Here is a 253,338-nt window from a genome sequence, read left to right as displayed (position 1 = left end):
ACGCATTTATTGCTTTAATTTTAGATAAATAGAAGTTACAGACGAGTTGTAAACTCGCGTTTTTGTGTCATAAACGCCGCGGAGCAAGAAGGATATTGTTTGGCACGTATAGATACAATTTACTAGTCTGAAATCTGAAAGGTTGTAGGGCTAACTGTCAATCATCATTCAACTAACATAAACAAGAAAAAAAACATAGTTTTCGACATATGATATTTTTTCCTAGTCGTAGCAGTTATTGGGTCGCAGTTCAGTCCTTACTAGTTGTCCCTGCAACCAGTAGCGGCCCTGTCCCAATTCGCTGTCGATAATTACCACAGGTTGTTTATATTCATTTGACGAATGGCAAACTTTGCCTCCAGGTCTCAATTACTGCAAATATTTACCAACATTACGACAAAGCAGAGTAGAGTTTTTGCGACAAAGCCAGGGAGCTCAGAAGGAAAAGGTGAACAAAAAAGAGGTGGCATTTGATTGAGTGGCCGAGACAATTAAGAGCCTCACAAAGGAACAATTGTGTTACTTTATAATTACAATATCAGAGGCAATAAACGTTGTTCTATCTTTGATTTCAACCTGTAATTGAGTTAAACTTTGCGTTCTTCCTTTGTTTTACAGTTCGCGTTGTACGTACCTTGGGCATTGAGTTCGTTCATGTGTCTAGTGTGCGCGTTTCGTCCGCTTAGAATGGGGGTATACCACTGTTATACACGTAATCAGTATTCTGTCGAGTGTTATCCTGAAACTTGAAATTAACCAACTTTTAATTTTGTTTACCACCTTTTGTTGTAGATAATTCAAGCAAAACGCTTACAATAAGGTAGGTTTATCAACACTGTTCAACATTCACAGACAGAGTGTCGCTCGTCACGTGAAATTGTACTCCCCGACCTTGATTAAAATCAAATATGTGCATAGGCTCAATACTGCTATTATTATATTATTTTAATTATTTATTTTTTTATTGTAATATTTTATTTGTTTTTATTTTTACTGTTCTACATTTGTATGTTTTTTCAAGTTTTTAAACAAATTTCAATTACAGGCAAAAGTTAGCGCAAATAAAATTAAAAGAAAGAAATCATAAAAATAATGAAAACAAAAAAATGAGCCTATATCTACACCATATTTTAATTAGATTGAATAATCGCCTAAACTAACAGTGAACATTCAACATATCCAACATACGCCTATGATATGCTATATCACTGAATAAGGCAATTCATGAAAATTGGCATTTGACAATAGCACAAAAGTTCGTCGATGTTGCGTACCTGTCCCGGCAACGACCACGACCACGTAGTGCAATATGGTGCCGTGATCACTGCGGCTGCCATCAATGTTTCGATCGAGACCTCTCTAGGGAAGAAGGTAGAAATAACAATGCTGATGATAACTGTCCTTGCCAGAGGGTGAATTGACGGGGTTGTGTGACTCAGGTGGTCAACTTGAGGTCTATTGGGAATATCTTCGAAGGTCGTACACCGGTCACCGGTCACCAAGTCATTCAATGCTAAGTTTCGAAAATTGTTAATGGCAGAAATCACTGGTGTGTGACGCTTAAAGCTAAGTTGATGTAGTACTACCCATTGACCACAGACCATGGTGAGATCTCTGCATGGGGTAAATGCCCACACGCAACTTTCATAATTTCTGCCGAATAAAACACCAGCATATACAGTTCATGATGAGATCAGTAAATATTTATTATTTGAATACCTAAAACAATTTTGACCAACAATCGAGTAAAAATCGCAAAAAATTGGCGATTTTCAAACATGATCGACACAATATTTATCGAGTCGGTGATATACAAAATGCATGAGCCTAAGCCACTTTAAAATCAATTCACAATTCTGTTATGTATTTGAATGTGAAATGTTATAGTTTGGGTGTATTTGAAGACTGAATTTTAGTTTTCTGCCACTATTAAAATGAGATTGTTGTGCATGTTTGAGTCTAAGTCTTAATTTTTCCGCCTGTGACATGAACATATCACCTTGACCGTATATGCATAAAATGGTGTTTTCTTTGGTGGAAATTAGCATGGTGGTGCACTGACCGGAGTTTCAGTAGCGACTGACGTGCTTCATTGTCTGTGTTATTATTATAATGCACAGACATTGATTGGCAGTGTCCTTAATGTGTTGCTAAGTAACACTGTTGTTGTACCTCTATGACGACTGCTTACATTCTGTTTGGGGGATAAATAAGAGATTCATGTTCATAGTGAATGTACAAATTTGAAACTCGGACACAGCTACTATAATTATAAATATCCAATTATTTGAGCAGGTGTGCTTGTACCAGATGAACAACGAATCTATTTTTATTTCAACTGCCGTGTGAATGACAGCCGGAGATTTGATTATGTCACTGGATTTAAAAAAAAAAAACGATCTCTGCAAATAATTTGTACCAGAATTGGTAGATTTTTTTGAGCGCGTGTTTGGGGGGGGGGGTAAAATATTAGCATTTACCGCCAGGTTCCTGCATTATCCACGCACGCATGAAGCGTAAATATACTGTGCAACTAAATTACTAGGTGTCATGTTTATCGAATCGGTTGTCACGTGACACAATTGGATGTAACTCGAACTAAATGAGCAACATGCACGCGCCAAGTTACCGTGAAAACGGATGTTGAGGTAGAGCAACATCTATCAGAAAATTTAGGAAAGTCATCGTTTATAACGAAAATTTAATAACCAATGAACAGAAATTAATTATTCACAAATACATCCAGGTACGCTGTTAATGTGCCAGTCGTTCCGTGAACGGTTTATCGTCACGGACGTCGGATAAATTTAATTATTTTTTTTTATTGCGAAAATTGCTGTCAAGCTGATCAGGAAACTGTATATCCATTGAGAGTTACAAAAGCCGATGGAAACGTGCTTCTAATAGAGACGAGTGTTCAGCATGCGATGGTAAATTAACCAAGTATATGAACTACAAAATATTGCTACGATTTTATAGCGAGGATTTCCGTCCATATAAAATACAGTTAATGTTGTTCGGTATTCGCTGACTTTATTAGAAACCATTTTTCACCGGTAAAATCGCATTTATAATTTCTTATGAACATTGCATTTTTACTTAGCACAGTTACGGCTATCTGGAGTGTGTGTATCCTGTTTTCTGTCTGGAAGGTACACGCGCAGCCGCGGATACTTTTCATTAGTATGACGTAACAGCTAAACACATTTTTTTGAATTGTGACAACGAATTGTGTGCGGGTATTATATACATGTAGTTACGTTTTAAGTGGCCCCGGAACATGTGTATTGTACGTACGCGGGTAAATTGCAAATGAACGAATGCATATACTGTAAGAGGATTAATTATTCACTGGGTTTTAATTTTGCTTATTTCGCTGAATGGAAAATGCGTTAAATTAAAACCCTGTGAATATGTCAAATTTAGCATAGAACACATTATCTAAATGATAAAACCGTGAATTTAAAACCCACTGAACTGAAATGGTAAATCACCGAAATTTAAACCCAGTGAAAGTGAGTCATTTTACCGTATTGTTATATGAACAGCACTGGGCAGAAAGGTGTTGCCCAAGACATTGGGAAAACTTGCCCTCAGATCTGGCTGTACAAATAGTGAGTTAGTTAGGATCATCATCATTCATCAAAATCCTCCAGTTTTACAACCATTATACGCATCGGCCAGGTGATTGAATCGGGCCACGCCTCAGAACGCCGGTCTGTCGCAGGATTTTTCTTTACGATTAACCAAGTGAGGTCATGGCAACTGCCAACATTGGGAATAAAATATAAACCGCAGAATAAAGGGTAAGCTAAATACTATGTTAAATCAAAGAAAACATCGCATTGGCATCGCCTAATTACGCGTCGCGACGCGTATTTTTCTGGGTACCCCGAAAAAAGAAGATGCCTAATAACCCGTCCACGCTCACCCCCGTTAAGCAGCGTAGCGTAGCGTAGAAATTAAGACAACGTGCCCTCAGATCTGGCTGTACAACTGGTAAGTTAAGTCAGGTGGGTATATTGTACACCACTATTTTGTCAATATCATCTCCATTCAATGCTAGGTGTGGATATTATACACCACTACTTTGTCGATATCATCTCCATCCAATGCTAGGTGTGGCTATTATACACCACTACTTTGTCGATATCATCTCCATCCAATGCTAGGTGTGCATATTATACACCACTACTTTGTCGATATCATCTCCATCCAATGCTAGGTGTGCATATTATACACCACTACTTTGTCGATATCATCTCCATCCAATGCTAGGTGTGCCTATTATACACCACTACTTTGTCGATATCATCTCCATCCAATGCTAGGTGTGGCTATTATACACCACTACTTTGTCGATATCATCTCCATCCAATGCTAGGTGTGGATATTATACACCACTACTTTGTCGATATCATCTCCACCCAATGCTAGGTGTGGCTATTATACACCACTACTTTGTCGATATCATCTCCATCCAATGCTAGGTGTGCCTATTATACACCACTACTTTGTCGATATCATCTCCATTCAATGCTAGGTGTGGATATTATACACCACTACTTTGTCGATATCATCTCCATTCAATGCTAGGTGTGCCTATTATACACCACTACTTTGTCGATATCATCTCCACCCAATGCTAGGTGTGGCTATTATACACCACTACTTTGTCGATATCATCTCCACCCAATGCTAGGTGTGGCTATTATACACCACTACTTTGTCGATATCATCTCCATCCAATGCTAGGTGTGCCTATTATACACCACTACTTTGTCGATATCATCTCCATCCAATGCTAGGTGTGGCTATTATACACCACTACTTTGTCGATATCATCTCCATCCAATGCTAGGTGTGGATATTATACACCACTACTTTGTCGATATCATCTCCATCCAATGCTAGGTGTGGATATTATACACCACTACTTTGTCGATATCATCCCCACCCAATGCTAGGTGTGGATATTATACACCACTACTTTGTCGATATCATCTCCATCCAATGCTAGGTGTGCTTATTATACACCACTACTTTGTCGGGATCATCTCCATTCAATGCTAGGTGTGCCTATTATACACCACTACTTTGTCGATATCATCTCCATCCAATGCTAGGTGTGGATATTATACACCACTACTTTGTCGATATCATCTCCATCCAATGCTAGGTGTGGCTATTATACACCACTACTTTGTCGATATCATCTCCATCCAATGCTAGGTGTGACTATTATACACCATTACTTTGTCGGTATCATCTCCATCCAATGCTAGGTGTGACTATTATACACCATTACTTTGTCGGTATCATCTCCATCCAATGCTAGGTGTGCCTATTATACACCACTACTTTGTCGATATCATCTCCATCCAATGCTAGGTGTGGATATTATACACCACTACTTTGTCGATATCATCTCCATCCAATGCTAGGTGTGGCTATTATACACCACTACTTTGTCGATATCATCTCCATCCAATGCTAGGTGTGGCTATTATACACCACTACTTTGTCGATATCATCTCCATCCAATGCTAGGTGTGGCTATTATACACCACTACTTTGTCGATATCATCTCCATCCAATGCTAGGTGTGGCTATTATACACCACTACTTTGTCGATATCATCTCCATCCAATGCTAGGTGTGGATATTATACACCACTACTTTGTCGATATCATCTCCATCCAATGCTAGGTGTGGATATTATACACCACTACTTTGTCGATATCATCTCCATCCAATGCTAGGTGTGGATATTATACACCATTACTTTGTCGGTATCATCTCCATCCAATGCTAGGTGTGGATATTATACACCACTACTTTGTCGATATCATCTCCATCCAATGCTAGGTGTGGCTATTATACACCACTACTTTGTCGATATCATCTCCATCCAATGCTAGGTGTGCCTATTATACACCACTACTTTGTCGATATCATCTCCATCCAATGCTAGGTGTGCCTATTGTACACCACTACTTTGTCGGGATCTTCTCCATCCAATGCTAGGTGTGCCTATTATCCACCACTACTTTGTCGATATCATCTCCATCCAATGCTAGGTGTGCCTATTATACACCACTACTTTGTCGATATCATCTCCATCCAATGCTAGGTGTGCCTATTGTACACCACTACTTTGTCGGGATCTTCTCCATCCAATGCTAGGTGTGCCTATTATCCACCACTACTTTGTCGATATCATCTCCATCCAATGCTAGGTGTGCTTATTATACACCACTACTTTGTCGGGATCATCTCCATCCAATGCTAGGTGTGCCTATTATACACCATTACTTTGTCGATATCATCTCCATCCAATGCTAGGTGTGCCTATTGTACACCACTACTTTGTCGATATCATCTCCATCCAATGCTAGGTGTGCCTATTGTACACCACTACTTTGTCGATATCATCTCCATCCAATGCTAGGTGTGCCTATTATACACCACTACTTTGTCGATATCATCTCCATCCAATGCTAGGTGTGCCTATTGTGCACCACTACTTTGTCGATATCATCTCCATCCAATGCTAGGTGTGCCTATTGTACACCACTACTTTGTCGATATCATCTCCATCCAATGCTAGGTGTGCCTATTATACACCACTACTTTGTCGATATCATCTCCATCCAATGCTAGGTGTGTCTATTGTACACCACTACTTTGTCGATATCATCTCCATTAAATGCTAGGTGTGCCTATTATACACCACTACTTTGTCGATATCATCTCCATCCAATGCTAGGTGTGCCTATTGTACACCACTACTTTGTCGATATCATCTCCATCCAATGCTAGGTGTGTCTATTGTACACCACTACTTTGTCGATATCATCTCCATCCAATGCTAGGTGTGGCTAGTTTGTCTAGTTTTACTCTTTCTGTGTTCTGTTCGAGATTACTCCCCGATGAAGACATAGAAGCTTTGACTTTTAACGTGCACGCAACTCGGCTACTTTATTTATTATTTTTCTTTGCAGAATAACTGGAGTACAATTTTCATAATGGATATATTCTATTCAGAATGGATACAACGCATTTTTCTTCACAGGCTGGCGTCTTTCTTGAATTACTGTTAAACCGACAGTAAACAATAATGGTACATCTAGTCATATTTGACACAACCTCTGACCTTTCACATTTGGTCGTTATTTAAGATTCAAACATGTCAACAGAGGATTTATTATGAGTAGTGTATTTGTCCTAATTGTTTTATGGTGGTCTGATAGCGTATGTTATTCTTTGCTGACACTGTTAGGGCCAAGTAGTGTAACTAGTGAACATATCTTGGCGCAAATATGTTATCAATTGCGAACATATAATATTAAGGCTACTCAACACAGTTTCATAAATGTATTTCAAATTGTTTTTTTGTTTTTTTTCATATTTTGCAAATATAAAAAGTCGTATATAGGAGAAAAATCGGGTGCACGAATTTCTGAAAATAACGTTGAGATATATGTTATAAGACAGTTTCATAAAAGTATTTCAAATTGTTTTTTTCCTTCATATTTTGCGAATATAAAAGGTCGTGTATAGGAGAAAAAATGGATTCACGAATTTCTGAAAATAATATTGAGATAAATGATATAATACTATTAGGATTATATAACAATGTGACTGGAACTATAAAAAAAAAAATGTGTAGCACTTAAATTGTAAGATACGAAAACCTTGTTTGTGCTATGCTAATATGTGGCGATTTAACGTGATCTGACGTAACAACTCCTGTATGTTTTATTCAGAGTTAACCACGTTCATGAAATTGCAATGACCAACCATAATTCATGGTCAACGCATGCGTAACTGTGTAATAACATCACAGCCGGGTACAACGCGCCATAAGATTGGCCAGGCATAGTTTAGCCCATAATAATAGATCATTTCTTGTCGTTTAAAGCGACACAGTGGCCGCACCGCGTCGTGTTCAAATCGATTATGAAATAAAATGTGAACGCAAGCTTAGTAAATGTATTTAACTATTAAACCAAAAATGGTCTGTTTCGGTCGACGTTTGCGATGTTTCAAGACCTGTGCTGGGCCGTTTAGTTTAGTTATTGTTTGTTTGTTTTTGTCGTTGTTCACGTAAAAAACTTAGGACCAGAGACAGATCATCGAGCGTGTCGAACTTCTTGTAAATAAACGACGTATTTTACGCGGCGCGAAGACCACTCAGTGCGCTTCAAATAAGTGCATAGCCACATCGCATTGCAAGGACTTTTCATGTTAAATAGTCGAGTGATGACCCACTTTTATAATGAATATCGACAAGTATTATACGGAATCATGATCTAATTACGTCAACCGTGAAAAATATGCTACTCCTATAAATCGCGCCCTCTAGTAATTTGAGCAGCTCAAGATGACGTAATGGGTAAAGGCGATGTCGTTCAAATCAGTCACTGTGTTTAGTTGTGTAATTGTTCGCAATGTAAAACATATTAAATCAATAAAAACATAATCAATCTTCAAGTGATGAACGTATGCAGATCGGAAAGTTATCCACGATTCAACAAACCTCATATCCCCCAATTACGTCATGGAAGAGTTCCGCGAGGGCGAGGTTTACTTCGGTAAAGTGTATTACTAGTAACAGCCGAGACCGAGGATGAGTCAGCCTTTCGCGTCGATCATAACTTGAGAACCCTTTCAATTGCAATGCGCAATTTATGGTAGGAAGCAGAGGTCGACATATCCATCGTTATACTTTGACTACTTCATCCCAATCATGGTTCAACCAGACGGTCATGGTTCTTGGTCGTCATCCTCTGACAGTACGGTGGTCAGTTAAGTGATCAGTTTATCAGCAACCAGTGTAATATCAATTCTGTTATAAATACTAATCATGCAATACTTAGTAATTCCTCAAATATATTATATGTTTGTTTTTTTTTTCGATTAAATGTTTTTTTTGATTTCTGCAATTCTCGAAAAATTAGATTTGGTATGGCCATTGCATCTGAGCACCGAATTCGGTCACCAGAGCCTTCGGAGATTGCAAACTATAGCTGTACCTATCGTCGGCATATGCCCAATATCATATCATGTCGATATCATCTCCGTCCAATGCTAGGTGTGGCTATTATACACCACTACTTTGCCGAGTATCTTGACGTTTTCATTATGTACAGTCAGTATGGTCAATTGTGATTATTGGTAAATCACTGCTTGTTCCACCAAAAACCGGTGCATAATTCGATATCAGAGCTTTGAGTAGATAATCGCCAGTCGAAAAATACAGAACGGTTAAAAGTCTATTACATATCCAGACAGGACTGGAGATGGTGATGATATCACTAACGTGATTGACACTGTACAAGTGACGATCTGTTCTAAGTATAGACCACTTCGTCAGTTGTTAGCTATTTGAAGGTCGCTCACTAAATACCCCAGCGGAGTCATTCCAGGAAGTTACTGTTATTGTTACGTACATGTATGTGTGATTCTGTTTGTGCACAATATAGCTGTCTTTTATATGGCCCTACAACTTGAATCCAGTATCAGAAATTAAATAAATATCAACAAATTCGCAGATTTTTAACCCATTTAAAGTTTTTTTCATTTATCATTTGCAGGTGTTTAATTCTATGAATGTGAAAGGGTGGGGAGTCGTCGCGCCGCGTCCTGTTCGATATGGGGCTCATAGCGACGTATACAACGCGTGTAAAATACATTGTATGTCACATAAAATTCAAACACGCGCTGCACGACAACCACCGACCTTGAAACATATACTTTGAAACACGAATTTGTTTTTTTCACAATTTACTGTTATATTTATCTATCAGTTATTAATATTGTTCACCACTCTAGATATAAATTCATACGCAGTCAGGTCTTATCGTTTGGCTACCCCTAGCCCCACTACTGGAGCCGTTAATACAATGAATACATTGTTTTTGTTGTCTGGGGTGTTGACTACAATGTCGAAATGCTCCTGTAATGATATACTATTAGCGTCCTATTTTATCATCTCCGTGGCAACGCCTGAAAAGATATCTTGACCCTGTATGCTAATGAGCAAACACACGTGTGAATGGTAACAATTCCGCAATTGTTCCACGTACACGTAATCACCACAAGATGTACACCGACTGCGGCATTACACCCATTACTACGCACATTACCTAGACATTGTTTCTGTAGTACCGCGTTGTCACTGGTAGAACAACAAATACTAATCACAAAGAAAGAAGTCTAGCACAGTAATCGATTGTTTCACCTTGGATCACAAAAGGACGTGTTTACGTACATATGTGATAACGACGTTCCTGAATATACCTCATCACTCTGGCAGAAATTATATTGCAAAACAATGCCCAAAACAATATTAGTTAAAAACAACAGACTATATTAGGAAAACAAAGACAGAAAAAAACTCTATTTGTAAACAAAATTACGGAAACAAGAAATATTTATAAACCTTATGGGTATTATTATAACTTTACCCTTTTGGAAATGTTACATAAACCGTAGTATGGTCACACTGTGTATCGCGGTAAGATAGCAAGGAAGGGACAGATAAAAACATTTGGGGTGGGTATGATTTTTTTAAGTAAGACACAGTTTGAAACATTGAAGCGGATGTATTATTTCATATATTGAGGAGGAGATAATGGACATGTAGTCTTTATTTATCAGGTCAGCAACAGGTGGTAGGGATGTATACGTAGTTAGGAGTAGTGTTTCTAAGAATACATGACAGTTTTAGAAAGTTCACTATATATTCAGATTTAGTGAAACATTTCATCGTATTTCATATATTAGAAAATATTATTCAAATTGATGAGTTAGTAGTAAACTAGAATCAGTAAGTTTAAACTTAATTGAAAGTTGGTACAACTTTGGGTGTGAAGTTGATCCGTTATCGATACCATATGATCCAAGACCTTGACTTATCAAATGTACAAACTTCTAAATGTAGACTACCTGGGCTCAGAATAATGAAAGGCAAAATGTATCGATAACTTGATCGTGATCAAGAAAATAGAAAATATTGGTGTGATATTTCTAAAATCATGTATGCATACATGCCATATCAATTTCTCATTATGTACATATGACATACACTTATAAGATTCGTCAGTTTGAAAAAAAAAATACATGGAAAATTGTAGATTACATGTCAATACAAAAGTATCGATCCCACTGAAACATGTTGTGTAGTTGTGCTCAGAGCGCACCGAAGACGGACGACGGATATTTGTCTAACTATATCCTGCTTTAAACATATAGTAATTATTTGTCTGCGCATACCAAAATTTAAATTCAAAATCCTTACATAACGTTCAAACCAGGCTTCGACGAATCCGTAGGAAAACACGGTTTTCCTTAATGCTTCGACTCAATGATCGTTTTGCAATCGATTGGACCCAATTAATCGATTTGGTAACAATGTTTTACATAATATCATTATAATGTGTAACCTCGACTTGCCCTTTCTATTTAATCCCATTGTATGCAAACTATTATATAATCACTGCGATAATATTATTAATAAAATTGTTGCTCCAGAACGAGGCTGATAAATGTTCGGAGGATATGTTCCCATACCATACTGCCATAGAACACATTTTTGACTTTGTGTTTCTATTTGATACAGTATCGTAACTGGGTTAGTAACCAGCAAAAAAGATTCCAAATGACACACCGTATACTCATTTCTCATTTATTCTATCAATTCATCGTGGAGATCGTGGAGAAAATGCATAAATAAAAGGAAATACAACCCCGTCTTACATCGTATGAAAACACACCCGTTAAACCATCTTCATCCATTACTCTGGCCTTAACATTATCATAAACTTAAAATAAAATTGTAAACAGATTAACTTTAACAGATTGACTTCCCTTACCCTGCCTTAGAACACCACAGGTCTATTCTCCGGTCATACGATACCCTCGCAAGCTCGGGCGCTTCCTTTTTACAACATCGGGCCGTACAATAATAAATAATAATAATACCGGTGTGGAATTTGTGACGCAACATATCAGCTTTATTTTAGAATACAATCCGAAGCAAATGTTCAAAAACAAAATTACTAAAGTTGAAAAAGCGATATCCATACATTTTAAGATCGTGCGTATTAGTACTTGCCCTAAAAAATCAATTTTGTATAAAAAAAATGCGTTAAACAAATTAACTGTAATTCAATACTAGTATTCTGTGTAGAACTAAGGCAATCATACTGTCAAACGATATGGGCTGTATCTCAGACATCGAAAGAAATACTAAACGTGCAAATAAAAAAAACAAAAAAATATAAAAAATGTGGTGAAATATTAAATATTGGCTGTCATTTAAAATCAACATAACCATGTCTAAAGGCAATATTATAGGCTAAGCGACATAATGAAGGACTCATGTCTCACAATGAAGGATTAAAGATGTTATCTCACTCATGTCTCATAATGAAGGATTAAAGGTGTTAGCTCACTCATGTCTCACAATGAAGGACTGAAGATGCTAGCTCACTCATGTCTCACAATGAAGGATTAAAGGTGTTAGCTCACTCATGTCTCACAATGAAGGATTAAAGGTGTTAGCTCACTCATGTCTCACAATGAAGGATTAAAGGTGTTAGCTCACTCATGTTTCACAATGAAGGACTGAAGATGCTAGCTCACTCATGTCTCACAATGAAGGACTAAGGTGTTAGCTCACTCATGTCTCATAATGAAGGATTGAAGATGCTAGCTCACTAATGTCTCATAATGAAGGATTAAAGGTGTTAGCTCACTCATGTCTCACAATGAAGGACTGAAGATGCTAGCTCACTCATGTCTCACAATGAAGGACTGAAGATGCTAGCTCACTCATGTCTCACAATGGAGGACTAAAAGTGTTAGCTCGCTCGTGTCTAACAATGAAGGATTAAAGGTGTTAGCTCACTCATGTCTCACAATGAAGGACTAAAGGTGTTAGCTCACTCATGTCTCATAATGAAGGACTAAAGGTGTTAGCTCATTCATGTCTCACAATGGAGGACTAAATGTGTTAGCTCACTAATGTCTCACAATGAAGGACTAAATATGTTAGCTCATTCGTGTCTCACAATGAAGGACTGAAAGTGCTAGCTCACTCGTGTCTCACAATGAAGGATTAAAGGTGTTAGCTCACTCATGTCTCACAATGAAGGACTAAAAGTGCTAGCTCACTCGTGTCTCACAATGAAGGATTAAAGGTGTTAGCTCACTCATGTCTCACAATGAAGGACTAAAGATGCTAACTCACTCATGTCTCACAATGAAGGACTAAATGTGTTAGCTCACTAATGTCTCATAATGAAGGACTAAACGTGTTAGCTCACTAATGTCTCGCAATGGAGGACTAAAGATGCTAGCTCACTAATGTCGCATAATGAAGGACTAAATGTGTTAGCTCACTCATGTCTTACAATGAAGGACTAAAGGTGTTAGCTCACTCATGTCTCACAATGGAGGACTAAAGTGCCAGCTCGCTCGTGTCTCACAATGAAGGATTAAAGGTGTTAGCTCACTCATGTCTCACAATGAAGGACTAAAGGTGTTAGCTCACTCATGTCTCACAATGGAGGACTAAAAGTGCTAGCTCACTCGTGTCTCACAATGAAGGATTAAAGGTGTTAGCTCACTCATGTCTCACAATGAAGGACTAAAGGTCTTAGCTCACTCATGTCTCACAATGGAGGACTAAAAGTGCTAGCTTACTCATGTCTCACAATGAAGGACTAAATGTGTTAGCTCACTCATGTCTCATAATGAAGGACTAAAGGTGTTAGCTCACTAATGTCTCACAATGGAGGACTAAAGATGCTAACTCACTCATGTCTCACAATGAAGGACTAAAGATGCTAACTCACTCATGTCTCACAATGAAGGACTAAATGTGTTAGCTCACTAATGTCTCACAATGGAGGACTAAAGATGCTAACTCACTCATGTCTCACAATGAAGGACTAAATATGTTAGCTCACTCATGTCTCACAATGAAGGACTAAAAGTGCTAGCTCACTCGTGTCTCACAATGAAGGATTAAAGGTGTTAGCTCACTAATGTCTCACAATGAAGGACTAAAGGGCTTAGCTCACTCAAGTCTCAAAATGAAGGACTAAAGGTGTTAGCTCACTCATGTCTCACAATGATGGTATCAAGGAAGTATTGTCGTCACTGAACATCATTGCTTCCACTATTAATATTACTTCGTCGATAGAGGGCGTAAAATGACTAACATTAATAAACAAACAATAGTTTATCAATAGAAGTATGTTTTAATAATTATCTTAAATGCTTGTCGAACAAGTGGAAATGTATATTGAATGTTTTAGATTTGGTATAGGGTTATATTTTTTTTAAAAAGTGAATACAAAAATCGAAATCGAGTGTATGAGCAAACACGTGTGTACGTCCATTATTTTATTTGCTTACATATTGTAACGTAACATATTATTCTAAAAAGAATATAATATCTGATCAAAATAATAATTGTTTATAATTCAAACAAGAGCGGATTAGTAAAGGGTGTCCTCCATTTAACATGCCACTGCGATCAAATAAACGAATATACTAATAAAAAACATACAATAAAACAAATCCGAGAATATTTTGCATATAAATGAGCGTATTTGAATTGGAACCACGAGAAATGGATATCAAAAACATAGCAAAGGTGTAAGAACGGACGCTCGGAAACAAAAGCCTTGTCTGTTTTGACAGTGAGGCATTCGATAATGCTTGGTTATGGAAGCACTATGCCTTTATTTACCGAACCCTTGTTGTTTGGTTATGGAAGCACCATGCCCTTAATTATGAACCCTTGTTGTTTGGTTATGGAAGCACCATGCCCTTATTAATGAACCCTTGTTGTTTGGTTATGGAAGCACCATGCCCTTATTAATGAACCCTTGTTGTTTAGTTATGGAAGCACCATGCCCTTATTAATGAACCCTTGTTGTTTGGTTATGGAAGCACCATGCCCTTATTAATGAACCCTTGTTGTTTGGTTATGGAAACACCATGCCCTTATTAATGAACCCTTATTGTTTGGTTATGGAAACACCATGCCCTTATTAATGAACCCTGGTTGTTTGGTTATGGATGCACCATGCCCTTATTAATGAACCCTTGTTGTTTGGTTATGGAAGCACCATGCCCTTATTAATGAACCCTTGTTGTTTGGTTATGGAAGCACCATGCCCTTATTAATGAACCCTTGTTGTTTGGTTATGGAAGCACCATGCCCTTATTAATGAACCCTTGTTGTTTGGTTATGGAAACACCATGCCCTTATTAATGAACCCTTGTTGTTTGGTTATGGAAGCACCATGCCCTTATTATTGAACCCTTGTTGTTTGGTTATGGAAGCACCGAGCCCTTATTAATGAACCCTTGTTGTTTGGTTATGGAAGCACCATGCCCTTATTATTGAACCCTTGTTGTTTGGTTATGGAAGCACCGTGCCCTTATTAATGAACCCTTGTTGTTTGGTTATGGAAGCACCGTGCCCTTATTAATGAACCCTTGTCGTAGCCAGTATACCACAAAATAGTACAACACATCTTAATGATATATATAATAAATAAGAGAATTTCGTAGCTTCTATAATAACTTTTTATGTGACTGAACAGTGCTATGCGTACCCAACGAATATATTAACATTGATTTTAAACTGTTTCTTTTTTTGGAAATACCGGCATAATTATAAATTTGCATAACCTCGTTTATATATTCAATCCTGCATTGTGCTCAGTGACAAGCCCCCATTGTTATTACTGTATTGTCTTAGAACGTTGCAGGCTCCCACAAAGCAACGGGAATGTCTCGAATACTGAAGTAGAATGTTAACAGCTGTTGTCAAGTATCCCAAATATATAATCACTGTCTCGTGTATTGCGCCATCGTTTCATGACGCCTAATTGAGAATGTTTTATAGGTACTGTAGAGGGTGGATTCAATTACATCGGCAATTGGGCTTTCTCGTTCATGTCCGGAAATATAGTATTCTTTTTTCGTTGTGTTCCTCTGTAACATAAACAAATAAATTGACGAGGCTTCAGGGTCTGTGAGATGTGGTCATGCGGAAGATTCAACCTTCCTAAAAATGAATATTAAGTTGTTTTCAAGTTGTTTAAATGCATACAACTTGGCACTACTTCAGTGTTTTCACGGTCAGTGGTGGGTTGTTTAGTTATATAATTCGCCGTTTATATACAATTTACCGTTTGTGAAGCACGGCCGTTTTCCGTGTATGTACGCCTCTTCGATAGCCTGTCGCAATTCTCGCTTCCGTTTGTTCTCTTCCTGGCAGAACTCCTCCATTGCGAATGTGCTTTCCTGTTTCACGGCGATTTTCTTCTTCCTCAACACGACAAGACGATCAGATCGACCGATGAACTTGACAACAATGAGAGCCGGATTCTTAGCGGACGCCACCCGATGGCAGATATCAGGCTCCACCCTTATGGTGCTTTCAATCATATCACTGGGATTCGGAAAACCAAGTCTTTCCCGAAGCTGGTCCGATATCACATTAACACAATTGAGACCAGGTTGCAAGTGAATGCGACTGAATCTCAGCCTATAGCCGTTGGAATAACTGTTTCGTAAAAGCAGCGCCCTCTCCTGACTCGCACGAATCTGAGCCTCCAGTTGCTTCACTCTGATTTCTAAATTGACGATCCATTTATGGGCATGTTCGTGATTATTTTCTAATTCCGCCATTTCTTCGCAAGATTGTAAAGATCGCTTTAGGTCTTTTTGTTTTAGCTCAATAGCTGCAAGACGGTCCTTGATAATCTTCTGCTCTTTGTCCAGCTTTTCCATCGTCATCCCTAGACCGGTGAGGGTGCTCGCCATGAATGACTTAAATTGAGCGTCGCCATTCATGTTGATTCTACGATTGGTAGAAAATGCCATGATAGTCGATTATTATACATATTTATCTATTCCCTAATATGATACAATCACACAAAGTGTTGTAGAAATAATGAATAATAATAAATAAAAAAAATAATAAAAAAAAATAAAAAAATAATAATAATAATAATAATAATAATAATAATAATAATAATAATAATAATAATAATAATAATAATAATAATAATAATAATAATAATAATAACAAATCATGAGCAAAAACAAAAAATAGGAACAAATCACAAACACCCCGCTTAATTAATACAGGGTCCGGCTTTCTCGTGCATGTGATCACTTGTCCGAGTATGTCAGATTGTAGAATCGTTCCAGGTAAGTTTTTTTGACGCTCACAAATGCCATCTAGTGGATATTTAGCAGTGTTTCAGATCAAACATTTACTTGTCATGTAGAGGTGAAATCTGCATATTTTGAGCATTATTTAAATTATCGCGTAGGATGACGTAATCGGATTTAAATACCACATGAACCAAAATTCAGTTAATTTAAATCTATCTTGACCCGAACAGAAATACATTTGTCATTACAACAAAATGTAGGTCAAGTGGGTGAAAAGTGACCTTATCGAATAGAGAAGAAAATAACATCTGATCATCCAAAAGAAAATCTTACACGCCACCACTGATGTCCACAACATACTGATGGTAATAGAGGGAGTGAAGCGCAAAACCCCACGGACCAAGGTACGAATCTAAAAGAACAAAGGGCCGAGCTTGTAATTTACTTCAAAATGTCGTAAAATAATTATACTTTCATTGGGCAATATGAATACAAAGAAGTGATACTTGTGAAATATTGACACGTGGTGGCGCTCGACATAACCTTTCGTACACAGTTAAGTCTCTAACTACTCTTATCCCTCGTTAAGAGATAATAAAAGAATGCAAAACTCAAAGGTGATGGCACAGGTCTCGCGACGCTACCGTGACGCAGATGTGTTGTTGTCAAGTAGGGTTGTCGCTGAGTTGTGGGGATGATACCTCTTTGCGTACCACGGAATCGACACCTAATTATACATATCGTGAACAAATATACCACAATTATATTAAGGAATCCCGTCACACGTCAATAACAGTTTGCAAAACGAAAGAAATTCCTAGCAAAAAAACATATTTTTTGCATGTATTTCTGTACTTCACTAACACTCGGTCATTGTAATGCTGACCTAGTACAACGACAGCTGTCACTCCAGGCAGACAATGATTGACCACGTGTTCATGTATTGTAACATTTGTGAATTAACATTTACCGCAAGGAAATTATTACACGTCTATTTGTTCGAGTCCGAGTTTTCAATTCTGTCATTGAAGCTGCCCTCTGAGACGGGCCACTACAGTTAAAATGATGTGAATGTAATTTAAAATATGAGAACATTTAATTTGTAATAATATTGTTTCATATTTTATTTAATTTAATAAATACATTGGATTACTATTTGTCGTGAACTTGGAGCACTGTTCTTGGCAACACACAAATGGACATCCGTTCGATGAAACAATAGCATTTTCAGTGACGTATATGCGGTAACGGCCACATTCTTGTACGTTTGAAAATAATGTTATAAAGTGTATATGCTTTGAAATAATTCGTCGATATTGCGTTAAGTCAATAGCGTGCCGTTCCTTGTGTTCTTAGCAGAGCGACCACGGGACAGCTACGGATAGTTCAGTTGATTGCATGTCGGTGCGTATTGTGTACATTGACATTCACTGGACTTGACTCCTGGCAAACTTCCATTGTACATCGTCTTATTGTGTGTGTTGTTTAAAACCTGGGCCTCGTATCTTACAAAATACAGTTTCGAATAATAACCACAATCGCGGCAGGCAAAACTATTTTGAAAATGCGAGGGCCACTAACAGCTTTGTCCTAGCGCACCCACAAGATATTTCTCTTAATTCCATTGAATTCTACTAACGCTCAATTCTATACGTATATACGACGAAATGCCGTTCTTTCGATGGTGACCAATCAAATGTAATTGTCAAAATTACGTGCTGCTACGGCAATATATATTATACAGAGTGTTGTAGTATGCTAACTATGTAGATATATTTACGTGAGATGTGATGAGTAGCTAAAATGATCAAAAAATCATCATTAGTCTGTATGCAACTTACCTTCGTCTTAGGCATTTAGAGTTGAAGAACGAAGATCTAGATACAGGAGGGTCAACCACTGCCGTTATATTCCAACGGAACGCGGTAAAATATGACACAAATCAGCCACTACATAAAAAGGCGCGACATCTGGTTGACGGATTATTATTCGTTTTATTTTCACGGCAGTCGATGAATGAGTACATGGAAGAGATGGTACTGGCCACATAACCATGACAACATCATTTAGATTATATTTGTAGCTTTATTTTCCCCCCAAATGAATATGTTGTTTATTCATGGCACATCGTTGATGGACATCGCGACCACTGTACGATTTCATGTGGCAGTCAGCTTATTTCATTCCGCGGGAAGGCATCCTCACTTATTTAAAGTGCAATATTACAAAACGTACAATTCCAAAACACACTGATTTAAAAACGCTTTTAACGTTCAGAAATTATCATTTATTTAATTTACGACAAAATAATAAGTATTTTTTATTGACGCAAAATAATAAGTCATTTTTTAAGAACGTGCAATTTTCTAATAATAAATCCACGCAAAACGATCAAATCAACAATGGAATTAATCTCCCAATACAATTTGTTATAGAACTGTTATGCTGAGTGACAGCTGTGGTCCTGTACAGAGTGTTTTATTAGGGAGGTCCAATTCAATAGTCCATGTCAATAGTATTGAATGGGCAATGTGCCTCGCATGTTATTGACGTGTGGTGTAACTATGTGTGTGTTGCAATAATGCATCAGGCTTATTATGTACAAGAATGACTTGTCAAAATAGATATACTCGGGGCGGACATCCAGACATTTTCACCGCCTGGCAACCATCACGGTAAAAACAAAGCGCGAAAACTGTACTTTCGGATAGTTCTTGAGAGTTTCCTGGACGGTGTCACAAGATACCCATATATATGCAACATATATCAATTTAGTTGTACGTGATTACTTCAAAGTTAAGTTTGTGCTGTTTCCTCGTCTTTAACTTTTTTCACCGGCTCTTCGACCGGCATTCCCCAGCAGTTTGCGCAGAGCTCATAGAAATGCATGGTACAGTGGTGCGCGACTTAGCAACGTGGAACGTTCTGTGACATAGATCCGCCTCGAAATTAAGTAATTGTACATCGTTGTCATTTACAATACTGGTGGATATTTGATGTATTCATTCTGTTAGCTTGTTAATAAAGTCATCAATGACCGTTATGATTTCCGTGAGAATGCGCGACGAGTTGTTTTCTCGACGCAGTGAGCGTTAGGTGGGCCACGGTTACTTCTTCTAGTAACCGTGGGTGGGCGTAGTCACCTGATTCTAACAATCTAGGACAATTGTGAAATTACAAATACAGATGCCAAAATAGTGTTGGCTAGCAACAATGTTCAACATAGCAAATATTGTTTCCATGGTAATACAGTATTGATATAGTTACCGATAATTACTGTTGGATGAAGTGTTTGTATTTTGCTGTTTTCCGACTTCCAAGAATATATTTTCTAACAAACATCAGTACACCTTAGATAAAAAAAAGGCCGCCGATGTCTCGTGGGGAGTGGGATACGCGAAACTTGCTCTGATCTATGTAACCGTGGTAACAGAGGACGCTGTAACGAAAGAGAAGTGGACACTATTTGAGGAGCAAAAACAAGTACCGATGCTCTCTCGCTCTCTACGAGATCACGGTGGCCAATTAATTGCGTGTTGGGACTATTCTATCAAAATTTGCAATATGTTATTTGTTTCAGATCTTAAAGGGCAGTGGTCGTCGCGCAGCGCGTGTTCGAATTTCATGTGAACAAACAATGTATTTTACACGCGTTGTATACGTCGCTATGAGTCCCATATTGAACAGGACGCGGCGTGGCGACCACCGCCCTTTAAAGCGGGAGGGTCGTCACCTGCGCACGCGCGGGAATTTAGTCCCAAGCGATGAAAACAAAACACACTAAAAACGCAAAGGCACTGTAAACAATGACACGCTATGGTAATCTGACGCATGCGCAGGTGACGACTCTCCCGCTTTAAACTTAGAGGACAACGGCCGAACCTTACTATTCAAAGCCACACTTAAGCTTTTCATACTTTAATCCGAGGCGATGCGAGATTTGCTTCCCTTTGACGACTTACGCTAATCTACCTATATCGACAGCTGTTTAAACGGGTGCCAATGTTTTGACTGGAATGTGGTGAATTAATCTGAAATTGGACATTCTGCATTATTCAGAAAAAATCATTGAAATTATTTAAATATTCACTTGATGGTAGAAAAACAAATATACATCAATATTCATAGCATGCACTCTCTGATTCGTTTAGCTATTACATCGGGTTTTTAAGGCTTCCATGGATTAGTGTAATCGTGTTTCTCTTCTTTCACCAACACGAATCCTTGCGCTGTTAGACGAGCGTGCTAATCACGACATACCTAGTTTCAGGGGGGGTGCATGAGTCGATTGATTGAAATATTTGTCTGCTTTGCATAAATTAATTATCACGAGCAATAGCAAAATTCAAAATGTTTTTTGAAAGCTTTCATGGTGGTTCTAAATTAACTGATTCTATCGTTACGAGGTGATAAAATAACCGAAAAACTGATATAAAAGTGTTTTTCGAGACACTTTTTTGATCATAGTCCAGCAGACTGTTGAGAGTAATCACAGTTTGTTCCATAATCACAGTAAGCTACGAAATTCATGGAGAATACAAAGGCAAGTTAAAGCGGGGGAGTCGTCACCTGCGCATGCGTCAGGTGGCCATGTTTACAAACAAGCGTCTACCCATGAATCTCTGCGTTCTTAGCGTGTGTTGTTATCATCGCTTGGGACTCAATTCCCGCGCGTGCGCAGATGACGACCCTCCCGCTTTAATATTTCTCTCTGGTACGTTTGCTCAGTATTGCCATCATATTTTTAATAACTTTTATTAGAAACAATTTACCTAATTCCTACTACCAATACTACTAAAGTTTTATTGCTATTGGCTCGTTTCTACTGCTATAATAGTCCGCTAGCCCACGGTTACTCTTTTTAGATAGTTTTTGTTAAGGAACAGGTAACTACCGCCAGCGTCTTCGTAACCGTTCATTAAAGTGGGGTTGTCGCCAGCTGCGCATGCGGCAAGCGGTCATAGGGTGTCGTTGTTTACAAACAAGCTTATAACCATGAGCCTTTACGTTTTTAGCATGCATTGTTATCGTCGCTTGGGATTCAATTCCCGCGCATGCGCAGGTGACGACCCTCTCCCCTTTAACTATGAGTTATCGAGCTGTCTTGGAGGTCAGATGTTTAGTAGAACCTCGACCTTTAACATTTTGACGCTCCCTCGATATAAGGCGCTGTTCATACGAATGAACATCTACATTGACGCATCACGTGTGTTACCAGTGATAACAAAGAACTACTTTACACAACTTTAGTAAGTGGCGTGAAAATTGTTTACCACGTGATTTCAGTTGAATCATGATTTTTATTAAGGTTCATATGAAACTGATTCGGGCCACGTAATACCCCATGTTTATTGTAAACTTTTTTTCGCTGCACGCCAACTCAATCTTATTTACTTGTACGTACCAGTAATTAATTCGCAGATTGTTTAATTATGTAAAATGATTTCTTTACGAGAAAAAAATCATGGTGAGTTTGATGTCTAAATGATCCGTTCATTTATTCATAAGGGGAACATCGAATATTATACACACACAACTCGGCGTTCCCATAATGTGCAGCCCACGGCTTTTAGTGGGACGTTATTTTTCAGTTGTTAACTAATTCAACTTTGAATCACTTCAATGTTCTTACCCTCGTGGATTTTCTTTGTTGACAACGGTTACATTCTTCATATACTGTTGCCATGGCCCGACGTTTACACTGACGTCATCGACACGAGTATATGTTTATTGTCTCTTTACATGAGTGACAATAATGGATTATCAACTTGAAGGCATTTCTATCACAATGTTTCGTATTGGTTACGGGCAGTGTCATCCGTCAATGTCCGTGAGCTTTCTTAGATGTACCATTCAACCAGTTTATCGCCGTGCCCATCATTCCTGGATGATTTATGAACATGACCATGAGTGAAGAAGTAAAACATTAGACTTTTTCTTTGTATTTATATTGACATTGTATTTACGTGTTTACTGCACAGTGCTTTCCGTATAATCGTCCATGTCTTCATTTTGACGATCATGACGTCTTCCAATAGTCTCTATTGTTGCCTTTCTGCACAAAACTATTTGTGACAGGATTACCATAGAGAATAGAATAGAATAGAATAGAATAGAATAGAATAGAATAGAATAGAATAGAATAGAATAGAATAGAATAGAATAGAATAGAATAGAATAGAATAGAATAGAACAGAACAGAACAGAACAGAACAGAACAGAACAGAATAGAATAGAATAGAATAGAATAGAATAGAATAGAATAGAATAGAATAGAATAGAATAGAATAGAATAGAATAGATTTATTCCACCAGAAAAAAGAGACAATTGTACAGGGAACTTTATCTGAATGAATATTAAATATATATATTATTCCTGGTGGGGACCAGAGAGGTAGTTCTAGCAGAACTAATCTAGTCCCTGGCCCCAAAACCATACTCAACTGTTAAAATATAAGTTGTTGTGAATAGTGATACACAAAAAAATTATATTGTTAAGTTAAAAATAAATAAATAAATACATACATAATTAAGTAAGTAAAGAGACTACAAACTCTCATAATCAATAATAATGAAGAAAACAAAAATAGACAATACTAATACATATACTGCAATAATGCAAGTATTTATACATTCGTTAAAAGATATTGTTTTAATGCCGTTTTGAACGAGTTTCGTAAAGTTAATGTTTTTAACGAAGTTGGGAGCTCATTCCAATGTTTTACAAGAGAAAATGTCAGACTTTTCTTAGTTGAACTTAAATTAATTTGTGGTGTGGCAAGTTTCTCAGAGGTTACTGATCGTGTATGGTATGGATGTGATATTGATAAGGCGTAATGATCCAGAGAGTGTACATGGCGGCCATTTTTCAAATCGTATGCAAATAAACATGTATTGTACTTACATAATTTATACACATCAAGAATGCCAAGTTGCAGGAAAAGTGGTGTGGTACTTACTCGAAAATGAGAGAAAGAAATTAATCTGACAAACTTTTTTTGTAATTTAAAAATTGGATCAATATATGTGCTAAAAGTGTGTCCCCATATTTCTATACAATAAGCAATGTGTGGGAGAATCAACGAGTTGTAAAGTAATATCATAACGGATTTTGGTAAATAATGCCTCAAGTATGAGATTATCCCAATTGTTTTACTGATTTTTTTAACAATGTTATCGATATGGGGTCTCCAACAAAGTGTTGAGTCAAGCGTGACACCTAAATAAATAGCTGACGACACCATTCTTAATGACAAATCATCAAATGACAATACGCCCTCAATAGTTGTTTTTCTTTGAGCTGTCTGAAAAATCATGAAATTTGTTTTGTCAATGTTTATAGTTAATTTATTTGATTTACACCAGGTAGCAACTTTATTTAATTCAATATTGAGTGTGTGAAGGTTTACAGAACGGTCTTTTACGGAATAAAATAGACTGGTGTCATCAGCAAATAGTCTGAATGAAAAAGGGGGGATGATCGAGAAATGTCATTAATATAAACTAAAAAAAGAAGAGGGCCTACGATTGACCCTTGTGGTACCCCTGTGGAAATAGTTTCACAGTCAGAATCATTGTTTTTAGTACTGAAATATTGTTGCTGACCGTCCAAAAAAAGTTTTAAACCAGTTCAAAGTTGACCCTCCAATCCCATATTGTTGTAGTTTAGCTAGCAAAATACTATGATCAATGGTATCGAAAGCTTTTCTCAAATCTATAAAAGCACCAAGTGTGACAAAACCTTCATCAATTCTTTTTGAAGGCGAGTTTAGTGCTATATTGCTTTCGGAACCCGTACTGATTTTCTGAAAGAATTTTAAATTTGTCCATAAAAGCACACAACTGTTTATTGGCGAATGATTCGAATAGTTTGCTGAAGACAGGTAAAACGGAGATCGGCCTGTAGTTTCCTACTTCATAAGCACACCCTTTCTTGAAAATGGGAGTCACCCGTGCTTTTTTCAGTTTGTCAGGGAATACGCCTTTCGACAAGGAACAATTTATAATATAGGCGATTGGTTCGGCAATATATTCAGCAGCCACTTTCACAAGTTTTGGGTGAATACCGTCATAACCAGCGGATTTAAGAATGTCAAATTTGTCAATTTCATTTAAGATATCGTGTGCACAGACAGGGCGAAAGAAAAATGACTCTGATTGTCTGTTGCCAAGGTAGTCATTAAAATTGGTGTTACAGGTAATCTCCGAAGCAAGCTTTGGGCCAATGTTAACAAAGTAAGAATTGACCAAATGTGCAATATCCTTACTGTTTGTAACAAATTCATCTGGTTTGGTGGTTGATTTTAATTTTTGAGGGGTTCCAGCTTTGCACATGTTTCCATTCATTATTTCATTAATGGCCTGCCATGTTTTATTATTATTGCCAGCGGAGGTGCAAAATCTGTCACGAAAATACGACTTTTTGGCAGCTTTCAACAGTTTACAGATAAAATTACAGTACTTTTTATACTGAATATGTACTGTTGAACTGACAGAATGTCGTTTTGTTTTAGAAAATAGTTTGTGTTTATTTTTAATAGAGATAAGCAGTCCCTTAGTAATCCAGGGCTTTTTGAGTGATTTGGGCGAAAAACGAGTTTTAATCTTTGGGACATGTTTAGCGACAACATTGTTAAACAGTTTGTAAAAGGCGTCGTAGGCCAAATTTGGATCTGATATTTCATAAATTGCCATCCATGACGTTTTTGCAACATCCGCTTTGAATGATTCAGGAGTAAACAAAGAAAAGTCATGTTTGTAACTATTTGTTGGATTTGTGTTAAATATATGACGTAACTTTTTAGAAACAGCAAAAATTGGAAAATGATCACTAAGATCCGCCTCTAGGGTACCGGCTTCAATAAAATAATCAAAAAAATTCATAAGACAGTGATCTATTGTTGCAGATGTTGATTCGGTTACTCTAGTTGGAGAGTGTATAATTTGTTGAAAATTATTGGCATTAAGAACTGTGTCATAGGCAGCATGCGCATCATTGCTGCTTGGAACATTAATGTTGACATCGCCAAGAAAAATACATTTTTTATTGGCACAAAAAGTTTCAAGACAATGCTCAAAACTATCAAGGAAATCTTGCACAGAGGTATTGGGCTTACGGTAAATTACACCTATTATAACTTGTTTGTTGTCCAATGTAGTTTCAAAAAATAAACACTCACAATGACTTAGAATAACCAAGTCAATAACAGTATAAGGCAATGATTCGTGTATATAGAGACCAACACCACCTTCTGAAGTAGATGTGCGGCAATTTGAAATAAAATTGTAAGATGGCAGATTATAAATTGAGGTGTCAGAATTACTGTGCAACCACGTCTCACTGGGACCAATGACTGAAAATTTCATTTTCAGAAGGTGTAAAAGAGTTGAAAGGTCGTCAAAATGTGCACTAATGGATCTAACATTCAAATGTAAGGCAGAAAAGGAATTTACTGACAATGACTCACTGTTGTTAAATTGCTCGATTGAATACGATTCACAGTTGTAATTGACTGGATAGCAATGAGTCTGTTACGTCAGGATCCATGAATAATTCAGCTTTTCACGCTGCAAACAGTCACATTAACATATTTTGCAAAGACTGTCTTCGCTTGGAATGTAGACAACTGGTGAATTCTCGTCTTTCTTTGTTAAAATTTTGCCATAATGTGTCCATAGAAATTTCCAGCCACACTGTTTCCTTTTGATGTTTACCTTAGTAAATAAAGCTTTTCCAATAGGCGTTAAGTTCTCATTTATATATATATCATTTGTAACTTCGTAACCGAGACTCGATGTTTTAACGGTTGACAGGTTTTTGCGGGCCTTGTACACAGCATCGCGAGCTCTTCTACTTGTGAACCTGACAATAATTTGAGAGGGGGAATTGTAACGCTGACCAACCGACGGCTTTCGTTTTCCGATACGATGCGAGACATCTATGTCCGACATGGTGATGTTTTTGTCCACGATCTGAGCGATTTTCAGAGCTATTGCATCTGTATTTCCACTATCTGTTTGTGGCACACCACTAATGACAAGGTTTTCTCTTCTTATATACTGATCTAATTCGTTATGATTACATTCTAAATCCGAGACTCTGTATTTCAGGACTCTGTTCTCTTCCACAAGTAATTGGTTAGCAGCCTGCACCTCCTCTAATTTCTTTCTGTTTTCTTCAAACAAAGCGTTAATAAATTGCATAGATGTTTCTACCTTTTCAAGTTTTGCCTCCAAGGTACCCATTTTCTCCAACTTTTCATTAATTCCATGTATTTCCTGTAGAATTGTTAGTATATTGGCTTCACTGTCGTTACCATCATCTGTTGCAGTGGTATTCACCACCGTGCCTGTCATAGCCGAGTGACCATCGTGCTGGAAACGTTTCTTTTTGCATTTTTCACACAATTGCAAATCTCCTTGGCACAAATGCACTCCCCGTTTTATATTACAGTCGTCGCACTTCATTCTTTAGTGAATAATGATATAGTATAACGAATTTGAGGTAGTTTTCCCGTGAAAATCTCAAGAGCACGAAATTGGCCGTGTTCACTGTTCACACATGCGCAAAATATGTGCAAAATATTATGGGACAACATCGGTAATGAAAAATACTGTACCAGTACTGTAAAATTTAAACCACCGGGAGAAACATTGTGATATACATGAACATTTTCGTATTTATATTATTATATTATTTTGCGAGTGACCTATTTTCGAACAAATCATCTTTTTATCTTGTTTTATATTAAACATATATTTAATTTAAAGTATTATTTCCTCAACCACCGTCACACAGTCCCGAGCAAGTCTGTGTAGCTAGCTTATCTTCTAGTTTTGAAACATCGAGTTACATATATAACAACGCCCAATTTTGCAAAACCACACCCGGTGGGCCTAAAAATATATTTTTTCGAAATATATGGAAAAAAATCGTCCTGCACATTCTTTGACTGCTGACCAAACAGTTAAAAAACCTTGTTGTCAATTTGTTTTTAGCACGTCTGCTACCTCGACCACAACTATCAAACAGCGCCATTAGTTTTAGTTTTTTTAAGTTTTATTTAATTTTTGTTAATATATATTGAAAGTGACCAGAACAAGCTACAAACAGAAAATGCTTAAAATGCTCCTGTCTTAAGCATTTATTTAAAAAACGCGTCACATTCGAGTTGGAATCTATGTAAACATGTATGATGTGAGTACATTGGTGGTACAAACAGAAACACTGCCGCAAAAAAAACATGGCAGTCATGATCGATATGTTATTTGTATGTCTGTACCACGACACCGATTGATTTTAACAATTAAAATGCAGAACTGAATATACCTGGTAGAGCGACGATTGTCGCGTTTCTATTAGACTCTAATTAACCGTGCGGTGGGAGCTGAGCTGCATACTCCCCAGGGAGTGGGGAGTGGTTTTAATTTTGATTCATACTACCCCATAATAATCGTCGCGGTGTAAGAGCGTCGCTGTGCAGTTCAGTGGATGTAATACGGCAATAAGCTTCACTCCGAATATCGTTTTTTTTATTATCAGAATTGAGCAGTTTATTGTGATGTTTCTGTAATCTCCAGTCTCTATTTTTCCATCACTGTAATGGATGGTGACATACTGTCCCAAGCAGTGTGCTGAGTAACTAGAAGGGTTGGTGTAGAAGACGTGATACTTACAGGGTGGGCAATACATAGAACTTGCCTAATGGGGAAGTACCCCTGAAATGGGTCACTCTCGTTTTTTTGATTTTAGGTATAAGTGTCGGTCTTATTTCTGGTCAAGATAGGTATAAATATCGGTAATATAACCTAAACATTGTGTTAATAATATGCTCTCATGTAAGTGACAGAGGTGTTTCTATTGTCAAAATACACATTTTAACTTGAATAAATCAATATACAATGCAACTGTTGGCTTACATGTGCTTCTATTGGAGATGTTCTTCTAATAGAGCAAATACGGTAACTGTTTTATTTGGAATAAACAGTGATGACAGAAATGGTACTTTGGTATAAATATGGGTATAGAATGTGCCACTCTCCGGGTATGAACACCTCCCTACCCAGCTATGTATCAACTCCCCCCCCAGGGGATACTTAGGTTCATGACATGACTTTTTTTACAAAAGATTGTAAAATAGCCGATCAAAGTTAACGATGTAGTTATCGCGTGCCTGAAGATTAAAGTATGCAATTCAGATTATGTACTGTAAAATGTTTGATAAGAGCATAAAATCGATATGGCGGTATTATTGAAGCCTCGTCGTTACAACATATCACATTGGCGACCAAAAACTGTGTCTGCACGATTGAAACACTGGCATCGATTTACAGTGTGACTTCTGTTATTCTGTTACAATCGGCGAATTACCCGTCGATGGAGATCTCTGCGTCGATATACAATAACATTTGGCGTATATACGTATGAACGAATCTGGAAATGATTATGAAGATGCGCGTTGTTGTACCACTAGCTAGATTCACTATTTGCTTTGTGTGCTTCTTCAAGTCTTTGGGGAATTTCGGTCCCGATTTCCGTGGGAATCATTATCGTATTGGATTTGAACTATTAGTGATCTCACTGTTCAATTCCTGTTAGCCATGTCCTCCAGACACTGACGTCACAATTTTTCCGCCAAATATCCTACTCTGAGGCTTTATGTACATAGAGGGCGCTAAAAAAAGCCTGTTGCCAACATATTTACAACATATTTACATTCATAGTTGTTCCTCAAAATGATCAATACTGCAAACAATAAGAAACTATGTCCATTTTGCTCAACAAAATTTTGTTTTACAAAGGTACGTACGGACACCAAAAGGGCATAAATTATATTTTGTCAACTTCAATTCGTTCTCCATATTTTATGAAAAGTTTTCATGCGTGTGTGTACATTCGACAGTCGCTGAGTCGGAAAGGAGTGCGCGGAAAAGTGAATGTAAGACCATTTATAAATACCAACCAGACCACCACAAATTAAACGTATACGTAGCATACATCTATTTCCGGGCGTGTCTGCTCTCCCACTTTATTGTGAAATCCAGATTTATTTTGTTTTCTACTTTTGCCCTATTTCGAAGAGAGTGCTACGCTGAGGAGATCATGTAATCTTAGACTCGCTACGAACTCCAATCTCTGATGTCGTACATGTCTGTCCACGCGTGAATTCACCTACCTATAGTGTATGACTACCATTCACCTAGACTATACACATATTTCCCATGGGTCAGTGCGACTGGGTAGTATATAAATTAAAACTTATCGTACAATTGATCCGTGAGTTTTTGAGTACATAAATCACCAAATTCAGCGGGACACCTAACATCAAAGTTCAATCAAAGACGACCTTACAGAATGCATTACTAGTATTTACTAAGGCTGTGTCACGTGCTTTAATGTTGGACTTTTTACTTACCTGCGATTGTGTTTTCTAGCTACGACTCGAAGTACCTACTGACAAGATACCGATAACCCTTCTGATATCTGAACGCATTATCGTTGTATTCAATGGAAATTGTTATCAATTATTTTTTTATTTGACCACTTTTCCTAAAAATTTGTTGATTTACACAATATTTTGAGACTGATATTATTTACAGTTTGCAGTTACAGATTTTAATATAAATATTGTCAAGTCTTTTTTAATGATTATTTTTCAATAATGGTATGTATGGGCTACCTGAAGTTTGCACTCCAACTTTGTATCATACGCAGAACTCCTTTCACTGATTATTGTGACGTAATCAGTTGGCATGGCAACACATTCCGGTTGACGCTAGCCTGCACTGAAGAATTGTTACATTATTTTAGGAAGTACTTCCTAAATAAGATTTTACGATCCTTTTAGATATTTTATTTTTTTAATTTTATTTTTTATTTTTTTAAAGCAATAAAAGAGTGAAAAGATTTTTTAGGAAATTTACAAAACAATATTTTTCCTCGAAGTTGATAACGCATACATGGAGTCAGCGGGTGATTTTCTACAGATCACACAAAATGGGGAGACAACTTTTTAATTCGACTGCTCTGCCATAAATACAACACAACATACGTGCAGGCAGCCAGCGTTTTAATAATCCTGCGGTGTCGTTTTATTTATGGGCTACCAGTTGATGAATTCCTAAATAAAATAAAATAAAACGGCTGCTACTTAAACCCACTGTGCAAATATCAAAATAGGTGAATTGAAACCAATAAAACTCACTGACGCATGTACAGTTCGCACCCACTGGAAGCGCTCATTATGTCGTCTGCGAGGGACAATGTAAGGTCAAAAAGTCACACTTAGGAAAATGTCAACGAAAAAATCAATAACTGGGTTCTTGATTCTCGACTAAATAACACTAGTACAGCTTATGCAAACGAATTAATACACAATTTCCGTCGTAAGTAGCCCGTATATGACGTCATTCGACATGTCCTTATTTAGAGACAAAATACGTTATTATCACAGTTTATATACAAGGCAGAATTAAAAACGCCGAAAAAAATGTCTAAAAAAAGTGCTAATTTTTGATTGGTCTGATTGTTAGATGTCGGGGTTGGCTAGCCAATCAGGTACAATCTTGTAAACATCATCGCACTGTATTTTTTATCATGATATATTTGCATAACACTCAGCTATGAAATGTGTAATGTAATAGTTTGAATTTAAAGGGCCATGGTAAAAAAATGTGTAAAAAACGACAAATTTTAAGTTTATAAAAACTTTGATATGCCATTCGAATCAGTATAAATTATATCGTTGCCATAATACCGTGCATGGATATTAACGAAAATATGTAATTACAACTTTTCTGTGATTTTTTGTGAATAGCAAGTAAGTTTGTTTCATGAATAATACCGTTGCTGTGTTATTTCAAACCCACAACAGTTGTAAATACTGTCGTTATTTTAGTTTTATTTAAATATTGGTTTATCCGAATATGACGTCTCCATGAATACTTAATTACATTACGTATTGCTCAGTGACGTCATTTACAACTTACACTATTCTTATCGTACACGTTGGGTAACGATTTGACATCTTAAAGGGCGGTGGTCTTCGCGCTGCGCATGTGCGACATTTGTTTTCCCACAATCCTATACTTTCTTCTAATGCAAATCACAAATATTATGTTTGGTCTGGGCGTGACTTTCACTAATTAACGCCGTTGACTCCTTCGATACTTTCGATAAAAATACCTAATTAAAGCTTGGTAACGTCTCGTTGATCTGTGCAACAATCAAAGTCGCCATCTTTGTTTGTATGAGACCCATATATATCGTGCATGCGTGGAGCGACGACTACTGCCCGTTAATCAACCTGCAGAAGAAATGTAAAAACACCCGTCCATTCGATCCAATATGTGCTCTTCCGTAAAACTAGCGGGTTAATCATCATGTGGAGTTTGCAAAAATGTACAGGGGAAGTTACAGAAAAACTAATACATTAGCAACATCATCGTGAATAAGTGTAGCTCAGAACCAGGCGAAAAAAACAACAATTTGTATACAGTAGTACAGTTGTTTTATTCCACCCTATGGATAGATACCCTATAGGTAAGGATTAGCTACAATTTTGTTTCAAGTCGGCGTGTTCTTAGTGTGGAAGAAATTGTGAAAAAATTAGATCTGGACATGTGTAGAAATCCTGTTTTGAATGAAATTTACGCTTTAACTTTAACTGTTTCGGTGGAACACACGCAAAAACGGACCGAGTATACTTGGTGATTTTTGTTATTAGTACTTCATTTACATAGCTGCATGAGTTTTATGGGGCTGCAAACAAATATGAGAATCATGGTCTTCACACTGCTTGTTATACAGAACTTTTGACTAGACATTAAAAGAATACTTTGATAGATGTTAGTGCCATTTTAAAAATAGTAGATGGCAATTGCGACATAAAGAAGATGATTTCGCTGTGTATTTCTGGGTACTCCGTCAGCTAGAAATTCAGTCTTATAGGTTCACACCCATTGTTGTTTGGAAATTGATCAAATCCCCATAAAAATTGTGTCTGAATTTTAAATCTTAAACAGAATAATACAAATAAATGTCGGTCATACATAAGGACGCGATAAGTCACGTGAATCTCGCTTTCAACGAGACCTCGGCGGCCATTTCCGTCGAAGGTATAGTTTCTCGTTGTTTTTTTTCTCTTTCTTCCGATGTATGTAATACAGAATTGCTTCTTAATTGGGCGCAATATAGAATTAGTTAGCATATCTTCTAAAAGTTGAACAAACATATCTTCTAAAAGTTGTACATTCCTGTTCAGACTATCTTTGTCTTGACCATAAAGGGGCATATCGCATATTGCAGCATGGTGTCTAGAAAACATTCCTTCGTTTTATCCCGTGCTGGGCACACTCTCGGTCGAACCAGTTTAGCCGTGCAAACTGAGCTTCAGTATAGCGTATTTATTGCGAGAATACTTTAATACAATGGTTACTGTTGTCAGCCACCACGACTCTGTTGTCCGCTGTCAGAGTGATGCCGCACGGCCAGTTTAGATTGCCGATATCGAGCCGACGTATTAGTTCACCAGTACCACCATAGAATTTCTGTACCATACTCTTTTCATCGGTGACGTAGACATTACCCTGGGTATCCACGACCACTCCCTTCGGGTAACACAGTTGACCTGCATATTGACCCCCGCCACCGATGGAATGCACGTGTCTGTATTGAGAGTCGAACACTTGCACGCAGTGGTTATCATGGTCGGCCACGTATAGAGTTCCTTTTTCGTCAATGTCCAAACAGCACGGCCCATCGAGCTGGCCTCTCCCTAAACACTCCCAACTGAGTGAACGTACGTGTACGCCCTCTATGGTGTATATTTCTATAGTGTCTTTTTCAAAATCGGCCACGTAAAGTTGACCGTCGAAGGGACTTACGCAGATTCCTCGTGGATCTTTAAACCTATCGTTTCCAAACACCCCTAGTACGTCCCCGTCATAGTCACTGACAATTACCTGACTGTTCCCCCGATCCGTCATGAAATATTTACCGTTTGATGACGTCACGCCGAAAGGGGAACATTTCTGCTTGAACTGTGTAAAGTACATATGTTTCATAAACACCAACTCCTCATCTAGAATTTGGATTCTGTTGTTGTCGCTGTCGGCTATCAGTAGGCGGCCATCTTCTTTGCCGATCGCTAGCCCGCATGGGTATTTGAATTCTACTTCCCCGGTGCCTTCTTTCCCGATCACCTTCAATAGTCCCATGGTGAACTTCGCCGCACACAGGCGACTCGAAACTATGCCAGTACGCAGGTATATCCGGCCTTTGTCCCCGGGGTCACCGTACCACGATCAAGCCCAGCCGTTGCTCAGTTGCTGCCGCTAAAATAAAGTCAAAACGTCAGAAAAGCATATTCACTGTTTAAAGAAGTCTAAGACTGCACGACGTCATTTCATCATGATCCGCAATAATCTGGTATCGACCGATCCAGTTAATCTGTCACCCTCAGCACACACCCCCCCCCCCCCGCTGTTGCTATGACAATAACAGTTTCTAACTGATACTTATTGTCCTTGAAGCACCACCCGACATACTCACAATGCAGGGACGAAGGCAGAGGGCTAACTAACGATAGTACCCGGTGTTGCCGTCTAAGTTTGATAAACGACTCGCTACACTCAGTTGGTGACTGAAACGTATATATAAAAGTAGCGTAACGAGTTGTACCCTCTAATCATGTCTGAAATGTCAGAGCAGTGACGTGTTATTTTTGTTCTCAAACGCTTAAAAGCGCGGATAAATAGAATACCTGCGTAGCTAAGGGGTCTTCAACTCTAGACTATGTACTGAAACCGATGTCAAGGACCCAAGGTTGGCATAATTTACGGGTTGTCCCGGCAACGAAAATCTATTTATGCGTGTGATTGTGTGTATGATTTCGGGCAGATTAAATCAGAGACTAGCGGTACACCCACCACAGAAGGGGTATGCTTTATACGCCCCCCCCCCCAATCCGGACATTGTGGGTATCGTTTAACTTTTCATGGACATATCAAATTATATTTTGTTTCACGTCACTGCTGCATGTGTTTTGAATTTTGTTTTTCGAAACAAGTACTATATTCGTGCTGCTCCTTCAGAGATATTGTGACAGTTTTTATCAATAATCAATATTCGTCCTGTGCCATGTATTACTTTGAATCAGATCATGTTTTTTTTTTTTTTTTTTTGTTTTTTTAACAAAAATAACGGAACTCAGAAAACGGAAGACCGAAAGCAATATTTTCATTAAGATGTGGGCATTGGGGTAAATGTAGTTATTTCCGGGTGATAGGCCATATAGTTAGAAAAATAAAGTCATGCCCTAACATTTTCCACATGTGGCCAAAATACTTCTTTCTTCTAGGGGAGGTTGACAATCCGACCTGTATACATGTAATTCCGTGTACATGTCCTAAGTGACCCGGCATTAGTACGAACTCTTCCAAGTACCGAGGGGTTCTGAGTAGAAAAACTCTCTGGTGACGAGAATAGACGAGAGTTATATAAACAATGAATCAGGTGCACATCCACTCACATATAATTTGAGTAGGGATAGACCATTATTTATGGTTAGAATCAGAGTTGTGGGCAGACTTATTTCGCTTACCGCAATTAAGAATTGTTTTCCCAGGGCGCCATGCGTGTGTATGTTGCATTTATTCAGATTCAAATTTCCCTAGCCTAGCTGCACGGGATGAATGCTCTGGCTATACTGTTATGGCGTGTTCTGATTATGGTGGTGGAATTGTTTTACCAATTAATGCTATTTATACTGCTTCTTGGTTGCTCGTAAAACTAAACGATAGACGTTTGATAAATGCGCATGCGTTTTGAATTACTGGTTCGCATCATTAATATAATTTACACGCAAATGGCTGCATAGATCTCGTCGAACGAGAGATGCGCATAGTAATATTTTTAGTCCCACTCGTCATCGCGCCCAATGTTACAAATACCATGGTTACAATGAGTTGGGGAATAGTAGACGCGATTACGCAAGAGGGTTGGATATTATTTAAAGGACACAAACAAGTTTCGTGGTTGTCTCGCTTCCACCGAGATCTCAAAGTTTATTTTGCCTCTAAGGGCTATTCAAATTGCGCAGCTTGGTAGTTGACGTATTACAAAAGCAAGAACATAAACACGTTTCCTGTATTGTTTTATTCCGTGGTAGTACTATAGACGTAACGTAAAATACAGAACACAGCGTTAAACTGTTGAATCCTCGATCCAATTAAGGACCATCAAAGCAAACTAGAAACTGAACCAAACAGGTAGGTACTAATTGAGACTTTTTGCGGAGAAAAAAAGAACAGCCGTAGGCATCCAACATTCCATAGACTAGTAACAGATTTTCTGGATGACGGATCCTGCTGTACCCCTGTTAAAGGAATTCTGTGCTATTCAGGTGGTTGGTAGGCATGTCAACACTAGAAAGGGAATTTGTGGTTCCGGGTCAGTGACCCATTAGTAACGGCCATTATCATGGTGCAAATGACGTGTACGTATAAAGTGGCCATGTGCACGTGCTGACGGGCGTGTTGACACCATAACCTGAAATGACACATGGCCATGCATATTCAACGCCGTAAAAGTCAAGCTGCACTTCATGGGTAGCGGATAAGGTTCCGGCTCATCTTCAGGCAACGAGATCTCGCTATAAAGTGTGAGTTCACGGGGGAGTGTGTATACACCACGACTTTAATATACTGTAAAACCATGTATTTTCACAGACATGTAATTCCATTATGATAATTTTGGTATTTTAGTCGCCGTGTTTTTAAGTTCATAGATTTGCGGTAAAACAATGAATTATATTGTTATTTTACGTATTCACGTGGCTTTAATTCTTGGTGGATTTTACTTACCATCGAAAATTGTAAAATCAAAACCAAGAAAATGATCAATGCATTTACAGTAGTGCTGGTACGTCATTATTGATTACTAAAGCTATATGAACATGGGAACTGCAATGGTTTGACATACATGTATGTTTCTATATATGTATATGAATTCATTTATTTATATTGAGTTTTATTTTTTCATGCGCTTTTGTACTGGGTATTTCACGTGGATTGTAAAGTTGCACTCTATGAAGTATGAAATAAACGTCACATGATTCAAAGTATACTCACATTGACACGTCGTGTTCAAATCTAAATGCGTCTGATCGTGAAAGCCAGAGATCTGAACAACCTCCATAACTTGAAGAGATCTCGTTCAACTCTTGAAAACTATTATTATAACCAATCAAAAACTTTGACGATTGTCCACGAACGGCACAATCAGTGTATACAAGGCCTCCTTTGATTGGTTGACTAATCATTGTTATTTAAGATTCCACGAATGAGATATTCTTGAAAAAATAAATGAGCAATTAAAAGTCTAAAAGAAAAAGCCCAACAAGATTTGATTTATATTAGATTGTATTTTGACGATCGTTTTGAATTCAGACGTTATATTCATTGATCGTTCCAAATGTGTTATGGGTCTGGAGAAATACAGTGACTAAAATTCAGTCAGTTTTAAAATTCTTGCTTCCATAGAAGTCACACTCACAAGCTATATCATGAACATTGTCATCTTCACAAAGTGTCCATTTACCATTATATCACTAAATACATCCACACACAACGACATTAGTTTAATGTATACAATTCCTAGTAAGCACATATCTCCAAACCATAGTAAAAGGCGATTCCTAGGAGGCGATTTAAAAAGATAATCGTGTATTTGTTCGATAGGGAAAAAGTGTGATATTTTGTAGAATCATATGCATTAAACTAAGTTGACGGTTGGATGTGTGCTTATCGCCATGGGAACGAGTAAGACAGTCTGGGCTGAATAAGGTTATGTTGCTTGGCATAGGATAGTGTATACGGTAGTCTAGTCATTTTACCGTAATCACGCGAATCTTTATATGCAGTTTTCGTCGTTTATAGAATAATACACTCTTGCAATTTGTTACGTTCATATAGACAATTTATACATCAGTCCGGAGTGATTCCCATCGCTCGCCTTTCTAACGGTCACTATTAAACTATTTTCCCATTAGTAGTTAACACCTCATCGTGTTGCATTATGGGATGGGACATCAATACGCCGTTATGAGAGATGATGACGAACACCCGTCGTGTCCGAAGTGGACATAATTTAGATAGCACTTTAGTTAGTATCTCAATAGTGATAGTTTCATGTACATTTAGGTGTATCTTTAACTGCACCAATCTTATTATTGCCGCTATTATTTTACTGTACTCTATGTTAGAACTTCTTGCACAATATTTTAGTAAGTGTCAGGAGTGACATCACGTGTGTAATTTATAAATATCCATGAATATTTTCAACAATAACATTTTGTTGATACAATTGAAAAACAATAAACAAATACTTAGTATTGTAATTGTTGTAACAAGATCAATATCAGAATCATTTTTCCAAAATAATTTTCCGCAACTAGAGCAATCCATTGTAAATGAAAAATAATTGGCTAGTATTTATTGCATTTGACACTACAAATGTATCACTACAATCAGTTACTAAATGATCAGTAACCACCGTGCCAAGATATGTAAAGTAGTACCTATTTGGGGCAATGTGTGCAGACTTATTAGTTTTTTAAGCAATGTTCAATAAAAATTACCTTGAGAATAGTGCTCTCAGGCTGATAAGTATATTACGTCACATATTCTAATGAATACTACTGTAATTATTATTTAAAAAATCTGTATCTACAAACTTCTTCAAGATTTAGAACGTTGAGGCTTATGGCAGAACCCCACACCCTCCCCGTTGCTTTCGTTGCGTATGGAAGTTATTTTCACAAGTGATGCGGTGTATCCTGCGGCCGTACTTTCACGAGCGAAAAAAAAAACACAGTTCGGTAGCCAATGGAAATACCATGTCATTTGCATATCGACCGTGAAAATGCCGAAAACATTATTGCATGGGTGAGATTACCATTACTGATGTTCAAATTTCATTTCACTCGGCAAGTATATTCATGTACCCCAAGGGAAAAATATCGTACTTCTAAATATTGTTTATTTCTGCTATGTTTCGAAAAAACGGTACTCCTGAAGGGACTACTTTGTTTGCTCTCAGACCTCATCTGCATATGGGGTATGGAAATACTGAGTGAAATTTCTGGATCTGATATTTTGTTTCTCGTTATTGATAACACCGAAGCCGTCGCTATTGCAGCGTTCACTAGTACGCTGTGACACAATCACAATTTTTTACTCAATTTGCAAGTACGTAAAAATATACATTTCAGGTAGACCCCAGAATCTATACTGTACACAGATACAGTAATTATGGCCAATTAATATTTCACTTCCGTTTGAACACGCGTGATTGTATGGAAGCGTGTTCAAATTTTAACCAAATAACACAAAAACGGATTGCTGATTGGTGAGAATGTACAGCACGAGTCGACTTCCATTTTTGACTTACTCAAGGCGCCCCCACCGTCCATGTGCATGTACGCCTTGATTGAGTATTTTTTTATCGCCCTATTCTCGGGGGGGCGGACATCCGGGTATGTTCCCCGCCTGGCAACCATCACGGTGAAAACAAAGGCCGAAAACTCCCAGAAAAGGGTACTTTGGAATGGTTATTGAGACTCCCATGAACAGTGTAATAAGATAACACCAACATATATAAATTTGGTTGTCCAGATATCTTCAAAGTTGCTTGAAAGTTGATTTTATGCTGTTTTCCTCGAATTTAGCTATTTTCACCAGCGTTCCACACCAGCTCGCGTAGAGCCCATAGAAATACATGGTACAGTGGTGCGCGTCTTTAATAGCAACGTCTTGTGACGTAGCTCCGCCCGAGGATATAGTACATCACTCACATCTGTACTCTACACATAAAACACACCATGGATAACATTATTATATACAAATGTTAGTGATTTATTGAATTTATTATGTACACAGTGCATGGGTTGAGTAATATACAACTAGTATGTCAAAATATCATACCATTCATTCCATTGGCACATTGCCAGCGAGAGAGTTCGGCTTTAGCGCCCTCTTCGGTGGATTTGCTCTGCCAATGTGCAACTAGAGACGAGGATGCAATAATGAATACCTATCCTGTCAGACTGTACTAATTTCTCTACATCAACTACTAAAATAAAATATTATTATTTGAGCTAATATTACAAATGAACAATTTTCACGCAACAAATATGAATTGAAATAATGTTCAATGAACCAATCGATTACAATCGATATTGGCATTAGCTGTATTGGTGGGATTACTAGTATAAAGCCACTTGTATTAAAATGCGTTCTGTTTTATTTGAAAATTAAAAATATATGTATATAGCAAACATTAAGTATTTGGGAGATAGCAACAACAACAAAAAATGTTATCAATGTTATCAGTTAACAGCAAAACTGTAATTGACCATGACAGCGTGCAACGAAATGAACATAACATGACGTATAACGAAATGAACATACCATGACGTATAACGAAAGGAACATACCATGACGTATAACGAAATGAACATACCATGACGTATAACGAAATGAACATACCATGACGTATACCGAAATGAACATACCATGACGTATAACGAAATGAACATACCATGACGTATAACGAAATGAACATACCATGACGTATAACGAAAGGAACATACCATGACGTATAACTAAAGGAACATACCATGACAGAGTATGACAAAATGAAAATACCATGGCAGAGTATGACAAAATGAAAATACCATGGCAGAGTATGACGAAATGAACATACCATGACGTATAACAAAATGATCATACCATGGCAGAGTATGACAAAATTAACATACCATGGCAGAGTATGACAAAATGAACATACCATGGCAGAGTATGACGAAATGAACATACCATGACGTATAACAAAATGAACATACCATGACGTATAACGAAATGAACATACCATGACGTATAACGAAAGGAACATACCATGACAGAGTATGACAAAATGAACATACCATGACAGCGTGCAACGAAATGAACATACCATGACGTATAACGCAATGAACATACCACGACGTATAACACAATGAACATACCATGACAGAGTATAACGAAATGAACATACCATGACAGAGTATGACAAAATGAACATACCATGACGTATAACGAAATGAACATACCAAGGCAGAGTATAACGGAATGAACATACCATGACGTATAACGAAATGAACATACCATGACGTATAACGAAATGAACATACCATGGCAGAGTATAACGGAATGAACATACCATGGCAGAGTATAACGAAATGAACATACCATGACGTATAACGAAATGAACATATCATGGCAGAGTATGACGAAATGAACATACCATGGCAGAGTGCGACAAAATGAACATGGCATGACAGCAATTAACTTGTGCAGAAGCATCTGACGCTAAGAACGACGAGAATGTAGCAATTGTTGCAAAACATTGTTCAGATGATATGTATATTTGAATACATAATATACTCGTTGATTGATCGATTCTAAACTTAAAGCGCCATAGTCGCTGTGACGCGCTGTGTGCGTTATGGGTCTATACGTGCAACGTATACACCGCGTATAAAATGCAGTGTTTTTGTTTACATGATATACGATCGCGCGCTGAAAGACGTGTATAGCGCTTATATTAACATAAATTCCCCCCGGATAAAAAATCCCGCATAATATATTTTAATGATAACGTTGAAGTTCAACTTCAAATCGTGAATTCTCACAAAATAATTTTTATGTACATATATTACGAATATACAATATTAATTTTTACAGCAACAACAAAAACCCTTATATGTTGAAGCGGGAGGGTCGTCACCTGCACACGCGCGAGAATTGAGTCCCAATCGATGATAACAACACGCGCTAGAAACGCAAAGGCTCATGGGTAGACGCTTGTTTGTAAACAATAACACGCTATGGCCATCTGACGCATGCGCAGGTGACGACTCCCCCCGCTTTAAACAAAAAAATCTCACACAATATGAATAATAATCAAATAAGTCGTAAATGAATTTTTATCTGGTTTATGATTATAAAAAAATAAAACAAGGATGGACGGAGCACACTTTGAATAAAACGTGGCGAGGTTTGTGCTAAGTCTTGTGCACGTGTAGACGTATTGATAGTATATTGATAATATATGTACAACTGAAGAATATGAATAAAAAACCGTATATGGCACTGATTATATTTGAAACGCTAAAGCTAACAGGCTCTAGGACGGAATATAACAAATTATAAGTGACGTAATTGAACGCTGTATAGCAAACATATATATGATTCGATATAACAAGTTTGTGAAAACGTTTCAGAATGCTCAATGTGTAAATCCTGTTCGTAATTTGAATACAAAAATACAAATTTCCAAAATACTATATTATGTAATATAAGTTTTAAATCACGTGACAATTTTCCACGTTTCAACAGCTCACGTGTGAATGAGTTAGTAATTATATTAAGATTGCTCAATACAGTTTCACGTAAGTCTTTGTGTGTGTATTTTTTTTATATTTTACGTATTCTCGGGCGGACGGACATCCGGGCATTTTCAACGCGTGGCAACCATCACGGTGAAAACAAAGGCCGAAAACTCTCAGAAAACGGTACTTAGGGATGGTTGTTGGGACTCTACTGAACAGTGTAAAAATGTCAAAAAATAGGGATATGGACTTAATTTTAGATAATGTCATAATACTGTATGTGTATTTCATATGTGGGGCTCTATGGGGAAACGAAAAACACTAAATTAATCATTTTAATTTTCTAACTTGAAACTTGAGGTAATAAACAGTGTGTTGAACTCATCAATTTTGAAAAAAATTGCCCTATGTTAACAAATGACGATAAAACGTCATGTTTTCGTACGAGAAAACGCCTGCGTGTCCATTTTGAACCCGCCACGGGCAACTTACCCTCATTTTTGCAAAATGTAGTACCAGACACATTGTTTCATTAACTCACGTTTAAAAAATCGCAAAGATTTTTTTTTTCTAATTGAACGGATCGTGTTTTACTTTTTTTTTTCTAATAAACCCGACGAATTCCACATGCAGTAATACCAAATTTATCAAATAAAATAGGTCCAAAGCTCCATGTTTTCCCATAAAACCTTGTATAATAAGCAATCTAGTTACAAAATATATAAAAAAAATCCAAAGAGTTTTGTGAAACTGTATTGGGCCATCTTAAATAACTTGCAATCCTCCGAACTAACAGTAATTGGTAAATGTGACACATGTGAAATTAAACTGATTCGTATCATTGAGATTGTATCAAAAATATTCACCGTGAGGTTTGTTTGATCACTTCAAGTAATAACCGAATACTGCTTATTTAATCCGATTAAATTGATTTTACTATAATTTTTAATAAATTTAGTTTTTACCAGATATCCCGTAACAATATATTTTGCCTGGTCCGTAGACCACTTTCCCGGAAGTCGAAACTCTCTTCTATCGAATATCAGTAAACTGACTTGTTTGTATAATTCGCCATGAAAAAGCAGGCGTATTTCTGCACCGCAATCCCGCTACTTCCAGGAAAGTGATATATTGACTCAAACGTGAAAACTATCTTGCGCCCTCTGTCGTTGATCCAACCGATGACAATTGAGGGCGCAATTCACAAAATATAGTCGTATTGTATATAATATTTTAAGACGTGACTATTTTTCTGGTCTTCATTATATGATAGTACAGGGACAATAACAACAACAGAAACAGTTATGCGGATACTTCGGGAAGTACACTTTGTGCTCGTTGCCATACACCCAAAATTTACCAGGTTTTTCTTTCCATTTGTAGCCAGCTTCAGAGACGGGTACACCTCTCAAATCGTGTTTCTGAAATACATGACAAGAGGAAATAAAGTTTGTTTAGAAAACACTAAGCATCTTTGCATCCAAGCATCACTAAACATCTGTCAGCGCCGACTCGCGGAACTGATGTGACAAAATGTACCAGAAATGATATAGACCGACTGCGATGATTGTTCTCTTTATCAAGTAACATCAGCCGTGACTATTTCTGATAGCACCGTTCTCGAATCTAAACAGTGAAAAGGATCAATATGTGATTCGTCTTCAGAAAGAACAGTTTGCGATTGCGCTTGTCTGACTGCTTCAGTGAATGTTCTGAAATAGCGTTGTTGTAGCAAGAATACTTGAAAATTCTGAAAACCCACAGGGATCGATGGAAGTAATATAACAAAGTGGAGCGTAGTGCACGGCATGCACAAATTACTCACCTGCATTATTATGCGTTCAGTTGGCCATTGTGTTCGATGTTTCTCAACAAGGCGCATCGAATTCTCGTTGACGTTTGCAACAGGAAACATTCTTATGGGGTTCACCTAAAGATAAAGTACATGTTATCAACGTTGCTTCATCGTTGGATGGCACACACAATGCTGTGTACATTTTAATTGAACCAAACCACGATGTGTAACGGCGCTACAGATGGTTTATACTGCACGTAACCGGCCTTAACAACACTTGATATCGAATGAGATGTACGTTTAATATGTACAATCCATATGCAGTGTCGATTTACCAAAATAAATTGCGTTAATATGGAATGATGAATAGAGTAATAAATGTTTGATTATTTCGCTGACGAAGATGTCACTCACTTAACGTTTCTGTTACGTTAATGGATGAGAAATGCATTTCACAGCGTCGATATTTTAATCTGTTTGTTTAATGTTTATGCGAGATGTACTGTATTCAACAAGACTACACAACCACACAAAGTTGTGGTTTTGAACGCATCTACGTCTGTTTCACGTCACAGAAGTTTTTCGTCGCTAGAGGGCGAGATTGAAATAGTGTATCACAAAATTTCTTTCAATCCACGTTACACCAACAGCTGAATGTATTCTTCGGAAATTATTTCAACATCCCTGCCGTTCACATCGCATGAATAATTAATAAACGTGATGTCATGAGTTGTGACGTCATTTATAACTAATGTTCTCACGTATTCTTACCATAGGGCTTTCTGACTGATAAAGCGTCTCACCAGCAACACCGTACACGAGTTTCTTGGGTAGAGCGGTTTGACCTTCGATGTGGTCGTCATTGTGGATAACACTACAAGGAAGAACATACGTAATTATCCAATATTACGTCGTCTGTGTATATATAAACTGTTTCCTTTCATCAAGTATAACGCCACTTAAAGCGGCGGAGTCGCCACCTGCGCGTGCGTCAGATGGCCATAGCGTGATATAGTTTACAAACAAGCGTCTACCCATGAGCCTTTGCGTTTTAGCGTGTTGGTATCGTCGCTTGAAACTCAATTCCCGCGCGTGCGCAGGTGACGACCCTCCCGCTTTAAAGCGAAGTGACGATTATCATGATGACGTCATAGTACTTACAATTTGTTTTTTACTACTATGTAGAATCTTAGCTGCTTGAATCCTTCACACACTGAACACGTGATACAGGCGTGACCATTACACCGATAACACCTGTGAAAATAAACATAAATGAGACATATTAGGCCTACTATCATATTTTTTCTCATGCGCCTTCTGTTTTTTCTGATCAAGATTTATACAATGTATTTAATGGAGCTTAAAAGATAATTGAAAACAAATACAATGTACAAGTAATTCTAGTCGTTCTACTCTCATTCACCGAAGGCACGTTTCATGCCGGGAACAACAGTCGAAGTAGATATACGCCGAAAAATACATGTCAACAAACAGTCTGCTCTCTGATTGTTAGGCGATATAGCTAGAACATTTTTGAATAATATTTCTTACCTCCGTTTACCCTTTCCTGCACATTTCTTGCATGGTTCGTTCTTTTTAACACCTTTGCCTTTGCAATTTTTACACCTTACTTTGCCTTTGCCTTTGCATCGATAACATTTTACGAATCCGCGACCCGTACAGCCGTGGCAAACCTGCGGGGATTGGAATTGGGGATTATAGTCATTTTAGAAACCCAAGAATTAGTATGAGGCAATATGACACGTATATAGTGACGCTTTGATTTATGGTACATACAAATAACCCAAGCGAATCGAGCGAATATTATTTTGCGCGCAACAACAACGATTTAACGTGATCCACCTTAAATTGAAATGCAGTATATTTATACGGCAACATGGAACAAGCTGTATTTTGATAATTTCGGTAGGGTGAACACGTTTTACAAAGTTTTTGTTCATTTGCCACGCGACGCAAACATCTATTTCAAGATAGCCAATTAAAGTAACTGTTGTAGTACGACCAATAAGACATAGTCTTGTATAGACAAGTCCTATGCATATGCAGGTCTATCTGAAGATAACAATCTCTTGTTTAGAAAATTGGTTTCATAGTATACTTACATCGATTATGGACGTGTTCTCTACTTCCTGTGTACTCTCACTCGGTTCATACATCATTGGAGGTGGCATTTCAATCTCCCAAAGTCCGGGAGCAGGTACAGAGCCCGCCTGTTGGAAGTTTTGCCCTATTGAAAACGAAAGCGAATAACAAAAGACAAGATAAGCTACGTTTTCACTTCGGAGGTCACAGCCGATTGAGTCATTTATTGATGTACTTCGAATAATCGCATTCAATATTTTGACGGGAAACCCCAACAGCAAAATTAAATTTATCAAATTTCCCCGCTGCAGGCGCACTACATTGAACACTTATAAATACCTTTGAATGGTTCGTATAACCTCTGCGCGGTTCTCTGTTCGCCAAACGTAGTGATAGAATACTGTGGAGATGATGACAATATAATTAGCATTTATGCGGTTTTAATATGCAACATTCAAGAAAATCAAACAATGCCGCGGCCAATACCTTACGTGGCGACGGGTACAAACATGTATTGTTATAAGTGGTATTGCCCCGATCGCTTTTCTGACATGTCTTGGTCGATTTGTCCGACGATTTTGTCAAACCAATCGGAAAATCCTAAAACAAACATTAACAATATGATTCTGTGCCATTGTAATTGGTCGTTTTTAGTTTTCTATAGGTCATGTGGAATTTCTCGTTATATATCATTGAATTGAAATCTCGCGATATTAATACTCAAACTCACGTGGTACGCAGAGGACGGCGTAACGGATTCGATGGTCATCTCTTTCACTGGTTTCTTTCCGTAACAACAGTGGGAACTCACATGCTTCATCAACGCATCTTTGGCATCTTCTTCACTGATATCTGTTACCCTGGAAACAAAAGATAAGACATTTATATGAGCTCTGTGTGTAGATTGATATAGTATCAATTGCGTGGAATGCCAACAAGGTTATAGGTCATGAAGTATATGATCAATTAGTGATCACGTGACAAGGTGGTGTAGTAATGATGTGATGTGATATGAGGTGAGATAGTAGCGAGATATTAACCGCGCATGCGTTGACGGAGTGGTTGCACGGCGGGTTGTGAATCACATGTTGTGAGGTAGTAGTCATTTTTTGGTGCGGTGGTGGTATCATATGTGATAATTTGGTAATCACATATGGTGAAATAATAATCATATGTGGAGTAATAGTAATCATATATGGTGGGGTTGTGATCATATATGGTGGGGCTGTGATCATATGTGTTGGAGTAGTGATCATATGTGGTGAGGTGTAATCATATGTTATGGGGTTGTGATCATATGTGGTGGAGTTGTGATCATATGTGATAGGGCTGTGATTATATGTGGTAGGGTGTAATCATATGTGATGGGGTTTTGATCACATGTGGTGGAGTTGTGATCATATGTAATGGGGCTTTGATTATATGTGGTGGGGTTGTGATCATATGTGGTGGAGTTGTGATCGTATGCAGTGGGGAAGTGATCATATGTGGTGGGACAGTAATTATATTTGATGGGGTAGTAATCATGTGCGGTAGTTTAATGGTCATATGCGTGATATTATTCATACGTGTTGGGGGTAGTGATCATATGTGGTGGGATGGTCATCATATGTGTCGGGGGTAATAATCATATGTGGTGGGATAGTCATCATATGTGTCGGGGTAGTAATCATATGTGGTGGGATAGTAATCATATGTGGTGGGATAGTAATCATATGTGGTGGGATAGTAATCATATGTGTTGGGATAGTAATCATATGTGGTGGGATAGTAATCATATGTGGTGGGATAGTAATCATATGTAGTGGGATAGTAATCATATGTGGTGGGATAGTTATCATATGTGGTGGGATTGTTATCATATGTGGTGGGATAGTAATCATATGTGGTGGAATAGTAATCATATGTGGTGGAATAGTAATCATATGTGGTGGGATAGTAATCTTATGTGGTGGGATAGTAATCTTATGTGGTGGGATAGTAATCACATGTGGTGGGATAGTAATCATATGTGGTGGGATAGTAATCATATGTGGTGGGATAGTAATCATATGTGGTGGGATAGTAATCATATGTGGTGGGATAGTAATCATGTGTGGTGGGATAGTAATCATATGTGGTGGGATAGTAATCATATGTGGTGGGATAGTAATCATATGTGGTGGGATAGTAATCATATGTGGTGGGATAGTAATCATATGTGGTGGGATAGTAATCATATGTGGTGGGATAGTAATCATATATGGTGGGATAGTGATCATATATGGTGGGATAGTGATCATATGTGGTGGGATATTAATCATATGTGGTGGGATATTAATCATATGTGGTGGGATAGTAATCATATGTGGCAAGGTTATGATACTATGTGGTCAATGTAACCCATAATTGTAATATAACAGCGTAGAAGTGACGTCATATGATGCAGAATGTCCACGTAGCTAGAAAACATAAAACTCCCATACTTACGATGAAAAATTTTCTGGTTCAGTTTCGACAAGTGAGTTCTTTGATTGCATTTGTATTGCGATAGGTTTACCTAGTAAGGAAACAAGAAGACCAGTCAGTTGGTAAACCTTTGATGCAAATGTCCTCCGCAATTTCGTTGAAGCGAGAGTCACGTGACTTGTTTTTTCATATCAAATAGTGTTCTCCCATCATCGCATCCACTGTTACCTTGGTTACATACATCATTAGGACAGTCGATGCAATGACGTGTGAGAATGAAACACTACTCGACGGACAAAAAACAAGTCTCGTGTCTCTCGTTCTTACCGAAATCTCGACGGCCATTTTGCGTTCGCAAAACGGAACTATGTTATGCAAGCGGTGATTGTAGTAATATTTATTTTCACTACAGCGGTTACCCTGGCCAAGGCAGCTGAATACTAAACGCACAATTAATTTCACAATTGATTTACTTATAATATTTTATAATAATTTATTATATTTTAGCTTTCAGCAAATACTTACTTTCTTTAACAGTGACGAATTCATATCCCGGTATAGGCTGGAATGCTTGGTTCATCTGATAAGTTGGTTCTTCGGCGTTCTCGTTATCCTCCACCTCTGTGTCTGGGGCGTCTGCCCAGTTGAAACTCGCCTGGTCTACTTCGCCTCCCGGCGGTGTCCAGGCTAAAATAAAGATGAATGTGTAAGTTTAGTTAAAACATATGATATTTAAGACAGATTTCAAGCATTTTTCAGGAACCTTTTCGCAAAACTATGTGGCGATGTTTATGCAAATAACACAAGGATTGTCACGACAATACACCTGGTCAGTTCTGTGATGTTTATTCCAACGTTTCGCCCTAGAAATAGGGCTTCTTCAAGAAAACTCTGTTGGGATACCGTGAAATGTAAATTGGCAATGTTTAAGTAGACTCTATTCACAGCTTTTAGATTTTATCCAAGTGACAAAAGGATTCCCAATTTATCATCTAATCCAGTATCTTGAAACGGCGCCACTATGAGGCCAATATGGCATACTGATAAAGTAGATCGACAATAGATTGCTAGGCTACACTATTCAACTAAAAGGTAGGTTAAAGTTCAGGTGGTGACAGGCGCTGAAATTCCAAACACAAAACAAAAACATACCGTGACGTCATACCTAAAGTATGTACTATACGTATAGTATGATCGGGCTGGTGTCCTAGCCGTGGCATTTTTTCTATGACGATTCATCAATCTCGGCCCGACGCGAAATTACCAACGCCAGAAAACTTGTATTTTTCGTTTTTACAATCGAAAGCCCTTCCCGACAAGCATCCATTACGTTCCGTAAAATAATTTCGCGATTCAAGTTGATTTGCGCGTTAAGTTGGATCTTTATCGCATATAATCATACATAGTTACGTCTAGACTGTCGACAGTTTTCGGGCCTAATAAATAATCACTTATTTTCAAACGCCGTAGACGTTTTGACGAAATGCCGAATACCCGAGAGACTGTTATAGCATGTAATGCCCTCATGCGGCTTTACGTGGACATTTCCCGGTGACGTTCCTGCTGAGACTTGTCACTCCAAACCACGTCATACATCGATCAGCCAATCATGAGCGAAACGTCTACGTCTACGGCGTTTGAACATAAGTGACTCTTTATTAGGCCCAAAAACTGTCGACAGTCTAAGTTACGTCTGCAACTTGCATACCCTTATATTTGCTCATTATGATATATAAGTACATAATATGGAAGAAAGAATGGTGAAATTATTGGTGTAATGTATTGATTTGGGTGCCAGGACTAAGACTACATTGTTATTAGTGTAAAAAAAAATCTATGAGAATGTGCTGCCAGTTTGGGGCAAAACAGTGAAAAACAGATTAGTTGTTTTCTCTACTTTTAAAAATAAAACTCAAATGCTCGAGAATTGTGTGGAAATTATTCAATGCCATATTTATAGTTCCCTCGGTATATGGCGCCACCTATCGATCGTTTCGAACGCTTTCCATGATCATCAACACAGATGGCGCTAAACACCTCAAAATACTAGTATACAAGCTTCTAAGTTCTATATCATTAGTCCATGGGCTACATGACTTACTGGTACCAACATGAGATACTAATCCATGCTTAATATTATACTGTATTATTCTGTAAACATTTGATAATGGTAAATTTCGATGAAGTAAGGGTATCTAAACGCTATATTCCCCTGTCAAAGATCGGCCTTTCGATGTGAGCTACGAAATAAAGAAATTCGAGTTCAAAATCAAATCGTTCGGTTTTTTCGGCACACGTTCGGTATGCGTCTTTCACGCAACTCACGAGATCCTGCAGTTGGAATGAAAATCACCTATTGTTGAGTTCTTCATTCCCCTGACTCAACAGGTATTTACGACTTGTCTCATAAAGTACCATCCACGTAATCTAATCTTAATTTTAAGACATTTTTGATTTTTTAAGTCGACATATCCTTAAAATAATTCAAAATAAATGTGGTCCTGTGAGTGAGTTATTCTAAAATGTGTCTTTGTTATTTGTACAATTATCCACATATTAAGTGTAAAAGCATATATGGGCAAAATTGCTAAAATTACAATTAACAATAACAGGTGAACCTTAACCTCTCCAAATTTCGAGCAAGCTATTGATTTGACCATTACATCACACATTTCCGAAAAATATGCACACATACAACATACAATTCCAGTCGTAGTAGACGTCATTAGTACTCACAATTGGTACCAAATCTACTAAAATTGACCTAGCCCATGGACTAATGGTTTACGCCTAGGATCTATTTCTAACTACGCAATAAACTAGTTGGGTCTTACGTCCTGACTTAGCATTAGCCATCGTCCCGGGTACCGCCTGTGTGTAAGATTGTAGTGTGCGCCAATCGTCACCTGGTTGGGTCGCACCGTTGACAGAGTACGCCGGTGGCGGCGGAACATCGTCTTGATTCTGGACAGCTGGAGTCGGAGTCGGGACAGGTTGTACCGTTTCCGGTACCGTACCTAGTGGAAATAAATATAAACACAATCATTAGTTTAATAAATAACAGGGGAGGTAAGAATGGCGGGAATAAGATAGTTTATATTATATGGTAACATCATAGACGTCGCGCCGTGTTCGATAATGGGTTCCTCGTGACGTACACAACGCGTGTGAAATACACTATTAATTTACGCGAAGTTCGAAAGCGCCATGCACGACGACTGCGGCATTTTATTTTCCTTTAAAGTCGCTGTGTTTAAAATATATTGATTAACTTCATCAAAACGCATATCAAAATAGTAATCGTATCGTATCTCGAGTATAACTTTGTATTGGCCAGATTGACTTGTTTTTGAATCATAAACACTACATGAAATGCTAAGAACAATGATGGGGTCAGACGCCATAAATCCAGTATCGAAGGACCCGTGTCACCCGTAATGATTTGAGGTTGAACTTGGACTTAGGTCGGTAACTGTACAAGACCTTGTTGTAGTGAAGGCAATGAGGCGGATAAACGGGCTAAATCATGCAGACACATTGAGTTACGCAGCACGTTGTCAGCCCCCCCCCCCCACCGCTCAATCCCATAAGAATAACAATGCAATCCTTTTTTAACAATTGTAACATCTTATGACGAAACACATGACTGGTTGTAAGCATATGTTACAGTGAGGTACGTGACCTTTGACTCAACGTATTCTGTATGTTGAAATTACAACCTGACGAATTCCTCAGTTCTGTTCAAATGTTTTGTAATGTTTTCTTGGCAACCACCGTTCGTTACTATCATATTGTTCACCGAGTAAACAAAGACGTTTGAAGTATACAGCGCGATATTAAATATAAATAGCAATTATTAATTTATGATTTATTTACGGTTCATTTACGAGACATCGTATCAGTTTGTATATTTTCATTAATTTAAGTGACCAGTGAATGTACTGTTTATATATCTCCAGAAACACTTTACTAACAAAAATAAAGAACATTGAAGTGAAAGCATTATACTAGTGTTATAAATAACCTCGGTACGTGGGATTAATATACTTATCTGTGCGCTATAATCTACATTGCACGTATAGGACTGTTATGTATTTGAATGCGTTATATGGTAAGGGCACAGTGATGTTTTTTTGTTTGTTTGTTTTTTTTGCATAATGTTTTTTTTTTTTTTTTTATAACTATCTTTCTTTATTGCATACAATAGAAATTCTTTACAGCACAATGTCAAGATACAACAAATGTCAAAGCTGATATAACCCATACAAAATAGACACTGCATACCCGTTAACAATTAAAGTCTCTCAACTTGTCCAGGAAAATTGACATTGTATGTCTTCTTTTTGAATTTTCTAACTCCATCTTTTGCGTGTAACGTATATCAGATTTTATGAGATTAAAGCATGGTAGTTCCTTTTTTAATTTACACGTATAGATATTTCTTTTAACAATTATAATTATATGGTTTAGTAGAGGGGAGAAGTCCTTGTCTCCTAATATAATCTGTTTTGCTGACAATGTTCTTAGTCCTAGTTTTTGCATAATGTTATATGTTTCATTAAACACTCGTTAGGTCAACTATAGCCTAAATTTATCTGCCAATTTAAAAAAAAAAACTTGGCTGTGGTGGTCAAAGCATACATCAGATCCAAGCTAGTTTGAACGTAGTGGTCTCCTTAACTACACACTATTGGGTGTGACCAACAAAAGAACATAGTGCGAATTTGGGAAATTATTTGAGTAAAACCGTGTCTCACTACTGCGATATCGCCTGTCAATACTTTTTTGTGGTCACAGTAATGGTATATTATGTTTGTTATTTGGTTGACTAAAAACACCACACGTCTGTCAACTTCCAATCATAATGGTTATCTTACAGTTAAACCTTACAACCTTTTGTTGACGTTGTCAGCCACTTGATTCAATAACACGCCGTGTTTATGTCGCTGAGAAAGAAACTAACAATAGCCAATATGTGTACCTTTCTCTCGTCGGAGTATATCATAGAACGGCGGGAAGGAGTTCTTGACAGAATTGTGCGGGTATGCCTGGAAATGTACCGCACGTGAGCGAAAAGTATCGAAAAATCATTATATAATCCCTTCCCACAATGCAGCGCCATATTCCAAAGGCTGTTTTAATTTGCGATAAAGCTAACGTATAGTGTAATTGCATGAAAGGTGAAGTCATATTACTGAAAACACCTTTGTAAGTAAATATCCACCATGGTAGTGAAGTTCACTTTGCGTAGATCTCAATGTTATTTTAATAGTAGTAAAAATGTTAGGAAATAAGTGTTGACATTATGGTTAATTGCAATCCTAAACAGTTGTATTGTAATTTTAACAATAGACCCGATATTATATTTGTTTAAGCTTGCACTCAAATTGAACTGTAATTAAATCTAATCATGATGTACTTAAGTTTCATTCATCATCAATTTCATATATATATACGGGAGGGTGTGTCTTAGCTCAGACGACTAATTTATTATTTGTCAGAAGTCTTAATGACATGGAGTGGAGAAGACACTATATTATTATATGAGCAACGGCACTATGTTTTTTAGAAAGTGACCAATGTGAGGCACCCTGGTATTTGCCGACACACGCTGAGCATTAACCAGGTACACTAAACAACGTAAATCAGTCCGCGTAAGTTCAACAACGTTTATATGAGATATCAATATCCCATATCTAGGCGTGGTTGATTCAAGTAGTCACACGGCAAACCGAATTTGACCCGAACCGATCGACACTGAACCGATCAAAGCATCTATCTGATGATTTCTTTGTGTTCCCAAAATACACAATATCATAGTGCCCGATCCCAGTTAGCTCCTGAGTCATCGATAAGTACGTCGAAGATCATTATGAGTATTCTTTATTGTATTTCTTACCCCCTTCCCGAATATTATATGACGGACAATTCAGAAGTTTGTTATTTTTGTATAACGTCATGTTTAATCTGTTTAATAATTACACGTATATATTTGGATTGTTTTCATTTGTCTTAAGTATACGTGTGTCATTCCTTTGGGATAAAATGGCCGCTGCGATCTCGTTTCACAAGACTTGTTTTTTGCTTCTCAGTAGTTTTCCACTCTTTCCCGTCGCCGGGTCCACTTTCCCAAATACCATGATTACATGTGAGGAGAACATTGAACGTCACGTGATGGCGGACGAGAATGGAACATTATTAGAGCGACCAAAACAAGTCTCGTGGTTCTCGCTCCCAACGAGACCTTGTCGGCCATTTGTGTCTATGGTAACTTATGACATGATATCGTAATTGATATTATATAAATTCAGGGGAAAACAGTTCATGTGTAAACATATGTGTTATCGCGTTCAGTCATTTCTCGTAATATGCATGTGTTCCTAATGTTTGTTGGTTCAACTCTATTCTTAAAATAGGACTGAAAAAATGTCATGTGACGTCATGAGATGTCCTACATATTAATTACTTATATAGATTGCCATGAATCTCCCACAAACTCAAAGATGGCCGCCAATATCTATGCATCTACGTTTGAAATACCAAACTTACAGAGGACTTATAATATTATGGAAATTAGTATCATAAATTGAAACAGTATGATATATACACTGCTCAATCAAACGCGTCAATTAAACATAAAACGCAGTCATAAATTACGTATTTATGTCCTGTTTGATGTGAACACTAAACGCGTCTATATATAGAGACGAATTTTCTAAACATCGACATGTGTGGCTGTTATAATCATAGCTATAATATGTCCGCGTGCAACAGGTGGTTTATGTGGAATTGACAATTCTACCGCACGCGATTTATAAGATTACATCCGGGGTCAATCTACATCCGGGGTGTTGTCCAGAAAGTGCGTTGTATGGCTTTATACTACGAACTGGATGGGATTTGTTTTGTATTGATTTTAGCGCAGAACAGAAAAGCTGTACTATAAATTAAAACCCTCTGAACTTCCCCGTGTAATCTAGTTATGCAAGACTGTGTCGAAAATGTGATGAACCACGCTAGGTGCCAGTGTTGGAAATTGACCCAAACGCGCTAAATGTCAGAAGAAACGATATAGTTCCCAAGCAAGCATTATTTCATGCCAAGACAGCTAGTTGGTCATGAGTTGTTACCACGATATTGATATGGCAACAGTATCCCACCACAATCAACAAATATATATCCAGAATATTAGTATTGGTTCATATTAAGTTTTCTAATGGAATTGTCAAGTGAAGTAAAGACCGGAGTATCATATAGAACTTATAGTAAAACGCTAAACTAAAGTAATAAAATGGTATAGTATTTATTCGAAAAAAATAGAAAATGCCTTTTTTTATGTCTGGAAGTATTTAAAAAAAAATAGTACATAACCTGAATTTACGAATGCTATGAATAAAACAACTAACTTAATTCTATTAAATTATTCATGCGTGAATCTAAACAATGAATGGCCCATTTCATTATACGACGGATTTGTTATTGTCATCGTCGTTAGTTTAAATCGACGTGATGAAACATGAGTAAGTATACACTTATGTAGCTGGAATGTTTGCTCGGCACTGAGAAAGATGGTTCATTTTTGCAGCATCCCAGAAAATATATTCATCAAGAAAGCCAGAATTGTTCATCAGTGTTATTGTATTTATGATTGTGATAAGGATGAATCCGCTCAACCCCCGCTATGTTTTGTATATTTAAATAAACGTTTAAATGTCAACAGTTTTCGAGATGTGTCATTCTAAATTCGATGATGATTATGCATCGCTCTGTTACCGGGTCGGGATGAGTTTTAATGTATATATGGCCGGTATAGCTGATTATTTTAAGAGCGCACATTTTCTTAGCAATGCCTACCAAGTACACGTAGGAACGATGGCAATAAACATATTTGCAGATAGATATGTTGTCAAAACTAAAAAAACTAGTACCCCAATTCGTTGGTATCCCCGTGGGCTCGGTGCCTCCATGGTTTACCTGACACATACCTACTCGCCAGGCATCATCAAAACGGCATTATGCAATAACATTGAGAACACAATAAACATCCTTGTTGGATACCTTCAAGCATACTTAAATGCGTGACCCTTCGCTGAGGTATAAACAAATCCTATTGCGTTAAGTCTGTAATCGTAGCTGGTTTAACATCGGAGTCGCCGTGTTTTGTGTCGACTCCATCAGCGGATATGTCAGATGATATGGGTATACATGTCTGCGTTACAAGTGTGATAACACGGGCTTTAAGACCACAACATCGTGTAGTACATAGTGGCTGTAACGACGCGATTATTACGATTTGGGAAACCGTACGGAAATACTCACCTGGTAGGTTGTCCTGATACATCGAGTCGTCTTGCTGCTCCGACATTGTTGTGTTTATAATTCCAGAATTCTGCAATTTGACTTTGGATCCCGGCGATTTGAAATAAACCAGTCCAGCACCGAGGTCACGGACCCATGAGTCGGTTATTCATGAACGACAACGCACGATAGATATTATTGACCCAGCCGTGCCGTGTGCAAAGCGGCTTTATGCATCGCCCTAGTGACGGACGTAAATATAACAACAGAACACCACAATGTGTTATTATTATGTAGATAGCTCCCTCAGGTGATGGCTTAACGTTCGATTCCATGTCACTGACGTGTTGTCTCGATGTATGGAATGTTAAATTCCGCGTTCCATGTACGGACAAATAGTAATACGGTGTCCAATATAACCAACCTAGTGAATATTCAAAAATAAATAAATATTTATTTATTTATTTATTTATTTATTTATTTATTTATTTATTTATTTATTTATTTATTTATTTATTTATTTATTTATTTATAATTATAATTTATTTAATTATAATAATTAATTAATTAATTAATTAATTATTTATTTATTTATTTATTTATTTATTTATTTATTTATTTATTCGACATAAGGCTGACTATAGCACAATTAGAATTGGTTACTATAATATTTGATACAAACCAGTTTTGATGCCTCTTATTTATCTGTGCTTCAGGTAGTGAAGAATCTATGCAACAGATAATGTACTTTTTGCAGTGAATTATTTAAAAAAAATTTGGTTATATGAAAATGCCGGTGTGTGTGTTTTAAATTTACTCTTGCATCACAATTATAATATTGGTTACTAGTGACTACTACCCCAATGAACTAATGTGTAAATTACGCATTACCAAATAATTTTCAAATTACATAACGCGAGACTTGAATTAAATGACGATTTTCCTTCAGTATGATCGCAGACGTTGTCGTAACTTGATGAAGTAATATGCTACACACGAAGTGAGATGCCGGTTTAAACTCTGTCGATAACGGTACTGGCATCCGCGGAAAAAAAAACGCGTCTAGCGATTAAGTGTATCAGACTGATCAGTTGAGCTATCTTCTATTCTCTATAGTCTTTGGTTTAGCTTTCGGAAACAACTAACTGACGTATTTCCGTTATCAGACTCTTGTGGAACCAATGTTAAGCCCTCTACTCGAATGTAATACCTGAGGTATGTCTTCCATGTAACATAGAGGTAAATTCCATGCATGTAAGAACCCCAATTCCAACTACAGTATTATCTAAAAAATCCAAAATGTAGGACATTTCTGTCGTATAAGCACTGGCAGCAATACCCAAGCCTAATGATTACTGTGACCTTTGCTATAATGTAAAATCGTGAATATTGTCCAAATATTTGTAAAGCCAGACTTAATATGAAGCAGCGAAAATTATATTTCTTTTATTTTACGTGTAATTGATTTTGTTCACGATTTTAATAACAGACCATCAAACGAGAACGGTATTGATGATGTCCATATTTTACATATATGAGTTGAAGCCAGGGTAACCGTCTACACATGCTTGTTTACCACTCATATCGCAGGCATGATGTTTAGGGATGGGTCAATATTTCTATTGAGTCACTAGGCTAGGAAATGAATTCAGAAAAAAAGACAATCAACGTGAATTGTGGGATAACCGTCACGTGATTTGAACAATTATCGCTGAGTAGGAAAATATAGAGGTATGACCTGCTTTGAAATTCCAGTCACCCACCGTAAAAATAATGGTCTATCCCTTAGCGTATCGGAGACGTTGGCAGTGCATGTGCACATCACTTTGACTGCGGTCTCTGCATTCACGCTCTTCGATATCAAGCCCATGTATTTTCAATTAACATGTACACAATGCCCCCTACAAATTGACGATCAATAGTACACGTATGTCCAAATTTGTTCACAAAAACTCAAACAATACATTCATTGTTTGACTGCGCTGTGAAAATATATAGTATCTATGTATTTTGCTTCTTAATGAATATTTGCTCGAACTCGCGCAATCAACCAATATGAAGTGTGTAGATATAAAATGGCCACTTTAACTTTGTGGTTTTATGTACGCCAAGAAGCAATCATGATCATGGAGTTAAGGGGTACAATTGTTTCGAGTCACGAAACATGACAGCGTAGCCGAGAAATGTCGGCATCCCAGAGTGGCACACTAAACATTACATTTTACGCCACTACACAACTTATAAGATGTGTTTACACGAAGATTACATTTTAAAAGCATAAACGGGTTTCAGTAATCTTATTGAAATCTGATTTATTACATAGCATGTATTTTTAATTATTTTCGTATATTTCATTTCAAGGGTGGTGGTCGTCGCTCTGCGCATGTGCGACGCTTGTGTTGATATACTTGTACGTTAATTTTCCTATTATATAATGCATTTTCCCAATGACAGGTACGAATACAAGTTTTGACAAGAACGAGATGTGCATAAAATACTGACTTTGACTCCATGGAATAGTCGTCAAATTACCTAGCTAAACCTCCGAGTCGGTAACGACTTATTTTGGTACTCGGCGCAACAATTAAAGTCACCCATTTGCACTCATATCTCTCACAAGCGTGATGCGTTTATCACTGCCCTATATTATTATATATATTATTATTTTGCAATTTTCTAATTTTACACATTTTTTTGTATTATTCAACTACTACCACGCAACATTAAGAAACTACAATTAAAAAATTAAAACAAATAATTTAAATACGTATTAGAAATATATATATACAATTTGAAATAACACACCCATCCGTTATGTTCACAAGATATGTTCACAAAAGTCGTACGGTAAATTTTAGAAGTCGAGAAGAATTTTATGTAAATAAACAATTTGAAAGTATTTTACATGCGTTGTATACGTGGTTCCCATATTGATATTTTTGTACCTCGCCATCTATCTTTCATAACATATACTTATTGGGATAAAAGAAGCTTAAATATAGAGCGGATCATCTGTTAGTCGGCATGACAACTCGTCATGACCAATATTTATCAATGCAACTAGTGTCTACCCACATATAACAGCAAATGGTGTTTTTGAAAACTTCGGTCATTTCTGTTTTTCAAAGCGATAAGGTCGCCCCTGCGCACGCACGAGAATTGAGTCCCAAGTGATGATAACAACACACGCTAAAAACGCAAAGGCTCATGGGTAGACGCTTGTTTGTAAACAATGACACGCTTTCGCTGGTTCCCGGCGTCCTTTGCGAATGGCAGGTAGGATTGTGGCTTGGTACGCCATGACACTTGAGGCGGGAACCAGCCAATGACACGCTATGACCATCTGAAGCATGCGCAGGCGACGACTCCCCGCTCTAAATTTAACAGCTTCTCTACGGATAAATTGTTGATTTCAATTGAATGTCATCCAACTTATTTGGAATTTTGAACTATCCTACAAAGTTGATTCACACATGTACAGGTTATCAATGATCACGCCCTCTATAGTTAATACATAAAATGATTTTGTTTCTATTTCATTCAAGCCATTTCTTCCACCTATGTTTCAATCACATGCATTTTTCTTCAACTAGTCAATACAAGAAATTTAATATGAATAATATTCAACTTGATGGTCGAGTGAGATGTATAGGAGAACCAGAAAGTGATGATATACCTTTGGATGAGATGTAGCAGTAGTAAGAAGAGTCATTATTATTATACATGTACTATTCAGATGACAGGATTATTATTGGTATGTATAAGGAGTAAATTTCTTCTTATACTGACTAACTCATTTGATAATACAATGTACCTATGTCTTAGAATAATCAAATACTTCTCTAAAACCATTGGATTATGTTAATCCTATTGCCTGGTGCCTAATGCACAGATCAAACAAATACCACATTTGTATATTGATATAAAAATGACTTTATTGCACCTGACGTGTCACATGACCATATAAGTAATTACATTACAGTAACAGCTCAAAAGAAAGCAACATGGCTGTCTTTGGCCAAAGATAATACAAGACAGATTTTCAAATTGGCACAACTTAGTGGCAGATATTACACAATGATACAAGCAATATACTTTATAAAAATGCAATGAATGTTTCGACTCGACAGTTGATCTCCTCACAAATTGTGCCCTCACAGTCACACTTGAACATTGCTTTTGTTTGTTTACGAAGTTACACTACTCTCACAGTAGACTTTTTTACAATAATTGCATGAACAAAACTAGGATTACTACTAAACTTTGAATCAGAGATTCCTGAAAGCATTTTTCAAATATGCTACATATATGTACAAAGCATCATGGGTAATTACATTTCCCATGTGTTGGTGCCATGAAACAAAAGCTTTTTTTTTTCTGTTCTAGAAATACAATAGAAAACGACAATATAAATACAATGTACTCTCCAAGAATTTGGTAGAGTAAAGATAAAATACATCTTTAAGTAGAAAAGTTAATGTAACCGGTGTTAGAAATGACAAAACTAGACAGACCTACATAGAAGTCTAGTAGTTAGGGTGCTAGTAGGATATTTTACAGATTGGAATTATGCTTTCTTTAAAAAAAATTATACAAATCTGCAGAGACTGAACAATAACCATGACAGTATTGGAAGCTAAAGCGGCTGTGAAATCTAAAACTTGTTAAGATAGAAAGTTACACAGAAGTAAAAAATATTGTCATTTTCTTAATTTTTCCCTATTTGATATATCATCTAACAAGGATGAATAAAATGAATTAAGTATATGGGGTCGCTGTACACAGCTTTAGTGAATATAGATTATTACAGTGAAAATACTGTGTTATGTCAGTTGTAAGGCATTTTACCATTGCTTCCTATGAAAGGATATATCTAAATAATTTACTCAGTGACATATGGTGAAAAAGAATAAGTATTTTTTTGAAATGTGTTTTCATTTAGTATATGGCAATTATATGGAAACCGCTGCTGAAATGACATTTCATTCATAATATTTTGCAGTATTTCTAAAAAAAAAAAAAAAAGACTGATAATGACCCAAAAATGTCCCTATAATGTTGACTAATTCTGAAACGATTAATTATGCACAAATTTTGACATGAAATATCGGCACTGCTATATGCGCTAAAATTAACACATGTCAAAAACACAATGTTGCATTCTACCTTAAAATAAGAATGCATATGTAATCATTATCTACCAATACAACAATTTATATTCCTTTGAATGTTTCAGACACAGTAACAAAAATTGCATATATTGCCAGACAACTTTTAATTTCATCATTCTGCATTATTTCTTTGTTGTAATATTTTGCAAGTACAAGTTCATGGTTTCCTAGATTCCTTGTTTTGGTAACTTTATTTACACTTGAAAATTGATGCAATAATATCAAAATTATCGGCAGAATTTGAACATGTATTTGTTTATGTTGTAGGTTTATAGCTGGCATGTGCATTGAAGTGACTAACCCCTTACTTTTAGTGCACAGTGCTATACCTGCTAGAACACTCGACACTGAAACCAAATGTATAATTTTTGCATGTTCTCACATCAAACTTGTGGATATCGAAAGCTAATGATTTTACACAATGATTATGTAATGCATTAAAAAAAAAATCACCGATATCAAGAACTATAAATTGGAAAGGCAACAATTCACAATTTGATAAAAAAGGGATTTATTATTGGTTCATGATTTTTTTTTTTCTGGTTTCTGCCAATAAAAAGAAGAAAAAAAAGGCACTCACTGGACGATTTTTTTGAATGTTTCAAAACCAGCAACAAACATTTTTTTTTCACCTAATGATATTATTTTGATATAACGAAAACTATGAAAGTAAAGAAACTGAGTGACAAAAACACAGAGGTTTTTTTAAGGTGACAAGTGTGCATAAAGATGGCAAGTGAGCATTACTCTTTTCCATTTTCTCATTCCCATGCCAAAAAGATGACAACCATGTCACTACAGCCTTTCAGTCAACAAATTTAGATAAATTTCAGCCTACTGGAAGAAATATAAAACGGTTTCCCTTTCAATAACGCTTGGTTATCCTAAAATTGTCTATTTCCAAGCTTTCAGAATAAATATAAGTGATTGTTATCAACAACTGACAGGGAATAATATCAATAGGAATACAGTATGACCAGTTTAAACATAATGCTATGAATTATGGGAAGTGTCTTTTATCATACTATCCTTCATAGAGGGACTGTGGACGGTCACACATTTTATATGTGAAAAAATATTATAATGAATATATGGGAAGTTATGACACATGTGTGATAGATTTATTATCAGCGTTTCCATCATACTTATGTACTTACAAACAAATTGCATTTTCTGTGGTATAGTAATAGACCTACATACACAGTTGTCATTTGAGGCACTTGCATTACAAATACCATGTATACAGTCTACATTTTATTCAGACAGTATTATTTGGTTAGTTTCAGTTCCATCAGTTAAAAAGTTATCGACATCCAATATTTCTAACTTTTTCTGTTATAAATTCTTAGAAGAATCCACAAAAGTTGCCATTTTCAAACATTTTTTAAATTTCAATAGAGCCACAGAATTAGGCAATGAATATTAAGAAAGTATATTGGAAAGTAACTGATTAGAGCAATAGATCTGACATGATCTCAAATACATTCTACACATATGGAAGAAATCTGAAAAATAGTTTATACAATAATTAAAACAAACGTCATTACTTCACTCAACATCTCAATAACATTACTGCCCCCCCCCATATGTAAATGGAATAACCCATCAACAGAAATCCCTGTGATGGATATGTAAAACATACAAAAGACAGCTTCTCTTCAATAAATAACTATTTTAAAAACCAAATTTAATAAATATGTACATACACTAATAAAAAAAACCTTGAGATACAAATAATTCTAGCATAAAAACAAAATAATTGCCTATTACAACACTAGATGGCGCTTGTCAAATTCAAAATATAATTGTCCATTGTACAAAATAAAATTGATGTAACTAATCTCACACTATATACACAATTGTTTGAATCACTTGCAAATGTAACAGCCTGTAATTAAGTAGAAATGTACGTCCAACCACAACAAAGGCACAAACAAAAGGAGACATAATCAAAAATAACCCAACATCATACTGTAATGTAACTTCATTTTCATGATACACATAAGATTTTCAGACATAAAATAGCGACATTTCACATCAATTTCATATTTGTCACATAAATACCCTCGAATTCACAAACTTTGAAGATTTAATAACGCTTTACGAAAAAGTATGTATCGTAATAACCACCCGCCAATCAAACTCGATCAGATTATATAGCCAACCACTTATTTTGAAAATTAATTATGAAACATGATAAATATCCCTTGTAATATATGAATATGAATAGTAAATACATATTATTGTAATTTTATCTTTTTCTCATCAATAATAGAATCAGCATTATAAACTTTATCATGATTAGTTCCATTCATAATTTATCTATTCCATTTTTCTCCCTCCACAACAGTTCACATTTTCATGTGCCTACGTCTATTATTTTTTGCAGGACGCTTCAGGTAAACGATGCAGGCTGTCTATTTGGATTTACATGCACGTCCTTATATTGGGGGTAAGCTTGTAAAATCATAGACAAAAAACAGAATTCATCCTGACATTCAAAAATCAACAATTCCAAACCAAACAAGAATCTTTCAGTACTGACATTAACCATTGTCCCCCTGACAATTTTTTTATTTATTTTCCTGTAATTTTTTTTTACTAATTTTGAAGCAAATGGTCAAAATTTCCTAATGACTATCAGATTTTGATCAGAATGTGGAAAAAAATTATGTACAAGATTTATTTTGTGTAAGGGGATAATAGTTGTGAAGTATAGACAAATTTCCATTCACTGTCAGATGTTACGAAATGTACAAAAGACACCTATCGAATACTGTGGAAGACTTTATTTTCGCTGGAAATAATTTTCGCTGAAAAGACCTTTTGGGCGTTTTGCTTGGAATTTGAAATATAGGAAAAAAAGTATATTCGCTGGATTTTATTTTCACAGAATCATCCCTTCAGCGAAAATACCAAAATTAAATTCCAAGCAAAAATAAAGTATTCTACAGTACCTGCCACAAAAATCAAACAATTTGATTTTGAACTTGAGTTTCTCTGCTTTAAAGTTCAAAGTCAAAATGTTTATTTTTCAGAGAGGAATATGGCATATTTACTTAGATCAAAATTGAGTTCATCAAATGTGTATTTTTAAGCACGAAGATAACCACAATAATTACTACTGCTACATCTCATCCATTGTTTTGACATCGCTACATTGCTACTATGACCTTTGTCCTGTTTTTATGGTCAATTTTGTGCATAATACAGGATCTTGCAGTAAATGGAAAATTGTCAATTGGGTGAAGATTTTTATACAGCACAAGACTTCTTGACAATCGGTCACATTTTTTTGTACCGATTCTGACGTAAAGAATGACAAGATGTGGAACCCGCTTGCAAAGCCGTCATCAAGAATTTAAGACAACTTTCTAAATCACGAAAGTAATGACTGTCTAGGAACAAAACCTTGTTTTTAGTGAGTCAGTGATTTGTAAGAGATTCAGTGAGTCAGTGATTTGTAAGAGATTCAGTGAGTCAGTGATTTGTAAGGAATTCAGTGACTCAGTGATTTGTGAGAGATTCAGCAAGTCAGTGATTTGTGAGAGATTCAGCAAGTCAGTGATTTGTAAGAGATTCAGTGAGTCAGTGATTTGTAAGAGATTCAGCGAGTCAGTGATTTGTAAGAGATTCAGTGAGTCAGTGATATGTAAGAGATTCAGTGAGTCGGTTATTTGTAAGAAAGATTCAGTGAGTCGGTTATTTGTAAGGAATTTAATGAGTCAGTGATTTGTAAGGAATTCAACAAGTCAGTGATTTGTAAGGGATTCAGCGAGTCAGTGATTTGTAAGGAATACAGTGAGTCAGTGATTTGTAAGGAATTCAGTGAGTCAGTGATTTGTGAGAGATTCAGCAAGTCAGTGATTTGTGAGAGATTCAGCAAGTCAGTGATTTGTAAGAGATTCAGTGAGTCAGTGATTTGTAAGAGATTCAGCGAGTCAGTGATTTGTAAGAGATTCAGTGAGTCAGTGATTTGTAAGAGATTCAGTGAGTCAGTGATTTGTAAGAGATTCAGTGAGTCAGTGATATGTAAGAGATTCAGTGAGTCGGTTATTTGTAAGGAATTTAATGAGTCAGTGATTTGTAAGGAATTCAACAAGTCAGTGATTTGTAAGGGATTCAGCGAGTCAGTGATTTGTAAGGGATTCAGCGAGTCAGTGATTTGTAAGGAATACAGTGAGTCAGTGATTTGTAAGGAATTCAGTGAGTCAGTGATTTGTGAGAGATTCAGCAAGTCAGTGATTTGTAAGAGATTCAGTGAGTCAGTGATTTGTAAGAGATTCAGTGAGTCAGTGATTTGTAAGGGATTCAGTGAGTCAGTGATTTGTAAGAGATTCAGTGAATCAGTGATTTGTAAGAGATTCAATGAGTCAGTGATTTGTAAGAGATTCAGTGAGTCAGTGATTTGTAAGATATTCAGTGAGTCAGTTATTTGTAAGAGATTCAGTGAGTCGGTTATTTGTAAGGAATTTAATGAGTCAGTGATTTATAAGGAATTCAACAAGTCAGTGATTCGTAAGGGATTCAGCGAGTCAGTGATTTGTAAGGAATACAGTGAGTCAGTGATTTGTAAGGAATTCAGTGACTCAGTGATTTGTAAGGAATTCAGTGACTCAGTGATTTGTAAGAGATTCAGTGAGTCAGTGATTTGGAAGGGATTCAGTGATTTGTAAGAGATTCAGTGAGTCGGTTATTTGTAAGAAAGATTCAGTGAGTCGGTTATTTGTAAGGAATTTAATGAGTCAGTGATTTGTAAGGAATTCAACAAGTCAGTGATTTGTAAGGGATTCAGCGAGTCAGTGATTTGTAAGGAATACAGTGAGTCAGTGATTTGTAAGGAATTCAGTGAGTCAGTGATTTGTGAGAGATTCAGCAAGTCAGTGATTTGTAAGAGATTCAGTGAGTCAGTGATTTGTAAGAGATTCAGTGAGTCAGAGATTTGTAAGGGATTCAGTGAGTCAGTGATTTGTAAGAGATTCAGTGAGTCGGTTATTTGTAAGAGATTCAGTGAGACAGTGATTTGTAAGAGATTCAGTGAGTCAGTGAATTGTAAGAGATTCAGTGAGACAGTGATTTGTAAGAGATTCAGTGAGTCAGTGATTTGTAAGAGATTCAGTGAGTCGGTTATTTGTAAGGAATTTAATGAGTCAGTGATTTGTAAAAGATTCAGTGAGTCAGTGATTTGTAAGGGATTCAGCGAGTCAGTGATTTGTAAGAGTTTCAGTGAGTCAGTGATTTGTAAGGAATTCAGTGACTCAGTGATTTGTAAGGAATTCAGTGACTCAGTCATTTGCAAGAGATTCAGTGAGTCAGTGATTTGTAAGGAATTCAATGACTCAGTGATTTGCAAGAGACTCAGTGAGTCAGTGATTTGTAAGAGATTTAGTGAGTCAGTGATTTGTAAGAGATTCAGTGAGACAGTGATTTGTAAGAGATTCAGCGAGTCAGTGATTTGGAAGGGATTCAGTGAGTCAGTGATTTGTAAGAGATTCAGTGAGACAGTGATTTGTAAGAGATTCAGTGAGTCAGTGAATTGTAAGAGATTCAGTGAGACAGTGATTTGTAAGAGATTCAGCGAGTCAGTGATTTGTAAGAGTTTCAGTGAGACAGTGATTTGTAAGAGATTCAGTGAGTCAGTGATTTGTAAGAGATTCAGTGACTCAGTGATTTGCAAGAGATTCAGTGAGTCAGTGATTTGTAAGAGATTCAGTGAGTCAGTGATTTGTAAGAGATTCAGTGAGACAGTGATTTGTAAGAGATTCAGTGAGACAGTGATTTGTAAGAGATTCAGTGAGTCAGTGATTTGGAAGGGATTCGGTGAGTCAGTGATTTGTAAGGGATTCAGTGAGTCAGAGATTTGTAAGGGATTCAGTGAGTCAGTGATTTGTAAAGGATTCAGTGAGTCAGTGATTTGTAAGGGATTCAGTGAGTCAGTGATTTGTAAGGGATTCAGTAAGTCAGTGATTTGTAAGGGATTCAGTGAGTCAGTGATTTGTAAGAGATTCAGTGAGACAGTGATTTGTAAGAGATTCAGAGAGTCAGAGATTTGTAAGGGATTCAGTGAGTCAGTGATTTGTAAGGGATTCAGTGAGTCAGTGATTTGGAAGGGGTTTAGTGAGTCAGTAATTTATGAGGATTCAGTGAGTCAATGACTTGGAAGGAATTCAGTGATTTGGAAGGAATTCAGTGAAATGGAAGGGATTCAGTGATTTAGAAGGGATTCAGTGAGTCAATGGTGATTTAGAAGGGATTCAGTGAGTCAATGGTGATTTGTAAGGGATTCAGTGAGTCAATGATGATTTGTAAGGGATTCAGTGAGTCAATGATGATTTGTAAGGGATTCAGTGAGTCAGTGATTTGTAAGGGATTCAGTGAGTCAATGATGTTTGCATATATTTTACAACTCATTGAAAATATATGCAGTGAGTGTTATTTTAAATAAGAGACTCATAGCAGAATTTATTTACCCAACCATCCTGGAACAAATCAGTTTCAAGAATTTCACAATAAATGGGTTTTCAAATCTTGACATAATTTAGAATGCTTACCTAATTATATTTATTTAATGGCATCCACAATTTGTGGTTAAACAAAATATGGTGTACTCAAATCATTTATAAATGTTATTATATGCAAATTTGGAAAATCTTGGATTGATATTATGTCAATTGTTTGTATTTTTTTTTTACTCATTTTTAAAATGTTTACATCAATGTGGTTCTCTGTGGTTATCTAAGATATAAAATACAGTCAGCCACATTTGGAAAATGGAAAAAAGGGCCATCACAGTGATGTATGGAGTGTAATAAATAAGTATTAGGTCACCTGCACCAAACTATCCCCTGCTGTGCAATGAAATCTACTACAGAGGGATTACTTGGAAGTAGCTGATTGGTTCAGGCATTGGAACGTACTAAGTAATAGGGGTGGTAATGCACATTACGGTGGGTCAGACATCGTACTGCGGAGGCTGAAGATGTGAAGTTGTTGATCCTTGGTGGCAGGGAAAAAGCCAAAATATCATGGGGCCACGCCCAAATACCTCCGACAAAAGCACCATTTTTGATTTCCGTACACGAACATAGCCATTGTTTTTCTTCTGAATTGATTCCACTGCAGTTTCATCATCAAATATTGCTGATAGCTAAATTGGAAGAAAAACAAAATTAGTCCTGAATTAATGTTTGAGGACACAAAATTATGTCACGTCTTTGTGAAAATTATGAACAAAATCTGTCCACCCCGTCAAAGAAATGGTTAAGGATAAATAAAAAATATATTAACAATGCAGAGTCTCTATGTTATTTCACTGGTAGTCAATCTCAATGTTCAGTACACAACATAATCAAAGAAAACTTAGAAAGAACTCCCGTGTGCTGTGAAGTATTGGAGTCTCATTAAAAATTAGTTAAAAATTTAAGATTAATCTTTCAAACAAGAAGCTTGGCAACTGATATTGGTGTGCTATTTGAGATGCACAACATGAAAACTATGTGAACCACATTATCAAAATTTAGAAATGTAATACCTAATTTCACAACTGTGGTTTTCAGTGTAATTAACCTGAAGAGAGCATGCATAAGGTACCACATTTTTGAAAAACAAAACATCTACCAGTTGAAATTGAACAAAAACTGACAAAGCATGCATAAGATACCACATTTTTAATAAACAAAATGGCCACCAGACAGCCATCTGTGATTGAATAAGGAAACCACTCCATGAGTTTTGTAACTTGCTATGATCACATTAAAGAAAAACCTGTGGTTACTTTTAACAGCTACTGGACTTTTACTGAACAGTTATTCGATTAATTTTTCAGCTCGTAACGATAGAATCAGTCAATTTAGCACTGCCAAGTTGGCTATCAGAAAAGATTTTGACACAATTTTACTGAAAAGATGAGTTTTTCATTAATATTAATTTATGCAAATGAGATGAATATTTCAACCAATCGTGTCATGCAACTTTGTTGCTCATACAAGGACAAGTTATTAATGACACAGTCCCCGTCTTATGGAAACATTAATTGTATGTAACACTGACCTTATCACAAATAATGGCAAGAACAAAATGTCCAAATAGAATGGTCTCAACATTAATGACACAGCCCCCATCTTATAGAAAAAATATATGTATGTAACACTGACCTGATCACAAATAATGGCAAGAACAAAAAGTCCAAATAGAATGGTCTCAACATTAATGACACAGCCCCCGTCTTATAGAAAAAATATATGTATGTAACACTGACCTGATCACAAATAATGGCAAGAACAAAAAGTCCAAATAGAATGGTCTCAACATTAATGACACAGCCCCCGTCTTATAGAAAAAATATATGTAAGTAACACTGACCTGATCACAAATAATGGCAAGAACAAAAAATCCAAATAGAATGGACTCAACTATCAGGATCACTGTATGCGCTCTGAAATAGAATACAATAAAGATTACAGTCTTTAAAGGCACATAATCCACGTCTATTGTCTAGCATTGTTGTTATAGGTGGGGTTTCTGTAAGTCTAAAATCAACAAAGATGTTACCATCGTTTATTTAGGAGATTTTCAGAATGATAACTAAGTAAGGAAAACAAAACTGGAATTTGAAAAATCCAGAGTGACAGCAGTGTTGACCTTTAGCAGATTGTTATTTTTGTAACAGATTCTGCCTGTTTTCACCTAAAAAATCGTGTTCTGTACTGAAATGTCAACATAGTTATAACGCCCATATAAACACAACTATGTATATCCACCTCGGGGGAATCAGGGATTAAACTATGAAATCCTCGCTAGACGTTAATCTATAAGCATCTTAAGACTACCGAACATGTTTATTACTTCAGGCGGTTGTCTGTCTAAAGTAGTTGTCCATCATTACAAAATATCAGATTTCACTGACTTTTATCATAAAGTAGTTGTCTACCATTACAAAATATCATCAGATTTCACTGACTTATCATAAAGTAGTTGTCTACCATTACAAAATATCATCAGATTTCACTGACTTTTATCATAAAGTAGTTGTCTGCCATTACAAAATATCATCAGATTTCACTGACTTTTTACCAAACGCTTCAGCGTGGTATTAAGAGTTTGTTTTCAGGGGTGGGTGATACCAAGGTGGGAAATGGATGCACATAAGGGGTTAATTCCTTGAATTGCAATATAGAGGGTTCAGGCCGAAATACAATATATAGTGTTTTCATGTTTCGTCTGATATTTCTGTGGTATTCTGCTGCTGTAAGTAATGCACGATTTGTTCCGAAATTCAGTATTTTGTGTGCATTCCAGGGTTATTCGTTTTTTGATGAAAACACCCCTATTTTTTAATGGCTTAGTCGAATAGTTTCACTCCCACTGGGAAATCTGCATTGTTGCTTGAATGAGAGCTAATTAAACACATTTCCCAGACCGGCGAAAGAGTATGCAACAGCCAATTTTAACAGCCTGTCACATGATTTTAGTCTGAATGTCAACAAGAAAGAGGCTAGTCCATTATACGCAGGAGTAATTGGGAGTAGAACATGTGAGGGATAGTATTAACAGAGATGTGTATACTGGAAAGTAATAACTATCATACTTTGCACTCTGAGCATTCCTGTTTTAGTATACTGGTTTGAAAATGTTGAACTTGCATGATTTGCAATGTGTTTTTTTATACTGAAACTCCCCTATTGATCGAATTCCGGGTTTGAACGAGAACGACACACCACGTGATTCATTTGAATACAATGCTGAAGGCAAGCATGCCGTGCTACTGTGGTACTCCACTGACGGGATGACTTAAAAGTACTGCATGCTACAACTTCGCTTCTGATGTTGCTTGCTAGCCGTGGATTGAATGAATCTTGATTACCGGTTAAAATGTTGCTCATTTGGCGTTGGTAATCTTTATTTGGAACTGGGTAACGCCGCAACGTCGCCAGCAGAAACCTCCTGGTACTTCGTACTATGATAAAACTCAGTCAACATACACCAAGTTCTGTCAATCGTAGTATTCCATGTGATGTACACCTAATATGCAAAAAATGTTGCTAAACTGGATAAAAACAGCAGACGAACATTTATTTACAAAATAAAAATACTTCGGTTGCCAATGAAAACAAGCCGGTAAAAAACAAGCAATATGTTTTCGGTTGTTACCATGGTAGGACATGAACGTGAAGCTAACGTCGGTTTATAACTAAAACCAGGCACCTTTATACGAGGTTCGCAAAATAACATTCAGTCTTTAGAAGTCCCTTTATTTTATTGCTAGGACGTATTCAGCCGTTAAATGTATTATTTCCAACCGTTTTGCGATAGTATTTTCTAGATTGGAGGCAGCATTTAGATTTTATTCAAAGTTCAATTGGGATTACGTCGACAGTGTAACAATGTCGGCGCCAGTGATCTCTTACCAGTGCGCAACGTAGCCAGAATAAAAGACATGATCATTTGGCCACTGCTATTACAAGACTGGTAGGAGGTAATAAATTTGGGGCGAAAGTATTCAAAAAACAGATTTTGGCTGTTGCCATGGTAGCGGTGGGTCAGGATTGTTTTTCCAATTAGTGATGGTACGATCTGCCTATCAAGTTTGAACAAAATCAGCCAAGCCCAAAAAAATCACAGAAGAGTTAAAAAGCCATTCCTGGTGAACAGTTACTCTAACTTTGGGGTCAAATTTCTCATTAATGAAAAAAGATATAAAAAATTCAAATAGTAACTTTGTACCCACACTCAAACCGAGTACAATGAGCTATGTCTGAGGTGTTATATCACAGGGAATTGGACAAACTTATGTATTTTAATAAATTATTGAATAATAAAATGTTATATAACTTTTCTTTTACCCCCCCCCCTTCCTGGTATCTATTTTTAAAATCAAGTAATCACTATTTTTATTTTGTAAACACATTTCCGTCTGCTATTTTTGTCAGGTTCAAATCGTTCACCAATCATTCATTTTTGGCATGTTAGATGTACATCACATAGAATACTAGGATTGGGAAAACTTAATGTATGTTGACCACCTGGAAACTGAGTTTTATCAATCTTGAAGGGCTCTTTGAACATCCACCCGCAGCCTGGACCCGCAGTAAAATCAGCCTTTTCACTTTGGCGCGTAGATGTTTTGACTTGACAAGTTGTTTGACAGCTAGCAAAAAGATTGTGCGACGCGCATCGTCGGCGGCGTCTTTTTTATGACGTTTTGAACACTTAGTCAATTTGAGCAGTATTTATTCGGACAATAACTCAAGTTTAGACGTCTGATTATTTTATTTTCACACGTACAGTGACACGCGTTCTACACTGACACGCGTTGCTAGGTCGCAGCACTGTCTTGGAGCATATTAATGGGCAATTGGGTTCCCCGACCTAAATTTCTATCCCGATTTGTTGCACGTTCTTTCTTTCATATGAAATAATCAAATATGGGACATATGTAATAATAACAGAACCCTATACCCTCCCAGTGGCTTCGCTCGTGAAAGAACGGCAGCAGGATACACCGCATCACTCGTGAAAATAACTTCCATACGCAATGAAAGCCACGGGGAGGGTATGGGGTTCTGTCATAATACTTCATTATCACTGAAAACATTTTCCCCCTGAAATAAATTCCAGTGAAAATGCCATTTCCCTCACACTCTATTGAGACACAGCAGTGAAAATTGGATTCACATGTAATGCTTGAAAACATGTCAGCAAAAATAAATTAAGTGAAATTCTACGTGACTTCATAAGAGTTGGAAATGAACAAATTACACCCGATCCTACCACTCCATACACAATGTAAACTACACCCCAAAACATCCTTTCGCCCATGGGTACTATCGTGTTTCACCAGTGTATTCTATTTGACTTCAGGAGAAATTGAAATAAACAAATTAATTGTAATTTCAGCCTCTAGTTGAGCACTACCTCGTCTTTATGTCAACTTTAAGTTATTCATTGCCTACATCAGTGACTTCAAAATATATGTTTCAATCCCAAGAATTTAACTCGCTGTTAATTGCATGGGAGTGCCAGTCTTTCATGAATTACTGGGAACATGAAGCTGTAACTAAATCCTGGTATAAGCACCGGTTAGGCAGGCTTGAACTATGCATGTGAAGCCACCTGAGAGGTATATTCAATCCAATAGATTGGATTTATCATTGAATTTATCATTGTTTGGTAACTATTTGCTGCAAATGCAGCAAAAATCAATATAAAAATATTACCCACACAGCATTCTACAGGTTACTTGTATCATAAAGTATTTGTCTGCCATTACAAAATATCATCAGATTTCACTGACTTTTATCATAAAGTAGTTGTCTACCATTACAAAATATCATCAGATTTCACTGACTCAGTTGACATAAATACATGTTCAGTCTCATTTCAGTTTCACAACTTTTGACCCAAAATGTTGTTTTTTTTAGACAAAAATCAATTCTATTTCATGAATCATATTTTTGATAAGCTGCCATAACCAGTTAATGTGAACCATACGATACAGAGGAGTTCATTTTCAATTTTCTTGGCTTCACACGCACCAATTCTCACATAACGGTTCTAAATCAGATTACACTGTACTGACAAAATTTGAATTTATCAGAGATGTGATGCACCACTTTTGGTGGAATATAACCATTTACCCCTTCATATTTTCAATGATGTTGTTTACTGGGAAAGAACCCACTCACGTCACCGACAGGTTTGCCAGAATAACAATCTCTTGCAAGCTGATTCACCATTATTTCTATAGTTGGTGTTTGGTTTGCACCGATTCTTCATGGATCAAAGATGGTCGACTGGCAGGCATCTTGTTTTTTTTTATGCGGTATCTTGGACGTGCTCTGTCAGTTTTCATTCAAATTTGTCAGTTTTCATTCAAATTTGGCACATACATGTACTTTATACATGTTAGGATGCATGTCCATGACAATTTGTTTCAAAATCTGAGTTCAAATAATAGTTTTAATATAAACATAACATTATTGCACTGTTGTACAAATTGTATTAAATATTATTACCATGACTACGCAGAGTGGTAGTTTCCCTTTGCTTAGGTGTTACTGATAGTAATACTGTAAAATACTTTATTTTCTCTTGGAATTAATTTTCGCTGAAGGAATGATTCAGTGAAAATGAAATCCAGCGAATATACCTTTTTTCCAATATTTTACATTCAACTTGTCAAAAATCAGTGAAAATAAATTCCATACAAAACACCACAAATGTCTTTTCAGCGAAAATTCAATTCCAGCTGAAATAAAGTATTTTACAGTATTACTGACAGAAGCTTTAAAAGTTGTATTATTCACAAAATATTGTTTCATAGTCATGTCTAGTAACATGTGAGTTTTACTAAATGCAACAGCTACAGAATTTGCAAAACATGATTTCCCAAACTGTGAAACCTAAGCATTACCTATTTTCAACAGCTTAACTGATTCAACAGCTACCGTAATATAGCATGGGGAACTAAGAGTGAGGTAGTTACATGGACACATTGTCATAGATAACCAAGGTACAGGGGTTTTAAAAATAGTGTTTTGATTAAGTACTAGGCAGTATACAGAATGAAGTATAGGCTATTGCTACATAACACCATAACTGCCTTATTTATTGCAACATATTACAGCACTCATACATATTGCTACATTGTGACAGTACCTTGGTACAATCAACACTTTCCACCAAATTCACTGTATTCCTAGCACTGAACAGCACACAACGAATAGTACTCACACAACTACACAGCCTAATAATACACATCGACTGATTCATGATGTTCCAAGATTTCCATACACGGAGTCCCAATTAACGAATGTCCGTATTTATGATTAGCAACCAAAACATTGAAGCCACTTTCCTCCATGTATTTTAAACGATGCGGATCTACAACACGCATTTCATCAATAAATTCTCGAGTGTAAATCATATTTCGTTCGTTGAATCTTTCTGTGGCTGGAGTATTTAATCTCTTCCATGTCCAGTCTCTACCTGTAAATCTGTGGCGAACGGCGTTGAAAAGCGTAAACACAAACACATTTGTTGCCGATACTTCTTGAAGTCTCTCCTGCATCTCACGATAAGTGCTTGACGGCCTATCCGAGGTTCAAGAAATTTTAAATCTCCATGCGGTAATTTGGTGCGTCTCCCCCTATTCAAGACTGATGGTTTTGTCAAACTTGTTTGTATGTATCTCAGCCATACTTTTCGGACCCCGGCCGCGATTATTGAAAACTTACGCCCTACTGCAGGGAACACTGCTCTCGGTACCTCGCCGGTATTCATATTACCACCACTCTCCATGATTTCCTTTATGATTATTTGAGATAAATCATCACTGAGTGACGTTCCCTTCTGGTATGGTCTGTTGTGACAATTATAGTTCGCCATAACCAATATTACATCAGAATCTGAAACACAGACACAGACGGCGGGCACGACCGGGCTTTCTTGTCCACGTAGTTTGGAGGAAAGACACCAAGTGAACGAAGTGTTACAATGTGATCACATTTTGGTTAAAATTATAAAGAGTGCAACCTGATTGGTCTCAATGTTTGGCTGTCGAATAATGCTACATTCATGCATCTAACTACTAAATCCAAACACTGTTTTTAAAAACCCTGCATTCACCCTGTATTTACCCTCTAATTCCATTTGTCATATACGTGTACATACGCACTCTACCATGCTTAGGAATTAACTAGTGTATGTGCAATCACCATGGTTACTTACATTCTGCCATTCTGATAGCTGCCACTAATATCACATGTTTTACAACCCACCACCCATGATATACAGACGAGTACAATCGCATACACGGCCGCTACACCTACAAAGAAATTAACAACAGTGTCAAACGCATAAACGGCCTCTCCACCTACAAAGAAATTAACAACAGTGTCAAACGCATAAACGGCCTCTCCACCTACAAAGAAATTAACAACAGTGTCAAACGCATACACCGCCGCTACACCTACAAACGAATTAACAAAAGCGTTAAACGTATAAACCGCCGCTACACCTATGAAGACAATAAATAACAACGTCAATGACGTAATGAAGACATTAACAACAACGTCAATGACGTAATGAAGACATTAACAACAACGTCAATATCAATACCATACATGGCTTCTACAACTATGAAGACATTAATAACAATGTCAATGGCATTTACGGCCACTAGGCCACACCAAATCACTTCGACAAATCACTTCGACTGTTATGTTCATAAATATCTACAATCTCTGAAAAAAATGACGAACGCTGACGAGTACTAACTGAGCAGTACTCATTTGATCATTTTGATGTCAGAATTAGAACAAAGATATATACTAAATTACATATAGATAGATGAATAGTGGAATTGATACATTTATTATTCAAATTGAAAATGAAATCTTCTGTAATCAATGTTTTGACATTCAGTATATTGTAGATGATTGGTAAACATTTAAAGATGTTCTAATATTATTTCATACCTGACTGTGTAATTTATTAATTATTTAAAATACAAGCAAATATGTAAATTTAGTCAACATAACACTACGATTGTCGATTTTGACCACTGTTTTATGACACATCTCTGAAACAAAAACCAAAAAAACTTTTCTACTCCTCAAAGATAAGATTTTGCCTTGTGCATAACTTGATATTGATCTACTGTGAAATACTTTATTTTCGCTTGGAATTAATTTCCGCTATTTTCGCTGATTTTCGCTGAAAAATGATTCAGTGAAAACAAAATCAAGCGAATATTCTATTTTTCCTATATTTTACATTTAACTCGTCAAAAATCAGTGAAAATTAAATCCATACAAAATACCCAAAAAGTCTTTTCAGCAAAAATTAATTCCAGGTAAAATAAAGTATTACACAGTACTTTGCGTTGTCTCTACCCACACATGCATGCATTTGAGTTATGTTTTATCAGAGTTTTTATATACTGTAAAACATGTCTTTTTCGCGAGCATGTCTTTTTTGCAAATTTAGAGAGAGAACTGATTTGCTAATTCAAAATGGCCACCAAACAAAGAAATCAACAATGACAAGAGAGATTTGCTAAATCAACATTTCACTATTACGTCATTTTACCACAATTCGCTAAAATTGCATGCCGCTTTTTCAACATGTTTTACAGTAAGTAAAAACCTGGATATTAAATGTCAAACAAAAAACATGTGAAAGCATCATTATGTCTCTTTTTTGCAATAATTTGCATTGCTTGCAGTTATGAACGGAGCACAAATATTAATTATTAAATACGCTCAGATTAGGTTACAATAATGCATTCCGCATATTAATTACTTCGCTCAGGATTGCAGTGCCAGTGAATTGTTTGTTTTACGAACTATCATTTTGTTGCTCTGCTGCAAAACTTATTGTACTCAATTTTTAATCGTCTATGCACCAGTCAGAATGAGTCGATTAAATTAATGTTATGTCGTACATACATTTTCGCAGATACATTTATTGTTTAAGAACTATTAATACTATAAATGTTATACTTTATATGTATTTTATATGGGATTATGGTTATTTTACACTTATTCTGAAAGTATTATTATTATTATTATTTGGTAGGAATTGGAATATATGTGATTGGTGGGAAATATTTGCAGTTTTGTTCACAGTAATTCTGAATAGAAGTAAATCTTTGTGAATCTATTCGTTGCTGTAAACTATTCAAAAGCTGTCGCGAAGGAAATAGGAAATGAATAGGAAACTGAAACAATAGTTACATTCACAAATTTATACATACAATGTATTACCCACAATTACATCATCAAGTATTATATTGTTCATTGTATCATATTGTTTTTCTGATAAAATTTTTCAAAAATTCCTAAAAATCACAACTCTGAACACTAAAATCAACTTTTCACAAAAAAACTGTTTCCCATATTTTTTTTATCAATTTTGATTGAAATGAGGACTGCTAACTTAACTTCATTAACAAACTCATTTTCATCAAATGAACAGATCATACGCTTGTTAGAAGTAAAGTTATACACAAAGATGTACTTACCCACATAAAATAAAAACTGAATAAAAAATTTCTGATTGAACTCCCCAACACAGTTGTTGATCCTGCAAGACAAACAGAGAACACAAATATTATACAAATATTGTTCAAATTCACCATGGACAATGATGGTCTACTTACACATTTACCATGGACAATGATGGTCTACTTACACATTTACCATGGACAATGATGGTCTACTTACACATTTACCATGGACAATGATGGTCTACTTACACATTTACCATGGACAATGATGGTCTACATACAAACTTACCATGTTCAGTGATGGTCTACATACAAACTTACCATGTTCAGTGATGGTTTACATTTAATTTTACCATGTTCAGTGATGGTCTACATACAAACTTACCATGGGCAGTGATGGTCTACATACAACCTTACCATGTTCAGTGATGGTCTACATACAAACTTACCATGGGCAGTGATGGTCCATTTTTCGTATACATCGTCTACATATTCTACAGTGATGTGCTCTAGGAGGTCGGTACGTTTCACATCTTTGACAAACTGTCCAACTTTCCCCTTCCTGTGAAACCAAAAGTAAAATGAACACCATATCCTACATGTAATAACAGACTTGAGTAAACATTACACATTGCTAGAGGGAATACTACTTGTACCTTCTCTCCCAGCAAGAACAAACCCTCATTATAAAGTTTTGTAGATATAATTTTTCCACATTAAAATCTGTATTACAATAAATTCTAATAAAAAGGTAGAATACAACAGAGGGGATGCAGCATCTATTAGAGCGTCTACACATACATGTATGTGAAATTTTTGGTTCTCAGTTGTTCAAAAAGAATGGGTGCAGCTTCTATTAAGAACACAGACTTTAATACAGATTTTACGATACATAAAAAACCCCAAAACTAAGCATGCAGTAGAGTTATATGTGGCAAGTTAAAACATCTTTCTATTGGTTCTGGAGTTATCCGAATAATTATTGAATTTACATCATCATACATGTTGCATATTTTCTGTTATAATTTACATTTATTAGTCTCCATGGTGATAGTATGCAAATCATGTCAACTATTTGTTTATTCAGTTAACCAAGCATGTTACAAACTGACTGACGTTACATGCTACTCTCTGATTGGTTAGCTGAAAGTGTCACATGAGTACTAGTATTAAACTGTGAGGATTTAGGTAAAAAATAAAATACTGTAGAATACTTTATTTTTGTTTGAAATTTATTTTCACTATTTTCGCTGAAGGATGATTTAGTGAAAATAAAATCCAGCGAATATACTTTTTTTTCCTATATTTCACATTAAACTCATCAAAAATCAGTGACAATAAATTCCATACAAAACGTTCAAAATGCCTTTTCAGCGAAAATTAATTCCAGCGAAAATAAAGTATTCCACAGTACATGAATTTCATGAAGAAATGAATATTTTTTCCATGGAAATTTATAAAATTATTTATTTACTCTAGACAACCCTCAAAGAATATGTTTTCATTGGTTATAGAAGTCATGTGTTAATGTCCATTACCCACAAGTCTTTGCAGATTCTCATCTGTCATTGGTTGATTTACTGCCATGCCCCCATAAACAAATGTTGTGATTGGTCTGGTTGTTTCCAGCCATCATTCATAAACAAAAATTGTGATTGGTCTGGTTGTTTCAAGCCATCATAAAACATTCATAAATATTTCACATAACGAAAAAAAAAAAACATTTATGCCTTTATGAAATTCACTGTAAGGATGAGCAGCAAAGATCAATTTTCAGAGATCTGATAAATGTAAGAGTAAGAATAAGCAGTGTTCCTAATAAACAAATCCGGCAACGAGAAATACATGTATCTACATGGAGGAAGTTTGAGTGAAGGTTTCCCAAAATCTTCAGCTATTTCAGTTTCATAATAGTTCTCTGAAATATTCATTATACATGTATGTATATCTACAGAATAAATTACACATGTTACAGGGCACCCAGCTTAAAGCGTTCAAAGCAAATGTTAATTTGTTATTCTTCATAAAATAAGTTTCTATAATTTTTCTCATATTTTTATTATCAATATCGAAATCCAATGTAAAAGTATGTCTATTTGCTTCACAATTAGCAAAGAAATTAACAACAAATAATAAATGAACACGTAACAATGCACCAACATTATAGTAAGAAATATTAACTGAGTGATTTGAGAGATTTCAGTGGCTCTATTGTGCTTTATGATTTAATGGTCAGATTGGTTCAATATGAATTTACAAAACCAATAATTAGACAGATGAGGGTATACCATGTAAAGCAGGTTTTTATTGTCAAAACGCTTTGCAGCCATATTTCAGATTGCAGCCTAGCCTAGTCATGCATATCATTAGTCATTCTTGCCCAGCACTAGCAGCAACCATGCACCCAACACCATGTAGAAATGGGACATTTGGCACACCTACAGAATGTCTACTCGGTCATTTAACCTACAAGGTATTTCAGATTCCTACAAATCGGGAAATAAATACAAACTTTCACAGTAAAACGATTTGTTTGGGCAATATTAATCCAACTGCATTCAAAATTCCGCCAAATTTGTTTTTTTTTGTGTGGAAAAATCCCTTGCATACAAACACCTAATTACACGAAGAACATAGAAAACTTCAGGTTTTTGAAACCAAAATTGTCATCAATTTAGAAGCCAATTCAAACATCCCAGGAAAGTGAAATTAGGTGTTCCTATGCAGGAAATTTATGCCTTTGCCAAATTTTGTTAGCTGCAAACTTAATAATATTCCAACCAATAGCTTGGTTGTAAAAGTTTGTTATTTTTTCTCTGATTTGTGGGAAACTGGAAAACCCATTTATCAACTTGTCTTGTTTCAAGTCATAATTCAAGATGGCTCATAGAATAAATATCTGTAAATTGATTGCTTTTATTTTATTATCACTTGTACGCCAGCTGACTGCGCACTAACAATAGAGCAAATATAGTTGAGTTTCACAAAAGTAGCCTTAACACCAAATCCATGCAGAGAATTATCTCACCGATGTTGCTAGGCAACACAAGGATGAGAATATATTTTATTGAGTTAACAAAAAATATTAAAGTTTATCTCAGTATAGGCTTCAGAGACTATTTTTTTTTAAACAAAAGTCCAAATTTTCCTTAAAAAATAGCAAAATTCTCATTTATCCCTATTTCCTGGATTAGTTACCATGGTATCAAATTTTGAAAAATAGCCACGAGATACATATACTGTTCTGGATATGAAATTGTTTTTTTTTTAAAAAATTGAAATTTAATATGGTGCCTCTCTATTTGTGAAATACATCCAAGTGAAATATATCTCCCATGATGCATTGCACATTTGCCCAGTAATGCAACATTTGAATTCATCTCAGATTTCTTTTTAGTGAAACTGAAGATCATCTTAGTCACGCTAGGGAGAAAACATCACAAAAATAGAAATCTGAAGATCTATAAATTACCATGTGATCTTATAACCTGATTTGTACAGATTAAGTGAAGCTCACATTTTCACAGCAAGTCTCAGAAGTATTGGGACAGTGTTTTTCCAAATTTTGTTGACACATGTTTTTTGATGCTTGGCTTTTTAAAAATTGCTGGCACCAACTTGTGGTTAAGCCCAATTCAGATAAAGCTATATTACACCATGAGCCAACAATTGCTTTCAGTTTCACATTTTATTGAATCGTTGATCCAACCTATTTACCGGTATTAACAATGAAAGTGAGTTTGAAAATAGCTACTGTAATGTCAATAGAAATGTACACAACAATGTACACGCTCCATTTTGAATATACCCTTTCTGATTCATCCATCTTAAAAACAATCCTTGAAAAAGTGACCCTCAGGCAAGATTGTGAGCCAGCTGGCACTGTCAAGTCTAGGATAAGCTAACTGTTTATATACAAGTTCCAAATTGTTGGGCGATTTGTGAGAATTGAAAAGTTTTGCCAAAGCTGACCATCCATGGCCATCCCTACAAACCTGTGCATGGTCATGTTAGGAAATGCTGCATTTGACCTCAGTTGAATTGAATGATTTGATTGGTGTGCTCAGGAGCTAGCTCTGTCACTCAGCGTTCCTGTGAAAATAACCTGCGTCAACTTCAAATTTAAATAAATAGATCTGCTTTATACGCTATACATCATAGCCTAATTTACAAAAACATTTGACTTTTTGTTCTCTTTACCAATGAAATTGAGGCACCAGAGCACACACATTGCATTTCATTTCATAACCAATGAATACAGGTTTATAATGTGAATTCTACCAAGATATGTAATGGTGAGGCAATAGTTGAGTAAATGAATCATGTCAGATTTTTGTGAGTGTGTTTGCCAATTTGTTGTCACAATACTTGTAGAACTTGCTGTAATGTCATATTATGGGATGGGGAAACTGCATGCATTTAATTTTCACCGATTTACATATTTATTGACGTTTTCAGATAAATCTTCTTCCGTACCTCATCGCTACTGTGATCATGATGCTATTTAAATTCAAACATGAAGCAAAAAAACAAAACAAAGAAGCAAAAAAAAAATAAACAGAATGAAATAACAACTTCGTAATATACGACATACGTGTAGCATTGCCATGGCAAAGATGAGTGCAAAAAAGGTCACTCAGAATATTGTATTGATTTTATCTGTAATCATTCAAACCGCTGTTTATCAGTAAAAATGACTGACAGGCTTTCAATAATCTATACCATATCTAGATTACAGTGACACTAAATTGTTGTGTACCAGTATGTATACAGTATTTGTTCTATTCTCGGAGAGCAGAGCTACATCACAGAATGCTCAACGTTGCTAAGACGTGCACCACTGTACCATGTATTTCTATGGGCTCTGCATGAGCTACTATGGATTATCGATAAAAAACAGTGAAAACAGCACAATTCATCAGACGATCCTGAACAACCAAATTAATTATATTTTGCACATGTAGTAGTAATCTTGTTAAACTGTCCAGGAGAGTCACAACAACTAACTTTGAGAGTTTTGGCTGTTTTTTCACCAGCTGGGGATGTCAGGCACAAGCCAGATTGTATTATATTGTTTGCTAGATCATCTACATCTACAAGTGCATGTGATTTTAATACTAATAGTGCAGAAACTAATAGGATATATGGAAACAAATATAAAATATTGTAGTTCTCGAATCAAATTTAATTACATGCATTGATACATTTTGACATGGCAATAGTGAGGTTACCATTTTTTATGTGAATAATGGTGACTTTATGAAATGTTTGTTACCAGGGAAACAAGGACAGGCAAATGCAATCACCTGTCCCAGGGTAATTTATGCATCAACATTCCCCAAGGTAATCCTTATCTTTAGCATGCGCTAAGGCTACCAAGCTAATTTAAAATTAATAAGTGTCAATGTTTTACCAATGTTTATCATCATCAATTGGCCCTACCACACGATATACAAAGTCAGAGTATTCAATATTCAAACTTAGTACATGCTTTGAGACACATGTACAGTATTTGAGAAAACAGCATTGCCAAGAATGACGTACATGTATAACTAAGAGACACATTTTACCCCTTAAATCTCCAACTAATTCACTAGATGACATGAACCTTATTCCCAACAAGAATTAAAATTGTCCCACAATGCATGTACAGATGCATGATGGGATGACGTTACATGTACCTCATGTTCATCCTTGGTAGATTGTTGGCAATGGGGATAGAGTAAGAGTCGATGATATGGAAAGGCAAGAGACTGAACAAGAATATAAGAATGTTGAAATACAGTTAATCATTTTATGCAGATTTATACACAAACTGATGAATGAACTGAACATGTGAAATGTTTGGATAGTGTGTACATAGTAATTTCGTTTGTGGAGATGCGATATTTATAATTAAACTGCACTTTCTAAATTCCAATTTTCTTCCTACCATTGTTGTATCAACTATTAAATAAACATAACATGGAGAATATGTGAGATAGTGGTACCTAAACAACAAGTAAGTTAGTTTTTGGAACATTAAAAATTCATTTTTTTAGCCGTCGAGATATATTATTTGCTGTTCCCTAAATGGGATTCATTATTTGTTTTAAATTGACAATAAGGAAAATACAGCTCATGACACTTTAAGAAGTTTTCTGTGATGAACATGTCTGATATTCTCAGTTTATTTTCAGTACATTGCCATAGTTACAGCCTGATCAACTGTGCTTTTGTTTTGACATACAAAATGACTGTAGACGATAAAATACAAGAAAATACAGACATTTAACCTTTGACCTTTGTGTGCCAAAGACAACTTTTGTCCCCTTTTCACAAATTTTAAATCCACATCATTTTTTTTTTTTCAGAATTTTGGTCAAGACTTGTAGGCAATAGAAACACATAAAAAATGGCAAAATGCTATACCAAACGTTTGTCGGAAAAAAGGTATGCCGTTCAAAAGGTTAAACGACAAACAGAATATTGGAATATTGAATTGTTCAAACAAAATTTTTAGCTAAGGTTATAAATTTATCATATGTGACATAAAACCATACAATTATTTTCAAATATTACAACCCCCTGATTGGAAAAACCTGTTTTTTTTTTTTATTTTGAATTTGTGATGCGTCATCTCTTAAAATGACAAAATATAAGCTCTTTTTGTGACTACCGGTAATAACATTTATTTTGTAATAATTGTTTGATATCAAAAATCTGAACGTTTTCCCAATACAAAATGTATTACACATTATCTATTTCTGTCTTGAAGGTGAATATTGGAAATTAATTTTCCCAACCTCATTTTCAGACACGTAAGATTCATTTCGCTAAAGGAAATGGCTATTGTATTGAAGTGAGAGGGTGTCACCTGCGCACGTGCGGGAATTGAGTCCCAATCGATGATAACAACACATGCTAAGAACACAAATGCTCATGGGTAGACGCTTGTTTGTAAATAATGACACGCTATGGCCGCCTGACGCATGCTTAGGTGACGACTTTCTCGCTTTAAGTGTGAATCGGTAGAATTAGCAGAGTATTGTCCGCCTCACCAGAGATCATTGCAGAGATTCTATTGTTTATAAGAATAGTCAATTTCCCCCAGAACTCTCTCAGACCTCTGAAAGAATACTGCAAAACATCAACTTCAAGCGTATTTGTTTTTTTATAAATTTATTGACATATATGTCTCGAATGATTTTTTCAGAATGAATAAAGTTTTTTCTGTTTTGGTTAATGCTTTCGTTATTATTTTTGCATGACATACATTTGGCAACTGATGGCTTCTGATCAACTATATATAAGCCGATTCAGATAAAAATAAACTATAAATAAATTATCCTGAATTTTTGTTGATCCTTCATCAAAAGGGTGTACAACGTAGTGATAACGCCAAAACCATTAATTTTTAATTTCATAATTTCTAAAAAAACCTCCAGGTCTGAAGTAGAGACAATGGGCATAAAAAATGAAATAAAAATACCGGATTTAACAATCTAGCAAGAAATATATTTACTGCTCAGATATGAAATCACAAGTGAGAAAATTCGTCTCAAAATGCCATTAGAGGATTACTCTTTAATTTGTATATTTCAAATGAACAATCCACAAAAAGAAAATCTACACTGGCAGTTTTTTACAGAATAATTCCAAAGTGTTTTACCTCGTATGTAAAACTTACCAGAGTGCAGTCAAATAGTGGACAGTCATGATCATAGAGTTCTCATATTATCAAATTACAAAATGTTTGCAATTTCTCACACTTATTTCAAAGAATGTACCTATGAATGCAAGATTACCATGGCAATGAAGGAGACAGATGATTATTACTAACGGGCTAGGGGGCCTCGAAGAGAAAGCATGTTATTTATGTTTCAACTTTTTTTTTCGGTTTACTGGCACCAAAAACTATAGAGAAGATAGTCTTTGCTGACACCCACCTCTACTTCAACATATTTAATATTCAAATGCTAACAGTATTTATACGGTATTCAAAATGCTCACCTTATCAAAGATCTTTTTAGGTGTCTGGCCAGCACGGACATCAGAGAAGTCGATTGCTGTTGATGGCAGTGGAACTATTCCTACCAAGTATAATTAACATAATTATTAGCATGTATACATGTACAATGATGTTACCATTTGCAACAATGTCAACGCTCAGATATGATTGGTTAAAAAGGACAGACATGCAATACATAAACCAGAGTTATCAAAATCATATATATATATAGTGCTTTTGATCAATAAATGATAAATAGAGTCAGGGTTCTGCCCAGCCTGATTGGTCGTTAATTAATATTCATGTGCTCATTAATATTCATGAGCTAATTAATATTCATTTCATTCTACTTTAATTAATTTAAATATTATTTTAAATATTTCAATGTATAATTAATCTGCTTTGCTGAAAAGGGAATATAGATACACTTTGCAATCACGTCTAAAATACATGTTTTGAGACATTGACCTCTGACCTGGCAGCCATTTTTTTTTTCAAAGCATTTCATCCGTTTGTTAGGGCAAGAGTTGAAACAAGAATTTAATGTGTTTTCTTTTCTAATGTAATGCTGGTAAATCACATTAATAGTGGGAAATAAGTATTCCTCGTATCGCTGACTGAATATAGCTTATGATTTCAATTTTATGAAGACTTTTATTAAGTCATGAAGCCAAAAACATCAACGAAGCTTACTACACTCGAGTGCAAGAGTAGATTAAACGAACGACATGTGCAATGTCAGCGACATGTGCAATTTTTTGTTCAACTCAACAAATCCTACAAAGAATTAAACTGCATTGGTAAACCTTCCTTCTGTTTACTTATTAATCACTGTCTTCCCTCTGGCGTTTGAGCTGTCACACATAAGAAGCATGTTTTGCAATACAACAGTAATATTTGTTATTTAAGTTATGAATGTATGGCAGCAAAATGAACGCATTGGCATTTACGTCCAGAGAGCATATTTGATTGGACCACGTGTGTTATAGAAAGTGTTGTTAGAACGGCTAGCATGACCCTCACTTTAGATTGATGGATTATACTAGTTCATAATGTTCCTCATATTCATCACCTACACAAACAATGATAGCAGGTGATAACCTCATTTATTTATTTACTTTACTCATATGTTTATTATCTTTCTCATAATTACTTATTGAAAAATTAAACACGACCACCATACTAACTTGTCAAGTGCATTTTGCAATTGGTAAGTGTGTACAATCCATATGTAGATCTAAATCTAGGGCAAATATAACATTCTTACCTGGGTCTGAGAAGACAGCTCTTGCATGGGACATTAAAATCAAAAATACCAAGACATTAAATAAAACGGCATTAAATCCTCCCCATAAACTGCAAGTAAAAAAAAAAATTTGATCAAATGTGATAAGAATAGGTAATTTTTCTTTTACTCTGAGATCTCACGTAATGCGTAAAAGGTGCGAATCGAAAGTCTACTGAAAAAACTATTTGATTTTGAACTTTTTATAGCTTATTGTCAAAACACAAATTTTTAGAATGCGATATGGCATTGAAATATCCTTGCTTCATCAAAATTATCTATCACCATATTTTAAATGTGTATAGTGCATTATTATTACATCTGTCATCGTAACGCCACAAGTTACAGCGAAGTGAGAAATTTTGTGGTATTTTACGGGGTATTTTTATTCTACCATATAAGGGAATGCGAATTCCAAATATGGAATGATTACGAGCGTGACGTCCTCTAATAATAAAAACAAACATGGCTGCCACCAGTATGATGTATCCTTGGAAGGAAAAGATGTATATTAAGGTTATTATTACGAGAATTACCTCAAAGTATGCACTCAGACAGTACACCGTCGCATTTACCTCCGCTGTGCGTGGGTGGATACTCTCGCTGTACTGTCTTCGTGCATACTTTGAGGTACATCCTCGTAATAACTTCATACATGTATTATTAAGTGTGGAAATACACCAAAATAGTTTTGTGTTTGTCAAATCCCATGCTACATGTATGTTCTGATGCCATTACTATAAAGGGGTTAATAATTCACTGGGTTTTAATTTTGCTTATTTCGCTGACAGGAAATTGCGCTAAATTAAAACCCAGTGAATACGTAAAATTGAGCATAGCACACATTATCTAAATGATAATACCGTAAATTTAAAACCCACCAACTATGCCTGAAATGGTAAATCAGCAAAATTTAAACCCAGTGAAAATTAGTCATTTTACAGTATAACCTTGTTTGTCCTGTTTTTACCTTTAATATCATGCGAGTGAATGGAAAACTTTCTACTGTGAATAAGTTATTACACAGTGACTTAAAATTGTAACAATAAAGTATTCCTTAGCGTCCATGTAGCGACCACCGCCGACCAGCATGGCGAGATGATCCCTGGTAGGTATAATAAAATAATAATAAGGAATTCTCTCATTCAACATTACATAGTAATCTCAAAGAAATAACTTACTTTCAAGCTGGCCGGTTTTGCTCTTTTCATAAAATGTATTATTATAATATAACTTTTTAATAATACATGTATAATACATGTACATACCAATATTCAATAAGATTACTCTATTGCTCTATTACAAAATTTAGATATGTAGCAGTATTTAAGCATGACAAACCAACCTAAAACAGCTTAAAACCAGTTTTAAACCAGCTTGAAAACAGCTTAAAACGAACTTTAAACCAGCTTAAAAACAGCTTAAAACCAGTTTTACACCAGCTTAAAAAAAGCTTAAAACCACCTTAAAAACAGCTTAAAACCAATTTTAAATCACCTTAAAAAGAGCTTAAAACCAGTTTTACACCAGCTTAAAAAGAGCTTAAAACCAGCTTTAAAACAGCTTGAAAAAAGCTTAAAACCATTTTTAAACCAGCTTGAAAAGAGCTTAAAACCATTTTTAAACCAGCTTGAAAAGAGCTTAAAACCACCGAGATGTTAAGTTACGCTTGGGGCAAACAGCATTTGCTTTCATTCAAAGTGCATTCAAACTCATTTCAATTATCATACATGTACCACAACAACAAAAGTAAATCCATTCCAGATTATTAACATTTGAACACTTTGTTTCCATCAAAAGCAACAACAATATAGAGTGTGACGAAAATAGAATTCATCACTGAACAAAAAAAAAGTCGCACAGACATGAATATCGTAAATTAATTTTGGGCTGTTATTTTTCACTAAATTATGACTAATTGTACAAGCAGGAAAGAAATATTTACAGTTTTATCATTCAAATATGGCAAAAAATGTACTCAGTATGCATAATACGACACACAAATAATTTGTATCCAAGAGAATTAAGAAACAAATATTACATGTTGCAAAAACTTGACATACACATGTACATTGATGAAGGTATGGATCACGTTTATTAAAATTACATTTGCAATTAACCACATCACACATCAAACCAGCGTCAATTTCAACAAAACACAACATGTAACTACACGTATGTGGCAAAAAAAAAATAATACTAAAAAAAGCATATACCGGTAAATCATAATATTCTCTCAGTAAATGTGGAAATAATACATCAAATGACTTCAATGAACACGAGGTGCCATTTAGTTTCAAGAAGAATCATTCTTGGGTTCATAGTCACCACATATAAAAATATCATGATTGACCTGAAGTCTGATTGGATACTGTAAAATGACTAATTTTCACTGGGTGAAAAATTCGTTGATTAACCATTTCAGACATATTCAGTGGGTTTTAAATTCATGGTTTTATCATTTACTGAATGCCTTCTATGCTAAGTTTTACATATTCACTGGGTTTTAATTTAGCACATTTCCCAGTCAGCGACATAAGCAAAATTAAAACCCAGTGAATAATTAATCCGTTTACAGTATTAATAGTGATAGTTGTTATGTGTGGTACAGCCTTTGATGGCCAGAGGATCTCAGTTTCATAATTTTGAATTTCTTATTGCATTTAAATTATCCTTATAACAGATAACATATTTTCTGAATGTTCGTCTTGTCGTTATTTTTGACCAGAAATTCATCGCATCACCAGTCACTAGTTGCGTTCACGCACAGCTCCTTAGCACGGGCTAAGAGGTCAAATTCCTTAGCCCGTGCTAAGAAAACGTGCGTGAACGCTTAGCACGGGCTAAGGAATGCTAAGTACGGGTTAAATCTGATCTGAATTTAAGACGCGGTCTAGACCTTAGCACGGGCTAACGAAGTATGCGCGAACGCTTAGCCCAGGGCTAAGCGCCGTCTGCGGCGACCTTTGGGTGTCAAAATTGTCCCATGTTCGTATAACGACACGATTCCACCAGTCATTACTCTGAGCTCGCTTCCACACTAATCGGGTCACTGTAGTAGTAGAGCGTACAGCAGCTCCAATCGTAGACAAAAAAAATTTGGTTCGCTGTCTGCGACATGCATTAATAAAACTCTGTATTCTGTTACGTCCGTTGTATACTGTTTATGTGCATCCAAATAAGTTGGGTCAGTCTTCTCTCGCGTTCCTGTGCACGTCGCTTCAAAATTAGAACCTCGCGCGTGTCATCCATTTTTCGTTCGTAAATAGCGGCTTACCAAAGGTCACCGACTAATGGCACCCCTTAGCCCGTGCTAACGACTGGCCCTCCCTGTGCGTGGACGCAATTGGGTCTAGCCGAAATGCAAATATGCTAGATAAGCCTAAAACAGCTTAAATCTTAGCCCGTACTTCGTGTAACGTGAACACAACTACTGTTGCGCTAAATCTGTCAATATTTGTATTTAAAAAAAAAGGTTAATCAGTATTCTGTTAGTTAACTATTATGCCAAACTGCAATATACGAATAATTAAAATCCGTGCATTGTATTTATTACATCACATTTTAATATACGATTAATTAAAACAAGCAGCCTCTCGGCTGAGATATCTCCGCTGTTATTAATGCACACTTCAATTAAAGAACAGAAGATATCATTAGAAAATGAACAATATGCATAGTATCAATGCAATGGGACTTGCCGTTTTCAACAAGAATTCAAAAATATCATTTTTCACCATAAATGATTGTGGTTTTTAACAAGAAGAAAATATCACTTTTTACCAAAAAATGACAAAAATATTCACCAAAATTAGAAAATTAAAGATATCCACATGAAATGAAAAAATTTCAGAATGGTCCACATGTAGTACCTATATATGTAATATCAAAGCAATTGGACTTGCGGTTTTTTAACATGAAGCCGAAAATATTACTTATTACCAAAAATGACAAAAATATTCACCAAAATTAGAGAATTGAAGATATCATTACAAAATGAACAAATCTGAGAGAGATCCACATATAGTAGGTATATATGTAATATCAAAGCAATTGGACTTGCGGTTTTTAACAAGAAGTCGAAAATATCACTTTTTACCAAAAATGACAAAATATTCACCAAAATTAGAGAATTGAAGATATGATCATGAAATGAACAAATCTGAGAGAGGTCTACCCAAGGTACATAAACACCAAGTATCAAAGCATTCAGGCTTGTAGTTTTCAAGAAGAAGTCGAATAAGTAAAACATTGACACGGACGATGGACGCCGATGGACAATCACTCATATGATAAGCTCCGCTCGACAAAGTCGACAGCGAAGCTAAAAAACAAAAAAACAAAATAAAAAAATCTGTCAATGCCAGAATAAATCATGGCAAATGTTTCCTTATTTGTTTTTATTTGGAAAAATGAATCACTACTTATTGAACCAATCAAAATGTATCCTTTCCATTCGTGCACCGTAAATAAATAATTTTCTTGTGTACACTAATAATTCAGCTTCTTCAAAAAAGTATTTAATAGATTTTACGATAAAAGTACATACCGGTATATGTTGGTTTTTGTGATTATCTTGCAGCGTGAATTTATAATGAGATCTTTATCGTATATCACATCTGTTGCATACCCTCGCTTATAAATCATTATTATTACACATCTTTTTCAGTTTGTTATAATAATTTAGTCTGGTCTAACTAACCAAAATGACAGAAAAATAACAAAAACATATTTTTTATGACTCAATTATGTATGAGATAATTTACATTCAAAACAATTACATTTCTATCAAATGTGATATTGTTGCTGCAAATCGCTGTTACCGAAAAAATGCATGATTTTTTATAAAAGACTAAATTGCATGTAAATTCAAGTTTTTCAGAAAAAGGCTCAACACATTTATTTTTTTACATGCATCCGTCTTCCAAGGTTTCAACTACTTGTGATTGCAAGGCTAAAAAATCACCATTTTCATGGACAAGTTACCATGTTCTGCATTCAGTGACTATATATATTTATCAGGATTTTGTGAACATTATCATAAACCATAAAACCATCTTTTATAAGGAAATCTGATCACCTGTTTTCAAATTATTGGTAGCTATCTCCCTTAAGGGAAAAGTACCTTGCCTATGTCAGCACAAGTTTTGACGTGTTATTAGTCGATTGTGTTAGATTCATAAAAAAAGGATTATTGTGTAACTATGACAACAGCTATGACATCAGTTAGAAAAAAATGAAACATGTTGCTAAATATCAAACACCAATAGAGCGTAACATCCTGGCTGCTCAACAGTGGAATATGTTTTAAGCGAGTTTTTTCATTAAGAGATGATGTCCATTTCAGTTGAATAACATTTCTGTCCATGTTATTTGTAAATTTACTTCATATTTATTTCTTGAACGCATATTATGAGGTTATCCCAAGAATAAAATTTGAATTTGAGTGCTGATAAGTTTAAAAAAAAATTTTGATTCTATTGTTTTCAGTGTATAATACCAGATAATGTGTTTTATTCACCAGATTATAATCGGTATTTTCTCTAATTTTGAATTAATAAAGACAAGCGATGCATGGCACAGTCCCTGTTAGTTATCGAATTTAGGATATATAGTTTTGTTTATAGTAATATAGCTGAAATATAACCATGTCAGGAATATGATTATGATGATTGTTTAACATTAAAATCATTGACATTTGTATCTGATTGTCAAACGAGTCCTTGTCCATATTGAGAGATATTGTCCTGGAACAGCATTAATTAAAACAAAATCAGCCTTTTTGAATACATATATATATCTATAACATGATGTATAATGAATATATAAAATTTTAACATAATCAGTCAAAGCATGTCAGAGATATGGCTCCAGAATCCCATTCATTAAAACAAAATGACCACCAGTCAGCCATTTTGAATCTGATCTGAAAAATAAAATGACATGCATCAGGAACCCGTAATGCCTAATGTATGTACCAAGTTTGAACAAAATCCATCCATAAATGCCAGAAATGCTTGATCTTTATGATTTTTTAGCACAAAAATGGCCACCATTCAGCCATTTTTAATAGGATCAGTCAGTCGGCTATTTTGAATCTTATTTTTCAAAATCAAAATGATGTGAATCAAGGTCCTATAATGACTAATGTATATACCAAGTTTGAACAAAATCCATCTGTAAACAGCTGAGAAATGCTTCATTTTGATGAGTTTTCAGTACAAAAATGGCTACCATTCAGCCATCTTGAATCAGATCATGAAACAAATTGATATGCATATGTATAATATTATGAATGATGTATGTGTGAAGTTTGAATGTAATTGGTCCAGGCATGTCTAAGATATAGGTCCGGATGCATGCACAGAGGTCAATCCATAAGTCCCTGTTTTCGGACTGCGTCCAAGTGGGGACTGAAAAGTACAAATGGTGATTTATATTGTCTACAAATTAGCTTACATGGAAGTAATGCCAAATGGGACATATTTTGTCAATGTTTAAAAATTATGATAACATATATTGATTTGATCACATTTTAATTGAAAAATTTGCATGCTGGTGTTAATTTCATACAACAGATGGTGAAAGATCTTGGAATTAATTTTCATAATTGCAAACACTATATATGTATGGTAAATATCATCAGTAATTATTTTTCAGACATAGGGTATCTGTGTATCTTCATACTAGTAGCATGATCAATACGACCCCCATGATTTCACTGTGCAATCTAGGTTTTAAGCCAGCCACCTGTCTACCTGTCATTTTAGATAGTCATTCCACATTTAAGACAGGTACTAATTCTCTTTTGACAGGCTAATTCATTCCAAACCTGTCCGAATTTTCATTGAAAATTCCCTGTAAATTACAAAATAACCATAAAAAATATAAAAAAATGATTGTAAGTCAGGTTACAGACTAGGCACTTTCAATTTTCTGCTACATGTATAACCCTACTGCAATCATAGGAATTTACCAGTGTATCATCAGAAAAATATGAATGCAGAAAACAAAAAATTTAACATAATGTATGTCAGTATTTTGTAAAGCAGCAATTAATGGCAAGGAATTATGCTCCCATGACACACACCTTATGTGTTATTCATCATAAAATGATATTCATAAATGGATTCGGCTGAGACTCAGATACAGATACATTATGTCTACTTAATACACTCTTATATTAAAGTAGCATACAGTTATTGTAACTTCAGACTCAAACCTAGAATTTATTTATTTATTTATTTATTTATTTATTTATTTATTTATTTATTTATTTATTTATTTATTTATTTATTTATTTATTTATTTATTTATTTATTCATTCATTCATTCATTCATTTATATAAATAATATAAAATAAAGAAAAAACACATATACTGCATGTCATGCAAACAAAACTAAAAAAAAAACAGGATAAAACACTCACAGCTTTATACTTGTGAAAGCAATTGTGCCACAGTTCAAATCAAATTAAATGATGGTAGCTGTCGCGCCATGCATGCACAAAATATACATGTATGGGTCTCATATAAACAAAGATGGCGACTTTGACTATTGCGCAGATCAACGAGTACGAACTGAGACGTTACCAAGCCTTAATTAGGTATTTTTTAGGTGATTGGAATGTATCAAAGGTGTCACCGGCAGTAATTTGTGCAAGTCACACCCCGGGTCAAACCCTAATGTTGGGATTACTGTTAGAAGAATGCATTGGATTGAGTGAAAATAAATGTTTGTCAACACAAATGTCGCACATGTAAAGCGCGATGACAACCACCTTTTAACAAGAAATCTTTGAAATCTAATTCTCTGTATCTTTGAAATGATGTATAAATTAAATAATACTGTAAAATAATTAATTTTCGCTGAAAAGACTTTTCGGGTGTTTTGTATGGAATTTATTTTCACTGATTTTTGATGAGTTGAATGTAAGATATAGGAAACAATGTATTCGCTGGATTTTATTTTCACGGAATCATTCTTCAGCGAAAATAGCAAATATTAATTCCAAGCGAAAATAAAGTATTCTACAGTATTTGATTCAACAGTGATCATGTGACAACAACTGGAGTGCGTTCAATAAGGAAATCATTCAAAAGCACCCTGAATGTTTTTCTATTCGATCAGTTTTGTACATGCTCTACATAGTGTAGCTACTGTACATGTAACAAAGCTATGAGGGAAAAATTAAAGAAAGGAAAAACGGGGATGTAATATTGTAAAACATGTTGAAAACGTGACATGCAATTTTAGCGAATTGTGGCAAAATGACGTAATAGCAAAATGTTGATTTAGCGAATCTTTTTTGTCATTGTTGATTTCCTGTTTTCACAATACTTGTCTGTCGCATGTCAAAACAAATGCGCAGTTATCACCTCCATAAAAACAAAGAAAAACTGTCAAGTGTAATTTGACTCTGTTCGGAATGATAAAAAACTGATTCAACAGAGATTTGAAAAAGCGGGTATCGTTGCTGCGTTACATCCAGAACATTGAACTTTCATATTTGGACTAAAAAATTACAGTTTGGAGGCGTGGCCTGTCAACAACCAATCATAAGACTATTTACGAACCACATCGAGGTTCGCCTTGCTCAACTGGTTTGTAACAAGTCTTGTGATTGGTTCTTCGCCTCCAATTGTGCTGTGCGTTCGGGCAAACCGTTAAGTATTTGTAAATAGAGTAAATTTCTTGATTTATTCTGCAGATATCGGTAAAATATTGGTAAGGCTTTGGCGAAATTTGAAAGAGCAACTAATAATCTTCAACCTGGTATTTTTTATAGATTTTATTTTTCATTCTGTTCGTCTGTTTTTTCCAGTTTAAAAAATATAAACTGGCTGGAGCCTTCATCCTTTGTCTATTTTTTACACTTTTTTAGCTACCAGCCGATACCCCCCCCCCCCCCCCCCCCCGCGCTCATAGGAAGTGCGTACAGTTGATCATAGTTTCTGGGTTCCCTGTAATATTGGTTGTTATTATATTCGAGTAAAAAGTGTATTAGGATGGACACCTGGCATTTTGTACAGAGGGACTGTGGTTTAAAGCAAGGAAGTCATCATCCTGTGCATGCATCAGATACCAATAGCTTGTCATTGTTTATAAACAAGCCTCTACCCATGAGCCTTTGCGTTTTAGTGTGCGTTGTTATCGTCGCTTGGGACTCAATTCCCGCGCGTGCGCAGGTGACGACCCTCCCGCTTTAATGAATACGAATAAGGTAGGAATGACTGGAATCGATTTAACTTTATATCTTCTGAAAATAATAACAGTTAAATAATTCAATCGATTTTATTTTTTTATTACAGACTACAATTAATCATACATTATGAGTCATAATTACAATTCCCATAAAATAATAGTAAGTATACTAATACACCCACTCACACCAATCACCTACATTAATTTCAGTATTCTGAAAGATCAGAGCACTACAAATTTAAATTTGGAAAGAACACTTACCTGCCAGATAACGATGGTATAATTAGCCACTCAATGACGACATAATCTGCGTAAAAGACGGCTGTGTACGTCAAAACAATGCAAGTGATACCACAAGGATCGTTTCGGAACACCACCATTTTGGATGACGTAAAAATAGCCCACCTAAGCTTGTAGAAATATTAAACAGATCGACCCTATTCGTCAAAACAACAGCACAGTGCACAGAGTGGACAGAGGTCATCCAGGAAGAGAGAAGTAAAACGTCTTCGTTTTCGTGTATGGGCAACGGGCAGATGACGATCTATTTCTGACTTACAAGACAATGGTTATTTCAAAATATCTGCTAATGGATTATCTCTGGAACTCAAAGTCGTGCTAACGCGACCTGCCTTTTCCCTCTGTTAATGATTGACTAAGTGAGTCATGGTAGCAGCGATCTAAAGACAGTAAGGACATGGAAATTACGCATAGATACATTTGAACTGAAGAGAAACCGAATAACGCTTTTACCATAATGTGAGTGTACGTGTATTCGTGTTTTACGTTTTCATATGACGTCGCCAGAGTAACCACGGCTTACTATATTACTAATATATTATTTTACACCCCGTACACGCAGATGTGGTAACACAGTATTATTTGTGGGATCATCCGTAGTGGCCGGAAAGGTTGGTGATCATTGGCCTTTGACCTCTTACCCTAAGTTCCGGTCAATGTCATTCTCCACAACTCCGATTCACAATCAATTACTGTAGAATCCTTTATTTTTGCTTGGAATTTATTTTCGCTATTTTCACTGAAGTAATGATTCAGTGAAAATAAAATCCAGCGAATATACCTTTTTTCCTATATTTTACATTAAACTTGTCAACAATCAGTGAAAATAAATTCCACACAAAACACCCAAAAGGTCTTTTCAGCGCCATTACCTTACAATATTGTGAAGGGTAATGTCTATTTCTATGTTGGTGTTCAGGGTGTTGTCAATCTCTCTGCACATATGTGTGCCAGTTTGTATCCACGCCCCCCATATGGATGGTACAAAACGTATACTTCCGGAGGGTATAAAATAATGTAAATGAATTTCACAGGGTGATGATTTTACTACGGGCTTCCGAAGGGTTGGGTTATTGCAGTTTGTATCCGCAACTTTTTTTTCTGTTCTGGGCCTCCCCTAGGGGTCACTGTAGTAGATTCATTCAGTTAGATGTTAAATCCGAGGGGGAAATTTTGGACTGTTAATGTCATGGGGTATATTTAGGGGAATGATCATCCATGGGGATATTGGCAAAAAAATGTTTTCCGGCATGCTGAAACACCGTTGTATATTTCCAGGGAAGAGTTATCAAAAACTAATCTGAGGGGTAAATTTTTTACTATAACCATCCATGTAGGGGGTGTAGATACAAACTGGAATGACCCATTGGGATAAACAAGACAATTAAGCTTGATGCAAATAAAATACAATCGGAATGTGCCACACGTCCTTAATTAATTAATTAATTAATTAGTTAATTATTAATTAATTAACCCATAATCATGAAATATGAATAACTTGATTTGACATTGACATAATGCAAAGTGTGATACAATAAACGATTAATTAATTAATTAAACCATAATCATGAAATATGAATAACTTGATTTGACATTGACATTGACATAATGCAAAGTGTGATACAATAAACGATTCAGGGGGTTCAGGTTTCGGGGTCAAGCTGGTGCTATTGAAAGCGCGACCACGATTACATGTAGATTGTTTGGGTTTTGTTGTGCATATTGGACAAATTAGTATCGAGCTAACCCAATTATTCAGACAAATCGATATTGGAGTGGATAAACATGCGATACGAATTGACTTCGAGATGAATAAAATCTTTAATTATCTAATTTTGATGAATATTTTTGTCATTTTTGGTAAAAAGTGTTGTTGTTTTTTAATTCTTGTTGAAAACAGCTAGTTCGATTGCTTTGATACTATACATATTGTTCATTTTTTAACGATATCTTCAGTTTAATTGAAATGTGCATTGCTACAAAAAAATGTATCAGCAGCGCTATCTCAGTCGACAGGCTGCTTGTATATACTCCATACAGAAGTATATAAACATTCAAAATACTCCATCCCACAATTTTGTCTTCATGATCATCTTTGAAGTTTGTGAACATTCCTAATAACAATATAATGATTTACATCCTGTGGTTGTTATCGGTTACCATGACTACCATGACTGGGTAATGAGCGTCACTATATAAGGCATGTTTAAAATAGGCAGACACGATCTACAGTGTAATACTCTAATTCTCAAATCTGAATGATTTATGAATAAGATAATCCGATTTAATCTTTTAATTCGTTCTAAATTAAACCTTGCTGTGAGTTGAAACAAATTGTCATTCAACAACGACACATTTGTTTTACTGTATAGTTAGTTTCCATTCTCAGATTTGCACTAATGGAGGACTTACGACTGCAGATTGTAACAATTACCGATATAATTCTTGCATCTTTCATTCATTTCCATCACTGAATTACTCAATATAATTGACCGTGTGATTTGTTGAGGCACTTTTAGTTTATTGATTCATTTCTGACTTTTTAACCAAAATGTATATTCCAACTTAAATGTTCTGACTACTGGGTAATTTAAATTTTTTTTCCTGAAGATGTCGACAGACAAACCAGATAAAAAGATGAAAATGTACAAATGCTGCGTAGTTTGCGGAGACCACGCTAACGGACTGCACTACAAAGTTATGTCTTGTGAAGGATGCAAAACATTTTTCCGACGCAATGTTCAACATCGAGAGAAACTGAAGTGTGAAATGGACACGGGTGGAGCCTGTGAAATGGATTTGTTTACTCGAAGACAGTGCCCGGCATGCCGAATGAGAAAGTGTTTAGACTCTGGGATGCAAATCAACCGTAAGATTTATTTTATTTTACATGCAAGCATAATGTAATATACATAAAACCCATAACACTAGTGAATGCAAAGAATACACTACAGAATACAGAGACAACCTCCTGTTCTATTGACATGAGCTATATTATAAAATTCAATACTTAGACACACTATAATTGTCTAACATGATTGATCTACAGGAAATATAATGTACGGTGCAACGTTTCCTGGTATCATGTTTTATTGACGTGACTTGTATTACAAAATTCAATATTTGAAACATAATGTCTAACACGATTGGTCTACAGGAAAACATTTTGAACATTTATTTTATTAAGAATCAGTGAAAATCACCAAATTTTTAGTCATGAACTGACAAAGAGTCACAGCGAAATAATGTCCTCATCAACTTTTTCACCACCAGACTTTCTCGCCCACATTTGTCTGCACATTTTTCTTCTATTATTCCAATTGGTCTGTTGGCCGATATACAGTGATCAAAATTGGTCTGTTAACCAATGCACAGTGGGCACTATGGCTTTGTTGGCTGATGCACAGTGGCACAATGGGTCTTTTGGCTGATGCACAATGGGCACAATGGGTCTGTTGGCTGATGTACAGTGGGCACTATGATTTTGTTGGCTGATGCACAGTGGCACAATGGGTCTGTTGGCCAATGCACAGTGGGCACAATGGGTCTGTTGGCTGATGCACAATGGGCACTATGGTTTTGTTGGCCAATGCACAGTGGGCACAAAGGGTCTGTTGGCTGATGCACAGTGGGCTCTATGGGTCTTTTGGCTGATGCACAATGGGCACAATGGGTCTGTTGGCTGATGTACAGTGGGCACTATGATTTTGTTGGCTGATGCACAGTAGCACAATGGGTCTGTTGGCCAATGCACAGTGGGCACAATGGGTCTGTTGGCTGATGCACAATGGGCACAATGGTTTTGTTGGCCAATGCACAGAGGGCTCTATGGGTATGTTGGCTGATGCACAGTGGACACTATGGTTTTGTTGGCCAATGCATAGTGGGCACAATGGCTCTGTTGGCTGATGCACAGTGGACACTATGGTTTTGTTGGCCAATGCACAGTGGGCACAATGGTTCTGTTGGCTGATGCACATTGGACTCTATGGGTCTTTTGGTTGATGCACATAGGGCTCTATGGGTCTTTTGGTTGATGTACAGTGGGCACAAAGGGTCTGTTGGCTGATGCACAGTGGGCACAATGGGTCTGTTTGCTGATGCACAGTGGGCACAAAGGGTCTATTGGCTGATGCACAGAGGGCTCTATGGGTCTGTTGGCTGATGCACAGTGGGCACAAAGGGTCTATTGGCTGATGCACATTGGGCTCTATGGATCTTTTGCTTGATGCACATAGGGCTCTATGGGTCTTTTGGTTGATGCACATAGGGCTCTATGGGTCTGTTGGCTGATGCACAGTGGGCACAATGGGTCTGTTTGCTGATGCACAGTGGGCACAAAGGGTATATTGGCTGATGCACAGAGGGCTCTATGGGTCTGTTGGTTGATGCACAGTGGGCTCTATGGGTCTGTTGGCTGATGCACAGTGGGCACAATGGGTCTGTTGGCTGATGCACAGTGGGCTCTATGGGTCTTTTGGTTGATGCACAGTGGGCTCTATGGGTCTATTGGCCAATGCACAGTGGGCACAAAGGGTCTATTGGCTGATGCACAGTGGGCTATATGGGTCTGTTGGCTGATGCACAGTGGGCACAATGGGTCTGTTGGCTGATGCACAGTGGGCTCTATGGGTCTTTTGGTTGATGCACAGTGGGCTCTGTGGGTCTATTGGCCAATGCACAGTGGGCACAATAGTTCTGTTGGCTTATGCACAGTGGGCACAAAGGGTCTATTGGCTGATGCACAGTGGGCTCTATGGGTCTTTTGGTTGATGCACAGTGGGCTCTATGGGTCTTTTGGTTGATGCACATAGGGCTCTATGGGTCTTTTGGTTGATGCACATAGGGCTCTATGGGTCTGTTGGCTGATGCACAGTGGGCACAAAGGGTCTATTGGCTGATGCACAGTGGGCTCTATGGGTCTGTTGGTTAATGCACAGTGGGCTCTATGGGTTTGTTGGCTGATGCACAGTGGGCACAATGGTGCTGTTGGCTTATGCATAGTGGGCACAAAGGGTCTATTGGCTGATGCACAGTGGGCTCTATGGGTCTTTTGGTTGATGCACAGTGGGCTCTATGGGTCTTTTGGTTGATGCACAGTGGGCTCTATCGGTCTGTTGGCTGATGCACAGTGGACACATGAGTCTATTGGCTGATGCACAGTGGGCTCTATGTGTATGTTGGCTGATGCACAGTGGTCTCTATGGGTATGTTGGCTGATGCACAGTGGTCACAATGTGTCTGTTGGCTGATGCACAGTGGGCACAATAGTTTTGTTGGCCAATGAACAGTGGGCACTATGGTTTTGTTGGCTGATGCACAGTAGGCACATGGGTCTATTGGCTGATGCACAGTGGGCTCTATGGGTTTGTTGGCTGATGCACAGTGGTCACAAATGGTCTATTGGCTGATGCACAGTGGGCTCTATGGGTCTGTTGGCTGATGCATAGTGGGCACAAAGGGTATATTGGTGATGCACAGTGGGCTCTATGGGTCTGTTTGCTGATGCACAGTGGACTCCATAGGTCTGTTGGCTGATGCACAGTGGGCTCTATGGGTTTGTTGGCCAATGCACAGTGGACACAATGGTTTTGTTGGCTGATGCACAGTGGTCACAATGGGTCTTTTGGCCAATGAACAGTGGGCACAATGGTTTTGTTGGCTGATGCACAATGGTCACAATGGGTCTGTTGGCCTATGCACAGTGGGCACAAAGGGTCTATTGGCTAATGCACAGTGGGCCCTATGGGTCTGTTGGCTGATGCTCAGTGGGCACAATGGGTATGTTGGCTGATGCACAGTGGGCACATGTGTCTATTGGCTGATGCACAGTGGGCTCTATGGGTTTGTTGGTTGATGCACAGTGGGCACAATGGTTTTGTTGGCCAATGCACAATGGTCACAATGGTTCTGTTGGCCAATGCACAATGGTTCTGTTGGCTGATGCACAGTGGGCACAAAGGGTCAATTGGCTGATGCACATTGGGCTCTATGGGTCTTTTGGTTTATACACATAGGGCTCCATGAGTCTTTTGGTTGATGCACATAGGGCTCTATGGGTATGTTGGCTGATGCACAGTGGGCACAATGGGTCTGTTGGGGCTGATGCACAGTGGGCACATGTGTCTGTTGGCTGATGCACAGTGGGCTCTATGGGTTTGTTGGTTGATGCACAGTGGGCACAATGGTTTAGTTGGCCAATGCACAATGGGCACAATGGTTCTGTTGGTCAATGCACAATGGTTCTGTTGGCTGATGCACAGTGGGCACAAAGGGTCTATTGGCTGATGCACATTGGGCTCTATGGGTCTTTTGGTTGATGCACATAGGGCTCTCTGAGTCTTTTGGTTGATGCACATAGGGCTCTATGGGTATGTTGGCTGATGCACAGTGGGCACAATGGGTCTGTTGGCTGATGCACAGTGGGCACAAAGGGTCTATTGGCTGATGCACAGTGGGCTCTATGGGTCTGTTGGTTGATGCACAGTGGGCACAATTGGTCTGTTGGCTGATGCACAGTGGGCTCTATGGGTCTGTTGGTTGATGCACAGTGGGCTCTGTGGGTCTATTGGCTTATGCACAGTGGGCTCTATGGGTTTGTTGGCCGATGCACAGTGGGCACAATGGGTTTGTTGGCTTATGCACAGTGGGCTCTATGGGTTTGTTGGCCGATGCACAGTGGGCACAATGGGTTTGTTGGCTGATGCACAGTGGGCTCTATGGGTCTGTTGGCTGATGCATAGTGGGCACAAAGGGTATATTGGTGATGCACAGTGGGCTCTATGGTTCTGTTTGCTGATGCACAGTGGGCTCCATAGGTCTGTTGGCTGATGCACAGTGGGCTCTATGGGTTTGTTGGCCAATGCACAGTGGACACAATGGTTTTGTTGGCTGATGCACAGTGGTCACAATGGGTCTTTTGGCCAATGAACAGTGGGCACAATGGTTTTGTTGGCTGATGCACAATGGTCACAATGGGTCTGTTGGCCTATGCACAGTGGGCACAAAGGGTCTATTGGCTAATGCACAGTGGGCCCTATGGGTCTGTTGGCTGATGCTCAGTGGGCACAATGGGTATGTTGGCTGATGCACAGTGGGCACATGTGTCTATTGGCTGATGCACAGTGGGCTCTATGGGTTTGTTGGTTGATGCACAGTGGGCACAATTGGTCTGTTGGCTGATGCACAGTGGGCTCTATGGGTCTGTTGGTTGATGCACAGTGGGCTCTGTGGGTCTATTGGCTTATGCACAGTGGGCTCTATGGGTTTGTTGGCCGATGCACAGTGGGCACAATGGGTTTGTTGGCTTATGCACAGTGGGCTCTATGGGTTTGTTGGCCGATGCACAGTGGGCACAATGGGTTTGTTGGCTGATGCACAGTGGGCTCTATGGGTCTGTTGGCTGATGCATAGTGGGCACAAAGGGTATATTGGTGATGCACAGTGGGCTCTATGGTTCTGTTTGCTGATGCACAGTGGGCTCCATAGGTCTGTTGGCTGATGCACAGTGGGCTCTATGGGTTTGTTGGCCAATGCACAGTGGACACAATGGTTTTGTTGGCTGATGCACAGTGGTCACAATGGGTCTTTTGGCCAATGAACAGTGGGCACAATGGTTTTGTTGGCTGATGCACAATGGTCACAATGGGTCTGTTGGCCTATGCACAGTGGGCACAAAGGGTCTATTGGCTAATGCACAGTGGGCCCTATGGGTCTGTTGGCTGATGCTCAGTGGGCACAATGGGTATGTTGGCTGATGCACAGTGGGCACATGTGTCTATTGGCTGATGCACAGTGGGCCCTATGGGTCTGTTGGCTGATGCTCAGTGGGCACAATGGGTATGTTGGCTGATGCACAGTGGGCACATGTGTCTATTGGCTGATGCACAGTGGGCTCTATGGGTCTGTTGGCTGATGCACAGTGGGCACAATGGTTTTGTTGGCCAATGCACAATGGTCACAATGGTTCTGTTGGCCAATGCACAATGGTTCTGTTGGCTGATGCACAGTGGGCACAAAGGGTCAATTGGCTGATGCACATTGGGCTCTATGGGTCTTTTGGTTTATACACATAGGGCTCCATGAGTCTTTTGGTTGATGCACATAGGGCTCTATGGGTATGTTGGCTGATGCACAGTGGGCACAATGGGTCTGTTGGGGCTGATGCACAGTGGGCACAATGGGTATGTTGGCTGATGCACAGTGGGCACAAAGGGTCTATTGACTGATGCACAGTGGACTCTATGGGTCTGTTGGTTGATGCACAGTGGGCACAATGGGTCTGTTGGCTGATGCACAGTGGGCACAAAGGGTCTATTGGCTGATGCACAGTGGGCTCTATGGGTCTGTTGGTTGATGCACAGTGGGCTCTATGGGTCTATTGGTTTATGCACAGTGGGCTCTATGGGTCTGTTGGCCGATGGACAGTGGGCACAATGGGTTTGTTGGTCGATGTACAGTGGGCTCTATGGGTCTGTTGGCTGATGCACAGTGGTCACAATGGGTCTGTTGGCTGATGCACAGTGGGCACAATGGTTTAGTTGGCCAATGCACAATGGGCACAATGGTTCTGTTGGTCAATGCACAATGGTTCTGTTGGCTGATGCACAGTGGGCACAAAGGGTCTATTGGCTGATGCACATTGGGCTCTATGGGTCTTTTGGTTGATGCACATAGGGCTCTCTGAGTCTTTTGGTTGATGCACATAGGGCTCTATGGGTATGTTGGCTGATGCACAGTGGGCACAATGGGTCTGTTGGCTGATGCACAGTGGGCACAAAGGGTCTATTGGCTGATGCACAGTGGGCTCTATGGGTCTGTTGGTTGATGCACAGTGGGCACAATTGGTCTGTTGGCTGATGCACAGTGGGCTCTATGGGTCTGTTGGTTGATGCACAGTGGGCTCTGTGGGTCTATTGGCTTATGCACAGTGGGCTCTATGGGTTTGTTGGCCGATGCACAGTGGGCACAATGGGTTTGTTGGCTGATGTACAGTGGGCTCTATGGGTCTGTTGGCTGATGCACAGTGGGCACAATGGGTCCGTTGGCTGATGCACAGTGGGCACATGGGTCTATTGGCTGATGCACAGTGGGCTCTATGAGTCTGTTGGCTGATGCACAGTGGGCACAAAGGGTATATTGGCTGATGCACAGTGGGCTCTATGGGTCTGTTGGTTGATGCACAGTGGGCTCTATGGGTCTGTTGGCCGATGCACAGTGGGCACAATGGGTTTGTTGGCTGATGCACAGTGGGCTCTATGGGTCTTTTGGTTGATGCACAGTGGGCTCTATGGGTCTGTTGGCTGATGCACAGTGGGCACAATAGTTTTGTTGGCTGATGTACAGTGGGCACAATGGGTCTGTTGGCTGATGTACAGTGGGCACAATGGGTCTGTTGGCTGATGCACAGTGGGCTCTATAATGGGTCTGTTGGCTGATGCACAGTGGGCTCTATGGGTCTGTTGGTTGATGCACAGTGGGCTCTATGGGTCTGTTGGCTGATGCACAGTGGGCACAAAGGGTCTATTGGCTGATGCACAGCGGGCTCTATGGGTCTGTTGGCTGATGCATAGTGGGCACAATGGGTCTGTTGGCTGATGCACAGTGGGCTCTATGGGTCTGTTGGCTGATGCACAGTGGGCTCTATAATGGGTCTGTTGGCTGATGCACAGTGGGCTCTATGGGTCTTTTGGTTGATGCACAGTGGGCTCTATGGGTCTGTTGGCTGATGCACAGTGGGCACAATAGTTTTGTTGGCTGATGTACAGTGGGCACAATGGGTCTGTTGGCTGATGTACAGTGGGCACAATGGGTATGTTGGCTGATGCACAGTGGGCTCTATAATGGGTCTGTTGGCTGATGCACAGTGGGCTCTATGGGTCTGTTTGCTGATGCACAGTGGGCTCCATGGGTCTGTTGGTTGATGCACAGTAGGCACAATAGGTCTCTTGGCTGATGCATAGTGGAAACAATGGGTCTGTTATCCCATCACAACATCATTTTGTTGATTATTGTTATATTTTATTTTCATTTATAAACCATCATTATTTCTCCACAGGAGTCTGGACAACTGAACGACTTGCAACACGCAAACCCATTGTCAAAAAGAAGCCTAAAGCGACCACCTGCACACGATCCCCAACAGCAATACCAGAAATTTCACAATCGATGCCGTCACCACTATCCTCAGAGTCTGATACAAGTTCATCTCTCGCCGACATCTCTTCTACTGTATTGCCAACATTTGAGTTCACCAATGATCAAAGGTGCCAGATAGATTACCTTGTTTCATCACTGACTAAAGCACAAGGCAGTGTTTCCACGGTACGTAAGCCATCAAAGGGCTGAGGAAAACTAATATGTAAAACTTCCAACTGTGCATTTTGGAATCATGCCATGTAGTATATTGTATGATACTGTAGAATACTTTATTTTCGCTTGGAATTAATTTTTCGCTATTTTCGCTGAAGGAATGATTCAGTGAAAATAAAATCCAGCGAATACACCTTTTTTCCTATATTTTACATTCAACTTGTCAAAATAAATTCCATACAAAACACCCAAAATGTCTTTTCAGTGAAAATTTATTCCAGCTAAAATAAAGTATTTTACAGTACTACCTTATCACTAAGCATTCCCTTGTGCACAGTTTTGTGAATCTATTGACTTCTAAACTTTTCATTGTTATTTTGGGCTGGGTACAAATTTTAAAACACATTTTTAGGCAAATTACTCTACACAATTTAGATATGTGGCAGTTTTAAAAGCAAGATAAGCCAGCTTAACCTTTTCGCCACCAGATTTTCTCGCCCAAATTTGTCTGCACTTTTTTTATTATTTTCTTCAATATTTCTTAAAATGAAATCTTATTTTGGAGCCAACAGACAATTTGAGTCAATTTTCAGTCTTTACTGAAAGAATTTGGTTATTTTTTTCCCAATCTTCTGAAGGAAAGTGCTATTTTGTGAGTTTGTGATGAAAATAGAGAACTGGTGGTGAAAAGGTTAAAGCCAACTAAAAGTTAAAAGGCAGTTGCTATGGTGCAGCGAGTTTTCGAGTTTTATCTATTTTACATGCATTATATACATTGCTATGAGTCCCATATTGAACTGGCGTGGCGTGACAACCATCTGAGTTAAACTCAGACCGTACTGTACATGCATTAACCTCAGCTGATTTATTCACAGCCTCAGGCACCGAAAAGTATCCCCAAGTTAAAGAAAGAATCAACAAACAGTACAGTTCAAAGTACTCAGGCGTGCTCGACAACGAACGACGCCTCAGCTGAACACCCAAAACAACTAACGTCAGAGTTCACCAAAGAGAAGGTCAAAGGTATAAATTATAGGTCAAAGGTCAGCGAAGAAGCAGCTGAATCAGAATATGGAAAAATAAACACTGAAGATGAAGATCTAGTTAAGAATAAAGAAATGTTTGAGCACTTCATGGAAATGCTGGTCATGGTCTTGAAACAGCTGATTGCGTTTGCTAAGTATCTTCACGGATTTCGGGATCTCAGTTACCAAGATCAGGCGAAGCTAATCAAATCTAGCCTGCTTGAATGCATGATGATTGGCGCGTCTGAATGCTACTGCCCGGAAGAAGGTGGATTTTTTAATGAAGGGAATGCACAGTTATACGGGAGAGATTTGCACAGAGAAGCAGGTTTTGAAAATATTTTATCGGAAATGGAGATCTTTTCGAAAAGTATGCTTGAATTAAACCTGAACCACGAAGAGTACACACTGCTTTTAGCCATTATTATTCTTACTCCAGGTAGGAAATATACCATATTTGTAAATTGCCATTGACATCTACAGGAGCAAAAGAGACACAACACTTTGTTTTCCCCCCTCAATTAGTGTTATATTTTGCTCCGTCCCCAGTTCCTAACTGGAGGGATGGTGAACATAATGGCAAGAACAAGTCTTGCAACACTCTCCCTTACGTATCTTAAGATCTAACCAGCCACCTATCAATGTGCCAACTATTAAAATGTGGAAAATTTTAAAGCATTGCGCGACAAATTCTTTATATTTTGCTTGGCAAAATTTTTTATTGAAGGAAACATCAATCCAAACAACATAATGACCCCTAAAGTAAAAGCTCTACAAATGTAGGAGAATGCAATTTACAGTTTTTTATATCACTTTTCATTCTCTAGATATTCAACTTTATATCAGTATTATGTAGTCAGCCATCTTGATTCTCAAGCAAAAGATTGTGGGTAATGTGATGACAGAGTTAACAGGGACCCAAAGATTCAAACTTCACACATACATCATACATAATATTATACATATGCACAATTTGTTTCACGATCTGAAGTTGACTGAATGTCAATCAATTTAATTATAAAAAATCATCATAATCAAGCATCAGCTTCTGGATCCATATCTCTGACATGTATACGTCTTACTATATTACTACCGGGATAAAATAACTATATATCTTAAATTTGATAACTGAGAGGAACTGTGCTATGTATGGCTTTTTTTCTTATATTTATGTAATTTTGTGTGCCCTATAACAGGTCTGATTTTGTGGGAATCTTAAGGCAAAATAGGATACCCCTCAAATTAAGTTGAGTCAGTCTATTGTTCGCTAGGGAGATCAGTCTTCAAAATAAAAATTTAAATGTATCTGATGGTATAGGCACAAACAAAAATGTTGTGCCCCCCAATTTCTTCGATTTCACACTTTTTAAATGTTTATAAAATGGGAATATTTTTTTAACAAATACAAATTCTGTGATTATAGTAAGATGTTTTTTTTTTAAGATTCCTGTGTATGATTTTCTGTTGCGTCTATGACACAACAGTGAATAAGCACCACTCGTTGCATCACACAAATCTTTGTGTGCGTTAAGGTAGAACCCTACTCATATTTATTGAGAAATTTGGTCATAAATCACATGACAATGTTCATTGGTTTATTATGTAAAATCATGAAGCTATTGTCCCATGGCACCATAAAATAGCATTCTATTGTGTGTTACAGTGACGTATTTTGAGAAACTTGTACTAATTTTTTTCAAAAATAGCTATTTCTAGAACAATTACATAGAGCGCAATGTTAAACAAAAATTGCATTTTTCAACACTTTTTAAAACCCAGATTTTTGAAAAAATTCAGGAAAACAAAAAGTAGGCCATCACTAACAATATAATATTTTTTCAGCCTATGTCACCAGCCTACAATTTGAGATATGGCATAATATCTCTGCCATAGGAACCTATGGTAAAAGCACTATAATACTGCCAAAATGGCCGCTATCCACTAAAATACAACCATAATTTTCTTGAAAATTAACCTGGTGACCCCCATTTTTTTCAAGGTCAATATTCTTATATTGCCTGGAAGTACAATATATTAAAAAATTAAGAAATTCTGGGTTTTTTAAATCATGAGTAAGCATCTACCTTAATAATTCATTCTCTCTGCTGACAGAGAACAATGATGCATTTGCTACCAATAGAGCCATACAGTAAATACATTGAATGTGGGTTTATGTTCATAGAGTTGCACTTTAAATAGAATAAATACAGTGTCAAATGTTTATTGCATTACAGACAGAGAAGATCTACTGGAGCAAAAGAAAGTTGAAATGTTACAACAGTCGCTAATTGAACTCTTGCAAGCTTGCATCCGGAAATACCACAACAATAACCATGTCTTGTTCGCCAAGATCATTGGGAAACTGACTCAGTTACGCGACTTCAGCGAGCAATATACGAGTCATATCATGAACTTGAATGTCAAAGGTCATAAACTGAATCCATTGCTTTCTGAGCTTTTTGAATCAAATAGCTGAATTCACAGAACCAGATTTGTTCACTTTGAAGCGATACTCATGGGATAAATAAAAATTAATAGTTTGAGTTTTTACAGCTACAGATGCTGGGGGGATATCAGATTAAGGGGAATATCAGATTAAGGGGAATATCAGATTAAGGGGAATATCAGATTAAGGACTTGTTACATTGAAATTTAAATACCCAGAGTTTGGACATATATATAAAATGATATGTTTAACCTTTTTACCACCTGTCACGAAATAGTCCTATTTATAGTCTGCACTTTCCTTGAGAAGATTGGGACAAAAATAGCCAAATTTGTTGTGGGAAAACTGAAAATTTATGCAAATTTTGTATATTGGCTCCAAAATAAGGGTTCATTTCCCGAAATATTGAAGAATATAAGAAAAATTTGGGTGACAAAGTCTGGTGGTGAAAAGGTTAAATACCATCATGTTAATCATCGTCAGCTTATTTAACAAAATTTTTAATTTATTATTACATTTGAGCACTAAAACCAACTACACCCATACAAGCATGGATGGTCCATATAATAGTTCCATTTATACCGGGTAGTCTACTATTTTTCCCATAAAATGAAAATTTCAACTTTTTTGATTAAAAACTAGAAGCAATGACACATTTTGTCTGTTTGGTTCAAAATTAAAATTGAATTCAGTGAAAATTACAGAAAATGAGCAGATAAATGGTACTCAAAAAGACAACAAGCTGAATCTAGCACTTACTGGGTGAAACATATAGACACAAGCTATCAACTTTTAGACTGTTTTTATTTTACTATGTTTGAAATTATTTATGTGCTAAAATAAATGTCTCAAAACATGTAAAAGTGTTTTTTTTTTAATATTTCCATACAGGAATTAATATTGAAATAATATTATTTTATAAAAAATAAATAGTATTCGTCAGAATTTTACAATTTGTACTTTATAAACAAATAGTCATGTTATCGTCAACATAAAATATAATCATATTGATAAATCAAAAAAAATCTCATGGTTTTGGCAACTACCCAAAATACAGCTGGAAGCAGCAATTAACAAGATTGAGTGAATGAAGACATACCGTAAAATCTCTTGTTTTGGCGTCATTCTAATTTAGGCATCAGGGATGAGTGACAGGCTCTAATTTGGTTCTAAAATAGGCATCACGAAATGTTGAAAATGCAGTCAATCAAAAAAAATAAAAAATCTCAAAATGAAAAAAATACTGTATACTGTAAACATGTTGAAAAAGCGACATACTATTTTAGCGAATTGTGGTAAAATGATGTAATAGGGAAATGTTGATTTAGCCATGGAGGTAGAAAAGAGAAGGAGTGAGGACGCTATTTAAGCCCATGTTAATCTTATAAACATCCTTTGTCTTCGCTCTGGTTAAGCCACTTATTGTTTTTGTTTAGAAGTCGTTTTATCTACATGATGATAGCCGCTTATTTACACAAGAAAACGAGAATAGAACTGAAAAAAATAAATTCCGTTTAAACATCGTCTATAAAATTGAATGCGCAAACCATAAATAAAAGAATTGTGCATGCGCAATGACCTTTATCGGATCACAAAGGTCATTTCACACTTGTAGGTACCGGAAATTCTGCATACGGACGCCACCAAGATGTGTGATTACTTCTTTTCTGATATTTTTCATCGCAATAGTCGTCCAACTTTGGACATTGATTAAAAAAATCCCGCAAATTTCCGCAGTGAAATTTAAAGATACATGATAAGATTATAACAAGATGTTTTGACGAGTCATTTTTCATTGGTGTGCAGAACTGTGCAGATGTCGAAAATTGCGCATTTTGTTGTAATAGATTTCGGGCATTGAGTACACTCAGCGTACGTCTTTCACTGCATTTTGTATTATTGTTATCTGTTTGGGCATGCGCAGTGCGTTGAGAATCTTTGTGAAGCTTCCGAATACAGTCGAAACACGTAAGCCGATTAACTGTGACATTGTACAGCGTGTTTGCAAACTATTTACATTGTGTATGTGAGTAAACAAATCCAAAGCATCATGAAACCAGCGGAAACAATAGCGTCATCACTCCTTCTCTTTTCTACCTCCATGATTTAGCGAATCTCTCTTGTCTTTGTTGATTTCCTGTTTTCACAATACTTGTCTGTTGACTACTAAAACAAATGCGCAGTTATCACCTCCATAAAAACAAAGAAAATCTGTCAAGTGTAATTAGGAAGTGCTCCAGATTATTACATTTTCTGTGTTGTTGACAAAGTGTGTGTGTGAAGAAAAAGACGTTGTTTGGCCACCATTTTGAATTTATAATGAAGTCATTAGCGACATCTTGAATTAGCGAATTAGTTCTCTCGCTAAAAAGATATGCTCGCAAAAAAGACATGTTTTACAGTTTTTAATGTAATATGCATTTATTTTTTTAATGTTTTTAAAGTGTTGCAATTGTTGATCATTACACTTTAGTGATTACAATAATATAGATGTTGAATTTTTATGAAATACAACTAAAATTCAACTTAGTTTCATCATAAGTGAATGATTTTGGTTGCATGTAATTGTTCGATGCAATATGATATCTGCCATGTTTTTTCTATACACAAGTTGACGTGAAACTGTGTTCTTTGACCTGACAGGTCAAGTCGCTAATTAACCAATCAAAATGCTGTATGGTGCCAACATGTTCAAATCACCATAGTTCATTTAAATGTGTTAATGATAGTTCAGCGACTTCATGGCAAATGCAACACAAAAAAGATTGCCACACTAGAAACATTACATTACAATACATTACATTGCTATGCTAGCCACAATACATTACATTGCTATGCTAGCCACAATACATTACATTGCTATGCTAGCCACAATACATTACATTGCTATGCTAGCCACATTACATTACATTGCTATGCTAGCCACAATACATTACATTGCTATGCTATGCTAGCCACATTACATTATATTGCTATGCTAGCCACAATACATTACATTGCTATGCTAGCCACAATACATTACATTGCTATGCTAGCCACAATACATTACATTGCTACACTAGCCACAATACATTACATTGCTATGCTAGCCACAATACATTACATTGCTATGCTAGCCACAATACATTACATTGCTATGCTAGCCACAATACATTACATTGCTATGCTAGCCACAATACATTACATTGCTATGCTAGCCACAATACATTACATTGCTATGCTAGCCACAATACATTACATTGCTATGCTAGCCACAATACATTACATTGCTATGCTAGCCACAATACATTACATTGCTATGCTAGCCACAATATATTACATTGCTATGCTAGCCACAATACATTACATTGCTATGCTAGCCACAATACATTACATTGCTATGCTAGCCACAATACATTGCCATGCTAGCCACAATACATTACATTGCTATGCTAGCCACAATACATTACATTGCTATGCTAGCCACAATACATTACATTGCTATGCTAGCCACAATACATTACATTGCTATGCTAGCCACAATATATTACATTGCTATGCTAGCCACATGGCATTATATTACATTGCCACACTAGCCACATGACATTACATTACATTACATTGCAACGCTAGCCACATTACATTGCCACACTAGCCATATTACATTACATTACATTGCCACACTAGCCACATTACATTACATTACATTGCCACGCTAGCCACATTACATTACAATATATTGCCACGCTAGCCACATTACATTACATTGCCACGCTAGCCACATTACATTACATTGCCACGCTAGCCACATTACATTACAATATATTGCCACGCTAGCCACATTACATTACAATATATTGCCACGCTAGCCACATTACATTACATTACATTGCCACGCTAGCCACATTACATTACAATATATTGCCACGCTAGCCACATTACATTACATTACATTGCCACACTAGCCACATTACATTACATTGCCACACTAGCCACATTACATTGCATTAAATTGCCATGCTAGCCACAATACATTACATTGCCACACTAGCCACATTACATTACATTACATTGCCACGCTAGCCACATTACTTTACAATACATTGTCACGCTAGCCACATTACATTACATTACATTGCCACGCTAGCCACATTACATTACATTACATTGCCACACTAGCCACATTACATTACATTACATTGCCACACTAGCCACATTACATTGCATTACATTGCCACGCTAGTCACAATACATTACATTACATTGCCACGCTAGCCACATTACATTACATTACATTGCCACACTAGCCACATTACATTACATTACATTGCCATGCTAGCCACATTACATTACATTACATTGCCATGCTAGCCACATTACATTGCCACGCTAGCCACATTACATTACATTACATTACATTTCCACACTAGCCACATTACAGTACATTACATTGCCACGCTAGCCACATTACATTACATTGCCACACTAGCCACATTACAGTACATTACATTGCCACGCTAGCCACATTACATTGCCACACTAGCCACATTACATTACATTGCCATGCTAGCCACATTACATTACATTACATTACATTGCTACACTAGCCACATTACATTACATTGCCATGCTAGCCACATTACATTACATTACATTGCCACGCTAGCCACATTACATTACATTACATTACATTGCCATGCTAGCCACAATACATTGTAGTTGTTTATCATCACAGACAATTGAACTTTATTTTTATTAATAATTTTCTTATGTATTGTTATTGTGATGTCATATCTATACTGTCCAATGGTAAAACATATTGTATGAATACACAATACATAACAATAATAATAAACATAATAATAAATCGTTTAATCTTCACAAAGAAAAATTTTGCAAAAGTCACTGAAACCCTGTGTTTCGCTGTTAACCTTTTCAGAACCAGACTTTCTTTTCAAAATTGTTGTGCACTATTTTCTTATATTTTTCAATAGTTCTGAAAATGAACCCTAATTTGGAGCCAACGAACAAAATTTGAGTCAATTTTCAGTTTTTACCCAAATATTTGTCTATTTTTGTCCCAATCTTCTGAAGAAAAGAGCAGACTATAAACGGGACTATTTTGTGATTAAAAGAAGAAACTAGTGGTGAAAAGGTTGATAAATTTTGTGATTTTCACTGTATTTGAAAATATTTGAAGCTGGTAAAATTGAAGCAGTTTACTGTATGGCATAACTCTTTTCTCTGCAGGGAAATTAAATCTTATGATTCAGAGATGTACCTGTGATAGTTTGTGTTTTTTTTTATGGTTTTTCAGTTTCAGAAAAATAATAAAATGTAACAAAAGTACATTCAAGTTCAATTTTTAAATTTCAATTATTTTTTCTCTTTATATCTATGTTTTTTCTCTCTTATAATAAATTTATGAACTTGACTTTGTTCATGAGGTGCTTTCTGTGAAGGTTTTTCTCATTAGACTTGTGCTGTCATCAAGGTATTTTTAACTAAACAAACGAGGAATGTATAATACGGAATACATTGCTGTTTTCGTGCTTACATTGAATGTTTAAAGCGTGGTGGTCACCGCGCCGCGCTGTGCATGTGCGACATTTGTGTTGATAAACATTGATTTTCCCACAATCCAATGTGCTCTTCAAATGGAAATCACAAGTATGAGGTTTGACCTGGGCACGACTTGCACTGATTACCGCCGGCGACTCATTCGATACCTTCCAATCACCTAAAATTACTTTATTGAAGCTTGGAATCGTCTCAGTTTGTACTCGCTGATCTTCGCAAAAGTCAAAGTCGCCATCTTTGTTTGTATGAGGCCCATATATCTCGTGCATGCGTGGCGCGACGACTACCGCACTTTAATTAGCATTCTGATTCACATACTGATTTGCATAAACTTGGTGTATGGATTTTTGAATTTATTTATTTCATCTGTGTGATATTGAAATAAATGTTGTATTTTATTGATATTGAATTTAGCTTTTCAATTTCACCGTTGTCTTTTGTGTGACCTCTTAGAATCATGTCTGTTCAAACTTGCATACTGTGAAATACTTTATTTTAGCTGGAATTAATTTTCACTGAAAAATCATTTTGGGTGTTTTGTATGGAATTTATTTTCACTGATTTTTGATGAGTTGAATGTGAAATATAGAAAAAACAGTATATTTGTGTGAAAACTCAGGTTGATAATCAGGGATTAATATATTATATTGGCTCCACTCTAATTTGTATGAGTCTAAAATGTTCTACAGTGAATTTCATAAAGGCGTGGATTTTTGTTTACATAAAATATTTATAAAATTTCAAATGACTACTTTTGAAAACAACTTGACCAATCACAATACAGGAAACCTGCAAAGACTCATGGGTAATGGTGTTACCTAATGGCTTTTACAGCGAAAAAAGCACATTCTTTCTATTTACATAAAGCATGAGTCTCTTCAAAGATAATTCTTTTATAAATATTTAATAAATTTTTATAAAAAACTTATTCACGCCTTTATGAAATAAACTTTCATATCAAAAAATTTAGCGTGCAGTAGCAGTCACTGATGTGGTGCAGGCATCGTATTGTTACAAGACTCTTGGAAGAAAAAAAGTGTAAATGAAATGTAAAATGTAAATAAAAAAATGCAGCGTTTTTCAGACATATTATTGGACATATGTCATTGATGTTTATTTTCAGTATAAATTTTATGGATGTCATTTTCCATTGTCACTCCCAATAAAATATTATTTTGATGTATTTTTGTGTGTGTATTTAATTAATTGAAATAACACCCAAATGTGGAGGTGATTTCAAACCGTATTGCATGCTCTGTATGCCAAAACCATGTATGGCTACATGAACATTATTAGAATTAGTTCTGATCTACTTTCTGCAAATTATTAAACATTGTACAAGCCTTTTTTCAGTCTGTAGTAAAGCAAAAAAAGCATAATATTAATTTTATAAGTATCTTGATGAAATAAACAAATTATGTGATCTAATGTCATTACACAAAACCTGTGAGATGTGCATGAGAGCCGTTAAGAATATAGTGATTTTAAACTGATATGCAAATGAGCTAATTAATATGCAGTGATTTGTTCCAAGTTACATAATGAATTGATCATTTCATGTTTCTGTGTCACATAGTATTTTTGTTTGAATTTATAAGTTTTCACCATTTTGTTTTTAGTACTTATCCTTTTCCCCACCAGACTTTCTTGCCCAAATTTTTCAGTACTTTTTTTTTTTTTGTATTCTTCAATATTTCTGAAAATGAACCCTAATTTTGGATGAAAAGAAGGAACAGGTGGTGAAAAGATTTTAAAACAACTAAGACAATCCAAGTATTCATTTGATATCACAACAAATCTTTTCAAGTAAATCTTTGTCTTTGAAGTGTGAAGTCGCTTGGTGATAATTTGATCGCCATGCACAAACCTTGAACCAGCCTACAGCATTACTGATGTAATGGAACTAGCACACCTGCTTGAAACCGACAAATCATCTTTTCAATATATAAATATATATATGAATGTATTTAGTTAATTAGTAACAAATTTAAAATCAACAATTCAATTTTCCTACCACCTGTGTTTTTCTCAAAGCATTTTCAGCCACCATTACTCTAAACATGCATTTACAATATTTTTGATAAATATTCATATGAAAACTGTATATGTATATTACATTTCAGGTAGTCTGTAGTCACTGCGATTACAATTTTGTATAATTAATTCCCTGTCTGTTATTCCATTTAAAACTGTTATTTAGGGTTTGACCATTAGAAATTCTGGAGACTGATGGCAGATTTAAAAAAAAAAAATTCCAACGAAAAAAATCAAGGAAAAAAAACGTGACATCAATAGCAGAAAAAAGAATCTGCTTGTCTGGATCTTGGAGAAAAAAATACAGCAAATTCATCATGGAAAACAAGAGTTTAGCACAAAACTAAGTGAAGGAAAAAGCATTGCTTTTCAAAACAGACACCTCCATTATTGTCTTGTGAATCTTCTGAGTGGCCATAATGTGTTACATTCATTGTATCCCTAGACAGGTGGTTTGTACTGAGTTAGAGCGCCATCTATGGCTAATTGTACTATGATATTTCCTTTTGTTTTTATACATGTTTTGATTGCATTTGTTGATTTTCGCTGGTTCCTGGCGTCCCTTGAGGATGGCAAGTAAGATAACTAGTACTGTAGAATACTTTATTTTCGCTTGGAATTTATTTACGCTATTTTCGCTGAAGGGATGATTCCGTGAAAATAAAATCCAGCGAATATACTTTTTTTCCTATATTTCACATTAATCTCATCAAAAATCAGTGAAAATAAATTCCAAGCAAAACGCCCAAAAAGCCTTTTCAGCGAAAATTAATTCCAGCGAAAATAAAGTATTCCACAGTATCACCATATTCTAACTCAAAGTCACGTGACTCAGTGACATAATTTAAAATCATTCCAAGTTTCGTTCTGCGTAAACGTGTCTGTAAAAATACCGAAATAAAACCATGCCCATTCACTTTGCCTGCTTAGACTGTTATGTTATTTCTCACTATTTGTGTAACAAAAGATACAGTTTTATGTTTACGAGAGTAAAAGGAAAACCCCGCTTTATATATAAAAAAAACGCGCTGAAGTCAGGTAACCAAGGGAAATAGAACAAGGAACGAGAACGTGATGACCCAATCAGAATGCTGTAATCATTACTATTTCCCGTTCTCTTGTGGCTAGGTGCGCCATGACACTTGAGGCGGGAACCAACCAATTGTTGATTATCTTGATTGATACTAATGAGTTGATCTTAAAAGAAAATAAGTCGGCCATTTGAAGTCTGAAATGTATTCTGTTTCATGGTGTTTATTCTCTACATTTTATTTGTTCTGAATGTGCTAGCATTTCTTTTCTGCAACGGTTTGCATGCAATATTTTCCCCCTTCCTTTGCCTAGCTTACAATTTGTATTCAACATACCCTAAAATTTACAAATTTAGTTTGAAAAGTTTGGTAGTGTGGCCCCACTGAGTCTGTTAAATCTTTTCACAAGACTGTGAATAAGTTTAGAGGATGTGTGTAAATAAAATTATTTGATATTACTGAGTGTAATTTATCGCAAATATATGAACGCGTTTTGCAGCTTTAGTTGTACATGAATTTGCAATTTGTTGTACGTCACTTGGTCATGTGATTTTGAGCCAGAATATGGCAATACTATAAGTTATCCTACTTGTCATCAGTGCCATTCTCAAGGAACGCCGGGAACCAGCAAAAATCAACAATTGATACCAAATCATGTATAAAAAGTTATCGTTATTACCATGTGGATACATATAATTTTTCAAGTTATTTAACCATAACTTCGCTTCATTTTATCAGATTTATTTCATTGTTGTATGTAATTATCAGTGTTTATTATCTCAAGTTATGTTATCAAGATTGAGTAGTTGTAGTCAAAGTTTCTATAGATTTATGCTGTTTTCGTGACGCAAAGAAACACACTTCGGCCTGTATTCAGCCATTTCTATCAGTTTACATAAGTGTGTTCTCTCTGATTGGCTCAATTAAAACAATCGATCATATTAATTGATGCCAAGGATTAAAATACTAAAGTGTGAATCCACCCTTTGTCTTTCAATAGACAAAGAGTGATAATTAAGACAGACTTCATCCTTTGTACTCCAAGTGATACATTGTTCTCAATCCTCCTAGCGTATGTAGTTTTTCAACTAGCTTTATTTCGTTCCTGTACAACTGAATAAATGTGTATTCACCATTAGAACATTACACATACCGTCTACTGCTTGATGTATCTACACTATATCTGGTGAGATTTAAAGATCCCATACTGTTTGTGGCAGTTTCCCCCACAAAAACAAAAGGAAATATTATAGTACAATTAGCCATAGATGGCGCTCTAACTCAGTGTACAAACCTCCTGTCAATGGATATAATGACATTATGGACAATGGACATAACACATTATGGCCACTCAGAAGATTCACAAGACAATAAAGGAGGTGTATGTTTTGAAATGCAATGCTTTGTTATAAAATAATGGTGAATCAAAATGTCCAGACATATTTGTGTAATTTATCGCAAATATATAAATAGGGGGGGGGGCAAGTGTTATTTTCGTTCAACGTAATTGCAATTTTTTTTTTTTCATACAACGTAAATTGAAAAAATAAATTCCGTAATTCTGTAATCACAGGCTAGACTTACAATGTAATCAATCAACTATTTTTTCCGTACACTGTAAAAATGTGTCATTTTTCTCGGTACGTACAAGAATTTACATCCAAATAAAAAATCGTAAAGAATAATCCAGGGAAATTACATTTCAGAAACTGTAAAACGACTAGATGACACAATTCACTGCAAAATTCAATTTTCACTGTAAACTATAAAAACGTCTTTTTTTCCTTGTAAATTGTAAAAAGCCCATTTTATTTCCCGTAAAACTGTATCAGCTACCCCCCCCCCCTTGCCCTCCCTCTCTATAAACGCTATTTTACATCTTAGTTGTACATGAATTTGCAATTTGTTGTAGTTGATGGCTGGCTACTCCAGCAGCAATTCATGCATTGAAAGTCTGCTCTAATTTGATGGAACTCTTGTTTACAGACATTGTTACTGAACTAGTAATGACAATGAATTTTACTCTCGGTGCAACAAAGGTCTTCCTTTCATCGTTATAAATATTTTTAAATGAATCCAAACAGCCAAGCAACAACCGCAGTGTGAACTGACATCATTTGAAAATGTTCCAGTGTTGTTCCATCGTTCAATAGAAACCTCTGGTTTCAGTTTAAATTGTGAAATTTAAAAATATTTATAAAGATTAAGAGAATGCCTTTGATGCAACGAGAGTAATCAGCCATTTGGAATATATTTTCTGATAAATCTAATTCATTGACTTTGTGACAAAACACTTTTGTTCAAAATTCAAACAAATAAAATATTCATACCTATTTTCCCCATAATGCAATGAGATACTGTTATAAAGAATAGATGGTGTATGTGAATGCGTTCGGGTTAATGCATTTCCAATTTTCCATGTTTAAAGTACTACATCAAAGTACAATTGTGCCATCTTTAGTTAGCTTATCCGAAAGCAGTTGTGAGTTGATGACACCAGATGTAAGCTGTGACAAAACCATGCTTTCGATCATGACTTTATCATGTTTCAAATCTATAGTCATACAAATCGATTTGAAAATGGCCGATTTGTCAAAAATGGTTTTTCATGTCTTCTACATGGTCTAAAATTCTATTGGAAACTCTTACATCCTGTTATAGAAGTTTGCTTGCACACTACAGTAGTAAGCAAATTTATTGTTTCGAAAACATGGACAATAATATTTGAGGGTATTTATGTGGCTCTGTTTTAACAAATGCAGTAGCAGTACGGTAGTCATTATATCTATTATCAGTTGTCATTGTTACTTTCTGAGGTACTTTCATAATCAACATAGTTTTTTTTTTTTTTTTTTAAATATGTTTTTGTTCCCGGCAACAGTTCTGGACATTGAATGTCACTGTTGTCTCTTCTGACTTTTTTTTTTGTATGTGCATCTTGGAAGTGCTGACATATAGTGCATTTTGGCCACAGAAGCCATATTCATGTTTTGGGACTACACACATGACAGAGCTGTGTGGCCATCTCTCTATTTAATGGCAATTTAATGCGCTATCCTGGCGTCAACCAGGCTCAGTCGAACACAAGCATGCGGATCTTAATCAAGGTTCCCCCAAAGTCGCATTCATTAGTGAATGAATCTCGGCTAGTGGAATTGGCCTTCCCATTGAGTTTTGGTATTCAGCCTAAGGTAGGATTTGAACTTGGGTCTACCAATCATAAGTCTGATGCAACAACCACTATGCTACCTGTGATCGGTCAATCAATCAACATAGTTTTAGAGAAGCACCCAGTGGTACTTTCTGAAATCATCTAAATAGTATGCAGCTTTATGTGGCAAGCTGCTCTGGTCTTGCACACTGATTTCTGACTATCAAAGAATGCGAAAACGTGCACAAACATTTACACAACACTCATAAATCCTCAGCAGAAAAAAATAAGGAACATCACACTGTGGGATGACGGCTACTATCAAAACCACAGAATAACAAACACATACACACAGATACTTGAGAAATAATGTCATACATAAATTAATAATTTTATTAATTAGCATATCTTTACAACAGTCATCCATGGAAATGAAAACAACTTTGTTTCATAAACACAGAAAAAATAAATATATACATAATAACAAATACAGTGTAAGAAGCTGGTGATAAGACAGCAGTGTTTTAAGCTACTGATACTTATGCAAATTAACTCATTAGTTATGCAAAATTATGCAGAGAATCAACAGCATATTGATCTAGTATTGCCACGAGTTTCTATGAGTAACTTAACGCTGTCTCAATAGCGCCCTCACAGACAAAGTGTCCATCATGGCGATAAAGATACACACAGACGGGGACTGAGCACCTAGAGCAGAGATATAATTTCAGATCATCAATGACTGAGAAGTGTTATCTAGAGATAATTTATCAAAAGTCAACAGTGGTTTTGTGAAATGAAAAAAACACAATTACCAAGTCATAACTGTATTGTGATCACAATCAGCTATGCAAATGAACTAACGAATAAAAGAAGCACAGAATTTACACATGTAGCTAAAATCAACTATGATAGTTTCACATGAATCAGTAATATAACATCAAAAATGCAGACAGAAATGTAGAGCATTCAATTACTCGGTGATCATCATCTACATAGACAATTATAAAACATATCAAACTTCCTTTGATCTGACAACTCTTATTAGCATTGCAATCAATCACTAGTAACGTAATTAAAAACGATTTCAAACTATTAATTAGTTGAAATTTGAAATGAATCAATAATTTATAATATTATTTTCTAGATTTAAAAAAGCAGTGATCCATTTACGGTGCAGATACAAACACATTAGAGACACAAATAGATTCAACCAATCAGAGTTGATGTCTACGCATAATTGATAGATATGATGGATGGCAGCAATGGACAGAATTAGGTTTGATTACTCTGTGCACTAGAACAAGAAAGTATCACCAGATTCAGTAATTTTTCCATCCTTTTTTTCTTATTTCAGTGAAGTGCCAGTCTCTTTAATTATTATTGCTGTAGATCTAGAGACTGCATAACCAAAGACAAAGCTACCAGGTCTTAAAAGATTCCTGTCAAAAAACTGATTCAGCTGCTTCATATAAAATTGTCAATAAAATTTACAATCATAAAAAGTAAAGCATACTCAGTTGTGGATGCTGAATGATGTTACAGTGATGAAAAAAAGGCAGAATATTTTGACAAATACAATTTTTTTCACAGGAATTTATGAACAAGACATCGAGATTTTTAGTACACATTGCACATAGTGGATATTTAGTAAACTATGTTGCCCATAGCACCATTGGTGGGCACAACGATATTGATAAATGGCAGTCTTCATATAAAAAGTAAGTTTTTCGGCATAGGGCACTCTTCACTATAAGGAAGAAATTTACTGACAGTGTATAAAAAATTTCCCAATCCAAGTCATGAAACAGACAAATTGCTTGGACATGGTTTCTTGATTGACTGCTTGGCAGTGATGTTTGTAAAACGTAACTTTCACAAGTACCAAATAAATAAATACAGTTGTAGAATGTCTTGGACTCAAAAATATTTAAATAAAATCTTTTAAATCTTTGCAGCAATTTGTTTCCACATAAATAAATAGGAATATTACACAATATTGTTTTACAATCCTCGGGCATTTGATTATTTTCAAAATAAATTATTTCAAATTTTTTTTTGCAAAATTAGATGCAAATTAGTCTATTACACTTTCAAAACTTTTTGATTTTAACTCAACTGATTGCACATGCACGGGTATAGTAAACCAACCCAATAATGAAAGAATGGTTTATTAAATTTATATGTGGGCTTGAATGCTGTATTCAATATGCGAGGGTTAACAATGAGAAAAAAAAGTACTAAATTACAATATTAATAGGCTATTTTGTAACAACAAAAACTCTGTTCCAGTAATGTTACACTTCCCAATGTAGCAGTCCACTGAATTTTCTTGCTGCAGGAGTCTGGGATTATGTAGTGTCGTATAAGGCAACAATAATAAATTCAGTTCAGGATAAACAGCAGAGATAATCCAAAAAGTCAGTCCGCTTATAGGGTCACAGTTTACCTTGTCAGGAACTGCAAAGCTGAGTATACCAGAGTATTAACATCATGTGGTGAGCTGGCAGTGTTGTTATAGGGGATACGGCTCCCCAGTACTGAGGGGTCTAGTCAATGTTACCTTGTGTGTTTTAATGTTCACAGATCTTGAAGCCACGTATATATCCATACATATCGAATGCATCTTTGTACATGGGTCCTAGATTATTTCAGACACACAATGTTTTTATGTCGCATGCAGGTCACTGATTCCCATCTTCTGAACATACAAGTTATGTTTCCAAATTATGTTGCCAATGTTGTCCTAGTTACAATCTTGTTTTCCAACAGGTACATTTCTATCACACACAAATGTTGGTGAATCCAGCGAATCTTTCATGTTCTTTGTTCCATGTACATATCCATCATGTATCCTTCTCTTAGTTTATGTACATTCATGTCACATATATCTTTGCAGTCTGCAGCATTACATCCCACAGTATGTTGCACATAATCCATAGTTTATGTACTGTCATGTGTCACATACATATATGCACATTACCTCCCACAGTATGTTGCACATAATCCATAGTTTATGTACAAACATGTCACATACATCTCTGCAACATTACCTCCCACAGTATGTTGCACATAATCCATAGTTTATGTACAGTCATGTGTCACATACATCTCTGCAGCAATAATGTATGTTGCACATAGTCTTCCTACATCACATGTATTCTTCATAATGCCTACTGGTATGTACCAACATAATGTCACATAAAATGAGTCCACATAAATACACATAAGCTCAACATAAAATTCACATAAATATACACCATATGTCACATCATGGAGAATATATTTCAGTATTCTAAGGTTTTTCAAGAACGTTGAAGCGTACGCTAAACTATTTACATAAATTTTAAATTGTTTTGTTGTTGTTTTTGCTACACTATCGTGTACTCTTCTCTGTAGCCTTTTGGATTGTCTCTTAACATTGGTTCTGTCAACATGTGTATTTCAACCTCTTCCTGCTGCGATGGAGTGGTAGGGGTCAACGGACTCTCATCTGATGGCTCTCCCGAGCTGCCAGTATGTGGCCTGTGCCTGGGCATGTTTCTATCTTTTGGAGCCACAGCGTACTGTACAGTAGGAATGGGGGTCACAGTGATGGGACGAGGCTTAAACGTGGATGGCGTCGATAGTCTTCGGCTTTTTTCCGGTTCACTTACTGATCCTAGGATGGGAAGAAATAAAAAAAAATATTAAATACGTGTAATGTAAAAGTCACCAGTATATATGATTATTAATTTTTATATTAATTTTCATTTGCATTTAATTTCACTATACCAATTATTGTAAAAGGATTAATTATTCACTGGGTTTTAATTTTGCTTATTTCGCTGACTGGAAAATGCGCTAAATTAAAACCAATGTAAAATTTAGCATAGAACACATTATCTAAATGATAAAACCGTGAATTTAAAACCCTCTGAATATGCCTGAAATGGGAAATCAGCGAAATTTAAACCCAGTGAAAATTAGTCATTTTACAGTATATTGTAAGATCTACATGTTCACATGGATTTAAAATTTAGTGAATTTTACTTATCAGTGTAATTAAAATCTAGTGAATAACTAATGATTTTACAGTAATTAATCATAATTATATTTTTGCTCTATTAGAAGTATTTGGTCTTATTTACTTTACAGGTGTGTTTCTATGGAGATAGTAGACCATATTTTAATGATTCAGTGAACAAAGCATGTTACATGCTAACTCACCAAACTGAACACATCACAGTGTATTCAATTTGTGTAAGTATTCTGTTCATACATTCACATGCAAGTGCCCCCCCCCTCCTCCTCTACCACACAAATCAGTATGCATGACTCTTTTTCACAGTTTGTGAAATTAACTCAGTTTGATTTAGACATTTTTATTCTCAACAAAATAAACAGCTACTCTGGGGCAAACCAAACAAAATTTGTCTTAAACTGTGTAACTCAAAATGCAAATATGCAGGACAATGTATGTGAAATAAATTATTTATCACTACAAAAACTAATGACAAGTTTCCACTGCCTTAAAAACAGTTTAGGGCATTATTTTTATTCCTATCTACTGGGAACTTCTTACATTCAATTTTTTTGTTAAGCAATACAAAATTTCACAATTGCTTTCTGGATTTGGATTAATAACAATATATTTTAAAAGGATGATTTTAAGGAAAACAAGAAGAAATTATGAATATATTTGGAAGAAGTTTGACAGTGGTGATGAATTGACCAATCACAACGGTAATAACACATACCTCCATGTGACTTTCTTCTGGACTGAATTGGCTCAGCATCACTGTCTGTGAAGCCGCTTACAAGTCCTCCACTACCGAGTGTACCTGCTCGGCTGTCACACTGGTATGATAGGTATCCCTCTGAAGGACTTGACATATCTCTTGACGCTGTGTACGTTAGATCTTCTGTTGGGCTGTTGTTACTGCTACTGCTGCTGCAGCTACTCTCGGGTCTGTGTACGTAAACGACCATAAACTTAACTTGACTATAAACACAAAATACAACCAATCCAACACCATGCACATATTGTGAAAGTAAATACAAATCAAAAGCAAACACAACCAGAATTTTAATTTTATTGAAAGTCACAACAAATAAAGATTGCAATTTGTGATGGATGGAAAATCATGATTAAAATTTGCAGTAATTGTCATGCACCAAAAAAGATGAAATTTGAAAGAATAAGTGTGAAAATAATATAGGAGTGAGAAAATGGATAGAAAAGAGAAAAATGCATGAAGAAAAAAAAAAAGCAGAAATTAGTATACTGACAGCTGATGATGAAACAAGTGATCACATATGCATGTTCTCAGATGTTATGTTCAATTCATGAGGAGTCATTTGACAGCATTCAGATTTTTGTTTGATGAAACAAAGTATTTTATACCCTTGTCTTTTAAAATTTTTACAAAATTCCTCCACTAGTCAGGGAATGACCCAAAAATTACTTACCGCCTCTGTCTTCTGATTGGTCCTCTTGTTGCCCTGATAACAGGCCGACCAATAACATGGGCTCCCTTTTTTTGTTGTCGCCTGGGTGCCCGATACCTCGGCGGTCTATAAATAGCTACCGGAGGATGGTCAGGTGACTCAAATCCACTTGCATCCCCCGATTTTCTTGTTCTTCCAGGCAGAATGGGTTTTGAACCTAAAGAAGTTGAATTAAAATGAAATTTCAGACTACAAAACTTTTGAAGTTGTTTGGAATTCAATAAAACTATAAAGTGGGATAAAAGCATGTGCCTTGATAAGTCTCTACTAGATTTCATTAGTCTAGAAAAAATTCTGTAAACCTAACAACTTTTTTAAGATGTATTTAATTTTTTGGTTTAGTCAGATTTCACGTTCTTTATGTTCATAGTTTTGTTCATTTGTTTGATTGTTCTTATGACACTGAGTGTCAGTGATTTTGGTGATATTTTGTCTTCCCGATTGTTATAAAATCCTAAAATCAAGAATATTCTTATCATCGAAAACTAAGCAGTTTGCATTATAGCACCACATGGTAACTTCATTTGTTAAAACTATATATTAAAACATACTGTAAAATCTTTTATTTTCACTGACATTTAATGTCACTATTTTGATGCATATTCATTATGTTTTAATTTCACAAAATTGTCATGGAAACAATAAGTTTTATTGTTATTTTACATGTTCACATAGATATAATTTATCAAATTTTATTTGTCAGTGAAAATAGCAAAATTAAAACCCAGTGAATAATTAATGCATTTACAGTAAACATTGTAGCAAAGTTTAATTTATATTGTATGAGGAAATGAAACAAGTACACTTTACCTGGGTTTTTATTGGATGGCTGATATGACGAATTACTATCCTTCCTTTCGGGGACATACGGCAGCGGCGGTGACGCTGTGAAATGCCGAATGCCAATATCCATATCACTTTGACTTGCATACTCTGGAGGTACTTGCGGTGTTGACCTCGGCGTTGCATGCTCACTGTCGGTTCTCAAACCATGGGCGTTATCTAAAACCTGTGACAGTTCTTCCTGTGCAGAGGACGTTGTTCCTGATGACACAATACTGTGCCGATGCCTCTCTGTAGAAAACAAAAGTAACATTTAGTATATGTATTTTTCAAATTATCACTTAATCAGCATGGAGGCAATATATGGGTTAAACCATTGTGTCCAAGGAGGAAAATTATGTCAGAAATGCCTACCTTGCAAGGGTGTCCCCCTGTGTTTTATAAATGTTCCTGAAAGCTGCGGGACATATAAATCCTTCGGTCTTTTAGGAACAGGTGGTGATTCCAAGACATCGTCAAGACTGGCATATGTATGATTGTGTGGCGAAACTGTGCCACATGCAGCCAATTCGCCACCCGCTGCATAGCATGCTTCACGGAGATGCAGACCACTGCTTCCCTCGTCACTTCCTGAAGCATAAATACTTTCTTCTGAGTTTGGATTGGATGACTGAAACGTACTCAGAGTTATTGTTCCACTGGGTCTTGCGCGTGTCATTTCCGGTGAAGAGTCTGGCGATTCCTTTAACATTGGTGGAGCAGCGGCAGCACTTGCTAACAAACGATTCTCATCAAGTTGAACTGGGCTATACACCCAGGGACGAGAACGTTCAGCTTCTGGACGGCTATCAGAGGACTCACCCGATGGAGAATTGTTCAACGTGACCCCTGGCTGTGACAGGAATGGCTCCTGTTCTGATGTTGCCGTGGCAGCAGCAGCAGCAGCTTGACTAGGGGGATCAGTAAAGTTGCGCTTTAGACTATTCTGTCGACTGAAACCAGCAGCCCCACTAAAAGAAATTAAAAATTTGATTAAAATTTGATTAAGTGAAAGTAAAACAAGTTTGAACAAAATCCATATGTAAACAGCCAAGAAATGCTTGATTTTGATGATTTTTTAGCACAAAAATGGCCACCATTCTGCCATCTTGAATCAGATCGTGAAACAAATTGACGTGCATATGTATATTATCATGTATGATGTATGTGTGAAGTTTGATTATGATTCGTCTAGGCATTTCTAAGATACAGGTCCGGACGCACGCACGGAAGCACGGATGCACAAGGGTCAAAACATAAGTCCCGTTTTCAGACTGCATTCGAACGGAGACTAATAAAGTCACAAGAAATTTTGATCAGAAACTGAATGAAAAGAAAACAAAGCAAATCCTCACCTTTCACCTTGAGCGGCCAGAGCTGCTAAATTACTTATTTTTTTGGCATTCTTGGCTTTCCATCGCCTCCTACTTCTCCGATATCCCATAATAGTAACAATCAACGTGACAACTAATATGGTGATACCGCCAAAGATTGGTCCCATGATTCGTGGATCTTCATAGAACAACAAACCATTCTTATGAGCTTCTAGATGCACTATGATTGGTGGAATAGTACCTAGAAATTGATTGGATAATATATGGTCACATGATGGAAAACCTACAATCTAATTGGCTGAGTTCAAGTAAGTGTTAGGCACTTGTTTATAAAACACTTTTACATGAAATATGCGTGTTATCCTATTGGTTGAATATGGTCACATATAAACCACATATTTGGCTTCACCAATCACTTGATTTTAATATTACTCGGCAGTTGAATATATTTAACATTTTTTATTTTCTACTTTTCTCTAAATAAAGCATTATTATATTATTATATGATCTACAAATTTGAATAGAATGTAAAACATCACAATGATTGAAAAAAATAATAATCATGATATTACAATGAAATTTTTAAAATGGGAAAAATTATAATCAACACAGGAATACAGAAACCAAATATTGAAATGATACGATGTAGGACTATGATACCACATGAGGGCACTTCACCATAGTTTCCCCATTATTTCAATGGTAGTTGTGAAAGCTAGAAAGCCACACAATGGTACCACCCCAATTTGAAAAAAAAAAAAAAAAATACACAATACTGATTGGTCAGATAAACTAAAAGAAAACTTAATGAGGTATAACACTTAGTAGTGGAGACTTACTACCGTCATATTTAAGTGTAGCAACCGTGGACTCCATGGTGCTTGGTCCTGCTGCGTTGTATGCAGTCACTCGTATTATGTAGTGAGTGGCTGGTCTCAGATCATGGATCGTGAAATCGTCTGATGAAGGGACTTCATTTGCCACAAGATTCCAATCTGGTTGTCCGTTGAATTGGTACTGGATGGTGAATGATGTGATTTGGCAGCCACCACTTTGCCACGCTTTCAGGTAAACCGTGACAGATGTTGAGTTAACCTCTTTGACAAACTGGCTAGCATGGGGTGCAATAGGTGCTGAAAGGATAAGAAACTGTTGTGAATGTCCGTTGATTTGAATTGGATAAGTATATCATTATTTTTAATGTTTAATGATGTCATGATGTCACATAATATGTTTTGATTCCAATCAGTGATGTCATGATTTTAAAATTGAGTGATCAATCAGTGATGTCATGATATTAATAAGATGACATAATTTCCACCAGTGATGTCATGATATTAATAAGATGACATAATTTCAACAAGTGATATAATGATATTAATAAGATGATATAATTTCAACCAGTGATGTCATGATATTAATAAGATGACATAATTTCCACCAGTGATGTCATGATATTAATAAGATGACATAATTTCAACAAGTGATATAATGATATTAATAAGATGATATAATTTCAACCAGTGATGTCATGATATTAATAAGATGACATAATTTCAACAAGTGATATAATGATATTAATAAGATGATATAATTTCAACCAGTGATGTCATGATATTAATAAGATGACATAATTTCCACCAGTGATGTCATGATATTAATAAGATGACATAATTTCCACCAGTGATGTCATGATATTAATAAGATGATATAATTTCAACCAGTGATGTCACGATATTAATAAGATGACATAATTTCCACCAGTGATGTCATGATATTAATAAGATGACATAATTTCCACCAGTGATGTCATGATAATAATAAGATGACATAATTTCAACCAGTGATGTCATGATAATAATAAGATGATATAATTTCAACCAGTGATGTCATGATATTAATAAGATGACATAATTTCAACCAGTGATGTCATGATATTAATAAGATTACATAATTTCAACCAGTGATGTCATGATATTAATAAGATGACATAATTTCAACAAGTGATGTCATGTTATTAATAAAATGTCCAGTGATATAATATCAGCAAGTGATTAATCTTGTATTTTCATTTAGGGATGTTGTATTTCATGATGAATGAGATTTAATACCTGATCCTGCTGTTGTGGTTTCTATGATAGAACTGCTGTCTCCATCGCCAATCATATTAAAGGCAACTAAGTAGAATTTGTATGGTGTTCCACATATCAGATCCCCCAACCTGTAAGAGCGTTCTTTGGAATCAAGTATGACCCGTTCCCAGCTTCCATGATCTCTTTTATAATGAAGTCGAAATCCTGTAAATAATGTTGGGTATTAATTTAACAAATCTAGAATGTGTGTTTCGCTTCTATGTTATAGTGATAGTTATAGAGTAAACTTTAAAATTTATGAAAGCTGACAGGACCGATAAATAAAATATTAAGGAAACATTGTAGGTAATCGTGGTTATTGGTAATTCATTCAATATAACCAGATGTTTCAGACAAAGCATCCTTTCTCAATGATAGATATGAATAAATTCATAGCTATCAAAAGGAAACTTTGTCTAAAACGTCTGGTTTTATTGAATAAATACTAAAAACTACAATTACCTACAGCATTTCCTGTATGTCACAAAAGCGAAGACGCTTATTGTAGGATAACTGGAGAATTGTATAAAAAATGGGGCTTGCTATGGTAGAACAGCATGGACTGCTGAGTACTGGGTAGTCCTCTACAATAAAACTTCGGCTACAGAATGGAAATGTGGTGATGCATGCAGTGCATCTACATTATGATCAGGAAAAATCAATAACTAGGTATAAAATGGTGTGAAAATACATAACATTGATAAGAAGATTAAAAAAAATATATACTAGAGATATATGTTCACCTTTGATGGGGCTTCCTCCATTGCTACCGCTGGTCCAATTCAACTGTATAGAGGTGACGGTCGTCAGAGACACAGACAAACGTGGAGACTTTGGTGGAGCTGTAACGTAAATGAAAATGGATTAATATAGGTCATTGTCATAGCGATGACCTGAGAACCTTGCCACCATTTTGAAAAATAAAATAATGGGTGACTCCGTCAACAATGACAACTACAAATGGATTCTAACTTGTTGTGATCATGGCCAATGAAATTTGAACCTCTCACCAATCATGTAGATGGGAAATAAACAACAATAGTATGATGTATTATCTCACCTAAACACCTTATTTCTCATTTCTATAACCTTAATATATGTGTTCACAATTGAATTACAACACAGTTACTGTTTGTTAGTTTGTTACTGATTAGTGATGCGAGTGTAAATACCACACTCGTATATTATTTTATTTACACGCGAGTCTATCAAGTATATTTCCGTTCCTCGCATGCCGTACTTACATTCAACCTCTCTGCTCACTAGAGAAGTGCGTGAGTGCAACAGGCAAAATAAGGTAATAAATGCAACATGGTTAATTCATGCATAAGTAAATAAAAACAAGCAATTTTTTTGTCTTTGTCAACTGATCTCAACGATTCGGTTGCCATCATTACAAATCTCCTAACAGATTATACTTTTTTTTACATTTAATAAAATAGTATAAACAATTTTACTTTTACGAGACAATTTGGGGGGAATTTTTTTTATTTTTTGACTTGAGTGTTTATAAAAGTCACATGTGGTAACCTTTGTCTTCATGAACCTCTATATATGAACAGTGAATGGAAATGTTATAATTTAGTTCTGATGAAAGTCCATTCTTTCTTAATATTTTCACTACCACACTTTCTCGCCCAAATTATTCTGCACTTTTTTTCTTATAATTCTTCAATATTTTTTGGGAAATGAACCTAATTTTCAAGCCAACAGACAAAATTTGAGTCAATTTTCAGCTTTTACTTAAAATGATTGGCTATTTTTCTCTTCTGAAGGAAAGTGCAGACTATAAACAGTACTACTTTGTGATTTAGTGATGAAATAAGGGAACTGGGGGTGAAAAGGTTAATAGAAACTTACTATTAACGAATGTGAACGTTTTAAACAATTTTGGTAGTTTGCCGAGCGAAAGGTCCCATCAAATAAATGACAAAAATGAAATAAAAATCAGGGGTACCTGAACTTGTTTCTATGGAAATGATGAATTTGAGATTCTACATCATGGTACTGTTTATCTTTATAGCCATTTTGGAATTAACAGAACGCTCTATAACATAATTTAGTTTTTCTTTTGAATTTGAAACAACCAAATAAATTTTCGCATATTTTTAGGAAATATCTGCCCCTGAATTGTGGTAACCAAGAAAATCTTTAATATATAATATAAAAATCAGTTGTATGTTTTATTCAGTCAAACTGTAATAAATTGCAACCAAATCTATGAGATCAATTTCTATATGCAAATAGAGTCCAGTGGTTAATATATTCATTGTATTCAATCCCTCTATCCCATAATAGGCCTCATACATGACCTCTAAAGGTCACACATCCTGGCACTTTCTGCTCACATTTTTTTTGCCCCAATGAAAAGTACCAGGATGTTTGACCTTTAGGGGTTATGCAACATTTTAATTCTCTATGACTCAGAAGAAGATAGACTATCCATTCTCAGAAAGTGAGTAAGTTTACTGCAACGACCTTTTCACCATCATTAGTTGTATTTGTTGTTTCAAGCTCATGCAGATCATCTACATGTTCATCTCAAGGTCAAGTACAACAATTAAGTACATCATACAGTGCAGATATAAAGTATCAATTCCTCTCAATAAAATTTTACTAAGTTCAAGTACAAACAAAATTTATTGTGTGCATGGAAATATACCACATCTAAATTTTGTTAAAAACATGTTAACTTTAAAGTAAAGTAGGCCCTCTATGGCAAAATTGAAAAACTCAACCTCAAAACCTTGAAAATTAGTAAATAAAATCACTTGTCATTTGCCATATTCTGAAAATATAAAATTGTCCAAATAGCCCGAGAGAATACAGCTTCATACGTAATCAAACTGCAACTCGTTACTTTCAAAATAGGCAAATTAAAATCCAATTGTTCGATTTTTATTTCAGACAAATTATATCTACACTGTTTACAAAATGTAATACACAGTAATTCAAAAAATATAAACTATGTTTATAAGCTGGCTTGAGCATGATGATTTCAATATACAGTTAAATGCTGCCATCTACAGTCAGGTTGAAGAAATCTTTTTTTTTTCTTTGGATGCAAGATTACAATGAATACATTGTCAGCAGTAATAATTAGTGTTAGTTAGTAATAGTTAGTAATGGTTAGTAAATCATTCCAGCAGCGTGTAAACAGAAATCCGTGGATGGCTTGCAGAAGAAAGTTGTTAGTAGCATGTGATAGATGATAGACATATGCACTGTCACTTGCACAGACATATTTGTGCTAGACAACTTCTTTCATTGAAACACACACATTTGTGCAAACAAATATTATAAGTATTTATCTAAAGTGTGTTATTTTCCCATAGCTGTATGTGATGAACAAAATTATCCAATCAATAAAAAGCACTGAACATATAATCAATCATAATTCATATGTTCTAGGTAACCTTAATATATCCTAGCAACAATGATGCTGTTGCCATAGTAATACACTCATTCATCTAAATCCCCATCTAAAGTGACACAGTGTTCAGCCTCTTGTAAATTGTGTAAATTTTCAACCAAATTTTGACCAAATTAGTCGCAATTGGCAATTTCTAACACAGTTCTCCCACCATTCATGAAATCAGAATCCAATCTCTCTAACTACGTTGCAAGTCTAGAGCTGAGTCGAAACATATATACAAGGCAGAATTCATTACATTGAAAATAACCTGTTAACAAACAAGCTGCTCGCTGATTGCTCGGACTGTAGGATGCACTCTTGTACTTAAGCACACCATCATAATCATGGAGATTTGAAAATCATATTCATATTGTACCAAGTATGATTTTAAGAACATATTGCCAGTTGAGAATTTCATTTGATCCTATATATAAATTACACTAATTGAACCAATCAAACAAAAAATGACATTCAAATATGTGAACACTTTTATCCTGGTAAATAATGAATGTTTTGTATGAATTATAACTTAGTTCTTATCTTACCTTGTACTTTGAGTTGGACCAGTATTTCATCGGTACCCCAGTGATTATGAGCGCGACACGTATAGTTTCCAGCATCAAGTGGTTGGGCTCCTGTGATGTAAAGTGATCCATTCTGATACAACTGTAAATGATCAGTCGGCTCAATAGCGGTGGTAAGCCTAGATGAAAATAACATTTCAGTAGAGGTGGATCATTGTTTGTTTGGCCACAAATCATGAAATATTGGAGCACTGAAACTGCACTGAAGAATGTGGTGCCTAATCACTAAACCAAGATTTTTAATATTGTAATCACTTAAGGGTTTTCTAAATTCGATTTTATGATTCTTTTGGATAAGGTTTCCAAAATGAATGTTCATTAGAAAAATTTGAATCAAAGGATACTTGGAAATGTTTATAATCAGTTGTAAGATGGTAGCTGTCATATATAACCAAACACAAAATTTACTTTTAATCATAGTAACCAATGACTCAAAATCACCATTTTCATGGATGTTTCTTTTTTTGTCGAAAAAGTCTGTAGGCAACCATATGGTTTCACAGTACACGTACTATGCATCTTCAAAGAAAGCGGGTCTTGCCTCAAACTGAAGAACGTTAAACTATGTATATATCCACTGAATTTTAAAATAAGAGGTGCATTCACTTCACATGATTCATTGTAATTGAACACCTACCTATTTCTTCTCCATTCAACTGTTGGAATCGGGTCTCCCACGGCAACACAAGGGATTTCCACATCTTGTTTCCATGGCGTTGTCAGGATCAACGGGAAAGATGCGATCCTAGCAGCAACTGAGAGTAATGAAAGGAGAATTCATGAATTCTAAAATGTACCAAAAAATAACTTTTAGTTGATGTATGAAGAGATGAAATGAAAAGACACAGTTTGGTGAATCTTACCTCTCTGAAGGAGTATCTCCGTCACAATCCTTGAGGGTATCCCCTCCCCAACGATCGTTGATGCAGTGACCCAGAAGTCATATTCATAGTTCGTTTGGAGATTAGTTATTGTATGGTACAGTGTCACAGGAGGTGGCGCCAGGACGAGTTCTTCAGTCATCTGAGTAAAAAAGTAAGTCTATAATACATTTTCAATGCAGCAATAGAGGCGTAAATGTAAATCAACCAAGATGCGAGGAGTTGTTCGTCCATTACAGTCTGGGTAGTAAATTAACCCCCGGTACTTGGCAAAGTCTGATATAAAGGATAGATTGTAGATCAACTAGTCTAATTTTAATTCAAATGTAGTCAATTAGTTGAGTTAGGGATTGCAACGTGCATTTGTGAGTAAAGTATTAGGGTATACAGGGTTTTGTTATCAGAAGATGATACCTGCATACAAATGTATAATGACCCATTATAACATGCACATGCAATATTTCTGACATTCAGAATAAAAAACAATTTTTAAATATTTACATATTTGGCAACATACTACATGTAGTATACTTTATGTTAATATGCTATTTAAAATGCTTTAACACATAATTTGCTGAAAACTTTCATGGATAGTGTTTAATTAATTGTGTGCAGAAAGGTAACGTTTGGGATGATTTGTTTTGGAACTTCTAGGTATTGACACACACATGGATGTACAATGACATAAGTACAGAAAACATATTATGGTATACCTCCAGTAAGAATATGAAAGATAAACTGGAGGATAAATCACGAATTAACATACCTCAGTGTTACCTTCCTTGTAGCGAGTGTAGACAGTATATTTTGTGATTATTCCATTTGGATAGAGGGGTGGCAGCCAGGAGAGCATCACACTGGTAGGAGACTGTGAGTGTGCTTTCACGTCGGCAGGTTCCTCAGGAACTACAGAGATAAAGTTCATTAGTATACAATAATCATTATTCATAAATAAACCCCTGGCTAGTCTTTCCCAGGGTTCTCTGAATAAAATAACAATGACACTCGGAGACACTTAAAGTCAGAATATAAATTCACCTCATTAAGGGAAGCTATCAACCCTGCATGAAGAATGGACTTTCTCATGTCCAGACATTTTCTAATTACAAAAAACAGTAAGTCCTATTCCAAATTACTGACTATATTTTGTTCATTACTTGAAAATTGCTACTAATGATTTATTCATATTTATTCAAATCACTATAGCTGGTGTCATGGCAACAATTTTATATATAAACATACCATCTTGCTGCGTTCTAATGAAGATCGGTTCACTCCGTACTCCTTCCCCCATTCTGGTGTACGCAAGTACAGTGATACTGTAATTACGAAACTTCTGCAGGCCATAAATGTTAGCTCGCAGGGCTTTTGTCTCTTGCGTATGTGTTTGAGTCTCATCCTCGTCATTCGTTACTGGTTTGTAGATGACCCAGTAACCTTGGAGTATTCCATTCAGTGACTGTAGGGGTGGTGGTCCCCACACCAACATGATGCTGGTAGAACTGAGTGCAGTCGCTTGTACCATCTGTGGTGGCTGGCTTGGAACTATCAAATAATGATAAATATTAAAACAATTTAATTGTTTATAAAAAAACATAATATATGTTGTAAATGTTCAACTAAAACTACTACCTGAGTTTAATCATTAGACACAAAAAAAAATGTTTTATTTTGTCATTATTTTGTTTTTTCTTTCAGTTTAATTTTTTACAATATTTCGGCAGAATAGCCTATTACCATAGCAACCTACCATCCTCCAATGTCAGAATTACTTGTGGTGGTGAGGCTGGTCCTGCACCTCTATTATTGAATGACTGGATGACAATGCTGTATTTGGTGAATTTCTTCAGCTTTCGTAGCGTGTATGTTTCTATATTTCGTGTTTCCACGTTCACTGTGCTATACAGATAAGGATCGGTGGTATTGAATTCCTTATACCCAATGTAGTATCCCTGTAGTATGCCATTCTGTAAATCTGCCCGTGGTTGCTAGACAATAAAAACATATAAAATGCGTCAATTCGTGATGCATAAATAACAAAATAGGCGTTTTTGAATTTTCTCGTCGATTCAAAACGGACATACTGTAAAATACTTTATTTTAGCTTAATTCAATTTTTGCTGAAAAGACTTTTTGTGTGTTTTTCATGGAATTTAATTTCACTGATTTTTGGTGAGTTGAGTGTCAAATATAGAAAAACAGGTATATTCACTGCATTTTATTTTCACTGAAACACTCCTTCAGCAAAAATAGCGAAAATTAATTCCAAGCAAAAATAAAGTATTCTACAGTATATAAGCTTTACATTGCCTCATAGTTTAATTAGGATTTGAACATTGCAATTAATTTTTCCTGGTTTGTCGCAAATAAAATAACTCTAAGTTAGGTAGTGACATTTTTGGGACTATTTCATACGTCAGGATACATACATTTGTAATTTTGTAATGGTGTTTATATACCACCTGATCACAGTGTATTTACAAAAAATAGTGCAGTTGAAAAAGCTGAAAATGGTGGAACAAGCAATTTAGAATCGCAAAAACTCTCTGGTTTCTTCGATGTTCTATGTGTTCCTGAGTCAACATATCACAGCAATATTTTAATATTGTCTTTATCATTAAATAGACCAAGCACTCACCCGCCAACGTAGCAGGACTGTCTGAGATCCTGTAGCCTCCAGTTCAATATTTAACGGAGGTCCAGTGGGAGCTACAGAAAAATAATATGTGGTATTTAACCCATGATGCATTTCAGCTCCCAAGACAGGAAGTCAAATGACCTGTCGTGATAAGCAGGGTTCAAAATACTTGGATGGATGCATGTATAGACCTGTATAGTATTTGGGGGAATTCAAGTCAGCCTATACTGTTGTTTTTCAGTCTTGCCAACATTTCTATTTTTTTTTTATTATTATTCACATTATTGGGTAATCTATGACTATTTTTTAAAAATGAAATGCGTAAATTTGTTTAAAAAAGTACTAATCATCAAGGGAATATGTTATGTGAAATATTCACTAATTTAATTACCTTATAAAGAAAGAACATAATTTGCATAATTGTTTAATTGTTTGCTATTTGTGATCTCTAATTCAATTTCCCAATGTAGGATGTGGGCTTCATTGATAAAACCGGTTACCGTGTCAACATATTATAAAATGGCAAATAGAATTAAATGAAGTAACCTGTACAGGGACGTGCCAATAATTATTAAAGTGTGCCTGAAATCAAAGAGCACATCACAAAAAAAAAATCAAATTAATTTGCTCTCTGTCCGGGTAAAATATTCAATTCATAAATGAGTATAAATCACAAATTTGACGTAATATGTTTGAAAATTACCAATACAGATGCCAAAGTGGTCTCAAAGCTGCACAATATTTTATTGCATTTTGTTTTCAATAATTGCTGGTATTTTTAGCTCATTTTCAATTTTCAATCATGTTTTATGTCATAAGCAATGCTGGATTAATTTGAAGCTGATCAATATAGGGTATATAATCCACAAAATTAATTTCTACCAGTTTAATTTTCTTCTCAAAAGGCATTTAATGAAAAAAAAATGAGACTATAGTCGTCATGAATGTGAACAGTGTCATTATTTAAAGTGAAGTACTCACCCTCTTCTAGTGTAGTGAAAATCGTATCTTGACTTGGCTGACTGACACCGATAGCGTTAAAGGCATAAATGCGTATGTTATATGTGTAATACGGATGAAGCCCCTCTATGGAGTACGTTGTTTGGTTGAATTCAGCACGTGCATTTGGCAGCCCACCCTGCCACGCATCAGAATCGTTCTTATATTCCAGTGTGAAACCAGTCAGTGGACTGTTGCCGTCAAATTCAGGTTTCCAGCTCACGATGACGGAGCGGCTTGATCGACTGATAATCGTCAAATTGCTAGGTGTTTCTGGTGATTCTAGAAGCAAGAATACCAACATTATCAAAGACTGCTTTAACATTGTAATAAAACTAATATTCACAATTTACGTGAATCAGGAATAAAATGATTATGGTTCTTCTATTTTTTCGGTTTGTGCTTACCAACATCAAGTACTATGCAATATATATGTAGGTAGTTCAAAACATTGCTCATGGTGAGAATTTTATAACTTTATCACGCCTAGAAACTTTAAATCCTGACCATGACATGATTTTGACAATTGTTTGTAAAAAAAAAAATGCGTACCTTGTATTATCAGCTCTATCGTCTTAACATCCGTACCATAAGGATTTTCGGCATTACACGTATAATTCCCACTGTTTTCTCTTCTGGTTTCATAGACCTCAAGAGTCGACTGGGTATGTTGATTATCAATATGTCTAGTTTGAATTGAATAGAATGTTGTTGCTAATCGCGTGTACAGAACGCCATCTTTCTTCCAGTCAATCGTCATAGTTTGGTGACCCTTTGCAACACACGTCATCGCCACAGTCTCACTCTTCCTAACCATAATGGTCTCTTGCTGTGTCTCGAAATAAGCTGGAACTAAAAAAAAAAAAAAAAAATCGCGCTTTTAAACCATAATATTTATCATCAAAAAGTTGATAAAAGTTTTTTTTATTAGATTTGTTAAATAAAATAGTAAAATGTTACTGTCCAAACTTGATTACAATTAATCCAAGTGGGTACTCAAACCAAAAATTACACAGAAAATCTGCCCTATTAAATAGCATAGTATCTGCCAAGCATTGGAAATATGGACCATACCATTTGACTTAGGGGTGATACTTACTATATACAGTGAGCTTGGCAGTTTTACTGTCTGATCCAACATCGCTGCTAATATGACACAGATAATAACCGTCGTCCACTTCTCCTGCCAGATTTATTGTTAAACTACCTCTTTCCTCTATCTTGTATCGTGGGTCTGGCGGCAGTGGGATAAAATTGGACGGCCCTGGACCTGAAATAAAATAACCACGATATGTGAAACACTTTCATTTCACAATTTAACTGGAAAGCCTCCGAAAGGGAGTCACAGCGGAGAAATTTCCAGTGTCGCCTTTCACAAAACAATTTGCATAATTCTGTTCATATTTCTTAAAATATTTTGGTCAAATAATGTGGCATTTGAAATAATAGACAAAAATATGCATAAATATTCAAAAATTAATTCGTGAATCTTTCAGAAGATAAAGCGTTTACTAGGAATACAAGTACAGTACAGCCTGTGCGTGTGTGCGTAACTTAACGCTCAAACTTACAATTATTCAAAGTGAATATTATTGTCATCAATAATTTCAACTTTTAGATATTCTACTTTGTTACTAATACGAGACAAATTAAGGTAAATTGCTAAGTACAATTTAGATATCCTCGGGGCGGACATCCGGGCATTTTCTACCGCCTGGCAATCCTCGCGATGAAAACAAAGACCAAAAACTCACAGAAAACGGTACTTTGCGATGGCTGTTGAGAGTCCCCTGAACAGTGTAACAAGATTAGCCCTACGTGTGTAACATATATGAATTTGGTTGTTCAGGATTACTTCAAAATTTTTACCGGCTCCACCGGCGTTCCACACAGCGCGCACAAAGCCCGTAGAAATACGTGGTACAGTGGTGCGCGTCTTAGCAACGTAGAACGTCTGTGACGTAGCTCCGCCCTCGAAGATATGGTGGTTTTAAAAAAGTTAAATTAACTTCAAGCCATCTTAATATGAGCTAAATTTTAAATTACGATCAGACTTCACTGTAAGACTGAAATATTCTCTGTTTATACTTTTTTTTAGTGAAATGCTTGATATGATTACCAGAAGTGTTTCAAGTTTGCTTTACAAGTTAATTAAGAAAAGACGAGAAGTTATTAAATTAATTTTGGGTAGATTTCTTCTAGTTTACACATGATTCAGTTCAAACTTGTTTTACTGCATATACATCATCAGTGCATCAGCAGTAATAGTGCACAATCTCATGGAAGAACTCCTTCAGAAAAAAAATGCAGTAAAAGTACATCTTTATCTTTACTCGTACATGTATGTGCCTCTGTTAGGAGACTTAAGTATTCAATTGATGTAGTTGTCGACACAATTGATGTAGTTGTCGACAATGTTGCTGTCTCCATGGTTACAATGTTAACACAATGAATCCCATAGCATCACAGAGTAGCAAAGAGCATATGGAGGAGATAGATTTATTTCTCTGGGCAGTATTGTGAACATACTGACGATGTTACAGATGATGGAGAAGAGATGGCAGATGATGCAGATTTGTTAAACACATTGTGGACAACAGCAACGTAATACACGTTGACGTGCCCCATAGTCAGTGACAAAGTAAAGATTTTACTTACCCAAGGCTTTTTTCCACTGAATTATGGGAGTTGGGGTACCAGCTGCTGAACAAGGTATGGTAACCGAATAATCAACCACTACTGAGGAATCTTGGGGAATATCATCAAATCGTGGTGGAACTACCATGAAGAAAACAATAAATAATTAATGAATACAAAATTAGAGTTGTTTTTTAATTGTTTTTTTAATTTTAATTTTAAAATAAATAACAGGTTTTTTTTTATTCACTTCTCAAACTTACCCAAGACAATTAATTCGCTGTTATAAGAGATACTAGCAGCATCGTTACTAACAACACAAGTATAGTTGCCCTGGTGAACCATCGAAACATCACTGATGGACAGTGTACTGCTAAAGCCGGTGTTTGTAATACTGATTCCGATACCAGGCGGTACCGGGTGACCATCTTTCTCCCAGGATATCGTAATAGGCATGTCCCCCTTGGACACCACGCACAGAACTTGAGTACGATCGCCCTGCCTCAGCATCGGTGGGAAATCAAACGGATCGATTTCTGGAGGAACTGTACAAGCAAGAAGATACAACTTAAATAGTTAGGTAAGTTTATTAGGCAAATTAGAGCCACTTAAAAAAAAAAAACGAATATTGCTCAGAAATACGAGAATTTTTTTGGTGTTGCCATGGAAACACTGTCGGTGCAGTTTTACGAAGGTTTCGCCAATAATTACCTTTAACAGTAATAAATACTTTTCGTCTGGTGCCTTGTCCTTGTGAGTTCCTCGCCGTACAAACGTACTCTCCTTCATCTCGACCTTTTTCAATGTTAGCGACGATCAACGTCCCGTTAGAGAACACTTCCTGTCGCAAGTTGGTAGGTAACGACTCCTCGTCTTTCCGCCATTCAATAACATCGAGGGGGTAACCGGCAACTCGACAGTGCATTACAAGATCTCTCCCTGCTACCGCTGTTATATTTGCCATCGGGCGAACGTAGGGCGTTCCTTAAAACAAAACAAAACAAAACATATGTAGCTGTGTTGTCGTAGATATAACTCGTTTGCGACATCATGTTAAATAAAAACAAAGAGGGCGCGCTTTTTAAATGAGTATTGATGAGTAGCAGACGACATGATTAATATAAATGACAAACACAGCAAAATTTACACTGACGTAAAACATTCTACAATACGCTCAGAAATGCATCGTTTATCTTTACATTTTTCTTTCGGTAACCAAATATCTCGGCTTTCTACATGCGGAGTGGGATGCAAAGTCTTATGTGTACTTCAAGTTCTGTAACACAATAATAACGGCTTTGGTTAATATAATACAGGGCCATTTTCTGTTCATCATAGTAGTGTAATTAAATGATTTATGGCACATTTGAGATTTCTATTCCAACGACATTTTATGCTGTCTATTTACCAATACATTACCGACTGAACGATAGCGTCGCCGAACAAGCCTGGGAGTAGACCCAACGACGGTGCGCGTGCATATCAAGTTGCAGCTGTATGTAAATTGTTCACCCCCGAACAATAGTTAAGGAACGAAATTCTCCAGAAAACCCTGGGTTTATTTTCTTTACTTTAGAACATTTTCTTTTATTGGAAGACCATGATTCCCTCCTTTGAGGTCATAAGTGGTAAAGTCGCGTGTCGGAATCGATCGACGTACTCATCGCTACTCGATTCCCAGGGGTAACAGCCGTCTTTGTGACTCGCTGTTTAAATAAAACTCGACTGCTTTCATATGAAGGGTTTACAGGAGAAGTACATGAAATACTCGATAGAACGCCTTGTAAGGCACCGAATTTGCGATTCCTCGCAGAATTGATACTATCTCCGCTGCATTAAAAACATTAAAAGCGCCAATGACGAAGGTCCGCATTCACATTTTAAGTTTCGTTGAAATATCAACAAAGAATAAAAGTTACCGGTCCCGGCAAAAAATATGAGTTTAAAGCGACAGATTGCCAGAGATAAGAACACCAAAACGCCGATTGTGCGGAAATAAATGAAACGTTTGTATTTTTGTTGCGTTAATCGATAGTGACTATTCAAGTATTTTTTAATAGGCTTCTATCAATGTGATTCCATCTGTTAGTTCTTTACTCCAATTTTAATGTTAGGCAAATTTACATCGAATTTAGGCGCGGTAATATAGTGGGAGAAATAAGGAGCGTCACACGGCAATCAAACTTCGTACATTTCATTTTAATTATTAGGACAACTTTCGAGCGAAATGAATCCAGTATAAAGTTTAGAATTCTCGCCGCGAACTCCCCTTGCTCTCACGTCAGGATGTTGTTCCCTTGGCGACGCTTCAAGGCGACCAGGTGCGGATGAAGCACGTATTGTATGAAAAGCCAAGTCATGTCTAATCACCATGCACGTATGGAATTTTAACACTTTTTTGAGGCGATGTTTGCGAACAACTCGCACGCCATCGTGGCTACCAAAGCAAGCTTTAAATATATAGGCGATTCCATTGATGGCGGCGGTCTTCTGACAAAATAATATAAATTTTAATACATTTATCATAGTAGTGTAGATTATGTCACAATTCTTGTGAGTGGTTATTCATTATCCTTATCAGAGTACATGTTTTTTTTATTTTTTTTCTACGCATGCCCTAAGCTGCATTAATTCTCTGTTCGCCAGGGATTAGTGATGCCACCCGAAAGGTAATGGTGGACAACATGACTGAAGAAAGTGCGTCATTTGGTTTCCACTAGATAATAAACAATGGGTATGAAATTGATTCATTTTCCCCATAATGCACCAGTCACATTTTCCAACAAATTGTACATATGTATAACGTGTCATGTTTCCAATGCACCGTTCGACCAGTGGGCAAAGCAATGAATGCCGGGATATGACATCAAATCATGATTGTCACCAGTGGCTGCCTCCGTCGTTTATGACGTATCCCAGTTCTAATATAGATAAACGATTTATCTTGTTTTCAGGCTTTTTATTCATTTTGGCAATTAAGTTAATTAATTGCTTGATTTTCCGAGCATGACAATCTTATTGAATCTCGGGCATACTGGGTAATGTAATTAATTGGATATCGTTATCCATGAAGGAATGGGCACGGCGATCATTCACTTCGAACATTATTTTGGCTGGATTTAACCTGAAACCAATATCATTTTAATCGTTTATATTCTTTTTCCGCGGGGTGACGCAATTTGATAAAGCGCAACGGTCGTCACGAAGTGCGCGTTCGACGGAGCTGTATTGTACACGCGTTGTAAAAGTCGCGTGAGACCCACGTTGAACACGACGAGGTGCGACCATTGTGGCGCTTTTATTTCAGTTTGTTCAAGATATTTGTTTGTCAGCTTTAGCTTATGACATAGATTGTCTTGGAAATGTTGTAAGAACCCCGCTGTCACTAAAACGTAGCTGCATTGCAAGCGACATGTGAAAATGCTTCAAAACAAAGGACGACTAATTCACATAAGGCAAAGTCACATTATAGAAGTGATGAGTGAAACAGACATGCCCCGTGCTTATTGACTTCATACACCCAATATTATTATTTTTGTCTGTCTCTTATACGCCTTAATTACTGGTAGTTGTTTATACGAGTACTGCAACGATTAATGTAGGCGGCTGCGTAGTATATGGAGTTCCGCTCTGAGGCATTCCATATTAAAAAGAACCCAACGCGAAAGCATGGATTTAAGAAGTCATCTAGATTTTTTCTTTCGTTTCTCCGCCAATGCTGCCCAACTTATCGGTATTTATATCGGTATGCCATACTCGTTCCAAGTTTTTGTATGTGAAACCCGTTAAACAAAGTGAAATATTGGCATGGCTTCAAGTCTCAATAAATGAATAGTCGTATTTTGAGAAAACAACATTGACTGTATACCTGCAAAGTCGAGATTCCGCGAGACATGAAGGAAATGTCGACGGTAATATTCGGATAGTTGTTTTTACTAAACTTATTCACTAACGTGTTAGCTTTTTCTACACTTTTTAACAGGACGACAGAATACATCTAACTCCATGTTTCGCTTCAAGTTCCACGTCTTCGTAAAAATGTGATTAGTATTTCTTCCACAGAACATTGACTCAAACTGATGTTTATTCGGTTCATATACAAGGTATTTGCTTATTCAACTGTGACTACGACTTTTGTAAGCCCTAGCTTGCCAGTGACCAAAGCGAGGCAACGAGTGTGCCCGTGCAAAGTGCATCGGCGATGCCGAACAATTATGGCAAATTGTTGAAAAAAAAACGTGGTAATAAATTTACCAAGCACGTTTTCAATGCTATTCCAATCACCTACACTGAACATGGTTGTCAGACGTTCGAGAGAATACCTCGACTATTTTAGTGAAAGTTGTAGCTGCCACTTTCATGGTGCGGTGGCGAAATTTCCCATTCACATCGGCAGAGCGGTTAGTGGACGACTGACATTGGGAAGTTGTGATTAGAAGTGCGAAATAATAATAATAGAATAATATGTGGTTTAATTTTGTTTCTTTTGAACATTGTTTAAAGTAACATATATTGTCTGTTTTGAACTAAAATCGGACCGACAATGACAATGTTTTACTCCCGAAATTACCAGGATGTACGACATCGGGTCTTTAATAATAACCAGGATGTGTGAGCTTCGAGGATATATTTTATGGTCGTTCTTCGCACTTGACAGAATCTATAATACATGCTTGTGGACAAGGCTGAGATTCATTGTATATATATTATACGGTATGCTCCAAGTCACAAATAAAATAGGATACGAATAAACTCTTGCTACAATGATTAACACGGCTTCTTCTAAATCCAGGAAATCTCTGCTTTCAAGTAATTCAAGTTGATATCAACAAGACTTTTTGTGCAGTACATTTGAATTAGGTAGTACAATGAGTATGAATCAAGTTAATATGACATCTTTGGGCTTTCGAGTGGCAATTGTAGTTAAGAGATATCACGACCGTGTGATTATTAATTCCTTTGGTACTTTTTTTATTTATTTTTTTAATTTTATTTTTGCACGCGTACGTGCACACCTCACAGCATGCACACGCGTACAAATTATGTTTAATTGCAAGCGGAGCTTCTGATGTGAGCGTTATGCTTTCAGGTACGGAGTATGGGTATTTTAAACGAATGTTCCTCGGTGGGGATTCCACTTATTTCGCATTCTTTATAAAATTTACCCGTAGGCAAATTTGAACTATACATTTAAAACGGACGACTGGGTTTACGAACTCTCTGTAGCTTAACAGATATGCCGCGAACGAATCGCGTGAGTGTACCACCAGCACCTCGTTTCGCGACGTTAATACTTTCTATTAAAAATCCGTTTAAATCTTAAATCAATAATACAATGACACCTCGTGTGCCACGTATAGAAAAGTGTATTTGGCTTTTAAAATACGAACGCGAAAGCTGGCCTTTGTGTGCCCCGCTTATCCACTATCAGGGACATTTCATGAAATGTACATTCTGTGAAATTATTCTGTCTGTTTAGTATCGTAATACACTGTGGTGTCAGTGGCCATGCAAGGCTAAGGGCAGCCGCCTAACCCGATCGTGTGTAATATGCGTCCTAAACCCGAGCGGCGAACCTGAATCACTGTCGATTGCTTCGCACGCCAGCGTTCCAGTAACGTGATCGACAAATCTGCAGTCTATATGTGCCGCAGTAATTCAATAAAGAAACATGAAAAGGAAATTCATCGTTACAAGAGACCCAACTGCATTACTTATAGTACATGGTAACCAATTTGACCCCAGTACCACGGCATTCGCATCCACGCCGGGGCTTAACTATTAAATGACAGTTTCCAATTACACGGCGACATTCCAAGAAAATATGCAATTGGGAATAAACGTTTTATTTTTCTATATGTCACTTGTGGTCGCGAAATTTAATTTGCTGAACGTTTTTTTATTTGTTACTGTTCTGAAGACTGAGCCCACGAATAGACAACGACTATTTAGCGCGTGGCACACAAATCATATGTTTACTATGTAAATAAAACGTGTTATTATAATTTTTAAATATTCATTAACGCGATGTTATCACTTTCTCACGATGTTTATCTGCTGCGCTATTCATATATGCTTTTCGCCCGCCGTACAAAAGGACATTTTGAGGGTTCGTTATTTCATTACTCATATAATTAATACTTTCCGTATACATACGCTACATCCCAGTGTCAATCAGAAACGTACAGTACACACACGCGCGATGACTGCAGGCAATTGCATTTGTTAGTGGCAAATATCGATTTTTAAATATCGTATAAAACCCGCGATCAATTTACGATTTAAATTGGCTCTTTCATTAGAGTGTTGTCGATTTTTATTGTGCTATGTGATGAGAGAATATCGTCATTGTGTGGTATGGCCCCGGCGCCAATGATATCTTCGGCGACGAGTGCAATTGACAGGGGTATAACGACGTCACAGTGACTGCTTCAAAAGTTACGCTTCAATAACAACAGGAAAAAAAAGAAAAATACCACTTTTTTATATAGACGGGTGCCATATTACCAGGCACTTTTGTCGTTTTAAGTGTATTTATTTCAGTTTCGTCAATATTTTAGCGAGTCAATTTGTAAATATGCCCCCTCCCCCAATTCACAATAACCGAGATTTCTTTTGAGGGTTTTGGTATGAATATTGATTGATAGTGTTACTGTATTTCATTTTGCCGCCAATCTGATTTATCGCTGTAATCTGTTAATGGCCACTGTACTCATTTTTTAATCCAATCAACTCACAGTAACATATTCCGTCCGCCAATTTCCGAAAATATCATTTCTGTTAATTCGAATCCCCTTAATAGAAATTACTTGATTAATAGAAAGCTTCAATAAAATGAGGAGCCTACAAAACCGAAATACTTGAAAATGCTTCACCGTATTATCTTACCGTTTCGTCAAATTTAATTCGACTGCCTTCACAAGCTATGCACGTTTGTTTTATGATATATTTCAGTACCTACCTGGCACACATAATAGCGAACGCATTTAATTCAGATCACACCGGTTACACATTTGAACTTAGCAATATTTTATCACTTGGGGGCGAATACATGTGTAGTGTTGTTTTCGCGTCCCAAGTCTCGTTAATCTCCTGTCATCTCGTGGTCCCACGATAATTGATTAATATCACATCCGGGACATTCACGGACCAGTTTCCCGCCTAACAATTTGCCCTGCCTTTATTTTAGGACATTCGTTTGCTACATTCCGTAATTACTTTGATGACGATCCGGGGAGAACTGGTCATGAAATATTTAACAAAACTCGCGTGAATCACGAGTAACTGAAGGATATACGGATCAGTCGTGCGCTATTTATATCACGGAACAGAATGAGGTCATGCTCACTCGAATTTTGACGCCATTTGGTCTATAGCGATCATCTATTATTATCTTATTATTATTATTATTATTATTATTATTATTATTATTATTATTATTATTATTATTATATTATTATTATTATTATTATTATTATTATTATTATTATTATTATTATTATTATTATTATTATTATCTTATTATTATTATTATTATTATTATTATTATTATTATTATTATTATTATTATTATTATTATTATTATTATCTTATTATTATTATTATCTTATTATTATTATTATCCATTTGCCCTTGATTGCTTGAGACCGTCGCGCAAGGTAAAATTACATTCACTGCATAATTGTGATTTTAGTATTTCATGCGAATATTCACTTATACATTATGTAAGTTTCCATGGCTACCACTTTATTCGACTTATTTATACGGCTACACTACACTGGTGACTTTTACGAATATGCTTAAGGTCCCGTTGTGAAGTTTTATCTGCACAGGTAACCAGGCGAACGATAAAGCACGTTTTAACACGCATTCTGTGGTCAACCAAGACCGTGGAACTATGGGTAATCCACTTTCGGTTGGCACTGTCATTAGTATAGTGAAATGTATGACAGACCAGTACCCGACCAGTGCCTTAGTCTACTTTGCTTCGCTCGTCATTTAGTCGGTATGCGCAGACGTGTTTCGATCATTGCAGTTTATTGTAACAGATGTGGCACGTCACGTGCACAATGCAACCAATCACAGCCATGTTTTCAAATATCAACATTTTCTTTAGAAATTATCTATTTTACAGTTGCACACACAGATTATTCTGTTTTCTCTGTAAACGTTTGGCGTTACTAGTAAACCAGGAGTGTGATGATTAATATTGTAGCAACTTCTCTTCTGGGTTATACGTATACAACAGCTGTTGATCGAATAAATATTTTCAGACGCTATTACGTTAATCGCCATAAATACCCAAATATCCGCAAACATCGTCGAATAATGAGAGAAACATTGTTTTTGTGAACAACGATGAATAAATATTTCACAGTTTGCCAAGCGATATAAATTAACTAAATGTTAGGACAAAGTACGTCCTGTCCAAATTCGCTAGAAAGTTTCTCGCCCATGCAACATAATCCTTACTATTTACGTCAATGTTTTCGAACTAAGGTCACGTTCAAGCGCAAGCCGTATTTTCCATATCTTTATTTTACATTCGCTGAGCACATCCTATTTTTATTTTCGTATGGTGAATGAGGCTAATTCCCACTGTCTATTGTCACTGGCTTTTCGGATTTAGGAATTTGATTTTTTTTAATTCCACTCAAATTGACGACCCACCATATGTTTCCTCTCTCGTTTAGTTAACACTGTGGGTTCTGACATTTTGATTCAGACTCTGAATGCAGTGATCCACAGAAATGCCCGTAACTAACCTTATGGCGTTATCGACTGACAGTACTTGAACAACTAACAGCACCGAATGGAGGATTGTACCTAAACGTATTTGTTTATTCTGATTCAAAAAATGAATAATTCTTAAATTTATTTTTAAATGGCAGAGGAGGTTGTTTTTTCCTTGACACGGGGGGGGGGGTCTCCGCTCTTCTTCACAGCGCACCAAATCATGATCGGGATGGGAATCATCAGAAACCGAGAATACGTATCCCAATTTAACATCATACGATTTCTACCATCACCATCCATCAAATCGTATGAATAATGCATTCAATGTACGGCCGCACTAGTCAGTACAAATCGCTATCATTAAGAAATCACATTTTCTCACGACCCTTTCCAAATCGGTTTCCATGACAAACCCCCATTGTCGGGACAAGAATCCGGCAATGAATCTTTTTTAAAAGTCAATACGCTATCTTTGAAATCTCTTCAATTTGACTATTTGTTTTGGGAAACTTTTCCCATATCCAGACGGGTACGCATTTGATGCAAATTTCCGGACACCTGCGACAAGTCGTATACTGGGCATAACACACGTCACATGACACGCAGTCGAGGCCGCTCCGTCATCAGGGATTGATAAAGCGAAAAAAATGCATTCCATCCAGAAAACAGCATATATATTAAAACTAGCGGGTATTTTAAAATGAAAGTAGCCGTCGCGAAATGCTAATGGTCAGAACGAAAAAGCAATTGCAACATTAATGTTTTTTACGTATTATACGCATTTTCTAAGCTGCTGCCATGGCAGCCGTTCTTCGGAAACCACTGCCATATTGGCGTTGCCCAGGGAACACAACGTGCCTATAAATTCCAAGTAGTTAAAATATGCGAATCTTACCATAGACATTTATCCTGGCCTCGTGGGATGCGTCTCCTATTTGACTGGTTGCCTGGCAACGCCACAATCCTCCATCCATTACACGCAGCCCTGTGATGTTCACGTGACTGGTGACGTCACCGTCTTCGTTGATCCACTCACCGACACCGACTCGCCCGTTTTCTACCAGGGGTTGTCCGTCTAATGTCCATGTGACGTTGGGGGTCGGGTTACCGGCCACCACGCACGTTAGTTGAACATTCGGCCCAGGCTGCAAAAATTGCTCCTCAAAACTCTCTATTATGATTGGTAAGGCAGCTGTACAAAAAAAGAGAGAAACGCTATTCATTATACAGTGTACATATGTCAAAAAAGTGCGGCTCAAGCGAGCGAGGCACTAGCTAGAAACACACAAAGAACTAATCCCTTTCGTGACATTCTGATCGTGACAGGACCAACAAATGTACTGCTCTGGGTACTCGGCTGAAACGCGTTGACACGTGACTCAACGCGCGCCCAATGAACAATCACCGCTTTACGCTACGTGAAAACAAAAGCAGTTCATTATAAAAATAGGCGAAAAGACTGTTGTCCATTTCAGTTGTTGTACAGTGGCCGTATGTCGGCATTTACTCTTTCACGTATTATACCGCTTAACGGATAGAATTCCCACGAAGCAGTCAATAAACACCTTCAATTTCTTTCTTTGTTAGTGTCCATCGGACAACGAGGAATTTGTAAATAGTACTTCAACATTTCGTGGGAAATCGTCAATGTTAAAAACACATTATATTCTTATTAAAAGCAGAAAGCTTTACTGTTTAACTAAATTCGTTAGTTTGTTTTTCATTCCTGGCGTTGTCATTGTATTTTTTTTTGGGTGATATTAATTATGATCGTGAATAGTCGAGAACGTAATTTTTCCCCAATGTTATTATTCAAGCAAACATTAGTGAAAAAATCCCCACGCTAAATGACGTCAGTGCTGGGGTCCATTTGCGAATATGAGAACCGAATTCATTTCTAATGATATTGACATCATTAGGCAAGGTATGATCTCTTCCAAAAACATGCGTCTGTGTCGTCTGCGAGAAATGTCGGATTTGTATTTCTAATCAAAATCCCAAAAGGCGTTTATTTTTTACGCAATATTCCTGATTATTCATGTGATTCAGCCGTATTAGGAGTCAGAAACGGCGCCCTTAAAAATAATGGCGCCAAGTTAGCGCACGATGCGGGGGAATTACTATTTGATGAAATTCACTAATCGCGGATATGGTTTCCTCGTTTCTAAATCCTCGTTACTGGCGACCATTTCTAAACACATAACGTTTATGATAAATCTGGCCCCTCTATCGCTTCCGAATGCAATACATTACATGGAGTAAGTCCATTTTGGAACCGATTTGTTGTTCACTGCCATCTGCGACTCTCTGGAACCACGGAAGGAACGACGGATGATGCTTCCGTGAATTTGCTCTCAGAAGGAAGTACCTTTTGTCCCCAAAACTACCATTATTGTTTGATTTGTCGCATGGAGGGTCAGTGACAATATAGACACACTTTGTTTAATCATGTATAGTCCGGTTAAAGGGGCTGTTATGTCCTTTCGGGTATTTTATGTCCATAATTTGCTTCCTATACTGTCTTTCCAAAATCGTCACTAAAACCGGGCAATTTTAATATCATAATGGCTAATAATAAGCAGCTAAAAGGTTTTTAAAAAAAATATTGGTGCAATCACGATTAGCATAGTAACCGAAGTGAAATGAACATTATACACTTGGTTTAGAAGACCCGGTATGGCCCAAGCGGGTAGCCAGGCGACGATGTGGTAGGAGTGTACATATTAGACGGTCCGGGATCTTTAAATGTGACCTTTGCCTTCAGATAATATCATAGCCGTGAACTGGTAGCGATTTGAGTAGACCCCCACCCCTATTACCAACAACATACACTGTAAAACGTGTGCCCCTAGTTTTAAATTGGTCGAATTGTTGCTTCATGCAATTTACTAACTCATAACGATTTTTCACCTGTCCAAGTTATTTACGAAAAAAAACAACAATGCATTACCAGGGACATCCATCATCGCTTTTACCGCTGATTTAGTTCGTATATGCAGGGGATTAGACATCAGGCTTTTCTGGGTGTGTGTGATCGGTTTAACGAGGAAAGGGAAAATCATTAGCGTGCCGAAAAGTGGTGAAAAATCATGTCGTCTGTGCAATTTTGGGTACCATTAACTTGAAAAGTGTCACGTGATGTTCAAAAGCGAGATGTGGTCATGTTTTAAAATCAAAACCTGTATTCATAAGACGAGTGGGCTATCTGTAGAATGATGTATGTTGCAAACAATACGTTTAACTTAGGAATGGCTATCATTTGAGACCATTCATATAAATATTTTTGTGTGTAAATATTACATATTTTAGTCAATAATCTCATTCTGTTGATCACCATGGAAACGGCTTGAAATTGAAGAGTAGCTGCCAATTCCCTGTACAATTGATTTGTGCAACCAGTTTGTGTGTGTCTTTTGTTCAAAAAGGTATTCGATTCCAATGAAGTGAAAATGACAATGAGAGAAATTTTAAACAAAAATCGAACTCTGGTGTTACATTAGTACTGTGAATTCCCTAGGGGCGGATGCGATTTAGTAATACTACAACGCACCCGAGCAGACTAATGTGCGGCTTTGATACGACTATCGAATCCAGCGGCGATATGATGAAGCAGATATTGAGGCAAATGAGTGATAAAAAAAAATACTAAAGCGTGATCATGTGCCGCATGATATTATCAATTTTAACTACTTCACTGCGTCGAACTTCTCTCCGAGTGAAAAATGCCATATATAGAAAGTAACGGGAGAAAACTGTGACAGGAGGCCAATCAAAACATCGGGCTACTTGAAACCGACACATTGTCATTTATCAAATGTGATGTCAGTTTCGGTCCAATTCGCACTGAGTGTTATTCTTACACCGAGTTACTCAGAAAAAAATGTTGCCTTTCCAAACACAAAAAAATCTTTTGAATATTGGTGGGTTTTTTTTCACTAAATTACGTTACGTGTTTTATATTCGAGCATACACGATTTTAAATTTGTGTATGTTACTGAAGCGAACTTCTCTGTTTCTAGTCGCTGGAGCTGCACACATAGATAATGTTACCGGTAGTGCAACCATGATATATTCTCGGGTTGAAATAAAATTTACGGTTTTAACTGAAGGCAGCTAACTGATGAATTTGATCTCTCGGAAAGCCTGTGGGGGCTTGGGCTGCAAAACGGTTAATGAGGCCACAATCCAGGTAAAACCAACGCCTTAAATAGTATAGTAGTGACGATGACTTTGGTGGCCACCGTAGAAAGCAAGTTTCAACAGTGCTCTTACCAGTCTTGTTCACAGTTGACAAGCCTCCTTCTCGAGTGGATTCGGGTATTCCCAAAATGGCACTCGTGTTCAAATGTCGGTATATATCACCTATAGGAACGTTGTATATATTTGACACTGACATAGCTGGAGCCAACTATCAGCGTGGTCAATTAACACTTTCAATAAAAATAATACTTATTCGGTGGTCCATGGTACATGCTTATCCATACTGGATGTACATATTTGTTTTAGCAGTGGTAAAACTCACCGATGCGTTAAGCAAAATGTGCCATTATTACTGTTCTGCGATAAACCCATATCACCATAGCCTAATCTGCATATAAAACAATGGCCCGGTAATGAACGCAACCATTTTATTTCGATTCTATCATTACAAATCGTTATGTTGTGATACTACAATGTGTCCTTTTATCAGTGGTTATTTTCTCCTTGTTATTAATCAATAGTCGCATTTGTCAGTATTTTTTTTTCAAAACAGGATTGTCATCATATACACACGGGCATATGACAATGTGAGGATTGGTGCAACTTAATATTCAGAGAAAAAAAAAACATAACCAACAAAATATAAGAATCCTATGCGGTAAAAAGGATACCATTTTAAAAGCAAAAATGTCAATGTTTTCTTGTTGGTTTGAAATAAGAACAAAATAATATATGGGTGAATATTATGGAATGAAATTCCAATGCATTTTCTTTGTTTTAGACCTGGTTCCCTGTATGCGGCCATCTTTTATAGTTAAGTAATTTTACGATGAAGCAGCTCGTCACAGTTATCTTAGTTTTGGAAATTTCAGTTATTGGTGCGATAATTTCACGCCACAATCACCGTTTGACACCGCCAGCGAATATTAAAAAATCAAAATCTCTACTTGCGCGCGGGCCGTTATTCATTGAAGGAGAAGACACTGGAAGGCGCTAAAATGTATTGCGCTTAGTTCGCATTTCAGGCGCCTGTATCAACGGATCATCCACAAAATAGGCGAAAAAACACACACTCAAATCTACGACGTAGCCTGAATACATTTTAAATTTCATGGCAGGTGTTTGTTTTGCTGCAAATTGGTAAAAACAAGCTCGGAAAAAAATGAAAATATATATATCATCGAGTGTTTCACTTATCACGAGTAGAAATGAACGACGCGCTAATAACAGTTTAACGAGACGAGCGGTGTACACGCGTACACATATATTTCATATACTGTACCTTGGCTGTATATAAGATTCACTTGCTCTGCACAGCACAGAAAAAACACCAGCACGCAATACTCCCAAAATGACATTATCTTCGCCTAATACTTATAGGTATGCCATTCCACATACGCAAATTACAGCTATCCGAAGTGTGTTAGTCAGTAGTGTCCGCAATACGACCTCTCCTCGCTAGTCCCCGAATCGATCGCGAGTGACTACTGCTACATCTGTCGATGCACTCACAGAACACAACATTCGCAGTACGACTGCACTCGGGCCCAGCTGTCACTCTGAGAATAGAGCCGACCCGGCACCTTTGTAACGCCCGCGTCTATTGGTTGGTGATACGCCCCCAAATTCGTCACAACAATTGATCTGCAGCCAAGTCGGTGACCAATAAAAAGATTGTTTGCAAAACATCGCATCCCGGGCTTTATTGTTGAATCTCCCGATTCTTCATAAAAAAAGATAATCACAGCGAATGAAAGATATAAATTTGCATTACAACAAATGGAAACTATTGACTTTCCACAATTCGCTATTTAAATAAAACTCACCAGTAGTTGACCCGCGGAGTCAATGTTCTATTGTGTACCTAAGCATATTATATAGTCAGTTTATATGCGACTTGCTTCTTTCTCGGTATAGACCCATATTATATATCAAATATGTAATTATTACAAATGAATTTGACTGTTATATGAAAACATCTGTTTAGTTTATTGCTTGGTTATTCCATGCACCGTCTTATAGGCATGACTGTTGCCGGTCACTTTAAGTATTGACTCCGACGGTAGCAGTGTGTTCATTTCTAGAAGTTCAATTGCGTCCTATTCGTGGAATACAAGATTGTAATTAATTCAATTTCTAAATCGATGAGAGTGCTTCCGCAGTGTGCAGTTTTCGATGCTCGGAATACTGTCCTTCGTATATGGCTCACACAATAACGTCATACCTACACTGATCAGTGCGAGTCATTCAATACATATCTAATTAATTTGTCTGAGTGTTCTAATTACGTTAATCATGCACAGGTTGGTTTAATGTGCGTCAGGTGTCGAGGCGGAGGCGAAGTACTTTCACTCATCACTTTATCTCCGCTGTGCATGATGGTAATTTTAGGTCCATGTGAACACAAGTTCGTGACACCGGCAATCTGACGTAACACCACTATGGGAGAGACGTGCTAACGACAGGTGACGGTTCCAAACAACATTTGTGCATTTGAACGATAGTCTCGTTTATCGATGTGCTACGGCGCTGATAAAAACAAAATACGTGCATATCATACTGACATGCCATTCAACAAAACCAGCGATCAGGGCTCGCTGTAACCATGGCTCCCAAACTGAATAACCGATCCTTGTTAACATTCACACGTGGCATGACAGGAGAACTGCCCAGACAGACAGTCAGTGACTGCTCGCTGGCCATAATCGGTCGGTTGTGTACAGAATATAAATCCGACAGCTTAGCCGGTTTACCGTAACATGTAGACACGAGAACTCAATTCTCTCATACCCTCACTGGAGCAAACAAACCCAACCACATGGTCATTTCACGGAGGCACGTAATTTAACGATGTTTCGATATTTATTTCTATAACGACCCGATTTCTAGATTCCTCTGATTTTACAAATCTTACTCCAAATGTATAGCGGCGACAGTAGATTCCAAATTTATCTTTTAAGTAACCACTTCCCTGTCGGTTCTGACCGAATTGAACCAATAATTGAATTGTTAGGATCCATGCTGAAAGGAACATCGTTTTTCGAGTATAAATTCTCTTGGTCTTGGAATCTAGAAAGGTCTTGAGCTGAAACAAGTTGTATATTGTTACTGATCCGAATCATAACATTGCTACACGTGATTTATTAATTTAGGTGACATTTTGCCATTATATTGATTAAAAATCCCCCATAATGCATTGTGCATATTACTCATTAACACACTCAATAAATGTGGTTCAAACTCTTTTAATATTCACAGTCACCGTGACTGCATTGAGCACGTAAAACAAAAACGTCCGCGCAATTAATGAAGTTCACTATCTATGTTCAATATTAACTGAGGATAAACATTACATTTTAATCGCCTCTGTTCTAGTATTCAATTATTAATCACAACAAAACCGTGACAAAAACAATATTGAATTTATTAAGCTCTAGATTCACATATATTCGAACTTATTACAGTGCACGGAGTCAAACACACACACTCTTGTATTCTCCCGTAACACTAACATATTAAGCGTCAATCGGTCGCTGTGTGTTCGACGCAGTCAACTTGAGTCGCCGTCTACGATAATCCGCTCCGAACTAAAGTAGCCTATCACGGACGGCCCTACAATGGCTGATTCATGATTCAAGTAGAATCGGGGTGTTCCTAGCGGGATTACGAACGTGAAACCAATAATTACGCCGCCTTGCTTTGAAAGTCTCCTTTTATTGGACGTTGCTCACTGGCTGTATGCTTTGAACTGGTGTCGCAGCGATTCCCGCAGCATGTAAGAAGGCATGGGCGATGACGTCATAAGGCAGAAGGTTTATGAATTGGTGATGAATGTTAAATGCGATGAAGTATCGGCAGGTACAGGGGAGATTGCATGTATCTCGTAAAGTTATTAGTCTGCATTTTTGACAATCATATCAAAAGCACTATTCCAAGTCAGTATGCGAAGACACGAGCAACGCGCGTCCATCTCCACTCTCGACCAACTATCACTTCCTTGTTTTTGAATTTCCATTGTCCTTCAATCATTAACAGTCCCTTCACTGCATATGCCACTAAAAATCGCCAGCCAATTTCTCTTGCTTTCCTCCCGCAGATGTGCCGAGTATGCAATCGTATTTCCCGGGCCAACAAAAGCAACGGGATGCTCCCCGTCTCGTGTAGTGTTCTCACGACGTTGGCAGGGCACACGTCTCAGAGTCAGGGACCAACTCAAGCGTCTTTTATTATAGAGGCAACGTCTCCTTTATGTACTGGCCATCTATTAGCACAATGCGTGCAAGTGTCCGTCTATCACGCTGCCTGAACGCGGGACAAGCGGTAACCTGACCGTAAAAATTGGACAAGTGTCGGGCGTTTGAAGAGCACATGGATCGATAGAAGATACCGGTCTGAAGAATGCTCTGGCTAGTTGCAAATTCAAGTTGGCTTTGGTGTTGTAGTCGACGCCTTGTTCAGGTAAGCGTACGGTGACTGATTCCCATGCAGTCATGCGTGCTTATCAATGATTCGCTATTGCAAAACAAATCAAATTAATTTAATTAGAAACTTGGGTAGGCGAAAAAATCGAATCCAAAACCTCTTTTAGCTAGAAAACGCTCTAAAATTCTCTCCACCACCGCTTGATATGCCGGAGCAGGGCGTTCGCATTGTTTCAAGTTTACACAGTTTTCAATTTCCAGTCTTCACGAATTTCTGCTCCGATTACTTTTATTAAAAATTATTCCCGGTATTATGGGTTTTGTCCCGTTGTTATTTTTAGACATGAGTGGCCCGACTCGTGCACGTTTTCAGGTTCCGATCTGTGCCACGCCGCAGCGGAGCGTCAACTCGGGCCTACCAGCACGCGTCGGGCCATCTGCTCGTTTCGTGAGGACTCTGGCCGGTACAGTTCATTCCAGGTTACGGCACGCCTGAAACAATGAGCGCGATTCTTTTGGTGTTATAAGTTAGATTTAGAAAATAATTAACGCTTGTTATCTTGTGTTCATGGTGTTTTTTTTATTTCAAAAGATGAACGAACGAAAAAAACTATTAAGATGTATACAAAATTGATTTCTTGAAGTTTGTACATTTTAACTGAAATAATAAAAAAATAAATCGTAGTTTTTAAATTTTGGCTTGTTACACATAACAAAACTCTGATTCAAACTGGTAACCAGTCATCGGCCGTCGGCGAAAATTAAATCGACATCAACGAGAAACGACGACTTGGGATGGTAAACCACATAATTGACCGAATTTACCCAAACCTTCAATTACCAAGCAACGTTCGTATTCACTGAATTGAAGCCTCTTCCAGCACTCTACGTTTCTTTTAAATAAAAACCGAGATCTACAGTAAATGTAACAGGTTGGAGGTTTCTGACAAAATGACTCTGTTGCTTCGAGCAGCATTTATGAACCGGCGGGGCGCGAAGGAAGTCCGTCTGTCGATAACACAGAGCAGATGCGCCATTGATGTAGCACTGCGTGCATTCAACTCATTTACCTCCAAATCACAATTATTCTAATGGAAGGTAAAAAAAAAACGTGACAAAAACACACAATCGTTAATTTGAACTTCATTATTTGCGATCGATATTTTAAAAAAATGTATATTTCTAACTTCTCTACAACAATCATGGCTTTATTCTTTTATCGGAGTTAAATTACCGCGAACTGATTTGGCCATCGTGTTTTTCTAATGTATTTGCGGCGTGCAGTGTTCCGTTAAGCGACTTCAATTTACTGTAAAATACTGTTTCTCAAAATTTTGCAGAGAAAATTGATGAACAGGAGCATGACATAGCAACCAATAGTACAATTATCAGGTGACAATATGGCCGTCTTTGATTCGGTGCAAAGTAATACCAATATTTCCAGCCCAAAAATGAAGCGGATTTGTTAAACTCTTTAGTATAATAAATTAATGAAATGTTCAAGTTGAAAGCGAGAGTTAGAAACGCCGTGATTGATGTTCTAAGCTGTACAAATACTCAATTGTTATCACCGACGCCGTGAGTCGATATGATGGATGTGAGTTGAAGAAACCCACATGTATACACTGACGAGTAGGTTTAGTTAGATCTTATTAAAGTCACCAGCGCGATAATTAATGATCTTCTCTAACCAAGAAAAAAAGACAAAAACGAGATATCTTCAATTTCCGAAGAAATCCCACAGGCCCTGATCACGCGACCAATGACGTCATAAGAGTGATTTTCACAATTGTACATTGCTGCAAAAAGCACGTTTGAATAACTGCACTGACACCGAATGACTTTCCAGCGTTCGACGCAGGACACTGGGAAACGACTGTTCGCTGAACTTAGCCACACCGTGAATATCAGCAATTTTTAAACAACCAATTTTTTCCTCAGATGACATTTAACAAAATAACAGCGAACATACTGACAACTTTATGCGAAATTAGTTGAGACATTGCATTAAAAAATAAAAAATCTACAATGCTTCGTCATTTTCGATAACGGTTATTTTCAAAATATAAAATAACCTATCACATACGCGCTATAGTGCGATGGTGAAATGTGCAGTAAACCATCCGTGTATTTTTTTTGCAGCTGCAGTATATAAAAAAATCCTAAGATTTTTCTCATTAACAATTTGGATTGAAGCAATTTGGAACGAGGGTGCTCCCCTAGTGGCTGGTAAACCCCATGGTAGCGATGCAATCACGTGTCGCTCCCTCAGTGGTTCGTTACAGCGGTTGTGGTTAAACCCGTGGTAGCGTTGCAATCACGTGACAGTTGCTCCCTCAGTGGTTCGTTACAGCGGTTGTGGTTAAACCCGTGGTAGCGATGCAGTCACGTGATGGTCGCTCCCTCAGTGGTTCGTTACAGCGGCTGAGATAAACCCCGTGGTAGCGATGCAATCACGTGACAGGTGCCCTCTCAGTGGTTCGTTACATCAACTGAGGTAAAACCCGTGGTAGCGTTGCAATCGCGTGAAAGGTGCATGCGGTGCAACTTAATATTTCCAAGTTTAACGCACATATTAAAAAAAAGATTACCAAATAGTTGAGTTGTTGGGTTCAGGACATATCTTGTCCGAGTAATAGCATGAAAGTTTGTATATGGTTGTCAATTTATCTGTGCCACAGTACGTATCAAGCATGTCAAAACATATGATCACAACTGGGGATCAAGTTGAACCGTTAAACGATAAACAGATTCGGCGTTGCACTTCCAGAAGTGAAAGCGGTCATTGTTGTCAGACAACGCTTAGGGGACGAGAGTAGAAGACAAGTGCCTAGTGCAAGTGCAAGTGCATACATCCAATCAGTACTCACGGACAAGGGGCATATCTTTAATGGCGTAACTACCTTTGGATAATACACTCTGTGAACAGGAAGTTACATCACAAACAAATCGACACTGTGGGGTGTCATGGTGACATCTGTATCGGACGTTCTTCGTCATCACTATTACTGTAAAACTGTAACGTTTTAAAGATTTTAAAAATATATTTTGCGATGAGAATGGTCTACCACCGCTCTGAACCGAATTTTATTATGTAATCAAGTTTATCAAGTGCGATCATCTCGCGTGACCCTAGTTTTTTTCGCGTTTTGGTCATTATTATCAACTCATCTAATTATGTGACCCTTTATGCCACACATCCGGGTACTCAAGATTGTTTTAGAAAATTCTTCCATTTTAAGTTTTCAATGGGTCTCAGAGCCCGGTAAATTACAAGTACCCGGATGTGATATTGGGTCACCCACTCACAAGGACAATTAAACTGCTCACATAAACATGGCATTATGGTACTTTAAAAACCCGAAACAGATCGATGATACATTATTTAAAAACTGATTTGTGGTTGCCATGAACAAAAACACATCCAAGAGTACATTTTTAACAAGTTTAAATATAGACAGCACTTTTCTTAACGGGAGTCAGTGAAACGTTTTGATTTTAAAATTGCTAATTCTGTCTGTAATTAATCTACTGATATTACTAATATACTGCTTCAGACCGGAATATATAACACTTGGAAGTTTCAGCAAATTTTCCAAAAAAATGAAGTCGAATGCCATTCTTTCTGTAATTAACATTTAGTATTTTAAAGTGGTATAGCTTCGGCTGGAAGTCCTATCAGGTCTTAAATCATATTGTACGGTGTTCTCCCACAAATAGCTTTTCTTTTCTTGAATTTTATGATTGCTTTTACAGACAACTTTCTGCTCTTTTCAATTCTCATAGTTCATTTAATACAGTTCATTCAGTAAAGTATCCATTCCTCAATCTAAGTGAAGTCAATAATCTTATTACGTCACAAATATGCTCAGATCATCGCAATATATTACAGTTTAGTAACTGCCGACATTCTGAAATTCAAAACAACCGTGATTTCTCCGTACTCTGTCTTCGTCTGTCATTCAATTATTGGTCGTCAACACGGTTTTTATTCGGTGCCTATTACAGCCCTTTGGGTTGATGCATACTATATGTAAAATCTATCAAAATCCAACTCTCATTATACCCGGTGTATAGGCGAGACAGATGGCCTATTATTAAGACGCGGTATAATATAGGCCTTTTGTTGTTCTTAAATTTTGTGTCAAACAATACCCGTTGCTGGCTATTTTTTTCGGGTACGCTGTTATGACAGTTCTTGCTATTATGTCTTTGTTGTTTTATTCCAGCACTCGTGCCGTGCGTAACCTCTGTCGTCTGAATTGATATGCGTCATTTGAGGGGGGGGGGGGTCTACAAGCAACATCTAGTTTGTTTCAATCACGTGACATAAATATTGTGAAATGAAGAGGCGTGGAAGGGAGGGGGTCGTGTACAAATGATGTTGTGGCGGAGACCGTGACAATGTAGGATGCGACATGCTCCTGTCATCATGATTGTGGCAAGTGCAAGGCCAACGACATTATCTCTCCAATTAATTAGAACATGAACACGAGAATAAAGTAATCATATCAACGTGCGCTAGGACATGTTTCTACCAATTATTGGAAATATTTAACACGTTTGGCGTGTCAATATAATGACATTTGCGAAAGTCGGTGCTATAATGTATTCCACGCAAACTGACAGACGCATGTTCAGAGGAAACGAATTTAGGGTATGACTGGAACGTCAAGGTAGTCAGCACTCATTGGCTGAGTAACATCACATGCAGTGAAGCGCACCCTACGCAACCAAATACTATAGTTTGGTTGAACGGGCGCCACTGAGTCGTGGTACTGGCGGATTGGAAAACGTAAACTGTTCAAATGTTTAAATTAACTGTATATCTTCAGTAGGGGATATTCGATAACTTTGTCGGGTGACATCGAGTTTGTCTGTGCACAGAAGGCAGGTAACAAAGCTCAGCCCCGTCCTATAGCTCGTATTTCTCGCCGATAACACAACAAATCGCAGGACCGTGTCGCCGCCATTCACCCAGATTCATATTTCTTCCAAAGTTGATTACAGCGACATAATTCAAAGCCTTTTATCGTGATTAAATTCGTAAAACCTCTCAGTGTTTATGAGAATACGCATTTTCATATAAATATTTAAACCGGTTAATTCAATCCTATTCTCTAGGAGAACAAACCGTCTTTTCATAACGGATATTTTTCTTCTTCATATTCTAAAAAGATCGTTCGAACAGTAAAACTTTTGTGTATGTCAATTTATTAGATTATAAGGTTCAATAAAAATGTATTATTGGTATAGAACATTATTCGACAAAAAAAATGATTCTGGGTGTCATGAGTTCAGCGTCCGTCGTGGTGCCCGTTTTTGCCCTCAGGATATGAGTCGGTACCACTGGGATGTCACTCAGTGTCATTAATGCGACTTGTATAATTACCAAGTCCTTCTGATAAGATACTAGCGTGAAAACTATCATTGTTTTCAGATTATTTATTGCGCCCATCATGAGCTGAATCATGGTGGACTATTCAGGGCTACCATGGCAACGAACATTATCTATCTCTTTGCGACCTATCTGTTTGCGAGCGTAGCTTCTAGTTTCGAGGGTACGTGCATTAATAATTTTACAATGCGATGCGGTGTTTAAATTGACAGGTATCTATTGCTTCTCCCAGTTGTATTAAAAAATATGAAAATCCGATTTTAATCATATTATTAACGGTACTTGAAGCACGAAAGCTCGGGGGCCTGTTTCGACCAAGAGCCGATGTTCGACCTAAATCTCATGTTTATGTTGTGCTTTTTTTTTTCGCAGGACTGGGTCGTCCATATGCTGCGAAGGTAGTCACACTATCTACCAATACATGCTCATCATTTGAACACCTCCATAATGAAGACGCAATCTATCTTCCAATCAGGGTGTTCACGATTGGTTTAAACTAGATTACAAGACTACTTTCATATATGACCACGATTGTACCACTATCACGTCGCAAACTATTGTACATGGCTTGGACATTTTTTTAAAAGCGACAAATCGGCGTACCCAGCCAAACTATCAATACCAGCGGCACACTGCCTCTTTAATAGATTGCCAAATATTAGCTTCACCACAATTAGTGGATTCATTAGCGATCGGTTTGTGTGCGTCGTCGACAATAGCGCAACCAGCGAGACACACCCCTTGGTCGCTTGCTACCAACAGAAAAACAAAAGAACGTCGGCATCGATCTTCAGTGTTTCCAGCAATGATAACAGCTCTTGGTGAGCAAGGGTAAATTCAATAGTTTCATCCAATTAAAGTAACATTTGTAAATAAGGCGACACTTGCTCCTGCCACATGGTGCCTACTTATGGTAACGGGAGTGTGCCAAATTCAAGTGCACTGTTCAATAGCATTGTTAGATTACGCGCGGAATTGACCAATTGCGTGCTTCAAGGCCGAGACCCAACAAATTACGTGTTTTTTAACAGGGTGAGTAAAAACATACGAAGTTTGCGAACAGTATTTTTATGTTTTCACCAAAAATGTGTTTGCAACGTTTACCAGAGTGGTTACCAGTGCTTGCACGCAAATATATGATCACGTCGTTGTAGTCTGCGTTTCCCTGGATCACGTGATTCGAAATTAACAGAAATGAGCTTTGACCTTCAGACTTTATATCAACCATGTTTATACCCTATTTTGGTTACTGTTTTTTTTGTGTGTTTTTTTTCCATCTGCCGTTGAAAAAAAAATCATTGTTCCGGAAGCTTCACTTCACATCTTAAAATGTACAATTGCTAAATTACCCGCAATTTCAGGGAGGCACTTGCAGTTCATCTCACCGCGAAGGCCCCGGAGCGACTGCTTTCAATGAGTTGACTAGCTCTTTTACGAAAATATTCAAGCAGTATGGCATACGAGTATTGCGCCATCAACGTCAAATTGAACAAAAAAACATATCATGCCACTAGAGGGCGTTAACGTTATTAAACCTACCTCCGATTGAGAGCTGGACAGTTGCTTCCACAGAGTTTTGTCGGTATTCCACGACGCATTGGTACATTCCTTTATCGTGACGTGATACTTGGTCAATAATCATCATCGTATCATTGTCAGATATAAAGATACGCTCGTCTTCGACCAATTGCTGTCCATTTTTTAACCACGTGATCGAACCAATTGGATATCCACTCACACTGCAGTTGAAGTAAGCAGGACTACCGACGTCGATAACTTGGTGTTGTATATCAAAAAACACTTTCAGCGGGTCTGAAAAGCAAAATATAACGCCATATTATCACGAATCTTTGTCAATGGATAAGTTTTAGTTCAAAAACCACCAATCTATGCTACTTATTTTAAAAATTGAGTATTAAAGCGTTCAGATTTTTCTGACCGTCTTCCTTCCTTCCTGTGATATAATGTGATAAGCATATAATGTGATAATGTACATGACAGACGAAATCTCATGAATGATCTCGCGTGTCACGAGACTCAAATGTATAAGTCACCGTTAATGGAGCGCGACGTAAAACTGCGAGAAGGAAAACAATGAAATTAGATGGTTATTTCACTTATCAAATGACCAGGTCACATGAACCATTGCACCTACTCACCTACAACGGTCAGTACTGTCTGTATGCTAGCTTGTCCGAGGCCGTTCTCAGCGCTACATGTATATCTACCGGCCTCGGACAGCGATACATTCGTTATCAACAGGTTACCCCCTAGAAGCTGGACACGGTCAGTCAAAGTTACGGTTCGGCCATTTTTCTTCCAGACGTATGCAGGCGATGGTTGCGGGTACCCCACAGACACGCAGGGTAGTTCCACCGTGTCGCCCATCGTCGCCGTCTTACTAGCTAGGCTTGACACGATTTCAGGTGCGCTGTCAGTTGGGTCTATCGGTGGGAAACAGGTAGTCAATACATAGTGATATATTAATAATATGTAATACATATGTAAAATTCGTGACTTTTTGAATTCATGTGAACTACATGATTATTATAGTTTAATATACAAGTACAAATCGATCTTCTAGTGACGACGAGCTTCTGTGACGTAAATGGGTGAAACGAAACGAAGGTCGTTCAAATCGGGTCATTTTAGTGCAAACGTGGCTATAAAGTTTATTTCTAGTTATTTGCATTAAATTAGCATAATTAAAGGTCACACGATTCGCTATTTTTGATTTCTGATTTTGTTACAACTTACAAAACTGAAGTTAAAACGGGAAATCTTTTATACATATTACATATAGGAATACATAATGTTGTTTCTTGTTGAATATTAACGACTGGCTCTTGATTACTTTGGTCGATCTACCAAAGACCTATCTGATATACAGTCGTTATGTTTATAAATAAGTGAGGGTCAAATATCTCGATTTTATCGTACGCACGAACATTTGGAGATCCTCGTAAAACCGCGATATATATCGTCGAAAATGATGCAAAGCTGACACTATGACCAGAACTACGTGTGAACATTAATTATGCATAGTTTACAAAAGTTAAAGCGCGGTGGTCGTCGCGCAGAGCGTGTTCGAATTTCATGTTAATAAACAATGTATTTTACTAATAGAATGCATATCACCACAGTGTGACGTCACATCTAAGTGACACCATTTAATTACGTAATGAACGCATGGTCTTACCGTAGACAAAAAGCTTGGCTTCATCACTTGTCTTCACACCGTTAGTCAGCTTATTTGTAATAGTACACCGATATCCAGGGATGCTGTCTGCGTCACGAATGTGTCGGATATGCAGCTCGCCGTTGTCAAGAATACTGAATCTTTCATCTGAGGGGAAAAACGAAAGTCATTTAATTTTATGCAGCCGCGGCGCGTGGTGGCGCTATACTTTTGAGAAATGTGTAATTTTGAAATTATGTATCTGCGACATGTAGGAATAACATTGCGATACTAAAATATGTCCCGGATAGCCCGATATATACTTTAAAAATAAATGACACTACATTCTACCGTAGTACCAAGTTATATACACACCATATACACATCTATTGGCATGAATTATCAATCTTTACACAACTAAATAAATTTTCTAAAATAAATTAATGTACGCACTTGCAGTTATCGTAGAGGCTCCTTGTGTCCATTGCGTAACTGTGACATAGTCCTTGGCTATGCCCTTTATCTTGCATTTGAATACAGCAGTGATGCCTCTAACAACGTACTGGTCATCCACTTCTGCAAAGTACGAAGTCCGCTGGATAACTGCAATAAACCAAAATGAAATAAATGTAACGATTTTACACATAATAGTACATTGTCAGGTTTCAAACTCACCTGTAAGGGCGCCACCAAGTGGTAAGTGGTTAGTGTGTTGTGGTAGGTTACAATATCAATATTGTCGCAAATCGAGCGCTTAAAGTGGGGGAGTCGTCACCTGCGCATGCGTCAGTTGGCCATAGCGTGCCATTGTTTACAAATAAGCGTATATCCATGAGCCTTTGCGTCGCTTGGGACTCAATTCCCGCGAGTGCGCAGATAACGACCTTCCCGCTTTAATATCATCGAGTATTGTGTCGCGTCGATTAATTGGCTAGTCCAACCATCGAGGCAATCAGGAAACTCCTTGAATGTTTCACTGAAGCTATTTAAAAGTTCCGGAATGTCTGCGGTGATACGCAAAAATACATTTGCATCTGATTTCTAGAGTGAGGTAAAAGCAAAGTGCGCCCTCACAGTTTAATACTGATGTGTACAGTTTTATCACGGGAGGGCGCTTGTGACACAACTGAACAGAATAGAGTCGCCATTCGGCCTAAACGAGAACAGAAGTCAAACGTTATTGTACCTTGTGAGGCTGATCTTTACTCATGTTCACACGAGAGAATGTGACGTTGTAATATTACGAGAGATGGAAATCGTTGAAATAGCAAAAAGTAAATTACGTAAATTCAACTACATTATTTTGTCTGTCCACGACCGTAGGAAAGGAAAACACTATAACCGTTTTTTCTATAAAGAGTCTGAATACGTCCGATGTCAGATACACATTGCGTCAAGGGTAGCGACTGTGACGTCATAAGAAGATGGTTGACCTTGACTTATCGCTCTTACTCCGATTGCGTTAGTAAACACCAACACAGAAATGCTAAAACAAACTTTGCGCTATTATTTCAGAAATGTCATCTTGAGGCCGACAAAAAAAGTCCCATCGATCTCGGCTTGTGTTAATGGGTTGCCTTGCCAACGATACAACTCGATATGGGTTCTGATGTGTGTATTTGGCTGGCGGTAAACAGAGGCACATCCTGTAATTCTCCGCGTAAAACAAACTCCCTGTAGTCATCAGAATTTCAGTTAGAACCGAACAATGCTAACTTTGTAGCTGGCGATTCGGATCTATTAATAGTCCAAAGTTCGTTTGTAAAGTGCACAATGCCTTCTCGCTTCTATAATATTTTTGTGTGTAGTAGATAAAGTAAGGCTAACATGTCGAGGCGCCTTTGTTACTACATATATTAATTGGAAACGCTATTAGACTTAATGAAATATAGAAATTGCGTCTTAAGTTCATTTTGCTGCATTAATTTATAAATTAAACAAAATTAACAGTCTTCATCAAGAAAATTACGTTGTACATAGCGTGTTTGCAAACCGAATGCTGAATATTTTAACACTTATACAGATTGGTAATTCTGTATAATATCGCAGATAAATGGGAAAAACTGTACTTTCAATTTAGGGCGGGAAACAATGCAATTATTATATCGGTCGAAACAATTTCAATCTTTCGTCTGCCGGCGATGCTGTCACGAATTCAATCACAGACGGACAAAAAGGTAAGGAGGGGCAAACGGCGCCATTTAGAGAGGGAACTCAGTTAAGTGGCTGTCCGCCATGCATACGATGATCATTAATAATTTCTACCTAAAAGCAGACAAAATATGCGACCAGATTGAAAGATGTCACCTCACTCCGTTTAATGTCGCGTTCTGTCGTCTGCCCATTTTTGGCGCCAACATATTGCAATAACGCTTTCTCACGGTTATTACCGACACTACGTACTTCGTTGTTCGCCGTGTCGCATATTTCAACAACAGCCCAGAACTTATCTGTATGCAAGGGTGGAGTGGATATATTGTTTTGTAGTCCAAGGCGTGTACGAGGAGCAGCGATAACAGTAATTAAATAAAAATAACACATGCCGTGCATAGTTCGGAGTGCCTCAGTTTCAATCCATCGTTATGAATTTTGGTTGAAACTCAATGCCGGCGTTCAACGGAACACGCGTGTGTTTATGACCCAATGAATTAATTATGAAATAAAATGAATCGAGGAGCAAAAATCGTTCGAATTTTGCGTAAACACGGTAGTGTACACGCTTTAATCTTTTTCTGCGCTTTTTTTTAAAATTATTGTATTCTTAAACATTTCTGAAAATGAACCCTAATTTTGAAGCCAACAGACACTGGTGTAGCGACCCGTGACTCCAATAATTGAAAACGAACCGTGTGTGTTTAATAATTCAAACTATGAAATGTCTGTAAGTGGCGATTACCATTTTTGTTGGTTAACTGATTTTTTATATTATATATCTTGTTAATTACAAAGCATCCCGAGTTACGCCGGCAGGTGAACATGATCGCAGGCCTGGCGATAAATAACAACGGGATTGGGTGGATGACTACGATTCAAGGTATCTGACGAATCGGGTTTATTCTACTTTCTGTCCAAGGTATGTTCACCATTAAAATATGACAATGGAACATCCCCTAAACTACCCCGGCCACTGAAATAGCTAGTTAGCACGTAGATGCACACGCACACACGTTTTGTGCTCATTGGCTTCAATTCATGCACGTTTCAGAACGAGCAACCATCAAATATACCTTAAATACAGAAAGCACACATGCCCGCAAGAGGTTAAAGGGCAGTGGTCGTCGCGCAGCGCATGTTCAAATTTCACGTAAACAAACAATGAATTTTAAAGGTGTTGTGCACGTCGCTAGGAATCTTATACCGAACAGGGGCGGCGCGACGACCACCGACCAATAATATTCGATGGAACCCACACTTTAATACTTTTCACACAAACATATTGATATTACGCATTACATGGAATGACGTCATATCATGTGTACGCCATATTACATAATTTCCCAGGCTATAAAATCAATTCATTTAAGTTTTATGATCTACATTTACAACTTCACTTAGAGCAGACATCGCAAACTATTCGCCTTATTTGCTAATTTGACAAGAACAAAACTAATGTAGCGATTCTTGTCTACTTTCAATTCGTTAATATTTCATGAGATTTCTGGATTTCCCACGAACTTTATGGATATGATCACGTGACAGTCACCCCCCCCCCCCCCTTGTGAAAAAAAAATATATATCATGATGGTTGGTTATCCCATTAATCGTAGTTCCAGGTTGTTCCGGTAGTTGCCGGCACTCTCGTTGACATGTGTGCCATATCCATAGTCATGACCGGCGTATAATAACTCATACACATGGGAGCAAACGTCACATAGAACAGCGCACATTTAAGAGGTTGTCCCCATTTTGTTCTGGCATACGTCAAAACTTATCAGCTTAACCATCAGCACGCCCACTAAATTACTCTGTTGTAGCACGGACTAGCCATTTTGTGTTATCTTCATCGAAATAAAAACTAATAATATATCGGTGTTTGAAATCGAATCCCGTGAGATTAAGTTTACCTATGGTAAGTTGAACAACGTGAGAAAATGGACAAGCTTGAATTTGTGTTGAAAATAATTTTACTATCGGCTATTATCAATAGTGTACAACCTCCCCCGGGAATATAGCATACTCTCATATGTAAGATCGTTTTCAAAACCGCGGCCGTTGTGATTGCATTGCCGTTACGAGTATTATATTTGTGTGTCTGGTACGAGTTTCTCTGTGACCTGTTTTGGCAAAACTCGCGAATTGCATATACAAACAAACACCGTGAGTTCTGAACGACTAGTAGAAGAGCCAATGAACACGGAAATGAGAGCACAAAATAGACAATACCAGAGCCAGATGGTTACATTGTATCTCAATAATCACGACTAGGGTCGAGGAGAATGGTTTTCGTTCTGCGGGAGAAACAAGGACCCCGTATAAATAATGAAATTGTGGCAACCATAGCCCATTATTCGCCGGATTGTGGCAACTATAGCCCATTATTCGTCGGCAATTAAAGTTTCCGAAATTACACTCTCTTAACATGGCGAGAACAAAAGAATAGGAGACGCCGCTATTATCTGGTGACAACAGAATTCTTCTTTTGGGTCTCCGTACCGCCTGTTTTTAGCCTGATTATTCCCACATTGATCCAATCAAATACTTTTTTCCGTAATTGTATTGGGATGATATATCTTGCCTTTGTTTAATTGTAGGAGTCCAGGGTTTAATTATCGCACATAAGCTGTGATCCGTAGGAGTGGTTTCATATTCATATTTTCATTTATTCGAGAAAGCAAGCGCAATTTTCTTTTTCAGCAATGTTCCATACTTTGTATTTTATAGACAGTAATCGTTTCGGGACTGTAGACTATTAAAAAATCCGGTCAGCAGCCCGAGGGATATAATTTTTCAACTCGTTGATACTTTAAAAAGCGAATTTCGGGATAAACATATGAAGTATATTTACTTCGGATTATCTCGTGCTTGTGAAGAGTGCCGCTCTTGCTCGTTAATTCCATAAGATCCGCGGTGTCCTCGTCTGTCTAATTTTACATCGATTGGTCTCAAATTTCATCTTTTTATCCGGGGGATTGTCATCACTTTTACAATGATTAGACGGAAATCAATCACAAGAAAAGCATGTTGCTATGACAACATTGACAAAAGCCAGCACATAATGAACGCGGTATCGATGAAACAAAAATTAGCTACGCTCCATTTTAAGACGTCTGCTACGTTCACGGCGCCCATATTTTTAACCTCAGACACCCGAGTGTCGTCGTTCACCTCTTTCATCAGCGTTTCACATTGGTCACGTGTTCCATAGTTTCATATTTACGAACGCTCCATCTTGAAATGATTGTTATTTTCGAATGCATGAGATCCGTATCGCTCTAAGCACGTCAAATCATTTTCGTCCCAACTTTCAAATTGTTATCAGTTATTTGACCATAACTAGTATCGTTATCAATACAGGTACTTTTTCAGTTTTGTCATAGTTTTAATCTAGGTAATACCGAACCAAAATGATACATGAACCCACATAAGATGGTACAATAGGATGTCCGTGCCACGTATATGTAACAAGTAACTAAAAAGATAAAAACTAAAAGTTCTTATCGCACAAAACATTAATTTTCTATTAATATTTACATGCTATGCACGTGAATGCATGCCATATCGCCGTTTGTTTCGACATTTAGTACCATAAACAAAGATAAATTGGTAATTCATGGATTAAAACAAATACTAAATACAGTCAAAAAGATCGCAAAAACGTAGATAATCCCCTCCCCCTGCTAGGTGACATGCCCCTATAGCACTACTCACTGTGGAGGGAATCCAACAGGTGGTTGCTATGCGTCGCTATGGAATACGTACCGCGATATCGTCCGATCGTATGGTTTCTCGGGATGGTTTTGTGTACAATCGGAAAATACTTGGTTGGAACAATATATCTTGAATTAATCTTTAAAATGATAGCGCGGCAAAACAAGACAGTGCAATACACACACGTGTAGTTCGTATTCACACATTAGCTATAATTAATTACTAGTCATATACCAGTGTTCGACCATAAACTCTACGTTGGTTCAGTCGGCTGTGTAAATGTGCGAGTTTCACTCTCGCGAGACATTGTGCTCCAGTACGGCATCATCCGCACCGTCTTGCTCGTTCGAGTTCATAGATCAGCAAAAAAGCAGACAAATGTTTGATTTGAAATATATGAGAATCCTAAAAACCGAGTAGGCATGTGGTACAACTGTCGGTGACGGATCGCGTGGTGAATCAACTTGGAACACGACAACGGACGACATATTCGAACGGCACCGGAAACACACCAACAGGTTTTAAAAATAGACAAAGTATTAATATTCTCAAGAGAAACAAGACAGCAGCGTCGTACACACTTGAATACCACCTTTATGAGTAGCTTAGCTTCCCAATGCACACTACAAGCCCGCCATCAAAACAAGTCCCACGAAAATGCCATACACTTAGATGCAATTTCCGCCGAGTTTTTCCAGAGAATTTACTCCAAATCTTAGATATTTTTCATATGGAAATTGTGATATAGTTAGTTAATTATTAAATCTACATTTCCCTGTTTGAATTTTAAGATTGGACAGCGGTTTATGCGACCACCCGGAAACTCAGATTGTTAGACGGAAGGGGCATCATAATTTCATAGTTTTGTTGTATGGGCTTGGAAGTGTCTGATTGATGGAAGCATTGTTACTAATCATGTTCTTATCGACATCTTGTATTCAAGTCGTTTTTGTCAGACGGCCATGTTATTGATTGCAATGCATACCCACAATTCAGACGTCACACCCATCGTCGCATTGACTCTGTCATTTCATTGCCATAAGAAAAGGCACATTTGTACTGATGAATGGCTTAAAGCCAGAGTTAGGGTGACGGGATTCAGGCTTGACCCATGAAAGCCATTGGCGGATTTAGATGGGGGCCGAGGGGGTCGCGCCCCCCTATTTTTAACAACCAACAGGGCTTCGCGCCATCGGCGCTCGCGAACTGTTATACTATCAAATCACAAAGTGGGGTTAAAGGAAAACAACGGAGAGTATAATGCACGACAAGATAGTCTCATTGTTTCATTGAAGAAATAATTACATATTTGCTAGTGTCGAATGTAGTACTAAAAATTACACGTTTTCGTCCATATTTCATCTATAAACCGAACCTGGGTTAAATTGACACCGGCCTGGGGGGGGGGGGGCAATCTGCTATTGATTGCATATCGATTGAACTGTGTCACAAACCGAGACTCACTGGAAGAATGACCTATCACTAGAGCTGTAAACTAGGTCGTGTAAACTGTGGGCGAGAAATAACCCACCACGAGTGAATGTGAATTATCAATCAACAATATAAATGTAAACGATAAAGTGGAAAGCCTCTCATAACTCAAAGTATCCAGAATGTTTCCAAATTGCATTATATTGTGTACTGAGTCAGTATCACAAGATTGAATGAAACAAGATTTCGAGAAAAAGTTGGCCATAAAAGAATTTATGGCGGTCATGTTGTCTGTTTTGTGATCTCTTTAGTCATTGACAGTATTGTCGCCTTTCATCAAAGTGAAATGGACATGTGCGCTAAGATATGAGCATCCGACCGACCAGGGTAAAACACACTTCGCCGTCCACAGCGTTTGCGTGCATTACTGGACTAGAAATGTATACTTCATGGTAGATCATTGAATAACATGTATTATAGAGGCGGCAATGTGACAGTTTGCCAATTTTTAAATTTTTTATATATCTAGAACCGTTTACGTTGTGTTGGTAAAAATAGAATTTGACAAAACTGTTGGTGCCGCTAATGCGAATGCTCTATGAATTTTGTTGTACATACAAATTATTCATTGCATTTGCATAATTCATTGTTTCATCGAATGAATATTCATTATGGTTGCTTCAAAATCAAACAAAATAATAATACATATTCAAACTTCAAGTTGTGTTAATTAATTTCAATTATAGATTCCTATAAGACTAATAAAACGCCTTGTATTAGAAAATGAAATGAAAAAAAAAAAAAAAAAAAACTACCGTGTTTGGATTCTCGACACACTCTGCATGGAGACATACATCTCGTCAGAATGATGGATATTACGATTCGCTAAATGATTACATGGAATAATATGTGTCCACAATGGCGGGCAAATATTCGGCATTACTCTTATCTTTAAGATCTGACATACCCGTAAATGCACCTGGTAGTTGAAACGTATATTACTTTGATCACGACGAATCCACTTTCTCGTGAATTTAACCCAAACGTCAAACATTTTTTGTTTTAAATATGTTTTTTTTTTTAGTAATTTCGAAACAAACAGAAAAACTTTCCCATTGACTATAGGTCCTAATAACAATTGGTGTAAAGTCGAAAAAAGCAAACAAACAAACAAACAAAAACGAAAACAAATGTGGAGGTTATTTTACGAAAGGTAACAATAAAGAAGAGGGGAACAAATTTCCATTAGGGAAGTTCGAGTCGAATTCGTCATACTTTCATACTTGTTGTTTGCTCATAGCATAACGAAGATGAAAAAAGGTCACCAAACTAATGTTCGTGATACAAGCGTCCAAAATGCCATGGAGCATGTCAAAAAATGGTAAAAATTGACATGTTCACACTGGTGAGGTAACACGCTCTATAGAGCTAAATTTGAATTTGCTTTTGACGCACTGTATCGAATGCGACACGATGTGACGACTTTAAAACATTGCAACGCGACTTCGCTGACAAATATCGACACTGTGCTACGTCTCATCATGGGAGTTCATTACACAGAGTGGTACACGGGGAGTTGGATAAAAGTGAATTCGATCAATAGTCGCAGTAATGTGTGTTTTCCAATACTTTGAATACACTATTGACTTTCCAGTGGTGACTACTCTCACGCAGTTTTCAAATCAATGACAGGTCAACGTCACAATATGCATACAATGCTTCGATTCAAGCTGCTCTTTTTATGATGCACAAAACAACATACAGTTGCACTTCGGTACTTTTCATTAGATATAACCTGCTTACCAAGTAAACTCCATATTGTTTTACACATAATTGACAGTGCAGCATTGTTTTTATACATGTAACTGTAATTTTGTTGGCTATATGTTTACCAAATGTACCCACGTTTCAAATGTGTAGGTTGATTGGGAATGAGAAGTGGACGGTGAATCACAAATTGTAAAACTATATCATCAATGTGAAGTCATAATAACATGACTCGCTATTGTTTTTTTAAAGAAGCTAAATAATTAATATTTATTAAAGTTGAATAAATGCTAATATACACAAAGTGCCAGGAGAACTGTTAAACCATTATTTATAGCCGTAGAACACATCGATCTTAGAAGCTGTCACATATCAGGCACGCGACATTGCAACAATCTTCCTCGCCCTAAGGGGTCGCGTTTCTGTTTTTATCGCGCGAACTACCCACACATTTATGCGTTCCCACACATTTCGGCTTCACAAGGTTATTCCACCCTCGTTCCAGGCCAACAAATATTTTCACAAATAATAAAAAAAAGCTAATTATAGAGTGTTCTTGCGAATTCTGTTAAAACAGCAACAAGTTGATTTCCCGTATGGCAACTGACCCTCCTTCATAATCACTAAACCGCTCGCATTATGGTACGTTGAAAAAACAACATATGCACTTTTATATTTCTGTGGGTTTTGAGAAAGAAAAACAAATACAATCTGTCCCACACAAACACATTAAAGTATGGTTTAAATAATCTAGTATATATTAACCTTGTAAAGTAAAGCAGACGGCAAAATGTTGCTTTCTGGTGCGACATGATTGCGAGGGCATTAAGCGGTCACTAAATCTGGCAGTTTAGAGATAATCAATAAACGAAATCTCGTTACACATGTTTGTGTACGGTTGGTAGCTGAGGTGTGAAACCTTCGACTGGTTGGCTTTACGATTTTTTTTAACGATTTCCCGCAAAAATAGTCTTATTATAATTGTTTTCTAATTCTTCCTCAAAGCTCCACAGTCGCCACGCGCACGTTTCAGTTTCATCTAAATAAACATTTGGGTTTTATGCGCGTTGTATATACGCCTCCTGAGTGAGACTCAATTCGAACACGTCGCAATGCGACGACTATGGTAGTTTAGCTCTTAGCAAGCCGTGATAAAAATAACGCGGATGTGTGCCTTTAATTCCAGGTATATAATGCATTATGTTATCTATTTAACGTAACATTCATATTACTGAGAGTCTGAATCTGGAAATTTAACGGTTTGCAGAGCTGGCAACAAGTCGCGAAAAGTAATAAAGTGAACGATAAAACCATTTAAATAAAGCTCTGGACAGTCACGTAAGTCAGAAACGACAGATGCATGTTTCGTCTAAAGTAGTGGCATATTTGAGTTCAGAGTTCAAAGTGCACATCTGTATTTTTAATTTCACTTTATACCTCTTCCCTTGACCCTAAACAATATGACAACGCGAGATACTGTAGAATACTTTATTTTCGCTATTTTCGCTGAAGGGATGATTCCGTGAAAATAAAATTCAGCGAATATACTTTTTTTCCTATATTTTACATTAAACTCATCAAAAATCAGTGAAAATAAATTCCATACAAAATGCCCGAAAAGCCTTTTCATCGAAAATTAATTCCAGCGAAAATAAAGTATTCCACAGTACTAGCAATCGTCATTATTTAATATCGTATTAGAAAGATAGGCATCTTGATACAACCACTGCGAGCGAGCCAGGTCAGAAAGGAGGAAGACAAGCCCCGTCGACTTTTTTGCGGAAATAATGACACCACTTATTAGACGCCAATAGGCCGCCGCCGTCTTTCAACCATTAGCACAATCCGCTTTGAAATTAGCAAACATACTCCTGAAGTGTGACCTTAATTTAATGAAATTGTATCCCATGTTCTTCATTTCATACAACTACGAGATGTGACTGTGTTACTGTAATCTCGACTGCGGAATGACGTCACTTCTTTAAAATCTATGGTGAGTATATGAGGCTTTCCAAAGGTAGTATGAAAAATGTTTTATTTAAAAAAATATATTAAAAATTCTTTTTTTTATCTACCCCTCCTGTATAATGGACTATTCTTCTTGTTAATTGCCTTCGCTGCCTACTCACAGAATGGAATGATCCGCTTATCAGAGACCTTCATAAATAATAATATTTAATAATATATTTTTTCCAACTTCATGTGAGTTTTCATGCGCTTGGAAAAGTGCAATGAAACCAGCGGATAAAACAAGAAGGGCTAATGTAGTTTACATTGACTAGGAATGTTTTGATCTGAAATGGAACGCGATTTCGACGAAAACATCATTACCATTACATTTCGTTGTTTAGTTGTTCGTTGTTCGTTGCACCCGGATGTTCTGCAGTCGAGACTTGGTGTGGTCGTACTCGTTCAATGATATCGACATTTCAAGGGTTCGATTCAGTGCAAGTTTATGTTCCATTTTTTAGTGTTTTGCAGAATCGTTACGTTCAAGACAAAAAAAAAAAGACAATAAGCAAGATATACAAGACGTGAGCTCCGGACATCAAAACATCAACATTAGTTTGTTGTATTACTATTAGTCGCCATAGCTAGTGTCTCCCCAGAGTCCTTTAACAAGTTCATTAAAGACGTACAAGTTTAAGCATGAGTCAAGTGGTTCTGCAATATATATATCGCCTACGTAAATATGTCATTGTTTTTATTTATAATCACATGTCCAACGATTTCTAGTGAGAAATATAAGGTCACGTGTACAATGTGAAAATAGACCCGACACAGATGGCCGTCAAGATCTCGTTGAGGGCGAGAGTGGCGCGAGACTTGTTTTGGTCTATCGAATAGTGGTCTCTTCTCACGGTTTCAAAGGTCCGGTGGCAAAAAAGAATGTCACACTATTTGAAAAATAAATCTCGACGGCTATGGTCAATTATCTCAAGAAATTCATGTTTTAAATGTACGTGTGCCCTAATAGCTTTTCGATAACATTTATATTCAGTGATGTGGCTGTTACAAAGTACAACATATCTGCTCTGACATCCCATGCCATCATTTCAGTCCCAGACCATATGCAGTTAACCGTTGTGAAACATGTTTTTACACAGGCATTCACGTGCGCACACATGTGAATGAACAAAGATCGGCAAATAAGTCAATGCTAATGACGTCAAATATAGAGCGGTCGTCAGATGGCCAATTGTATAGCCATTCACATTGGACGCTCACGCCCAAGGACTCGGGTCTTTTGTTAAATAGTTAAGAGATTACTAGTAGTGCTGGTATACTTACTGCACGCGATACAATAGCTATGTACTATTTAAAAACGAAAACCACTGTGTACCAATGTTCAGGGAATGTAAATAAATACTAGTATATCATAAACCACGTGACCTATGTGTGCTTATGTTTGCGTGTGTGTGTGTGTGTAGGGGAGGGGGTATCGAAAATATCAATGATAATGTTAGGTAAAGCTAACCCATTTTTACAAAACACCACGGGAACGCGCTGATAACTAAAACAAATATTTTTATGTTAAACTATTTTTTTCTGATAATGGAAACAATTTAATATGTTGTTTTGGCAGCAACTCTATCAACATTCGTTCAATTAAATTAGAAACGCGCAATATTTACCTATATGCACAGGAAATTGGGAACACGTATTAAGGAATAAATTGAAACAATGCCATCCCTTTTGACGACATTTTGATATTATTATATTGCCATATTGTCCATGTGCGCATTTTAGGGCAGCAGATAGTTTACTATATAATATGCACGTTAGTGTTGATATAATTGGGATTCTGATTGTTTTTAACAAACTTATTCTAGAATTTAGGATTGCCTTGACTTTCTTGAAATAAAATATAAAACGATTTTTTTTTCAGATTGTTGTGGTCATTGGATTCAACAGCAACAAGTCACTATCGACCACCTACTGTCAAATTCCCCTTCTTCATTTTCTATAGAAAATGGAACTATAGCAACTGGAACGCGTTGCCATAGAAATATCACTTCTATCGCAGACACAAAACAATTGTACGTTTCCACGGATATGTTATTATACATAATCACTCATCACGCCACAACTTATAATTAGCACCGGGGACTACACTAAGCTTCTCTCTCTCGTGATATGGGCGGCGACTGACTGTATTTCAATGTTGATTTCTCGTGTACGGCGTCCATCAACGTAGTTAGTATACGTACGGGAAGGTTGCAGCCGTCGCCATGCTCGGAAACCAAGGATGGCGAGTGGAATAATTAAAACATATTTGCTATACGTATTACACTAATCGTCGCCTGTTTCCTCATCTATCTTGAATTGTTCTCTTTTGACACCCCGATGATCTATAGCGTTGCTGTTTCAACTGTCACCGTTTTTTTATGGGTTTTTGATAAATCTCGTTGCTGAAGTACCGTGTGATCCAAACAGCGTTAACAAAATGGTCACGTGTCTTTGTCATTTTTTTTTCATCGCATGTTCTTGTTTTTCAACTGAACCTAAGCAACAATGGATTAATAAATAGTTCTCAGGTCGGGGCGTGAGGAATGCGTGATATTGCTGTCACCGTCAATTGAATTATAACAAATCTACAGTCCTTGAAGAGTCCCCTCGATGAGCTTTTTGACCCGATTATTAAATGGTGTGAAACTAAACTCCAATCGTAACTATGACAATAGTGGAGTGTCTAACCATGTTACCAGCGTATCACCAGTCACCCTGCTCTCCAGGATACCGCCCAATATTGTGCTGCACAGCCTGGGTGAGTGACAAGATCCTCCCCATGTCGACACGAAACACTGTACCGATTGGCGTTACTAATTTTACCGACTCGGATTGATTTATTGTAGTTTAGTCTTAGAGTTAATTATGAAGAGTTCTATTTTGAGGTACTTGAGATGAGAGTTTATTCATAAACATTGGCTTATTTCTATAAATAACTACCGATATACACTTTTTCCCACCAGGACAACTTACGATGTATTTCCACATTGGTCGACGACAACGTTGGTATTGTACAGTTCTTCCATAGTTTATACATAAGATCGGCTCCCATGAATCATTGCGTTTAAAACATAACCTTTTTTTGTTTTGTTTTTTGGATTTGTCTTTAAATGCATAATTATGGTGTCAACGTTGCACTGGCGGAAATTACTTATAATTTGTTACGTCATACAACTTAAGTAATTATTTGTCAATATAATCCTGTTTTGACTGTTTAGCTGCCATGATATTGACGGCCGTGTTGGTCCACTCCACCATTGCTGTCACGTATCGTGTACAACGACTCGTGTTGCTTAGTATATAGATGACATCACACACAACGAAGAAAACACGTGACCATTTCACCCAGGGCATTTCCCACCCCGTATAGAGTTTGTTTGTATATCATTTAACCACTCAACATAACTACACATTTCAACATTCTTTTCAAATAAATTCGACGCATATATAGTTAAGCTACGTCATCAAGCTACGTCATCGAACACGCCATTTTGTTTATCATATTTCGTACCTATTCATATTACCGTTATGCGATAATCACGAGTACGGAATTGGACACTCAGATTAAAGACGCATGACTTAAACTCAAGGGGTACCTTATTCGACCTTTAACAACAAAATTATAGAATAATTCATAAAAATGTGCAAATTATTGAAATAATTAGTGGAAATAGTCATTACGATCAAGATGATACGGTACATGGTCCTGCATATGTGTGTAGAAGAGTATTCTACTTAGAAATACAACTGATTGTTCAAAAATAGAATCACAGAAAATGAATAGAAATCATTAAAGAGCGGTGGTCGTCGCGCTGCGCATGCGCGACATTAGTGTTGATAAACATTAATTTTCCCACAATCCAATGCGCTTCTCTAATGGAAATCGTAAGTATGTGGTTTGACCTGGGTACGACTTGCACCTGATTAAAGATTGTCAACGTCTCAATTTGTACTCGTTGATCTGCGCAACAGTCAACGTCGCCATCTTTGTTTATACTCAGACCACTAGTAAATAAGTGGTCGTTGGTTTATTTATAACCATATATCTTGCGCATGTGTGGCGCGAGGACTACCGCCCTTTAAACAACAAATTGCCGAATAAACTGAGTGTTTACGTACGCTAAGAGTGATCGTTGGTGATTTAGCCCCGGGCAATGTTTGAATAAACAAATGCGATCTTTAGTCAACATATAGGGTATATATACCAATCAGCCGGTATCAGTGATAAATGGAGGCACCCGTTGAAATATTGCAATATGACGCTCACATACGCTCAGAGCCTCCATTCTGTTTGTTCTATTGCGCACGTCTGGCACTGTGTCCCAGTCATGTTTATTTGATGGAAATGAACAGTATTTCAAAGTTTAATGTTTTAATGCATTGGTCAGTATATTTTTAAACAATTTAACAATTGTATTTTTGACCCAGCTTTTGCATTAAAGTGTGGGGAAAATGTAGGAATATTGAACTTTAGCCATTGCTATATTCAGTTGCTACATTTTGTTTTACTACTACTGACCCTGTTAAAGTTACATTTCCAAGCGCGTGAGATACCATCCCTGTACGATATATACACATACAAATATACATTGAATGAGTTAGTGCAGTATAACTGATATATTTGTTCTTAGCTGGGAATTCTGGGAGTGATGTTTTACATATTTTCAAAGTGGGGATTACACTTTAAAAAGAATGCCCATGTGGCGAGCGAAGCGTTATAACTTCGGAAAATAGTCAATGACGTTGTAATGACCATACATTATTATTTTTACTTGAACGCTGTGTTATGTTTATTTGCCCGTGTGTTCTCTCGCTTGACATCCATGATGCAACGAATTGCCCGCATAAACCAAATACTCTGCCCACGTTATTTTCGTCTTCATATCAAGGCGCGTACCTACGCGTACAGTGCACTACGCGTAAGTGAAATACATTTATTTTGCGATATTTTTTTTTACTTTTTCTTTTTTCTTTAAATCAAAACCAAGGTTGCATTAAAAAATGATGAGGGGTAATGACACATTGTTTATTTACGCGAACTAACAGAATTAAATATTCATATAAAATAGCTATAATAGGAAAGATCGTCAAGGTAGTGTCTACTTAGAATTTGGTGACTACGCTACGTATCACAGACATAACGCATATATCGTGTCACACCCAACAATTTGCATTAAAATGTTAAGTTAGACCCCTTGTTTTTATTATTTACACAACTAGAACTATATTTGAATAATTAATTGCAAGTAAACACTGCATTGCGTGATAGCAATCTGGCTTTCACGAGGTGTAAACAGCGTTTTTCCTTGCGTGCAGTCTCTGTATACACTGTAATGATGTTTGTTTATTCTTGAAGTCGTTTTTAAAATCAAAGAATCATAATGGCTACCATTTCCCAGCAAACCTAAATTTGAAACATTCATATTTCATTTACATTGCCTATAGACACATTTTACGCAAATCCGTCTTTGTTTTTTTCATTTTTTATATATTTTCGCTGTAGTAGTATGCCAATATAATTAAAAGTGCCAAAAAGGATTGAATCATAAAAACCACATTGTATTCAACAAAATTAACAGTACTACAGACATTTCAGATGTAAGTATTTTCTAGTGTTGTTGGAGGTTTCCAAAGTAAACAATTTGACTAAATTAACTGCAATGTGTCAAATCGAAGTTGACTGTTCATTCTTGTTATATATTGATCAATTTATGGATTATTCCGGTGGTTAAAGTAAATGTTGGCTGTGACATCTGCGCAGAAACCCATGCGCACACGAAGCTCTCTTATATCCAGGGACGTACCCGTTTGCAATTCGTGTGCACCACGTGATCAAAATAGACGGACGCACGCCCACCAAAAGCAATTTTCTTCACTGTCTCTCTACGCACGTAGGTAAAAACTTGAAATTAACGTCAAAACTGTTTACTGCAGTTCGCAGTCACCAGTGAACACTGTGACGCTGTGTACACACACATTTGCAATGGTGAAAGCATTATTCTATTTTTGTTGTTTGAATATCAATTTAATATATACAGAAAATATATATAAAATGTATATCCGGTCACTATACACACACCAACGCACACAATTAATACACGAGTAAATGTCGGGAAGCAATGATAAATACGTTATAATATGTGGGTAACTTTTTACATTTTATAGGGTCCAAAGTACAAAATATTGAAACTTTGGTGATTTTTTAATCTTTTTGAGTAGTTTTCCTAATCGTGTACATAGTTGTTGTCGAATGGAGTACGCAACCAAGGTTGCTGATACAGGTATGTTTTCAATATGTGTTACGCACTTTAGACATTTATGATCATAAATATAATGGTCCGGATGCTGTCCATTATCACGGCCTCCTGTCAACACGCCCTCATCAAAGGAATCGTACCAGCTGAGGCCCAGTGAGTAGATGCGTGTATTTTTTCATTTGAAACGAGATTACCTGTAATCGTTGATAAATTATAATTTCGTGGACTGTACAAGCGTTGCATACGTCGCGTGGGACTCACTTCGAATACGTCGCGATGTGAACTTGAAGACCTTTGCGGCCTTTCAAATAACAGAGATAGCAACATGATACGCCAAATATAGTAAGCTATTTTACGAAATATTTGACGCTCACTAATAATAAAGTTATCGTTTATTGGTAAACAACTTAAACTTGATAGTTCCGAATCGTATTTTCGTTCGAATTGCTCGTTTTCAACTATATTTATCCAAATGAGCCAAACCTTATGCCAAGTGAGAACAAAAATCATTAAAAATTACATTTCGTTTTTCGTGGAATTTTGCTGTTTGGTGTAGTATTACGGAGTTCGGTTTTAGTTGCGACTCAATTCTGTCGCCTGAGTGTCACCCACATCGATAACAGTCACTTGTATTTTTAAAAGTGAAGATCCTGCAGTAAATATGAGCATTAATTCCTATCCCACTTTTCTTTTGACCGTGAACGCTGAACAGACGAGGATACGTCTGTTCGGGTGGATAAAGCTCAACCATTGTCCCCGCTTGCATAATTTCAGCTCTGCTCGGCCAGGCGTCGCGGTGAATTCGAAGTGACCAGGTTGTTATTCACGTCACCCCTATGTACGGTGTTCACGATCCCCAATCATAGAACCGTCGAAAAGAATCGGAACCCGCATCAGTCTGTTCAACCAATACAAATCGTCCTTGCCTATCGTTGTAGTAACTTCAGGTCACGCCGTCTCAATCCAGGCATATGTTCGTCAGTTCATCAGTCGGTACACGTTGGGCAGCTTAATATAGCAGCAGTAGCAGTACACTGCAAAGATGACGGTATACCGTGGGAGAGGGTTGTGAGAATGAGGCTTGCGACGGTTACACACGATTAATGGCAGTGCTTATAAGCGGGTGAAGACCATATCACTTACATGACGCATATATCTTGTCAGACCCAACAATAAACCATACAATTTGCATTAAAATATTAAGTTAGACTCGTTGTTTTTATTATTTACACAACGAGAACTATATTTGAATTATTAATTGCGAGTAAACACTACATGGCGTGGTAGCAATCTGGTTTTCACGGGCTGTAAACAGCGTTTTCCTTTGTTACACGGCCATATTATTATCGGGAGTCTGGGATTGTTCTTATGATTAAAAAACAAAACAAACAAAAGTGTTACGTAATTGTGTATTGGAGTATTGACTATTCATACCTCCATAACATATAGTTATAAAAAAAATACACAGTCTTGTTTGGAAGTCGTAAAGCTGCACCAGTGAGCGCGTTCAACGCTTTCAAATATTATACATTTAGCGTAAAGTTTAGGTTGTCACTCACCGTGTAAGTTTGAAGTGTGATTCAAGCTTAAAGGGCGGCAGTCGTCGTGCCGCGTCCTGTTCGATATGGAACTCATAGCGACGTATACAACGCGTGTAAAATACATTGATTATTTTGCATGAAATTCGAACACGCGCTGCCGTTACGCCGCGTCGTGTTCGACGATGATCGTTATGCCGCGTCGTGTTCGGCGACGATCTCTATACAACACATGTAAAATACTTCGTTTGTTTACATGAAATTCAATCGTGTGCTGTACAACGACCCGTGCACTTTTATATGCAAATATTAAGCGAATCGGCGTACAATATAATATTTGCGTATTTCCAGTAATTCGAAGCTCGGTTTACAAATAATAAAACTTCGAGTTGCTAAATGTGAACGTTAAACAGAACCCACAATCTATGTTGCCCGTAACTCGAAGTTCGGTCGTTGCGCAGCGCGTGTTCGAATTTCATGTAAAAAAAAACAATGTATTTTACACGCGTTGTATACGTCGCTATGAGTCCCATATCGAACAGGACGCGGCACGACGACTGCCGCCCTTTAAGAGTTATTTAATTAACCCCTATCCTGCCAGTCGCATGTTATTTTCCATTGACTTGACCAAATATGTGTTAAAGTTCGGGTTACTAAATGTAGGCGTTTTGCAAAATTAAAAATATATGTTGCCCGTATCTCGAAGTTCAGTTAATCTTTAATTGGACATTGGGTTACAATTTGGGCGTGGTTTTTCAAAAGTGGGTATGTCCGTAACTCGTACAAATCAGCAGCTCCGTTGTTAGGTAATTTGCAGGAAGCACGCTATAGCGTTGGAAGGCGCGCATTCAAGTGTTTGGTTAGTGTCGGTGTTCAACCATACTGACGGCAATTGACGCTTGTTTGCTTGCATTCCAGGGTTACGTAAAGCTTGAATATATCGTGTGGTGCATTAACGTAATAAATATTCTTTAAACAAAAAGAAGAAACGACAGCTGCAATTTACTTTCGATTGTTCCGTACTGAAAGTAGGCTATGAAAGGTCATCAGAGTTCGCCGTCTTTTTGCTGAGATGTGACATCATGGTCACATGACTGTGTCTTGTCACAAGAACTCGGAACACACGGATAACCTGACAGACTGTATACTGATCCCTCACGGGAATTTTATTTGTGAAACGCGTGTGCAGATTCTACTGATGATTCTACGAGGCGTGATGACTTGCTTGACCCAAGAATCAACCACCGATTACACTGGACAGAACTGCAGAGAACATTTAGAAACTCAAGATGCGGTCGAAAACCACCCGATCAATCACAGCAAGTGAAAATGACGTCACTAGTGCGTATGATTATAATATCGAATTGACCTTGGGGGCGTCCAATCAGCAATCAACTCAGCATATATTAAGAAGAGCACCCGACAGCAAATCGGAACCACTTGTTTGAATTTGAATCTACATTTATAAAGATTTACCCCAAAAAAATACAGTTAATCACATCCACGGATAATCCGTAATGAGTGTAGTGAAGACTTCCATGTCTTGTTAGTTGCTCCTATGATGCAAGCTTATTGTGGTTGGCCCTTTCCCCGTTCATTACCAATAGTGCTCAAATAAACATACCCTTCACTTTCTTCTATGCTATCGATAAAGAGCCATTGCTCGAAACGTCTAGCTATTTTTAATAGTTATTTAGGACTACGATTACCAAATATTATTTTCTATATATCATACCCTTCACTTACCTGCGTTTACTCGCGTGTTCCTGCTTCTTATTGCGCCTGCGCTGTTGGACGCCATGCATACGTACACGCTAGCGTGCGTATCTCGGCTGTAGCTGGAATCCGCAAATGGCGGAAAGACTAGCGTTCCGTTTGGTAGCACCGTCAAGATATCGTCAACGTCCGTTACAGGTGTTCCATCTGACTTAATCCATCTAACGGTCGGCTGTGGCTGTCCATGAGCCGTACATTCCACTCTCCCGCCCTGCGTGTTCAAAAAATCCACTTGTCCAGGGGGTTCGTAAATAAAGCGCGGTCCTATCACAGACGGCGGATTTGTTATCATGCTGCTCATAGTAGTCTGCCAATACCCTGCAAACAAATAATAAATATGCTTCAGTGAAAATACGACGACCATTACTGAAAAAAGAACGTAATTTTACCTCGAGGTCACGAGGTGGCCAACAAGCTCGGAGCTCCAAGCATGCCTAAATCCTACTATGTTTTTTTTCTTCTTCTTTTTGCAGGTTAAAAATAAAAATAAAAATTCAGTTTAAGTTGTACATTCATTTAACTTTCGTGTTGACTCGTTTAACTGTACGGTGTATTTGATGTTATAACTGTTTTTAAATTAGTTTTTTTCTATTTATCACTGTAATTCCAGATTTAAACGATAAACGTTACTAAAATATACACTATCCACTCAAATTTATCGATATAAATCTCATTAGCATATGGAAAGAGGTATTCCACAAATATGCATAGTTTACGATGGACATGCGCAGTGAGGTTAACTCAACTACACAGCCATTACAAGGCTATTGCATTTAATGTCTGAATTTGAAATGAAATGAACCTACTCTTAACTGACCCGTCGTCACATCTGTCGGTAAAATACATCAGCGAACTAACAAATCAATACAACATATGATAACAATAAATTATTGAGTGAAGTGCAGACGTTACATGTGTCCACGGTGAATGTGTCACATTGCGATGAAAGAACACGGCGGGCTGTGTCACATGTGTGGAACGCCTAATCCAGTTAGCTAGTTAAAAAGAGATCATTCAATTTTAATAAATTGAACGCCCTGTGTTAAAAGATTAGTTTATCTCGTTCCTGCATTCGTATATTTTGCTCATTGTAATTCGTGGATGTTTTAAATTTCGATGAAAAATATGCACAGCAAAAAAACCAAAAAAACAAAACAATTAGTTTTACTGTGTATTTTGACAATATATTGAATGGATTGTTTAAATCTCTCGATATATATATATATATATGTATATCACCGACTGAGTGGATTAATATTATCCCATTGTCTCTTGCTAATCGCTTCAAAACACTTGGTTGTCCTCTGTGGATCGAAAACTACACCTGTATATTACTCGTGTCACTGATGCTGTACATCGACGTCATTTTATTGCGTGATATTCCAAGTTCACTGTTATTCCAGAGTAAATACAAGACGTATCATCACCTGAAATATACACACGGGCCACTTCACAAATCTCGTGTGCGTCAAACGACTGCTTTGTTGATACATGTAATTTGTTTTACGGCGCACACTGTGGATGGAGTTATGTGGCAAACATACAGACACATACGACTGAATGGTCGTCGAAACTAGTCTACGATACAGACACGCCAGCGAAACTCTAGCAACATCAATGTGTGTATTCTACTAGTAGGGGTCGGGGTGCATGCAACGCATACATCGCGCGTTAAATCACGAAAGAGTCGGCGTACGTTGGTTTATAATAGAGATTCTGTGTTAAAAAAATAATATAATTAAAACAGTTAACATTAACATCACACACCATATGTGACGTACGCTTAAATGTAAAGGGTTTATTGTCTCCACGGTGCTGCCAACACATAGTAACATAATCACAGCAATATCAACATCGGGGTTTACGTGTCGGCGACTGCATAGCGTGTGGAAAAATAAAACAAATATATTTATCGAACATATGAAAGTTGAATTGTTGATATTATTTCAATTGAAAGATTTTATAAAAGAGTTTGATCAATTGGAGTGCTTTCGTGTGGCATGGCAGTAACTCTGTATTGATTTTGAAATACACAGCAAAACGAAGTAACAACATATGTTGTATTCAAGTGACTCGATTCGACGGAGAGTATACAAGCTTTATAGCAGGGTTGTATCTGTGTATCGCTAAGTACGGAGCGCCTCCGCCTCCGCCCTGAAATTCCTGTGTCGGACCTATGTGTGTCAGAATTAGGCGTTTGTTGATTGGTCACACGATAACGCCTGTGTGCCACAATCATAATGTGTGCTGCTGTTCAAATGCTGGTCTAGTGTTTGTACGCATTAGTGGACTGTGGATTCGGTCCACGTCCCAGAATTACAAATGACCATCACCATGTCGTATTTCACTCATGTGAACATTGGGCACGCGGGTGTTAAGAGTAGGGCACACTATAGAGTATGAATAGAGAAACGGATATTTTATTAGCAACTGCCTATTTTATAGGCACCTCGTCATCTGACGTGTTAGCGAGAGGTATGTGGGCGGAGACGCACACTTACACGGTGTGTGAATAGTCTTTTTTGTGTCATATTCAGTAAAGCATGGTCCCTGGTGGTTCGACCATAACCGCCGTACCTGACCAACGTGCACTATATAGTGAACACTCCATACTTTAGAGATTTCTAGTTTTCGGCGCCAAAATGACCGAATGACGGAAATCAATTGAATGTACACACGAGTAACACTACTTCATTTCTTCCATATGAAGAAAAACAAAACAAACCAAATCTATTTCTACTATTTCCAGATACCACGCTGCCGATTACTGACACAGTGATAAAATGCACAAATAACAGAAAAGAAAAACAATCCTCAGCTTCATCGATTCCGTGAACGAAGTCCTCCGAGGATACGTCCCTCGGAAACATTAGCATACTTGATAATAGTTATTAAACTGACAGCATTGTTCCATTTCGCCCACGTACTGGCAGAACATCAGTGGAACCCCAGATAAGAACTGAGATAACGCCCGTCACCGTCCCATCATGCAATGTCTTGTTAAAGTCCTACAAATTAGGTCACTGCTGTGTCAACCGTTCTCTCTCAGTCGCCGGCTAGAGAATATTACTGAGGAAAAGTGCCCCCAATAAAAGGTACAGAGTTGTTTTTAAGTTTTTTTTTTTATACTTATACTTGAATCGTGAACCATGGGCTTCCATGAAACTCTCTAAACGTAACGTGGTATAACATCCGTGCGTGGTGCACAGCCGGTACTACTAGCGTTACTACATAACGGTGCAATCTTATGTTTCTTTTCAAATACAGTGCCACGCGATGGTTTGTGTATCTAGCAATTGCCGGTATATACTGGTAGTAATGCAGGCCGCAGCTTTCCTGTTAGTTTGGAGTAACCGCCCGTACAGACTCTCTCCGGCATTATACTAAAAGTGGAACTCCTTAAAATGTGCTTAATTTGCTGAATACGGCGTCGCTTGTTTGTATCAAAGGAAGGAAATGGACAGAAATTTACCACATTAATGACGTCAACGTTGAATGTCCACCGGCATTAAGAATAAATGCTAGACCAGCTATTATTCCAAGTGATCGACTAGAAATAACTTCAGTACAATGACGTTTTCATACTGTTTTCCAGATAGGTTTAAGTTTACTTCTTTTGCTACATGCGGCGAACACGTAATTTTACGGCATATATATTCTGAAAGGCGCCCACCATGCAGGCTGATAATATACGATGCTGTCGCCCCTGGCTACAACGGACATGGCTAAGTACATGTAATTGGAAAACTCAGAAGACCTAGACTGCACACCCATGCGATGTAGCGGGGATAAACTGGGCTCCATCATCGCTACAAGCTCTCAGACATGTCGAGAGCTGCATGATCTTCCGGTATGTTCTATACATACGCGCAAATCTTCATCGCTTCGACAGACACAGATACGCTAGCCGCCTCCGCGTGCACGTCCGTGCCGGCGATGGTACCCGCTTAGTTAGTTCACCACACCCATTCTTTTTTTTTTCTTTACAGGTGTAATGACTACTCCGAGTACACGGCCTAGAATGATCGAGTCAGCCGGTTAGCGACGGTAGGCATCGTAACCACTGAATTAAAACAAGAAATGCACTTACCTAGCGTGTTAAAAAAGAAACATGTAAGTAGTAGTAGAAGTAGCGACGTAGCGCTCGTACACCTTCCCATCATCAATATCTGCATCTCCCGGAATACGTGTTTCTTGTGAGGATTAAATAACTTTCATCTTACTGCAATCCGTAGGTATTTCCTTTTTATACCCACCTTTTTAACAGACAATAATTATACGTGCGAAATATTTTCTTGTACCGTGAATATATTTTTTTGCCAGCGTTAACAATCAAAGACTGTCAACTATCCATTCCCCGAATAGTGGTTCCATCTCGGTGGTAGGCGTTGCTCCAAGGTATGTCCAATTTTCGTCAGGTTGTCAACTTTATCGCTCCCGATGAACAACTCGCGATATTTTCTGGTTCCGGCAAGATATATTTCCAGCTACAGGAATATACTTTATCTATGTAATAGCCAAAGCTAAACTGATTGTGGCTTTCTATGTCGTGTAACAATTACTCCTGAATGGCGAATCAGACTGGCACAGTCCCGTACGTTGCAAGTGAGAGCACGGTTGCCGTTTAGTAGTAGTATGAATTCCAAATACACGCCAACTGACAATGTTCAGCGACGATGAACGCATTAGTGTCTATCAAATGCCGCTCTTCCTCTCCTAGCCAATCGGACTTTGTAAGAGCACCCCTTCACCACATTCAATTTGTTATCCTACTCCTGCCCTCTCGCGTGCCGGTATCAGTTTCGCGACGCCCCAATTGCCATATATGGGTGGCTCATTTCCATGAGTGAACTGGGCATTCATGTTTAAACAGAGCGACTTGTAACCGTCCTAGTTCATATGCAAATCGCTGTTCAAACAGGTGTTGTGTGTGGATGAATTGTACGTCTCTTTGCCACGTGCCAAAACAAAGAGACGTAATTCTCAACACGCGAGCTTGTTTTTATTCCAGCTGCATCAACATCTTACACGAATTCTTCTAGGACGAGGAAGGAGGCCATCACCCCTTTGTCCTTTGTCGCTGGCTAACTGACAAACAATCGTCTACGAACACTGTTCGTGCTAACGGTATGGCTATGATAGAGGGCGCATGCAAATACAGAACTAACATTGCTCACACAGAGAATAAATGTAATGTAATTAATGTGTCGAACTTTAAATTGAAGAGAGACAGTTGAGTGCGACCGTGTGTTTAAATGGCACTACCTAACAACACCGTACCCCGTAACTGTTCGGACTGTCTTCAACTTGAAGGGAATGCATCTGTAAATTTTCTTTATGCAAAATTATAACAAAATTATATATATTAATACATATCAAACGATAAAAGTCGGATATTTTAAACGTATATCAAAATAATCAGGTCATATTTCTCAGCGACTCTATAACGGTTTACCGTAATTTCAACTGGAACTAAACTGATGACTTCGGTTGATACGTATCTGTCCGACTCTAGTCCACGTACGTGATAATAACGGGGAGATGTCTGGGCATCGAAACAAACAGAAACTGTTCGCATAAGTTTGTTGGTCACGTCAGTAGTCGACCATTGTTCAGGTACTGGCAGTTAGTTGCGGCGGTTTTTAACCTACTCGACTGACGGCAGCTGCTTACACCGTGTCACTGAAATACTGCTTTATTCTACCGTGTTTCCAATTAAATACAGAATCCAGTTATTCATGTGTTTGTTTACTGTCATTGTATAGCTCCTAACTACTATTGCATTATTTCTACGTATGTCCTATCATTGAACGGCAAACCAGTATGCTTAAAGCAAGATACATCGTTTCAATCTGTCAGCGTATTCGGTAATTAATTAATTAATTGATTAATTGATGAGGCTATAACGAGTATAAACTTACTATTGTTCATAACAACTTAGGTTTTTTCAATATATATTGCTGCCCGTCATATTCAGGTAACATTACGGTAAAACAAGTCGTATTTTCGTAAGGAAAACCCGAACTCTTAAAAACTGTTTTCTGTTTCGGATGTGTTATACGTTTAATGTGACGTGCTCAATGTGTAGTTGTAAACTACACTTTCCTCTCTCGCCATGACAACCATGGGGTGTATGACGTCAACATTGTCTCTGAAATAGAAATAGTAACAGATTCAACAATAATAGGTAGAACACATACTTGTAGAACATTACACGAACAACAATGAATTGAAACCTATAACGACTGTAATACAGAGCATGGGGGAGGGGATCACGAAATAAAACATAATCATGACACGAACATGAATGAACATTAAGTGGAACAGATAACTGTAGACCATAGTATAGATAACCACAAATTTGAACACATAATGTAAAATTGGTCACAAAACACTTGTAAAACGTAACATGAAGAAACACCTACTCATAAAACGTAACACATGTGAACATAAAGTAACACATACTCATATAACATGTATTAACATAAAATAACACCTACTCATAAAACGTAATATATATGAACATAAAGTAACACCTACTCATAAAACGTAACATCTACGAACATAAAGTAACACATACTCAAAACACGTAACATGCACGAACATCAAGTAACACCTACTCATAAAACGTAATATATATGAACATAAAGTAACATATACTCATAAAACGTAACATCTACGAACATAAAGTAACACATACTCATAACACGCAACAAGTATGGACATAAAGTAAGACATACTCATAAAACGTAACATCTATGAACATAAAGTAACACATACTTATAAAACGTAACATGTATTAACATAAAGTAACACCTACTCATAAAACGTAATATATATGAACATAAAGTAACACCTACTCATAAAACGTAACATCTACGAACATAAAGTAACACATACTCAAAACACGTAACATGCACGAACATCAAGTAACACCTACTCATAAAACGTAATATATATGAACATAAAGTAACATATACTCATAAAACGTAACATCTACGAACATAAAGTAACACATACTCATAACACGCAACAAGTATGGACATAAAGTAAGACATACTCATAAAACGTAACATCTACGAACATAAAGTAAGACATACTCAAAACACGTAACATGCACGAACATCAAGTAACACCTACTCATAAAACGTAATATATATGAACATAAAGTAAGACATACTCATAAAACGTAACATCTACGAACATAAAGTAACACATACTCATAACACGCAACAAGTATGGACATAAAGTAAGACATAATCATAAAACGTAACATCTATGAACATAAAGTAACACATACTTATAAAACGTAACATGTATTAACATAAAGTAAAACCTACTCATAAAACGTAATATATATGAACATAAAGTAACACCTACTCATAAAACGTAACATCTACGAACATAAAGTAACACACACTCAAAACACGTAACATGCACGAACATCAAGTAACACCTACTCATAAAACGTAATATATATGAACATAAAGTAACACATACTCATAACACGCAACAAGTATGGACATAAAGTAAGACATACTCATAAAACGTAACATCTATGAACATAAAGTAACACATACTTATAAAACGTAACATCTATGAACATAAAGTAACACATACTCATAAAACGTAACATCCATGAACTTAAAGTAACCCATACTCATAACACGCAACACATATGAGCATAAAGTAACACATAATCATAAATCGTAACATCTGTGAACATAAAGTAACACATACTCAATACATAACATGTATGGACATAAAGTAACACATACTCATAAGGCGTAATATGTACGAACATAAAGTAATACATCATTATGATATTGCAATGTGAGTAACCATAGCATAGAGCACATGATTGTAGCCCCACCATGGGTGAACATAACGTAGTAAGAGCACTTGTGTAACCGAACAAATTTAAGCTATACCAAATCAACATCAGAAGCGAAATTTCAAGATATCAATACATGTATCTCAGAATGAACTGTCATGCATCAAGTCACGTGACACGAACCATTCGTCTGCGTTATTTAATGAATTTTATTTATCGCGAGTTCTTGCGTATAAACTGATTTGCAAGCATGTGTGCGTTGTTCTAATACTGTGCTCAGTTGTCTGATAGATGAAGCAGTATGATTACAAGGAAACGTACAATAAGACGAATAGCAATATGTCGAATAGAAATGAATTATAGGCTGACAACCAGAACGTTCGCAATTTAAGAAAACAAAACATAATAAATAAATGTTTTGTCGATCAAGTAATTATAAAAACGGGCACTGTGCTCGTGTACGGTTATCTGAACACGCTCTGCTCGGCGAGCGTGACGCTTTGAACAAAAATACAGAACGACTTATCGCGTTGTCGTGAGGAGAAAACAACATCGGAGACGAGTTTCGTAATGTCTCAAGTATTGTTAGGGACAACTGCGCGACATTTCCCACTACCGTGGGAGGACCAACACCAGTTTATGGTTACTTTATACTTGTGCGTACAATCGCCGTCAAGAAGCGATGTTCTTGTTTTGTTACCATGGCAACGACCAAGGCGCTGGGAACATTGCCACCAGTGATATACGCAATGCCTTCAGGGCCGGCTCAGACTACTTTACCTCTCCGCAAAGCGCGATCAGCTTACTCCGTGATAGTAACAAAAACACTAAAGTTTGACTTGTAGGTATTGTTCCAGGGAAAACATTACACGAAACCTGGCCGTTTTCCCATAGATGTGTTATACTCTTTTTTTTTCTTTAAACACAGTCTCTTTCTGGTGGGCGAAACTGAACAACCAGCCGTCAAGGACAAAATCGCGAAACTTACAAACGAAAATAGCTGTCACGTTATACGAACAGAACAGCACTCAAATTCCCCTCAAAGTAGCTGGCTTTTGTTGTGTGTTAACGTCTCGGTGAATTCAACTGATCACATTCAAAGAATTTCCGAGTAGTCTGGACAAAGAACGTCTTTTTTTAGTGACTTACGAACAAAGCGAAGACAAGACTGATTGCGCATGCTCAACAGCATACTCATAGCATGGCACAGGACGAAGAATACGAACATCACCGCTTATGTTAAGGCTGGACAAAGGTCATGTGTTCTATATATACGATCCTTACCCCAAACTAATTTTTTCTCACATAAAACTGTATCTGTTTGATATTATGAAAAGTCTGTCTTATTTATATTATGAACTGTTTCATTGGAAACATGTGACTTCGAGGTAATATGTTGTTGAGTGGCGAAGCACAGACCGCAATATATGTTCTAAGTTACAGCCACAACCCACCACAATCCAGGCACTGATTTACCATAGTAACGCAGACAGGCAAGACTTTATAATAGTCACATTATTAGCGTCTCTGTCGTCCTTCGCGGCTGTATCATAGACGAACGCCTACAACTGAATATCGCCTCCAATGCTATATAAAATACATTCGATAGCATCGCTGAATTACACACCTTATACATGGTGGGTACTCTGTAATTTAAATGCTTCAACTGAATGCGAACGGAAATACTTTTTTATACCAATTTTAAACAATAACAAGGTAATAAAACAGATTTAAGAGGGGAGGCACGGGGGTAGCTGGTACAGTTTTACGGGAAATAAAAAGGGCTTTTTACAATTTACAAGGAAAAAATACGTTTTTACAGTTTACAGTGTTAACAAATTGAACATTGAATGGTCCGAAGAGCTCCCCGACTCAAATTCTCCGCCATTGCTTGCGCATATTATCCTCGTAATGCTCTTCATTCGGTTAGAGGGCCTTTTACGTTTTAACATTCAATTTTGAAGTGAATTGTGACATCCAGTCGTTTTACAGTTTCTGAAATGTAATTTCCCTGGATTATTCTTTACGATTTTTTTTTGATTTGGATGTAAATTCTTGTACGTACCGAGAAAAATGACACATTTTTACAGTGTACGAAACAAATATTTGATTGATTACGTTGTACGTCTAGCCGGTGATTACAGAATTACGGAATTTATTTTTTTCAATTTACGTTGTACGAACAAATAAACATTGCAATTACGTTGAACGAAAATAACCCTTGACCCCCCCCCCCCCCCTCATTTAAAGCTGTCCGCATTAGGTAATTCATACGTAATCTACTCACAGAGTACCAAGAACGACTTACAAGAATTGTGACGTATTTCTGTTACTGTCGGCTATTGGACCACGATATGTCAAGAGTTTGAATTTTGTGTCGGAAAATCTTCGATTTGTACACGTAATGGTCATGTGATTCACATTGAACAAGGCATTTCCTAAATCAACATTTAAAATCTCAGATTTTAGAAGTTATGTTTACACGGAAGAAATGCAGCATTCGTTCTCAAAAACCATCCCAAAATACTGTTTTCTGAGAGTTTTCGGCCTTTGTTTTCACCTTGATGGTTGCCATACGGTGAAAATGCCCGGATGTCCGCCCGAGAATACACCGAATAAATTCTTTACTGCAATTTAATGCAATGTGGGAACACTAGCTTATCTTCATCTGTATGTAAAATTTGGCGGGAAAACCAAATACTGTGGTCTAACACAGACAGACCACGTATATGGATTTTCTTGGCAATACGGTACGTGATACGTGGGAATGCCGGTATTACCATTGATATAGAAATTTACTTTTGTAAAATCAGTTTCTGTTACTTTTTCAGTGAAAATTCTTTAGTATCAAGGTGAGCAAGTGAAATTAAAATAGTTTTAATTTATCAATAGTCTCATGACAAGCATGACAAAACCCTCAAATGTGCAACTGAAATTAATTTATCACAAAACGTTCGGATATACGACAATTAGTAAAAAAAGAAGATGGACGCCATTTTTTTTGTACCATTTCGAGCGGGTTACTGATTGACAGTGAGAACCGAACGTTACATTTTTCCCATGACTTGAATGAGTAGTTTAGTCACAATAGATGACATGTGTTCTTTCAATTTTACACACAACTACAGCTTATAAATCACGTGACTGATTTGTTCATCAACTTCGTACACTCGACCAACCTTTGACCCTATATTGACAAGTCAACTGAAATATATGTATAATTATGACTTTAAGTTACGTTTTCTTGTTGGTGCAGTGATTGTTAATTAACCCACCTGGGTTTCGTGTACCCACCATGCAGTGCGTGATGATTAGATTCGTTCTTGACCACATTATCACATTCACGCGACATAAAATAGTCCTATAAAATGTTCGTCTTCCAACATGGTTGACGTCGGCACAGCATTTGTTGTCTCTCTCACCGCAGAGCCTGCTTTAAATATATAATATCACTTTAACACTGTGTTGTCACGTGTCCTTTTAAATAAGTCAGCATATTTAGCATTGTTAGTTTTCTCAGATATTCGAACACCACTTCTTATGACCACGGCCGATACGACCATGCGTCAGTCACGTAACTTCCGGGCTCATATGAATCACTCATATTCACGTGCTCGCCGTGCCCACAATGTATAGAGTAAATGCATTGGCGTTTGGTCGGTTGTACAACCATCCAAATCTCTTACAAAGTCGCTTTTCCAATATCGTTTGCATAGTCGCAAAATAGCAGTAATGAAATAAGCCCCGTTGAAACCCAACACTTCAAAATATCCCTTAACCCATGATGGTACGTTGTAACAGCGGAGGATATAATGTGAATACAACAAAGAAGAAAGACGTTTCCCTCTCATACACACTTTGGTAAATTAATAAAATGTACAAATTATGTATAAATACATAAACTACTACAGTTTTACTGCAAATGAATATATATTGTTCTATCGGCGTGGTTAAAGGGCGGTGGTAGTCGCGCCACGTATGCGCGAGATAAGTGGGTCTCATATAAACAAAGATGGCGACTTTGACTGTTGCGCATAAGCTTTAATTAGGCATTTTTTAGGTGTTTGGAAGGAGTAACTGGCGTTAATTAGTGCAAGTCGCGCCCAGGTCAAAACTAATAGATGTAATTCCCATTAGAAGAGCGTATTGTATTGTGGAAAAATCAATGTTTATCAACACAAATGTCACACATGCGCTGCGCAGTGACCAACGCCCTTTAAGATAAACACATGATCAATAGATTTTTTTTTAACAATCTGACAGTGATAATCAATCAATGCTGAAAGTAGAGTTGATTGAATACAAGTATACATTACACTAATTACATTAATATGCTACGGTAATTTACTGAATTATGTTTCACACCGTCTTTGTAAATATGACTTAATTATCGATATAGCCGCCCATTCTCTTGAAAAGAAAAATACTCAGGTTCAAAGTATGTGTAGTACTATATTATAAATTCCTGTGCTCGTTTCCACATTCCTCATATATTCCATCCTGGCTAGGTGCTCTGTTAATTTTAATTTTGATAAACCTTTTCAATATTTCGTATAGATATGTGGCAGTTTAGGTGACTACAATCAAAGTCAATTTCCTCCTAATGTCTATAATTAACTTATCTAAAATAAGTAATTATTGCTTTGTTTGTATATGGGCCAGTGGCCTAGGAAAGCAATAAATACTTATAAATACTATTATTATAATTAACTTATCTAAATAGTTTACAACCGTATAGTGAACATCTGCCATACCTTCATCCATTTTTATATCAGGATTAAAAGCAATCAACCCACTCGTCCTGTATCATTTTACGAGTTTTCTTTATTTGTTTCTTCTTAGATATGTTTTGTATTTTTTAAAGTAAAATTAAAGGGTCAAACTTCTAGACGGTTCTAGCATTCTGAAATGATGATGTTTCTCATTTGTACCATATTATCTGACAAACCATGGGTCATCTTTTAAAATATATTGATTCTTGATTTTCATATGGAAACAGGAGTGTAAGCTATTTGTCAAACACATTGCAGCATCAGTTACTTTTTCCTGTTCATTTTCATTGAATTAATTAATTACGAAAATGATATCCAATTACTGAATACACGTTTCTATGGTACGTGTATTATTCACTGATTTCATCTCAGCTTGTTTGCATATTAGACTGAGACTATTAGTTAGTTGAGTCAAAGCATATATATACAAAGCAGAATATGATGAGTCGACACAATCATAAACAAACAAGCTGCTCCCTGATTGGTTTGATTGTTAGGTGTTAGAACTGGGTAGCCAATCAGGCGCAGTCTTGTAAGTAGCTTTGCATTGACTCGTGTAGTGTGGTGAACTATCAACTGACATGTTGTCAGTTGCGTACATCTTAAATGACAGCACACTTTCTAATAACATGGCGTGAAAATCTTGCTGCTAGAAGATGACAATTTACACTTGTTTCTATACCAGAGATGAATGAAAATTTTCACCCCGCCCTTGATAAGAACTCCCGTTCACAATATTGAACTCAGTAACCAAATTCAAGTATCAGACCGTATACGCGAATGGTCGTCGAGATCTCATTGAGAACGAGAAAGCCACGAGACTTATTTTTGCCACCTAATAGTGCTCTATTCTGTACCTCCATCGCGTCCACTGTTTCAAATATTATGGTTTGGAGAGGAAAAAACAAGTCTGTTCCTTAACTATAATTCTACTGTATAATCTCACACTAATATTTAAAAATACTAAGGTTTTCCAATGTATCAAATGCATAATGATCTGATTGACGCGATCTACTGGTGCTATATACACACTACCTATTGACAATACATTGAGTCTATATTTTAGGATCTTTAAAGTTAGATTTTGCTACATGGGGATGAAAAAGTTACATGATTATTTGTTGCAGAATTTAAAGTCTCATCGTTGTGTACGTTCATGGCCAATGAAACGCGATATAGTATAACTCCAATATAGAAAATAGTAAAACATGATATCAAGCACTTCATTGTCATATCAATCGCAAGTTTTAAAAACTTTTGACCAACGATTTTCAAAATATATTATTTTATTTTTTTCAATCCGCACACGTCAGAATTCGATTTTTAATGCTCCTTCACATACGTAGATTTCAATGTCACGTGATATTTTTGAACAAGTACGTCACACAACGGCCATCGTTTTCCATTAAACCTTTTTCGTATTTAGTCGTGCAGGTAAGTAAGTAGTCAGCAAAATTCAGTTAGCAATATATTGCAAGTCAGTGAAATTGTCTCACCTGATCAGATAAGGAATCATCCTTTTCGTAAATGGTGGGCAAAACGTTTCTTTAAAACTGGTAAGAGCCCACATGCATGGAGTGGATACTAGAGTCAGTTGGAATCACCAATACAAGTCAGTGAGTTATAGTTCATACCCTGGTATGTTAATAAAGATACACAAACCTCTAATCGGCTACATTTTCCAAATAATTTGGTAGTGTAACCCCACCCATGACCAATTTCAAAATGCTAAAATCACCACTCCTCGATACTCCAGCTTAGCCACTATGAGTAAATAAGAATTTTACTGCCAAGAAATAGAACATAATAATGAAAAATATCTAATGTAATCATAATATAACTGTTTGAAAGTTTGTCCAAGGTATTGTACCTGGATTTGATCCTTGAGCGATTTCACGCGTCGTTATAGTTTTATTGGATAATTGGATCGTTGACTACGACTAGAAAAAAGGTAATAGAACGCAAACATTATGATGCCCGAAAAATATTCTACATAGACCCTGCAAATGCAACTTATTTACAGTCATTCTCGGTGAGGGGGGGTGTGTGTTTGGAGACAATAGTCGTGTTGGTGAAAAAAAGAAAAACACGATTTTGCAAAAACCTCGAAATATACACCCCCTTTCGAATTATCGCAGCAAGTTAAGACCGTTTAGGGGTGGACAATTGGAAACTGTGCGGCGATGGCAAAAAGTGCACCCAAAATATTGTTTTCTTTCGCTTAGATTTGTGGTATTATTTCAATGATGAATACGTTGTATTCTTTGTTACTTCCTCAGTGTGTAATATGTATAAATCCTCTCCATGCTCTTTTTCTGCGCATTGTTTTCAGTTCTGTGATTGCCCCAGAGTTGTTATTGAATAATAGGTATTTGGTTGGTAAAAGTTGATGACGCACGCTAAAAGATCTCTGCGACAATTGTATGATCGATGGTGACTGTGTAAATTCACAATCATCGCCGTCGTACAATCGTAACCAATGCTCAGAACACACACACACAGACAGACCTTTGCTAACAAGGTACGCACGTGATTGTTAAAGAATATACGTTATCGGCGTAACTGCATTACTTCTGGACTAAGAAAGTAACCCTATGGTCAGACACCTTTCAATGACAAAGCCAAGAAAAAATATTACAGAAATTTATTGTAAGTTTTTATTCTGTTAACATATAATTACATTGAAGTGGTACGTTCATGTACTTTTTTGTTTATTCAAAATTTGTTGTTTCAAAAGCGATTGTTTTGTCTTTGCTGTACTTCCTGTCTAGAAAGGCAGCAGTGCACACGTCTTATCAGCTGTGTGTAAACTACAAACAGATATCTTATCAGTTGTTTGTAAATAGCAAATAAAGAAAGTGGCCCAACTTAAAACTATTTACCCTCAGTTCAGTTATGTTTGTAAACCATGCATATTAATGAGATGCACTAGTTTGGTGTACACTGGATAAACAAAAACTTGGCCATGTGTTTGCACACAAGAAAAAAATCAGTTTACTTATACAAGATATTTTTTTTTCAATAAAATAAAAACACCAATGTATGTAGCATGCCTTAGGGAGCTATTCGTGTGATTTTCAAAAAAAAATGTGAAAAGTGCCCAAAAAACTATTCTGCTACCTTAAATCATTGTTCATGACAATTAACGATAACGGTTATTTAAATCACAGGACCAAATCTGAAAAAAATAACATGCGCTACACGTGTTTCGAACACGAATATCAATTCTAATTCGTTAAGTATTTTAATTCACTTTTGTTGGGCCGTTGGCCAGGCGTGTAACAGTCGACCTACGTGCACGTGTCTCAACGGCCAAACACCAGGCAAGACAAAAACGACTATGGCTGTAAACACGGCGTCACGATAATAAGATATAAACAGCCACACGCGACTCAAAGACCCGACGGGTTACACTACAACAAAGGTCTACATACGAAGACGGTACACGCCCATCTTACGTTATCGCCACCGTCTCCTTTCTTTCACAGCATATTGTTCTATACTCCCTAAACAAGAAGACGGCTTGGCTTCTTTTGATCCCAAATGCGCATACGTGTCTAGATCAACAATTCAAGAAAAAACGGTTAACCAACAAACACTGTAAACAGTATGTGCATTAGTGAGCTATTATGAAACAGCTTCTTTAAATTCAACTTGAAGATAACGTACGCCTAATAGCCGGTAGACCGATTTGTATTGTCCGACACAGGAATGCGTTTTAGGGCAGTGATACCCACACGTGACCAAAGTTTGTACTGCAATGCACGCTGTGATTTTTGTACTTTGAGTATAGTTCTACGGAGCTCAACTGAAATCAAATAAGGCCAAACCAAAATAAATTATTTGTTTCTAGTCAGAACATGCATTGCGCCTTAATAATGGCATTGTATTAAGTTGTGACGGAAAAGTATTCTATTCTATTCTATTCTATTCTATTCTATTCTATTCTATTCTATTCTATTCTATTCTATTCTATTCTATTCTATTCTATTCTATTCTAATTTGCAACTAACCATTGGAAAAATATTATCATTTAAATGCAAAAAACTTAAATATAATTTAGCATACCCAGAAATTCAAATTACTTATCAATTCCATTATACCGTTTCTGGCGCACACTAACGCACACTCCCCGGGATGGTACCATTGTTATATTTTTTCAAACTATCGCAAGGAAGCTTCACTAGTTCTGATGCCATGAATTTTACAATTTAAAGCATACACCCAGTAAAGTCTAAATGTCCGAGATTAACAGAAACCCAGTAAAACACAAACAACCGAGTCTTTGTTCTTATTGACAATCGTCGCCAATGTGGTGTAATAGAACAGTCAAGATGGCGAAGCGAACGATTGTCTGATTGCAAATTGGATTGTCGAGCTATTGTTGTGCAAATTACTATTTATCGTGGTCTTTGATTGCTCGGATAATTAAGTGACGTTCATTTCACTCACTTGTTGTTCGTTTCACGGGTCAGAGAATGGCTGACGTGATCTTTGACCCCCGGTTATATTAAATTACGACGCAATGTTGTAAACATTAGTTAGGAATACTGGCAGTGAGCGCTGACATTAGTTGCCATATTTTAGAAGTGTGCGTTGCAAAAAAAAAATAAATCGTTGTAAAGGAAGAAAACCATTTTAGCCTGAGTGACACAAACATTTGGATCAGTTGAAGAGTTCGTATATTATTTGTTTGGTAGAAACTGATCTTTTCTCCGTCACGGAAGTCCTCCAGTTTTAAAATTCACAATAGTTATCAAAATAAAAAAAAAATATGTAATGATTATTACAGACGAGGAAATTGTGAATTGTATACTTGAGTACTGAACCAAACCTTTTCTTTTAAAAAAAAGTGGTATTATCATGTCTCTAAATGAAAAAAAAATCAATATCTATAAATACCAATACATTGCTCTTTCAATTTCGACATTTATTAGGAGATCAAAACTTGTGTATACGTCGTTTATTCAACAAGAAATAGAAACACTACTTCTGTGTCGGTTTATACGTTCTATTACCACCTCGAGCACTGTATATGAACGTGTTATTCGCGTATTTATCGTTAAAGCGCGGTAGTCGTCGCGCTGCGCATGTGCGAGCTATATGGGTCCCATATAAACAAAGATGGCGTCTTTGACTGTTGCACAGATCAACAAGTACGGACTGAGGCGTTTCCAAGCTTTAATAAGGTAATTTTCATATGCTGGAAGGTATCGAAAGACCGGTGGTAATCAGTGTAAATCGCGCCCAGGTCAAACCTCATACTTGTGATTTCCATTTGAAGAGCGCATTGGATTGTGGGAAAATCAATGTTTATCAATACAAATGTCGCACATGCGCAGCGCGACGACTACTGCGCTTTAATAATATAACCAAATAAACTATGTGAGCATTCAGTTTGGCCATATTTCCTCAGCTATCAAACACTTACCGTACCCATAGTAACGCGAACTTCAGTTGCCCAGTACAAACTTAAACTTAAATTGGGCAAAATGAGCCACGGACTGCCTGCGTCATGCACGAACTTTGAACTTGTCAACTGGGTCACTGACGTAACTAAACAACACCAGACGACAGAAAGAACAACATATGACCTGTACCTATGACCCGCCAATGCTGTACTTAATGATGTTCAGAACTAATATTTTACAAAAAAGTATAATAGTGTTAAAAAAGTTTAAAAAACGTTGCATGTCGTCCAGAGAAGGGGCCCGCACACAGGGTGGCTTTTTTTTTGTTTTCCGCTATCAACCCGCATTGGAATCGGAATGAGAGGAGATACCCGTATCGCCCACACTGAAAGTTCTGCCTCGGGGACGAACCTTTCAGGAAAGTACAAGTGACTCCCTGCACTACACGTCTTATCTGACCACCTTTACGGGAGAGGGTGATGTAGGGCAAATGTGGTGATTATCTGTAAGTGATCTTTGACTACAGATGGTGGTGTGACGGCAGTTTGGGGTCAAATCCAGTAAAATTTTTGACTTGTAAGTTGATACACCTAAGAAACACTGAGCGCATGCACAAACACGTTAAAGACACAAAGAATAATTATTTCGTTCGAGTCTGTTCATTATATCAAGGTGGTGATGATGACGATCCAGTTTTCTCTATATTCGTTTTTATCATTTAGTACAGTTTTAACAATTTTCTTTTTTTCATATGGCCACCGATCACAACATTAAACTGAACTATGATGACGACTGGCCGCAGTGTTCCTCTGAACTACTAGTATGATGACGCGGCCCAAGGTGTAGCCTCTAAATAGCCCGTACCTATGCCCCGGACACTGTGAGAGTTTTAACTTGTCCATGGCCTGAGAAAAGCGACACGTATTTCACACTTTCTCAAGTCATTCTGTGATCATATCCATTCAAAATACAGTTAGAAGCTACACGGATTGTTTTTTTTTGGGGGGGGGGGGAGTGGCGGGGCGCAGTGAACATTTCTAACTGAATCATAGCTGTCAATTTCTTAATTAAAACGGTAAATCCTAAACTAGTTTGGTTTTTCTATTAAAACATCGCAGTTTTTTTCTAACAGCGAGAATTGTATTTATATAGTGATGCATTATCAGCGTAGATATTCGACAAATAAATAGGTACGTCGACGTCGGTGTTTCAAACCCACGAGTATGATGTTTTGAACGTTTCACGTCACAATGCTCACATATCAATGCGCGCACACTCATGTTTTTCAAGGAATACCGTGATTCTGATCCAAAATATGTTACTCAATCTGATATACAAATAATCAAGTCTTTGGAGGCCATTGCATTACATTTCAGTTAAAACATTATATAGCTACTGCTCGGCTTGGTCAGGTTCCGAGCGCTCAATAGTATTGTCATTTTGATATCTTTCAAAATCTTGTTGAATGAATAACTGTAATAATAAAATAGCTATAAGTCTATAAAGAGACTAACTGCATTGTGAGAACCAATGGTGTGATCGGATTTAACAAACTTGAACCGGCGTCCAAAAATGATCTTCTTTGCCCCCCCCCCACCCTCTCCCCATAAAACCACTCACAGCAAAAACTGATCATTTTTTACTCCACTGACTACAAACTATTTTGAATAACATGCCGTTAAAGTTTGATATTGCATTTTAATTGCTTCCTATGACAAGCACGTCCAGTAGCGAATGAAAAGGGACATTCTTGGGCGGCCCGGTTATTGGGATATTGCAGCTGCCGGTCCACTGCGCGTGCGTTCGGTACTCTGCTACGTGCTCCTAATACGCTATCATACAGCGCTAGAGCGCCTACATTACAACTGAAAAAAAAAACAAACAAACAACAGAGTAACAATGTAGACAACATAAGCAATGATACAGCAGTCATCACGTGCTTTTCTCAACAACCGGGACTGCTCACGGTCATGTGTAGATCCTTTGCTCCCGATTTTTTGTGTGCACATTGCAAATGTTGGTGCTACACAGCGATTTTTACCATAGAAACCATTTTCCATGTTTACAATGTCATTCGAAAAATACAGTACTCTGACCATGGACGTACTAGTACCTCCATGCTCTGACTAACTACGCATAATCACCGTAGTCTGACGCAAACGATTCCCAGGAAGTGAGACAGTTGTTTCTGCCAGAGACAGTCGAGGTTACAACAAATATTTCTACGTTGTTTTACAGGACGATCGTCAGATACATAATAAGTTTTATTTTCTTATTTTGGTTTATGATCGTCAGTACAGAGTAGGGGTCAACCATGTATGACGTAAAGTATTACGCTAATGAAACAAAACAAGACCTAAAACAAAATCGAGGGGAACAATGCATGAGCGGAACTGCTTAATATTTTCACCGAGACTGTCTAGTGTAACCATGGAGGTAGTGTAACAGAAAACAGCCCACATTGTTATATCGATATCATGTGTTCGATTTCTGCAATGAACTTCTATTTTACTTCGTTGACTTTCCTAGAGTACCGAATAAACTAAGTTGCTGCCTCGACCCTTTGAAGCAGCATATATAATGTGACCATACTGTGGGCAATCGAATTTCGTTTAAAATAAACAACGTATATAGTTTACGTCGCATGAAAGCCATATCAAAAACAGCGCTGTTCGAGGAACCCCGCCCTTTAAATCAGACAGCGTGACACGGAACGTTGTGATCGCGCCTTTTGTGAATGAAATGCAGCGGCGAACGAGGTTTTTACCGATGCTGACGCTGTGGTATGGGTCACTGATTTATCCTCGCCACAACAAGCACAGTGACACAACCATGGAAATTGTGTGCTTTGATTTCGCGTTGACGTATGGGTGAGATTATACCGCATTCAAGAAACGTAGTTACGACAAATAAATGAAATAGATACTGTCTCATTGTGACTGTTAATACACTCAACGCACAATGCATCGAACGTGTTCCAATCCTCGAATACAAAACCTGGGTTTAATTACTACATAAAGAATATTTATATTGGATGTCGCCGCTAACCATACGTCCAATGCTCGTGTTATTAATATCAAGTGGATCTCATTGTCGACAAAATTCACCGCTGTTGAGATTTTTTGTTGAGGGATCCGTGTGCGTGTTACCTGAGCGTACGAAGGTCGTCCGCGAATGAGTTAATGACAATAAGGTGGTCATCTCTTCTTTTGGAGCATTCAGTGTTGTTTATTGAAAGTAATTTTCACTTTTATATCCCAATATTTGATTATTCACGGGAAGTTCTAGACGTAGGGTTCTGTTATTCAAATAATTCGGTCAGAGAACTCGACAGGAAACAGGAGTTCGTTCGAGTGTTGGTTTGATGCGAACAAGTGATAACCTAATCTGTGAAAAAATATTTCAGTTTCTTATTCTTTCACAAATACTCTCAACGCAACAAACATATTCCATTCATCTTTATGAATATTTTAAAATTCCAATGGCAGTTGAATCCAATCAGCCAATCGACGAACAGAATGTGAAACGACATCATTTGAAAACGTTCTAGTTTTACTCTTGGCGCAACAAAAGCATTCCCTCCATCTTTATATATAAATACTTATAAATTTAACAATTCAAACTGAAACAAGAGGTTGGTGGACTAACTTTAGAACGTTTTAAAATGACGTCAATGCGCTCGTTGATTGGCTGCTGAGACTCAAGAGCCATTGACATTTAAAAATATTTATAAAGATGAAGGGAATGTCTTTGTTACTACAAGGAGATTATTCAATCGGCCGATTATAAATATAACAAAAACAAAGGGAACGACTTTGTTGCGCCGAGAGTATACATCTATATAATATAAGATAGGAACCGGTTATCATAAACTGTGTACTAGCTAATATCTGCTACACGAGGGGTCCAATTCCTTGGTATTGAATTTAGTGTCACGTGTGATCATTATATATAGCGACGAAGCTGGTGGTGACGTCACGGTGAACACATTTAGCTGGCCTGCAGGTAATACTATAATTTCAACGATTTACAGTGAAGGGCACAAAGCTGATGATTTGCTTATAAATGTATTTAAAAAAAAATCAACAGCTCTCCTTCAAAATCAGATATTTAATAATGATTGGCCCAAGAGCTACACATCGTCTACGACTATAATTCTATAATTCTCACATATGCCTTCACGTACCATAGGAACTGCCACCGCCTAACTTTACTCTTTCAAAATTAGGTGCTTGCTGATAGGATAATGTTGAACTTAACGACGATGACACAATATTATTTCAAGGTGAATTCTAATATTTATTTTGGATTTAGATAAAACGTGTATATTAACGAAAGATGCTAGATTGTTCAAGTAACGGACATCGAGTTACAAAAATAACCACGTCCAATAAGCAAAACCACGCCCACACTATAACTCGATGTTCAATTAACAGTTAACCGAACTTCGAGTTATTAACTCGAACTGTAACTTTAACAGTTAACCGTGATTTGTCGAACTCGATTGTTTTGTAACTAGATGTCTGCAGCTCGAACAATTTAGCACCTCTTATAACGATCCCAGCTTTCTGGTCTTCACTGTAGCGATTTACCACTATATGCGATGGCCATTTTGAATCTTCACCAACTTAATCATTAAATATAAATCAAGGTGGTCGCCTCCATGTAGTAAATATCGGTAATTTCTTATATTATCGCTTTTATGCCAGCTGACTGTGGGATAGAAACGCGCACACAACTAATGAACTCGAATGATCGCACAGACCGTTACGCGTTACGTGACGTGCAATTATAGTCAAGATGTATTTTTAAATCTGCGACACAGTGATCCGGGGCATGGGTCGTATGACCCCTCAAACCTTTACATAACGCTAATGACTGATTAAACAATATTATATATATATATATATATATATATATATATATATATATAGCAGCCTTATGTTTGGTAAAGTTGTCGTCTCTGAGTGACATTTCAGCTAATTAAGAATATATATATATATATATATATATTATATATATATTATCATACTAATAATTTCTCGTCAATCGAGTTGGATGGCGGCGGTTTGCGTACTCCTACATTCAGGTTTCATAAGCGAATTTACGAATCACGTGACACCACGAACAAAAAGGTTTGCACATGACATGTGTTTGTCAAATTAGCCGGCTTTTCGTGTAATCAATTTCCCATAAATATAATGTTTGTTATTCAAGCCCTGCTTTATAAACGAATAATGCACCTCGATCGGCCTAATGTGGACATGCGATATGAATTATTAATGGTGTGACATTATCGCAGTGCACCCTTGACGAGTAGTATTCATATTTTGACAAGGCCTTGTTAAAAATCAACAACATTACTAGTATATTCATGTGATACTTTTAGTGGGGACGGACGGATAGTGGGGCGTGGTTTTGACTTAATTGCCGTATTGCATTGTGGGTAATGAATAAGCCAAAGACCATCCAATATCCGTCCCTAATCCCGACTTCCAGCCCACTGCATTAAGAGAATGAAACCTATTTTTTTGCAGAGACGTATTCAAAAATACCACTTGCTACATAATGTTTGATTGTAATTGCGTCTTGTTTTTGAATTAATAAAATCGAAAAAGATAAGTTGACATTACTCAGATGAACTACGTTATAGCGAGCCGCGTTCCAGACAATATTATTAACAGTCAGTTCAAAACGGTGGAGCCTCGTTCCAGCCAACTGCATTATTAACGTTTCATTCGTTGAATGAGACACTGCACTAGTTTGTTCGACGACAATACCAATGTTAAGTGCCGCTGGTCATTCATGATAAATTACACATACGCATGTAGTCATAGTGCCCAACAATGTTTGGCCTGTTTTCCCTCGATGGAACACAAGTGGTCCAAAGGAGCGAGACAATTATTTTGTTCCTACACCAGTCCCCTTTAAAGTAGAAACATCATGTTTTGCCAATTGTCGGCACACGCCCTAATTCTCCAGCCGCCTCCTTCCATGGGAATATATACCCCCATTCAACACCTGCAACAGCGAAGGGCATCTATGACCGGGTGTTATCGTCACGACGCCAGACACTCTTAATGACGTAATTAGTCGCAGTACAAGTTACGTACAAAATATTGCCATAAACGTCAATTTCCCTACCTTAGTTGTGTAAAATAGATACAACAGTATTGTACGTCGATTAAAAAAAGTCTGCGGCAGACGATAATTTGTATCAAAGTCATCTGCGCACGCGTCATTCACGTATATAATGGTTTCTTGTAAGTTTCACATGAACAAAGACTGAATAAAAAAATACATATGTTAAACCGTTGTTTGCTCCAGGCTGCATTATTCGTTCACTGGAAGGACGATCCGGCGTAATCCCTGCATAATTGAGCACTTTTGTCTGAAAATCATATTAAATTGCGTTATTCTGTTCGTCGTATCATGTAATGTTTCACTGCGGATACCTGCACAGCTGCCAAATATTAGGGACGATACAGATTTTTATGACCAGAAATAGAGTTTAACGTTGCATTTTACCAAGAAAATGGACGCGTAAAATTACTTTGGATGGTTGTAAATTTAAGAGTTGTAAGAGAGAGTTGTAATCGTTTACGTAAACTTTTATTAGAATTAAGCTATATCTCGCACACTACCACTTCTTCTTGTCGGAATCTGTCTGTATTGAATTTACCACAAGAAGTTTGACAGACGCGGCGACGTAATTTATAAACCGGATATGACGTGAATGTCAACACTGATCATAAATAAAAATTAATTAAATTAATCATAAATCAATTTCAAATACTAGTACACGAGCACACAATTCATCCCGTATTAACCTTGATTCAACTTCACATATTACACGGGTGATAAAATATGTAATATCATAATCTGTGATGTTCCTGTATGCACCTAGTTAAACATATGGGTTGAGAATAAATGAATACACCCGGGGATTAAACCAATACATGGCTAGTAAGACCATCGGATAAAGCAATAATACCATACATACCTCCTCATTTTATATACCCCTCATATACTATGAACACACCATATACATCATACATACGTGTCATATAATGAAAATACCCAATGTAATTAATATACACCCTTAAGTTTATATACCATATATACCCATGTGTATTATATATATGCTCTATGTACACTCAATATAAATTATATAACCTTTTATATAATATAAATACCCTATAGAAATGATATGCATTTATACATCACACATACCCAATGAATATCATATATACCCATATATGCCATACGCATACCATATACACAACCCTTATATAACGTATGCCCAGCATATGAATCATATACACCCATCTATATACCATAATACCCAAATAAATTATACATCATTTATCTTTCATTGCCATATACCATGCATATTCACATATACCATATTGTAGCATATATACCAAACATACATTATATATACACGTGAATTGCTGAAAGCAGAGCATTGAAAATCGGATTAAAAGGACACCGATCAAGTATATCCGCCATGATGTGTCGTGGTAAATCTCAACCACCCTCGTCCAGGAAAAGATGATATTGGAAAGGGGGCGAACTTTTTTCTCAATCTCCGTTATAGCTACGGTTATCCGACGTGACGTGACGTGACGTGACGTGACGTGACGTGACGTGGCGCGACGTTTACGCAACGCTTACAGCTGTAGTGTGTGTAGCTCTAGTTTTGTCTCATCGCAGAAGGTGTCACAAACAACGAGCATGGACACGAGTAAAGCTGTTGACCCACATCATTGCGTGTACTGTACTCCTGGGCTGCTTACTGAACAATACGTTCAGTTGTAACCCACATCCTATCAGTGTACACTCATCGAAACCCATAGACTTATCGATCTTCACAAACACCATATTATATGGATCACAGTATTTGCCAAAAATCCTTTCAGCTGTCATTAAAAAAACCCAAACAGCTGTTGTGAGTCGCTAGGGATGAATATTTTTTGGCGTGGAGTCTCGAACGAAGCGTCCCTCCAATTAATCAAATAACGTTCCTCAACGTATTTGGAGATAATACACAACGAACTAAATTACACACAATGAACCCCAGTGTGTATTGCCGACTTTTATGATATGTCCCATTGCCACTGTTGTCATGAGTAAAACAACAAGGCTTTGGTATTACTGGTCGCCAAAACGATAACGAGTATTATGGCGATCATACACAATGGTATGGTCGATCCGAGCAAATACCAGCTTTGGCAAATATGGAACATGATTATCAACACAGATGGCGACGACAGAAGCAATAGTTGTCTTAGAATCAGTCTGTCTCCCAGTGATTCGTCGCAACTGTAACTAGCATATCCCACCGTGATCGTGACCATGACCTGTGAAAATGCAAGTTTCATCAACGAAGTCATGTTACCTTACTCATATAGGTCAATATGTACTGCTATGCAACCCGGCTCTAGAAAGATTATGGTTGTCATGACTACATCCCAACCAGTGCGGATTATTAAATTATATATTTTACGGATAAACCAACCTGCAATATAGAGACACCACCAGTCTGTGTGCAGTGGGAACGCTTTTATGGTAATCGCGCCTTTGCGTAAATTTGTTCTGAAAATTCCGAACTTAAAATGAATGAAGTGAGCGTAAGAGGTTTTCATTTGAACATGATGAAAACTCAGTTGTTGGGTCACGTGCTCATGACAGTACGAGTTATTGTTTAATAAAGCGATGACTGTACATTATATATGCGAAGCTTCAGTTTGTCATTTAAAAAGACAGTCTGCTACGTTTGATGTCTTTTGTTCCAGGTACCATCTGAATATACATGGGGTGGAACGTTATGTTAATCGCATGCCACAGCTTTAGGTGACATGGGGTATAGTGTGTTTTGCTAGGTATCACATTGAACATAAATACAGAAACAATCACGCTTATTCAAAACATATACATATTCAAAGAGTCACCCGTTACATAATTCCAGTATGCTAGGTTGGATAATCCTCGCTGTACGACATTCTCCAAATCTCGATGTAGAACAAAATTAACTCGAACTAGTCATATTACAACTTGTTTGATAAAGCCAAAACTTTCATTAGTTTCCTTTGCACTGTTCTAAAATTTACAACATGACAAACCCGGAACAATTTTCAGGTCACCCTAGTTAAACATATGAAAACAGTTTTGAAAACAACCGAGACCGCTAGAGGGCGCAGAATTAATCAGAGCGTATTCGTACACTACATCGAAATTTAAGTAAAGTTCATTCATTACGAGTCATACGTAAAGTTTGACCAAGTTTGGAGAAACGCATGCCTCTTTTGGATGATACAGGAAACTATCGGACGAGTTATAGTGCTACAGCACGTATACATGACTATAATCATGCAGTGTTACTGGTTTTATCAGATCGGCGCCATGATATCTTCAGACAATCACTACGGTCGGAAAATAGACCGTTTTTTTAGACTGCGGGACATCCGAGTATTGTTCAACGAACAACTAAATAACAAAATGTTAGTTATGATATTTTCGCTGAAATCATGCTTATTTCAGATCACAACATTCCTAATCAATGTAAACAAATATGTGTGTCTTTATTCTAAACAAAATATATAATTCACAACTTTACTACGGAGTAAAGCAAATTAGCTACAAGTCCTTATATCATCGGGTCTAGCAACGACTATTGTGATGAAGGGATTGTTGCACTGACGGGTTTCACCGAGCTTTACTCATTTGAAAAATTTGACGCCATCGGTGAATTTCAGAAGGACTATTTACTAATTGTACATGGAAATGAAACACCAGTAATTTCCATAATTACATATATATGTATTTACAATCGAATATAAAGTATGTGTTGAGGCTTGAAAGGAAATACACGACGTTTGCTGACTGGTCCGTGTGTGATATCAAAACATACTATTATTACTATTTCAAACAAAAACAATAATGAATATTCAAAGGAAATCTCAAGGATACAAAGTTATGAAAACTTATTTCAACTTTGGGCAGGCGTTCTCTCCTTTATCAAACACCGATTGAAACTCAAAAAGCGCCCTCAATTGTAATGCCGTATATTCAACTTCTGGGAAAGTGGTCTCTAACTCATACAGACGTTCCGAGCATCAATTACCAGCAATGCACATTTGTCTCTTCTTGAATATTATCAGGAGTTTTGTAGTACAGCATATGTAGTGTGTTTATTCACCGTAGTTTCCACACTAGTAGAAGACGCCATCGCGAATTATTTGTGATCTGAACTAGCGAGGGCGCTCGTCTAGATAAGACACGCTGTCCGAGTCAGCACTCGGGTTAATCGGTGAAAACTATGGTGAAGCTATAGAGGACACTATTTTCAGAAAAAAACCGAGTAGTTAGCGAACGCAATTTTAGAATAAGCATAACAATCAATTTTATTTTTTTCGAAACAAAATGTTCTCTACTACGCATAGAAGCATAGCTTGGGAACACAATAGCACCAGAATTTCATATAGTAGCTTTTTTAGCAACAATTTTATAGATTTTGCTGTACTCTTAATCAGTCAAACGAGTATCGTATGTTAGCATTTATGTATAGTACTATACAAGGGTAATTTTAAAGTGTGTTTCCCGTTCGACGTTTTGCGTTCTAAAAGTTGTATTTATCGCTAAGAACAATGTAAACCCATACAGCTGGCTTCATATACAAACATATGTAGGAAGTTTCAGCCACACTTTTATATCTTATTGTGTGTTTGTTACATTTATATATATATATATATATTAAATATATATATATATAAATAAAGACGACTACGAACGCACCGTTAGGGTATCCACTGTACAAATACTGTTTCGTTTTCTGCATTTGACATATAACAAAACGCAAACGGCACCCCGAAAAAATATCTGTAATAAAAAGTTATTTTATTGGAAAGTTTTATTGCTGTTGCCCACACAGTGAGCTAAAGTAGGGTGTCATAAAAGTCATGACCTCTGACTTACTGACTGCCTAACAACAGGTGAACCCGGATGTAGGAAACAATGCAAGTAAACAACTACGCTTATATGTAACAGAACTGTGTTGCAGTTTTTTTAACGATGACGTCATATGTTAGTGTTATTCTGTTACTAACCCATCTCTTGCGTAAGTATTGCTATTACTACTGGAACTAGAGTTCAAATCCAATTTTATATTTAGTCTGTTGTAGTGAGTATATGTATAACAGCGGCTTATTAAAGTATCGGCTAAGCGTAACCACTTTCAACCTTATATACGCACCGTAATCTGTTTATACTAACGGGTCGTTCTGCGTGAGTATACTACGGCTTGTTTTTTTATTCCATATCAATAGTTGTGCATTATTATTGCGTTCTCACGTGTCATTTATACATCGGTCTGACCTATGTATTATTCGCATTATTTTCAGATAGTTTTGTGGTGTGCATGACATGGACCGAAGAGCCAACTAATACAGTTGCACAACATGGTAGTTCTGCCACTCTGAGATGTGCATTAGATGTTCCTCAGCCTACTTCATACCCACAATGGCACCAAAATTATGATAATCCATTTTCACGGAGGGTCGTATCGCGAGGTGTTAACATAAATACTGATGAATGCAGTACTTGCAGTCTAAGTGGTAACCATGGCAATGGTGAATACTATCTGACAATCAATTCTGTCAATGTCAACGTAGATGAAGGTGTGTGGGAATGCGTAGCATTTAATGTGAATCCTAGTGCCAAGTCTGCTACATTGACAATACTGGGTAAGTGTAGTGATACTATTATGTCTTTGTATGTAAGAGTATGATAGCCTAGGAGTGAGAAAATATGGCAGTTAGCTGCGCATATTATTTAAACATGGCGTCACCAGAACTTGTTTCATTTGACAGATCAGGACCCAGTATGTTCTTTGACACGAGTTGGTTCCAACTATGAAGTCATCGAGGGAACTGTAGTTACAATGACATGTAATTTGAACAAGGCAGCGCCCCCTGGTGAACTAGTATGGATGATAAATGATGTTGACACCAGTGTAAAGGGTGATAGACCACTGCAATGGAGTAAACTGGTAACCAGATCGAATGCAAATGACAGATATAATTGTAGATACAGCCATGATACACTGACGCATGCGCAGTCACCAACATGTGACAATGATATTGTACTTGATGTGCAATGTAAGTATTTATGCTTTTTCTGTTTTTTTTTTTTGTAATTATTTGTAATTATATTTCCAAAACGAAATGATGTGAATGAAAACTGAGATGAAAAGTATTTCCAAACCATATTTTAGACTACGTGACATAGCGGTGCGACTGAAGTGGTGCCATAATAGCAATTCGGTGCGCAATAACAGCGTCAACGAGTACCGGTTCAATATAAACATCTGGTTACCTTAACCAATGTACCCTAGCAATCACATCCATTTATGAATGAATCTCAGCAAGTCTCTTTGGCCAATCCATTGAGTATGCGACCTACTCTCTCCGCAAAAGGTCAACCCCAGAAGGGCGTGTCGACCACGAGTCCGGCACATGAAACCGCTTAACTGCCGGTGACAGGTTAAAATATTGAATTATTGTTTTTATTTAAAATGTCTGTTTGAAGGATTATTTATAGTTGGGAATGCTGTTGGGAAACCGATACCATTTTTTCTAATATACGTCGAAAATTAAATGGTCTATCTTCAAAAGCAAAATAAAAGATGTTTTCTTGAATTATTTTACCACAGTCCCTCAGATAGAGGGACTGTGATTTCACCAATCCTTCATCATGAGCACATGGAATCGACACACAGATTTGCAATGAATTGGTTGTGACTGTCTTGTCTCTCATAATATGAATAAGTCTTATCAAAATCTTTATAACTAAAGTAAATAATTGTTAATCAAATCTTTAGTTTCTATTTTGATAGATTTAAATAATGAAGCGAGACGTCCAACATTGCCTCCTTGTCAAATCTCGTGTATACACATTTATTTGATTTAAATTACAGATCCTCCCGAATCCTTGGTTATCAGCCATAGTGACAATGGTAAAGTTATTGAAGACAACACATTGACAGCAATCTGTACAGCTGATAGTAATCCAGCATCTACATATACATGGCAATCACCAACAAATGACCAGATAACAGCAACATCACAATTAACAATTAATAATATTCAGAGAGATAAATCTGGAGTATATACATGTATTGCTAAGAGTGTATTACATGATGGAGACAGAAGTGCATCAACTACAATTAGTATAGATGTACAATGTAAGTATATCACAATTAATAATATTCAGAGAGACACATCTGTAGTATTGCTAAAAACACATAACATGACAATACACATAAAAGAGCACCAACTACTTTTGTAGACTTAAAATTCAATGAAAAACGTTGCGTTCAGTAATATTTATTTACAATTCAAGGCTTATATCGTCGATGATATACGAATGTGGTTTTTAGTTAAACTGAATAAAAACACATCTGTTTATTGTTGTAGTAGTACTAGTACACATGGCACATTGAAATGTTATATTTATTCTGTTCATCATGGTATTTATTTTAAATATCGATCTTTTGTGGTTTGAATTTGAAACATCGATATATTCACACATACACAAACAAAAAACTAAATACACATGTTTAAATGATTAAAAGTGATACGGACATCCCATAACGTGATTTATATTATCATAAAACGACGTATTGCAGACGCTCCGGAAATTGCAGTTCCATCTTTGGTTCAGCTGACTGAGGGTGAATTGTTATCAATAGACTGTACAGTAGACTCCAATCCATCGTCTAGAATAACATGGTGGAAAGATAATGTAGAGAAATCAAGTAATTATCAATTAAAAATATCCGACATCGATAAAGATGCGAGTGGTAGCTATGAGTGCAAGGCTGCAAACCAATTATTCACGGGTACGGAACTATCGGCGACACGAACTACAATGGTCGATGTACAATGTAAGTGATAACCAATTAATTACTGTACTGAGTACTGGTACTACTGTAATCTTGAAATATCGAACCGCTATCACAAGAATACTGTGTTCTCATTCAGATCTGCCTACTAATGCCGGCACGACTAGATATAGCAGTTCAATTGGCGAATCAATAACAATGACTCTATCAGTGAACGCCAATCCATTACCAGTGACATTCGGTGATTGGGAAAATGCCCATTTGACTTTGAAGAACAAGGAAGATTTTACTTCTCAGAGTGTCGTCACGATTGACAACGTCACCCTAGATCATTATGGTGTTTATTACGTCTCAGTAACCAATGAAATCGGTGGGATTGTTCTTCACGTGAATCTCACTGAATCAGGTAATGAATAATATATCGCCATCGACTCTTCATATAATCCACACGGTAGAAAATTACAATGTTTTTGCAACGAATATGTAGTAATAAATAAAATGTTCGAGTAACTGCCAATGAATTGCGGTTGTTTGCGGTTGCCTCCTGAGTCCTCGTTGTTATCGTACTCGTGTAATGCTGTACGACAATACAAAAATGAGCGACGTAATATCATATTAATTATGTCTCGACGGACTGGTTTACTGTCATGAACAGACTATACCATGACCAAAACATTTCAGTTTATGTCATTGACAAATCAAGTTTTCTGCATACATGAAATGAAGCATTCTGGGATGCATAGGATTAAATAAAACTGAATATCCGCCAGGTGTAGTTATTTGAATAAATGTGATATTATTATTCCAGAGAGTAAAATATCCTAAACAACAGGTAGGAGGTAGAATGTTCCCAGGTATATGTGTGAAATACAGCAATAAGTCAAGATGAAATAATATTAACTGTATTAACGCAAGGTCATGAAGAAGATTATGTAGACACCGCAGCACTTTAACATTGCATGCTCTCTAATATGATTTTTATCCTAAAACGCGTCGTCCATTCCATTGCACAGTACATATGTGACAAAACAATGGAGAGAATGAGTGTTACTGTTAAATTGAATCCTGGTGCAGCTTATATATGTGTCATTTCGTCACACATTTGTCCAATTACGTGTACGCAAATACGTCATCACTTTTGTGTTGTCACAACTTTGACCAATATATACTGTGTGTTGTGTTAGTATCTTTCTTTAAGAACATTTTTATTCCTTCTGATTTCATCAGTTAAATTTAATAATAGTTTTTTCAATAGCATAGTACATTTATCTAATCTTTAGGTGTACCTGGTTCTCCTAAGTCAATCACTTTGAACAGTAAATACTATAATAGTCTTACCATCAACGTCACACCTGGTTACGACGGAGGCGACCCAGATAATGTTGTGTACTCCTTGAAATATCGTTCATGGAAAAATGAAACATTTGCACAATGGCCTCCCGCAGGCACGACGAATACGTCAATATATGTCGATGATTTAGTACCGTCATCATTATATGAATTCAAAGCATATGCTGCCAACAGCTATGGTATTGGAACAAGTACGTCCACTTACACATACATGACTTTAGGTATGTATACCCACAGTGTGTTTGATACGACATACTTTTCAGTGAAAATATCAAATTAACAATAAAGACAAGAATGTCTATGCAAGTTTTGTTGATAAATAATAACGGAGCTAAAACAAGCGCTATGTGCCGTCAATCGTTGATATACAACCATTTTGTGTAACCGCACTTGATTCAAATCGTTTAATAACATTTAATATATGTACAAACTATCGCTTTACTACCGTTACAGCTGAACCAGTGGTTAGTCTGAATCAAGAGACTGGCATACTGACATGGACACGTCATGAATATGAAATCTACCAATGTGTGAGAATAGAGAAATTAATCGAAAATGATAACTGGATATCAGTGAATGATTGTATTGAGAGAAATACATTGCAGTATACAGTGGATGACGTAACTGCACAATATCAGATTCGATATTGTTCAGTCAAAGGAGATTACTGCGAGAAGCGTGGATTTGAACCAATCAAGTTGCTTGTGTGTCCAGGTAAATCTATCAATTATCGAGCGATTAAAACGTTTAGTTAATTAACGAGAGATATTTTGTGAAAAAAATAATAATAAGCTGCATTGAGATTATTTTAATGAAAAAAAAATCGAAATATATTGTTTGACTCAATACCGTCTGTCGCAGTGCAAGGCTTGCTTATCACCAATGCACACTTCCCTAAGCAATCCCCTATTTTAGTGACTTTATTCATTCTATTTTTCTGTGCTTTATTCCTTGTAATTATTTTGAGAGGTATTAAATCCAGGAGCTTTAACTCGATATTTTGGTGTATGTGTATTATATTTCCAGTACTATTGTCTTGTCTACACCATACTAGCAGTGAAAGAACTTCTCCTCCAGTGTGAGTTCTGCAGGTGCCCTCTCATTAGCCTTAAGCAGGCCTTACACTGTGACATCGTGATATATAACAAGACACAGTTTGTTTGCTTTTGTTCTGAATGTTATTAACCAGGACATCTTTATACATGTAAACACTGCAGTTACACAGTCATGTACCAACAGTATTGTTGCTGGAATATTGGTAACTATTGTTGTATGTTTGGTAATGGCTGTGGTAGTTGGAGTTGTTTTGTACCATAGATGGAAGAATCAAGCACCAAAAGAACAGGTCATTATTTTGTAATTATTATAAAGATGTGTGAGCTTATCTTAATGCGAGTATGATTCAGTAAAATGTCACATTTCATTTGTATGAACAATATTAATTGAGAAACATTATGAACAATTTAAGCACATTTTTTGTATTGTCTATTAATGGTCGTTGATCTACTTGGTGTTGTGTAATTAACCAATGAACAGGCAGTACAACATAGTTCTTTTGTGAGGGTCTATTATTACACTAAGTTTTATAACTACATTTGAAAACAACTTTTGCATTATAACTATTTTACATTGTTGACAGTAATAAAAGGCATATCAGCGATAAATATTATATATTTCTGAATAAGAAAACGTGACATTAGTTCTCTGAAATGTATTGGTTAATTAGTTCTTAAAATGCTTCAAACATGGTTATTATGCGCCAGACATCTTCACATTTTTTCAGACTGCCGAACTTGAGCGTGACTTTACATCGCTTTCTCCGGTGACAACAGACAAGGACCACACATACGAAACACCGACGGAAACTAAGGTAATATAAAATCAAATCAATTCGTATTCTACATGACTGAATAGATTGAATTTGTCATATATATTCAGGGTATTATTCTGTACATATTTCACGATAATTGAAGCAACTGTACGTGTATTTTGTTTATTCAGACTACAGATATGGACAGTGACTATGCGTCACTATCTCCAACAACACGAGAAGCTGAACACACGTATGAAACACCGAAGGTAAGTCAATGCATTATATTCGAATTTACTGCAGCACATATTTCACCCCAGACAACCAATACAACAGACTGGCAACGCGGCGTTTTCTATTGAAACAATGCGTGCCATGTTTATTTAGGTTTTCATTTCTGATCTTATTCTTATTTCCCGTTGTGGAGCAACGAGATTATCATTAGTTCTCACAAAACAACGCGATATCTAATCACACTCCAACCAACTATCGCGAGACATGAACACTGGACGACAATAGTCGGTATTTACGGAAGAATTTAGCGAATCTGAAGACGATAGTTACGACTGGGAAGCTATTTTAGAAGACCATTTTGACGAGGACATTGACGGAGGTAATGACAATTTCTCTAAAGATCTGAAAATTGAAGAACTTGGCAGTCCTAGACCGGCAACCCCTGTGCAATCTCGTGAAGTCTCAAAGTTGCAGAGTTTCTTTTTCGTTTGTCCTGTATGTGAGAAGACACTGAAATAGCTTGCATTTTCTGTTATTTCTACTTCGCTTTAGATGCTCACCACAAATTCAATAAATCAATGATAATTTATGTTTGTGTATGTTTTTCCATTTCCTGAAATTAAGAATAAATAGAAATATAGTGGGCTATTTTTATACAAAACTGCGACGGAAGTCAAATAAAATCAGTGACACTCGAAATGGCAACAATACTGACACACAATAGATTTGAACCAGTCACTGAACAACACGTATATCACAAAAATAACACCGCCAGTTTTTACCGTTAACCGGATTAGGCTGATGGCATGTATATCCCATGTATCGGTTCCTTTGAACACAACAACTGTTAACACACAAAGTGGTATGATCGCCATTCCCGTAAAAAAAATATTGGTATCCATCTGCAAACTCCGCAACAACAAGAAATATCGTTTAAAAGTTGCTCATTATATAATCAAAAACTATTTGATGTATATATTAAAACATGCAGTTATTTGTAACTCGCCTAAATGTTGGTCGATTCTTACAAATCTTACACAGATACAAAGATCAAAATGTCCAGAACGCATCTGCCGTTGTTTTAAAAAAATGTCCGGATCTGTTTTACGAAGAAATACGCAATTTCCCAAGAAGCGCGAAGTGTACATAATATCCGGTGTTCGGTAAAAGTCGACGGTGTCTAAGTAAATACAACTAAGCGAGGCAGACATAGCATATACAATTAGGCGTTGCCAGTCTGTTGTATTTATTGTCCGAGATTCCACGTTGTAATCAATTTTATCATTGAAGATCGTCTATACAATAGCGACTCACGTTCGTGGTAATTTTAAGGATTTATTAAATTAATCCAAATAATAGTGTAGGGTACAGAATGAAATAACTTTTAGAAGTTGGAGGAATATGATTAAAAAACACATGATATCTCTTAGCTTCTATCGACTTAATTGTACTATTTGCGATTCAAATTAGCGGTTTGCAGATTACAACAGATTATGATAAGCAATATTTGGGAAACGCTGCGTTTGGTTTAGGGCATGCGCAAACTCCTCTTTATGAAACGGATCACGGGATTTTGAGAGTGACCTTTAGTTTCAATTCCGTATTTGAAGGTGAAGCACCGCTATTTGCAATGCCCGGTAAATTGTGAAAGCGCAAACGTGGTAGATCAAAGAAGATGACACCAATGTCAAAAGAGGCAGCCCTAAAACTTAAAACTACTGAAATGTCCCTACCACAGACCGTCGGTATGTTTCGATTACTGATTGATTATTTAATTGCATAGTTAATTCTTTTATTTTGCCGGACGACCAGGTTCAAGTTGACCTAGGCCAAAAAAAGTTGATAATATGTTACTGTCACGTCGCATTGTACGAATAGTATACTGACCAGAGTTGAACCACGCTGACTCGCGGACGTGAAATCGCCAGGTCGATGCGATATCTAAAAAAAACCTTCATGCAGTTCATGTATCCCTATAATTGAGAATACCAGAATACACAGCGTTCGACAACTACTGTATGGAATATTAACAGTGTAAACGACGTGTTCTGTGAAGCTCTTTATTCGGGTCGTGCTGTACAATCCACCAAAACAAGCAATCACTGCGTTCGCCTTGAATCAAAAACAAGCGGGTGCGATCGTTTCCTCGCCCTGAATCACACACTCTAGAATATCGACATGCTTTGTTCTACAACTACGGTTTTTTAGTAACCGTGCTACAACTAACCTACAAGAACAAAAACGTTGTTTGCAGATACATTACAAATCTAGTGTAGATTATCTTCCAGCACTGACATGTTTATAAAAGATTAAAAATGGTCGCAGTAATAGATCATTGTTTGCCCCCCCCCGATTTGAGCATTTTAAAACAGAACAAAAAGAACTATAAAGGTAATTCAGGAATAATATCAATCACTTTTGCAAAACAAAAATCATTATTGTCAGTAAATTTTAAACCATGCATATTCCTGACGCGTGAAACGCGTTCGTTACAAAACGGATCTCCAATTTCATTTTCAACCGCTTTGACGAAACTTGAACGATGGTAAATAAAGTGTGTGTTGGCGGATTCGTTTCAAATTACAACATTTTATTCAAATGAACCTCACGCAAAGGACTGTGTCTGCACTTTAAAAAAAAAAATATATTTTGTCAGAGAATATCACGTCATCGAAAATGCGTGTTTCGAGAAAATAAATAAAAGAATAAGCTAAAAATAAAATTGTGAAATAAACAGTCAGCTGTTGATACAGCGTTAAACGCATTCACATACGCAAATTGTTTTAACCATTCAGTTTCATTTCGAAGTTATTAGGATCATAAGAGTGAATGCGTCTTTTGGGGAAAAAAAACGTTCAATCAGTCAATCGTTTGACATTTTCAAAACCTTTTTGAACGCATTTGAACGCATATCTAATGATATAAATACAAACTTGGAGGCCACGAACATGAATCGCTACCTTAAGTAGTAAGTTAGTAAGTAAATGGACGTACTAACACATTTAGTACGTCCATGGTAAGTAGTAGACAATTATTGAGTGAAGTCATTTTTTTTTAATTTAATTTTACTTTTTAATTTTAGAAACTTGCTGTTCCCAATTAAAAAACACTCAATGGAACATGGTGGTGTTCATTTCACTATTAATTCAGTACGCATCATAATTATGTACTTGTATCGTTATGGTAATTGGTGTGCCATTCAACTTGGTTGTACCAATAACATTGGCTGTCGACAAACACAAGTGACTGATAAACACATTGAAGTTCATGGTGAACCAATGCTAGAAATCAAAGAAGAATTTGAAGATTTTCCGGATTAAAGTGATTTTTGATAGAGTGGGCAGCCCAGGCCAGTTCGAGTCACAGTCGAATTTCCGATAACATGTTTGAAACTTGCATAATAGCTGTGGAGTTTTAGAATAAAACTTTGAATTTCTGAACTATAAAATAACCAACGATGTACGCGTTTCGCTTACTTAATGGGTGGTAGTCGTCACGCCGCGCATGCGCGAGATATGGGTCTCATATAAACAAAGATGGCGATTTTGACTGTTGCGCTCACCAACTTGTACAAACTGAGACGTTACCAAGCTTTAATTAAGTATTTTTTTGTGTGGAACGTATCGAAAAAGTCGTCGGCGATAATCAGTGCAAGTGGCGCCCAGGGCAAAACTTGTACTCGTGATTTCATTAGAAAAGCGCATTGGATTATGGGAAAATAATTGTTTATCAACACACATATCGTACATGCGCGGCGCGACGACCACCGCCCTTTAACATCCACTCACACAGTAGTTAATTTAGGGATGTGTACGCTGTATGTCTGAAGAAAGTACAGCCATCATCTTCTCATTATTAAATACATCCTCATCAATGTTTTATTAATTGAGCTGTTGTTGAGTTGATATTTATATGTCGAGTGACTATTTACCACCCCGACCACGTTGGTTGCCGACCATTACGTTGAAAATATTGTAAAGCTTCACTAGCCGTAATGTATGTTCGCCGAAACTGCGGTTATTATGAGAATTTCATTGACAAGGACATGCCAAAGCAGTATGACTGCATATGTATGTGAGCTGAAAATAACCCTTAGAAATATATAGGGTACCCATTGTCGCATTTTACTGTCTGCATAATTCTCTCCCCCCCGGAATAGTATCCCCGAATATGACTGAGAATGTTAACATGTGGGGACTTTCACTCAAATATAGCATCGATTATTACTATACAAGTAAAGTCAACAATGTATGGTTTGATAAAACAAGCTGGTATAAAACAAAATAGAAAAACGTTTATACGGACATCTCAGAAACTTGTTGTCATTGTCTTGGTAAATATTTAGTATATACTTCTATTGTTTCTGGGTGTTGAGTTCAGTTCCATACGTGAACCTGCAGTGTCATAAATATAAACTGGATACCGTAAATTGTCTTATGCCCCACCCAGAAACATTAAGCTAAATGCGTTATTCCTGCGAAGTGCATGATCTTTTGGTCAAAAAATTCTGTTGTTTTGGTACATGCATTGAGTTCAAGGTGAATGTTATTGAAAACGGCGAATGAATGTTACTGAAAACAAACTCGCTCGTAACAGGTGAACGCTTACAGAAGACAGCCTTGTGTTGCATTGATGGCGTCAAATGCCAGTGTAGTTTAGTTACTGTTCCTTCACCCGAGTAAGCATATTTTACCCGTAGTTTAACACAAATATCACATCTTACAGTAAGCAGAAATAGTTCTATATCATTATCAATTTTAACCCGTTAATTTTAAATAAGACCTCCAATTATAGCCTGTAGTGAATCATTAGCATTTTGTCCTCTACCACTAAACCACTGACCAGACTATAGTTGTCCTGTTATTTTGGTTCAGTTGGCGATCGCACTCAATTCAGTGGTATAGATGTGGTCATTAGTGTAATTGTAGAATGTAGTCAATGGTGTAGTCGTCAATATAGTCGTTGATGTTGTTGTTAATGTAATCATTGAATGATTTGTAGTCATTGACGCAATCGCTGATGTAGTCATTGACGTTGTCGCCGATGTAGTCATTGATGCAATCTCAGACGTTGTCATTGGCACAATCTCCGGTTTAGTCATTGACGCAAGCGCAGATGCAGTCATTGATGCAATCACTATTATAGTCATAGATGCATTTGCTGATGTACTCATCTGTATATTCGTTGATGTAGTCATTGATATAATCATTGACACAGTCGTTGATGTAAACACTGATGCAATCGCTGATGTAGTCTTTGATGTAATCATTGATGTACTCATTGGCGCAGTCGATGACGCAGTCGTTGATTCAGTCATTGATGCAATCGCTTATGTACTCATTGACACAGTCGCTGATGTACTCATTGACGTAGTCGTTGATGTAGTCATTTGACATTTTACGCTAACCGATTGTTTATTATGATTTTGTGATTGTGAATTGACGAATTCTAAAAGTCACAGTGAAGATACACAACCAATCCTTTCAATACAAGACGGTGTCCTGCACCATAAGATAATTCATGCATGATGTCACATTTACTTAACGCGGTGAAACCACGACATATTTGTCGAAAACATAATGATATAATATATATACTGAAAGTCAACTATAGCAATATCAAGAAAATGAATTGAGTGAATATAAACAAGGGATCCCCAATAGGTGACCATGTGATATCGGATTCATTAAACGAGTTTAGTAATTTTCAGATGTTACGAGCTTTTGGTTTAATATTATTGAGTTTAATAAATAAGATATTAAACGGTCACAAATTTGAGATCCTATTTGTCCCATGCATTTGTTATCGGAAAATTACCGTCACAATTGAGTTTTCGCCTGCCTACCGCCGCGACGTCGGTAAAATAAACAACCCGCGTAGTAATTTCTTTAATATTTGGATCTTTATTACAAGAAAAAGACCATCGGCCCAAAAAGGTTACTACATATCACAATTCTTTTTTTCCAGTTACAATAATACTTCAGTGGCATCCATTCTGAATGTAAACGCCTGGTACACAAAAGCTCATTTCATTTGGGGTTATAAGCAAAGTAATAAATTTAATAACAGTCGGCGGAGTAAAATAGAAATGTGGCATATAACGGTTTCTGATTTCTTGGTAAAAATTACATACAAGTAAAAAATGGAATTCGTTTTCAATTACATTCAGATCACACAATTCACATTGGCGCTGGTTACTCTCAAGAGTACTCCGATCTATCTCTCTATTCTTAGGCAATGGAATAAACAACGCCAACGCGCCAAAGTTAGTACGTGAGCATGGACTTTAACAGAAAATAAATATCTTTCCGGTTCTAGGGTAGATTTAACGAGACAATACATGTCTAGTTTGTCTACTCATAAGTTAAAAGAACCTTAAACCTTGTCACAAATGTATTAAGAAATTCATTTACATTACTGACTTACTGTGCAAACCAAACCTCAGTCATATTGTAAAAAGTAAATTTTTAACATCATAAATCTAAGTATGTCTCGTCCTATTACCTGACTTTTCAATAATGTATAGCATATTGTAGCATTTTTTTTGGATAACGTGTATTGGGCATACAGATTAACTTAATGAAACGCTTTGCAGTATGCAGAAAAATGGAGAATCTTCCACATTCTCCAAGCACGCTGTTGTTTGGTACTTGCACAGAAACACCAAGAAATGATCCGCAAGCCAAAAGATGAACGCGTTCTAAGCGGTCGTATTTTTGGAAACCCAAAATTTCAGAGCCGCAAGTCAAAATAAGATTTTCGTATCGACAATTTTAAAATAAACATCGTATTGGAGTGGATTTAACAGTGATAAAGATCGAAAAGTATACAGAAGAACTTGATTATTGTTGTGCCAATAATGTGGTTGTCATGGGCCATTGTAGTCTACAAGAAAACAGAATGCCAAAATATTTATAATACGACACGGTTTCAACCACTTCGCCTGGTACGTCCATTTCTCGTTCTTGCATAAATGCCCCAACTCTTAAAAACAATAATCTTGGTTTTCCTTAAATTTACTGACATATTCAAGTTATCACAATACAAATCAAGTTTGTTCAAAAGACGCTGAAGACCGATAATAGAATCGGCTACTAATGCTACATCATCGGCGGAAAGGAGACAAAATAATTCTACAAGATCTGGAAATAACACCATGGTAATCATATTTGTTCAGTTTATAACTTAATTAAATAATAAAGAAAGAGAATGGAAATTAGCCTAACACACAACCTTGCCATATATATACCTATGGGGCAGTTAAAATAGTTTCCATTCATAGTCCTATCACACAATTTGGTATTTGCATACATATTATGTGATACTTTGAACATCACCCACTTTGAGCAAATTATACCACAATCTTCATCTTTCCACGGTATCAAGTGCTTTGAAGAAATCTACATAGACAGAGTACAATTTACTACGTTTCTTGGTAATATACTTTTGAGCTGCGGATTGAAGTATATAGATGTTATCAAATGTCGAATAACTATTCCAATCAATACTAAGATTGCTTTCTTTCGCGGCAAGTGGATTTAAATGTGTTTCGCGCACTCTGACAAACTCTCAAATGACCAGGGTGGTTTGTACGCCGAAATCTCCGTAACAATTTATATTTTCGCTCTCTGAGCATTTTACATGTGGTGTCAAACCATATCGGTTGATCACGCTCACACCCAAAATTGGAAGATGGAATGCGACTTCCTACTCCAGCTGTCTTCAGCGCCCCTGTAAAAATATGTATACATTCATTAATATTGATATCAGGTGATTTTATAATTTCTTTAAGCTTATTTTTGACAGAAAGAGAAGATTTTGAATTGGTATAAGAATTGCTTCAATTCTCTAACCAGCAAAGTTTGCTTTGACCCCTCCCCACTTTTTCGTTGCGTGTAAATGCTACTTCCGGTCTGTAACGGTGGCAACAAGGGAAGGTAAACAATAAAGTCAGGTGGTCAGATTAAATCCGCAATGCTAGGGAAAAATCTAGAATTTTATAAAACAGTGATGTGGAAACTATGACATAATCAACTGTGCTCGTACCATTATGTGTGATGCATGTGAAGTCACCTACACCTGCGTCATTGCCAAGTTTGCCATTTAACATGTGTACACCAAAAGCACAACACAACTCAAAAAGAGAGTGCCCAAAAAATCCACATCCAGCTGAACATTCTACTGCATAATTTGGATTATCATCAAGAATGTAATCGACTTCATTGGCTGTATTAACGTCTGGATGATTTGACAATAGTTTATGTAATTCAGATTCCAAGAGCTTAGTACCATTGTTAATGTCTAGATTGTGATAGGACGTGGACGTATGTGGCAGGATGCATACACTCACATAAAGAATGTCTTTCTTCGCATTGAAAAACTACCCTTTAAACAATAAAACTACACAATCACTGAGTGCTACCTTAATACATTTACATATTTGGTTAATCCATTCTTGATTACAACACTCACCCCGCCAACAAAACGACCACGTGTGGAGATTTTTGGCCTAGATTGACTAAAAACACTGAAACCAGGAAACTGGCCAATAAATTTGTCGTCATACTAAGCGAGTCGGTTTAAAGCGCTGCTGCCCAGGTTTATTTGAATGACCTACACAATGTAGTTATCGTAAAACGTTTGCCATAATGTGTCTTGTCGGCCAGGAAATAATGACGTTATGCAATGTGAAAAAAACAAGGCGCCCGAAAATAAAAAAAAAATATACATTAATAAATATAAACTTCGTGATACGGATGTGAGCCACGGGAAATATCCAGTTGTCCGATACCCCAATATAGACGAATATATGCGCGAATCATACGTTACAGAAAAACTTTAACACGGACACGCATACCTACGTAATGTTGTCAGAATTATTTCACTGCGTGGATATATTTCATAACATTTTTTGCGGGATATATTTATTTATTCCAAGACACATTTCGCGGGAACGTCATATATTAAATTCGAGAAGCCTACTCGACTTATTGCCGGGGTCGTATTTTTCGTCGGATAACTGGAACGACAAGCACACGTGACTACATGATAAGCCCCTGGAATGAACCCCATGAATGAATCAGGTTATCATGACCACCCACTAGGCCAGTACACACGGTAGGTTCTTTTTCATCAACAATAGGGTGAAAACCATTTGTAAATTACCTTGATTGACAGTCATTCAATAGTCAAAACGACTGTTTCAATCATGGTTTCCCGTGGCCTTTACGCAAAAATCACACGAACATCGCAAAGAACTTGTCATTTATAGTGGAGGGGTCCTCAACTGCGCAAGTGCAGGAATTGAATCCCAAGCGACGATAACAACGCATGCTAAAAAACAAAGACTCATGGGTAGCCGCTTGTTTGTAAACAAAGACACGCTCTGGCCATTTGATGCATGTACGGGTGACGACTCCCCGCTTTAAAATCCAAATTGCATCATGGATATACTAGTATTCATGGGTGTGTGTGACATGAAAATAACCACCACAGGCATTAAGAGTGATTTTGTGGAGCACCCTAAAATAATTAAAACTGGCGGTCACATTTCCTTTTATACACCCGGGACAACAGTACCAGCTCAAAACGGATTGAAATCTGTTTGAATAGAACGGAGCGGCAGTATCAGCCACGGTCATTGTTATTGTTTGGGTGGGGTACTCACATAACAGATATAAAAGTCGAAGTCCTCTCTCACACCAAATGTTCGGATTTTGGGCCATATTGGCAATATTCAGGCAACTTTTTAGCGAAAACGCAAATTTTTGTGCTAGAAAGTACCATCGACATCGATTCTTGTCGGTGCAGTTTTCAACAAGATATGGGTCACTTCCACCAAAAACCTTCTTTATTTTTTTGTGTTGCTACCATTTAGACGGGCTACTGAGTGGTTGTGTCCATATGCCAGGTGGTTATGTTCATATATGATGGGTACCAGTGTCTCAAATTACCGGTCGCCCGTTGGCGTGAGTCCATCAAGTTTACTGCCGGGACACACCGATTTGTAACGCCGTTTCCACCTACTTCTTTGAGCATTGGTCTATATGATGGACGTCAGTCAGTAATCTATTAAATCTGTATCGCTTGATAGGGTTTCGAGCCATTAATATATTCTTGTTAATTTTGGAACGCTGCTAATGAGCCACGCTGGGTTTGAAACCCGAATGTGCTGCAATTATTTATTTTAGACAATTGAGTCCTTATCAACAAATAATAATAAATACTGTTGTTGGATAGGTGTGACTTGCATACTGAAAACTGGCTGCCACCTTTCCTTTTATACACCCGGGACCGCAGTACTAGCTTACAACTTATTGAAATTTGTTTGAATAGAACAGAACGGCAGTATCAGTCGCGGTAATTGTTAATGTTTGGGTGGGGTACTCACAGAATGGGGTCGAGGTCATCTTTTCATACCCAATATTAGGATTTGTTGCCATGCTGACAGCATTCAGGCAACGTTTTAGCGAAAATGCAAACTTGTGTGCTAGATAGTGCCCTCGACATCGTTCCTTGTCGGTGAAGTTTTCAACTAGGTGTATGTGGAGCACTCCCACCCAAAAGCCTGGTGAGTACCGCTTCTTTATTTTTTTGCGTTGTTACCATTTAGACGGACTGCTGCAGTATGTCCACACAAAGAATTGGTACATCATTCATTTGCCAGGTGGATATGTTCATAGATGATGGGTACCAGTGTTTAAAATTACAGGTCGCTCGTTGGCCCGAGTCCACTTCCAAGCCACACCGATTTGTAACACCGTCTCCCGGTTGTCCATCCACATCTACATGCATGCGTGGCGTGACGACTACCGCCCTTTAATATATTCTTATTAATGATGTTTATTTTGGAACGCTGCTAATAAATCGCACTGGGTTAGAAACACGACTGTGCTGTGATGCAGCTATATTTATTCATTTGTTGTTTTGATTTTGTAATATGAGGTTATTACGAGGATACTGCAAACTATGCACGAAGACAGTAAACGGGAGTATGCGCGTAATCGTCCTATATTTGGAATTTGCGTTTCCTAATATGGTAGGATCAAAATACCCAGTGCAATACCGCAAAATTACGCCACGTATGGCGTTACGGTGACAGATGTATAATAATAGAAATAATATAGAAGATCACGTATACACTCCATGATATGGAAATGTGTTGAAGTCGTACTAACAATGGTTTCATTGGCAATACGGGTGGGTGTGTTAGTTAATGCCGTCCTGCAAATTAACTTGAAATAATAATTATGCGCGGACAGCGACAAAACGGCCTGCACAGTGATGTTTACTGTGGTTATAATTTCTTTGTTATGCACAGTACAAATATCGCCCGCAAGCAACGATTACAACAAAAATAAGCTGGCTGGCAGACTTTCTACGAATTTAAAGTCGATCATTCTAAGGCAATTTACTGCAAGTTATGGTGCTCTCGCTGTCAATCGAAAATATGGGAATAAATAAAGGAAATATGCGCAGTACCCATCTAAAGAGAGGAGGGTCAAAAAGTTCACCAATTAGCACTAAATTTCCAAAAAAATAAAGATGTAAAAGATAGACCCCTGCAATATGAATAAGTGTACAGCTCAATAGCAAGACATTTTATACCCATTCTGAATTTGAGGTTGAAATGCTTAATGATGGTTAAGGATGTATTTGTTGGGCACATGTTAATTAAAATGAACTTTCATGATTTTAATCTAATTTAAAAAAAATTACACATGAAGGTAAAATCTAATGTCACGTGGATTTGTAATTAGTGTGAAATATATAATATGAATTATACTTACTAAACACCTCTACTACGTCCTTACTACATCAAAAAACTATCACTGTGAACGTATAACCAATCAAATGACAGTATGTCTTCTATCACATGTATCAGTGTCAATGAAAAACGCGGCATTATTGACAATGTTGCATTTATTTAGGTACTGTACATTGCTTATAATGATTTTAACACCATTGGCAATTCAGTCCACCAACCTTTTATCTGGGCCACTAACTTTTAACATCCCTCATTTACCGCTAAAGGGTTATGTCAATAGATGATTGGTACATCACTCATTTGCCAGGTGGATATGTCCAAATAGAATTGGCACATGCACCATCTGCCGTTAAGGAGTTATGTCAATAGATGATTGGTACATCACTCATTTGCCAGGTGGATATGTCCAAATAGAATTGGCACATGCACCATCTGCCGTTAAGGGGTTATGTCAATAGATGATTGGTACATCACTCATTTGCCAGGTGGATATGTCCAAATAGAATTGGCACATGCACCATCTGCCGTTAAGGGGTTATGTCAATAGATGATTGGTACATCACTCATTTGCCAGGTGGATATGTCCAAATAGAATTGGCACATGCACCATCTGCCGTTAAGGGGTCATGTCAATAGATGATTGGTACATCACTCATTTGCCAGGTGGTTATGTCCAAATAGAATTGGCACATGCACCATCTGCCGTTAAGGGGTTATGTCAATAGATGATTGGTACATCATTCATTTGCCAGGTGGTTATGTCCAAATAGAATTGGCACATGTACCATCTGCCGTTAAGGGGTTATGTCAATAGATGATTGGTACATCACTCATTTGCCAGGTGGTTATGTCCAATTAGAATTGGCACATGCACCATCTGCCGTTAAGGGGTCATGTCAATAGATGATTGGTATATCACTCATTTGCCAGGTGGTTATGTCCAAATAGAATTGGCACATGTCCCATCTGCCGTTAAGGGGTCATGTCAATAGATGATTGGTACATCACTCATTTGCCAGGTGGTTATGTCCAAATAGAATTGGCACATGTACCATCTGCCGTTAAGGGGTTATGTCAATAGATGATTGGTATATCACTCATTTGCTAGGTGAATATGTCCAAATAGAATTGGCACATGTACCATCTGCCGTTAAGGGGTTATGTCAATAGATGATTGGTATATCACTCATTTGCTAGGTGGATATGTCCAAATAGAATTGGCACATGTACCATCTGCCGTTAAGGGGTTATGTCAATAGATGATTGGTATATCACTCATTTGCTAGGTGAATATGTCCAAATAGAATTGGCACATGTACCATCTGCCGTTAAGGGGTTATGTCAATAGATGATTGGTATATCACTCATTTGCTAGGTGGATATGTCCAAATAGAATTGGCACATGTACCATCTGCCGTTAAGGGGTCATGTCAATAGATGATTGGTACATCACTCATTTGCCAGGTGGTTATGTCCAAATAGAATTGGCACATGTACCATCTGCCGTTAAGGGGTTATGTCAATAGATGATTGGTATATCACTCATTTGCTAGGTGAATATGTCCAAATAGAATTGGCACATGTACCATCTGCCGTTAAGGGGTTATGTCAATAGATGATTGGTATATCACTCATTTGCTAGGTGGATATGTCCAAATAGAATTGGCACATGTACCATCTGCCGTTAAGGGGTTATGTCAATAGATGATTGGTATATCACTCATTTGCTAGGTGGATATGTCCAAATAGAATTGGCACATGTACCATCTGCCGTGAAGGGGTTATGTCAATAGATGATTGGTACATCACTCATTTGCTAGGTGGATATGTCCAAATAGAATTGGCACATGCACCATCTGCCGTTAAGGGGTTATGTCAATAGATGATTGGTATATCACTCATTTGCTAGGTGGATATGTCCAAATAGAATTGGCACATGCTCCATTTGCCGTTAAGGGGTTATGTCAATAGATGATTGGTACATCATTCATTTGCTAGGAGGTTATGTCCAAATAGAATTGGCACATGTACCATCTGCCGTTAAGGGGTTATGTCAATAGATGATTGGTACATCACTCATTTGCCAGGTGGTTATTTCCAAATAGAATTGGCACATGTACCATCTGCCGTTAAGGGGTTATGTCAATAGATGATTGGTACATCACTCATTTGCCAGGTGGTTATGTCCAAATAGAATTGGCACATGTACCATCTGCAGTTAAGGGGTCATGTCAATAGATGATTGACACATCACTTATTTGCTAGGTGGTTATGTCCAAATAGAATTGGCACATGCACCATCTGCCGTTAAGGGGTCATGTCAATAGATGATTGGTACATCACTCACTTGCCAGGTGGATATGTCCAAATAGAATTGGCACATGCACCATCTGCCGTTAATGGGTCATGTCAATAGATGATTGGTACATCACTCATTTGCTAGGTGGATATGTCCAAATAGAATTGGCACATGTACCATCTGCCGTTAAGGGGTTATGTCAATAAATGATTGGTACATCATTCATTTGCTAGGTGGATATGTCCAAATAGAATTGGCACATGCACCATCTGCCGTTAAGGGGTTATGTCAATAAATGATTGGTACATCATTCATTTGCTAGGTGGATATGTCCAAATAGAATTGGCACATGTACCATCTGCCGTTAAGGGGTTATGTCAATAAATGATTGGTACATCATTCATTTGCTAGGTGGATATGTCCAAATAGAATTGGCACATGCACCATCTGCCGTTAAGGGGTTATGTCAATAGATGATTGGTATATCACTCATTTGCTAGGTGGATATGTCCAAATAGAATTGGCACATGCACCATCTGCCATTAAGGGGTTATGTCAATAGATGATTGGTACATCATTCATTTGCTAGGAGGTTATGTCCAAATAGAATTGGCACATGTACCATCTGCTGTTAAGGGGTTATGTCAATAGATGATTGGTACATCACTCATTTGCCAGGTGGTTATGTCCAAATAGAATTGGCACATGTACCATCTGCCGTTAAGGGGTTATGTCAATAGATGATTGGTACATCACTCATTTGCCAGGTGGTTATGTCCAAATAGAATTGGCACATGTACCATCTGCAGTTAAGGGGTCATGTCAATAGATGATTGACACATCACTTATTTGCTAGGTGGTTATGTCCAAATAGAATTGGCACATGCACCATCTGCCGTTAAGGGGTCATGTCAATAGATGATTGGTACATCACTCACTTGCCAGGTGGATATGTCCAAATAGAATTGGCACATGCACCATCTGCCGTTAATGGGTCATGTCAATAGATGATTGGTACGTCACTCATTTGCTAGGTGGATATGTCCAAATAGAATTGCCACATGTACCATTTGTCACTAGAGGGTTATGTCAATAAAGGATGATAAATCACCCATTTGCCAGGTGGATATGTCCAAATAGAATGTGTACGTCACTGATTTGCCAGGTGTTTATGTCCATAGAGATGTGACACATTTCTCAATTGACAGGGTGTTATGGCCAAAGATAAATTATACACCCCTCATTTGCCAGGTGGTTATGTCAACAGAGCATAGATACCGATTTGCCAGGTATTTATTCTCATAGAAGATTAGTACATCCCTCCTGTAAGGACAGTTGGAATCTACCAGGTGTGCTTGTGATTTATATAACAAAGGGCGTTTACAACTTTGGAAAGAGAATTGGATTCTACCAGGATGTTTATGATCTACTGACTTGCCTACGCGACACAGCTGCTAGCAAGATCACATTCTGATTTGCTATGTGGAAACCCAGGTGGTGTCACTGAATCATGCCTATGGATTGGACAGACTGAGGACAGTTGGGATCCATCATTTCAACTTGGTATCCCTTGTGTGCTACTACGATATTGCGTGAAAAGAGATACAGGCTACAACCATCATTCTGTGAGACTTGTATGAACTGCTCTGCGATCTCTTGCTTTCAGCGGTGCCCTCCAGAATACCAACGTTCCTCTGCATGCAAGATTCCTGTATTTCTTCGTTTTTGTGTTGCAGAAGCCATTGACTGACGACGTTCATTATTACATCCTGAAACTGTGAATTATCACCAATGCACACTTTAGTGACTTTATTCATTGTATTTTTCTGTGCTTTATTTCTTGTAATTATTTTGAGAGGTATTAAAGCCAGTAACTTTAACTCGATATTTTGGTGTATGTGTATTTCATTTCCAGTACTATTGTCTTGTCTACACCATACTGGCAGTGAAAGAACCCCCTGCCCAGTATGACTTCTGTGGGTGGCCCTCTCAATTGCAATAAGCAGGCCTTACACTGTGACAGGTGTATTATACTATGATTAGCTTCTCCCTCATTCGCTATTTCAAATTAAAGAAAATGAAATTTCTAACAGTTTAGTATAGTGGGTCTTATTAGTGGTCATACACATTATGAAATACATGCGATTAATGAGAGGACGGAAAGTTTTTCATATATTAGAATTTTCTTTTCAGGGATTGTATTCATTTATACGTATATTTAGATTGTATAATGACGGTCGTGTTCTAGAGTGAATTTGTTTTTAACATGTATCTTGTGATTTGGTTGTTTTACTCTGTTTCTCATTTCTGTTCTTAATGATATACATACCACTAGTTCACCGCGGAATTACATACCGTACTTCCCCGAGTATAAGCCCCTCCCCGAGTATAAGCCCACCCCTCTGTTTTGGAACATTTAACGAGTTGAGGGCATCCCCGAGTATAGGCCCAGGGTGTTTTGACCGGGCGTCGACGACATTTATTAAAATATGCATGTAAAAAGTGTATTTCATTGCATAAAAATCATAATTGGTACGGTAGTTTGGTTCCACCTTTTATGAGAAAACTTTCAGAGTGCACGTCGGGCGAACGTACATAGTTCGCATGTTTTCTATTCTGTTATTTACTCAGGATCAACCCCGATGTTGCAATACTGTAGTTTTTCCAAACGACAAAAATGTGATCGTCAAGTCGTGGAACCTGGTTACTATCATCGTTTTACTTTTCCGAATATTCTTGTCCATTGAGACTATTGTGAATGGGGTGTGAACGAGCAAACTATTCTTCCCTCACCTTCAGTTTACCTTTCGAAAATTGGGAATCAACAACTTTTAGGGAAAAAGTCACCGTTTTTTTGCGAAATCAGTGTTAACAAATTGCATTTTAACATCGCGGTAATACACTTCCACATTGTGTTGATAAAAATACTTCGTCAATAATCGGAAAACTTCGACTGTATGACAAAGCATTTTCATTGGTTAACGAAAGACGTGACCTGCACCGTAAATTCAGACGGTATGTGAACTGTATTGAATTAAAAATTCTGTTTTTTGTTCATATTTGTTTCTTCATTGTAAAAAGCGTCGTTGAAATCAATGACGACTAGTTTCGCATTTTTGTTTTTTCAAAAAGACGCAATATTCCTCAAGACCAGCGCTGTGAACAAAAAATGTAATTTGGATAATGTTTCGAGGCTGGGAAGATGGTTACAGTTTTAAACGCATTAACAAATAATTTTTTCTGAGGTGGTCCTCGAGTATAAGCCCATCCCCTATTTTTTTCCCGATTTTACATGTTCAGGCCCCAGGGCTTATACTCGGGGAAGTACGGTAAATGTTAGTTACTTCTGTCCATTGGATCTACTATGGGTGTTTTTTTGCACAACGATACCGACATGGAATTAATGGTCGTTACAATCAAACACACATACACAACCAATATATTATATCTGATGTTGTACAATTTCATGGAATATGTTTTATTATTTTATATATCAACAGAATGAATATTTCTTATTGGAGTTGTAGTTTTTGCTATATCATAAAGATGTCAGTGAAACAGGTAAATATATTTTATACATCTAGTAAGCAAGAGAGTTCACCCGTCCGAGAAATTACCTAATTTGCATATATATAAATGATGTAATTCTTTTATTCGCTTGATATCCATGTATATATTGTTCAACCCAATTAAACATTAGGTGACACCAAATGATTTTTAATGTAGAGTTTTTATCTGAAATAAAATCATAGATCAGATAAATTCTTTTCGAGATATTGTTATTTTAATATCATTTTGTGCATTTGGTTGATTTTTCTTTTAATTTTTAAATGAAATTTATGTCATTTCTTCAGACAATACCAAACCTCAAAATGTTAATATCAGAATGTCACTGTTTTTAATATAGAAGTATATGCTGAAAACAGAGTTTGAAATGTACTATTGGTTATTGAAATATGATTATTAATATAAGCACACGTGACATATGCGTAATGTGTGCCTGGGCTTAAACGTGTTCAATACTGGGAATATTTGATCTCTAACTGAACAAAATAGTTGTTATTAAGATTGGTCATTCTTGGTATGTAATTAGTCACATTTGGCCTGATATTGGCCATATTTGCTTAAGTATTGATCTAGGATATATCAAGATAAAATCGGCATCATTTATCAACATAAATATGCAAATTAGATTACATTGGCTATAAAGTGAATTTATCACGCAAGAGAAAATCAGTTCACTGACAAACAACTCGTTCATTCCAACAACAACTACACAAGACTTTCTTGGTTCAGTTCAATGTTCGAAGTTACGGGAATGCCACCATCCAACAGCGCAAATTTCAAGACTCCTCATTTAAGGGTTAGTAGTATCGTTAACCGCACTAACCAATCCCTCAGATACAAACGGTTTAAAATCATTTCTAATATTACCCAAATCCGACTTTCTCTGAAAAGAACAGGATCGAAAAGACACATCACTTATCGGTTCACTAACAGTACATGCATTCTGCGAAATTCCTTGCTCTCTCTCTTTCTTCCATCTCAACGCATAACAATTTGATATCACATGGCCAGGCTTCTTACAATAATTACAATTTTGTACTCTATATACTAGTAGTCCACTGCGTGTCGTTACCCCTGGCTGATCAACACATTTTGACTGGCCCCCTAACTTACTCCTTTGTTCACCTCCTACCTTCAATGCAACACTTTTACTGTCATCCACACTGCAACATTGCACATTCTGGCTTACGAGAAGGAACATAATTCCGACTTCTGCAAAAAATAGGCTTACGAGTTAGAGCATAGTCATCAGCCATCACAGCAGCTCGCTGCAGTGTCTGAACATCTTGCTCATCCAAATAAGTTCGAACCTCAGCCCGCATACAATTTTTAACTCTTCCAACAACATAACCTGTCTCAATTTTTCAAAATTACCTTCAACTTTCTTAGAACGACACCACCTATCATAAACATTTCTTTCTCGTGTGCAAACTCAACAAATGTTTGCCCGTCAAATTTGTGATAGTTTCGAAACTTTTGGCGATAAGCTTCTGGAACCAGTTCGTAAGGTTTTAATATCAGTTTTTGCCACCTCATAATTCGAATAGTCGCTCACAGATAATGGCGCATAAGCTTCTTGAGCTTTACCTTTCACTACAGTTTGTAATAACATAGACCACTTATCTACCGGCCATTTTAAATTTGTTGCCACCTTCTCAAAATGCTGGAAATATTTGTCAATTTCCTTTTCATTAAAAGGAGGAACCAATTTTACAACTCTACTAATATCAAATATATTTGAATTTTCTTGTTCTTTTTGTCTGTCTAACTCCTTCTCTCTTAACCTTATCTCAGCCAATTCTTTCTCATTCTGAGCCTTTAACTGTGCTAATGCTAACTCTTTTTTCATATTTAATTCCATCTCAAAACGTTTCAGGTCTATATTACCAAAAATATCTAAAGCAGGATACGATTCTAAAGCTGTCTCAGGCAATTTATCATCGTCAACCAATTGCTCAACAATTACTCTCTTTATCTGAATTTTACGCATAAACATTTTAGCCTCTACTTCCAATTCTTCAGCAATTGTTAATAATTCCACTTTCTTACACTCTTCTAACATTTCAACAGAGGGTTTCTCAATAAAGGCTTTTACATCCATGGTGTTAACTCACTGTCATTCATTGTCTTATGTGGTCAACAATATAATTTGGATATACAACTTTATGCAAATTAATCGCGGTTTAGTTCGGCTTCTGTTCGTCTCCCGGACGAGCCCCCAATTGTTACGTCCCGGGGACAAGGTCTAGTTGTCAAATAGAACCAAGCCCCTGAAACTAACGTATGGTACGAGCCCCCACTTCCGGTAATGGAAGAATGACACAATAAAATGCTACAAAATTACATTTATTGTACTAGTCCAATCAGTAGTGACAGTAATAACAGTGAGCATAGACCAGGGTTGATAAATATTAACATTACAAATAATACCTAGTAGTTTAATATGACAGGTGGTTGTTTTCATTAATAATCACTACAAAAATATTCAACTATGAGCATTCTCTAAATCAGTGCCAGTTCGTTGGGTTAACAATTCGGCGAGAGTCTGCGGTCTTGACGAGGTGTATTGTACTCACATTTCGACAAGAAACGACGTTTTGATTAGCAAATAATAAGTATCTTCCGAATTCTTGAATTCACTCGTCAGCCAGTCATAAGACTCCACAAAGAAGAGCACAACCACGTTATCTCAACAGCAAAACGGATCCGGCGTAAAGCAAGGGCAGCAACCACGTGCGCGGACCCCTTTCATAACACTGCAACTCGTCTCGTGCTCTGCAACTCCTTTCAAGCTCTGCAATTCTCTGTTTTACGTAGTCAAATCGGACCACTCAGGTCGATCATGGTTCAGACCCTTGCATGACGTATCTACTCCCTAGCTTGGAGGTAATTTATATGTCATACGTAACGCAGTTCCCAACTCTTAACTTAGCAGCTATTCAAAACCTGCACAATATATATGCTCAACCAAATTACAATATATTTTAACTTAAATATTTCTATACTCAATCGGTAAAACACAAAAATTGCAAATCACCACGCCCTCATCTAGCGAGCATTCAACCTTTTGTCCACAAGCCATATTAATTTAATACAAACACTATGAAATCAATCTCTACAAGTCTCATAAAATTACAGGTACGTAACACTACCGCTTGATGCGTATGACAAAAGGTTTCTAAATGACTTAGGCATAAAGTATACCTTCTACAAGTGTATTTTGCGTATTACATTTTAATGACTCGTCGTAATCGTAGAATGGAATAAATCATAAACACTTTGGTGAAAATTATTAATAGCACACGATGTTACCTCTGGGCTTGCCATTCTAAATTTATACATTTTATTAACTTATTCATAGATTTTAAAAACTTGAATCGACAATAAATTGTCAGATAAAATTGTAGTAATGTGATCCTAATACAACAAAGTCAATGATCAAATGAATTATGGGAACCAGAACTAGAAATTTGTGAAGTTCACTGAAGGAGACATGGAATATTTAATACCCTGTTGAATTTGTTTTTTAAGGGAAGGAAGGATTGTGCCTGGGTATTAGACAGGAAAAAATGTAGATGGTTGTGAAGGGAGTTATGGCAGCTAGACATAGTTGAATCACATTTGAAACAAACAACCCTATTTAGATAGTGATGATATTGTTGCCGTCTATCATGTTAGTTTTGTTCAGTAACCTTGCATGAAACATTAACCGTGAATACTATTATGAGATTTTTAAAAGGATTCTGCAAAGTATGCACGAAAACAGTACAGCAAAAGTATTGACCGTCGCGCAGCGGAGCTCGATACGACCGTAAACTGTCTGAGTGCATACTTAGTTTGTTATAGGTAGAGAAGAACCCGTTGTGAAATTCACCTGGACATCTTTGATAGCGAATCTTAGATTACAAATCTTCCCCCCCACCCACACACAAATTGTATAACAGAATTGTTTTTTCATTGGCAATAACCCGGAATTTAACCATGTTTTGGCTGAGCTAATTAAGCAAATGAGGGAATAAATAAGTGTATTGGGTGTGCCATACGATGTGCATCCGGGTATTTTGTTTTTGTTTTAAGCTGTTTAGTTATGCAGCCCCGTCTCGGGTCGTGTGTTGTCACGTATATTTAATTTCGTTTGCATAGAAGGACGATAGGTCAATGTCCTTTATATATCGCACCTGATACATGTATGTTTCATAGTAAACTACATGCTGCATTTCATCACAAATCATCTGCTAGGCCCATTCAGTGTGTCAATGCATCTACATAGCCCATACACCTGTGAATCGTTGTTTAGAATCCAGCGCAGGGTGTTGTTATTCAGGAAAATTTTCCATTTTTAAATAGTGAGGGGGAAATGGTATTCTATTCTTGAATCGAGTGATGCCAAACATCTTCCAAAAACAGTCTGCTTACTAGAAAATGCAAAAAAGAATACCCTACGAGACGAACATTGTTTAGAACAAATAAACCGGTGAATGCAGAACACAAAAAGGTAATATGTGAATATGACCTCGGGATGAACCCTGAACATATGCTTATACCATAACGTATACCTGATTGAGAACACGAAACTTTACTCCTGAGCATATCAATACATTGACACTCACTCTAAGTGTTAAAAAAATACCGGGGACTAAAACACGTGCCTATATCCTTTTGATTGCAAACTCGCTTGGGATCCACACGACCGTTTAAAAAACGAAACACAAACAACAACAATGAATTAGCTAATAATAATTTACAATGCAGCGTTGACACTTCTTTATTACAGATAAAGTTGTTATTTGGTGTATGCACGGTCGTCACAATAGTGTCGCTTCCATTCCTTATGAAGTCATTCTCAGTTAGGTGAGCAAACTTTTTTTACTCTGTTCGCGAGATACATTTGCAGATTCAAATCTGCAAAAAGGTGTACAGAGAAGTTTCAGTTGATATGAATGAAATAGAAACAACCTAATGCCAGATTCATACATTTCGGTAGTCAGTGGCACTTAGTTAAAGAGTATCAATGAGACATACCAGCAGCTGCTATCAGCAAGATGTTTACTATGGGGTTATGTATTTCAAATGTTTGAATAATTGCTGAAATTAAATGAGACAGACAGACTTTCACACACACACAAAAAAAAACAGACAGAAAGTCAATTTCTTTAGAAGTCACTGTAACCAAGCAAAATTAATTCCTATAAAAGTATAGCAACCCTGTTTTCTCAAGTCGTGTCAGCAACTACAGTAGTAAATGAAATATAATTTTTTTTATTCAGAAACATCTCCGCCAATGGTACAGCGAGGCTCATGAACTGTAACTTTACTGATTCGAACCTTAACTTTTCTTATTTGTCACGTGACAACGAGCTTCAACGCAATGCATGTCAACGTCAAGACGACGTATGTTTCATAAAGACGAGAAAAACGGGTAGTACAACATTGTCGTCAATACTCAACACATATGGTTTGCATAGGAACTTGTCATTCGCTCTGCTGAAGACAAACTATCACAGTGGACATTTGAATACAATAAGAGTAACCGACAAAAGCCCTAAAATACATTTTCTTCCTCCCTTACGCGTCAAACCGGGAGACTGGACAAACTATAAATATAACATGATGACAGTTCACGTGAGATTCAACCGAACTGCATTCGAAAGTTTCATGCAACCAGGAACTAAATATATTACTATCCTAAGAAACCCTACGTCACAATATGAATCTGCATTTGCCTATTACAAGCTAGCAAAAGTTGTCAAGAAATACAATAAGTACATAAGTGAAAACGAAGCACTTCCTGAGTTTTTAAGAATTCCCAAATACTACTGGAAAAAAACTAGGGAGATTTTTGGAAACGACATTGCAGAGTACACACGAAATGCGCAGATATCTGACTTAGGACTTGACCATGAACACCATACAAATATTACAGTAGTTAACAACTACATCAGTAATCTTAACGAGAAATTAGATTTTGTCTTGATCACGGAGTATTTTGATGAATCACTTGTACTTTTGAAAAATAAGTTGTGCTGGGACTGGAATGATGTAGTATATCTAATGAAAAACGCAAGACCACCGGACAAGAAAAATGCTAAATTAACACTAGAACTAGAGAGACAAATAAAGGATTGGAATTATGCCGACTATCTACTATATCAACACTACAATCGTACATTCTGGGAACTGGTTGATGATTATGGACCAACATTTGATAACGATCTTGAAATATTACGCATGCACTTGACAGAGGCAAGAACCTGTGTTGCGAAAACGCCAAGTAGGTTCATTGGTGGTCGATGGCAAAAAGTATACATCTCGTCTTCCAATGCAACATCACGATGTCAGCTTCTGACAATGAACAATAACCAATTATTCAGCATGATTAGACACAACCAATCATCTGGATATTATTTTTACAACCCAGAAGGTATGAACCCAATCATCTCATTGTATAGCTGCCCAGCTTGAAATCACGTTGCAAAATTTGGTGAAGCCGAAATTTCAACCTAGGTATATATATGAGTGACTAGCAATTTTGGATGGATGAAAACATGGGTAAACAGTGAATTTACGAGCAGAAATTAATTATTTGTTTTATTATTCTGGTCCCAATTTACAGCTAAATTGTGGTCAGTAGTTTCGTTTTGTAAAATTGTGTCATGAGACTGATTAACGTGTAATAATAATTAAGGAACTAGAAGATTAAGTTGTTTTACGAATTTCCTCATTTAATCATTTTTAGTCACTTCATGTTACACCACACCACACTACACATTTTATTGATATTGAAATTTGTGTATTCTATCTAGTTGGCTCCCAACGTATATGTGGATTTGAATACAGATCATGGTGCAATTTTGACGTTCATAATACTCGTGAATATCAATGGTCGTTTAACGGGGTCAAGAACATGTATGACGTAACCACAGATTCAAACCAGGGTGAGTGTATATGTATTTTAATATTACCATCGAACGCAATTCTTCATTCATTCTTGTTTATTTATTGGATGTTCAACTAATTGTTCCATATTACGAGTAAATATGAAATGTCGAGTTCACTTTTCTCTCAGACGTTCATTGTGTTAATTTGTCTTGTTTGTTTTTTATCCTGAAGGCACTTTTATCTCAGTGAAAAAAGTAATAAAGAATAGTGTTAATTTACCCATGTCAGCATCGCTATCATCGCCTGTATACAAACCCGGCAATTATTGCATACAGTTTTATTATTTTATTGGTACTTCAACTACGAAAATCACTATGGCGACACTTCGTGTATGTTCGCAGCCGATCATGAAAGCTACTACACGTGAAAAAAAAGTTGTGTGTAATGCCATATGGCGTATTGAGAGAAATAAAAACAAGAAGGGAAAAGAAGGAGGGAAATGGATTCTTGGCACCGCAAATATATCTACTTCACTACATCACAGGGTGAGCTTATATTAATAATTGAATATTGTCAAAACAGAATCTCTTTTATACTCACTCAGTGATCACCCGTGTTTACTGTGTTTATAAGTATGTCCAGCTACCGTGTGCGGTCAACATTCTTCAGTTCCTGTTTTTTTCTGTGTCATTATTTCGGCTTTGTATTAGTATTTACTTTAATTTGGTTATTTCCAAATATTTTGAATTTTATTGATTACGGTTTCTTTCGCGGAATGATGTGCTGTTGAGTTAGAGATTTAAATTCAATATATCTTTGCAAAAATAAATAAATAAATAAAGTTTGGAGCTGTAAAATTACGGTATTTATTCTAATTTTTCAGTCCAACATAACAGTATAAACAACTATAGGCCGTTTACACCATTAATTACTGGCAATGTGATTATCATGATGGCCATAGCGTGTCATTGTTTACAGATGAGTGAATATATACTATTCAGAGGTAAAAATACAAAAGTGACTTTTGGGAGTTTGACAATTAGAAACCAAAGCATTAGTGAGGTAAAGTGTACTAAATATATTGGTGTGCTGCTGGACCACAAGTTAAATTGGAAAACAACATATTGATCATGTGACGAGCAAAATAAGTATCAAAGCAGGTATCATATGTAAATTAAGAAAAAATGTTCCAAGGCCAACTCTATTATTATTGTATAACTCATTTATTTTGCCACATATTTCATATATGTTAGAAACCTGGGGAAATGCCTATAAAACTCATTTACATCCAATACTAATTATTCAATAACGAATTATACGTACTATTTCTGGTTCACCTCCTTTTTCACATACTCTCCCATTGTTTAACAGCTGTAATATACTTGATATATACAAACAACACCAGTTCCAATTAGCCCTTTTCGTTTTTGATAGTATTCATGGACATTTTCCTAACTCTATATCCCAACTCTTTCAGCATGTACCCAAAACTTATCATACTAGGTTTCAAACCAAAGGAAATTTAATAATTGCAAAGTACCGTATTAATGTAGGTCAACGTTCTATTAAAAATACCGGCCCCAAGCTATGGAACCAGCTACCACAGAATATGAAAGACATTACCTCAAGAAAATTATTTAAGTTAAAAATAAAAGAAAAATTAATTGAATAATAATAATAATAATCATTATTATCATTATCATTGTTATTATTATTATTATTATTATTATTATTATTATTATTGTTATTGTTTATATTATTATTATTATTATTATTATTATTATTATTATTATTATTATTATTATTATTAGCTTCACTTACAGGTTCAGGTTATTATAACTCACCCTCAAAGATAGTGTAATTCATTTTGTTTTTTGAGGAATGAGACTAGATTAGCCAACGGCTATTTCTGGTTCCTGTTTTACTATTTATAATTGATTCTTGTTTTGTAAACTGCAAGTGTACATTATTAGGTAAAATAAAATATTTGATATTGATTACCTATGTGAAATACACTATGTGACGTACATCATCTACTCCTACATAATCAGACCATTAACTATGTGAAATATGCTATGTGACGACCATTACCTATGTGAAATAAACTATGTGTTGACCATTACCTATGTGAAATACACTATGTGACGTACATCATTTAATCCTACATAATCAGACCATTGACTATGTGAAATACACT

The 253,338-nt window shown here is 37.0% G+C and overlaps 7 protein-coding genes and 1 long non-coding RNA gene across 10 annotated transcripts; 4 read left to right on the top strand and 4 right to left on the bottom strand.

The window, feature by feature from the left end:
- Positions 1-24,960: 24,960 nt before the first annotated feature.
- Positions 24,961-26,580, bottom strand: LOC146746078 (uncharacterized). The gene has a single exon (XM_085498945.1). It carries the CDS (start codon positions 26,578-26,580, stop codon positions 24,961-24,963), a length of 1,620 nt encoding a protein of 539 aa, XP_085355071.1.
- Positions 26,581-41,919: 15,339 nt separating this feature from the next.
- On the bottom strand, positions 41,920-57,515 carry LOC100378645 (protein SSUH2 homolog). 2 transcript variants are annotated; one of them, XM_002742213.4, is made up of 12 exons: positions 57,310-57,515; positions 51,825-52,007; positions 49,516-49,677; positions 49,012-49,081; positions 47,273-47,402; positions 46,882-46,942; positions 46,563-46,687; positions 45,991-46,133; positions 45,601-45,693; positions 45,211-45,313; positions 44,470-44,574; positions 41,920-44,065 (listed from the first exon to the last, which is right to left on the bottom strand). In XM_002742213.4, the coding sequence occupies exons 1-12, from the start codon at positions 57,353-57,355 to the stop codon at positions 43,907-43,909; spliced, it is 1,380 nt and encodes a 459-aa protein (XP_002742259.1). In that variant the 5' UTR covers positions 57,356-57,515; the 3' UTR covers positions 41,920-43,906. The 2 variants fall into 2 exon arrangements, with proteins under 2 accessions (XP_002742259.1, XP_085355466.1); XM_085499340.1 differs by having other exon boundaries at positions 51,897-52,007.
- Positions 57,516-61,197: 3,682 nt separating this feature from the next.
- On the bottom strand, positions 61,198-98,338 carry LOC100378793 (palmitoyltransferase ZDHHC3-like). 2 transcript variants are annotated; one of them, XM_085499338.1, is made up of 10 exons: positions 98,208-98,338; positions 88,725-88,813; positions 87,460-87,539; positions 85,149-85,220; positions 83,944-83,967; positions 79,917-80,029; positions 79,483-79,544; positions 77,187-77,283; positions 70,821-70,893; positions 61,198-69,606 (listed from the first exon to the last, which is right to left on the bottom strand). In XM_085499338.1, the coding sequence occupies exons 1-10, from the start codon at positions 98,324-98,326 to the stop codon at positions 69,412-69,414; spliced, it is 924 nt and encodes a 307-aa protein (XP_085355464.1). In that variant the 5' UTR covers positions 98,327-98,338; the 3' UTR covers positions 61,198-69,411. The 2 variants fall into 2 exon arrangements, with proteins under 2 accessions (XP_085355464.1, XP_077862502.1); XM_078006376.2 differs by lacking the exons at positions 83,944-83,967; positions 85,149-85,220.
- Positions 98,339-98,379: 41 nt separating this feature from the next.
- LOC100378940 (vitamin D3 receptor B-like) lies at positions 98,380-113,269 on the top strand. Its single transcript, XM_002742215.4, has 5 exons — positions 98,380-98,705; positions 100,857-101,115; positions 108,304-108,569; positions 109,433-110,021; positions 111,817-113,269. Exons 2-5 carry the CDS (start codon positions 100,857-100,859, stop codon positions 112,056-112,058), a joined length of 1,356 nt encoding a protein of 451 aa, XP_002742261.1. The 5' UTR covers positions 98,380-98,705; the 3' UTR covers positions 112,059-113,269.
- A 10,906-nt stretch (positions 113,270-124,175) lies between these two features.
- Positions 124,176-191,607, bottom strand: LOC100379086 (cell adhesion molecule DSCAM-like). The gene is made up of 29 exons (XM_085498944.1): positions 191,286-191,607; positions 172,981-173,118; positions 171,122-171,271; positions 170,690-170,836; positions 169,650-169,934; positions 169,030-169,302; positions 154,367-154,663; positions 145,447-145,719; positions 144,999-145,280; positions 144,757-144,876; positions 143,198-143,368; positions 142,651-142,950; positions 142,081-142,380; positions 141,100-141,170; positions 140,212-140,449; positions 139,704-140,006; positions 139,228-139,367; positions 138,444-138,603; positions 138,218-138,335; positions 137,542-137,699; positions 134,325-134,423; positions 133,561-133,746; positions 132,289-132,582; positions 131,471-131,690; positions 130,491-131,086; positions 130,104-130,367; positions 129,255-129,450; positions 128,543-128,754; positions 124,176-127,464 (listed from the first exon to the last, which is right to left on the bottom strand). Exons 1-29 carry the CDS (start codon positions 191,605-191,607, stop codon positions 127,175-127,177), a joined length of 6,603 nt encoding a protein of 2,200 aa, XP_085355070.1. The 3' UTR covers positions 124,176-127,174.
- A 28,798-nt stretch (positions 191,608-220,405) lies between these two features.
- Positions 220,406-230,080, top strand: LOC144344457 (neural cell adhesion molecule 2-like). Its single transcript, XM_085498943.1, has 12 exons — positions 220,406-220,451; positions 220,735-221,076; positions 221,203-221,490; positions 222,309-222,575; positions 223,020-223,277; positions 223,375-223,641; positions 224,516-224,776; positions 225,039-225,299; positions 225,803-225,930; positions 226,369-226,455; positions 226,587-226,664; positions 229,712-230,080. Exons 1-12 carry the CDS (start codon positions 220,406-220,408, stop codon positions 229,730-229,732), a joined length of 2,304 nt encoding a protein of 767 aa, XP_085355069.1. The 3' UTR covers positions 229,733-230,080.
- A 19,480-nt stretch (positions 230,081-249,560) lies between these two features.
- LOC144359845 (galactosylceramide sulfotransferase-like) lies at positions 249,561-250,724 on the top strand. Its single transcript, XM_078012784.2, has one exon. The coding sequence runs from the start codon at positions 249,561-249,563 to the stop codon at positions 250,722-250,724; it is 1,164 nt and encodes a 387-aa protein (XP_077868910.2).
- A 408-nt stretch (positions 250,725-251,132) lies between these two features.
- On the top strand, positions 251,133-251,632 carry LOC144359846 (uncharacterized). The gene is made up of 2 exons (XR_013422082.2): positions 251,133-251,197; positions 251,373-251,632. It is a non-coding gene; the product is annotated as an uncharacterized LOC144359846 (long non-coding RNA).
- Positions 251,633-253,338: the final 1,706 nt, after the last annotated feature.

The sequence above is a fragment of the Saccoglossus kowalevskii genome, chromosome 5 (assembly GCF_978046115.1).
Source record: "Saccoglossus kowalevskii chromosome 5, keSacKowa6.1, whole genome shotgun sequence".
Lineage (NCBI taxonomy): Eukaryota > Metazoa > Hemichordata > Enteropneusta > Harrimaniidae > Saccoglossus > Saccoglossus kowalevskii.
Note: the sequence above shows the minus strand (reverse complement) of the source record. Positions and strands in the feature narration are given on the sequence as shown.

What these genes read in the sequence shown, in the direction of transcription:
- LOC146746078 (XM_085498945.1), bottom strand. Translation starts at nt 26,580, where the DNA reads ATGAAATTTTCAGTCATTGGTCCCAGTGAGACGTGGTTGCACAGTAAT.
- LOC100378645 (XM_002742213.4), bottom strand. Translation starts at nt 57,355, where the DNA reads ATGTCGGAGCAGCAAGACGACTCGATGTATCAGGACAACCTACCAG. An exon ending in GAACCAGAAAATTTTTCATC is followed by an intron (nt 47,403 to 49,011) that starts GTAAGTATGGGA and finishes TTTTGTTTCCAG; the next exon opens with GGTAACAGATATCAGTGAAG. An exon ending in GTTATACGAACCATTCAAAG is followed by an intron (nt 46,688 to 46,881) that starts GTATTTATAAGT and finishes CGTTTTCAATAG; the next exon opens with GGCAAAACTTCCAACAGGCG.
- LOC100378793 (XM_085499338.1), bottom strand. Translation starts at nt 98,326, where the DNA reads ATGGTGGTGTTCCGAAACGATCCTTGTGGTATCACTTGCATTGTTTTG. An exon ending in ATGATCACAGTAGCGATGAG is followed by an intron (nt 80,030 to 83,943) that starts GTACGGAAGAAG and finishes TTGGTTTCACAG; the next exon opens with GAAGGGGAAAGTTGGACAGT. An exon ending in TCAGTTTTTATTTTATGTGG is followed by an intron (nt 77,284 to 79,482) that starts GTAAGTACATCT and finishes ATTTCTTTGTAG; the next exon opens with GTGTAGCGGCCGTGTATGCG.
- LOC100378940 (XM_002742215.4), top strand. Translation starts at nt 100,857, where the DNA reads ATGTCGACAGACAAACCAGATAAAAAGATGAAAATGTACAAATGCTGC. An exon ending in CTCTGGGATGCAAATCAACC is followed by an intron (nt 101,116 to 108,303) that starts GTAAGATTTATT and finishes ATTTCTCCACAG; the next exon opens with GAGTCTGGACAACTGAACGA. An exon ending in CATTATTATTCTTACTCCAG is followed by an intron (nt 110,022 to 111,816) that starts GTAGGAAATATA and finishes ATTGCATTACAG; the next exon opens with ACAGAGAAGATCTACTGGAG.
- LOC100379086 (XM_085498944.1), bottom strand. Translation starts at nt 191,607, where the DNA reads ATGATAACAAATCCGCCGTCTGTGATAGGACCGCGCTTTATTTACGAA. An exon ending in GAACACGCGAGTAAACGCAG is followed by an intron (nt 173,119 to 191,285) that starts GTAAGTGAAGGG and finishes CCTTGCATACAG; the next exon opens with ATAAGTTCTGGGCTGTTGTT. An exon ending in AGTATTTATTACTGTTAAAG is followed by an intron (nt 145,281 to 145,446) that starts GTAATTATTGGC and finishes TTGCTTGTACAG; the next exon opens with TTCCTCCAGAAATCGATCCG.
- LOC144344457 (XM_085498943.1), top strand. Translation starts at nt 220,406, where the DNA reads ATGACGTCATATGTTAGTGTTATTCTGTTACTAACCCATCTCTTGC. An exon ending in TGCTACATTGACAATACTGG is followed by an intron (nt 221,077 to 221,202) that starts GTAAGTGTAGTG and finishes TTCATTTGACAG; the next exon opens with ATCAGGACCCAGTATGTTCT. An exon ending in TATTGTACTTGATGTGCAAT is followed by an intron (nt 221,491 to 222,308) that starts GTAAGTATTTAT and finishes TTTAAATTACAG; the next exon opens with ATCCTCCCGAATCCTTGGTT.
- LOC144359845 (XM_078012784.2), top strand. Translation starts at nt 249,561, where the DNA reads ATGAACTGTAACTTTACTGATTCGAACCTTAACTTTTCTTATTTGTCA.